This window comes from Alligator mississippiensis, chromosome 3 (genome assembly GCF_030867095.1).
Source record: "Alligator mississippiensis isolate rAllMis1 chromosome 3, rAllMis1, whole genome shotgun sequence".
Taxonomy (NCBI): domain Eukaryota; kingdom Metazoa; phylum Chordata; order Crocodylia; family Alligatoridae; genus Alligator; species Alligator mississippiensis.
In genome coordinates this window covers 252,979,127-253,267,484 of record NC_081826.1, presented here as the reverse complement: position 1 = coordinate 253,267,484, position 288,358 = coordinate 252,979,127, and the positions used below count along the sequence as shown (strand labels likewise).

The following is a 288,358-nucleotide window of genomic DNA, read 5'->3' as shown; positions in this document are numbered from 1 at the left end:
ACAAATGCAAAAAAAGGCAGGAGAGATAATGGGAATGAGGGTATGGAAATGGAAAGAACCACATCCAAGAGCTAATTAACTCAATTAAGGATTGCTGCATAATCTCCAGTTCAGAATTGTGAAAGAACTGGGACAAGTAGCAAAGATTATTCATAAATTCATTTAGTTGGCAATGGTATCATATGACTAGAGAATATCAAATGTAGGATCTCTAGTTGAGAAAAATGGGAAGTGTCCCAGGTAACTACACCAGTCTTAACTTCAGTAGAATGCAAGGCTTCAGAACAAATTTTGAAGGAAAGAATAATTAAAGGCATAGTATTAAATGGAAAATTGATTAAATACAATACAGTATGATATAGCAAAGAAGTCTGCCTTGTTACTGGAGAATCAGAGGGGGAATAAGGGAATGGGGACTGTCTTTAAGGAGAGCTGCTGGAAGGCTGGAACAAATGGGCCTTGGGAATATAAGGTTCACTCCAAGGACAAGGAGGCAGCAGAACTGGAGGAACCAATACTGGGACATTGTTGCTGTAAATAGACCCAGAAGGGCTGTGGTAGGAATAGTCACAGTGGTCTGGGGTGACAAAAGTCACCCTGTCTGGTGCTGCAGGGTGACTGAGCCCTGTGGGACTGAGTGCAGGCTTGGGAAGTGGCAGGAAATCTGAGAGGAGACTGGGGGAGAGGCAGTATCAAAATGACACGGCTGGGTGTTCATCCTGGCCTAATCTAAGTAGTTTTGTGATGGCCTACTCAAGGAACCTGTCGCAGGGCACCTTGGTGCTCTGCTCCTAGAGAGTGGAAACTGCCAGGGAGAGAGCCCTGGCAGGACATAACGAGCACAGCTGCGGGTTGCCCGGGGCAACCAGGAAGTCAGCTGACCGGAGGGGGCAGGGCCTGGCCCTCATAAAGCCCAGGGCTGAGACCAGGCTGGCAGTTCTCTGTGGGAGCTCCTGGAGTAGGGATGCGAGAAGCAGTGAGAACTGCAGGTACTGCTTGAGCCAGATAACAGAAGGCAGCTCTAAGATGTCGGAGCAATGTGGTTGTAGCCAGGCAGTTTATAGTTATGTTGTAGCCTAGGGCCTTGTGGTTTTGTTGTTGTTTATTACACCGGTGGCTAGGGTGAGGCTATTAGGAGTTGGAGGAGGCCTCATAGGGACCCCCAGTGGGGTGGGGGCCCCAGCGCCAGTGAGGGCGCAGCATACTCGTAGGGACCCACAGGGGTGTGGGGCCCTAGTGCCAGTGAGGGCGCAGTATTCTCAGGGGGAACCCCAGTGCCAGTGAGGGCACAGTATTATTAGGAAGCTCAGTGTGGGCACAGCAAGCCCCAGAGAGGGGGCAGTATTATTAGGAAGCCCAGCGTGGGCACAGCGAGCTCCAGAGAAAGGGAACTACTGAGCAGCCCAGCACAGGTGCGGTGAGCCTCTGAAGAAGGGCTTAGCACTTCAGTAAACCCCGGAGAAGGGTGAAGTGCTGCGGTGAACCCCGGCGAGAGGGGGTAGTGGTGCGGTGAGCCCTGGGAGAAGGATGTAGCAGCACGGTGGGCCCGAGAGTCAGGGGGCGTAGCCGAGAAGTCCCCAGAGTGGGCACGGAAGGCTCCAGGAAGGGAGCAATGTTGAGAGGCCTAAGCATGGGTGCAGAGAGCCCCCAGACAGGAGGCAGTATTTTAGAAGCCTGAGTGTGGGCGCAGAGAGAGAGCCCCAGAAAGGGGGCGTTATCAAGGAGCACCAGCGTGGGTGTAGCAGGCCCCAGGCGGGGGCACTATTGTGAAGGCCCCAGATGGGGGGGGCGACATTACAGGGAGGCCCCGAGTGGGCTCAGAGAGCCCAAGAGGGGGCAGCACAACACAGGAGGCCCCAGAGAGTGGGCGAGAGTACACAGGAGGCCCCAGAGAGTGGGCGAGTGCATAGAGGAGGCCCGAGAGACGGACAGTGTATGTATAGAAAGACAGACCAACGTCTATCCCATCTGCGAGGCTTGGGGCGTGGTATCAGGGGAGGCTTGAGCCACATATACCCCATAAGGCTAGGGTGACTGGGAAGCACCCATCATACAGGGAGACTCCCGGTGGGTCTGGGAAAACACGGAGACAGAGGTCCCAGCTAACCGTGCCCAAGGAGACATGAGGCAGCCTCCCAACTTTACCTAAACATCAAAGACGTGGCGGGCGAGAATCTGAGGGTGACCTTGGGCCGACTTGGCACGGAGAGGGGGCCTTAAGAAGATCATGGCCCTCCTGTAGGACCCCGCTGTGACAGAACCAAACTGAGGGAAATCACTGCTGGATTGATGACTGGGGCCAGAAAGTCTGCTGGACTGTTGATCAGGGCTACAGACCCCATGGAACCATAGGGAATAGGACAAAGGTGTCCCAGAGATGTGCATGCAGAGAGAGAGAGGGGCTGGGGCAAGCTGCCCAGCTGGGGCAGTGGGGCATGGGACTCAGGGAAGGGGGTCTCCCACCACTGCGCGCTGCTGGTCCAGGAACTGCTCTTCCGGTGGCTCCTCCGACGGTTCTCGCTACCGGTCCAGGAGGGCATGGGAGTGGGTATTGTCACAACCCAATTAGTGGTGCCCATGCCACAAGCAAGAGATACCTTTTAAAGCAGTTTTGTTTTGCACTAGGTTAACTAAGGGTTAACTAACAAGATGATAGTAACAGGGGTTTTTTTGCTGCGCATGTCAAAAAGAAATTTATTGCTGCACCACTAACAGAGATAAAACTTTTGCCTTCTTTGCTTTACATAAATCATTATAATTGGTCAAAGAAAACAGGGAGTAGCCCTGTGAGAGAACACCCTAGCGAAACCGGTAGATAATTGGTGATTCTAATTAAATTTATGACGTGGCGAAAAGCAATTGGCTAGTATACAAACAAAACCCGTCTTCACTTCCGTGAAGTCGGAGACCTCCGCGCACACACCTTGGAGACCTCTGAACGTATGCATCAGAGTAACGGACAAATTGATCACTTGTCAGTTTCCCCCATCTTGACCCAATCTCAGACGTAAATCAACGACCTGCCGGCCCGACCTTTTCTGCCCGACCACCGAACTCTTATGCAGACCGACCTACGAACCCTAAGCTGTAACTAACCAAGTATCTCTGACCTCCTTTATTCACCACCTTGACGGTGTGAGTAAATAATCTTGCTTTGCAACCAATAAGCATCTGCCTAATTAATTCCACTCCATGCGCCACAAGTACCCGCCTGACGGCTTCTAAGGTCCTGACCCCTTTGCTGCAGTGCACGGCAGCGACAGGTATGTGCCCCTGGATCTGTGCAGGATGAGCTGGGCTGGGCTGCGCTCCAGGAGGTTAACCCCAGGCTGCACTCCATGGGGTGGGTGGAGCCAGGGCTGTGCTCTGGGCAGCAAGCCCCCACTGCTGGGCTGTGCTCTGCGGGGCGCTCAGAGCTAGGCCTGCACTCTGGGAGGCTAGCCTCAGTCACCCACCACCGGGCTGGACTCCATGGGGCGGGTGGAGCCAGGGCTGTGCTCTGGGCGGCTAGCCCCAGCTGCAGCCCAGAGCACAGCCCTGGCTCCACCCACCCTGCAGAGAGCAGTGGAGCAGGGGCTATGGGAGGGCTGCAGCCACCCTAAAATTCCCCATAGCTCCTGCCACTGGCTCCGTCCTGATCTGGGTGCACGTGCCTGCCCCCATGCCCTGCTGCTGCTTGCCCAGCCAGGATGGGTCAGAGCAAAGCCACAGCTTGTCCAGGAGGCATGGGGAAGCTGGAGTGACATTCACCACTGCGCGCTGCTTGCCTGAGGCAGCACAGCGGCACCATCCCGCACCTCCGCACCCTGGCTGGGTAAGCAGAAGGAGGGCATAGCCCCCCTCCCAGTGCCTTGCACCACCCATCCAGAGCGCAGCCTGGCCCAGCCCACCCCACACAGATCCAGGGGCACATGCCCACTCCCATGCTCTCCTGGACCAGTGGTTCATGGTGGTGTGCAGCAGCAGGAGCCCTCCTCCCTGAGTCCTGCGCCTGCGCCCCCCCCCCCCCAGCTGGGCAGCTTGTCCCAGCCTCAATCCCTCCCTCACTGTGTGGGCGTTGATCTGCCCCTCACCATCACAACAGACTTATCAGATGGAGGCAGCTGTGTCCAGCATGGTGAGGACTGCTGCATGTTTAGTCTATGGCCGAATCTCTGAATCAGCGCTGAATCTTCGGCCAAATTGAATTGGGACAGTGACTTAAATCACCGAATCGAATCACTGTCCCTCTGAATCAGCCAAATCTGAATCAAATACTTGCTGCTTCGCATAGGCCTAGTAATTAGTCTAAACTTAGTTAAAAGGCAGATAGGGTGGCACCTTATAGACTAACTCATTCAGCCCGCTTTTTCAGATGATAATGTCTGATAAAGTAAGCTATAGCCTACAAAAGCTCATGCCTTTCTGAATTAGTTTATAAGGTACCACTTCTCCCTTTGATAGAATAAGTGATTTTTTTAAGACAAAAAAAAATGCAGTGGATCTAATCAATCTGAGCTACAGTGGGTGCATCTATACATGTGCATTTACTGCTCAGTAACTGAAATTGCTGCACAGTATGGGCATGTGTCTACACGTGCATGCCCATACTGCTCAGTAAATATGGCAATATATGACAACCTGAGCATAAATTTGATACTTGCATCATGCAGGTATCAAATTTATGTCCAATTAGTTACTGCACTATAACGCACGTGTAGATGTGTTACTGCACAGTAACCTTGGGGTCCTCCTTGCTGTGTCTGCCCAGCTACTAGGGGGCCAGCCTGAGCCCAGCCCCAGGGCTCCTAGCTGGCTGCCTCTCCTGGCATCAATTTACGACTAAAGTTAGTCCCAAGCGCTGGCATCTGGCTCTAATTTCACTTTCAGACTAAAGTTAGTCCTAAACACTAGCAGCCATGTGGCCAGAGACTGGAGCTTCCCCCAGTGGCCACAGAGGCACATGGCAGGATGCTCTGACCCTGGGACTAAATTTAATCCCAGGTTGCCTGCACATGTAGACACCAGCCTATTTCCACTTACTGCACAGTAACTTACTGAGCAGTAACTTTAAGCCAGCATAAAAGCATGTGTAGACACTCCCAGTAAGTACTCTTTCAATATAGTGCAATATAGGAAACTAGCCATTATTGTCCAGAACACCATGTACAGTTCTATTCACTTGTGCTCAAGAAAGAGAAGTTCGGGTTAAAAGAGGTGTAGAGAAGAACTCTTTAGGCCTGTGCAAAGCAGTGAGTATTTGCTTTGGATGTGGCCGATTCAGAGGGACAGTGATTCAATTTGGTGACTTGAATCACTATCCCGATTCAGCGATTTGGCACCGATTCAGAGATTCGGCTATAGATTGTAATGGGGAATCACTAAAATACCTATAGCTGTCGGTTTTTTGCAGATTTGGATGAAAACAGCAGGACTGGTAGCTCCTTCCAAGGGCATGAAGCCTGCCAAGTTTCAAGGAGATAGATGCAGGGGTTTCTGTGAAAGTGCACCTCAAACTGTTAAAAGCAAAACTCGTATCACTTGTGTGTGTGGGGAAAGATCACAGTCACCGGCCAGCTACAGGTGCCAATATCAGAGCAGTCTTTCCCCCCTCTCAGCCTTTTCCATACATGGAAGATTACCCCCTCCCCCTCCCTCTTCTCAGTTTCTGTTTGGTGCAAGCCTTCCAAATCTCTCTGAATCAATTCAGAGGCTTCCGATTCGATTCAGACCTTTTAATGGGTCTCCTGATTCAATTCAGATTCAGAGATTTGGCTGCCAAATTGGGCCAAATCTCCTCTGAATCCAATAGGCTACCTAAGCTTTGCACAGCCCTAGAACTCTGGGGAGAATGGGATACTTTATCATACGAGAGGAAACTAAAGTAGATCGTCTTACTTAGCCTAGTAAAAAAATATTTAAAAGGCTGAGAGGGGATATGATTCATCTCTGTCAGTACATCAAGGGTATAAGCATGGCACAGGAAGAAGAATGATTTAAAATAATAGACAAGGTTGGCATGGAAGTACTTTTGTATTAACTAGTCACAAATAGATTTAGGCTTCAAATTAGGAGTTGTGAGATTCCAGAACACCTTACCAGTAAGAGTAGTAGGAGCAAAAAAGGTAGCCAGTGTTAAGATGGAGCTGGATAAATTCATGAAGGGACTTGGTTGCTTGTAATAATGGGGAACTGGAAGTTTCCTTCCAGTCCCATACTCCTGAAAAATTTCTTCAGTCATGGTAATGTGAGGTAAGTACTGCATTGTCTGATGCTTACTTCCTGCTTCTGTCAATATTGGACTACTTAGTGTTGTTCAAAGCCAGATGTTAACTTTAACAGAATTATGAATAGTTTAATGAAGTAAGAATCATTCCTTTATGCAGAAACATGTTGGTCCTAAAAATAATTCAGCAATTGCTCCATTCAACAGAGAAATAATTCATTTATCCACTTGAAAATGGCTTTATGATTGTAGCTTCCTTCCTGGACTCATTTGTTGGTAAACTTACTTTTGAATTACAGTAAATAAAATGGTACCCAGCCAAATACAACATTTATAAATTATTATAACTAGTTCCAAGTTTGCCCCAGAGATTTTTAGGTGATTTAATAATAAACTCCTCAAATAAGTTTAGTGCTCAAAAATGGTAATAGTTCAGGTTTTTCTGCGCCCCTACCTACTTCCCTCCCCGCCCAAGCAATACCAGCATAGATAGTGGCAAGGCAAGCTTTGTCTACAGTACCCTGTGCCCCTGCCCTATTTTGATGTGGGGGTCTCTTTCTCTCTCTCCCTGGTCTTGTTTTCACTGCATGCAAACCTCAGTATATATTCATGTATCTCCATACAGTTAACAGTGATGCAATACGTCAGCCACTATGGTTTGACTCATAGGGTAGACCATGTGGCAACTTAAAATGAGCCTTACCTCCATGAGGCTAATGCATTAAAAATATGAGCCATTACCTCAGGTTACCATGGTCTTTCAATACTTTCTCATAACCTCCATGTGCACCTACTTCTCCCTGTCTCCTTATCATCAGTGGCGGTCCCTCACAGTTGAGGATGATCACTCCCATGAGAGAAGCCTGCACATGACTTTTTTAATGTGAGGAAACTGTTGTGCATCAACAACTGCACAGATCTTGGCGGAGGAAAAACCTGTGCCCAGTGGCAAGGAGATCCAAGAAAATTGCACTGCAGTCTTCATCCACCTTGGCCTCTGTTGAGAAGTATGTCTCCTGCATCTGCCTGCTCCACCATTGAGATCTTTGTGTTGTGTTGGACTGCTCTTCATCTGATATCTCACCTTTGACCTTGCTGCCATGGAAGACCCTACCAGGAGTACAAGACTTCTAATCGTGTTGCTCTTATGATCATCGGTGCATGCAAGCCTCTCCACCCCATCAATGTGGCAGTCCATGAAGAGGTCATCCCTGCCTATTTGCTCCTGGATCTATGTTCACATTCTTCTGCTTGTTCTCTTTGGCCCCATCCATCAACCAAACCCACAGTTTAACTGTACAAAGAACACCCAAATGGACAGAGCTTCACCTCAGCTGCAGGTCAAGCAAGAGATCAAGTGGACTGGAAAGCAGTACAAGAAGAAATTTGAAGGGGAATCATTGGAAGGCCAGTTACTCCACTGGAGGAGAGGCATTTGGAGAATGCCTTGCTTGTGGCCTGGTGGTTGCAGCCTTTTGCTGGGAAGCAGGAAATGCAAATTCAATTTATCTCTGGAAAAATGGGGCCTGGAACCTGGGTCTTCCTGGTCCTTGTGCAAGTGCAAATACCCTAAATATTTGCTATTGAGCTAAAAGTTGAGGGTCCTTCTTCTCTCCCTTGCCAAACTTCTTGTGGTTTTCTCTGACTAAAATTTCAGGACTTGTCTTACCGGCATAGAACATTATTGCACATGCTCAACAAACTGGCAAGGGCAATGCTGAATCCTAAACTGTGCCTAAGTGCCAAAAATGTCAGACAAAAATGGCAATTACGCCTCTACCTATGTGTCACTTATGAACATGAAAGGTAACTAGGTCCTGGCTCTTGGGAGTACAGAACTCCAATGAAAATGGTTTTACATCAAAACATTGCCAGAAAAAAAATCATAGTGAAGCTAAACACATCACAAGACAAAATCATTAAGGTAGAAATATCAGCTACAGCTTTCGACCTGCTCTGCAATAAGAGCCTGAGCCAAAGCTGGTTTAAAAAAAAAAAAAAAAAAAAAAAAAAAAAATCAGTGTAGCATCAAGCTCTAATACTGCACTTAGGGCTGCAGAGGCAGACAGCACTGCTTACCACAAAAGTGCTAACAGAGAATGAAGCAGTGTCTTTCACCTTTCAGTTTTAAATGTTTCACCCTTTAAGATACATGATGTCTTTTTTTATCATCAGTGTTTTTCCACAGCACGTTTGTCATACCTGCCTAAGGCTCTTATCCAGTGAAGATGCTAGCTACTGAATCAAACCCTAAAACTGTAGAGAGGTGGTTATTAGTCTTAGTATGAGATCTGGCAGAAGGCAGTGCAGGGTGGCACCTTAGAGACTAACTGATTCAGAGAAAAAATGAGCTTTACTGGGCGACAGCCTGCTTCATCAGATGCTGCTAAGTGTTGATATATAGAGTTTCCATATATTGGTCTTTACTAAACAAGATATTCAGGCCACTCAAATTCAATGGGTTGTTTGTTTGTTTTTCCTGAGAAGAAGGTAAGTATTGGTCCACTCTGTCAAGCCTGACACTTACTATTGCTACCTGCAATACATTTTTCACACTTGCATGTGTAAGTATGAGAGCACAGACACAATCATGCAAGAGGTGTTACAGAAACATAGAGATGTGTCTGCACTAGAAAACACAGTTTGAGCCTTCTAGACCTAGCTTCAATGTCATGTTTGCCAGATTTAGGCTTGTAAAGATCTAGGATTTTGTAATTGTTCAAAATATTAGGACCTGGGATTTTGCCTTAGTTCATTATGCAGCTAGCCCTGAAGTCTGAAGCTGATTTTAGATCTGGATCACCCATTACCAGAACAAGGGTGCTAGTTTAGGTCAGCATTTTGCTGGTTTCCTTTTTTCTCTTTATGTCCAGCCATATTTTAAAACCATTATTTAAAGCCTGAAAGCCTATCGCTTACTCCTATGTGTACACACACACATGCACACTTACTTTCCTGATCTTTTAATGAGTTAACATGACGTTATTAAAAAAAGTCTGAATATGGGCTACATTTTATAGCTCCAGTTTCTGAAGCAAGTTTAAGGGAGGAAGAAGTTTTGCACCTGTATTAGTTTTTAATTAAATATGAGACCCTCCCCCGCTTAAGCAGCAGAATTTTACTAAATGATCAGTGATAAGATTTTCTGCATACTAAATGATTTAGGCATATCATGTTTTTGGGGATATATTTTACTTCTTACACTCAATTATAACCTCAAAGTTCTTCTAAAATCTCTGTGCAGCAAAATAATTTTGCAACCGAAATGCAGTCACCTGAAGCAGAAATGTAGGTTATGGGTGTATATATTTTTAATTGATTTAATGATGAGGAGGACACCTCAGGTGTTATGCTGCTGTTGTGATACAAGTTAGCTAAACTGCTGTAACTATAACCATGAACAAAAGAGGGTTAAATTGCAATGACTTTCCTACACTTGGACCACTCCAGAAATATGCAGGTATAACAACATATATCATAACAGCATATATCACTGCCATTTAATCTTGATATAATTTTTATACATGTCTATACCTATAGTAATGGTCCAACATCAGCCAACTGCTGTTAAAAAAGGGATGGAAGACAATCAAATCTGATTTATCAAACTAAGGTAACAAGTGGAACTGGACATAGTGGATTTCTCATTATCATGATGCTAAATAGTTGAGTAGGGTTTAACCACTTATTGTTAAACAGGTGCAGAAATGAAAATGTACATATTTTCTCATGTGCAAAATGCAACTTTTTTTCCCAAAAACCAGTTGCTGAAAATTGGAGTGTGCTTTATAAACAAGGAAGTACCATAATAGCAATCTCTGCCACTTAAGCTTCTGCTGGATAAAATTAAAGTCTACAGAGGATCTTTGGGGAGAAGAACAATGAGCAGGCTTAATTCCCTAGCTGCTGCTACTCAGTTACTTACTGAAAAGAAACATCTTTTGTTTCTGCATTCTGCCTTTCAAAAACAAGGTGCATTATCTTATTGCAGGGTGTGTTGTATGTGAGAAAATACAGGTAATGGCCACCAATAAGGAGCGAGTATTCATTCATAGTTACCATATATGCTAGGGACAGAGATTACACATAAACCAGTTTAAGTGATCAGAAACTGGTTTAAACCTGCAACAGAACAGAAGTTCAGTGTGCATAAACCAGTTTGAAAATGGCTGAAACCAGTTTGAGATAAAGCTGGTTGAATGTAGTATCAGATTTAACTGATTTGGATCAAAACAGTTTATGCAATGTCTGTCCCAGACCCTGTGACAGGCCAGTAGGGGGTGCTCCTGCATTAAGCCACCCACCTCACTGCACCTGACCACCTTCCAGGCTCTGAGTGCCTCCCTGGGGGCACCTCACGTCTGACCGACCCCCTTCCTGGAGCACACCTGCTAGCCTGGGAGGTTCCACTGCCACCACCCAGGGCTGGGCTTGATTCTGGCTCTGTGCACCATGGAAAACACAGGCCTAGTAGCCCTTGAGGGTACTTGACTCACTTCAAGCACTTGAGGGTGCTTCTCTCAGTCGGAAGCACAAGTAGTGGTCTCCCTTTGTCAGCCAAACCAAGGGGACCCCAAGGCATAATCTAGGCCCACACTCAATAAGTCTCCCACACTGGGTACAAAGGAGAACTTTATTGGTTACAAGGGGTAGGTTTGGAATAGGATATAGAGTTGAGTAGTATCAGAGAAATCCCATAGAGCAAACTCCCATGGCTGGGTAGCCTTTGAACATGCATCTGAGTTACTGCAAGCTATATATCTAGTTAGATCTCAGGTAGCTTACTCACAAGTATCATCCAGAGGTAGGTGGAGATTCCCTCTGGAGGCAGGCAGTTTCTTGATCATGAGTTTTGAGAGAGAGAGCAAGTTTCAGATGGTCCAGCTCCTCTCTCTCTGAGTCTTCCTCATGGCTGCTGCCCCCTCTTCCTGGACAGTCCTTAACTTATATAGCCCTTGTGACCTCATTTACCTGGTCCAATGGAGGGCAGCACCTGTTGGCTGTCAGCCAACCAATTTGAAATGCATCACTAGTTGCTGGGCAGACTGGCAGTTCCTAGCTCCCCAGGGAGCAAGCCCCTTACCCAGGTATATGATACCAGTCACGTAGGCAGAGGGAGCAGGTTTCCACCCTCCCTCAGGAATGTATCCAGCTTAGGTTACCTAAAGAGATAGGGTAAGGCATGTATCCTCTGCTGAGCCCATCCTAACCAAATTGTCACAGAGCGGAGTTTTTGGGGAGAACCGCAGAGGTGGCCTTGTGCCACAGACCCCTTCCGGGTTTAAATTAAATCAAAGTCCCCCAGTATCCCACATGCTTTGCTAGGTAGAGCTCTTCTCTCTGTTCCAGCCCAGCAGGGCTAGTCTCTCCCCTCTGCTCCCTGATCGCAGCTCCAGAAGAGAATGAAGACACAGCAGGGTCTGCCTGGCTTCCTCCTGCTTCCCTCCACCCCCCAGCACCACTCCCTGTTCAAGCAGGAATCCCCCTCTCCCATCTGCTTTATACAGACACCTCTCAGCATTAGCTAGCAGAATACATGCTGGCTATAGTTGGTGCAGTGGCATATGGAACAAAGGCAGACAGGACTATGTTGGTTTAGGGCTTTTTGGAGTTAATCAACAGGTAGCTGGTAATGTCCATCCATTCCTTCCTTGGGAAAGCTGTTTAAGAAGAGCTTGAACTAATGGACAGAGACTGTTGTTTTTCTAATGAGCTAATAAACACTGAATTAGGAGTGATAAACATTGTGTTAGCAACTCCCTGCTGGGCTGCTTATCCTTCCAGGACCTGGACATGCCCCCTCTCAGCTCAGCACTATGGAAAGGAAGGGAGGGCTGCTTTAGCACCCCCCAGCTCCTAGCCTGAGCCACTACAGGCATATGCCTGCATTTTTTCAGTCCAGAGGTGATGTCTGTGCAGTTACAAAACAGTTTAGCTTAGCCAAGTTAAACTAAGCTGCAAAGATTGAATCAATTCAGGCTCAGGCCACAGTTGGGGAGGGGGAGGGGCAGCTCCAGGCCTGAACCTGAACCACCAGGGAGGACTGGGTCAGACAAGGAGTGCGGGAGTCCAGGGTCAGATGCTGGGCTCTGTCCTTACCACCCTGCCTGGTGAGGCATGGGAGGAGTGGGTCCAGCCCCAGCCCCAAAGCAGTGGGGGGAGCAAGCCTAGCCCTGGGCCTCTGTCCCCACCCAGCCCTTCCCCCCCCCCCCGACAGGCAGCAGTAGTGTCAAAGTGGACAAAGGGAGGGCAGGGCCAGCAGCACTGGCCCCACCCCGCATCCCAGCAAGTGATGGCAATGGGGGGGGGGCACTGGCTCCATCCCCCCTGTTCCCTGAAGGCTGCAAAAACAGAGCAGATGGGGGAGGGGAGGCAAGGCCAGTGACACCAGCCATGCCCCCGTGGCCCAGCAGGCAGCGGCAACAGAGCAAATGGGGAGGAACAGGACCTGCAGATGGAGGAGGGTGTGACCCAGCCCCATGGTAGTGGATGGGGAAAAGGAGGAGCGGGCCCAGCCCTGAAGGTAGGGGGGGAAACGGGACTAGACAAAGGCCTCTGTCCCCAGCTGCCCCTCCCCACACCCATCATTCTTGATGGGCAATTGGCTAGTGATATATAAAACATCAAGTGTAACTGTTTATAAGGGGATCTTGGAAAAAACAGAAAGCTACCTTTTAAACCATGCCAATGGAAGCAGCACTTGAGTAGAACCTATTCTATTTTGTTTAAAGTAACATACATGCAGCTGGTTAGATGCAAAGAAAGATGGAATTCTTATTTAAAGGATGAGGAGAAGCGAGAAGCTACAAATACTGAATCTAAAGTGGAATACAAAAATAACTGACAAACATTAGATACACAAAGAAACTATGACTGGACTCTCTCTATTGTGATAAATTCCCATTGATTTCAGTAGCATTAAGGTTAGACTGTAAACACACCACTTCAGAGTGATTTTAGATTTCTAAATGAAGGAGGTTTTGGAGTCCTCCTCCTCTTACTGATTTAATTTATATTAATGCAATAGCATTTGATTGCTTTGGCTAAGCATTGAATGACTCTATGCAGAATGTGCCAGCACTATCTTTTTATTTGATGCACTTCTGTAATGGGACAATAATGATCTTTTCATTATTTCCCTGATTGCACCTGTTTCTATAAAGAGGTAAGTGCAAAGGGTTTTTACACCTGCTTTTTCTCTGTAATGGAGGTCTGAATGATAATGGGGGGAACACTGTTGGCTAGCTATTAAATTCAAGGTCACTTACAATTTTCACAGCCTAGTGTTAACAGGCTCAAAGCAATTTTTTAGCACTTAGTGCTAAACTGTATCCACACCTACCCTTTCCATTTGACAGATTCTAAGCTTCACCGTTGTTGCTGGTAAAAAGGTCCGATGTATTTCTAGGCACTGACTTCAGTACTAAGGATGTGACATGCTTCTGCATGAAGTCATTCACTTTCCCGGTTTTTAGCATTCTGTGTAACTTTGGTTTTAGTCATCATAAGCTTTCATTTTTATTGCCTCTTAGTACTGATAATACCTTAAGCTCCACACACAGTCATTCCAAAGAACTAGTGATCACCTCAGCTATCTCCCACAGCAATGATGCAAGTAATGCCCATTTTTAAATAGAATCATTATTTTGACTTTATTTGGAGAAACTAAACCTGTAATATGCCCAAGATGAAGTAATAGGGGCAGAAGTGGGTTTAAAATTCCAGTCTTCTAGGTCATGTCTACACGTGACGCTAAGTTGCTATGGTAATATAGCATCGGCAGGCAGAAACCGTGATGATGATGCTATGTTGCTGTAGCAACGAGCTACCTCGCTATAGCATGTCACTATGGTGACATAGCTGCTAAAAATAACCGTGTGCCACTGGGATGATGCAGTAATGGCTGTTACTGCGCTGTCATTTAGTACTTCCAGAAGCAGGTGCAGAGAAGGGGGAACCCACTCACTTGCTACTGCTTCTGTCCTGGTCTGAGCTTGGCTCCCACAGAGCTTGGCTGAAGTGGTTCTGGAGCTCCCCTCATCCCTAGGACAGTGGTGGGGGGTGGGGAAGGGGGGGAAGGAGGAGCAGCTGCTGGGAGAAGGCTGAAAGCAGGGAGTGTAGCTACCCCTGCAGCAGCAGTCACTGTCCTTGCACCCTGCTTTGTAAAATCCTGGATCCACTTCTGAACCCCAGCATTCAAAAATCCTAAGTCAGGTTCCAAACCATCATTTACATCTCTTCCAAACATTATCTAATTAATCATTTGTCTTCTGCTTCCTGAGCCTATGAGATTTAGGTTTTCAAACTTTTTTTGCAGTCATAACAGGAAGAAAGACTTAAAAAACATGAAAGCTGAGTTTTACACATGACTGTACATTGTACATGGCATTGGTCAATCAGATCGTGTCATTGTCTTCTAGGCATGGGAGATGTCATCTGGCTGGAGAAGGCAGAGTAGAGACAGTAAGCATCTGAGCCAGAACTCTCATGAGGCATCATAACTACTCAGGCAGATGGGCAGATTAATGTCAAACTCTACTTTGCCTCAATTTGGCAAAGAAAAGCCAGTTATTGAATTCAAGAATATCTAAGTGGTTTTGGTTGCAAATGCCAAAACAAAATGCTTAGATATTTCAAAATTAAAAAATATTTCTCAAGTCCCACAAAATTTATACACCACAAAATTTTCAATTTTTAAAACTTAATTCAAGTTGAAAAATTGAAATATCTGAATTTCTTGCAGGGCACAAATTCAATTTATGTTTTCTATCAAGTCTGTTATGAGACTAATGACAGCTGGAATGACAAGGTTAATCCTTGCCAGGGAAAGAGAGAATGAAAGGTAAGGACTAGCTTGCTGCCAGCCAAAGCTGCCCTGGCAGTAATTTAATGGACAACAGCCGATGTTTGAATGCCTTTTAAGAAGAGATCTTATCAACCATTTGCTATCTTCAGTTCAAAGTACTATATAATCATCTCAGTTTTCTTTCTGGATTGATAAGACAGAAGTATAAACCACCAAGCTAAACTCTCAGCCAGTCTTCATGTTTTATCCTGGATTTATCTCTAGCTATCATCAGTTGGTGTCTTTCAGCATGTCCCCCTTACGGAAATAGCCTCCAAGAAAGGTCAAACATTCACTTTCATGGTCCTTTGTGCTAAAATGCTTTTTCCTAGTGAGATCAGATAAACTGATTCCCTTTCATTTCAGGTCATTCCTAACAGATTCCTATTAAATCGATTTTAAAGTATTTTTTCTGGCATGGTTATATATGTATAGATTTAGACTGTACACGCTGTTCATATTAATTGCATAAGAAACAAATCCTATCATTTACTTCTCTTGTAGAGGATGGGGGGTGGAGTGGGGTGGCACGCAGGCAGGAATTGATTTTATCTTAAAACAGCATTTATAGAACATAGACATTTTTCTTTCAGATGCCTCAACACAACTTCGAGCCAGATCTAATAAAGCACTTAGGTGCCTAAAACAGGACTTGGGCAGTACATTGGATAAACAATCATTGGATTAACTGTGTAAAACACATTGTGAGCAGGGACAGGCATGCATGTTTCTCCCTGTCAACTGAGTTCCTTAGCCAGTAGGCTCCAGAGTCATGCTCTCTCCTGCTGTCTCTCTCATTGACTCAGTGCAGTGGGAGCCGACCTGGCTGTCAGGTGCACCACACATTAACTCCACACCCTCCCAGAGTGCCACTCCAATCTCACTCCTGTACCCAGTCTGCTGCTGGGCTTTCTTTTTTCTGCCTTGTGCTCCCTGCCTGATCTGCTGCTCTGCCTTATGAGTCCTGCACTGTCTGCTGCCGTGCTGCCTGTTCCCACTCTTCTCTGCTATATCCTACGTTCAGAGGCTGACTGCCACATGTGGCATGAGTGCCACATGTTGGCCATCCCTGACTCAAATCTTGAATTTTATTCCAGTGTGACAGGAGGTACGGAGAGTGCCCTATCCAGAATAGGCTATAGCCTAATGATTAAAGTACAGTGCTGGGGTGCAACAGCTCTGGGTTTGAAACCTATCAGGCTAAGGAGGAAATTTAAATTAGGTCTTCCTTTTCCGAGGCAAGTGTCTTAACCATTTGATTACTATACGAGACATGGGTGGGAGCACAACCACCCCTGTGGTTTCCATCATCATTGTCCTTCTAAAGAACAACTATGGGCACGCACCTTCAGGAGAGGATTTCACAGCTGTGGATCCCAGGTGGACAGAGGTGCACTGTTTTTCTGGAGCACTGAGCAAGGTATGTAAACCCTATAGAAAGGCAGAATTTCAGCCACACCCCTGTGCTCAACACTTCCTATTGGCTAGCTCTAGGCAACATTTTGCTCAAGGTGCTGGCTGTTTACAGTCACCTTTCTGAGGAACCTGGGTTCATGTAGGGAGCCTTGGCAACTAGCACAGTGGTCTGGCTTCCACTCTGGTGGTCAGACACCTAAAGGTCAGACTATTCTGTATTACATCTAGCATCTGGAAAGAAATAATTGACTAAAGAGCATTTACTGAAATTTAGAGGAGCAAGAGGGGGTAAAAAGGGGGCAGAGGCTGTGTTTACAGTCCCAAGCCCAATCCTGGATTTATTCTGAGTCAGTCCTATCTCCAATTTATGTTAGAGCAGGCTCAAATAGGAGCCTCACATCTCTTCATCTGCTGTATAGTAGTCTAAGATCACCAGCCAAGTAGAAACAGATCCAAGGACTTCTTCCTTGGCATCCATCCAATAGTAGACACTCTGTGGTATCAAAAGACTGCTTACACTCTCTTCCTCTCATTCACTTCTCCTTGGGGAGCTCCATTTAAATGTTGTGTAAAGCTCTGGCTATGTCCACTGTGTCATAGTGAATTTCACCAAGGAAGTTCAGGGGAGAAGCAAAGCGAATGTTCAGATCCTGGAGTTGGCACAAAGAAGACGGAAGACTCTCTTATGGAAAAGATGGAAGTGTTGACTTGTAAACCATCAGAGATTGCCAGCATACAAATCTAATGCACTGAAGTGACATTACCTCAGTCATGAGGTAAATATTTCCAGTTTCTTCACATATGTATTTTCATCTACGCATACGTACAAATCTAACGCACTGACCAGCTGTTAAGCTCCAGGTCCATTAACAGCTTCAGTCAGAAACACTCCAAAGAACAACGTACAGGTAAGTCTGAGCTCTTATTTAACCATGTGTAAAATCTTTCCGTGCTTAATAATGTGACAAAACACAAGACAAACCTTCAAATACCTTTTGCAAAGTGTGTGGCTGAATGAAATGTAATTAAACCAGCTTGCAGCAATACCCAGCATGAAGGCTACCAGACACTTTCCATTGGAAGATCGTGCTTTCAGTTTACAACTTTGCCAATTTTAACCACTTGGGCTGAAATTTACTGTGCCAGGCACTTGCCTCAGGCTGAATCCTCCCTTCCCTTCCCTTCCTTTTCCCTCCTTTCCTTGCCCTTCACTTCATAATTCAGTCTTTCCCAGGAGGAGACGAGAGAAAATGGGATTTTTGCCTATCTTAAAAAAAAAATCTTCATGACTTCTTTGAACAGCTCCAGTATTCCCTTGATTTCGGGCAAAATCTTGAAATTTGGCAGTAGGGCCTTGGCATCAGGGATTTTTGGTTTGGTTTGGTTTGGTTTGGTTTGGTTTGGTTTGGTGTGCATCATTCAGAAAGTTTGCTCAAATTTGGCTGGATTATACATTTTTGGAAAAACCACAGTTTTAAACACCTCTTAATTTTTAGCAGCTAAAAATCTCTGATAATCTTTGCCATGTACGGTCCTTGTAGGTGGCCTCTTCAGAGGTGACCTCTTCAGAGCTCCTAGTATTGACCAGACAGCACATGTCCCATCCCCTCAGAGCAACTAGACCTGCTCCTACACAGGGATATAGGGGTGAAGTTGTATGTTCCAGACACCAGGACCTGTAAGTGGAAAGCCAGTCTGTGCTGTGTCTCAGCCCCACCCAGGCAGCATGGAGGATGAAATAGTCTAATTAAAATACAGAGAGGACGGGAGGAAGGAAATTAGTAGAATGAGGCCAAGGACTGGAGGAGGAGGGGAAAAATTGGTACTGGACTGGGATAGGAGTTTGGGGAGGAAATGGGAGGCAACGGGTTGAGGGACAGTGCTGAAACTGAACAAAGAACTGAGGGGAAAGAGGGAGGCTGGGACTGTCTGGACAAAGAGCCAGTCAGGGTTGGGTTGGGTGGGTGATTGGAAATGGGAGCTGGGACCAGGAGAGTAGAGAGGTCAGATTGGGAGCCACAGTGGGACAACTAGGACTATCTGGCAAGGAAATTGGAATAGGTGAGGGAAGTATTTGAGACTTAGATAGCAACCCCAGAACAGGGCAACTTTCTCTGTGCATTAATTGTGGCAGGAGTCCTGAGTGGGGGAAAAATCACCTATGATCATCTCATTAAAGACAGTACCAGAATGCATATGTAGAAAGGGCCTGTTTTAATAATTTAGGCAACATTAATTTCCTAACTTAAAATTGCTTGCCTTTGCAACCTTCATAACATTTTTTAACATAGTTTTCTATGTGCAATAGTTTATATATACATTGGAAAATAGATATCTGTGTATTCCTCATGCCCTTTGCCTTTCTTTGTCATTATGGGCCTTATATCCTTCTGGAAGGAATTATATAGCAATTGTTCTTCACGTGTAGCTAGCTTGGTCAAGTTTCCAATAAAATATCCTGATTTTAGGTGTTTGTCCCTCAGAAAGAAATAATAAGTGCCAGACTGTACTATGGAATCACCAAGCTACTCACGAAGAAGCACTGAGTGAGAACTATAGAGCTGTAATCTGAGAGCTGAAAAACTCTCTAGAATTGAGAATATCCACCCCAACTGCATGTGTGAAATACTTAGAAAAAAACAATGAACTGTTAGAAATTACATTTAGGCTGAAAATATATCAACAGAGCCAGTTAGTTTCCAAACGCAAAGGGTCTAGTTCTTATTTGATGAGAATTCGTAAGTCACATTAATAGTAATGTGAATTACAGGTGTGCATGGAAGGGGGAAAAATCCAGACCCTCAAGTCTGAAATGACTAATTTTTCCCTATATGATTATGGAAATGACTTTGAAAAGGGCCATTTCTCATCTGGGAAAGATCCTGTAGATTTTTCAGTCAGAGTGAAAATCTGCAAATGAGCACATGACTTAAGTGGAGCAGGCCTTGTACCCAACTGCAAACAGATGCAGCTGAGGATTACAGTTCCTAGCTCCATCTGGCATGACACTACATCACAGCTGTTCTTCAGGGGTAACAGCATGACCAGTAAGTGTGGACCACTAGCATGGCCCAGACTCTTGGCCCAAGTTTTTGTGCCTTCTCCATACTCCTACAAAAAACCTATGACATGAATTCATTCTGGGGTGCTCAGAACATTGCAGAATCCTCTTCAAGGCCTGCATTCCCCTATGGTAGAACACCCCCCTATGGCCAAAGGGGAAGGAGGACAAGGTTTCAGGCTAAAGTGCTTCAAATGCTCTCAGCTCTGTAGTAATCAAGCAGTCTCTCTTTCAAAAATATTATTACTTTCAAGAAAACAAAGGGTTAAGCTATTCATAGTCCATGTACAACAACTCGAGACTTGCATGCAGCTGCATAGTAGTTCAGTGGCAGAGCTGAGTACAGAGCTCATTTCTTTCCTATGAATGGCAATAAGACACTTGCTGAACTCTGGAAATGGAAATGACCAAAAGTGCTAGCTGTTGAATAAATACAGTACCTTTCAGTAATGACGTGGAGACACTTGTTCCTGTAAACACTGCTAGCTCAGATTTCCAGCACAATATCCGGAGTTTAATGTGCTGATGTCTCAAAATATAGGTTATAAGCAACTGAGTATAATGGTATCAAGTAGATGCTATTTTTAAGGTTGCTTTTAATATGTCTCTTTTATTGTCCATTCCTTTTTATTTCTTCTTCTGTGCCTGAATAGGTATTTCATGTGCCTCCTCCTTTGTTTCAGTCATTTTTTTAATGATTGTGTTATTGTGACTTTTTTTCATTTTTGAACTTCCTGCTGTGTTGTAGCTTAATACATTATTTTTTAAATGCCTACTTAAATTGTTTCCTCTATCTCTCTCTGGAGATTAGATTTTCAGTAAGTATGTTGCATGGGTCTTACAACAATCATTTTAGTTTCTGCTCAGGGAGTGAATGAGTTTGCAAACGAAAGAGCATATCCAAGGAGATGAGTAAATGTAGGGATCAGTCTTGTTGCCTGCTGGATCAACAATGTAATTTCTCAGCAACTCTTGCTTGAATTCTTCAAGGCCAACAAGTTTCATTTAAAGCTCATTTTTTCCATCTCCTCCTTTATGGCCTGGTAGTACTAGACTGTTACTCAGGTATTGGCTTACACGTAAGACTGTTGCTGTCATGCTTCTCTATAATTAATGGTCTTAGCAGTGAAAATTGCTATCTGAAAGTCCCCTATAACTTTCCTAATGAGACCTAAGCTTTTGAAAGGTGAGACAAATCAATCTTGGAATATTGAACCTTCAGTAATGCAATTCAATATGAAACTCTTACACTATTGGCAACTCTTTGAGTTTTGTACAAACCCTTTTAATTGTTTAACACGGTTGACTGATCATTAGAGAGAAACAAAGATCCCTTTCAGGAAAGTTGAAAGCCCAGAATGAGGATTGTCAGAGACACCTACATTCATTGCAAAGGTCCATGTCCTACTTAGACCCTTCAGAGTCATCTTTTTTTATTATCTCCATATTGGTAACAGGAGCTAAATGTTACCAATATAATACGTCTTTTGGATTTTTATCTCAGAAGCCTTGAACATAGAATAGGTCATTCTTGGGAGCCACTTGCCTGTCTGATTTAGAAGAACTGAACCTTATTTTTAAAAATACTATAAATAGTTATTGCTGCAATACAAAATCTGCTAGAGAGAGACCTCTGTCCTAGCTGAATTGGTAATGCCTGATGTACAAAGATATGGAGTATTTCATTTGAGACCTTCACACTGCATAGCACATGCAGGTTCTAATAAAATATGAAACATCTAATTACAGTGAGTGATCACTGGACCCCTAGTGCTCTGATAATTTGATGAGGGCAATTTTGAAAAATGATGAGAACTGAAATGCGTGTATGAAATACACTGGGGAGCTTGAGACATAAAAGAAGGAACTACCATACTTTTAAAAGGAGTACATTAAATATCATCTAGAATGAGAGCATTTCCTTTACAAAAAATAAGGTGTTTCTATACCAAGGTAAAATGAAAAACATAAAAAAATGTTTTGTTATACCAATGGGTTCTTTTAAGTTTGCCTGTCTCTCCTAACGATGTAGTTAGTAAATACAATAGGATGTGATCTTTGTGATTGATCAGAATTATTATTCACTTGAATGTCTTGTACTAGGCAGCCTAATTTTCCCTCATTCATTCTGCTCTGGGCAGAAATGTTGTCCTTGCCAGTTAAACATTTGATTAATTTATTGCGTTCCTGCCTGGTAGCTGTCACACAAGGCTTGATTTTAAGTTACCCCCTGGGCCATTTATGCTATTCTATCAGTATAGAAATGGGATAGAAGCAGAGTCTTGAAAAAATACTCCATGAGCAGGGGGCCTCTGGCTTGTATAAAGCTGGTCTGAGAGCTGTAGTCTGGCCCTGGCTCCGTCATCAGTACAGCAAGGCAGAGTGGATAAAGGAAATGAGGGAGGACAGCAAGTCAGAAGTAAAGATAGAGCATGGTCAAAGTGTACAGGGTTTTGGCCATTCTCTACTTTCCAAGGCCCACCTAAGATTTGGCAGTCCTCAGAGAGCAAGGAGCACAAATGACTTAAAAAATACCTTTTCAGTACTATCCCTATGCCTATCTACAGCACAAGCTTAGGCTCTGCCTGTCTGAGGCATAGGCTAGGAATTCCTGCATTCTCCCAAGTTTTGGTAATCTTTCCAAAGCATCAGATAAATCAATGGCATGCTGTACACTTGGATATCACTAAACTCTGTTCAGACTGACATCCTTGTTTCCAAAGCTACAAAGGAATTTAAAGGGAATTTCACTGAAGAAGAGAACACAACAAAATGAGTGCTGCGAATAAAGTATCTGAGATGTATGTATGAAACAAAGGATTTTCTTTAGTTGTTTGGGGAAAGATCTGACTCCCTGCTGGTAGGTCCACAATCATGAAGTCAAACTCTGTCTGTAAAAGCTTCATACTATCTCCCAACACCCACCTGCATGTCAACTTTATTAGACAGCAATAGACAGAAGACAGATATCAACTTTATTAATAGCAATAGACAGAAGACAGGATGTGTAGAGTTGTCCTTAGGATCAGAAGGTACAAAAAAGGGTGACTTGCTCCTTTCTGCCTTCGACTTGGGCCAGCACTGATCCTGTACCTCTAAGGATGTGGCTGAGTGAGTCAAGCCACACAGGAAGATTACATTAAATGCTAATGCCATTTGGGCTGGCTCCTTGTTACATGGAAGAAGCATTAACGTTCATGTTTTGACTGGGATAGGCTTTTAACTCTCTCTGTGGTACAAAATATTATAAGCTGATGACAGCTGCTGTACAGTAACACAGTCTCATTTTTCAAAAGTGCTCCCCTAAATTGCATGCTTATTTTGCAGAACTGGATTTGTGATAGTTAGTAAAATAAGAGCATAAGTTATTAAAGAGCTTGTGGGTGCCCATTTGCTTATGGAGAAGTGGGATTTGTGTGGGTGACTTAAACTGTTTTTTGCACATGAGATGCACAATCATTTGGTTACAGATCAGATTTGCAAAAACAGTGACATAGTTGTGGTTGTAATGGCAGCTGGATGAATGTTCCCTGTTGGCCATTACTCAGATTGCTGCCTAGGCATCCAGCCACTGAGTGTTCATCTACACAGCAGGGGCAGTAACAAGAGGAGGATCAGGGAAAGTGTGGGTCCCTTACGGAATGAGGGAGGCAACCTAGTGAATGAGGATGCAGAAAAGGCTGAAGTACTCAATGCCCTTTTCACCTCAGTCTCCATAGGCAAGGTCAGCTCCTAGACCACTGTGCCTGGCAGCACAGTTTGGGGAGGAAGTGAGTGGTCAAGAGAGGTGAAAGAACAGGTTAGGGACTATTTAGGGACCACACCCCTTCCCACCCCCCTCCTGCAAACCCCACATCCCCCATCACACATCCATTGTGCCTAGCTACCAGACAGAATGAGACCTGCTGGCAGAATCTGTGGCTGCACGGGCAGCTGTCCCCACATCCTAGTTAGTGAAGGGGTCACAGAGAGCTCTAACTGTTCTATGATAAGAAAACCAAAACCAACATCAAAACATAAAATAAGTTCTAAATATCTATATTATGATGATAGAGACACTGGTAGGCTTTCAAATTCATAGAGTCATAGATTGCAAGGCTGGAAGGGACCTTGGAAGATCATCGGGTCCAGCCCCCTGCACCAAACAGGAAAGACAACTGGGGTCAGGTGACCCAGCAAGGTGACTGTCCAGTCTCCTCTTGAAGATTTCCAAGGTTGTACCATCTCTGGAGAAAGCTCATTCCATAGTCTGGACACCCTAGTTGTGAAATACTTTTTCCTAATGTTGAGCCTGAAATGGTCTTCCAGGAGTTTGTGACCATTACTCCTAGTTTTCCCCAAGTGTGCCCTGGTGAAAGAGTTGTTCACTGAGCCCTTGATGTACACCTCTGATGTAGCAGTAAGCTGCTACCAAGTCCCCTCTCAGCCTTCTTTTTTTCAGGCTGAAGAGTCCCAGATCCCTCAGCCTTTCCTTGTGTGGCTTGCCACACAAGTCTCTGAACATACACATGGCCCTTCTCTGGTCTCTCTCAAGCTTTACCACGTCCTTCTTAAAGTGTGGTGTTCAGAACTGGATGCAGTACTCCAGCTGTGGTCTCATCAATGCCAAGTAGAGTGGGAGAATCATTTCTTTGGTTTTGCTGGAGATGAATCAATTGCTGCATGCCAGGGCATTGTTAGCCCTGCTGGCTACAGTGTCACACTGCTGGCTCATGTTCATACTGTGGTCTATTATTACCCCCAGGTCCCTTTTATTCGTAGTGCTGGTCATGTTGGTGTTGCCAAGCCTATAGGTGTGCAGGGAATTGTTCATCTCCAGGTGGAGCACTTTACATTTCTCAACGTTGAACTTTATATCTGGTTCTGGTCCGCCCAACTTGCTAGTCTGTCTAGGTCTACCTCCAGTCAGTCTCACCTCCATCCTTGGCAAAGTCTTTGAAAAAATTATCAAGGCTCACATTTGTGAGAGCCCAGCAGGACAAATTATGCTGAGGGGAAACCAGCATGGGTTCGTGGCAGGCAGATCGTGCCTGACCAACCTAGTCTCTTTTTATGACCAGGTTATGAAATGCCTGGACACAGGAGGAGGGGTGGATGTCGTATACTTAGACTTCAGGAAGGCCTTCGATACGGTATCCCACCCCATACTGGTGAACAAGTTAAGAGGCTGTGACTTGGATGACTACACAGTCCGGTGGGTGGCGAATTGGCTGGAGGGTCGCACCCAGAGAGTTGTGGTAGATGGGTCGGTTTTGACCTGGAAGGGTATGGGCAGTGGGGTCCCGCAGGTCTCGGTCCTTGGACCAATACTCTTTAATGTCTTCATCAGTGACTTGGACGAGGGAGAGAAATGTACTCTGTCCAAGTTTGCAGATGACACAAAGCTATGGGGAGAAGTGGACACGCCGGAGGGCAGGGAACAGCTGCAAGCAGACCTGGACAGGTTGGACAAGTGGGCAGAAACCAACAGAATGCAGTTCAACAAGGAGAAATGCAAAGTGCTGCACCTAGGGAGGAAAAATGTCCAGCACACCTACAGCCTAGGAAATGACCTGCTGGGTGGCACAGAGGTGGAAAGGGATCTTGGAGTCCTAGTGGACTCCAAGATGAACATGAGTCGGCAGTGTGACGAAGCCATCAAAAAAGCCAATGGCACTTTATCGTGCATCAGCAGATGCATGACAAATAGGTCCAAGGAGGTGATACTTCCCCTCTATCGGGCGCTGGTCAGACCGCAGTTGGAGTACTGCGTGCAATTCTGGGCGCCACACTTCAAGAAGGATGCGGATAACCTGGAGAGGGTCCAGAGAAGGGCCACTCGTATGGTTAAGGGCCTGCAGACCAAGCCCTACGAGGAGAGACTAGAGAAACTGGACCTTTTCAGCCTCCGCAAGAGAAGGTTGAGAGGCGACCTTGTGGCTGCCTTTAAGTTCATCACGGGGGCACAGAAGGGAATTGGTGAGTATTTATTCACCAAGGCGCCCCCGGGGGTTACAAGAAACAATGGCCACAAGCTAGCAGAGAGCAGATTTAGATTGGACATTAGGAAGAACTTCTTCACAGTTCGAGTGGCCAAGGTCTGGAACGGGCTCCCAAGGGAGGTGGTGCTCTCCCCTACCCTGGGGGTCTTCAAGAGGAGGTTAGATGAGTATCTAGCTGGGGTCATCTAGACCCAGCACTCTTTCCTGCTTATGCAGGGGGTCGGACTCGATGATCTATTGAGGTCCCTTCCAACCCTAACATCTATGAATCTATGAACCTGTATCTGCAGTCTATCCTCAAGCATGACTGTGCCTCCCCATATCTTGGTGTCGTCCGCGAACTTAGCCAGTGAGCTCTTCACCCCACATCCAAATCACTGATAAAGATGCTGAATAGCACTCAACCAAGCACCGACCCCTGCAGGACACCACTGGCCTCTTCCCGCCAAGTCGACACAGATTCTTTCATTAGAACTCTCTGGGTCCTATCCTGCAGCCAGTTTCCTACCTACCTGACTGCCTTGCAGTTAAGCCCACAGTCTTCCAATTTTCTTGTGAGAATATTGTGGGAGACCAGATCGAAAGCTTTATGGAAGTCGAGGTATATAATTTTAACCTCTTCTCTCTTATCCTGGTGGCAAGTCACCTGATCATAAAAGTAGATGAGGTTGTTAAGACAAGACCTGCCTGCAACAAAGCCATGCTGACTGGTGTTCAGAATCCTACATTTTGCAAGCCTATTGCACATAGACTTGTCAGAGCTGATTTGGATCAGTGCCTCGACACAGTGGAACTTTCCAGCACGAGGCACGGTAAGGCAGAGGAATTCTCGGCATGGTGAAGAGTTCTGGTGTGGATAGAGTTCCCGCCGAGGATATGCAGATTTGCATAACACGATTGGGCGATGTTAAATTATTCCCACGTGGCAGCTGGCAATTGGCTCGCTAGCCTTATAAAAGGTTAGGGGCGTTTCCACCCTAGTTGGAGAACTCCGCGATTCCCCCTGGAGTGGAACTCCAGCAGCTTGATCACCTGCCAACGACTCCCCGTCACCGAAGCCTTACGACGTATCCTCCGTGTTGCGTGCCCGAGTTAGACCCGAGCTACCCGGTCTACAAGAGCTCCTCGATTAGCGATTAGAGATTAGAATTGTTGCAACTACGATAGAAGTGTGAAGTCACTTCTTGCCTGCGCTGTATACGACTCTACAGTGTAAGTAAAGCTATCTCTGTTTTTTCCAACAGATACGTGTCCCATCTGTGCCTAATTCCACTCGGGTGATAGAGAGTGCCCATCTGCCCACCACGGGATCGCAGCCGCAACCCCAGCTAGCGTTCCCGAGGATTCCCGATCCTCGGTCCCCTCTTGGCCCCCACAAGACTCCTTAATGAATTTTTCCAGGATTTTGCCTGAGATAGAAGTTAGGCTAATTGGCCTATAGTTACCCAGGTCCTCCCTCCTCCCGTTCTTGAAGATGGGTGCAAGATTGGCCCTCTTCCAGTCCTCAGGGACCTCCCTGGAGCACCACAAATTTTGGAAGAGCTTCACTAGGGGTTCCATGATTACTTCAGCCTCCAAGGAGGTATAGTGCTCCTTCACATAGAGAGCTACACCTCCACCTTTTTTCCCTACTTGGTCCCTTCTATGCAGGGCATAGCCCTTTATGGCTATGCTCCAATCATGTGAGGAGTCCCACCAGGTCTCTGTAATCCCTACTAGATCATAATGGCCACTGGAGAGCAAGAGGGCTAGTTCCTCCTGCTTGTTCCCCATGTTAATTAATAATATTGTTTTAACATTGTACATATATCAGTAAAGCATTGCCCAACTGATCTCCCCCTTCCCCATATATATAGCAGTCTTTTGTTTTAGTTGTGGAAGAACATGGATTTGGGGGTATTTTAAAGAGTGAATTTGGGATTTTTTTTTTAATCAGAGATTTTGCAGTTTTTAAACAGGGAACACCAGGATTCCTAATAGTGAGGCAAATTGCAGGACCCAGGCAAAGGAACCTGCTCAGAGTTGGCACCTGGGACCTACATGGAGGTGGCTGGCCTCCTGGCCACTTGGGGCCAGGAAGACATGCTTTGACAGTTCAAAGCAGGCCACCACACTGAGAATATCTTCTGGGCAATAGCTGCCCAGATGGCAGGGCAGTGGCACATGTGGCAGTACTGCTGCACAAAGGCCAACTGTGCAGCCACAGCCCACTGGCAGCTGGCCCAGAGGTGCAGATGCCTTTGCTGCAGCCATACAGTCACCATCCAGGTTTGGCAGGTATGCAGCCTTGGTACCACATGCTGTCCCAGGTGGCAGCAGCCCCCACTGCCAGATTGCTGCAGTGTACAGGTCTGGAAATTCGACCCTAATTCCCACAGTAGCACCTATAATGATGTATAGTTCTTCATCCCTTAGCTCCCACATCGTTACTGCCTTACTTACTAACTTGGAATATAGCCTGAAAAACAACTCAGTTGATGCCAGCTGAACATTTTGGATTCTTATCTCATTTCAGACTACTGGCGAAATCTTATCTCAGTTGAAGGCAGTGGCAACCCTTCTGTTGACTTAATGGGGCCAAGATTTCTCCCTAGAAGCAGAGTAAACTGCAGTCCATTTTTAATAGCAATGAAATGCAAACACTGAAAACAATTCATGCCAAGATGGGAAACGCTAATACATTTAATCATAATGCACAGCTGGAAAAGGCCAAATTAAAGAGGTGTGAGACAGATGCATGCATTGTTATTGGGTGGGTGATACAGGAAAATTCTAATGCCGTACTGATATATTCCAGCTGCTTTAAGTCATAATGCTTCAAAGTAATTAGCATTGTGCATAGTTTGTGGGGAGGAAGTTTCTTACTTTCTAAAAATATTAATCTTTTGAGTCAAGAAATATATTTAGATTCTCTACCAAGACTCACAACATCTTCCTACCCATGGGATATCAAGTAAGCTTTGGACCAGCAAAATTAGAGAAGCAAAAAAGAAATTTTAATGCCTTTATCCTCCAATAGCTGGACACAAAAGTTGATTACTGGGGCTGCATGAAATTTCGCTGCCAGTTTTGTTTTGATGCTGTTTTGACCCGTTTCGAGGTCGAAACGGCAAAATCAAAACAGAACAGATATAGTTGAAACGGGTCTTGAAATAAAATGAGGCAAGTCAAAACATTTTGCAGTTTCGACGCTGTTTTGATGTTTCACCCATAGGCTATAATGGGGAAAGTTGAAGCAGCCAATAACTGTCATTTCTGGCTTGATTTGGATGGAACATGCAGGAATGGTAGCCCCTTCAGAGAACTTGAAGTCTGCCAAGCTTTAAGGAGATAGGTGCAGGGGGTTTGGGGAAACTGTACCCCAAAGGTTTGAAAGCAAAACTTGTGTCATGTGTATGTGTTAAGCCACAGTGGGGTCAAAACTGCAGGCATGCTAGCCCCTGCTGAGGCCACGAAGCCTGCCAAGTTTCAAGGAAATAGGTGCAGGGGTTTGGAGAAAACTGTGCCTCAAGCTGCGGACAAGCAGAACATGTGATATGGGTGACACTGTGTGTGTTAAGGCACAGCAGGGTGAAAGCTGCAGACCTGCTAGCCCCTGCTGTGGCCACGAAGCCTGTCAGCTTTCAAGAAGATAGGTGCAGGGGCTTCTGGGTTCTGGGGCCCTGCACCTCTAGCTGCTGACACATCCTGGGTGCTTGTGCAACTGTGTCTGTCTTGGGCACGGGGGGGGTGCAGTTTCCCCAACCCCCCTGCACCTATCTCCTTAAGACTTGGCAGGCTTCATGCCCTCAGAAGGGGCTATCAGCCCTGCAAGTTTCATCCAAATCAAGCTGGAAATGACAAAGTTATAGGCTGTTTTGTCCTTCCCCATTATATCCTATGGGTGAAACGTCGAAACAGTTTTGCCGTTTTGACCCTGTTTCGACAGAATGGAACAGAACAGCTGTTTCAAATCAAAACAAAATTCAAAACAAAACGCTGTTCTGTCAAAATGTCGAAATGCTGGCCAAAACTAATGTTGCCGTTTCACACAGCCCTATTGATTACAATTCTTAGAGCTCCAAGAACAACATACAAAATAGACTTGATAAGAGAAATAAGCAGAAGACCCCAGAACAGGACTAGTAGCTGGAAGAGGCCCTTCAATAGCATAGGTTAACCTATGGCATTGGTTCCACAAGTGGCCCGGGCAGCCTCTGTGTGTAGCACATGACTGTCTGAGAAGAGGATGAAAACAAGGCCTCTGATCAGGGAGCACAGGGCAGGGAACACAAAGCAGACAGAGCAGCAGATTGTGCAGGGGGAGGGAATCACAGTAGCACTTGGTGAGGGCCCAGAGCTACTTTGTGGCACTCCAAACAAACAGGCTGGCCCCCACTGGGTTAGAATAAAGCTGAACAGGGATCAGACCCAGCCCATTCTGCTGAACAGCCCATGGGAATGCAAGGTATGAGCCAACTATCCCATGAAAACAGGAGGCATAGAATGGTGACCAGCTTATCCCTGATAAAAGTAAGTGTGGGGAGCCCAGGACTAAGGAGGAAGCCTGGGAACTCTAAGAAGAAGCAGACCATTGGAGAATTCTATCTCCAGGCTTGGGAGAGACACTATCGAAAAATATGCTTCATCTTTGGGGCAAGTCAAAATGAAAGGTCCTATAGGTTATTCCAGTTTGGAGAAGACATTTTGTTGATAAGAGTCAGGTTTCCTCAATATAATTTTGTTTGTTTTAATGTCCAAACTCCTTTCTTGTACACAAGGAACTAGACAACAATCAAGCCACAAGACTATTTGCCTGTACATAGCACCAAACCTTTCAATCAGCTCAGAAGGCATTCTCTAGTCAGGCTTTTTTCAGAACCACACACTGGCATTGGTTCTAGTTTTTCCAAGTGTGTGTGTCAACACTGTCATTACAGGTGTGGCTGCTGTTTGTGTAGACACACCTGACCTATGTTTAAACTAGATAGCCTAGGTGCTCTTAGCAATGTAGCCATAGCAACACATAGTTCTGTACAGGCTAATTGTCCAAGTACTTCCCTAGATAGGTATTGCAGCCCCTCCTGAGCATTATTCTATTATGTAGATGCAGTTGACCATTTTAAAGCTAAATCTTCCCGCCTATTCAACACCCTGACTGTCCTTTTCCCCTTTTCTTCCCCTTTTCTTTTGCCAAGTCAGATTCTGGTGACCCAGGCCACTTTGCTGAAGGCGGGGAGAGGATCAGATTGGTTTGCTTTGTCTCCCAGTTTTTCCCAGCCTCATGAAACCAGAGCTCTAATCAAGCCAGTATTGGTCAGTGGTAGTATTCTCTGAGCTTATCCTATTTTTGAAATTTATTATTTGTGTTTCTTACCTGATTCCTATCTGAATACCCATTCCAGTAGTTAACACTTAAAATAAAATTGGAACACTGTCTTGCTTAACAGTATCATGAACTAGTATAAAAGGGACTTCCCCTCTCCCTAGACATTTCTCTCTCAAAAGTATCCAAACAACCTAAACATGAAAGCTATAACAGTTTAAAAATATGGGTCCAAACAGTAGCTCAGATGAGTCCAGCTACACAAAGAATCCTTAGACTAATTCTGTGTTTCCTAATCCTGGATCATTTAACTATTGATATAAAGTAGAACAGTCTCTGGCCCTAAGCAGCAATCCCAGCAGCTAGAGATTGGTGTATTTGACCAACAGGCACATCTCTCTTTTCCTAATTACCTATCCTTATACTTTTGGTTGGATGGGGTAGCCAAGGAAACAGTACCACATCTTTATTCCAAGATCCAGGGAGATTTTTAACTGGACACATTAAGAGGGTTCAAGACTCTTGTTTTACAATGATCCTGCAAAACAACATTCATATACGAGAGGATCTGTTCACAAGCATTTAAAAATGAAGCACAGTATTAAGTTCACAAGGCAAAGACAAACAGGTGCAAAACTGCAGGTGGAAACACTGCAGATGAGAACATCAGCAGGGCTATAACTGCCTGTTTGTAGCATATCCTGGCTCATTTAAAAATTTTTTTTTTTTACATTCAGAAACAGCCACACAGCAGAGGGGCCACAGTATTACCTACCACTGAGCCCTGGTTTTCCAGATAATAGCCAAGGTACCCAACAGCCTCTTGTTCAAGCAATTAATCATGTTCTTTAAACACTGTCAAAAGAGGCTTGTTTCTAATTAAACCACCTGAAAGCAGATCTACTGACAGTCCCAAGAGAAAAATAAAGAAGAAAGGTATTTGTTTCCAGCCACAGTTCAAAGGCAACCAAGCTAAGAATTGCTGAAATAGAAACAATTATTATTCATTTATTTTTTTTTCCAATGAGCAGACCAAGATTAATTCCCATAGTGTTGTTCTGCTGAGACTGATCTCCAAAATGTCTGTCTGGGACACACGAGAGTATTCCTATGTAAGTGTAGTTCACTGTTTCATGTCTTCTAAATAGAATATAGTTTGAAACTGGAAAATACATGAGAGGCAAAATCCAACTTTCAGCAGTCATGGTATAAGTCTGGATGAATTCATGGAGGTCATTGGGGCTGAAAGTGTAACTAAGATCACATTCCAGTACTAAAGCTCAGTGGAATAAATTTAGATGAACAAACACACAAACGGGAATTGTCCATTAAGAATGACTGGGGTGGGAGGAAGGGGGGGATGTGGACAGGAATGGAGCACCGCATCCCAGGAGTGGGGTGGGGGGAGCTTGCCCTGCCACCCCCTCCATCCAACTCCACCACTACTGGTCTTGCTCTTCCCCTTCCCCCTGGCCCTGCTCCTTGCCACTGGCTTCATCCCCCTGGCTCCATCCCTGCCATTATGGTGGCACTCTGCACTCTGCACTCTGGTTATTTCACTAACCAATCAGAGTGCTCTAAGTGTGTTACAGACAGATAGTCAGACTAAGCCCTTTATTATAGAAGAATATCTTGTTCAACTGAATTTGAACTTTCAGATGTTCTGTTCTCTGGTGCAAATCTTGACCACAAAAGAATGCTGCGCTTTACTAGAAGGGACATAACAGTTAAGAGATGTAAATTCTTCTCACTACAATTGCCTGAGGTACAACAGTCCTGATATTGGCTGCAAGCCTATTTTTCTGTTCGTTTCCTTCTAGCATCTGGTAAACAACTTTGCAGTCTAGAGTAGCCTACTAAAAAGCTAGGTTGTGCTCAGGGGTGCTGGAGAAGCAAAGGAAAGGCCACCTTGAAACCAAAGTCCCAAGAAGGATTTATGATGTTCAATTTCTACTGGGGGGAGGGAGGGGGATGGTCCTCCCATTTACCTTTGTTTCAGGAAATGCAGCCACAAGCTTGCAGTGGCTCAGGGCAAAAGCTGGGAGGTGGGGGGCACTAGAGGATGGCTCTCTGGCACAGAGCCAGCATGGTTGTCTTTTTACTTCCTCTTCTTGCTGCCCCCAAGGTCTCTGGGATTTTCAATCCAAAATTACAGCAGCAGAACTCTTCAGGGTTGCTCCTCACTTTCTCTTCCTGCTTCCAGGTGCCTCTGGGATTTGTAGTCCACAGTTGAAGCCAGCAGTAAATTAAAGTGGGGAAAAGGGGTGTTTAACCCCACTCCCTAGCCCCAGACCCCAGCTAGGGTTTGCCTGAGTGGGCAGTCCCCCCCCTGCAGACTGGGCTGCATCCCCAGCTGGGCTTGCTCCCCCTCCACCCCTCACTGTTCCAACTAGGGAGCAGAGGGGCAGAGCCAGCCCTACTCTCTGGAGCAAACAGCACAGCCCAGCTCAGGCCTGCCAAATGCTGGGATACTGGGGGACTGTGATTTATCTTGAACCAGGAAGGGGTCTGGGACAGAAGATTCACAAACCCAAATCAGTTAAGTCAGATACTACATTCAACCAGGTTTATCTTAAACCAGTTTCAGCCATTTTGAAAGTGATTTATGTGCACTGAGCTTCTGTTCTGTTACAGGTTTAAACCAGTTTCTGATCACTTAAACCAGTTTATGTGAAACTTCTGTCCCTAGCCCAAGGGTCTTGTTTTGTATAGGTTGTAGCATTCTAGCCTTCCAATGGTTTGGTGTTTGGGATGGACTGAAGGAGAGCTCTGAGTTCACTAACTGGTTCTGCCAAAAGACTTGCCATTGCATGATTTTGATGAACCACTCTCACGTTGTCTCCATTCCTTATCTATAAAATAGGAAACAAAACTGCATTTCTGCCAAGATTGCACTTCGCACCATGTGGCTCTGAGCTGCAGTGGGACATGTAGACACTGTTTACACATATAAAAATATAAAGCAGAACTACTTTCCCTTTTCTGGAATCACCTTTCAGGCAGGTAGCACTGGTGGTGAGATTGGAAAGGAACCTGTACCTGCATACTGTCATTGGTCTTTGCTCAGGTATATAACAGGGGAGAGAATGCCTTCGACATTCCTGTCCCTTATTGATGTCAGCTCCTCCATGGGTTCATAAGTGACCAGCTGATATGTGGATTATTAGTTAGATTTTAAAAGTGAAATACACTGAATGTCTTTACTCCAGCTGAAGGTGGAAAGGGAAGGCAGAAGACCTGTGTTTGAAAGTTCCTTTAGCCTTCTTCTGCAATTCAAAGCTTGGCATTTACTTTTGCATTCCAAATTTTCTTCCTTGCTATCAACAGAACAAGTCCCAAACTCTAATACTAGAAATGTCAAAAGTGAAGGTGACATTTAAAAAGGCAAATGTCTTCCCTGGAAGTGACAGATGCAAAAGAAGCCTCTTCAGCCTTTGCTCTTTCCTTTAACAAAGCTAAAACAAACAACTGTCATGATTAATGGGAAAAGGAAGAAGAAAATATCAAATTAGGCACAATCTGTAGGCTTGCAACCCTAACTTCCTGATCTTCCTACATGGAGAATGTCATCATTGAATTGATTGTTATTAGCAATTAGTTCAGCCCTTTCCTAGCAGCTTGTCAGAAAACTCAGTGGCTTGTATATGGTCTTACAGTAATACTCACTGGATCATCTTGGTTTTTTAAGTGATCATCATCTGTAGCTGGAAATAGCTACAATGCAATAATCCTTGTTGTCTTGGTCTCAATCTGTATTAAAAACTTCCTAACATCTGTGTGCCTATGTATCTATTTGTAAGGCACCACCACTGTAAATTTGAAGCATCTCTCAGTGGAAGCCATATTAGCAAAGCCCACTGATTATTGTTTCCATGTCTTTCTATGATTTAAGACAGCATAACCCTTTCAATTCTCTAGTGCCACTATTTCGAACTACCCCAACTCAGTAATGACCAAAGAGTGGAAACTCTAAACTGTTCGTTTCTGGTAGCTCATCTTGAATGCTTCTGAAGCACCTTCTGGACTTTCAGCATAATAATAATAAGAAAGTAATGTTCCCTTCTGAAGTCTGTTTAATTCAATCAACCCAAAGTTATCTTATCTAAACCCCTGTTCAAGGCAGAATCACCTCTAAACCATCTCAAATTTTTGTAAAATTTGCACTTAAAACTTCCACTGGGAAAACTTCCACAAGCTCCCTAGGAAATCTGTTTCAGTGTTTGAGTACCCTTGTAATTAGAAAGTTGTTCCTAATAGCCAACCTAAATCCCACCTGTTGCAATTTAAGATCATTACTTTGTGTTCTGTCCCCAGATGACAAAGAACAATGGATTGCCACCTTCATCATGATGAACGTTTTTGTATTGAAGAGTTATAAAAGTGTCTTCTCACTTTTCTCCAGAATAAATAATCCCAAATGTTCGTTCTCTGATATTTTCTAGACGTTTAATCATTTTTGTAGTTCTATGGACTTTTTCCAGTTTGCTCATAAAAACCCAACATTTGGAAGAGAAAACTTAGCAGAGTCAGCAGTACTTCTGATGACCTATATGACCAGTTCTTGCTGAAATCTTAACACAATAAGGGAAAAATCCCTACTTCAGGAAGTATCTGGGTTTAAAATATCTACTGTTAAATGCTCAACCACTTAGTCACACCCTTCTTTGATACTTCCTGGAAGACAAAAATGTAACGTCACATATGTAACCCTGGGTGTGACACTACATGCACCCTCACCTGAATAATGGGATCCTGGGGTACCAGGTAGCCAGTAGCCCTGCCCAGCCCCCCTGGGAAGCTGCTGCAGTGCCCCCAAGCAGAGAGCCTCCCCTTACAATCAAGCACCCTTGCAGACAGTTCTCAAACTATTTACAAGATTTAATTATTTACATCATAACAAATAATCATTAAATAAGCACATGGATATACTGTCTAATAAACCCTCAAGAACTTATTTACACAGTCTCTCACTTGCACACGGTGTACTGGGGATCCCATGTGCACTGCCCCTGGCAGGGTCTCTCAGGGAGTGGGACTGTCTATGTCCCTGCCCATGGTTTGTGGACGCTCCCTGGCACTGGTGTCCGTGTCCGTCTCCGTGCTCCTGGGGTCTCTGAGTGGCAAGCAGCAGCTCCTCTGCAGTTCCTGCAAGACAGCCTTCCCCTGCCTTTGCCCCCTTCCCTGGTTCTGCTGTGAGCAGTGTCTGGGCTGCAGGCTATAGCAACCCTCCTGCTGCCCCACACAGCCTCACAGCCTCTGAAAATGCAGCCCCTCCCTGGGCTTGGCCTGCCCCTGGGGCCACTCACCCACCAGGGAAACTAGGGCAGACTCCGGCAGTCCCAGCCTGGCTCTGCTGTGCTCACCCAGCCACACCGCTGCAGTCAGGTCTCTTCAGACTTGGGTTCTCCACACCAGCAGTCCCTGCCTGCGCCTGCCACCGCAGCTTCTCCACTCTGCTCCTGCAGGCCTCTCCCAGGGGCTCTCCGAGGGACCACTGCACTGAGACTCTCAATCCAGTCTCCAGCCTGTCCCTCAGCCCCCTCTCTCTCTTGTTCCCCCCCACAGGAAAAACTGCTCCCCCTTTTATCCAAGCCTCTCAGCCAATCCCAGCTCAGGGCCCTTCCCGGGCTTTTGCTAAGGGCTCTCTTTCAAACTGTGCTGGGGTTACATCACCCCTCCCACTTCCAACAGGGCTGCTCCCAAACAGCTTCACTTGCCCTTAGAGCCTACAGTGTCCCCTCTGGGACAAACTCTGTCTCTGCCAGGCAGCCCTTCCCATTCTGTTCAGGTGGGTCCATTTTTTAAAGGCTGCTACACATAGTTAATGAGCTTAATGAATGAGAGGAGGAGTGGCCAAACTGTACCATGTGCTTCAAGTGGTGCACACAGCTGCTGTGTGTGGCTTGCAAGCCCTGGGAACTCAGTCAAGGAAGGCACTGGAGTGGAGGCAAGGGGGCTCAAGCTTCCAGTTGTGTGGACTGGGATGGAGGCAGGAGGACACTGTGAGAGGAGGTTTCAGGTGTCACTGTCAAGAGTCAGGTTATTCTGTCTCTGGTCTTGCACCAACCTCTAGATTCTGGGTTTTGGATCTTTGCTTAAACTACAGCAGTTGCAGGGCCAGGGAAGGGTTAACCTGATTCTTAGTGATGACACCTGACATCTCTTCTGGTGGTATCTTGCTCTCCCTCTGTTCTGCACAGCTGGAGGCTCAACCCATAACCTGCTCCCCACCTCCGTTCTCTCCGCCTCAGGACAAACTCAGATACACCCTTGTGGGGTTGGGGATCAGAGTGGCACTTGGGAAGGAATGAGGCTTAATTTGTGGCACACCAACAAAAAGGTTGCCTACCTCTGGGCCAGTTACTGGTGAGCAGTCCAGAACCTAGTAGACTAGCACTTCAAATGGTATTGAGGCCAAGGACTGAATGGATTGAGTGTCCTTCTCCTGTCTCTCTCTCACACTCTCAACCTCTCTTTCTCTCTTGCTTCCTTAGAGCTGGTCCCTCCAGGCACTTTGGCAAGAGCTTGTGCACTGTTGTTGCCTGTGCTGCATCTGTTTTGCAGATAAAAAGGCCACCTGTCAGTCAGGCTGGCACTTGTCTACCCCTTTAAATGCATAATGGGCTTTGGACCAGGGCTTTCAAAATCAAGGGACGTCTTGATTTCAATGCACTTAAATAAAAGCTAAAAACTAACTATTCATCAGTGCAAGTAAAAATCCTGGCATTCATGTATGCAGCATTTAGAAATAATTAGTAGGATTTGAATGATAAAAAACTCGATACAAATTGGTATGATACATTCTTATGCAAAAACAGCTATTAGAAGTCAATCCTGAAAACTTTTGATCTAAACATTATAGTACAGTCATCATAAACAGCCAAAATGGACATAGTTTTGGCTATTTATCATGTTTCATATCCTGAGTGGCCTTGAGGAATATCTTAATACAACATTTGAAGTTAAGACTTGTGCTTTCCAGACCTGAAGGAATTCTTGGAGCAAAACATATTAGTACCTATCCATTTAATTCTGTTCCCTGCATCAGCTCAGCTAAATTAAAAGTGAAATGCACAAACAGCAGCACAATTTCTTCCCTGTATTGTTCTTGAGGTAATGTAGCTACATGTCAGCTTTTACACAGTGCAGATTTTATGAGCATAATTGAGATATAAGAATACTGACTTTTAATGATGACTGCTGTAACTATATTAGATACAAGTAGAAAACATTCTGTATAAAAGAAGAAACTGTATTGAGGTAAGTAGTACTCTGTTCTAGTACTAAAAAACAAATCGTTGCACTTGATGACTAAACGCATATCTTCAGAATTTGGACTTAGTCTCACGGTTAGGAATTTGATGAAGCCTAGAGACCAAGAAGATGATGGGAAGAAAATGCTTACATGGTTTGGTGGATGGAACAGAGTAAGTGCACTAACTGTGTGAGAGTGTTTTATACAGATATAAATGTATGGAGGGAAAGGCTCTTTATCATGGTAAAGAACAAAACTGGAAACTTCCTAGTTACACTTTTGTTGGTTTTAAAGCTTGAAGACATCTCCAAGGAGTGAAAGAAAGCAGTTATAAGACCATTTTATAAAAGGGAGACAAAATGGAATATAAGAACTCTCTCTCCCTTCATAATAGTACCTATTTGATCCTATGGGTGTGTCTACACATTGCCCTATGGTGACATTGTTACTGCACTGTGCTTTATTACTGCCTTTCGGAAGTACTAAAGCATGTGCAGTTAACGCCCGTACTGTGCCATACACGCAGCACACAGTTATTTTTAGCAGCTACTTCACCATATTGGTGTGCTATAACGGGGGAGTGCACTACTATAGCAAAGTCACTGCTGGTTACATGTAGACACCCGTGGACACTGTCACTGTAGCGCATCACTACAGCGACATAGCATCACGTGTAGATGCACCCTATGTGTAATAAAATTTATAGTCTTAATCCATATACAGGAGGTACTAGGGAAGTGTCAACATGGACTCCAAAAAAAGAAGTCCATTGTGGATCAAATATTGTCAATTCATTTACTCAAGAAACCATGGGAACCTGAAAAGAAAATGCGCATAGTTTTTTTTATAGAGTAAGAAAGCATATGGTACTAAATCACGAGATTTCATAAATTTTCATAGACATTTGGGCTGGAAGGGACCCCGGAGGATCATTGAGTCCAGCCCCCTGCCCCATGGGCACGAAGTCAGCAGGGGTCATAGGATCCCAGCAAGATAAGCATCCAAATGTGTCTTGAAGGCATTCAAAGTAGGTGCTTGAACAGGCTCTGGTGGCAGTGTATTCCAAACCTTGGGGGCTCAGGCAGTAAAGAAGTTCTTCCTTATGTCCAGCCTGAATTGGTCGCAGCAGAGTTTGTGACCATTCAATCTTCTCATCCCTTGGGGTGATCTTCTCACCCCTTGGGGAACAGATGTTCCCCCAATCCTGGTGAGCACCCCTGATAAACTTATAGGTGGCCACCAGATCACTCCTGAGCTTGCGCTTTTCTAGGCTGAAGGGTCCCATGGCTCTCAGCCTCTCATTATAAGGTCTGTTTTCCTGACCTCTGATCATGCATGTGGCTCTTCTCTGGACTCTCTCAAGCTTCTCCACATCCTTTTTGAATTGTGGAGCCCAAAACTGGAGGCAGTAAACTCCAGCTGCGGCCTCACCAAGGCCAAGTACAATGGGAGAATGACATCCTGGGATTTGCTTGAGAAGCATCTATGAATGCAAGCCAGTATTTTGCTCGCTTTACTAGCCACAGCATCACAGTGAAAGCTCATGTTCATCTTGTGGTCAATCATGACCCCCAAATCCCTTTCATCTGTAGCGCTAACCAGCGTAGCACTGCCAAGCCTATAAGCACGCTGCAGGGTTTTCCTCCCAAGGTGGAGAACCTTGCATTTTTCAGTGTTGACCACCAGGTTCTCATCCACCCATTTCCTGAGCCTGTTAAGATCTGCCTGGATTGCCTTCCTGTCCTCAGGTGTGGACGCTTTACCCCAGAGTTTGGTGTCGTCAGCAAACTTGGCCAGTCCGCTTCTGAGATAGCTGCAATAAAGGAATCCAAATTCTTTCATAAGATTACTATGATAAGTATGATACAACTGTGGGTTTACATTTAAAAAAAAAGATTTCACTTTCTGCTTGTATTCTCTCTCTCATTTAACATCTATATGGGACTAAAGCAAAGAGCCGCATTGTGCCAAAAGGTCTTTAATGTGGCTATAACAAAGTAGTACAAGCATTGCAAAATTGGCCTAAAACAACTATTTGGATTATGCCATTGATTTGGTTATCATAGAAGAGATAGAAAATAAGGTACAAAGGGTGGCTCGAGACCCAAAGGTGGTGGCAAGCAAAATAGGACTGACAATCATTGTATAAATCAAACCAAATACATTGTTGCAAACCAGCCAGAGGATAAGCCACAGACTTATTGAGCATTTAGTAACCACAGATAATCAAAAAGCTAAGCAGTTGAAATACCTAGGAACATTAATTTCTAATAATGTGATGAGGGAGGAAATTAAGGCACCGGTAGATAGCTCATTTACCTTGCCATAGTTTGACTTAACCCAGTACCTGAACTAACTCATGTCAGGCTAGCTTGGTATCTCAACATTATGCTACAGGATCTATGTTCTCTGAGCCTCCAATAAATACGATCATTATATTTCTTCATATGTATGTGAATTCTGGATACTTACGAAGAAGAAAAGGTCACTAGATACTTTTGAGAAGTATTTAGATGAGATTTGGACATAGTAAGGGAAAAAGATGTGGGGAGAAGATGTAATAAAAATTGCTGGAGGTCTCTGAAGAATCGAGTGGGCAGGATGTGTGGTAGAAATTATGAAAGACAGACCCATTAAGCATCTGTTGAAAAGCCATTCCTTTGGTATTCCAAGGATGGCAGGGGTAAGGACTCTTCATATGAAATACCAGCAATGGAAAAGATATATGGCCTATGATAGGAAGAGATTAGAGTAAACTGTAAAAGTGACAAAGTGGGCAAAGTGTAAGAGTTCTTTAGGGTCTATGGAATCTGGAATAAGTACCTATTGTATAGAAACTACTATTAGATATTTGAAGAAATGGTTCCATATGCTAATATGAACATTTGGACTATGAGCTTGCTCCTGCTGAAAACTATGGCACAGCTCACATTGACTTAATGATGCAGGACTGAGACCAAGTTGAGAATAGAAACTACTTACTGTGCTTGAGTAAAACTAAAATTGAAATACCTATCATAAATTTTGGAACATTCAAGGCAAACGTCCATTTTCACTTATGATTCCCTTGATTCTTCCTAGTGATACTGTAGCAGGGCCAACAACTCTAGTCCATTCTCTAGGCTTTTTAATCGGAAATATATTAGCCCTCCACAAAAACACAACCATTTTGGTCTTTTTTTTAAAAACCTCTTCGCTTTTTTTCTTCACATTGTAGAGCAGATTGTACTTTTTGCTCCAAAAAAAGAGTTTCTCTAAATCAAAGAGGAAGCAAGCTTCTCATTAGCAACAAGAAAAATAGAAATAAATCTAGACTCATTCAAAAGGCAGAACTTAATCTCCTCTAATTATTTCCATAACCCTAAGGAAGCTGCATTTCCCATGAGTGTATCTGAGATAATCCTCAGATATTAAGAAATCAGTGGAAAAAGCAGCCAATTTAGTAAGCAAATTGGAAAGAGAAAAGGATGTGTGTACATGTGTACATGTTCTCTATATGGGAGTATATACATACATGCATAAAACTCACTTTCTCTAATTGAACTGTTAGCTAAAAAGATCAATGTGAGCTTATTAAGGTAACTATTTTTATGCTTGTAAGCTGACTGGTTCTGCTGAATCTCCAGCTACTGGAAAAGTGGGGACACAAGTGTCGGGGGTGTATTTTCCATTTACCATTCACTTATGTGTTTCATACAATACATCATGACCAAAACTGGGTTTGGAAGGCCTCTGTTCCTACCATTATTGTAGGTGAGATGGCTGTGTGGGAAAATCTTCTTCATTTATCAATAATTCATTTTCTTGAAGAGCTGTCAAACAACCATGCCAAGCTTTTTTGTCTTTCTGTCTGTCTCTTTCTCCCTCTCTCTTTCACAACATGCACATGCTCTCTCTCTTTAATTATAAGCAGAATGCACAAATGACACTACATACTTCACAGCATCTGCTCAGGCCTTAATTAATCCTACCTTCACTGGGTCACCATGGCAACAGTGCTTAACAGATTGCTGACTTAGAATGTTCAACAGATAATTTTACACTACATATTTTATTCAAATTATAGTCATAGCAATATTTCTGTATTAACTTGACATTGCTCTCAATAGGAACAGAATGAATCCTTCCTACAGGTGACCTCATGTTCTGTATTTCCTTACAGTAAAGTGTAATGCCTTTCATTATAATCCCCAAAGAAGCAGATGCATGCTGTTTCCAAGATGAAGGAAAGATCCCATTACTACTTTGTGGTTTTTAAGAAATTTCTGGGTTGCAGGAAATCAACGGCCACAGTTTTCAAGGCCATTCCTGTAACCAATATGTAAAGGAGAATAATGCTTCAAAACAACAACAAAGGATAATTTCCTAAATCCTCCAATTACTGTGGTCTCTGACCAACTGTATGGTACTGCAAGAAATACCCTATAATCCTTTTCTGGGGTCCATAGGACAGCAAACATTAACAATAATGATCAATCTGTACATTTTGGGTGTCTGTTTGAAAGAGACCTGTACCCTTATGGATTTTGTCTTTCTGTCATGCTCTTTCCTGCCAGCTATGTTGAAAGCAGCACAAGAAAATAAAATGTGTTCATTTTTATGTAACTTGTGAGTGGATCATGTAAGATTAGGCCCCTATATCCTTGCTGCTTACACTCCCTACTAAGCCTGGCTCAGATCTGTTGCTCTCAGTGTCTGCTGGGCACAGGCCTCAAGCAGCCAATTATAGATCATAAGCGCACAGGCAGTTTTATGCCAATCACAGCAGAGTGTAGAGCAAGCTGCAAACTGCTCTAAACTATGCCAGCTGGTAACCGCTCCAAAGGCGTCACCTGCCAATTGGGATTAGAAGTGCAGAATGTTCCAGCCATATTCTTTGTCTGCCCTTCTGTGCCTACACCAGAAGCTGCTGGTGAAGGGGGTGACTTAAGTGCCAGTCATATTAACTCTATGCCCCCAGAACCTCACCAGCAGAGAATCTCCACTAGGAGAGATGAAGGAGGTTTCCCAAAATAGCACAAAATCAGAATCTGGCTCCCTGACTTAAATCTCTCTATCCTGATGTAAATCAGGTTAATTCCACTGAAGACAATGGAGTTATAAACCTGATGCAAGAGAGATGGGACTCCACTCTAAATATTGCCTTCTGGTACGGTTATAAATGACAGAAGCACTGGCCATACAGTCAAATCAAGGATATTATATATTTGGGGGCAGTAAAGTGAAAAGTGCATTGCACTGCAAAGCTAACATTTGCAGTTTAATATGCATTAAAAATATGATTGTCTGTTTAATGTAAACCGGTTTTCATTCAATATTTGACAAGGGCACATCAACTTAAAAAGAAAGATTTTTGTTACTATAGTCCAACAAAACTGCTGTTCCAAAGGTATTTACAAATTAAACGTTAATCTCAGCCCAAGGAAATCTAATTACTGCTTCCTTTTGAAGTAAGAGGAACAATATTTACTGGATGGATCTTTAAAAGGTAGAGCTGACTTTGAAGCTTAAACAATGCACATGTTGTTAGTTAGTATATATATCCAGGCTCAACCCCTTTTTCCTGGGGAAAAAACATGAGCAAATTTTCAGCTTTCACAGAGACTTTATGTAGCAGAAGAATTTCATTAATCACCACCTCCCTCCCCATCCCCCCACTGTGTATCTTCATACTTTTTAGAACACCAAGTAAATTGACAACATGGTAAGAGTTTAGGGTAGTGGTGTTCAACCTCCGGCCTGGGGGAGCAACGGTAGCATTAATTGCTCCCAAAGCTGCAGCAATTAACCCTGTCATCACCCCCCCTGCCAAATGGCCAGGCTCATGGGGATCCCCAAGAGCTGGATGATGCAGCCCTATACATCAGAGCATACCAGGACTCCAGATCAGGCCACAACTGGATCCAGTACCCAGGGCTGGGCTGGCACAGGGGCCAGAAGTTTGAGCACCACTGATTTAGATCAATTTAGCTTACTCAATATAGTGAGAAGTGTATGTGTATTGTCCATAGCAGTGGAGGCCAACCTTTTTGGCAGGAATGCCACAAATTAGTCCCACACCTTCTCTGAGAGTCACTCTGATTCCCTACTCCTGCTTGAGCTGCTGTTCTACTTTTTGCTCCTATCCCAGTCTGCTGCTCTGCTTTCTGTTCCCTGCTCTATTTGTCAATACACTACCTGTCCCCTCCCCAGTCCACTGCATTTCAGCTGCTCAAAAGCTGCCTATACCCTTTATGGCACATGTGCCACAGGTTGACCACCTCTGGTCTATACATGTACTCTCATGTATGCTGAAATAAATGGATGTTTGTATTGGCCAAACCACTTAAAACTGCAGTACGTTGACATATCCCCTCACACAGCCTCCAATAGACCATTCTCTCCTCTCTGTTTCTTAGCAGAATTAGGCTGTTCCTGAAAGTCCCAGACCTTTTTTGCAGTTGAATGGAAATCAAGGTCATTCTAATGCATATGCAGTGACAAATTCACCAGCCTGCTATCTAGCCTGGAAGTGTCCTTGTCTGTAGGGAAGAAAAGCTTATAGCGTGGAGACAGCTGACGGAAAGCAATGGATACTTAGACACTGTTTAACAGATTCCTCCAGGAAGGGCCAAACGTAAGTATTTCACCCACATATCTCTCCATTTGAGACAAAGAAAAAGAGAGGTCTACCATAGATACAGGTGACCCCTCTCATTAGCTGAGTTGATTTTCTTTAGACCCCTCTGCGCAATTTGATTAGAACACACCTACAAAGTCTGCATTTTAATTATATGCTAAACCCAAATGTTAAAAATTCTTACCTGTTACATAATATCTATTAGGTTATATAAGCTGCGTTCTCACTAGTGCAGCAAGTTCCCCATTTATCTTTGATTGTGTATTTATGTGTCTTTTAGCTTGTAACTTTGAAAACATTTTATTTGAAAAGAGGTTGGCTGTAGTGGTTAACATTTGGATTCAGGTCTAAATTTCCCAAATTTTCAGAGCCAGGTTCAGTCCTCTCTCTAAAATTGCTCTAGAATTGTTGGCAGAAATTAGAGAAATAATGGATATGAAACATCTAAACAATGTCTAGGGAAGTGTTTCAGCTGGTCTGACAGCCACTGGGAAATTAACTGCTGCACACTAATTAAGTTTACATTTAACTGACATTAGAGATGGTGGGAATGTGTTTTAGGTCATTTTAGCAACTCTGATGCTGTGAGAGCTCCAGATTTCCCAGAAGTACAAAACATTCTAGAAGTCTGCGTTTTTAAATTGCTCGTTGCTGAAAAGCATTTCCAAAAATGTACTGGAAGCATCATCCAGTCTAAAGGGTCACAAGGGCCCTTCAATCAGAGGTCCAAGCATAGTACTGATTAGTGCTTTTGACTTATTGATCCTTCACATATGAAACTCACCTCAAAGATTCTTTAGTACCTACTATTACATTCTATGTATGTTCTTATACCGTCCTTAACATTATCAGTGTTACCTGAATGCCCAACATCTGTCACATGCTTCAGCAGAAACCTACCTGGGCAGAGGCATAACCAGACATTTGAGTGCCCTGGGGGACAGCATGAGGGTGGTGAGTGGGAGCAGGAGCACAGCTCCTTTGCCATATCTGGAGCATCCCTGTGTCCCCCTCTCCCCCTCCCAAACACTGTAGGAGCCAAGCTAGAGAAGTTCCAGGCTGTAGGAGGTAGGTGTTGGGACACAGTAGGTAGGACCAGCTCCATGCCACAGGGCCCTAGAAATTTAACTAGAGCAGCCCTGCACTGGGGACTCAAAGAGACTCCTGCCATGTCCCTACACCTGGTTCCTATGGCTGGGTATCACGGGGCTGCTCCTGTTGTGTCCTGACACATCGCTCCTACAGCTCGGCAGCACAGGGCTGCTCCAGCTTGGCTGTGATGGCCAGGGGAGCTCTGGAGTTGCTTCAAATGTGGCAAAGACTCTTGGGGAGGGGGATACAAAATAATTACAGTACCCCTTTTAAGTCAGCACCAGGGCTGCCCTTCTTGCTCCCCCAACCAGTTATGCTACTGTACCTGGGCACTTCTGTGCCCTGGACAGCAGCAGCAGTGCATGGGGCAACATCAGTGGCTATGCTACTGATGGCAGTGGCAGTTGTCTATGTCTGTTCACCCGGTAACGCCATACAGAAATAGAATAGGACTGGAAAGAGAATTCAAATGTTAGGTCCCATAGGCCTCACTGAATATCAAAAGGTGCTCAAATTTCACACTACTTGTGGGGGAGCTTCCCTCCAAAAATGGCTTCAGCCTAGACCAGGTTACACAACATCAGTAACTCACAAGCAACAATGTCAAATGCTGCAGGAATATGAGAATGGATTTGTATTCTCCATCCACTGACAGATGATTATGTTTCAGTCTTGCTACATCCCAGCTCTCCTCCTGAATCCAAATTAGGCTGGAGCTAACATAGATGTCTCAAATGAGCCTGTAGGTGGACTTTGATAGCGCATCTAAGAGCTCACCAAGAAACAGAAGATTTAAGATGCTACATGGGAATTTAAGATGCTGCATGCACCTGTAAGGGGTTTCTTCATGGTTGGTTGAACTGTTCTGTTTGAAGGAGGAAGGTAAACTTTCTTCCTTGAATGAGGCATTGGCTATTTTTATCAAAAGCAACAACAATTGCCCATGTATCTTTCCCTAGTCAGGAAGGCCATAAGTCATATTCACAGCTTGGGTAACATCTCCTTTAGGGTTTGCAGGATTATGTGGTGAGTGAAAATGCTTCATTCAGAGAATGCATGTGGATGTTTGTTGATTGGTAAAGGGGAAGTGGTTCCAAACTGTTCAAAAAATCCATAAGATTACGCATGACCTGTTTGGTCAAGTAGACTGATAGTTTTTTGTAGTGCTTGTGTCTTAGTTATGTTACTGGTTATGTGGCACCCTGGGTTAATGATACGGTTTACTACTCTGGAGAGCTGCTTAGTAGGGGTGTGCGAAGCGGGCCCTATTCGATTCGGAATCGGGCTGAATCAGGGACAGCGATTCGATTAATTGATTCAGATCACTGTCCCCGATTCAGTTTGACTGAATCTGAGATTCGATGCTGATTCGGACACAGACCCAGCTTTAAAAGTTTTTTCTACGTACCTCAAGGTACCAGACATGACTTGTGATTGTTGCGATGCTGGGGCAGATGGAGCATCCCACAGGAGTGCAAGGGGGCCCTCCATGTGCTCGGCAGTGAACCCAAAAGTGGACTGGAACTACTTCCGGTCCATTTCTGGGTCTGCTGGGGAGCGTGTTGGGGGTGCCCTGCGCTCCCCCAATGCACTCAGTGATCAGCCACAGGGGAACCCTGGGTGCCCCCCCAGACCCAGGAGGCACCAGTCGCCAAGCCAGAAGGGGGTGGGGGGGCAGCACGCTCCCTGGAGGACCCTGAAGTGGACCGCAAGTGCTTCTTGTCCACTTCCAGGTCTGCTGGTGAGTGCACCGGGAAGCCTTCTGCGCTTCTGCAGGATACTCCATGCACCCCAGCATCATAGCATTCATGAGCCCCTGCTACCTAGAGGTATCTAGAAAAAACATTTAAAGCCGTCTCTGTGTCTGAATCTCCAAATCTTTCCAAATCTCTCCAGATCAATTCGGAGGGTTCCGATTTGATTTGGAGAGATTAAAGGGTCTCCTGATTCGATTCAGATATTTGGCCACCGAATCGGGTCAAATCTCCGTCAAATCAAATCAGGGACCAAAGTTCTGCACAGCCTTACTGTTTAGGGCAGGATTTGGCTGCTTCAGTGTAGGTTAATAGGAAGGTTCTTTTTTGGCCTTTAAAAAAAAAAAAAAAGCCTCAATATAGCATTGGAGAAATTTCTTTTTCGACCTGTTTCAGCTTCCATTTTTTTTTCATCTTCACTCAAGCTTTTAACTCACTTTTTCATCTGGTACCAGAATCAGGAGATCCATGCAGGTAGTGTGCAGAAAGAAGCCATTTATGGGGCAGGGTATCAAATGGCTGAGATTAGCATGCAGGAATGATGATGATTCAGGTGCCAAAAGTGACAAGGGGGTTGGAAGACAAGTGGTAAGAGGAAAGGTTGAGAGAACTAGCTTTTGCTTGGAGCAACAGAGATTAACGGAGAGAGACATGATGATCAGTTGTCAAGTACCTGAAAGGCTGCCATAAAGAAGAAAGAACTGTTCTCTCTTGCCACAAAGGGAAAGCCAGGAAAGCAATGGCTTTAAATTGCAGCCAGAATGATTTAGATTCATTATCAAGAAAATCTTCCTTACTGTTAGAACAGCAAGGCAATGAAATGAACTGTTCACTGGAGGCTTTTAAGAGGAGGCTGGGATGTTCAGGGATGATTTAGGAATAGCATCCGTGCAGGGGGCTGGACCAGATGATCCCCAACCCTATGAGTCTGTGACTGTTTATGCATTTTATATTAGATAATCATTGATGTAAATGCAAATCAAAAAAACCCCTTCCCCCCCAGCAACAGGGACTAGGGACTTCAACTCACCGAATTCTTGCTTCACACCCCCTCTTTCTTACTCTCCTTCTCTTGCACTTATGGCTTGCAAATGGGCCGGCTTCAACTGGGAGAGTTAGAAGCTACCACACAGCCTAGCCCTGTAAGTCCCAACCGGGGTGCTGCGAGATCCTTCCAAGGGTGATAATGCCTAGCCCTTGTGCCAGGAGGTAAGCTATCACTCCTCCTTCTGCCAGGCACCTTAGCATCCTACAGTCATGCAGCACCTGCAGGTGCTCCCTGCACCCCTTGCAGTTCCCATGCTCCCAGCAGCATACTTTTGCTGTGCACACAGAATGCAAGGCCGCAGGGCTATACTTCTCAGCCCAGATCACCCCCCTGCTTCTCCCATGCTCCTGAGGCTGGCAGGAGGGGCTGCAGGTACATGTGATTACAGCTCCCCATATGCAAATTGTCAGGGGAGCAACCCTGGCAGTGGGGTCCACACTTGCCCCCTCAGGTACACACCAGGGACTGTGAGGTAGTAGAGTATGGAAAAAGCAGGACATGGTGGAGTGAGGTCCTGATCTTACTGTTCTTACTTGGCACCAGCTAGATTCCACTAAATTACAGAAAGTTATGGAGGGGTGCCTTGAGGCTAAAAAGTTGACAATCACTGGCCTAGCCATTAGGAGGAGCAGGAGTTCAGACATGTGTTTAACCTAGCTCTGGGAGAGAGGGGGAGAGGGAGAGAGAGAGAGAGAGAGAGAGAGAGTGTATGTAGGAGAGATGCTCTAAAGTGCCTAGAGCATCTTGTGTATCAGCATCCCCATACTTAAAAATGGCATCAGGGGCACTATCTAAAGCTAGTCAAACAAGCTTTAGTTAAAGCGCCCCCATCACCATTTTTGAGCACAGGGACACTGATACATGAGATCCTGGAGTCTGCTGGAGCACAGTAATTACCATGCTCCAGCAGACTCTATTAATCAAGTCTGGTCCGACACACTATAATTACAGCATGTCGGGGCAGCCTTGTTGCTCCTGTATAGGCGCCACAGCTCAATGGCTAAGTTCCTTTTTATATCGGGACCTAGATCCCAAATGGCCTTATAAACTAGGTGGAGTGAAATGTATGCCCCATGAGAGGCCCAGGCTAGTATGCATGTTCAGAGAGCACACTGACATTATCACACTCACTACCTTGGTGGTGTGGTGGTTTTCACCTTCTATGCAGAAACCTAGGGGTTGGAGCACTCATCCAGAAAGTGGATGGACTGCAGGGAGCTCTTCACTCTGAGTGGATTCAAACTGATATCTTCCCCAGGGAGTGCCCCAACTATGTGTTTTTAGGCCAGGAAGACAAAGACCCTCTTTGTAGTTGGGCTACTGTGCATAATGGCATGAAAGCATCATGGGGCAAGGGACAGGATAAACAATAGCTTGATTTATAGCCCAGAGAGGACAGTACTCCTCTGGGAGGGGAGAAGGGAGGCCTGGATTCTGGTTCTTGCTGTTATCCATGTCATCCAGTGACCAAGACAAAATGCATAAACAAATTCAAGACTGGAATTTTATTCAAGGCCTGATTCACCCAGGGAAGTCCCTTGACTTCTTCATGTCTGAATGAATCCATGTGGAAAGCTGCCCCTGTAATGTCATTCTACCATGAGGAGGAACACCTTTCCTTTCCATTCAACATTAAATCAAAACAAGTCCTAAGAGATGCACCTTCACAATACTACACACTGTTTGTCTTTCTCTGAATTAACAGCTATATAAAAGTGAGTGTGCTGGAAAGTGTTACAGCACATTGCTATAGAATTTACACCAACTTGATGAAATGCAGTGTAAAGTCTTGGTCAATGTTGCCTATACAGGGCTGGCACAAATTAATATAGCCCAAGGGGCAGCAGCAGCAAGTAAAATGATTGGTTGTTTTTAACATGGCAAATCTCTTAACATACTTTTAAAAATCACCTCAGTAAATAATCTGTGCTTTTGTGCTGAGAAACCAAAACTTTATTTAATTTAGTCACATTCTTGGAAAATGACTTGGCCTAATCACTTCAAAAATACAATCTCTGTGCATGGACAAAGCTTGTGATGTGTCTCTGGAGAATGTTAACAGGCAGCTAAAGGTGTTTTTTACATTATGCTGTAAATGACAAAAAGGAAACCATTTACTACATGCTGAACCAATCCTCTGAGTTCCTGAGGGCCCGGAGTCTATCAGTGCTTAGCACCTTGTATGACTGAGCCCATCATGATCAGCTGGCCTGTGGCTCACATTTACAGATTCACCAAACAGCTTAGGTCTGAGTTGGTTAGAAACTAGCACAGCCATTTGGTATGACATCTTTGCTTTGAATCAGGTAATTGCATCAAGCTGAAAGCCCTGGGCACTGTCCAGGTGCTAAACTGAAGAAATCCTCTTTGTTAAATAATTGAGGAACACTTTTAATTTTTGCATGTTCCCAGAGAAAAGGCATAGCCACCAGAGAGGTTGCCTCCCAATGACGCAAGTCTTTCTTTAATTTTCAATACTGACATGTATGACTTTTCTCAATGATGAGCTTTCAAATATAAGATACTCAGGAAATCATGGCAGAAAAATGAAGCAGAATGTATCTGATGAGTTGAAAATAATTATGACAAACCCCACCAGCTGCTAAATACTGTAAGAATGGGCAATGTGCTTTATACTATCAGACAGCTGTAGGAGACGAGAGAAGGAAAGTGGAAAAGCAGTAGTTCTTTGAAATACATTTCTTCTCAGCTGCATATAAAAATTGTCAAAAGAGGAAGCATCATTAATGTATGCCTGACAATGCATGAAAACCTGTCTCCTAAGGCAATCATTGTAAAAGGATCAATGGGGTTTCAATAAAGAGATTTCATTGCTGCTACCCTGACTTAGCTGATTCTCTCTGGATTTTAAAGGCTCATGTTTAAATTCAGCTAAACAGAAGAAATGTCTAAATAATGGATACAGTCCAGGGTGCATAATAGATCTCAAGTTAAAGACCACCTGCCTGCAGTGTGCGGGCCTATATTTTAAATATTTTCTTCAATTAAAATACTTAATCCAGAGACCACCTGTTTCCTGTCCTTACCTTTCTCAGAAACATAAGTTTTACTGTAAACACAGGTGAGCAAAATAAAACACTGCCTGATGTTAAGGGACTTGAAGAATGTCAACAGCGGAAGCAGAGCCCAGCCATTTCTGGAACTTTCCAGCCTCATTAAATTTGGAGAGAGTAGCAGTATCTCTTTGTTCCCTGTCCATATGTATCATCATACTGGATTAGCACAGTGGCCCAGCTAGCCCAGTATGTTGTCCCTGACAGTAAGTATTACCAGGCTACAGTGAAGGTATCAGAAAGAAATGCACATCATGGAACACTATGGAGTAAATGACTCATAGGGAAAAATCATTTCTAATTCCCACCAGTCTGCAGTTGGTTTATGCACCTTTAAACATGCTTGGAATGAGGCGTATGCTGGGCCCTGGCCCTGGTATTCAGAAACTCATTAAAAAAATGCTTATGTGATTGACCAGTGACATAGTGAGAGACTTTTTTGTTCCCAGGCCAGAAGTCCAGCAGCAATATTTTATTAAATTACTATTTTTTATTGTTACATTTGAAAACAAAAAAAAAAAAAGTGTTGTTTGTGGGCTTTTTGAAGTATGAAGATTCCTCCCCTCAAACTCACACCCTTTGGCAGGAATGAATCAATCTTGCAAGCTTGAGGTCTGAACACGAAAACATATCAATAGACTTAATTCCCAGCTTGTGTCAAACCAGCAATTAATGCTAGCTGAGGGTTAGAAATTATGCCAGGTCGGCTCACAAAGGCTAACAGAACTCCCCAGTTAGCATTTCATTAGTATGTTTGGAGCTGAGTGGTTGCTGTGTGCAACAGGAGAGAAGGGCATGTACTAAAGGGCAGATGCAAGTCCAGAGAGCACCAATTTTGTTTAGGTTTCCTTTTGTCTGCAGGCAGAGTATCTGAATGTCATGAAAATGAAACTTTTCAGAGTGGTATGGGATATTTATTTAAATTCAACAAAAGTATACAAAATTTTCTGGAAAACAGAAGGCAAAAATAGCTCCTGGTTTATTACTCTCTAAGACATCAACACTCATTATCCTAAAGCAAAAGGCTTCTTCTTCTATGGTAAAGCAGCAGGATTCAGTTAGACTAAAAATATACTACCCCTTCTCTTTTACATTTTACAATAAGAAAATTTCATTTGGTGAATTTTAAGGCTGATACAGGTAAGGGCACTTGCTATAACCAGGTCTAGTTAGAATATAGCACAAATAGACCTGAGGCACCGCTGCAGAAAGGCTGGTAAAAGTGAAGGTTATTCACATAAAAAAATGACAAAGCACTAACCAAAAATGACCAAAGACATCCTCCTCCGCGATGCATGTATGTCAGAATTCGGGTCTGCAGAGCTGCAAGGCAAGCAACCCATTCACCCTCCTAGTCCTGAAAGTAAGGTTACAAGTCATACAGATAGTAGCCACCACTGTTTAACCTTCTCTTACAATACCTCTGTCTTTAAAATTCACTGATTTATACTATGAGATCTCTAGCAGCAGGTACATATTTCTAAGCATTTGTACTTGCATTTTAAACTGAAGACTCAAGAGAAAAGTGACTCCAGTCTCTACAATTCCCATCTGCAATCTTATTGGAGCATCTTTATATGTCCAAACCTTTTGAAGTTGCCCTTCATGTTGATTCTTGTGAAGCATTTGGAACCATGTGTCATAAATTAAAGATTAAATGCTTTAAAAAATAACTTAATTGTTATATTTACCTTGAGAAAATCTTGCACTGAATATTAAATACCATCCCTTAAAGCCATTTGCTCATACAAGGAGTGACTACAAACATTTAGAAAAGCAAAACACAATATTATGCAAAGTGCTATGGGTATTAGAGGAGCAATCAGAGGTAAACAATATTTTCTTCAACTCTGTCTCCATTTTCTGCATCCTGTACCCTGTCAGGCCGTGGGCTCAGCAGGAATGCATCTGCAAGCTGCTGTGGTTGGACGGTTCCGCGATTCGCACTGTATGGTGTTGGGTATTGGCTCTCTGCTGCATTTAAATCTGTAACATAAAGGAGAGCACCTGTTACAATAACCATATGACACAGATACACACAAGGATGAAAAAGAATCTTACTTTGTTACTGTCAACTTGCTAAAGAGGCACTGGGGCACAACCTAAACCCTGTTAGGGTAAGAATGCTTCCTACAGTGAAGCAAAAAATACGGGCCTAATTCCAAGCAACTGAAGCCAGAAGAAGTCTTTGCACTGATTTTTTTCCCTATAGCTTGGACTGGTGCCATTATTTTCATCACGGTACTAAAAACATACATAACTATATCCATAAACGAAATTTATACCTATGTTGCACTTACCCTGCATCCACTAATGGAATGGTATAAATACTGTAAGAGGAGGACTGCAGGGCAGTACGCAGGGTACAACATTTATTTTCACTTGTTAGTGAGACCAACTCATTCATCAAAGTGCTAAGCTGTCCAACAGCACATAGGATATATTTTCAGTCAGACTGAGGGGTTTTTTTGTTTTTATGAGTGCATTTTTTGTGCTGCAAAAGACCTGTGGGATTAAATCTTGGCCATCTAACTATCCTTATTTCTCTGCCACAAACTTCTCATATGATCTGCAGCATGTCATGTAATCTACTCCTGCCTCCATTCCCTGTGAATATAATAGGAAAAGTACTTTCCTATCTCACAAGGTTACATCACTTATAGGGGCTTATAGGCAGGCAGATTTGTAATTCAATTACACATACAAAGAGTGAGGCTGAATGTATAACAAGGTGGCTAAGGGAGACCCTTTTAAAAAAAATGTACAGCTTTCCAAGCCTTTTGGCATGATTTTTTACTTCCTCAAATTCCAAAATAGTGATTTATTTTCTACTCAGCTTTCCATTTTCATTCCAAGTTTCTTGAGATCATATATATTCCATATTACATTTCTTGGACTTTTCTATATCTTTAGTTAAACAAACACCAGGTTGATACAGGAGTTGAAGTGAACAATAAGTTGATGCAGTTAACAACAGTGGATAAAGAAATTTAGCATAGCTGAAAATACTTGCTCCACACACCCCGATTTTAATGGAAAAAAGTTTGCTTTCAATAAATCAAAACCTTCAGATAACATGCTGAGGAAAGGGTAGAACCTGCCAGTACTATATACATGGCAGCATCACTGGCACCAGGGGCAATCCAGTAGGCAGCAGGTTTTTCCAACCCTGCTGTCATGGACACAGTTTACAGCAATCTCGCTCTTTTAGGCAAAGGCTGGAAGAAAAAGTGCTCCTTGACGTTCTTCAGTTCTTTGGCATCTTTTTTCTCATAGCCTGCTGGCCACAGAGAGTAGGTGTTGAGTGGCTGACAGTTGCAGGTAATTTTGTAGTGATCATGCAGGAACATATTGCCCGTGCCCTGCCCTCTATTTTCTTGCTTGACATGTATGTACAGCTGATGATAATAAACAGTCTTTGGAACCTGGCTCTCTGATCTGTTTTACATGTTAACCTTACCATAGGTATTTAAAGTGGGTCTATGACCAGTGCAATATGTTATATGGTAAAAGTTGCTTAGTTACAGTAAGGTATAAACAAGTACTAAATGACTGCGCAGTAAAGTCACTGATGCTGTGCAGTAGCTCGTTACTACTGCACAGTAGCACTGTGAAAAGCTTCCTGCCACACAACACTACCATGCAGTAGTAACTAGCTACTGTGCAATCAAAGTCTTGTGTAGATGTGGCCACAGAGAGTTAACTTTAGATTGACACTAGTTTAACTCAGCAAAATTTGATTCTCTGCTTTAACGCATCTATTTTGCTAATGTTTGCATTTTTCATTTATTTCTTTTTTGGCAGCAGCAGTAGCAAAAGAATTACTATTGGCAGATCGTGATTCAATAAACGACAAATATCTTGCAGAAATATGGAAAAATTGACTTACTGATGAATGTATTTGGTTTGAAAAAATAATATAGCAAGGAAAAGACAAATATTTTTCCTCAGCTGAAACTAACCTACAAAACAGATTAAATCAGGTTGGGCTGTTTATAATGTACATCACATTTTAAAGAGGTCCCTTCATCTTGAGCCAACCTAACATTAAAGTCAAGTAAGTTCGCTGAAGGATGGGTGGACAGCCATCGGAGCAAGTTCACTAAGCATCAACCGCAAAACCAGCAGGTTAGGATGCTCAAGGGAACCCACTCCTACCCCAGCTTCTCCATGAGTACAGGGAAGCCTAGGGCCTCCAACGGCAAACTTATGTGCCTGTACACTAATGCTAGGAGTTTGGGGAATAAACAGGAAAAGCTGGTCCTTCTGCTAAACAGAAATGACTACAATCTCATAGGGATCACTGAGACCTGGTGGGCCTCCTCTTATGTCTGCACTACTGGTATAAATGGCTATACCCTGTACAGGAGAGATTGTGCAGAAAAGAGGGGCAGGGGAGTAGCTCTTTATGGGAAGGAGAGCAACACGTCCCTGCAAGCTGAGATTGGCATCCAAGGAGAATGACTGGAGACCCTTTGGGTTAGAATACGAGGGGAATATAGCGTGGTAGAAGTCTACGACAAACCTCCAAACCAGGAACAAGTGCCTGACCAAGAATTTGCCAGGGAACTGGCCAAGGCTCCATGCTCTCAGTGCACGGTCATCATGGGAGACTTCAGCTACCTGGACATCTCATGTGATGAGCACTTGGCCAAATCTCATTGGTCACAAAGCTTCCTTATATGTGTGGGTGACCTGGTACTGGCCAAAGGGGATGATCTAAGCAGTGACCTAAGAACCAAAGGGAAGCTGGGTGACACTGACCACGAGTTGATTACTTTCACTATCCATCGCAAAGCTGGCAAGTCAGCCAGCAATGCAGTAGTCCTTGACTTTAGGAAAGCTGACTTTCATAAGCTCAGGCGGCTTGGTCTTGAGGCCCTGAGAAGCCATGATTTCACAGGAAGGGAAGTTCATGAGGAGTGGTTGCTCCTTAAGGAATCGATCCTAGAAGCACAAGAGGAATCCATCCCCACCCATAGGAAAGGTGGTAAAAGAGTTCAACAACCCTCTTGGCTCAACAGGGAACTCATTGACCTCTTACGTCTAAGGAGAGAGGTGTATAATAAATGAAGGACAGGAAACACCACTCAGGAGGAGTATGCTGTACTGGTCCACACCTGCAGGAAGTGAACTAGAAAAGCCAAGGCTGCAACTGAACTCTATCTGGCTACATTAATCAAGGACAATAAAAAGTCCTTCTTCAGATATGTGAGGAGTTGAAAGAAAAACAAGGACCACGTTGGACCCCTGCTAAACCAGCTGGGACAGCTGACTACTGGCACCCAGGAAAGAGCCAATCTGCTTAATGATTACTTTGCATTGGTTTTTCACCAGCCCAAAGGGACCACCACTCTGCTGAACATAATGCAGTGTGACTGGGGTGAAGATGAATATATGCCCACCATTGGCATGGATCTTGTGAGGGAGCATCTTGAGAGGCTGGACTCCCATAAATCAGCTGGTTGCACCTGAGTGTTAATGGAACTGGCAGACACCATAGTGCAGCCACTGGCAAGGATATTTGAGAACTCATGGTGCTTGGGCAAAGTACCCGAAGATTGGAAGAGGGCCAGTGTGGTGCCCATCTTCCAGAAAGGGAGGAAAGACGACCCGGGAAACTACAGGCCAATCAGTTTGTCCTCAATCCCCAGGAAGATTTTATAAAAAAATTATCAAAGAAACCATTCTTGACAGGCTAACAGAAGGCAACATTCTGAGGGATAGCCAGCGTGGGTTTGTTATGAGTAGATCTTGCTTGACCAATCTCATTTCCTTCTATGACCAGGTGACATATCACCTGGACAAAAGGGAAGAGGTTGATGTCATATATTTGGACTTTAAAAAAGCCTTTGACTTGATGTCCCATGATCTCCCCATGGGCAACTGCGGCCTCAACTACTCCACAGTCCGATGACTGGGGAACTGGCTCTGAGGCCGGACCCAGAGAGTGGTAGTAGATAGAACCAAATCAACATGGCATTTGGTGACTAGTCGTGTCCCCCAAGGCTCTGTTCTTGAACCTGTACTTTTTAATGTCTTCATTAACGATCTGGACACTGGCTGGCCAAGTTCACTGATGACACCAAACTTTGGGGAAGAGTGTCCACACTTGAGGATAGGCTGCTGATCCAGGTCAACCTCAATAGGCTTGCAAGGTGGCCGGATGAAAACCTGATGGCATTCAATATGGAGAAATGCAAGATGCTCCACCTCGGGGATAAAAACCCGCATCCCACTTACAGGTTTGGCAGTGCTACACTTGCTAGCACCATGACCGAAAGAGACATGGGGGGTCATGATTGACCACAAGATGAACATGAGCCACGAATGCAATACCACAGATGGCAAAGCAAACAAAACTCTGGCTTGCATCTATCAATGCATCTCGAGCAAGACCCAGGATGTCATCCTCCCACTGTACTGGACCTTGGTGAGACCACAGCTGGAGTACTGCATCCAGTTCTGGGCTCCACAACTTAGGAAGGATGTGGAGAAGCTTGAAAGAGTCCAGAGGAGAGCCACACGCATGATCAGAGGGCATAAGAACAGGTCTTAGGAAGAGAGGCTGCAAGCTATGGGACTCTTCAACCTAGAGAGGCGCAGGCTCAGGAGTGACTTGGTGGCAGCCTGTAAGTACATAAGAGGTGTGCATCAGGATCTGGGGGAACACCTGTTCACCAGGGCACCCCAGGGGATGACAAGGTTCAACAGTCACAAACTCCTGCAAGACCATTTTAGGCTGGACATAAGGAAAAACTTCTTTACTGTCCAAGCCCCCAATGCCTGGAACAAACTCCCTCCAGAGGTGGTGCAAGCACCTACACTGGACGCTTTCAAGAAACATTTGAATACTTATCTTGCTGGGCTCCTTTGAGCCTAGCTGACTTCCTACCCCTTGGGCAGGGGACTGGACAGTATGATCTTACGAGGTCCCTTCCAGCCCTAATGTTTATGAAATCTATGAAAATGTATTAGATTGCCCATCCATAATAATAAGGGAGATTATGAGATTGAAATTGGCCAAGTTTCTAGACATTCTGAAAGAAAACCAGAATGATAATTCCTCTTTTAATTCTGATTCTGAGACTAGAGTTAAGACATCAGCAGGCATTCACATATACCACAGCTGTTCCATTAACTCCCCATGTTAATTATTTTATGTAATGTCTTAAAACAATAGATTTTACCAGCTCCCAAATTCTGTGCTGAGATGCACACTCCTGGTCTCTTATCCAAATCAAAGAAAACCACATGTAGAACTCCAATGGCTGTAATTTCACAAACCACCGTTTAATATACTTGGACTTTTAACCATCACCGGGGGGGGGGGGGTGATTAATCTCTGCTGTGTTTTAGTTTACCAGTGAAAACCCTCCAAAGTTCATATCTTCAGTGTAACTGCCTGTTATGCAAAAAACCTTTAATCCATGTCAGCTTTCTAAACCAATTGTTTCCATAGCACTGAGATGTTCTAAATGTGTCACACTGAATGACAGACAAACCTTTTTCTACCATTCTAGATTATATCCTTTTTCTGTGTTTTTTAAATAGGATAACAGAACCCAGGGGGTGAATGCCACTGCTACCTCACCCCTCACCCCCTTGCCTTCCACAAAATTCAGGGTTTTGGATTGCCTCTGGTGACTGAAGTCAACAGTCGGCAGGGAAAAGGGAGGTGAGTAATGGTGGCATTCACCCCCTGGGTTCTGGAGCACAGTGTAGTGGCTCCAGCTGTGCTGACGAGCCACTGCACTACCCCCAGAGGCAGGTTGTCTGGCCTGAGAGAAACTTCGTAGTCTGAATCCAGGCCACAGGGCCAAATGAGCTGGGCATCTCTGGTCTAGAAGACTGAGCACAGGATTTCAGAGTCAGGACGTCCCAACATGCCACCCTGACTGTGCCCATGACTTGCTGTTGCTTTGGGCCATTCATTCCTTTCTCCAACTCAGTCTCTTCCATCTATAAAGCAGAGACTGAAATACTTACCTACCTTCCTCCCCTCCTCCTGGCAGGTTGTCAGGATTAGCTGGTTAATTTTGGCATAGCACTTTTAATATTTATTGCATGATACAAGTGTTAATTATTATTTTGCTTTTATTTTCCATGTCCATTTCTGCTGTTTAGCTATTTTTATAAAGTGCATACCCACTAAAGTCTAATTATCCATGTGAAGAAAGAAAAGGTAGAGAAAAGCCTTAGATTCAGTTTTTTCACAGTGTTTAAAAAAATGCCAGTAGTTAAAACAGTTAAATCTTCATATCACTTTTCTGCAACTGTTAAGAATTTGTGGAACCAGAGCTCAGCATGAGCAGTTACAACCGACTGACATTTCCAACTCAGTTACTTTTGAAAAACATTAATTGCAGATATTTTTTGCACAGTTTTTGGGATGCTGCTCAACTTTGGGCTCTTACAAAAATCAGCTTTTTCTAAGTGAATTGAAATAGGAGAGTATAAAGTAAGGGACATCTCAGTGTTTTTTGGAGTGACAAGTGATTTTGCTGGTCTAGAACTGCTTTCTCTAATCTGACAGATGAGCAAAGTGCTGTTTTTGGCTGCCACTTGGACAGGAAGGAACGTAGGCCCTGCCTAATAAAAGCACAATACGTCCCAGGGATGACACATTCATTTCGTAGGTGGAGAGGGTGCCTGCTGTCTTATTGCTTCAGTGCCATCCTGGAAGCAGCAAAGCCTTGAGACCAATCCAGAGAGCAGCTGGTATCACAGTAGGCAGTGTGATACCATGATGACAGCAGCTGCTCAGGGAGGAATGAAAGAACTGCCCAGAATTGCTAATCAGTATCTCAGGTGTAGGAAGGGCTGAACAAATGGACTGTGCTGTGTAAGTTTACAGTTATGCCATCATGGCCTCTTGTTATGCATGATAGTAACAGCTGAAAAGAACCATGCTTTATGAGGACTTCAGCACAGCACTGCAGATCCTACAGAGCAGGAAAATTGTTTGAATTAATGCTACAGGGTCAGGGTAATGTTAAGAGGCTTGCTTCAGATAAATATTTACTGCAAATGTATCCACAATCTAAACTGGCCTTCTGAAGAAAGGCTAGAAAAATTTAACCCAGCACCTAGTAGCACACTTGAAAGAAACCAGTATACTCATAAAATAGCTTGTTACAGTGGATTCTACCCAATATAAAGAGCTTGATATTATTCTCTAATACTCAGCAATTGATCATTGAAAAAAGCTTTTGGTAACGATGCATAAGAATTATCTTATGAGTCCCCTTTGTCTGTTACTATTTTATTCCACTTGTCTAATCTGGGCAAAAAAATCAGCTTCATAATCCTCCCTCATTTTAGTTTTTAAATTGACTTTCACCTTTTTCTTTCTTCTTTTTTTTGGGTACAGATTGGCTTGTGCTGTTCAACAAGACTGAAGAGGCTGTGCTTAGCTCCTCAGTTTGTTTAGCTCAACAGCGCACCCAAAAGCCCAAGGTCCACAAGTTCATGTGGCTAAAAGTAAAGAATGTTCAGCTGCACCTGATATCAACTGGAGCACTCAAAAAAATCTGAAAACCTTAATAACTCTCTGATACTGCCACCCTTATTCATTCCAACATTGGGACTATTTTTATAGTAAGAAACTAAACAACATGAGTTAAGAGAAAAGAACCTGGCCCCTTGACCTCCTCTATTCCATTTGAATTTTAAGCAACACAATTTTTGCTTCAAATTTCCACAGATGCATCCAACATTTGAAGATATTTCATGAACACCACACCATGGCCAGTAAAGTTAAGTCCCAACACAGAGCTATTTTACACACCACCCTACTGTGACAAGCTGAGCAAGTCTGGCTCCCACTGATGTCTGTGGGTGCTGAGGGCACTCAGCATCTGTCAAATGTCCTGTTGCATCAGGCCAGGCAGGCCCCTTTCTACTTCAAACATTTCTCATTCAAATTACTAGTGTCACTGCACATAACTAACTACCTTGTTACTCTAGGAGCTGCTACCAAACCAAATGTTACTTTTGAAGCAATGCTAACCCTGCAAAAGCAAATGCATTCTTCCAGAGAAGGAAGTCTTGGTCCCAACTTCAGCAGCATAAAGCAACTGGCAAGTTGCCCTAAAAGGGTAGTTGAGGCCTCTCTTGACAAATATGAGCCAAAGATAACTTAGGGTATTTTGCTGCATCCACCAGTTCAAACTTCTTGGATATACAATTTTCATCTAGCAGTATTGCTAACTCTTACACATAAGGCCAAATCCTCACCTGTACCAAGTTTCCTATGCGCAGAACTGAAGAAAGGAAAGCCAAAAAATCTGCTTCGTCAGAAGCCAACTGGTCAGATTCTAATCTAATTCAACTACTCTTCTCTACCTCCATATTAGGATGTGTTGGAGGGATAACTGCTACGAATTATCTAACCTGGAGTATCCCTTCAACTACTCATGCTTCATTGGGGATCATTTTAGTAGCCTTCCTTTCTTCCTAGCCTTCCCTGTTGAAGAGCTGGCCTTTGTTTAAATAAGACTATGAGATTATTCAACCATGATTTTTAATTTTGCAACTCAAAAAGTCAGAAGCTGTTTCAGTAACTGCTGTCCTCTAAGACCAAAAAGCGTTACATAAAGCCAGAAGGATCTGCAGCATTAAAAGTAAATCAAATAAGCTGTCTGTACGAATCACTGAATCAAACCAACTCTCTATGTATTAGCATAAAGAGCAACTAGCCTGCCTAGTGCATTTGTAAGAATGGAGTTCCTGTCTAAACAAAGTATACCAATAGAAGGCAAAGTCTAAACCTGGTATAAGCAGGTTCAGCTTCAATAAACGTTTCTGGAACAAACGCTGAGGAGCCGTAAATGGTGATTTAATAAAGACAGGACTTAGCTGTGAGAGAAATAGGCATAAATGAAAGGATGCAGTGTATGTACAAACATGAGAGGCTGGAATGCAAACATAGCTAGGAAAACAGCTAACAGCAAGCTGTAAGATAAACTGGCTTCCCACTTCCTGGCCTCTACATATCAATTAAATGCCATAGTTTTACTCTGTTCACCCCCTCTTCCAGTAGGTCAGGAACCAGACCCAAACCCCTGATCTTGGAGCTCAGGGACCAAGCACCAGCTCAACCCTCCACCAGGCCACAGTTCACAAAGGAAGCTTTCTACCTTCTCTTCCCTCTTGCAAGTAGAGGGACCTCACTGGGGAAAGACCTTCTACTACTGGCCCCTGATTGGCCTGGGTTCCCTGCCCCTGACTGGAGTCTCCCACCTATGTAAGACTTCCTGTTTCCTAGGGAAGCTGTCTGGACAATGAGGCTCTTTCTGTCTTTGGAGCCTCTGGTGTTTCTCTGCCTTTGTGCCTTGATACTAGAACTGACCACCTGTTGCTGACCCTGCTTGAACTTTGACCTCTGCATCATGTTTTGAATTGTTGGAACTTGGATCTTGCAGGTATCAGGCACAGCTTGCTCCTTGACTATGTCCTGTCTAGTGTTTAGGCTCTGGGTTAGACACTGACCCTCTGGCTTTGACCCCAGTTACCTCTTTGACCTCAGTTAACAGCTTCAGCAAACTAGCCAGGCTACCTACACCTTGGTATGTGAGAAGATAGGTATCAAAAATTCAGATACCATAGTGATAATTACAGGAAAGACAAAGATGGGTAGGGATTACCAGAGGCATAAAAGCAGCTAGGTACCCAGGGCAGCTGTGATACATGGAGGCAGTGGAACCTCTGGCTGTCTGTGCTGCTGGTGTGGATGTGTGGCTGCAGTGGTAATGTTATTCTTCTGCCACAAGCCCTCCAAGTTGGCACCCAAGGCTAATGCCCCAATAACTCTGCGTTAGTTATGCTACTGAGAATTACTCTCTAATTTCTTAGCAATATAATACCCTGTGGCTAAGGACAGGTATTAAAAAAGCCTGAGCCTGAATTGATTCAATCGTTGCAGGTTAGTCTAACCTGACTAGGCTGAACAGGCTTGTAACCGATAAGACATCTCCTTTAGACTGAAGAAATGTAGGCACATGCCTGCAGTGGCTCAGGCTAGAAGCCAGGGGGCGCTAAAGCAGCCCTCCCTTTCCATGTACAGTGCTGAGCTATGACGGGTGTGTGGCCAGGCCCTGGCAGGACTCTCTGATTAGGGAGGGGTGTCCCCCCACACCAGCTCCAGCCCAGCCCAGCAGGGATTTGATAACACAGTGTTTATCATCCCTAACTCAATGTTTATCAGCCCATCAAGAAAACAAAAACCTCTCTCATTAGTTCAAACTCTTCTTAAACAACTTTTTCCAAGGAAGAAATGGAGGGACATTACCAGCTACCTGTTGATTAGCTCCAAAAAGCCCTAGTTGGACACTGTCCTGTCTGCCTTACATAGACACCTGTCAGCATTAGCTAGCATACCATGTGCTAACTACAGTCCATGCTCTGGGAGAGGAGATGGGGGAATCCCTGCTTGAGCAGGGAGTTAGGGGGAGGGGACACAGCTGTACCTGCTGTCTCTGCCAGAACTCTAGCTAGGGAGCAGAGGGGAGGGGCCAGGCCAGCTCTCTGGAGCAGAGCACCCCGCCCAGGGCTGCAAAGTATCTATGATGCTGGGGGACTCTAGTTTAAGTTAAACCAGGAAGGGGTCTAGGACAGACATTGCATAAACCAGTTTGAGTTAAATCAGTTAAGTCTGATACTACATTCAACAAGGTTTATCTCAAATCGGTTTCAGTCATTTTGCAACTGGTTTATGTATACTGAACGTCTGTTCTGTTATAGGTTTAAACCAGTTTCTGATCCCTTCAACTGGCTTATGTGTAATGTCTGTCCCTAGCCTATGTGAAACAGAAAGCCTTTCAAGTGCCTCCATCACCTGGACCTTGCTTTACTCTTTGTTCTTCACCTTTTCAGGAAGCCCAAGATTCACATCAGGACTGCTGGTCCATGGAGCAGGTAGAGAATTTTTACCAATCCCCAAACCAGCCAATCCCATGTTTCCACCTGATTTGGACAGAACCAGTTGACACACTGAATGGGTTACTATGAACTTTACAATCACTTGGCTTGAGTCAGGATTTGGCCATGTTGGCAAAATAAAATTTCATGAAATTACGATTTATTTCAGCTGCTTCTAGCATCAAATATTAAAATAAAAACATGAAACCTCACTCTTACTCCTTTCAAACTAATAAACTGTTTTTCTCATGTACAAAAAAGTGTAAGTCTTTTCTACCCTTTGCATCTGGATGGGCAAATAACATATCAAGTTCAGTCCAAAGCCATTTGAAATGGCAGAAACAACATATTTAGTCTCCAAACTAAAACTCATATATAAAGCAAAGTATTAGCAAGTGCCTATAGTGTTGAGCATAAAAGAACGGAGACTGAGACTCATATGCACTTATAATTCCATTATGTTCCTTTGAAAATTACAGTCTGCATTGGTTTTGCTCCTCTCCTTGTTGGCTGCTGTCCATTTATCAAAGCATCTGAGTGCCTCCAACATTAAATCAGCAGCAGCAACAAAGTCCCAAATGGATTTCAGTGGAGTCTCTGGCTCTTCTCCCTTTTCAGGATGAAGACTGTGGGAAGCATGCATGTATTTATTTATTTATTTATGTGCTAAAGTTATTCTCAGTAGTAAATGGCTTGCCATATTAAGGCACAATTGTGGATGCGAGGGCAGTATGAAATGTGTTGCTTCATGGGGATGCCAGAAAACAATGCTTTGTGAGGAGTGCAGGGGGAACAGTTCCTAGGCCAATCTTTGACAGACCATGGAATAGGGCTATTTCTGCTGTACAGAGAGGTGGGTTGGGGCTATGACTCCCCTTCAGATTTAACTGGATACTAATGCAGCTGCTAAAGGCAGAATCTTGTGATATGGGATGCAAGCATGGAGGCTGGCTGGGCCCACCTTGCTTGGAAGCAGGAAGAATCTTTGCTCTTATCTCCCTCTCTTCCCCTTGCCCATTCATAAAGGTCTTGACACAACTGGGCCAGAGTGTCTGTCATTACTTCAAGTGCCAATCAATTATAGGCTTAGACTTTACATTGAAAACTGAAAATATTACAATTTTTGCTTACCCATCCAGGAAAAATATTGACCCTCATGCTACTGATGACAGATTTAGTTAAGCAGCTTTGGATCAAATTCTTTAATAGTACAAATAAGAGCAAATTCACTCATTTAATTGGAGTAGCATTTACAGGAGTCTTCACAGTGCTGTCGATTCTTGAGATTCTTGTGTTTTTCTTGAAATCACAAGTTTTTGAACACATCTGATTAAGAAGTAATCTCAGTTTTCATTAGAAACATGTTTGTGGACCTCCTGACAGCCAAGAAAATGTTGAAAATTAGAATCTTAAATGCCCCAAAAACAGGAAGCAAAAAGAACCCAAATAACTAATTTAAAAGTCTCAGGATTCTTGGAGGCCTGATTCATGATACTGTAAAATCCTTAATGCTGGAAGTATTGAAATGTGGCTCTTCATTTTTATCAACAGTCACCTGAATTATCAAGTCTGGGAGGGAAATAAAAACAGCCTAAGAGGCTGCGCCTAGCTTTTAGAGAGGCTGTTGTTCCACTCAACTTTGCTTTGAAATTATTTAAAACATTGTAATGTGACTCCCAAACCAGGCAAAGGAATTAGGGCTGTGCGAAATTTTGCCATCCGTTTCGTTTCAACACTGTTTTGACCAATTCTGAGGTCAAAACAGCAAAATTGAAAGAAACAAGAGCCCTTGAAATAGCCTCAAAACAAAATGAGGCTGGTCGAAACGTTTCGAAAGTCAAAACGTTTCAACCATAGACTGGGGATAGGAAGTCAGTCCAGTTGGGCTGACTTTCCATTCCCATCACAAGATCCGGTAGGGGGCGGCAAGTCAGCCCAGCTGGGCTGCTTCTCCAACCCCTGTGCTAGATCTAACCGGGGGGGGGGGGGGGGGGGGTGTCAGGAAAGCAGCTTAGCTGGGTGATCTAGTTCTGGGGATGGGAAGTCAGCCCAGCTGGTCTGACTCCCCATCCCCAGCGAAACTCAAAACAGTCTTTCTGTTTCAATGGAACAGAACAGCTGTTTCGACCTGAAATGAAATTCAAGACGATACACTGTTCCGTCGAACCATCGAAGCTCAAGGCAGAACAGAACAGTGCCATTTCGCACAGCCCTAAAAGGAATGTTCTTTGACACTCCAAAAAGCCTTGCATCTTCTTATATCACTGTTTGCAGTGGCTGCATTGAAGAGGCCTACAAGACAATAGTGTTACATTAAAGAAATCCAGCTCAGTCAGTTTTTACTTTAACAGGGGAAAACAAACACTTGCTTATAAAATATTCTGACCTCATTTATCTGTTTAATTTGGGCATCTAAAAAAGATACCCATTCAAGGTCACTAACTCCTTAAACACACTACTAATAATCCAATGGAATCCCAGCAGAATTAAATATGAAATTAGCCAACCAAACACCAATAAAACTCTTTGGTGAGCAATGAAGATTACCAATTATTTATTTATATTTTTGTAAACTTCAAACTCAGAGACTACTGCCTGCCAGTGAATCCTGAACCTTTGGCTCGCATACACAAGTCTCGACCACTTTAGCTAAGAGGACTACTTAAGGCTAAAATTATTTAATTTTGTTTTTTTTAGCTTGTAGATGAATGTGTCAATAATTGTGCTGATGTTAAAGCACACAGCTTTGAAAACCTTTCACCCCTATACTGTTTTCACTGTGTACCAAAATAAGAGATTTTAAAACAAGCCTTACTTGAAAAATATACCCTGTCTGTGCAGTGGGTATAGGGGCTCACCTCACTGGAGTCTACTGCCTACCAGCTATCTGCTATTGCTTAATACTATTTTTTTTTTATGTATGAATTCCCTACTAGGCAGTCTCTGTGTTATGATCTGAACCTTTAGATGGCTAATCGCAGAAATACACATGGTTCAACAGGTATTCCACCAACCATGAACATGTTTTATTGACCTGCTTCTTTTATGGCTCATTAAACACAGCTGCACTTAAATGATCAAGAGAAAATCATCATAAAAACGAGAACACACTTTATAGAGGAGGCTAACAAAGAACACGATGGCTTGTATATACAAGGGTTTTCTTCACTCATCACAATAGCCATGCTGTGCCAGCACACCATACACACAGCTGCTTTAGAAAGCAAAAAGTGTTTTATCTAACTAATAAAAAGAAAGAGACAGGTAAGCACCTGAGATGGAATCTTGCCAGGGTACTTAAGTTAGGACAAATTGCAATTTCCATATCAAACCAACCCTTTGAACAGTGTTTCCCAAACTACAGAAAGCTGAAGAAACCTACTGTACCCTCTCAGCCAAACTGCTGTTTGTGAAAGACCTACACAGCTCAGGGCGCCCACCCCCAGCTACTTTTTGGCACTGCATGGACAATATGGTGCATAGATCTTCCTCTCTCTTTTTTTTTTCTTTACACAGGGCACATCTACACATGCACTTTAATGTGCAGTAGCCTATGTGCATTAAAGCGTCACATAAAAAATGGTGCTAATAAGCTAATGCACAGTAGAATCAGTTTACTGTGCACTTAAAAGTAATTTGCTTGCACTGCACGTTAGGGCAGCCTAATGTGCCTTTATGTAGTACCTCATATTAGAGGTACTAAACTTAATGCGCAGTAGCAAAAGTGCATTAATGAATGTGTAGATGTGCCCACACACTGTCAAATAGTGAACTATTCAACAATGCTAGCATTTAAAGTATCATCACTAGCATCTAAATTAGCTTCTGTAAAAATGGAGGGGACTGTTTATACCTCAGAATTTTACTGGTGGTTTCAGACTAAGAATTCAGTTAGACATTGCAGCACACTTAAACTGTCATGCTTTGAAGGTTTTTTCCTGCAATTGTAAAAACTAGGGAGTTACTTTCCAAAGCTTAAGCTGAAACCGTGGAGAACAACTAGGTAATGCCCCTACCTTCCAGCTAGTATTCACACACCTTTCAATGCCCATACTTTGAAAACAACACTTTAGAATAGTAGTTTTCAAATTATGGGTGCTTTTTACACTGTTACATGCCCTTATAATTCTGGGTTATGGATAATAAAAAAATAACACTAAGTCACTACAACCACACTATACTCTCTATAACAAACTACAAGCTACTGCAGAAGAACATAAAATCATAGGTGCTATACTGGGTCAGACTAATAGTCCATCTACTTCAGTATCCTGTCACCAACAGTGACAGGGGTAGATTCTAATAGGAGGGACTGACTAGGATCTCTCTGGAGTCATCTATTCCCTACTTAGTATCCCCCTGGCATCCACCATTATACGTTTAGAGATGTCCATATGAAACATCTCCAACCATTCAATACCCATTAATAGATCTATCATCAATTCATTTATCCAGCCCCTTCTTGAAAGGCTACATTATCAGACTCTTCCACCCCCTCTGGCAATGATTTCCATACGTTAACTACATACTACATTAAACAAGTACTTTCTCTTGCTAGTTTTAAATCTGTCGCTACTAATTTCAGCACATTTCCCTTACTTCTAGTACTCTGGGACTTGCAGTTTCCTGTCATTGGTCCACACCTTTCATGACTTTATAGACCTCTGCTATATCCCCCCTCAGCCTTACCCTTTCCTAACTGAAAAATCTTAGCCTTTTTAGTCTCTCCTGGTATGGCAACTCTGTCAGTACCCTGATCATTTTGGTTCCCTTTCTCTGTACCTTTTCTAATTTTACTACATCCTTGTTGAGATGTGGGGAAAAGAACTGCAAACGTATTCAAGATGTTGATTTGTAAAATGGCAGAGGTGTTATTTTTCTTCCATTTCTATAGCCCCTTTTTCTTTTGCTCTCCCGTTTCCTCCTAATGTGTACCCAGTAGGAAATAGATACGTTCCCAGAAGTACAAATACCCCCAGTTTGAGAAGCACAGTCCTGGAACAATAAATGGTCACCTTCATTACCAGTGCAGAAGAAAGTGGCATTTACACTATCAACAGTTCTCCAAGTACCAGGGTTTTATTGGGGGTTTCCCAATAACTACTCAAGTTTACCACTTTCAGCTCATAAAATCCGAGAAGACCAAAACCCAAGGTGATGTGAATGAAGAAGACTAAACACAATATGAAGAATATTTTCAGTAGCTAAAATAATTTGTAGTGCTTGTTTTAAATCCATTATGTGCTTATCTAACCCTTTCACTGGCGAAACTGTTTATCATAGGAAAAGCAGGGAAAGCATTACGTGTGAGCATCTGATAAAAGTCTCTAAATCTGATGCTCATAGTGATGGTTGCACTCCATTGAGATCAACAAACAGGGAACTGCTCCCTTTTTCCTGCCTGGATATGAGTGATCCAGACTGTCACATTAATGTGGCCATTTTTTACTTCTCTTGGTTTATGAGTTAGAGTTGGCAAAAAGCATGAATTGATGTTTTTGCTTTTGCTAGCTACTGAAAATAGCACAAAATGAGTATCTGCACATAACACAATTCCTGTTTTTCAGACATAGATACATTTGGTGTAAGTTGAAATACTTTGACATGGTCTTTCTTTATATTGTTTACTAAATGTTTGGAATAAATAACTATTAATAAAGCAGTTTGCATAAGACCAAAAGGAATGCATTTCATCAAAGCTGAAGAAAAACAGAATCATTAACAAGTAAATATGTGGTTTTGTCCATTCAGCAAAGTGCTTCTACGAGTACACGTGACAACCAGAAGAACTCTTTCCCCGTCCTTTACACACTTTTTCACTCTCTGTACCACTGACCTTATTCTTGGGATTGAGAACGTCCATCACTTCCCACACCTTCCTTTTTAAATTTCTCTATTCCCATAACCCACAACAGTGCCCCTATGTGCTACTGCCCTGATCCTGCTTTTGCTGCAGCTATCAACCTTGTCTTCTGGCTTCCTTACTTTGGCAAAATGGGAACACAAAGAAGCCTCTTGAGTCTAGTCTTCTGTTTCTGCATTTATCCAAGGATTCCCTAAAAATCCATTTCAAACCTCATAAACTACAAGGCACAAAAACAGATACACTGGGAACACCTTATAACATGGATGAAAGCAAATGGAAACAGTGCAATGACTGATAATTGGTTACTATGGTGGAGCACTATGCTCCACACTACAAAGGAAGGCAACCTTCCCTTTCCTTCTTCCCCTCACCAACTCAACTCCGGCCTTGCCAATCTGATCCAGGGGAAAAATTATGATCTCAAGCAGAAGTGCAAGACTCAAGAACCTCTGAGTTTTCCAAGTATCAGCAGAAGCACTGGTGTACCCCACAGTCAAACCCACTCACAGCCTTAGTTGTAGTCAATGGGCCAATGTTTCAGAGGAAGAGAAAGGGAGTGGGGAAAACAGAAGCTACTGACATTCATGAGGTGGGGGAAAATTCTTCCGGCCCTGTAGGTGACCAGCAAAAGCCCCGATGCACTGGAACTCTACTGCAACTCTTCTTGAATGCTAGCTCTCTTGATCTCATTTGATGATACTGCCGCCTTCTTTCCCATCGTAGAAAGTGCTACCACATTGCCCATATCCTCAAACTACTGTGATGCTTCTGCATTCATTCCCAAGTTCCATTCAAAATTGCTTTCCTTGTTTTTAAGGAAATGGAGTAGCTTTAACTCTTAGCTTTAGATCTTTTACTCTCTAGCCCCCTCAGTAGCGTCTGTGCTTCTCTAGCCTATTCTTTAGTAGAAGATGCTTCTGTTCTGCAATTCCTGACAACTGGAATAACCTTCCTACAACTCTCTCCCTTAAATTAAAAAAAGAAACGCAGAAATACCATCTTTTCCACAATGCCAAGATAGTAATTTTTTCTTGCTGTCCACTACACATTATTTAATTCACCAACGTACACACTTTTACAGTAAAACTTCATTTATTCTCATTAGCTTTTTAAGTTGGGGGTGGTGATGAACAAACTTCCAGAGAGGACTAGATAGATTCAACATGGCTATTTTTTAGGATACCAATCTACTGAATAAAGCTAAACAGAACAACATACACACACCATTCAATAACCCCCTCCCTTCAATACAGGTTAGAAGGGCCTCTGTTTTCTATAACATGATAATAAAGAAAGTCAGATATTCCATGAAAACCCCTGGGAATTTCATTACTTCCCATATACTTTATATTTGAAAGGTACTCAGATATTACAGCAAAGGACAGAAGTAAGAGATGGACAGATAATCTGTCCCAATTTCTCAGTAAATATTTCACAGAAGATGCTGTGAGGTTTCATGTTGCACAGTCTTCATTACTTTTATATAACATGCTACTGGGCATTTCCTGGTTTACTGTAAAGTATTATCACCCACAATTAAAACTGGATTACACTTTTCAAACTAAGTGAACAAACTACACAGTGGGATTCAGTAGCCTGGACTTTCACTAGGTAGGCTTGCTTGTTCCTCCTTTTCAAAATGTAGTAAATTGCAAAGTGTTTCTCTTGGCCAAAGGGAGTCATTATTTATTCACATTTCTGCCTTGCATCTATTTTGGTTTCTAAGCACACTATAGCATTTATATAAAATTATTTCAACAGAATACGAAAATGAGGCAGCTAACTAGGCCAGTAACCACAGATCCCATTATATAAGAAAAATACAATATAATATCTTCCAAGGTTTCAAAACTAGTGAAATTCTATTGTATTGGAACTTTGTTTCCCAAGAGATTACTTCTTTTCCTAGGATATAGTAGAAGCACTGAGCTTGAGAGAACTCCCAAACTGAAACCCCTTCATGATAAACAGAAAGGAGCTGCTTGGCAGGGTGCTCTTTTGAGAGGGGGTTCTGTTGTTTCCCAGCCCCTGTCTGGTTCATCAAAGCCAATCTCTTGGCAGAACCACATGCTCTATCTAGATAATGATCCTTATTTTTTAAAACCCAAATGGTCATATCCTTTCAACTTTGCACTTACTAGTCCCACTGCTTTTGAAGCCCATTTCATTGAGATTCATGGAACCACATGTGTTAGTAAAATGAGAAAAGTTTGGCCATTATCTTCTTTCTCCTTAAGAAATATGCCACTAAGTATGATGTGCACAATCATATGAAATGTCAGTGGTAAATTGGATGAAGGAAATAGCCAATCTTAATGTTGCTCTTCCAGAAAAGTACAATGCTTTAAAAAAAAAAATCTCTCTAATGAAACCTTTACACAACAAGACATCGCTAACTGAAAACGGTACAATTACATAGGAAATTATATATTTACGTTAGCCACTATTATAAGAACAACACATCATTAACTCCTTTAATTATAAGACTATGCAATACCACTTCATGCACTGTGGTTACATGCAGTAACTAGATAAATATAACTAATAAGAAAATTATTTACAGAAGTACAGTCCCTAAAATGTCAGGGCCCAAAAGCAAGTACTGGCTGAAATGTGCTAATTGAAGATGACATATAATGACATATTTTTCACTTTGGTATCACACTGCCATGTGATTTAATCCCTTTTGCCATCTGCTTTAAACAAATGGCAATGTTATTCCCAAGAGGAAAACATACTTCCCCCATGATTCACTTCCACCAAGTATCCCGCAAGCATTGCTTTCTTGCAGCTGAATACAAAACTTTGTGCTCTGCGGTATGAGGCAGAACTGAAACTTACTGTCAGCATTTAGAGTTAAGAAAGGTTTTATTCAGCCTGAAGGTATCTGCCTGCCATTCGTAGCTGTGCAATGTTAACTGGCAGTAAGGAAACAAGATGTTTTTTCAAATTTCTGTATTTCTTCAGTTGTTTGAATTGCAACCATGTTTTGACCAGTGTGCATCTCAAACGTACATGTAGGCTAGGCCTGTCTAACTTCTGATTGGCCAGGGACTGCACCCTGCATGCATCACACAAGCTGAGGTCACACACCTCACAGGTTGCAACAATGCAAGCCACAGGCCCCTTTCCCAACTGTACCATGTGCATTGGTAGGTGCCCCCCACCCAGTTCACCAGCCACAGGTTTCCCTGCTGCACCATGCCAAGGGCTTCCTCAGCACCCCAGGCTGCATCACACTGTGCCATGCTGCCCCTTGCATAGGTGCAGAAAGTAGAAGCCAGACAGGAAGCCCAGATCCTTTAGTTGCTGCTGCAGCCAGAGCAATAATGGAAGTGGCAGGAGGGTAGGAGGCTGGGAGTTGCAGATTAAACCCTCATAGGCTACATGCAGCGCACAGGCTGCCAACTAGACAGCCCTCATGTGGGAAGTCATCCATACTGAGGATACTGGGAATACATGAAAAACAGGGACAAACTACTTATCTTGGAGTTAAGGAAATGTTGTCAACTTGGCATCTAATTACTTATAAAAAGAGTTTAAAGTAGTTTGAAATGCCTTGTCTATTCATGAAAATCTCCTTGTCAAATTGGAGTTTTGCAATCTGTCCCCTCTCTGTACAAGGTTTTTCTCTCCAGTTTTTAATACCTGGATTAAAGACTCAATGAATGGAACTCCCTGACTGGACAGGACAAATAGTAAAAAGTGGTGATATACAAACAATTGTCAAATGAAACCAACCAAAAATATTTTCCATGCCAGCCAAGACCTTGTTTTCTAGTTTACTGTAGTTACTCCCTTCAAAAACAGAAGTTCTGTTTGCTGTAAACCATACTTAAGTGTAATTAATGTTTTAGTGTGGATACTGATGACTGCACCAGGTGGTTTCCTAATCGGATAATTCAAATGGAATTGTCTCTTTGTTAATGGATTATGTAGTAGAGAGTCGGATAGATACAAGAGGAGTATATACACAATGTGGTGTAAAAACAAACTGTCCCTAGATAACTGTCAGGGAATCAGACTGAAATATTTTTAACAGTCTTCCTCTCAGCTGATGAAAGCAACCCTGTCTGACAAAGCACTTTAGCACATGTATCTGAGTTATGTCCTCTACAGTGCTTTCCCAAACCTGGCCTTGAGTTGTAGACCGAAACACTGACTGAAATGGTTTTCTGACTTGGAAATTTTAGAAATCTTCTATAAATATATTTCCAGAATGCATTTAATACTATGCTATACACAGAATATTTCATCTGATATTTATCCTATGTTTAGTTTTACACAGTCTAATTCCTACAACTTTAATGGAATATGTGAGACCTAACTAGTGCATAAGTTTTGTACTGGAAATTTGCATAGGAGTGAATTTTACTGAGAAGGTGATTTGCTTCATTATGCTATTGCACACAACAATAATCCTGAAAACAACTCTGTTGTCATAAAGACAAGGTTTCCCATCACCTTGTCTGATACCCAAGTAGGTCTACCCTGGTAAAGTGATGAAGATGCCACAGAGATCAGTGTATTTTGTATATACTAGATAATAGAGATAGTATAAACATTCAGTACATCCATTTAAAATTGTCACTGATTACTAAAGAATTGAAATGAAGAGATCAAGATTTCATCCTTCCCAAAAACATGGGTCAGATGTCAGAACAAATAATACTAGACACAAAAAAAAAAAAAAAAAAGTGTAAAAAAACCCCCAAAAACGTGGTTCTATGGATATTTTGTCTTCCACTGGTTTTATATGTCAACTATTTTAGGCCCAGCCCCAAGAAATAATTGCTATATGTTTCAGTATACCATGAAGATCCTTTTAGCTTAAACTGCAAAATTTTGCAGGGGAGAGGGAAAAAAATCTGACCTCTGTCCAGTGCCCATGAGGCATCATTCCTTTAGACTTACTTCAGCAGAATTCCTAGTGACTATCACTTCTGAGCAAAATGCAGTACAGACCCATGAAGTGAAGTGCTGTTCATTTCTAAGCTTCAAAGAATTCAAATTGAATTGATTAATCAAAGTTAAAGAATAACTATGTGATGAAAAATCAGTAGGTGCCATTCCAGACAGATATTCATCCTGCCACATAAACTAAATGCTGGAATGCAACTGATTTCATTTATTTATCCTACCCTGCCACAAACCCGATTTTTCCTCTTTCAAATTAGCCAAAGTAGTAGTCATCTTCCATGCAGATAATTTAACAACTGTTAGCCTAAAGTATTAATAGATTTTTCTTTTAATCATTTTCTTTCTTCTCCTGACGCACCTATTCTAATGAGTGTACAGTGCCAGTTTCAGCTTTGTGGGAATGTGCCCAAGGTCTTTGGTAAAGCTCTTTCCCATCTACACAAAACAATGATTTGTAATGATGTCATTAGCTATGGGAAGAGACATTATCTTACTTTGAAAATAATTATTATTATGCAGTGAAGGAACATAGCTATTTCATTTGGGTGTATTTACAAAGTTAAATTGTATAGTGGGTAGTACACAGCAGAATATAGTATGAATAGGTATTTTGGTAATGTTTATAGGCATTAAATAGCTTGTTTCTAATAGATTATTTTATATCTTATTTTTCAAGGTGTTTTTAAATCCAATATCACTTATTACAGCAGCTCTAATGATTCAGTGAAAGCAATTACCTAAATACAGTAAACTGTTAAAATATGTTTGGATGGATATGCACCACAGTTGCCAAATGTGTCTTGTACATTGCCATTATCCATAAACTACAAGTAAAACTTGTTCAACCAATAACTTCTTCATCTATGTCCCTTTACCACTTGGGAATATTTTTTCCACATAAAATTATGATAATTCAAAAATGGTTTTCAGTAGAGCTAGTGAAAAATTTTCATGATTTTTGTGTTTTCACAATGATGGCTGAAAAAAAAATGTTTTGCATGACTCCAGTTTTCAACAATTTGCCCTTTCTTCATTCCTGACTGGATGATGGTCAGTATTCCTGAGCAGAACTGACTTTAGCCTGAAGACGTATCAGGAAACACGTGCACAAGGTCACAGTTCTCTCTCTCTTTGCCAGTCTAGCGAAACAAATCTGAGGCGGAAATCAGCCTCCCGAGGTGAAATGTCAATACCACTCAGCGTGGTTTATACTGCTTCAGAATGGGTGATTTACTTCATTTCCATGTGCTGAGTCATTTGCTTGTGCTTTAGGCTGCCATCTGTTTTTCAGGAGAGAAGTTTAAAGTTCTCATTCCGTTCTCTGTGTACAGTAATGCATGATGTATGGCAATGCTAGGCCTGAACCATTCAGACACATGCAGTGTATGACTGAACTATTAAATACCTTTCATCTTCTCCAATACAAATATGTTAATGGAATGTGATATCTATTTTGAGAGTTCACAACACCGTCCTGCTCTAGCAACATGTTATAGGGGTTCACAACAACATCTGCACTAGCAGTATGGTACAGGGGTTCACAACACTTTTCTGCCAAAAGTACTCAAGTCACTTAGGAAATTTCTACCCTGCAGCCACTGCTGTAACTGCACTGAGTGTAGACATAACTGAGCTAGACAGAAACTACCTACCTTGGTTACAGATAGCAGCATACCCACGGTAACACAGGAATGAGTACAGGCTAATTGCTTGTGTATTTTACCTAACTTCTAGGGCAGGTATTCTAACTTACGCCGAGACTGAAAACAGATGTTGTCTTTGAAGCACAACGAACTGTGCCATGACAACTGATCCACTTCACTGATGCCTACAGAGATTGCTGGGGCTGTTGTCCTGCTGGGTCACACCTCTGCTACTCCTGGGGCTTCAGGGGTCCAATCCTGTGTCAAAGCAGCCCTGGGCATCATGCCCTGACTAGTGGTATGTATCTGCAAGCAAAGGAAACCCTCCACTTGCAGATGTGTCTCGCCTGTGTTGGAGAGTGGTGGTCTACCCCTTCAAGGGATTTCCACAGTGTGCCTGCATTCAAGGAGTGGGAACTTCCATAGCAGTTCCCTTCTTTGCATTTGGATATGTGCCTCCCATATTAGGGCATGGCATGGGGCAAGGCAGCCTCACATGCATGCTGAGGGAATCCCTTGGAGCAGCTTTTTGCTGGCCTGGCACACCTCAACCTTGCAGGAGAGTCCCATGGGTTGTATATCACGGTGCTGCTCTCCAACTCCAGCATGTCTGCAAGCAGAGAACCTCACTTGTAGATGCATGCCTCATGTCCAGATGAGGCACCCCTGGGGCTGTCATCTTGCAGGATCCAGCTCCTGAAGCTCCTGCTTAGGGCAGCTGCAGAATATGGGCAGCCATGGACTTCCTGAATTCTCCTGCCATAAATCAACAGACATTGGGCACAGAAAAGGAGCACAAATTATGGCTAGGGTCATCCCAGTCACAAAATGTAGGCACTTGTGGTTTGACAAAAGGCTAAGACATCTGTTTGCTCAAGTTTTGTGCTGCTGTAAAACATGTCATGGTGGCACAATTGTGATGTCTGTTTGCAGCCTGAGTCTCGCACTACCCCAGCTACACTGCTAGCAGTTTCTGAGTTAGTTTAAAGCAGGCTTGTCCAACATGTGGCCTGCCAAGGCATTTTCTGTGGCCCGCAGTGCTGCGACAGGAAACCCCTTGTCCCTCCCCCAGCCCCTCAGCAGCTTCCTAATGGCTGCTGAAGGGCTGGGGAAGAGACAAGGTTCCCATACACACCGCGTCAGCACGGTGCAGCCTGGTCAGGGGTGGCGCTGGCTGCGGCTGCTGAGTGGCTCTGCCCACACGCCCGCCCTGAGGAGTCGGTGCCCACCCGGGCAGCCACAGCCAGTGCTGCGGGCTAGGGGCAGGCGCAGGACAGAGCCTTCACCTGAGAACTTTGTCTCCAGGTGGCGGAGGAGAGGCTCCCCTCGCAGGCCCGGGACATGCTGGTTACAGGCGGGGAGGATGTGCATCCGGGAGCGCCCGTGCTCTTGCCCCCGCCTCCCCGCCCCGACACGAGCCTGTGCCCGTGCCCGTGCCCTGCGCTGCCAGAGCGGCCCCGCACGGGAAGCCAAGCAGTGGCCACTGGCACTGCTGGCCCGGGCCTGCCTCCTTGCCAGCCCCGCTGCCCTGTCCTGCCCCACAGCAAGGCGGCGCCTGCTCCCCTGGCCAGTCTCCCCCCGGGCGCTGCGGCTCTCTGGCCCAGCCGGCCGCCCGAGCGTGAGGCCCCGATTCCCGAGGGGGCTGCTTCTCATGTGCTGCTGAGGATGGGAGGTGGCGCGGGCACATGCGCCACCAGGGCAGCGAGGTGGGCAGCAGCGAAGCAGAGGGCACCCTTCCCGCACATCCCAGGGAGGCTATGGCCAGGAAGACAAGGAGGAGCCCAGACCAGGGCTCCCATGCATGGCAGCAGCTCTCCCCGCCCCACTCCACTGTGTGCCTAGCTGCAGCTGAGCCGCAAGCCTCTCTCGCAGCCTCTCGGATGCACCGAGGAGCCCCTGCTACTTGCCCCTTGCAAGGCAGTGAGTGGCGGAGGCTGCAAAGCGCCACGCAGGTGTCTCCCGCTGAGACACATCCCTCCACCTTTGATTAGTTTCCACTCTGGCTGATATCTTTTCCACATTTGGTCTGTCGACTTGCATTATGCTTCTTTCATTATGCAACAGTGTTTATTTTAGTCAAGTGTTTGGTATTATTTCATTGGTGCTTTTATATTGTTTTTATTTTGGATTTTAAACCACATTTCCAGGCCCATTTCATTGTCACTTCCTACAACTTCATTGGTGTCAAAGGTCATGTGACATCACTTCCTGATGTGTTACCGCTTCCTGTGAGGTCTTTGAATATGGCTCGTCGGCCCACTGGGTGATAAAAAAATTCATGACTGGCCCCACATTCAAAAGGGTTGGACACCCCTGGTTTAAAGCTACCATGGGTGTATCTATTATATGAGTTGCAGTCACAGCAGTTGACTGCAATGGAGACACCCTTTATAAGCCTAAGTGTTTCTCTACTATAGAAACTGAACTAGTTTATCTTAAAATTAGTTCAATTAAATCATGTGTGGATTCTTACATAGATTAAGCTCGCATGCGTGAATTTCCTGACTTAGGCTGATTTAGGATTTATCTAACCTGATATTAAATCACAGAGTTAGTTAAACCAGAACAACTTTGACCAGGAACCAAGTAATATCGGCAGTTTTGAGAATGTAGTCCTCTTTAATAATTAACTTGAATTCTTTGTTTCACTGTAAAGCACTTGTAAAGACTGGACTACCATGGCTCACCTTGACTCAATAGGGTGAGTGACCATTATTGCTACATGGGAAAGATAGGTGTTAGGATTAATGCTGTTTCACCAAAGCTGTGATTCATTCCCTTTCAAAGCATTAAAAAGACAATTACTTAGTGAAGTTTTTGCCTGAGTAACAACTTCAAGGTATGCTCCAAGTTTATTAAAAGGATTCTACCTCTGTTTCATCACCAGGTTCTGAACATAATCCCTATACAGTTGGTTGTAGGAACAGAAATTGTTTTGCTCTGCCAGGCAGCAGGCTCACATTCAATTCTCAGCCTACTCTTGCTCTTCGCAGTAGGACAATGCTGGGCAGGAAGAAAATGTGCTCAGAACTGGACTGCTAAATTGTCTTGTGTCACTTGAAACCATAAAGTTAAAAAAACCCTTAGGCCATTTAATCAATTCATCTCCATGATAGTGCAGGATCTAGTTCTGTTAGTTCTCAATTCTGTTTATTTAGTGGCTTTTTTATCATTCTCAATTCAGTGTTTTAGAAATTGTAATTAATTAGAAGAAACAGCAAAATAAAGCCAAGGCTAACATAGAACCACATTGTATCCTAGCTAGTTGCTTCCCTGAACACTTGGTACTTTGGAGTTTATCATTAACATTTATTTAAACCATTTATGAAGGCTGGGGACAGAAATTACACATAAACCGATATAAGCGATCAGAAACTGGTTCAAATCTGTAAACACAACAGAAGTTAGGTGCACATAAACCATTTTCCATGGCCGAAACTGGTTTAAGATAAACTTGGATGGATGCAGTAACAGATTTACCCGATTTAAGTTAAATCAATTTATTTGACTTCTATCCTAGATCACCTCCAGATTCAAGCTAACTTGCAGTCTCCCAGCATCCCACGATGCTTTGCACCTCCCCTACAAACTCCCCCTCACAGTGTGGGTGGACTAGTTTTGGCCCAAGCTGTCTGTTCCAAGTGAGCAGGAAGGCATGCTCTAGTACCCCCCCAGCTTCTGGCTTGGGCCACTGCAGGCATGTGGCTTCATTTCTGGAATCAGAAGCGAATGTCTGTTCACTTGCTTATCAGTTTAATCTATGCAATTTAGACTAACCTGCGAAGACTGAATCGATTCAGCCTCAGGCTTCTGACCATCTGTACTTAGCCCTACTGTTTAGTCCACAGGGCAGTAACTCAGACTCAAGCTCCTGTAGACTTTACTAGGATTCAGGTTGCGTAATAGTTATATATTAGATAAAAATACCGCTTGCTTGCATTTGCTTGACTAGAGTTGAGAGAAGCAGCAGCAAAGGAAATAGTAACTTCATAGGCTGGAAGAGATAAGGTTGTCAGGGAAAGATAGGTTAAGAAAGAGCAGCTCTGGGTCACCTACAGTGAGTTCAGAAGTTTTATGCCAGTTAGACCTAGTTTTATTGCAGGTGCAGTTTATATTGGCAAAAGGCTGCTTGATAACAAATAAAGTACATCTGCTTGACATATTAGAATTAACCCAGCTTAATATTAATGACTGGATAACATATTAGGTACATCCATATATCTGCTAACCTTATCTGAAAATCTTTATGTAACAAGCTTTTTAAGTCTGGCAAGGTCTGCTGTGGAGTTTTTGCTCTTCAGCTTTGAACTTCAGTTCTCACTTTAAGACCAGCAAACAGGCAGCAGCCAGGTGCCCGATGAGAGCAGACATTTTGGCCCAGGGATATAAAGTGGGCTACAGTTTGCTGCAGGAAGGAAGGAGGAAACATCAGACTGAGAGGCTGCTCTGACCAGTCAGGAGATAAGAGCAGGAGCTACTGGGGGGTGAACTTATCCTGGGTAAAACATAAAACTGTACCCTGCCAGAGAAGGGTGGTCTGGAAATGCCAGGAAATGCCAGGCCAGTTACCTCCCCAGTGAAAGGTAGGTTAGGGCACCTTAATAACCCCAGTACCACATCCCTGGTGGTTTTCCAGCAAGCAGGGGGAGCCCAGGGCTCGGTTAAGGAGCCCTGAGGCAGAGCTCAGGCCAGAGGAGGGACCTGGGGCTGCGCCCAGGTGGCAGAGGATAGCCTGAGGGCATGAAGCAGACCCCATGTGAGAGGGGTGACGAGTAGTGAGACCCTGTGAGAGGGGCAACGAGCAGAGCGGCCCCATGAGTGTGGGCAAGTAAGGAGACCCAATGGGGGCATAGTGGCCCAGCAAGGGGCTAGAAGACAAACAGGCCTACAGCTGTACAATCGCTCAGTCAACATTCAGGTGAGAGTAGCAGGGGGTACCTAACAGACTGCACCAGGGCTGACCAAGGCGAGAAGAGCTAAGCCCGAGCCAACTGAGGCTGGGTGGGATGAGTGCACCCTGAGGGCAGTATGAAAGAGGCTGGGTGACAGCCAGCAGAGTGAGTGGGACCCTGGTGACAGTGGGGTAGCATGCAAGTGGTTCTCCAGAGCTGTAGCAAAGAGCTACAACTGTGTGCCCAGTTTGCTATGGCCATAGCCCGGAGAAGTAATATCAGAGAAACATCTGCGAAGCATGCGACCCATAGAGGGGAGGTCGAAGCGGGTATTAGGCCACTCAGAAGGCTCAGAGGGGCAAGTAATGGGTAGCCTCCCACCTTAGTAACAACTCTCATATTTTTCCATCAAGGCATGGCAAGCGAGTGAAGCAGGCGGTTACCCCAGGAGCGGGACGGCCGGCCAAGACCTGACAAGTAGGCCACCCTGTTACATTGCTGAACTGCATATCTGTACATGAACCAAGACAAGCCCATCACCTGTTAATCCTTTCTATGACCTAAGGATCTAGTAAATTTAAGACTAATCTGTGTTTCAGATATTATTAATTTTGCTATCCTTTTAGGCCAACGAGCATTTTATTATTTTTCACCACTGGTTTGATGTAGGACTCCTGTAGAGGTCAACCTTCTCCTGTACTTCTTTCCAGGGCAAAAATTCATGAGCCAGTATCAATTGTCATAATAGAATTTAAATCACCTACTGTTTTCGCTGCATCCAAATAATGTTGCAATTCTGGCAATAAAATGGCAAGCAAATACTTGAACTATTTTAACAAATGCATGTTACTTCTTCCTTCTCACTCCCTTAACCTCTAGAAGTTCTGCGTGCTTTTTCTGATTTGGTGCCATTCTCAAACCATCTTTAATAAGGTCCTGAAGCAAGGTGTCTATTACTAGCACGTACTTGGAGCATCAATTATCAGTTGGACATAATGATTTAAAAACTGTTCTGACTCAAATCTCAATCACTGAATACTAAGTCTTTATAAAAAGTGGCTATTGTAAACTCCCAATAGAAAAAGAAGATCAAATAGTTCCAAAAAAACCCTAATGTTGAAAAATGATTTTAGATTTACTGTCATTGATTGCATTGATAAAGATGCAAGATGCAGGATATCTTTTCAAAAACTTTGTCTACTTTCCTTCAATCGTTTGACTTTCTTTTCTTCCCTTAATGGAAATAAATTGGCCTATCATTGCCTCTGCAAGATCTATCGTAAAGCTAACTCTCCTCAATAACATCTTAAACTGTGAAGCAGTATCGGCCAGAAGCCCACTGATATACACCCCAACTCGACACCATACAATTATCAATGCATGTTTTTACTACCAAATTGCCTTCATTTTTAGCAATAAACTTATTGAGAGGTGACATATGGCCTGTTAGATATATATGTAAAGTGTTAATTACCATTATTAAATGCATCCTTGTTGATTTTACAGGAGGAGGGTATCTGTTGGTAGGAACTTGTGGATTTCCAAAGTTCATTGGTGACTGCTGATTGACAAGAAATGTCCATCTTGAGGTTAACCTGATTTTCACTAGTCCTTGTTATAGCTGAATTTGAAATATTTATCCCATACACACCATCCTGGTAAACTACAGATGGATTTGAACGGTTGAGACTCTTTAGTGACATCCGTACTAAAGCTTCATTTATGATGAATGTGTTTTCACCACATAAGCTGTCCGATTGATTGTGGACTACTATCTGCATAAGAAAAAAACAGGGAAAGTATTTATCAACTGCTTCATCCTCATCCAATGCTAGATGGCTGCTTCTTATATTGGGGCATCATAACCTGACTGTGAAATTTGTAATGCATACATGCTTTAGAGTACTTTGAACAGGTGTTGTAGAAACACATACAGCAGTATTCGCTTCAGCTCCACTACAAGCACAGGAAAGCAAATTGCTATTTGCCAAATATCAAAGAGCAGAAGGCCAGGTCATAGAAGATGCTGACATCTTGAGACTGACTGAAATGGCTAAAGGCATGCAACCCTTTTGTAGACACTGCTGAACTAGCATTAAACTAGCTAGCTTGGGTACCAATGGTATAGTAGCCATGGCAGCACAGATCTCAGTGCAGGCAAGCTATCCAAGCATTCATTTAAGACCACAACAAGGTTTTTTAGTTTATGCTAAACCCTGAGCTCTACAGTTACTCTATATCCAAAATAGCTAGTTCAATGCTAGCTCAGATATGTCCACCCAAGTAGCAATCACACCTTTAGACCACAGTATAGACAAACTTCAGAGCAAGCAAAAATGGTTTCATAGCTGGTTGCAAATTTATAGGAGCTTTTGTAATGGTATCTTCTTTACAAGCAGTACCTGGTAGTGGCATTCAGCAGACAGGGAGTATTTGTTAGTAGCTAAGAATACCACAGGGACAGCTCTGGTAGCCAAGAAGTGAAGTTAAGCCTTAGCCATTGTGGAGTTTCTAGACCTTAGCTCTAGGAATTGGCAGTTTAAAGTTGATATTGGAGGCTGTGTACATTATGTGTGGGTGTTTCCTCCACCACAACCTATTGGTATTTCCCCTGGCCCATAATTGGATCCTTTTACCATTACACTGATAAGCAAACTTTGTATTATCTCATTAATAAGTTCTGCCAAATGAGACAACATTTCACTGTAAACTATACTAAATCTTTGAGTTGCTTTAGTGTTCAGAGGGGATGAGTATCCAGCAAGAATTCATATCAACAGTTTTCATCATAACTGGAACAAAAGAGAAGATGAATAGCAGAGGCTGTGTCTCATACTCTGAGCACCAACTGGCACACTGCTCCTCATAGCCCTGTGGGGTGGACAAGAGATAGTTCGAGTTCAAATTGAATTTTTCTTGCCAAAACAAAAAATTAAAAAAAAAAATGGTTCTATGTGAAACATTCCATTCAACCCCAAATCAAATATGTCATCCTTGTGTGCTTGTAGAAAAACAAAAGAGGACGAAGTGAAAGAGAAGGAGGATTTGGAATTGGTGCTGCTGCCCTCCTTTTATCCAATATCTCAGGGGTTTGAGCATTTACCCAGGACGCACGAAACCCAGGTTCAACTCTCTTTTCCATCTGATGCACAGCCCATCTCCCACCTCCCAGGTGTGTGCCCTAACCCCAGGTTACCTGGTACCCTGGTGTAGGTGCTCTTAACTCTTGTCAACACAAAACCACTTTATATGAATAGCTAAGCATCCACTGGAGTAAAACAGAGGAACACCAGATCCTGACTGGATTTCCTAACCACCAATGTAGAGAAACATCCATTCCCTTTCACTCTGTCTCAATACATATTTAAAGCATTTTAAACATTAAAGGCCAAATCCTATTTCACTGATTCAACCTCTAATTGACACTTAGGCATCGAAGGGTTTAAGTCGGATTCTACTCCCTGCTGCCCTAGCAATTTATGTGATACACCATTATTTTAACTTTAAGACTTACTCAGAAAAAAGTGGTGAAGAGGAGAAAGAGGGCCCACTCTTCTTATGTGTTAACAGTTCTCGAGTTACTCAAACAAGTTGGAATAGGCTCGCATTTCAGCAACTAATAAGTGGTATAGAATCTGGACCTAAATATTTAAGCAACATTGGGACAGTTCTAAGTTGCACCAACTAATAACGTCCTCCACTCAGGCTAATAAAGGCCCCATTTAGACCATTAAATTGGCATGACTGGCTGAACTCCATGCCTCTTGTCATGGGAGAGTGAAGGGAGGTGGAAGCAGAGCCCATTATGCATGTATGACAGCCAGGAATTCCCCACATCAGGAGAAATCCTCAGCTGCTTCCTCAGGGCAGAACTATAACAAAGGAGCAGGAGCAGGGGCTGTGGCTGAGGAGAGCCCCTTCAACATTTCTAGAGTTTGCACCTCTACTTGTAGAGATACCGTTTTCCTCAGAAAAACAGAGCATGGAGGGTGCCTCTTGTTGCAGGAAAACATTGCATTCTGCTATTTAATGGCAAAGTAGAAGTTGCAGGGCAAAGCTTGGCTCCTTATGATAACCTTTTTCCTGTCCCCTTATGTTTATAACTGAATTCAATTTAATATAATTTCAACAGCTAAAATCAATGTTTATTTTTAAGCATCTCTTCCAATTTGTATCGACTTTTATTATTTAAAATGTTCAGGATTGCCTGAAATTAGGGCTGTGGGGGGCAGACAATTTAGTAATGACAGTATTCTGTTAAAAGCTTTAAAAATCATGTTAAAATATAAAAAGTAAATATCCAAAAATCAATAAAGCATGCCTAATCACACCAGGGCTGCACCAGGCTCAGTGGGAGTTTGGCCCCAGTCACAGGCGCCAGGCTGGGCTCACCAGGAGTTTGGTGCCTGATGCGCAGCTGAGGCTCCCCCCCACTCTGCCTACAGCAGCCACTGTGTGTCTGTGTGCATGTGCGCACACTTGCATGCACGCGTGCGCAGCACCCCTGCCCCAGATTTCCTTACCCCCACTGCAGATTTTTTGTTGTTTATGTCTACTTTCTATAAATTTTGATGATTACCAATGGAGATATGTTTCCATCAATATGTGTTGGGGAACTCACCATTTATCAATCTTTATTGATAAAAATCAAATCCTGCCAAGCCTATTTATAACCATGGGCAAAATGTCCTTTTTGCACTGCTTTGATATTCATTTAAATTTGTTCTGCTTGAATCTAGGTCTCTCAAATACCAGGCTCAAGAAATCTGTCAGCTGAGGTATCAGACCAGCCTCAGAGGCCACTTCCTGAAATGTTATCATCTTCAGTGCAAGTCTCTATAGCACTGTGGTTGGGCTTGTGGGGAAATGTGTACCTGTTGGTTCCCTGAGGATGACACCACTACAGGAAGACCACTCTGGCAGCTATGTTTCCAATGCCACAGTATCTTTTGCTGCATCTTCACCCTGTCTCTTTCCATTTCCACCATTCTTTGGCCCTCTCTAAGCCTTTCCAGGTTCTGCTGGTACTCCTGTAGCTGCAGATCCAGCTCTCCCCGGGTCCTCTGCAGAAGCTCTTCCTGACATAGGCACTCTTCCTCTCTCTCCTGTAGCCAACTCTCTCTCATCTCCTGCTCCCGTTGCCGCTGGTCACACTCCCGATACCAGCGCTGTTGCTCTTGTCGAAACTGGTGCTGAAGCTTGTGTATATTTACTAGTTCCTCCTTTTGTTTTTCCAAATTCCGGTGCTTTTCCTGTTCCAGGAGTAGGTTTACACGAGAGCTGTGACCACGGCTGGTTCTTTCATGCTCCTGCAAAAGTATCTTATGGATCACAATGTGACTGTCCTGGATGGTTAGGGCTGCCTAGTCACAGAAACAAAACCAAATATTAACTTAAAAAATATTAAATTAATTTAGTTAGAGGTTTTTCATACAACTATTACATAAAAATCTTACTATTTTCCTCAAACAGCCATGCTCACAGCCTCTTCAGAGCCCATTCATCACATAAGCATAGGATTATATGGGCATATATATGCTGAGGAACACTTTTAAATGCACTTAATCATTTCACTCCTTCCATGCAATTTCAAGTTACAACTGATAATAACAAACAACAATAATAATAGTAATAGTAGTAGTAGTAGTAGTAATTGCTGTTGTTTATGTTTAACTTTTATATCACAGCTCTTTTCAAGTTGAATAAAAAAGAAAAGTAAAATATCAACATTTTTTCACACAATGAAAAGTTTTGAAATTGTTTGATTCAGAGATGTTGATATTGTCCCATTATTTTATCTGTCTTGAAAACAATGTTGAAATATTGGAATTTTCTGTTGGATGAAAATTCTATTCTCCAACCAATTCTAGGAATTTCATATCTTGGAAAAAAAGGTTTTCTGGACAAGCATTCTTCACAGTTCTTGGAAGAAGAATATCATTTTGTAACATATGTTAATTTATATTCTATACCCACTTTATTATTTGTATTATGCAATGGTAAAAAAATCAGCAAAATTTAACATCTGTGTCTAAAAGTAGGACAGGATAAAGAAATTGAAGGAGTAAAACACTAATGCATCCATTACTTTTCACAATTGTTACAATAATACCTGGATGCTGTACAAGAGACGGGTTAAATTCTGGATTGCTTGTACAATCTGAAAAAGAAAGAGAAGGATTTTCAAGATCACACATACCACAAAGTTTAATCAAACAACACATTCAGATTTGGGTGTTTAAACAAACTCACCTCTGTCTGTGTAGAACGTGGGAAAACCGTGCATTCTGTCTACAATATAAATAACATACATATAGCTATGAACAGCAGTCATACATCATAAAATATCATCTAGGTAATGTTTTTTTTGTAAGACCTCATATACATTTTAATAATATATGCTATTATGAGTCTAACCTATTTTTGTGTTGTGAAAAAAGATCAAAAGAGTAACCATGAAAACCAATAATTCACTAACAGCACAAATTACAAGAACAACCATAAGAATAAAAATACTTCATTCATAGTGTTAATCCCCTGCTGCATAAATTCTACAAAGAAGAGACACTAGCATTCATGCTTTGTTTCCTTGACAATTTTGGAAATATCCAAGTTATCGTATATGCAGTAGAATGGTTTGTGTTCCTCAGAGTCAGTTATTATAACTGGTGTTTCTTCAGAAACCTATTCACTAACATAGCAAGAAGCTACAACAGTTTGCATTAGTAGGCTACACAGGATGCCTCAGACACATTATAAAAGCCTGAAACAAAGGCTGAGTGCCTTCAGTCCTCTGCAAAGTGCAGTAACAGCCACTAACGTACACCCTAGCAAAGCTTGTTGCTATTAGAGTTGGCTCATTAATTTTATGTTTCTTCCTTTCCCAAGATCCTTTTAAAATTCAGGATCAGAGAAGTTACTCACAGCCTTTCAGCATGCAATACTGCCATATTTTCTCTTTCCCTGCCCTTCACTTCTCTCTTGTTCTCTATGACCTTGCTATTTTTCTTCTTCACTCTTCTTATTTTTCCTTGTTCCTTCCCCAACTTTTCCTCTTTAAACATTAATGGCAAAGCTGCTGAGCCCTGCAGTTAGATTCCTCTTTGTAGTCCCACTGTGGCAAGGTCACCATACAAAAGAGGACTGATGACAACAGAGCTTGAGCAGCACTGAAGGAGCACATGTGGCAGAGAAAGAGTGAGAAGTGGGGAAGGGAAAACATGGGGACAACAGGAGGAAGAAAGAGGACAAGAAGAAACATTGTAAAAAAGGAGAAGGCAGGGCTGAAAGCTGTTTACTGTGCTATACTACAGCCATTAAGCCAGAGAAGTTGAACAAAATGGAGGAAAACCCATTATTCTTTTTAGCCCAATTTAATTTAATACATTGGGCATACAGTGGAATAAAGCCATGACAGATCAGAACATGACTTGGGTGCCCATGGCCCTCCTCTGAAAATATGTCTGCACTGCTGTCAGTAGTTATCATTGCAGCACATTAATTACACTCAGAATAGGTTTAATTTAGCAAGTTTGAGTAACAGCAACAGGGAAGACTTCAGTGTAGACAGGCCACTGAATTAAGCATTCAGAATGCTCATACAGTCCATCACCGTGGCTTCTCTGCTATTGCTACCCAAGGTAGTTAGCTCAGTATGTCTATCCATTTTGCAATCACATCACCCAACTCCTTGGTAGACATACCATGAGGGTATAGACACATGGAACAATATTGTTGATATCAAATTATACTGATATAACCTATTACAATGCAATTTATAGCTGCATGCTTCTGTACTAATGCTAAAAATCCACAGCAACTTTGACCCCCAAGTCATTTATTCACTTTACCATCTAGCTAATGTATATCAATACAGGAGCATGCAGATGTAATAGTTACAACACAATAGCTGATGGGTGCTCTCAGAAGCAGCTCCTCCTTCCTTTTTAAAACAGTTTAAACCATAGGTTTGTCCATTGCTTACCTCTCTTCCATTTTCTTTACTTGGTCTGCCACCTTCTGGTAAATCTGATATATTATGAAGCAAAAAATGGTGGACCTAACTATCTGGAGTGAGTCTGAATCTGTCTTCTACTGTGGTACAATTTTTACATCCTACCTGTTTCTTGTTTGTTTTCCCAGTTCATCCCCCATCTCTCTCTTTCTCTGTCTCTCCTTTTTTGGTTTTTATTTCTCCCCAGTAACTATAGCTTTTTGGCCAATTTTGCTTCCCATTTTAATACATCTTCCTATTCACTGCTAACTCTCCTCCTCCTCTTTTCTGCGTTTCTGTAAAATTATCAGTTCTCAGTTTCACTTTTCCAGATTCCTCTCCCCATCTGAACCACTCTTCCCACCTTGTCTCCCTCAATCGTTTCCCTTCTTTTCTCTAAGGGGAAGTCTGTAACAAGTATTCAAAGACAATTTCCACACTAAGTCTGAGTTTATTCTCCATTTTACCTTTATGAAAAAGCTTCTTGCTGCTAATTAAAACTTCTTGTGTCCAGTCTCTGTTTTGCACTGATTTTTCAGTGTGAGGATTTGGCATTAATTGTTTTAGCTCTTTAAAGACTTCCATGATTTAATCTGTTTTGGTTTCCACTCAATATGCAAAAGCAGCCTGGTGTAAGAATACAGGCTTCTTATACTGGCCAGCTCTCAGTAGAATGAAAGTCACCTGAGTGCAAAGGGCCACCACACCATCTATTTGTAACATAAAAGATCTATGCCATGTACATGCTATAAAATGGGATTAGAGGAAGTCGCAGTATCAGTCCCACACAGATTAGCATGTAGGATAAGGGGAGGAATGGGCCAGGTCAATGAGCTGTATTTTCAGGGATCCAGTGGTCTTAACACATTGCATGAGTGGCACAGAGAGGATACAGCTATTTCAGTCCACAGGCTAACTGACTCTTCTAAAAATATATCATGGTTAATTAACCACTGTGACTTGTTTCATTTATTTATTTTAACTTGATAAAATTCACCCAGTCAGTGCTTTGGGCACCAGTACAATTCTTAAGCACCTCATGCTAGTCATTATTTATCTGAATTGCAGGAGCCAAAGGCTCCAATCTGGTTCAGTGTTTATTGTGCCAGGTGTGATACATAAAGATAAATCAGATACAGTACCTTCTCCCCCATCCCAACTTCTGTCTCTTCATTTACAATGTGCTCAAAATTGGGATTAACGTCACTACAGTCCTCATCTCCTTGTATTTCTGTAACTAAAGATAAAAAAAACCAAAACATGTATGTGATAGAAACAAATAGCAGATATTTAAAACGTAAATTGAAACCTTTTTCTGAAAATGCAAATAAATGCACATTATCTTTACAATAACTCACAGTGTGCTAGAATTACAGACTTACCTAGATTGTACCTATAAATATATAAACAAATATATTTATGATGGAAATGCAAATGTGAGAAAAATAGCCCATGCCATTTTCTTCAAAAAATAAGAAATGTCAGCTGTAAAAAAGCAATTTAAGAAATAAATGTTCTTGTACTGCTAAAAAATACATTGACTCTATAGTTCTTATATTATTTAGTTTGAACTGTCAAGGCTTTTAAGAACTCTATGTTATATGATTTATAGCTGCAACTATTAAAAGGTCATACTCTGTGCAGCAACTGAATTTCAAAACATCTAATGAAAATCAATTTAGTTAAACAATAGTTTAAAATGTGATAAAATTTTGAATATTGACTGGATATTCTGTGTGTAGTATGTTTCTCTGTATGTAAATATCTAATATTGAGTGGAAGAAGGTATACATTTGGGAAGATCGGCAGCTGGAGCAAAAGTATCCATTGACTTCAGTAGAATTGTTATAATTTACAGAGGCGGAAGATCTGCTCTGGTGGATTGTGGAAGACTTAAAAATGTCCTGGAAAAAGTTGCATTTTTATTTAGACCATCAGAAGTATCAAATTTTACTTACAACTGGTAGATGATCCAAAGATATCGTTGGTGCCAAGTGTGTGTTTCAGGCTACATTCTCCAGCACTTTCCTCTGGTGACATGTTTGTTTCATTCAGTTGTGAGGATGCTACAGCAACATGGAGGCTTTCCACTGAAAAAGAAAATATGAGGTTTTACAGAATCCATGAATATCTGTACTGAGCACAAATCCATGTCAGGGTTTTCAGACTGGAATGATCCCTTGTGAATTACTATGCAACTAATACCATAAAAGCACCCTGAAAAAGTACACCAGAAGTCAAAATCAATCATGACTAAGAGTGAAATTACACATGACAATTAGACCACATTAAGAGCACTTAAATCTTGAATGATAACACATTAAGACTCATTAATAAGTGCTAAGTGCCCCATAGATGTCTTAAAGTTATGCTACTTGGGGTGAGGATTATTTTTGAGCTGTGCTACTTAGCTCAAATTAAGTCAACTTCTGGGCGTTTACCTGAGATAACCCACCAATATGCAGACTTCAATATCCCAGAAAGCACTGCCTCCAAGGTGGACTAGCCCTGGGCTGACAACTGGGAATAGCCAGACAATAGGTGGATGGGAATGAGGTGAGGAGAAAAAGGAGAACAAGGTGAAGGGGGGCAGGGAAGCTAAGGAGAGAGGGTCATGGGGGAGGAAGCAAAACAGCATTGGAGGGGGGAAAAGTGGGTAGGGGGAATAGGGGAGCAGGTGGGTGGGAAACTACCTGTACAGGTAAGGGGGAGGGGAAGGGATGTTCCTCCAGTGTCTGCTCCTAGCGCCCATACAGATCTTACTGACCCTGCAAGCCCAGATCAAGACCCCACCAGGCCCCACAACTGAAGGAGGGGCAGCAAGTGAGGGGCCCCCAAGATCTGCTGGGAACCTCTCCTCCTACTCCTGTCACTGCTCTCAGGCCGACTGGGGTGGAAGGGTAGTGATCCCGAGTAGAGGGGGCAATTGAGGGTGACGGCAAGATTTGGGGGTAAAGGAAAATCTGGGGGCCAATGGTGGACAGTGGGGTCATTTGGGGAGCAGAGGGGATGATCCAAACAGCACAGGGGGCCTCTTCCCACCTCCTCCCCAGCCTATACTGTGGCTAAAGAGGTGACAAGTGGGGCAGGCATGGAGCAGACTTGCAGCCCCTAGCTATGCCCCTGCTGATCAGCCCTCTTGCAGCAAGTCGGAGCAGTGCACAAAAAGAAAGTATTAACCCTAACTGTGTGACTGATTACTAACCCTTCTTAATCTTAGCACAGACTAACATTCCTTTAGCATGAGCACCTGATAACTCTAAAATATAATTTCATCCTAAGAAAACAGAGATAAATTATTTTAGTCCAATATTATTACCTTATTGGCAATTAATGGGAGCTTTGTACTGAAAAACCCATGTAGTAAGTAGTGCGGTAACATTATATTCAGATCATACCCTTCTGTTAAGCAACGATTTGTTTAAAATACTACAGAATAAGAGTTTCTTCCATCAGTGAACACTCCCAAAACATGGGCAATTTTTTTCCTATAGATTTCAATCTTCATTAGTCAAAAGTAGAATTTTTGATTCCCCTTCCTGCCCCAACCTCTTAAGCTTTTCTAGGGTCCAAATGTTCAGAATCTTGCAGCAGCTGAATTAAGACTACTATAGCTTGTTACTTTATAGATGGGATCCAGATATTCATCTAAGCTTTTTCTCAATACCTAATGTTTAAAAGTTGCTAACAACATTTCAAGGAGCTTTGAACTCAACAGCTAATGGCTAGATAGAGGTTTTCAAATAAAATCTACATTATAGGCCCTGGCCCAATTTACTAAGACTTCACTGGGTGTTAAAATGGTCTCCACAAATCTTCAGGATAATGCTTTTTAAAAACAAATTTCCATAAGCAGACAACACTTCCAGTAACACAGGTCCCCTAACTCCATGGTGAGACTCAAAGAAATATGTAACCTACGCCATCAGCTCCTGTACCAAGATGTTTCTTGGAGGCGTCTAGACTAAGTATTGACCCAACCTGATTTTGCTGAGCTTTTGAGACCTGACTAAATCACAGCAAAAGGCAAACTGGCTGAAGGCCACATATATATTAAAGTGTCATATTTACTTGAAATATCTGACTGTAGAACTGTCTGTGCACATGGCTATAGATTCATTTTTTTCTAGAAAAACTCACCTTCCCTGAGTGCTGTTGCCAGCAATGTGGCAGACTGTGGTGTTTCTCCAGAGTCAGGTTTGATAAGGAGGTGTGGCTCTACATGAACATCCTCAAATCCACACATACCTCCAAGCTCTGCATAGATATGAAGCTTATCTTCCAAGTAGTTACAGATCTGCTGGTCCTGGTTATTCAGAGATTCTATGAACAAAAATTGTACAGGTTATATTAACGGTAACACCTTTCTTTCCAGAGGCCATTTATTCATCACCCATCTGCCACATTAAATACAATTTGCTAATTCAAGCAAAGCACCTGCTTTATACAAAACCTTCTGAAAACTGCCAGGAGGGAGATTCACTACATGGTTTACATTGATAAAAGCTGGCAGAAACCCTGGCATAGAGAGTCCACCAGTGGCAGAAAGTCAGATCAGGGAGGGATTTTGATGATGCAACTTTGCCTATGATCAGAAACAAAGCAGGAGCATACCAGCTGCTGTCAATGAATACAAAACCATACATTTATTAAAGGCTCAAGTTACTTCAGCAAAAGAAAACTGTATCAGCCGAGTGTCAATTTGGAAATTCAGTTTTGAAGGCTTTTTCAGTAGTTATTATTCTTATTTTGATTGCAATGAAGTGAAAAATGCAAAACATCCTCCTGAAAGAATATGTCTACACCACACAATGCAGCACTGCATAGAAAGACAAGACCTAGCTCTAAATGAGCTAAGCTTGGTATTAGAAACAATCCAGTCATGCTAGTGTGGAACTTCATCCAGGTTAATTTACACGTCCATAATGCTTCTGGTGGCCGAACTAGTTATTTAGAGAAGGACTGGATACCTCTACACAGCACAGCATTTAGCACTGTAAATATTAAAAAATAAATACTTCTAACCTTCAATCACATATCAGAGCATTGCTTGCTTGACCACTGCTATAGCCTATCCAGTGACCAATTCAGCCATGCTAAACTCATCCACCATGGTGTCTGCTATTTTTCCCCAACAGTGGGAGAGGTTCCATACCTTGACATTTCTGAATTTTTGCCACTTTGGCCTCAGCTATCCGTCTGTCCTCATCAGGTTCACTACTTTTTCCTTCTTCCTCTGGGCAACTTTAACAAAACAAAAGTGAATAAAGTATATAAATTACACTGGGGGGGGGGGGGTGGAGAGAGAGAGAGAGAGAGAGAGAGAGAGAGAGAAATTCTGCAGCCATAATAAATAAAATGCAACATTGTCAAATTCTGCCATAACACAGGAACAAACCCGTCTACAGCCTCTTTTAATATTATTGGTTAGTTAGAAACTAGGTTGATGATTTCCACTTTACTGAATAGAAGGGCAGGAAAGGAAGACAACTGTGACAGAGGCAGCTGTGAAAATACTTTGCAAAGGAATCGAGCAAATACTCAGTCTAGCTTCAGTTCACCAAGAGTTTCAAAGTGCTCTGTGAGCCCTGCTAAAGACTGAGCTAATACCTACCTCTTACCTGGAGCCTATTCTGTGAGTCAACAGCATAAACCAACCCCTTTCCCTAAAGTGACATATGGCCTTTAGATCCTGTAAAGTTCAGTACTGTGTAGATACCCAAGTGTAGTTCCACACAGTCATGGCTATAACTGCATTGTACCATTGCACTGTACCACATAGATATATATTTAAGCAGCAAGCTAAAGGCTGTCCCCTTCACCAGCCTGCTACTCTGAAGATATTTTGGGGACCAGTTACCTTCCTAACTCCCTAATGACTAAATGGGAGGTAGCAGAGCAGCTGGCCCTCTCAAGGAAACTTGGGGGAAGATTTTCCCAAAGACTCAGTGTGTGTATGGAATAGTGTCAAGAAAGGCAGCCTGAGCTACCTAGCAAATAGGTCTCACTAGACAAGGGCAGGCAAATAGGTTCCTTAGGAAGCCATGAGAAACCGAACAGTTTGGCACAGTTTCCCTCTGAGGTTTGTGGGGGGTGGGGATTGTTATACAAGCCTTAAGCATAAATCAAAACTCAGTTTCACTACTGGCAGAGGCTACCAACTTCACCAAACAGTTGGCAGTGCATGGAATCTATACACAGAGGTTGGAAGCTGAGTGTTCACTTCAGATGGATCTGAGGCTGCTATGGTACTAGTGAGCTCAGCTCCAGAGTGATATTCTATTAGAATCAAAGCAAACAAAACAGTTTAATGAACACACTGCAAACCAGAACTGATCAGCTTAGCACAGCTCTTATGAGATGTCCTACACTGCATGCTTAAAAAAAAAAAAGTGTCCTTGTACCTTTCGACTGCATCTTGAATCTTCCTCATCCAATTATTACGTTCCTCTTTGGAATTTGTATGAATTTCATACATCTCAGGGCCTGCAGATGAAGCACAAATGAGAAACATTCCTCTTTCTTCATTGGCTACTTCTCTTACTATCAGCTTCTGAAGGGATATAACTGAAGGCTTCTGGTCCTATGTAATAAATAAATAAATATATAAATAAAAATCAAAGCATATTTTAGAATAAAATGATCTTATTACAAGAGACAGAAGTTTTAGAAGAACGCAAATTGTTAAGTTATTGAACCAATTCTACTCCTGGCATTTATGGGCACTCTAAGTGGGCTTTACCAATGGTATAGGGCTTATATTTTTTAATGATAAGAGAAACAAAGTTTCTAGGCCATATTCCTTCAGCTATTCCTATAATTATTAACATAGCCACTGAATATTGGAGCAGAAAGTGTTCTGTACCTGCTAAAAAGTACTGTTTAAGACTAAGCCTCAAAATTCACATATATGCTTTTGAAAATTGAATGTAATGTAAAGAGAATTTCCTATCTTTCAGGTATAATGTATGTACTATATTTGCAGTTACAATACATCTTGAGCTTTATTTTGCACAATTAAGCAGGGTGTCCAGACTGTAGAACAAGCTCCCTCCAGAGGTGGTGCAATCACCTACCCTGGAAATCTTCAAGAGGAGATTAGACAGTCACCTTGCTGGGGTCACCTGACTCCTAGTTATCTTTCCTGCTTGGTGCAGGGGGCTGGACGCGATGGTCTTCCAAGGTCCCTTCTGGCCTTACAATCTATGAATCTATGAATTTTTATAAAATTTACTTTTAATGAACAGCCTGCTTCTATTCAAGAGCTTCATAATCAGTGAAATACAACTTTAAAATATTTTCTACCTTTTTCTTTTCTGAGAAACCTCACTCTCCTTAAAACATGAACTTTGAATTTGGAAATCATACTAATATCATAAGCAAATGCATCTTCATTCTATAACAAGATTCCCAGTGCTGGAAAACAAAATCAACTGTGATACAATTGGGTAACCTAGACCTAACTTTTAAGAAAAGTGCAAAAAAAAATTTAATGTATACATTTAAAAAGGTTGTTCCTATACTTACAACAGCTGCAAGGATATATTTTTGATCTTTTTCTTGTAAGAACAGTAGCACATCAGTTAGAAGTAGTGCCAAGATATCTTTAGAAAAGAGAATAGTTTTAATGAAGGATATCGAAGTTTATTCCCATTTTTACTGTAAAAAAAAAGGTAAAACCTGAACAAATAATTCTTAGATACTGAACAGAAACAGAGTAGGGTTTTTTGTTACTTAATACTGTAAACAATGTACTAAAACAAATGGATACCACACAAGAAAATGGTACATGAAGATATTATAAATTTACAAGTCAATAGGACACAATAAGGAAATCAATTGCAGACCCTGGGAACAGAATGAAGGTGGAAAAGTAGGAAATGCAACCAAAAGCAGAGGCCTAGAACATCACACAACCACTTACAACATATCTGAATTTGTCCCCAAACCTAGCTGTACTGTATGTCACCTGTAAATCACAATACTTTCTGGAATTACTTTTCAGCAATTAGCCTTATTTCTTGTGCCTTGGTACCAGTACCTCACAAACTCACTTTCATCAAATAGTATAACAAGTTATTTTATCTTTTAAACCAAACAATTGCTATATACCGTTTGCAAATAAAGAGTTATGGGCTTCTTTGCAAGGATGTGGTACCTTTGAAACGTCCAGTAGCAGTTTTCCAGTACACCATGCCTTCATGCAAAAGGGTTCTTTCTTCCTTTATCAGGTCCTGCTTCCTGAACACATGGCCATTTTTCAGCTTGGTATAAGTTTTATTTTCAATTTTACTGAGAATCTCAATCCATTTTTGCTTTCTTTCATATTCACTGACTTTCAAGTCTACTGCTGCAATCACGTCTTTAATAAGACAAAGAGCTTTGCATAAGTCCTTATGTTCTTCTGTTCCTTCTGCATGAAATAAAGAATAGACAATACCTCAGTCATATACATATTTAAGACAAGAAATTTTTATTTTTCTAGCATGAGATGATTAACAATGTAATGCAATACAGTAAAAGCTGCGTTATTTGGCACCTTACAGGCCAGCATGCTCTTATTAATCGGCATGCTGGCTTGTAAGGTAAGAGCGACACTGGAAGTGCCCACCATGGTACTTCTGGTTTCGCCGAGCCCCCATGGACCTGGGCAAAGCAGCCTGCACTGCTGAGCCCCCATGACCCGGGGCACAGCAGCCTCCACTGGGCCCCCCTCCCCATCCCCCGGCACACTGACGCAGCGGGAGGGGAGGGAACACAGTGGCAGCACACCAGACATGGCAGGAGAGGCAGCAGCCCGAACAGGCCAAGACGCCTGTTCGGGCCTCTCAGGTAATCAGCATATTTGGTTATTCGGCAACCCCCACTCCCCATGGGTGCCGGATAACAAAGCTTACATTTTCTATGTTGTAAGTAAAATTTGACAATTACTTTACTATAAGAGTTCTGCTTTTTGTTGGGTTTGTGATCTGCCCATGAGAAAACTGCAATTATCTCAAATTTATTCATTGATCAAAATTACTTCAAATAGCCTTTCCAAATAACTCATGGTCTGTGCATTTCCAGTATTTTGATTGGATATGGCATATTTTTGTTTCTTAATTGGATGACAATCATTTGGAATACAGTATTCAACATGAAGAGCTGCATTTGCATATCAAAACATTCTCCAGTACTTATTTCTTCTCAATTTTAACAAACGTGACCAGTTTCCTGGATCATTAGGATCAGTTCTATATGGTAAACTTACTCCTCCTAGTCGCAGCACCCTCAAACATGTTGCATTGCTCTGGCCAGGCTACCTCCTAAGCTGGAAGCAATGTACACAAATTCACAAGGTGCTTCTGGCAGCCACTTAGCCCTGCTGAGTGCCTATTAGCCTGCCTGGAGCACATACAGCAGGAGTTGTCAACCCGGGGTATGTGTACCCCCAAGGGTATTTGAGAAGGCCCTAGGGGGTACATGCGGGCAGGCAGGGACGAAGCACTGCCATGCACCATCCTGTGGTGCCGTGCAGGCACTGCCCACCCAACCGGATGTGTGGGGCAGGGGAAGCTCGCACGTGGTGGCTACTGCCATTCTTTTGGCTGCGTGCCACCCCCGCTCTGCATCCGGCCACACGCCACCCCCCTCCCCCACATCCAGCCATGTACCCCACCACCTCTCCCCTGTTCCACGTCCGGCCACCACCGCTGATCCAAAAAGGTTGGAAACCCTTGCCATACAGAGATACTACTTCCAATTTAGGAACAGCAAAGTATGCATGAAGGTGCTATTGCCCTGTTACTGTGGGAGGCTACAGTGCCAGCAGGCTTGGCGAGGGCCCTTTAAAAGCAGGGGTTTTGTGGCCTGGGGAAAAGGCAGCTGCAAAGGCTTCCTGGGTAAAGCCCCAGCTGGCAAGCAGCAAAAGGGGAAAGGAAAGGTCCCTGCAACAGCTAGCAACTGCCCTGGAGAGTGGTTGAATGCTGAGAGGATTGCAGTCAAAGGGCAGGCAGCTGGCAGGGCTGAGACTAATGAGCAACTTCTGTGCTAAAACCAGACAATAGGTCAGTCTGACCGGAAGGGGAGGGGCTCAGGGGAATAAATAGGCTTGCCTTCAAACTAGAGGGGCATTCTAGCCCTGGGTGGGGAGGAGGCAAGACTCTCAGGCAGACCACAGTAGTGCCCAGAAGCAATAAGGGGGGCCCTGGTGGATAAGGACTGAGAAGGACTTTTTGTTTTTTTCTTTTTCCTTTTACCCTGCCACAGGACTGAGAGGGGATAAAGGATTTCAGTTCAGATCGGGTTCAAATAGTCTGCAAGTGCCCAGAGGAGCAGTATTTTAGCTTGAAGCAGTTGCTTGCAGTTTTGTTTCTTTTTTATTGGAGGACCAGAGTTGCCTGTGAAGGGAGGAAGCAGCTGCACTGCAGGTGCCATAAAGTACCCTGTGCAATTAACCCCTTGTTGACCGGGGGGGTTATACACAGAGAGAGGGGGAGATTTAACCCCAGAGCTCCAACCATGGAGCTCAATTCCCAGCTGTGCCACTGCTACTGAGAAGCCAAGGCTGGACTAAGTGGGCCTAGGGCTGAAAGTAGAAATTAGAACCAGTAGGGTTGGATCAAAAGGGGCAGGGCCTGGACAAATATAGAAAGGGTGGAGCCAAGCAACCCTAGGGAAACCCCATTCTAAGGCTCAGGATACCTCCTAAACAACTAGTTGTTCCATCACGGCGTGGAAAACAAGATACAAGGCGGTGGTTTGGAAGAGCTGAAGTGGAGACAGGCTAGCTGGCCACTGGGAGTTATGACCTCTCAGCAGGGCTAGTCCTGCCACGCCAGAGAAGGTAAGACTACTGTATTGTTTCTAGACAGGATAAAATAGTCCAACAAGGTACAGAAGCAAATTAATTTTAAAAACTGAATGGCTACTAAGGGAAAACATTCTGTATGGTTTGACCAGAGCTAAACTATAAGACACTCCCTTGAATTCATTTACACTGCTTTCCAGCTTTGGTACCAAAATAGTTCCATATTTTATAATCAAGATTTTTAAATTTTTTTTAAGCAAAAATTCTTAGACCTTTTATACTCATCAGCCATGATCTGAATTTTTCCCCAATGTCAAACTGGTGAAGACCATAGTGTGTTTTGCCTTACTCTGCAGTGCAGGCCAGCCATGGTCCTTTTCTAAAGATCATCTGAGCAAGTATTCATCCAAAAAACTTCCTGCCATTACAATGGCAGAGCACTGGCAGCACGCTGCTTTTACTCATGGCACATTGTAATGGGGGTGGTGGGGTGTCCCACAGGCTGCTTGTGGCTGCAGTGCATTAGAGGGATTGAAGTGGATGTTCTTATGGATCCTTTGGACAAATGACTGCCTATGAACATAGAGGACATAACTCAAAGGCCCAGGAAGCCCCTTCTAGCCCTACGTTCCTATGACCTCTAAACCTTTTAAAGTTTGTCAATCCTTAACAAGAACACATGTCAGATATGCTGTTTCAGTGACATTCATTCCTGCAGAGGTCAAGTGGTGCCTTTGGGCTGGCTCTTTGCATAATCATATGCATAGCTTTGGTAAGAAGTTGAAGCCATTATACCAAAGATGTACTGAGGTTTCAGTTTGGGTTTCTTTAAGCAAGCAAGAAAGCAACTCTGTAGATATATATAAATCCTGTTACATCCTATTACATACACACACACTTACATATATATATAAAACAAGATTTAGGCTATCACTCACCTCTTGAATACTGCAGTATCCTTTCTACAAGAACTGGATACTTAGTGATGCGTTGAGTGACAAGCAGAATGCATTCTGGGATTCCTCGACGTCGGGCCAATAGATTGCTATTTCTCAGCTTTAAAAATGCATATAAATATTAGTGGTAACATACATTAACAATGGCAATTCACTTATGATCAGTGAATGCAATTTGAGTTAAAATGTGTGGGAATCAACGGAAATGGAACAAAACAAAACATTGAATTAGTTGCTCTGTCCACAGTCAATTACTGATATCTTCCTAAATCTCTCCACAACTGAGTCTGTTCCTAGTTTGTACGAAAGCCAACATTTATATTTGGGAGCCTTGCCTCATTTGATATATAATCTTTTGTTTCATGCACAATTCTTTTCTTTGCACTCAGAGATGGTCTCGTTGGGTGTCTAAAAGACATAAGTGATGAAGAGTCTAATAGCCAGAACATATGTATATTATAGACTGATGTCTCAACCTTTTTCTCAATGAAAGAGAAATGGAATTTACCAACTGACTTGTAAAGAAGGACTCAGTGTTTTGTCTTAACCACTGTAATACGTCTGAACAGTAGCAACCTGATTTTGAATCCAATTTCCCACCCTTGCAGATTATTTAGTGAAAGAATTATTTGAACATAATAGAACAGGGAAGCTCAACATCTTTTCTCTGGTGGACCAGATGAACAGTGCTCCATCTTTCTGTGGGCTAGATCCTGCCCATGGTCCGCACTGGGCCTACTGTGGTGGCCACCATACAGCCATGTGGAGGGGGGCACAGGGCAGCCCAGCCACAACCTGACCCCGGGGGGGGGGGGGGGGGGGGGAAGGGTTGTGGCCCAGCCCCAATCCAGCCCCCTGGGGTAAAGAGAGTGTGGCTTGTCCCCATGGGGAGAGAAGTGTGGCTTGGCCCACAAACCCTGCCCCAAATGGGGTGGGGGATAGCCCAGCCCTGATCCAGATAGGGGAGGGGCTGTGGCCCAGCTGTGCAGTGCTCGAGGTCTAAGGAATTTGGCAGGGGAAGGGTAACTGCATTAATGGCCATTGTTCCCTCTGCCAAATTTCCCATCCCATGAGGAACCACATGGGCCAGATGCAATGGCTCTGTGGGCCACATTTGGCTTACAGGCTGGAGGCTGAGCATCCCTATAATAGAAAACTGGTTCTTAAAAGCAGGTCCTATGAAGCATAAACCAGAATTACTAGTTTATATATATAATTTTTTTTTTTTTTTTTTGGACTACTGAGTTAGCCAAGTAATGATCTTATAAGCACTTACTTTAATAAAATTCTGGAACTTCTTGTTTTGTTGCAACTCCTTGAAAAGATTAACAGCTTCTTTCTGATGACTACAAAATTCTCCATATATTTTCTTCATTTTATTTGCATTTTCCTCTGAAAACTGATAAAAAACAATACTTAAATTGTGCTGAGCAAGATTTCTAATTTTAAAGGGTATGCATAAGGATTCATACATGCTACATATTTATGAATAGTATGCATTTTAAAGTAATTTACTTTTTTATATTGGTAGCTTAACTTTCTGATTTCCATTGAGCAATGGAAACAGGTTACTTGTTTTTAAGAACATTACAACAGAAGTTGAAACAGCATCCCAGGTATTGTTAACCTTGGCAATACCTCAGCACTGTACTAAAAGACCCAGTTCAAGAGATAAGGAGGCAGGATATTGTCTATACCCATCCAGTTCATTCACCCATAAACATTTCTGCATAGGTGTCTAAAAAGCATGTCAAGTAGCACAGCAGATTTAGTGATGGGAGCAGCAATTCATTACACATTGCACCAAGACCATCATTGCTCACAGAAGTTATCAGTTGGTAACAATTTTTTCTTACTTTAATTCTCCCCTGATTCTGAAGCAGTAACTTAAGATGACCATCTTTGTACCCAGTTAATCAGTCCTTTAAGATATCCAGTCATCTCCCTGACCCATACAAGTTTAAAATTCAACAAATCCCTCTTTTATCACTTGTGAATAAATAGACTGATGTTGTATTTTGGCAAATCTCTTTACCTGCTCCACAAGGAGGTCTCCAATTCTGTTGATGATAAAATTTCTTTCATTCTCCTCTTCACATGATTCCTGTCTTCTTTCCTTCATTCTGCAGAAGAATTGCCTGTGAATCTCTAGCAGTTCATCTAAACAGGGGAATATTTTGTCCACTGTGCTGTGGTCTAGTTGTAATTCTTCCTTCATTCCTTTCCTGAATATTTCAGACATAATGAACAGGGTATGGATGTGATGCACTTCTGTTTGCATCAGCTCTGTAGTGTAAAGACAGACAATGCAGTGTAATAATAACTAGACATTTTCCTCACAGTTTACATGCTTTACATACATTTATAGTCAGATATATGGGCATGCATGTTGTCTTCCATGATAAGCCCTAAACCTAACAAACATTAACACACACTAAAATATAACTCTTTAAAATCCCTCTACACCTCTTGCAAATTAGCAAAATGTTCCATAATAGCACTTAGTTCCATAATTTCCTAAGATGACACAGGATAAAATTTACAGCAGAAGCTCTCCTTAATTTCCAGATCATTACATTTTTTTTAGATCTTTCCCCATAATCCCAAGAAGGTTCCAGGATGACATTTCTTGTTGTTTTCAATATTCCTTCTTTTCAAGGCTTTGTACCACAATGACTACAGGATTCCCTCACTTTATGCTGTACGTGCATTCCTGGAAAACAGTGCATAACTCAAATTCACATAAAGGGAACCCGCTTTAAATGTAACAAATAGGAATACATTCCAAAACCTCAACTGTACTGACCCCAGACCCATTTCTACCACTTTTACAAGACCATTTTGGTACTCACCAACAGCAGCCAGTACACACAAGCACAGGGTGTTGGTGAATGTTACCATTATGGGGATGGCAACTACAGAAACGTGCGTCACAGACAATGAGCGAGGACCACAGATCCACACAGGAGACTATTTTGGTGCGCATCACTCCCACTATGCACTGCACAAAGCAGCTGACTGCGGGCTTCCACTACAATGATTGCATAAGAGTGAATTTACCTCACATATAATGAATTTTTGGTATAAAAAGGTTTATCGCATAAGAGCAAATTCGCACATACAGAACCTGCATAAAGAAAGGGAAACCTGTATCTTTCCAGCAGCACTGGACAAGGCACCTTTCTTAGGTACTTGATACCACTTATGAATGGTATAAAATGATGGCATCATCTTGAAAGATGATGCCTCACATCTCCTTAATCTCATTCATTCTGCATTGGAGAATTTTGTCTGTGGGCACCTTTCTACCTTGCCGAAAAGATACACAACCAGGCCCCAAGCCTAAAAAGGCCTTGACAACGCAGGTCTTCAAGCCAATCCAGCAGAACTGGATGCAAGTGCATTTCATTCTAATGATAGTAAGGAGCCTCACAGTCCACCTCCCTGATTCCTACAATGTTCCATGGAAGGCACTTTGTTTTTCAGGTGTTAACCAGGTGGCCATAATCTGAGTTATGTATTTACCACGTTGTTAGACATGAGAATGAATCAGAATCTGTTAATATTTTTAGCACGGAGCAAGATGAAAAAAGTGGAAACTTTTGCATTTTCCTTTGAGGTTGTTTATCTGTCTGTAGGAAACCAGTGACTTCTGTCAAAGTCAGAATTTCCTGTAATGCAACTGATCTCTATCCATATAACCTCCTCAAAGCAAGTATCTGGGCACTAGCACAGTGTGGGATGGAATCACAGCCACCGAGAGCTTTTCAAGGGTCCTTCCCAAGCCCAGAAAATTGGCTTTGTTGCAAAAATTTTCTTCCTTGGTTCAGCTTAGGGATCAGGACATCTTTCTAACACGAGTGCCAGATCCTACACTAGCACAAAGTAGGGGGGAAAAGGATAAGTGTAGGAGGGCTAACTATCATGCTGCAGTAAAAAATGTATTAACAAAATGGTTACCACGCTACTATGATTGCGGTCAAGGAGACTTGCATAGGATTTTATGTGCTCCCCAACCATATCCACCCTACTTTCTCTGCTTCTGTAATATAAGGCAGGGAAAGTCTTTGCATGTCCTACAAGAATACATGCAAAAAAAGCCATTTTAACATGGGAACAGTAACTCTGGCTACAAGAAGATCTTTTACACTATACAGTCTAAACTTCTGTTGGCCTGTAAGTCAACATGACAAACTGATGAAGGCATAGCAATCCAATTCTAAATTCACTTTTTTCTGAATTAATGCACTAAAAATGCTTGAATGCTCATTTGTTCACAGGGGCCACGTGGACATTTGGTTGCCCGGGGACAACAAAGAGCAGGACACCTTGTGCCACTGCTACTTTTCCCCGGGGAACACATGTGCTACATGCCCTCTAGCACATGGCTGATTACCCTGGGTGGGGTTGGGGAGGCTGGGGCCAGCACTGGGAGGGCCCTAGCAGCCTTACCTGGGGCTCTAGGGGGCTCCTGGGGTGCAGCAGCGGCAATCCTGCCACTTGGATCCTGGCTGGCAGTTGGAGTGTGGCTTCAGCCACCCAGGCACCAGTTTTGAGAGGCATGTGTTATCCACATGTACGCCACTCTGCTTTTTTTTTTTTGCGCAGCTTTTTTGAGTCCTGGATATCCAGGGGTCAGAAAACCCCAACTGCACTGCTCCCTTGCAGTGTGGAGAAAAGCTGAATGTGTGATACATAGCAGTGCAGACATGTCTGCAGTGCCACAAAGCTCACAGCTGCATTTGTTTGCACATGGCCAGAGAGTGAACAAGATCAAAATTATGGTCACATTGACTTGAGGAATAAACCTAGAAAGTTCAGAGGGTTAGAAGACTTACTATGTGTCAGCTGTTCTGCAGTAAGAATCCCTCTGTCTTGCTTACCATTGGCAAGGACAAAGTTAATGTAGGGAAACTTAACTCTGTACTTTCCCTGTTACCAGGGTAACAGCAGGCAGTTGATATGGGGTAAACCCCAGTCCCACAAGTGCACTTTTTTTATTTGTCCATTCTGTGAAATTCACTTTCAAATCCAAACAAATCTTTGCAAGCAGCTTTTTCCAACAGTCTTAGCTCTAGAGATCATCTCTATTTGTGGCAAAGTATCCTTTTTAAAATGTTCTTCATTACCCATCTTAACCTTTAAGCATTAGACATTTTATTCTGATCAAATGACATGCACATCTTTCCATAAAGTTTGTGCCAAACTATTTTCTGCCTCATGAGAATCTCTGAAATACTGACCAAAAATTACATCCTGTCTTTTGATAACATTCTTCTCTTGCTTGCTACAAAATGCTGGATCCACAACAAGACTCCAAGATTCGGCCTCAAACTCCTGTGTATCTGTGCTTAGGTCAGTCCACAGCATGGCATCCACATCATCTATGATGAAATATAAGCCGCATAAGAACTGGCAAATCTAATTGCAAGGGAAACTCTTGGTATGCATGAATGTTAATTCATAAATATTTGTATCGTTTAATTGAGATTCATTAAAAATTCTAATCAATACTGAGAATAAATCAAATTCTAAGTACTGAAACCTGAAAAATTGAAACTTGTCAATAATGTCAGCATCACTATCCTTTATATTTAACTGTAAATGGAACAAAAAAGCAGGATACAGTGATTGTTGATACTTTTTCAGATTTGAATCCTTTTTATTTACCTTAGTTTAAAATATCACCTCATAAGCTTAAAGATAAAAGCCAAATTTTGCAAAAGGGCCTTCTGATTCTGGGTGCCCAACTTAGGTTATTTTCATAATTTCACTAAAGGCCTACCATCACTGACACTGATATCCCTACCCATTTTTTCTGAAACAGCTGGTATCTGTTGACTTTCCAGGCTTGAATGCAGTAGGGGTGTGCGAAGCGGGCCTTATTCGATTTGGATTTGATCTGAATTTGGGGACAGTGACTCGATTCGTTGATTTGGATCACTGTCCCCAATTCGATTCAGCCAAAACCAAATTTGAAGATTCAATGCCGATTCGGAGAATCAGGGATTCAGACAAACACAGCTTTAAATGTTTTTTCTACATGTCTCGAGGTTCCAGGCATGGCTCATTAACATCAGCAATGCTGGGGCTCAGTGATTGGCTGCAGGGGGACCCCAGGTGCCCCCCCCAGACCCAGGAGGCACCAGTCGCCGACCCAGGCAGCCACGGAGGAGCCCCCCAGCGGACCCAGAAGTGGACTGGAAGTGCTTCTGGTCCACTTCAGGTCTACTACTGAAGGGTTTTGGGGACCCCCCACCCCCATGCTGCTGTGGGATGCTCCATCTGCCACAGCATCTCAGCATTGACAAGCCGCCTGGTACCTAGAGGTATGCAGACAAAACATTTCATAGATTCACAGATGTTAGGGTCGGAAGGGACCTCAATAGATCATCAAGTCCGACCCCCTGCATAAGCAGGAAAGAGTGCTGGGTCTAGATGACCCCAGCTAGATACTCGTCTAACCTCCTCTTGAAGACCCCCAGGGTAGGGGAGAGCACCACCTCCCTTGGGAGCCCGTTCCAGACCTTGGCCACTCGAACTGTGAAGAAGTTCTTCCTAATGTCCAGTCTAAATCTGCTCTCTGCTAGCTTGTGGCCATTGTTTCTTGTAAAAGAAATTTAAAGCTTTTAAAACAAAAAAGCGGTCGCAAAGCTTCCTCTCGTGCGTGGATGACCTCTACCTGACTCAAGAAGTCTATGGGCCAACGAGAGGCAAAGCGCTGCTTAACCTGGTACTGGCTACTGGGGATGACTTAGTCGGCGACCTAGTGATCGATGGGAAGCTGGGTGACAGCGACCACGAGCTGATCACCTTCACCATCCGCCAAAAAGCTGGCAAGTCAGTCAGCAACACGGAAGTCCTTGACTTTAGGAAAGCCGACTTTGACAAGCTCAGGAGGCTTGTCAGTGAGGCCCTAAAGGACCATGACCACAGAGAAAGGGGAGTTCAAGAAGAGTGGTTGCTCCTCAAGGGAGCGATCCTCAATGCACAAACTAAGTCTATTCCATCTTGGAGGAAAGGCAGCAAGAGGGCACAGAAGCCCCCCTGGCTCTCCAGGGACCTAGCAGACCTCCTGAGACTAAAAAGAAAGGCCTACAAAGGATGGAGGATGGGAGTCTCCTCCAAGGAGGATTATTCTGCACTGGTCCGGTCCTGCGGGGAGCAAACCAGGAAAGCCAAGGCTGCAACTCAACTCCAACTAGCTTTGAGCATCAAGGACAATAAAAAGTCCTTTTTCAGATATGTGGGGAGCCGGAGGAAAAGCAGGGGCAACGTTGGACCCCTGCTGAACCAGATGGGGCAACTGACAACTGACGCCCAGGACAAAGCCAACCTATTAAATAGGTACTTTGCGTCGGTCGTTCATCAGTCCCATGGGACGACCATGCCCGCTATGGGACAGGGAAGTCCTGGTGAGGGTGATCCCCTGCCCTCCATTAACGCTGACTTCGTGAAGAAACATCTTGAGAAGCTGGATACATTCAAGTCAGCCAGCCCTGACAATCTTCACCCCAGGGTACTCAAGGAGCTGGCGAGCGTCATAGCCCAGCCTCTAGCACGGATCTTTGAAAACTCTTGGCGCTCTGGTGTAGTGCCCGAAGACTGGAAGAAGGCCAATGTGGTGCCTATCTTCAAGAAAGGGAGGGAAGTGGATCCGGCTAACTGTAGGCCCATTAGCCTGACTTCTATCCCGGGGAAGATCTTGGAAAAGTTTATTAAAGAGGCCATCCTTAATGGACTGGCCGACGCCAACATCTTAAGGGATAGCCAGCATGGGCTTGTTGCGGGTAGGTCTTGCTTGACCAATCTCATTTCCTTCTACAACCAGGTGACCTATCACCTGGACAAGGGAGAAGAGATTGATGTCATATACCTTGACTTCAAAAAAGCCTTTGACCTGGTTTCCCATGATCACCTCTTAGAGGAACTGGCCAATTGTCACCTTGGGTCCTCCACGATCCACTGGCTGGAAAACTGGCTCCGGGGTCGGACCCAGAGGGTAGTAATTGATGGAAGTCACTCATCATGGTGTCCTGTGACCAGTGGGGTCCCCCCAAGGCTCTGTCCTTGGACCCATACTGTTCAACATCTTCATTAATGATGTGGACACTGGAGCCAGAAGCGGACTGGCCAAGTTCGCTGATGACACCAAACTTTGGGGAAAAGCATCCACACCAGAAGACAGGCGGGTGATCCAGGCTAACCTGGACAGGCTCAGCAAGTGGGCGGACGAGAATCTGATAGTGTTCAATGCCGATAAATGCAAGGTTCTCCACCTTGGGAAGAAAAACCCGCAGCATCCTTATAGGCTCGGCAGTGCTATGTTGGCTAGCACTATGCAAGAAAGAGACTTGGGGGTCATCATTGACCACTAGATGAACATGAGACTGCAGTGTGATGCTGCGGCTAGTAAAGCAACCAAAACGCTGGCTTGCATCCATAGATGCTTCTCAAGCAAATCCCGGGACGTCACTCTCCCCTTGTACTCGGCCTTAGTGAGGCCGCAGCTGGAGTGCTGCATCCAGTTTTGGGCTCCACAATTTAAAAAGGATGTGGAGAAGCTTGAGAAAGTCCAGAGAAGAGCCACGCACATGATCAGAGGTCAGGGAAGCAGACCCTACAATGACAGGCTGAGAGCCCTGGGGCTCTTTAGCCTGGAAAAGCGCAGGCTCAGGGGTGATCTGATGGCCACCTATAAGTTTATCAGGGTGACCACCAGTATCTGGAGGAACATTTGTTCACCAGAGCACCCCAAGGGATGACGACTAGGTCAAATGGTCATAAACTACTACAAGACCGTTTCAGGCTGGACATAAGGAAGAATTTCTTTATTGTCTGAGCCCCCAAGGTCTGGAACAGCCTGCCACCGGAGGTGGTTCAAGCGCCTACACTGAACACCTTCAAGAACAAACTGGATGCTTATCTTGCTGGGATCCTATGAACCCAGCTGACTTCCTGCCCTTTGGGCAGGGGGCTGGACTCGATGATCTTCCAAGGTCCCTTCCAGCCCTGATGTCTATGAAATCTATGAAAGCTGTGTCTATGTCCAAATCACTGAATCTTTCTGAATCTCTCTGAATCGATTCAAGGGGTTCCAATTCGATTCAGAGAGATTAAAGGCTCTCCTGATTCAATTCGGAGATTCGTCCGCCAAATCGGGCCGAATCTCCACCAGATCAAATGAGGGACCAAAGCTTCACACAGCCCTAGAATGCAGGTTCAACAGAGGACTGACGGTCAGTTGGAGGTTAGTTTTTTGTTATTGGGGAAAACAAGTAATGCAAGATTCTGGGGGTTTTTTAATGTGTGCAACTATATATACATCAGTAACACCTATTTCAAAAATGCAGGTAGAAAACATGCAGGGGTTTAGGTTGTAGCCATGTTGATCTAAGGACATAGGCAGACAAGGCTCCTTGGGTAGAAAACATGCTACTTTGGGGGGAATAAGTTACTTTTATAATGCAGTTTTGTGTAGAGACAACAATATTGAGAGCCTAGTAGAATTAAGAAATTTCTGGTCAAATTTTAAGTCAGAGATACCTCAAAGTGTCACTTTTATACCTGCACACAATCAAAGTTAATATATAAATATCTTCTTTTAACTGAAGGAGTAGCATTCTTAAAGCTATTAATAAATTACTCCATTTCACACTTTCCAGTAGACATTATAACATATGGACTTCTCAATATGCTCAATCATTAACCTTCAATTACAAAAGACTCCATTGATGGAAGGGTTCCTATAGCTTGTAACATCTCCTCAGATTGTGACCTGGACCTCCAGGTATCAGCATCTTGCTCTGAAGATGGCAAAGATCTTCTGCAAGGAAAAAAAAGCATTTATTAGCAGCAACATAACCAAAAATAATCTAGTTAACATACTGTGCTGGTCACTGCCCTCTACCTTTCAAAGCTGGTACTTGGAACACTTTTGGATAAAGAATGAGATTGCTGCAAGACTTCTTTCTTTGTGGCACACAGTCCAATGGGCAGTGAAGAAGATGGATGAATTGAGGACAGCACAGGCTGCGGGATGTCTCTGAATGATGGATCTATGAGGTAAAACATTTGCAAAAAATCTTGACAAACAAAATATGATGTTATTGATTGCATGGCTATAATGTGAAATACTGAAAGATGCTGAAAGAACTAGTTCATACCATGCCATTGGGATTACACTCTAGTGGCACAAGTTAAAACAAGAGTCAAAGAGAAGCTAATGGCTCTTAAATCCATGCCTTCCATGTGAAGAAAATCTCAAACCATGCATACACTCTTAAACCATACAACTACACCTCTACTTACAAAGATACTAGTGCATATTGGGAGAGGTATTTTCAAAAGCATATTCAATGTTGGCCTGCTTCCGCTGAATTTAAAGGTAAGACTGCCATTCATTTCAGGGAAAGAAACGAGTCTAAAGATACATGTTTGTGCAAATCCCATTTAATATACATCTCTACACACACACACACACCTATACACAAGCAAGTCCACTTGTTTTCTCATATGCTGTGGTCACTGGGAGAAAAATACATACATATACAAACTGTAAAGAAAGCTTGCCCTACTATTTTCTGTTATTCACGCTAGGCACTAACTTTAAAAATTAGAGATTTACCCTTATTATCTTGCTTACTACAATACTTACTTGTTACAACTGTTTGCGGTCTGTTCTTAACAAGGTATCTCTCTTGGACTTTCTAGTAAAGAAGAATTGTATCTTATTAAACGCAATAACAGTTGTTAATAGTCAGTCATGAACCTACTTTTATATAATCATCTAGAAAAGTTCCCAGGCAAGCTGCATTATGTTCCTAAATTTCTGTTAATGATGAACAAATCTAAATAAAGAGATAATGAATTGAATACTTTTAAGGCATATTATAAGATTAGACTGTTTTTTTTCTTTTACAAATGACCGTGCCATTAGGGAATTATTCACTTAAAATCTGCATAGGATTTGTGATTTTCACAGCTAAAATTTAATAATTTTAAGAAAATGATCATGTATTTGCAGGTACAGTAAAATCTCTGCTATCCAGTATTTAACCAACCAGAATACTCCACTAAATGGAGTTTCTGGCCAGCTGACCAAATGTGTTGGGGGGGGGGGGGGAGGAGCTTGCATGTGGCAGCTACCACTGCCACACACCACCCTGTGCTGCTGCCGCTCCACATGCAGCTGCCATCACATCCCCACCCCCCTTCCCCTCCCCCGGTTCCACTGGCCAGACGTGGGGTTGGGGGAAGCTTGCATGCAGCAGCAGCCACCGCTACCTCCCCCTCACCCCCAACTCCGTTTTATCTGAAAACCCTGCCGGGTTATTTCAGGTAACCAAAGATTTTATGTAACTGACAATTCTGCTACCTCAGGGATGCTGGATAACAAAGATTTTCATTTTACTGCATAATTTTCATATTTCAAGGGACCTAGGATAGGACATTGACTGCAGAATTCAGTCAGAAGCACAATCCACTTCCTTGTGCTGCACAGTACAAGACTCATGCACATAGACAAGCAAGAAGTAGTAGTTTCTTTCTCCTCTTCCTCATTCTGGGTTGGGTATATTGTCTCTTCCTGGTAAATATTCACCAGTCCCAGTAGTTACGCTACTTGTTTGAGCCAACTCTTCTATTATTTCAATTTACATTTTAAATCTACTTTTAGAAACTTACAAAGTGCATATTGCTATAGAGAACACACAAATATGCCTTTAGAAGTGCTGCTTAGGACCTTTTCCTGTGAAAGTTTTGGCACTGTGACAGCAACTCCCACATAGTCATCCTGGCACAAACACTTAATAGTCAGTGAACAGTAACAGTTCAGTAAGAGGCCTTCATCAGTGTAGCCTGTCCCAGGACAAATCACTTTTTTTACTCCATAAGAAGAGAAGCCTTTAGATGTAAATTTCTGCATATATTTCCTTCATTTTAATAGCTGCAGCATACTGGCTTTCCTACTTGAGAAGACTAGACTATGCTGCTCTTCTGCTCCACTTGGTGATTTTGCTTACTTTCTGAACATTGGAATGATATAGTTCAAGGAAAATCTATAGCTCCTCAAGGATTTTCCTTTAAACATGCTTTAAAAATGCAAATGCCATTTACCTTGCAAGAGGCCAAAAATCAAAGAGACTGACGACAGCCATTTCCACTCTTTTTCTAAAAATTTCAGGTACACTGTTTGTGTTTGCCGTCATGGCAGACATTTGACATTTCTTTAACCCTGCCTGTGTATTTTGCATATCACTTGTGTCATTTTTTGCCCTCTCAATTGCATTCTGTGCCATCTTGGAGAAAGAATATCAAAAGAGACATAAGACAAGTTATGTACAGAAACTTACTTTGGCGCATACAGTAGCAGAATCCTTGCAGTTTTTATGCACAACCACATTGCAATCTGAAAGAAAAGACAGATCTCAAAACCCAACAGTGCCCAGGGACCTGGAAACTGCAGAGAACTTTATTCCAAGGCTTCATTATTTTTCTTCTTTCAGACTAAGTTAATGAGTAACCATAAACACTGCCTTAATCTTTCACCCCATGGTTGATGGAAAGCAGCTTTCTCCTAAATTGTTTAGGAATTAGTAAGAATCTAGTTAGCAAAGATACAAGCGATCATTGTCTTTGTTTACTCTCCCTGAGGCCTGTGGATCCTGGTCCAATAAGTAAAGAAGCAAGAATTTTCAAACCCAGGCTCCCTTGAAATGGAACCTTAAGCAAGGATCCTGAAACAGATTATAACAAGTTTTACCTCTACATAAAAGTTCCTACTTACTTGAGCACTGCAATGACTCCTTCCCTAAGACGGCCTTGTCGCATACTGTACAAGGGATGACCCCTGGGAAGTTTCCATTTACAAAATGATGTCTGTTCAGTTTCTCTTTGTCTTTGGCATCCTTATTTTTTGTCTTCATACCCAGTTACGCAGGCAAGAGAAGACAAGTTAGACTAGCTGAGTACACAATATATACAATTATAATATCAAAACACTATTTGAAGAGAAAATTATCTAAAAAGATTTTATCTCCTCTCCAGTAACAATTGGGACCTATTATTTCTAAAAAACATGTCTGACACCAGGAACCATCAAATGATTCTCATCATCACCATCAACTAAGGACAACTAGAAAATATTGTTAAATATGCAGCAAATGAACATGCACATAAGAACTTCCTGGACATAAACTGGGCATCTGCACTTACAGACTGATACCTGTGCTTGTATTTACCTTGTTTGCATATAAAAATGCATGCAAGAGCAATTAAAGATTTTTTTAAATCACTTGACCATAGATGATTAAAGGGACAGTGGTAGGTTAAAAATCATAGTTTTAAAAATAAATTATTTACTTGTTTACAAGTTACAAATACCACCGTATGCCTACACTGTGCAAAACTGAAATGGGTGAGCACTCATGCATACAAGTTTTGTAACAAGATTAATGTATGACACTGCTTGTTGCTCACTAAAATAAATAAAGGCTGCCTAAACTAGCCTTTAGATCAGGGCTGTCCAACTTCTAAGTGGCCAGGAGCTACACACTGCATGGGTAATATCAGTGGGAACCAAGCCACCACAAACCACTGGCTCTCTAGGTGGCACATGGCATGGACACCCCCTTCTTGCTGCACTGCACGCATGGGTGCCCTGCCCCCACCCTCAGTTCCCCAGCAATGGGATTCCCTGGCACTGCAGGCTGCACCACACTGTACTGTGCCACCCCCTGGGGTGCAGCAGGAAGTTGAGTCTGAAGGAGGAGGAAGAAGCCTGGAGCCCCAACTGCTGCTGCAACTGGAACTGTAGAGGGAATGGTAGCCAGGTGGGAACCCTGGGCCCACAAATTAACCTGTTGTAGGACACCTGCAGCCCATGGACCACCAGTGAGACAGCTTTACTTTAGATAATTAAAAGGGAACCACCAAAGAATCCAATTTACTTCCCACAATGTGTTGTGTGTTTATTTAGTACTCTTTTTAGGCCCCAAGTTACCTTGCACTTATTCCTTGTACTCGTCATCCTGTTCATCAGGAAGCTGAAAGTACGACTCACTTTATATTTTTCAGACTCTGATTTTGTAGGCATAATATACTTATCCCATTCTTCCTCCTGCATCCTGAAATACAAAGCAGCAATGCAGCTCATTATAATGGACATATTCTCTTAAAACAGAGGATCATTATTATGATAGGCTGTTTCTCCTAGCATTTGCCATTGCAGGATGCATTCAGGTTAAGAGGTGAAATCATGCCTTTGTCCACAAAAGGGCCATTACTTTCATGTACACTAATGTACACTGGTCTGTAAGTTTGTTATAACCATACCGTTATCAAACCTCTCAGTATTTTTGTGCAAAATATTTGGGCGGTTTTCCCCATTCGTGCAGTACAGCTACAGTCTGACACTGACTCCTTTTTTTGTTACCATGCCTGAACGCAGTCAGCAGTGAGTGAAGTTTGTGATTGTTATGAAGGGTCTTTTATTTCATTTCCAATTTCATAGGGCTTTAATCCGGCAAGAATTTAAGCACTTGTTTAGAGTCCTTATTTATTCAGCAACAACTTAAGTATCTGCTTAATTTTTTTAATTTTAAAATTAGCACACATGTAAAGACCCTGCTGAAGGGCTAGCTGGCCGAGTCAGAGCCAGAGAGAGCTGCAGATTCCCTCCTTTTCTCTCTAGGTGGCATTGTAACATAAGCTTCTCCCAGTCACGCTGAAGGCTGCAATGCCACTGTGTAGCCTGGGCTGCAGGAACAGAAGAAGAACATGCCAAGGCAGTGGGCCTTAAAGGAAGTCGCACAAGATTAGAGAGAAGGTGGGACTTGACTTACTGGAAATTACATCGAATGGGATGTTTCCTGGTACTCAACCGGATGTTTGCAGATTATGGCTTTTTTTTTTTTTTTTTTTTTTACTTAATGAATTCTATTTAAAGAAAATTTAAACTAAAGTTATTGAAAGGGAATGTTAAATTTTCAAAGCAAAACACTCAAAACTCAAGAGAGGTACCAGATAAAATTGCCTGTATAAATTCTGCCTCCGATGCCTATACTTTATAATGTAGTCTTTTTTGACACCTGACACTTTTTTCTGTAATTCTGTAAGGATCATGCTGGAAGCCTTTACTCTTTCACTGTGCTCCTTGTGTATACATGGCTCACATTGTGCCCATCAGTCCGGCCTATAAAAACAACATAAAGCAACAGTAGACTCTATACCAGTGGTTTTCAACCTTTTTTAGGCTGAAGGCAGCCATCACTAGGCTTAAAGTAGAGCTGGGTAAAATACCAGCTCTTAGTTTTCACTCATTTTTGACACCAGAAAATGACAGAGCAATTCATATGTTGCAAAGAACACAGAAAGATCCAATAGCTCAGAATGGTCTTAACAGTATGAATTCTTATATGAAATCTCTGGGTTCATCTTGTGAATCATGTTTTCACACCTAACAGTGCCACTGTGTGGCACCCTGCAGCACCCTTGAAAGAATCTCAAGGCACCCCGAGTGCCCCATCTCAAAGCAACACTCAGGTTGAAAATCACTGCTTTTTAGATACCTGCGTCTAAAGTTGAAGGGTAAAACTAAATTAAGGCTATATATACAACCTGGAGCTAAGTTTTAAGTGCCTGGCTGTGTATCCTCAGTATTTTAAAACTACAGTATTCTATATAGTCTATATTCAACTCTCACAGCACACTGGTACAGGACTATATTAGCTCTGTATTCTGTCCCTCACAGATGTCAATATAATTGTGCAACTGGGATATGATTAATATCATTCTGAATCCTAAAAATTGTGTGGCACGTATGTGGCAGGACACACAATATTGGGGATCTAGGGAAAAAATATTGTTGTATCCCAATCATGAGACACATGGGTAGGGAGCCTGGCATTAGGAATCAAGTCCCCAATGCCAGGGTACCAACCTGGTCAGATGTTCAAAGGTTGCCCCTGGAAAATGCAGTATCAGAGATAGGTGGCTAATGTTGTGTTTCCTGAGGCACCCTTTTAGCCTGCTGATGGGTGGGAAAGCTATCAGCTGATGGACGCTTAGCCTTGGCAGGCTGAGAACCAACCCAGTACAGCCCTGTCCATACAACGTGGAATATTATTGTGTCTAGTTTCTCCTTTGGTTGCGTCATTAATTGAGCATGTGGCAGGGTTACTATATGTAGCGTGATTAACAAGTTAGTCACATAAGTGTAACATCTACCAGGGACCAAATACCTCATGGCTTAACAGGGCCTACTGCTCGGTTTATCTGAATTGCTGCTTTTGAGTTATAATACTCATCGCAAGAATCTGTTCTACTAGTGCTTAACTATTCCCATTAATATGTAAATTCTGGTAGATACATATTACAACATAGAAATGCTTTTGATTAGTATCAGTACCTTTTTTCCCTTGACTGTTCTGGCAAGCTGTATGCTCGTTGCTCTACAAAACACAAAAAGTTAATGAAAACTAAGGTTGTTATATCTGCACATTTCTTTGAAGCTCATGACCTCCACCACGATGTAATCTCAGTTATTATATGCTAGCAATGTCATTTGGAAACTAAGAAAGCAAAAATTATTAAAGGCTGGAAAATAGTACTTGCTTATTAAATGCCTTGTGTTTAACAGAATGTGTCTGGATTGAGGTTAATATCAGAGAATTGCAGTATCTGTAAATGGATGGATCATTTCTAAGTAGTAAGAAAAAGTAATATTTAGTTTGTCATTTTTCTATAAAGCTGAGTGTTTTATTGATTCATCCTTCACCCTTCTTTTTAGAGCCTTACTTGTGAAATGTATCCATGACACTTGCCCATAATATTCAAGATGAGAAATCATTAGGCCTTCTAAAGATTATCTGCAAAGCTACCATGGACCTTCTTCATCATGATACCTAAGCACCTGATTAACTTTGAGCATATGAGTAGCCCCACTCACGTGAACAGAACTACTCATTTACCTGAAGTAAAGTATGTGCTTAAGTACCTTACTGCATCAGTATAGCAAGCAAGATAGCATAATTTATCATAGTTTGCAATTTTTGGCAACGAGACCAAATAACAGTTCATTTAGTTGCCAGACAAAAGCTGTGTAACAGGATTGCTCTTCTGAAGAAATAAAGACCATGTTACCACCAAAGAATGAAGATAGCCTCATGCAAAATAGCAGCATTGGGTTGTCACTGCAGTACTTACTACAGGGATGGAGCAGAGACACTGATTTAGACAGCGAAAGAGCCTGGAGAAAGGATCGACCACTGTTCATGACCACGCCATCTACAGAGCAGGGACACATCTTTTAAAGTTGCAGACCAATTTCATTTTCTTTTAAATAAATCCATAGTCATTCTATTGCTAAATGTGCTTAAAAAAAAAACAACTTTTCTTGAAGTCCAGACACAAGCGGTGTATTTCCTGCTTTTGTATTGGATCTCATGATGTGTGAATGAAATTATGTGTACGAGTTGATATTTTTGGGCTCGATTTGCAAGCTGGCAAACTGCCTATACTGCAGGTAACACTGCAGGAAAGACACCCAACCAACTTTTGCTAGCAGAAGTCTAGCCATGAGAGTACACAGCTTGGCATGAGTTAGTTTACTCTGCTGCTCGTGCTGACCTGTGAGAGGCTGGACCTATACTGCCTCCAGTATCTAAGCTAGTTCATTTATATCTGACGCAGGTGAGTTGATATTACACTAGTTTGCAGTGCAGACAATCCTCTGTTTTGCCTGCATGGTACTGCTATATCAGGGCAGTTCCCATGCCATAAGCGAGGAAAACTGAGATATCAGTTAGTAGATGGTGGGGTGGAAGAGCCTCCAGTACATTCAGTAGATCCCTTGTAAGGAAAACAATGAACACTGACATCTCTGCAGCCACAAGCTGGCAGGAGGGCTGCAAAATGACTGCTTGTGTTCCATAGTTTGAGGAGAAGAACTTAGGTTCTTCCAAACCCCAAATGAACTCCTATTAGTGTGCTCTCGTTTTACAAAAAGGGAAAAGGGAGAAATTCAGGAATTAGTGCCTGATTAGGGGAAAGTACTTAAACATGTGCTTAAAGGTATCTGAATGAAACTTAGGATGTCTCCACTGCATTGGACATACTTTCCTGTGTGCCTTAAACATCTTCAGAAAAGTTTAATAAAAAAATACATATTGATGGGAGTTTGAGTATTATATCAGCTCTCTGAAGTGTTGCTTGTAGCCATGTTGGTGTAAAGACATAGGCAGACAAGGTTCTTTGGGTAAATGTGATATCGTTTCTTAGACCAACTAAATAGTTAGACAATTTGTTCTTTGCAAGCTTTTTGGCAAAACACCCTTCTTCAGGCATAAGGAGAGTCTGCTGGTGTTGTGTATGCTCTTCCGGGTGGAAAAGAAGCCAAAATGCAGGTCTGTGAAAATGCAAACGTGTGACAGTGAGGATCAGAGAAAATGGGAGATGATAGGTGTGACAGGTAGGTGGGGTTGGGTTGGGGGTAATGATGAACTGGTGATAGAATGTAGCTGGTAAAAGGCAGGCAGGTTACCTGGGGTTATCCTGTTAGGCAGGTTATAATGTGCCATCAATCTTATGGCTATATTTAGTCTATAATTTTTTGTATCCAGGAGATTTACGAAGTGAACTTCATAGGCTTCTCTATGAAAGGTGTTTTGTACATTCTCTTTCAGTATTAGAGAGATTGGAGAGAGTGGTTGTCTTGTGAGAAGTGTGCACCCACAGGTAATTGGGTATTCTTGTCTTTGATAGATTTTCAGTGTGCATTCGTGTTGGTATACAGTTGTTTTTTTGGTTTCTCCTACATATTTTCCATCAGGGCACTTAGTGCACTGGATAAGCAATGTTACATTTCTGGAGGTGCAGGTGTAAGATCCAGGAATGGTGAAGGTTCTGTTGTGGGGTGTAGTTATTGTGGGAATGTTGGAGATGTGCTGGCAGGTGTTACATTTCTTGTCTGGTCTGGTCTGGATCCATTCGGTGTGTTTTGGGTCATAAGACACTTGCTTCTGGTGATGAGATTGGCGAGGTTCAGTGCTTGTTTAAAGACGAGGATGGGTGGTTTTAGGAAGATCTCTTTAAGAATTGGGTCTTCTGGTATGGGTTGCAATTGTCTGAGGATTTTCCATATAGGTTCCAGGGAAGTATGGCATGTCATAACTAATGGTGTGCAATCTGTGGGGATTTTATTTTTGTACTGAATCAATTCTTCAAGTGGTATCCAGGTGGCTCTTTCAAAAGTGCAATTTATACCTCTCCGAAGGAGTGTCCTTGTTGGATGAAAGCACTTTTGAGATTTACAAGATGACAATTGCAGGTATTCTCCTCAGTGCAAAGTTTTAATAACCAACACTTCCTCCTGACCATGGGCACAGCTATGGACATCAAAATAGCCCCACAGTATGCCAAACTTATGGCCTACCTGGAAGAAGAATTTCTCAAGAACTGCACCAAGCAGTTTGATTGATTTCCATCACAAATTAAATAATCATCACTCCTCCATCAGACTCTCTCTTGAAGATTCCAGCACCAACATTTCCTTTTTAGATCCTTTATACCACTCCTTCGGAGAGGTATAAATTGCACTTTTGAAAGAGCCACCCAGATACCACTCGAAGAATTGCTTCACTACAAAAATAAAATCCCCACAAATCACAACGGACTGGGACTCCCCCACCATGATTCAAGATGGACTCAAGGGGAATGCCTCCAGACCTAAGGCTGAGAAGGACTGGGTTAGAGTGCTTCTGGAGGGGCTGGACGTGTTCAAATCAGCAGGTCCAGATGCTCTTCACCCCAGGGTGTTGAGGGAGCTAGCAGGGGTTATTGCAGGGACCTTGGCATGGCTTTTCAAGCGCTCGTGATGCTCGGGCCAGGTGCCAGATGATTGAAAGATAGCCAATGTGGTCCCCATCTTTAAAAAAGGGAGGAGGGAGGACCCAGGCAACTACAGGCCTGTCAGTCTTACCTCAATCCTGGGGAAACTCTTCGAGAAGATCATCAAGGAGCACATCTGTGATGGGCCGGCATTGGGGATGATGCTCAAGGGCAACCAGCATGGTTTCATTAGGGGCAGGTCATGCCAGACCAACCTGATTGCCTTTTACGATTAGGTCACAAAAGCATTGGATGCAGGTGTCGACGTGGATGTAGTCTTTCTGGACTTCAGCAAGGCCTTTGACACTGCCAACCACCCCATCCTCATTAAAAAACTTAGGCGACTGTGGCATTGATGCCTACACGATCAAATGGACTGCAAATTGGCTGAACGGTCGTACTCAGAGGGTGGTGGTGGACGAGTCATATTCGACCTGGGGGGAAGTGGGCAGTGGAGTCCCCCAGGACTCAGTCCTTGGGCCCACGCTGTTCAATTTCTTTATCAGCAATTTGGACGATGGGGTGGAAAGCAACCTGTTTAAATTTGCTGATGATACCAACATTTGGGGTGAGGTGGGCACGCTAGTAGGGAGGGAAAGACTGCAGAAAGACCTGGATAGGTTGCAGGGGTAGGCTAACAAAAACAGGATGCGTTTCAATACTGACAAGTGCAGGGTGCTGCACTTGGGCAGTAGTAACCAGCAGCACACTTATAAGATGGGAAACTCCCTTCTTGAGAGCATGGAGGCAGAAAGGGATCTTGGAGTCATTATTGACTCCAAGATGAACATGGGCCGACAATGCGAGGTCATGGTCGGCAGGGCTAACCGGACCCTATCGTGCACCCACAGGTGCATCTCAAGTAGGGCCAAGGAGGTGATCCCCCCCCCTCTACGCGACACTGGTCAGCCCACAGCTGGAGTACTGTGTCCAGTTCTGAGCACCCCACTTCAAGAGGGATGTGGACAACATTGAGAGGGTCCAGAGGAGGGCCACCCGCATGATCCAGGGACAGCAGGGCAGACCCTACAATGAGAGGCTACGGGACCTGATCCTGTTCAGCCTTCACAAGAGAAGGCTGAGGGGGGACCTGGTGACTGTCTATAAACTCAGTAGGGGGGACCAGAAGGGTTTGGGGGAGACCTTGTTTCCACTAGCGCCCCCCCGGGGTAACAAGGAATAATGGCCACAAGTTGTTGGAGAGTAGGTTTAGATTAGACATCCGTAAGAACTACTTCACAGTTAGGGCAGCTAGGATCTGAAACCAACTTCCAAGGGAAGTGGTGCTGGCTCCTACCCTGGGGGTCTTTAAGAAGCGGCTTGATGCCTACCTGACTGGGGTCATTTGAGCCCAGTTTTCCTCCTGCCCAGGCAGGGGGTCGGACTTGAAGATCTACAAGGTCCCTTCTGACCCTACTTCTATGATTCTATGATCAATAGCCAAAATGGTAAAATACAAACCAACTAGGGGTGCACCAATGAAGATTTTCTTGGCCAATGATGATAGCTAATTATTAACCAGCCATATAGGCTGATACCAATCTGATACCTGATTTACAGGAATGAACCTGGGCAGCTTGGAGAGTAGCGCCTTGCAGGTAAGTCTGTAGGTGGGAGAGGGGTGTGGAAGAAGGAAGGGGTATGGGTGGGGAGGAACAGATCAAGACCCTGCCATGGTGGGGGAGGGAGTGGGGCAGGCACTGCCCAACCAGGGGGTTGAACGTGTTCCTAGGGCCAGGAACAGGACAGAGCCACAGGCAGCTCAGCCAAGGGTCATGGGGGGAATAGGAGGGGCAAGGGGAAGGGCAAGGAGTTGTGGCTCTCTGCTATTGCACGCACCAGGGGGAACATGGGGGCATGTGTCCCCGTATGTGCATAGGGCAATGGTGGACTGCCAGGCTCAGAGCCAGGGGCTGTATCAACCTTTTCCTAGTGGGGGTGTTGACGGAGGCTGGACTCTGAGTGGGCAGGGGCAGGGAGGGTGGCAGCACTGGGCTACGGGGGGCCTGAGGAATTTTGGGGTGGCTATAGCCCCTCAAGTCCTGTCCCATTTCCCTCCCCCCCCCCCCCCCCCGGTGTGGCCCCTGCTCAGGGCATTCCACTCTGCTGCCTTTCCCTTAGAAGCCCGCCAATGCAGGGCAGCCAGGAGATGTGTGGCCTGCTCAGGGCTCTCAAGGGAAAGGCAGCAAAGTGGAGTGCCCTGAGCAGAAGTGGCACTCTGGGGGGGCGGTCTTGGGGGGCTATAGCTACCTCAAAATTCCCCAAAGTCCCCTGTATTTACCCCTCCCAGTGCTGATGCTGCTGCCCAACCTGCCCCTGCCTGCTCCAAGAGCAGCCCTGGCCAAGCCCCCCCCACCAAGAACAGGTTGGCAGAGCCCCTGGCAGGCAGCCAACCCTCGACCCACACACAAATTTGGGAGGGGGGGGGGGTATGTGCCCACCAGGCCTTTCCCAGAGATGCACACAGCGGTGGGGAGCCCCCTCCCCACTCCCTCGTGCCTGGCTACAGTCCTGTAAATCAGTTGTCAGATCAATATTGGCCAATATGGCTGGTTAATAATTGGCTATCGGGATCAGCCAAGAAAATCTTTATTGATGCACTCATAGCTCCATCCCAGTCCCAACCCTGGAGTCACATTTACCACCCTGGCTAAGCAACGCCTGCTCCTGCCATCATATACAAGAAACCCCTGGACCCACATACCTATCTGCACAGAATCAGCAATCACCCTAAACACACCAAGAACTCTGTAACATACAGCCAAGCCCTCCAATACCACTGAATTTACACCGAGAAAACCCGCGATCGTCACCTCATAAATCCATGCTGGGCATGCCACGTGTTGAAAAACTGTCATATTGTTGCTTTTTGGTGCATCCCCAGGTTGCATCCAGTATCACTCAGACTTGGTTTGCCCATGGCAGCAACACAGTCCTATTCAGCAGCTACATGGCATTTGTTTTTGGCCTGCAGCATGCACAGAACAGGACCTGGCTGGCAGGATCCACTTTCACAGCAGCTCTCCTTAGCACAGTTCAGTGCAATGTAGACATGCCCCCTATGATATTCAGGAGGTCTGACCAAATGCTGTAATGGTCCTTTCTGGCCTTAATTTCCATGAACAACTGTGCTTAACTTTAAAGCACAACTAAAACCCTTGCTGAATGGGAGCTGTGCCAGGGTGCTTAGGGCACCTACCACTAAGAGAAAAGGCAGCCAGAAAAGTTACCTGCAGATGATGAGAGGGGCTAATGAAAGCCTCACCTGACTAAGAGAGGGCTGGTCTTAGACCGGATAGAAGTCCAAATCCTGAGGGAAGCAGGCTGTAAGATCCTGGAGGCTGCTGAGGGAATATCTGAGCAGGATGGCTACAGTTCTAGAATGCCAACACACAGAGTACAGCCAGCAGCAGTCAGGAGGTTTGGGAAGGACTAAGGGCTGCAGGAGGTCCCTAGGGGCCCACAGCCTAGAGAGGGGCTGAGTGTGGGATCAGCAGGATCCAGGAGCCCTGGGGCAGCCTCCCTTATATAAAGCAAATACATCAAGGCATGGTGAGCGAATGGAGGGGTGACTGAGCCCCGAGTGGGTAAGGGCTAAAGAGACTCTAGGGGGATTCACAGCCACTCCTGGAAAGACACTCTATTACAGAGGCCTTTACACCATCTGGAAGACAGGCCCTTGATTTTTCCTTCTGTTTTTTGTAGATTTCTCACTTAATCTACAAAATGAAAACTTCAGAAAAAGAAAAAGTGACACAACCCCCCAAATAGTTTAATCTACTGTGAGGTGCTGCAGTTTTGAAGCATTGAGACTGCTCTGAGCAGAAACAAAACTTATGTGCAGATTTGAGTGATGTAAACTAAAACTTGAGAAAAATGTTCACCTACATTTAACCAAAATGGCTGTGTTTTGACATCTGCTACTGAGCATCACATAGCATGCTTCATGCCTGTAAAGCTTTAACTTGTGCCTAACTTTAAAGTCAAGGATACCTACCCCTCATGTACTTAAAAGTTAAGCATGTGTGCAAGACTTTCCAGGACTGAGGTGCAAGCAAAATAAAATTGACTCATAAGAGATTAAAGATGTGAATCAGGATAGCACAGGCACATTCGTAAAGGAAGCCTAACATGCTTCTCTGTATAAATGATACAGAATGTCTTGAGGGAAAAAAAAGTCTTCAGAAAGGTTTAATAAAAAACCCCCATATATATGGGAGTTTCTATTTGGGTATTATATCAGCTCTCTGACATTGTAAACTAACTGGTTTAATGTACTAATAGAATGAATTGAAACAGTGCTTCAACTTTATAGTGAAAGAAGGCAACCCTGGTATACTGAAAAGTTAAAGTTTATTTTATTTTCAAGTCACGTGTTCCCTTACAGTTTAAAATATGTATTTTGTCTGATTTGAAATTGTAAGGGTTTTTTTCAGAGAAAACAGAATAAGCAGTTCTTAGTAATGTGGCCCATGACTAAGAGTATATATATAACACACTGCATGGATTCCAAAGGTCCAGTGCAGAAAACCTACACCAAGGAAAGCAAGGATTTTTTGTCAAGCTAGAAAATAATTAGTGAAAACAAGAAAACCAGCTTGAAAATATCACAGGCTGCACCATCAACAGAACATTAATCTTCTGTAACAGTGCTAAATTGGGAGGTTCTTACAAGTTTTCTCATTTCCTGGGCAGATGCATATTAACTTCAATAAAAATCTCTAAGTTATGTCCGAGTAAAAACTGAAGACCAGCAGGTTAGCTCCTGCATACCACAGTAAAACACTTGGATCTGGTATGCAGGGAATATGGATCATTAGAATCCCTTCCAAATCATGTCATGGAGCAAGGTGGCCTTTGCTCCCCAGATTATGGAAAAGTTCCCCAACAGATCACATGTCCCTAAGAATCTCATGAGACCACTTGCACAGAAGACCTTTGCCTACACACAGGCTTTGGCCACTTCATCACATCTTCCACTGGGCTTCTGTGGCTGCTCCAGGGACATCCAGTGTGTGTGATGGGGATACCTGGACAACTACTTGGAATAGAGGAATTTCCAGTCTCCCTGCTATTCCCCCCACCCTCCACCTTCCCACACCCCACGTGGACTGAGGACCAGTAGTACACCTGTTTAGGACTCTGAAGGGGATGACTGAAGGAATAAAAGTCTCACTTTCATATGGGCCAGGTAAGCTCTGCACATAGGAAAGGAGGGGAAAGCATCTGTGCATGGCTACCAGGAGGATAATCCAGCCCTAAATGAAGAACTCAGACTTTGCCCTGTCATAAACAAGCATGGAGTGAGGCATTCCAAGATATGCAAACACAACAAACCTGAAGCTCACCTTCATTTGAATCACAAACTGTGAAGTCCCGTGCAAAGCGGGATTTCCCCAGAAAAACTTTGGGTGAGGAACAGGAGTAGGAACGTGATCGAATTCCTGAAAGTAAAGATTCCTAGAAGAAATGAGAATGAAAGAAATGTGTGATTTTAAGAATTAAACATAACTAAAAACTGATTGCTTGAATGAAAGGAAACATCTGGGATAAATCTTTCCTAGATTCATAAAATGTAGAATTCAAAGAAAATGCAAAGAAAATCACTTCTAGCTTTTAACTCTGGGAAAACCTTGGCTCTTTACAAAGGGCAGGATTCTTTTATAGAATAGGGAAACTTGGCACATGTGCAAATTAGAAAGAAAAATCTAAAAATCCTAAATTATTTCAATCTGGTGGGTAGAGAGGTCTAAACAATGATACTATCACACTGACTCTGTTGGCTAATTCTCTGTAAAGGGAACAGATTACTTCCTGGATACTGTGGCTCTATTCATTTTAGTTCCAGATTCAAAGTCAACTTCAAAGGCTCTAGAAGAAATAAGCATGATGGTCTGAGTGCCATCAGAAGGAAATTCTCATTGCAAAATAAACACCAATTTAGCATTAAACATGCTCTCTTCTCCAAAGAGAACACTATGAGATTGAGTTACTGCTGCATGAAGACTGGGAAACCTTTCACCCCTAGTGAAAACAGTAATTTGAACTCATTGGCTCTGAGCACCCTGACACTGCGAACAACACATTTGTAATGCAATGTATGCTGATCGTGAAATACAAATAGGAATTTCTAATGTGCACTTGTTGTAGAGCAAGTTTCATGTTGCAGAGACATTGTTAAAACAGCAGTAGCTTTCAAAATACTGGCTGTATTGTACGTTGCTTTATAGGATAAACACTACTAGGTCAGTTCATGTGAAAAACATCGTGTGGAAGAAAAACCATTTACATTTCAACTGAGAATATTGCTAAGCTGCTGATAGTGAGAAACTAGATTATAAAATATAGCCGTCTTGCACTTAGGATGCATAATTGATTCTATTTCCCATCATGTAATCTTTTCCCACCCTTATATGAGAGTTCAGATGAAACCCAATTTCATAGGTTTCATAGACATTAGGGGCTGGAAGGAATCTCATGCATTCATTGGGTCCAGACCCCCCACCGTAGGCAGGAAGTCAGCTGGGATCAAGTGACCCCAGCAAGAAATATATCCACCAATGGAAGCTAAGAATTTTTATCTCTTGAATAAAATAAAAATAAATCTGATGTTTATGTGAACAAAAGAGAAAGGAACTCTGCATGTTTTTGAAGTTTCCAGAAATAGCTCCTCAAGGCTCAATGAAAATTAATGTAGCCAGAATATCTATGGAAAATATCAGAAGAGGAGGGGGAACTATACTAGTCATTGTTTAAAAGCAGACCCTCCCTGTTGAGTTTTAAAACAGAGGATTGGTTTACATGCTTTCTTTTAACACTCCATACCTCACTGTAAAGATGTTAACTTTATTCAGGTCCAGAGCTTGTTGCAAATTTTCTGAAAAAGTGAAGTTTTCACTAAAATGGCCAGTTCATTGATCCCAAAATATTGAAATTCAAAACATCTTGGGAGAACCGATCTTTCATCAGGACAGTTCTGATGGAGCCCAAGCATAAGCATAATTGGGAATTGAATATTTCCCTTCAAATTTAAATACATTTTTAATATATATTTTCAATGATTTAGTTGAAAATAAAACTAAAACCAAAATAATATCCAGATACCTTGGGGTGCAGATTCTTAGATGATGAAAGAGATTCCATCCGATTAACATGAAAATCCAGATTAGTACTTGTCTCAGAAGAATCTAATTCATCTCTGCTATTAGCCAAAGTTATTGAAGAGTTGACGGAAGGAGAGTGAATGTGGGCTCTTTCAGAAACCACTTCACCTCTGCTGTCCACTTCAAGGTCATCAAGACTAGAACTAAAGAACACAACAAATAAATAATCGTGTTTGCAGTGATCTGACAATCTTCCTTTCAAACTTAATGCAACAAGCAAAGATAATTCTACAAAATCTTGTACATGGCATCTAGCTTATCCAAAACCTTTTTTTGGCAAATCATGTTCCAGGCCCCCCCTCAGCTTTGTCAACACTTCAATAAAGCTCATAGTTTTTTTTCAGTTACTGCTTGCGTATACCACAAAATGCAATCATATTGTATGATCAAGTCAAGATACAAGCACGCTGCAACTGAATGGACTTCAAAAGTGAGATGTGGCACTTTTCATACAATTCTCCCTAGTATATGGGAATTAATATAGGGTGAAAAGGAAAATAATAATACACACAGTGGCAGAGTGCTACAGGAGATTCTTAGAAGCCATTTTAAAAACATATAGAAGAACATATAGACATATATAAACATATAGAAGAAAAAAGAATGTTGGAAGAAACCCTGATTATTTCAAGCAATTAGAATATATGATTAGTAGGATTTCTTGAATGTTATATTACAGTGTCCTTTCCTGGCAGTAGCAACTCTACAGGGGGTTCTCTGTGATCTGTGTGTCCCTTTGTCTGTGTACGTAGCTCATGGGCTCTTTATTAACGTGATTGGGGTGAATGGTTGACTGCTTGTAATAACATTCCAGTCTTACAGCACAAATCATTTGGATTTTGTCTGGTATTTGTCAATAACTACAGATCCAGCCTAGGAAAATTAGCCTAGCAACCCTTTCACGTAGCATTAAAGTTTCCCCTAACTAAAAGCTTTATTTTCTAACATATTCTAAATCTGGTGTATCATTGAACATTGAAAGACGTTTTCTTTTCTGTATTTCCCACTGACATGTTTGTGACATTGCAGAAATATATTAGTTATTCCCTTCATGATTTAGGGTCCCAGTTTACAAGCGGGGAAAGCGTCACTCTCTAATGGCCCTATCAAGACGGCAGCAAAATTGGCACAAGTGAAAAAGCACTGAGCTAGGTGCTCCCTAATATATGCAACACTGCACAACTAAAGAAAAGCTTACCATATCAGGGCTTCTCTAGGTAAGTTACACTTGAAGTTTCTCTAATAAAGACAAAACCTGTATAAAAATTACTTAAATCTGTTTTTTACTGAGTGTTCATAAAACCTTGAGATTTCATAGATTTCATAGACATTAGGGCTGGAAGGGACCTCGGAACATCATCGAGTCCAGCCCCCTGCCCCAGAGGCAGGAAGTCAGCTGGGGTCATAGGATCCCAGCAAGATAAGCATCCAAATTTCTCTTGAAGGCGTTCAATGTAGGTGCTTGAACAACCACTGGTGGCAGGCTATTCCAGACCTTGGGGGCTCGGACAGTTAAGAAATTCTTCCTTATGTCCAGCCTGAAACGGTCTTGCAGGAGTTTATAACCATTCGACCTTGTCATCTCTTGAGACGCTCTGGTGAACAGAGGTTCCCCCGGATCCTGGTTAGCACCCCTGATAAACTTATAGGTGGCCATCAGACCGCCCCGAGCCTGCACTTTTCCAGGCTAAAGAGTCTCATAGCTCTCAGCCTGTCATCGTAAGGTCTGTTTTCCTGACCTCTGATCATGCATGTGGTTCCCCTCTGCACCCTCTCAAGCTTCTCCACATCCTTTTTGAATTGTGGAGCCCAAAACTGGACGCAGTACTCCAGCTGCAGCCTCACCAAGGCCAAGTACAATGAGAGAATGACATCCCGGGATTTGCTTGAGAAGCATCTATAGATGCAAGCCAGCGTTTTGCTCGCTTTACTAGCCACAGCATCACATTGATATTCATCTTGTGGTCAATCATGACCCCCAAGTCCCTCTCATCCATAGTGCTAGCCAGCATAGCACTGCTGAGCCTATAAGGATGCTGCAGGTTTTTCTTCCCAAGGTGGAGAACCTTGCATTTTTCAGTGTTAAACACCATCAGGTTCTTGTCCGCCCATTTCCTGAGCCTGTCAAGGTCAACCTGGATCACCCTCTTGTCCTCAGGTGTGGATGCTTTACCCTAGAATTTGGTATCATCAGCGAACTTGGCCAGTCCGCTTCTGACTCCAATGCCCACATCATTAATGAATATGTTGATCAATATAGGTCCGAGGACAGATCACTAAAGGGAGGTAGAATTTCACAGAATTTTTTGTTTGTTTGTTCATTTAACTATAGTATTATTTAGTACTTCTGACCTCATACTCTTTACTCCAATAAAACTCCCAATGACTATGCTGGAGAAGATAATTCTGAACTAGACAATGGCAGAGAAGACATGCCTTTGGTGCCACTTGGGGAATGCCACGTAGAGCTCAAAAGGAATAGAGTACATGCAAAGAGAACTCTAAGTTAGGGCTGTGTATATAATTGATTTTTCAGTTAAACTGGAGAACCAAAAACTGGAAGAAAAAGGATGAAAAAAGGTTGAAACAGATTTTCTTTTCTCGCTGAAATTAAAAAAAGAAAGAAAGAAAAAAAATGTGTATCATCTGTCTTTGTAAATTCCACTTTGAGCACTTGTAAGGAAAGGAAAGGAACTGAACTGGAAGGCTAGATCAAAAACAAAATAGACACTAGCAAAGAATTAATCCTGTTTCTGCATAACTTAAAGCAGGATTCTGTAGGAGAATACTCAAGTGGCAGGTTCTGATGAGACAGGTTCTGACTGTTTTAATGCCAGTGCAGAAGCACAAAGTAGGGTGATCACCTGAGAGCTTTGGGTCTCATGGTGCACTGTTGTCCCATGAAAGTCAAAAGCCAAATGCATTCAGGAATGCACAACTCCTTTTACGGCCTGCTCAAAAGCCCAGTGAAGTAAACAGAAAGACTCACATCTACCTCAACAGGATATTATTATTTAAAATGTTGCTTATGTCTCATTCTTATAGTTTATACCAAGAATGTTTCTGTGAAAATTCTCACAGTTTTTAAGCGGCCTGGTTCTGGTTTGCTAGCAGACATCTTTTTACAGCACTAACTGGGGCCAAACAGTATACAATTGCTTAAATATCATTTGCAGTTTGTAGGAAATCAATGACAAAAGGTACATTTTAAATACAGTGTATAAATATAGAACTAAGTATAATTTAAAATTTCGGATGCCAGGAACCAGAGGACAGTTCTTCTGAAGTTGCTTTAAATTTTTCTTTCAATAAAGAAATTAATATACTTTCTTTTGTTCTATTAAAAGGTGAATCTAATAAAAAAGTCCTTATCCTGACAATACCATCAAACCTACTCCATACCTTCTTTTCTTCACATCAGCATAAAGTTGACTTCGTTCTTTATTAAATCCATGGGACTTGAGTGGCATATATGAACCCGTTGTGCACAAGTTAGAAGATGAAATGACAGGCCCTGGGCCTTGGGTCATTTGGTTATCCTCATTTTCTGCATAAATATATTGGTTGCTTTCCTTCAGTGAGGTACATAAAGGATTCTGAGACATACGGGCTGAGTTGGTAGGATCTGTATTTGTTTCACTGGTGAAACTGTCTACAGTAATATAATTAATATCCAAATCTTCAGCCTGGAATGTGAGAGAAAAAAGAGGCTTATTACTGTTAGTGAAAAGTATAGAAGAAAAAATGTATTGCCAAACTAAAGTTCTCTCTGTTTTTGTTTCTCCCCCATCCCCTATTATTTTTGTGCCCCAGAAAAGTGACACAAGTTAATCTGGCTAATACTTTTCAGAACTCACAGTAGCTTTTCCATAATTATAGGAGTGATGAGTTGGAATTTGCGTCCCTGCCGACATTTTGAAGAGCAGGACACTGAATGCACGAGATGCTGAAGGTACTTTAATTAAAGCGGCTCCGAAAGCTGCTCTAATTAAAGTGCATCTCCCCCCCACACCACCACTACTCTCAGAGCATGTGTAAAGGCGCCCAAAGAGATGTGTAGACCAACCTGGCTGAAGTAAAATGCATCTGGAAAAAGTACATATAATCAAGTGGAAAAAAAGGACTGCAATAGTCTCCAAAGGCTGAAGTTCTACCATTCCTGGACTTGCATCCAGTCCAATTTTGCAGGTTTTCAAACCTATTTTTGCTTCTCTTAGTAAAACAGCCAAAGAACTACTGATATTTTAGCCCCCACAGACCTAAAAGTCACCAGTTGCCTAGCCTGGGGTGGGGGTGGGGCAGGAGCCCTTGCACACTTCCTGGCAGACCTTGAAGTGGACTGGAAGTGCTTCTGGTCCACTTCCAGGTCTGCTACCAAGTGCACTGAGGAGCCCCCCGCGCTCCTGTGCAACGCTCCATCTGCCCCAGCATCTCAGCATTCATGAGCCACCTGGTACCTCGAGGTATGTAGAAAAAACATTTAAAGCTGTGTCTATGTCCAAATCATCAAATCTTTCCGAATCTCTCTAAATCAATTTGGATGGTTCCGATTTGATTTGGAGAGATTAAAGGGTCTCCTGATTAGATTAAGAGATCTGTCCACCGAATCAGGTCAAATCCCCACCAAATCAAATCAGCGACCAAAGCTTTGCACATCCCTACTGGACAGGACTCCAGTTTTACATCACATCTGAAAAAAATGCCAAACTTCTGGCATGCTGTCATACTAACAGAACACCACTTTGTGTACATCTGTCTTTCAAGTGCTCCAGATTCTGCACTGGTTTCCAACAGCTTTCTAGGTTGAATTCAAGGTGCTGATTATGACCTATATGGTCCTAAATGGGCTGGGACCTACATACCTAAGGAACCACCTTCTTCTTTATGCCCCGTTACAATCACTAATGTCAGTCAAGAGCATCTTCCTGCAAGTACCCTCACTAAGACTAGTTTCCTTGGCAAAAATACGTGGGAGGTTGTTTCTCAGCAGTCTTTTCACAGCTCTGAAACTCTCTTCCCCACTTGAGACCCACCAGAGGTCAAGCCTGAAGATCTTCCAGAAGCTCTGTAAGGCCTTACTATTTGGGCAGGTGTTTAACATGCAAGGCTAAGCTAGGATATTGTTAAGGGGGTTGTTTTTATATTTTCCTTTTTGATATTCTACTTGTTTGTTATTTTGTTTTCTTCTACACTTTTTGTTTTATAACTTATTTTCTATAAGCACCCCTGAGCCTTACTTGGGAAGGGTGGTATATAAACCCAATAAAACAAATAAATAATTGACTGATGAACTGGTAAGTGAGGGACTTTTTAGCTGGCAAACATCAGGAAAGGGGACTTCCTTCCATGTTAGATAACAGAAAAATTAGGATACCTGGAACTATAGATAATTAAGGCTGTATTAATTCTTATTTCTAATATGTGACTGCTAAATGAAAACCCTAATTATTTACATAGGTCACAGAAGAATTTTTATATACCTTTTTATTTGAAGGGTTTAGTAAGTGAGTTGAGTAGCAAACTAAGTAGCAAAGGGCGCCCAATTGCTGCTGTTCTATGCATGTACCCAGAGCTCACAAAAATAAATAACTGGAAGGCTGTACCAGTGATAATAATAAAACTCAAATAGTGTATTTAAAAGTACAAGCTTAGACTATCTTACTTGATCTACAACCATGCAGTTTGCATACACCTCATCACTTCCACTCAGCATGGCAGAAAGTCTTGCTGCAGCAAAGAAAGGTGGAACTGTGGATCTCTTGAGGACATCGTGTCTAATATGTCGTTGTCCTAGATGGGGGGAAGCATGGGAACATAAGTTGTTTTTTTGAATCATTTCAGTATCTTTTGTCCATTTTGTCATAAATATTACTAAGCTTAGTCATTAAGTACCAAATTTTATAGACCCTATTACAAGTCCAAAACATTAAAGAGTACATTTCTGTATTCTGTGCGCATTGGTATGCAGTAATAGATTAATGTTCAATCTATAGTAAGTAAGGATTAACAGTGGTTAACCTGCCTGTACACATTATCCTGCGGACATCATAAATCTTCCATATTTTCAGATTTCACTTACAAGAAAATATTATATGAAACCCATTACCATAGGAGGTTGCTGAGGCAGATAGTACAGTCAGGTTCAAAGAGAGACTAGACAATTTCAGGGACAATAGATCTATTAAGCAGAACAGTGGATGCATCTACACGAGATGCTAACTGTGCAGTAACTGAATAATACTGCGCAGTAGCACATCATAGCACCAACAGTGTTAATAAGCTACTGAGCAGTATTATTAGGCTACTGTGAATTAGCAGCACTTAAAAGGTGTTTGCCAGTGCTACTGAGCAGTAAACTCTGGTTGCTGCGCATTTATTTAGTACTTTATTATAACAAATACTAAATAAATGTGCAGTAACTACTGCACACTAGTGTCTTGTGTAGACACACCCAGTCACAGATGTATCCTCTGCCATCTCTACATTACGGTGGATGCCAAAGAGGGTAAGGATGACAAGGAGGGCATAGATCTGTCTAGATATACCCTGGTCAATGTTCTCCCTCTAAAGCTTCCACCCCTTTCCATTGTCAGGGATAGTATACTGGGCTAGACAGACAGCTGGTCTGGCCCAGTACAGCTCCTACATTCTTATTATTAGCACCATTTTTGCAGATGAAGGCACTGGGACAGAGACTTTATTATAGCAGTCACTGTCATCCTGTGTTCTGTGGAAAGGATTCCGTCATTTCCCCAGCGAAATTCCTAGTGTGCAGGTCAGCCAGTTAAGCAGTGCATGGCTTCCAGATTTTGGCCCTTTTGCATGATGTCAAGACTGGGATGAGATGTACATGATTACATTCAACAACTGAAATCTTGTGTGATAAGGCATTACATAATTGAATACAGGTTTATTACACTGAAAGAATGTTTCTGATTTTGAAGATGTTCTATCATTCTATTATACAAATTCAAATATGGAAAAAACTTGTAAGAAATAGGGGTATGTGATGTCTAAACTTAGTGTGATTTCATTATTAAAAATGAATAGAGGATTAGTAAAATATAGCAGCTATCACACACACACTTTTGGCTCATATCCACAGATCTGAATGTTGCAGACAATTACATATAGTGGCCTCCATGTTCTGTTATTATAGTACAGCAGCAAAATCCTGTCTAGTTATGAAGTATTTTCAATATGTTCTGGAGACACCTTTCCTTTTTTAGTTGTTTCTGAGCAAAGAGCTCACATACAAATCCACAACTGTGCAAACCTTTCTGATTCATTAGATAATACAAACTATTAGTCAAATCTGTACATTCAGCACCTGATTGCTGAATCAAGTTCACAGATTCACAGAAGTTTAGGGCTGGAAGGAACCTCATGAGATCAACAGGTCCAGCCCTCCTGCTCTGGGCAGGAAAGACTGCTGGGGTCAAATATGTGTCAGTCTATTCAGTTTCAGGCAGGATGGGCAGTCAGGCTAAATAAGCCTGATTTCCCTGTTTTAAAATGTGAAATGAGAAGTTCCCCCTTGCAGTTAGCTGCAATTCAGGCCAATTTTACACTAATAACTAAAAAAAAGCTTGCAGATTTTTAAACTGGTAAAAATTAACAATGATCGTGAAACTGAGGTTTGACCCAGATTTATCAGGCATGAAGAGCTATAAGAAAAATCCCTCTTAGTTCATGTAGACTACAGATTCAGGGATGCAGGCTGTGGGGGGAAAAAAAAATCAAAGGAAACAACAGGACTACATTCAGAAGATACTGTATGAATGTCACAGTGAACAAGGCATGAGAATACACCAAGAAAAGTGATGGCAGTAAGTGGAAATTGCACTTACTAAGGTCTGGGGCTTGCTTTTTAAGTTCTGGACAAGACCCAAAATAAGCAATGCAACACCAGGAACAAGTGTAGATTTCATATAAATTCAAAGATCTGATACCTCACAAACCCATGAGAATTAAGAACAAAAACTTATACCAACCAACATTTGGGAAGTCCAATTTATAAATGATACATTACAAGCTACATGGTTTCTAACACAGGCAAGTTTGTGGGATATCAGATCATTAAAATAAAATCCTTTATATTACCACTTTTTCTCTCTCCTGCTTGAATTTCAGCATGGTTTCAGTGCCTGCCATCTTGAAAATGACTAAACCTTCAATTCTTTAAATCTGTCAAGAGCTTTAACTCCCTGTCTTTAAATTACAGTATATATATTCACAGCAATCCCAGCACTTTGTCCGATCTTGGCAGCTAAAATAATGAGGGAAAGTTATTTGACTAAGTACATTTTCATGGCAAACAAACAGATCCAATGCTGATCCTGAACCAAGGGTCAAAAAGAAAAAAAGAAGAAAAAAAAAAATCAGGCCCTGCACAGCTTCTTGCATACACATTACCTTCCAAGAAATGCTCCTCCTCTAGAACGTAAACATTTAGATTGTGGTTGACAAGAACAGTACTCAGTCACAGAGCTAGACCAGATGGAGTTGACATATGGCTCTGAATATGTGTCCAGGTAGCAGACCTTTTTGAATCAATGCATAAATCAGAGCCAAATCTTACTGAAATAGTTTCTTGACTAGTAACAGTCCTCATTGCTGAGGGCCTGGCAATAAAATAAATCAACTGAGCTATGCATTATACATCCCAAACCAGACAAATCTATTATACTTTGGGGTTTTTATACAACATACAGTAGTACTAAACAATTTTAATACCACTTTAAGGAGAAATAAACTGGCACAGGAATGTCCAAAGAGAACTGTCGCAAATATTAAGGCATGTGATTATCTGTGGTATTTTGACTCCCTAAATCTTTATTAATAGAATTTTAGAAGATGTCAAGTGTCATGTGTTTTTTGGTGGTGTATCATTTTGTTTATTTTAAAACAAAGTCTCTAAATATTCTACTGGGCTCTTAATCAGCACATAAGCCTTAGTAAATTTTGGAATTTCTAGTACAATATCATACTACAAGTCTTCCAAAAACAGAACCTCTCCAGGTTTCATACGTGCATGAAGGCACAACTAGACTGAACCAATTTTGTAACAAGAAGAGTATACCAGGACTTTGCTGAATTCACATGACCATGTTATTAATTATACATTGACTGTATTAGTAACTTATTTCTACTGGAAAGGCCAGAACAGTTTAAAAAGTGATAAAACCATTGGAAATGCAACACACATTATACACAAAATTCCTACAGCTACTCTGCATTCAGCCTGGGGTGCAAGCAGTTGCAATTCATACAATGCTCTTGATCTTGAATCTACAAAAATCAATGGCAAAACTCCCACTGATTCAAAAGAAAACAGATTCTAGTCTAATATGTTACTAATCAGTTGCCACTGTTACTATAGCACAAACCTTTATGTAACTGAAAATTAGAATTATTATTAACAGGTAGGACTGCTCTTCAATAAGATATACCTCTGGAATACCTACCTACTCAAGCAATGCTTTTATTTCACTTGAAGAGGCAGGATTTCAGCAAAGCAGGGGTGGGCATATTATATATAAAGTGTAGCAAGCCTTGTGCCACAGGGCCATGGCATTTGAGGGATGAGTTAACTCTAAGGCAGATGGTGTTTCTGTCTCTGACCACCACTGGGGATTCTATTAAGTAGAACTACTGCTTCCTCCAGTAGGGAAATTTTAAAAGGTGGAAGTTGCTGAAGTAAGTCACACAAATGGTGCTGTTTCCAGGTCCTCCCAGCCATACATTTAAATGTTTTAGACTATTCTGTCCTTCTTACAGCCTCCTTCCTCACAACTAGAGTTGCAATTTTATATGCAGCTGCAACATGGTTCCTTGGTGCATTTTCTGCCACCACAGATTTCTATCTCCTTGAAGTCAACATCCACCAGTGAAAACCCATCAGGCAGCATTTACAACACTGTCAAATTGGTCCCACACAATTTTACCTATCTAAAGGTTGTTTGACCAGGTTCTAACATGTTTGTCCAGAAGAGTTTGACTCTGATTCAAAACCTAGGATTAGTTAAGGCCCTGTTTTTTAACCCAGTTTTCAAACAGAGCTGCCTAGATTCCTCAAACTGACAACATCAAATGCTATTTAAACACGTACCATAACATTACCATGAACAGAAAGTTAATATAAAAGAACATATCTAATTGGCTCTATTAAAAGACACATAGATCAATGCCATTAACATGGCAAATGAGGATTTAAATGACAGTAAAGAACATTACTGTTATTTAGGTCATAAACAAAACAGCATGTTCCTGGATGCAGGGATTGATAATGCCCAAATGTGTAGAAAACAATAAGTATTATCTGGAAACACAAGACATCATCTAACTGCATCTTCTGGCACATCAAACTTTCATCAGATATATGCTTTCAGATGCACATTTTAGCATATAGGGAAGCTCCACAAATGTTGCTCAGCTTGTAAGAACCCAGCTGCACAATAATGATAATTTAAAACATGATCTATGCTGGCAGAAGGAAACCTACAGCCTGGAATGACCTGCTTTGGAAAACAGAGAGTACAGAGCAATGCGGAAAATTTTTTCCACTCAAGTCAAGACTTAGATCAGGAAGCTTTATGAGAGCATACAGAGAAGACAAAAAGTATATCAATGTACGTAGACTGGAAGCCAGGAAAAAATTACTAATTCTCTTCTCTAGATACAATAAATAGCTTTCAGACAGCACACAAGAATTACCTCCAGCAACGTGACTATGGATTAATGTACAACTAGAAGTATGAGAACTATGAAGCAAAGAGAAAGTTAGGCAATTAAACACATTAGTCAAAATTTGCAAACCTAAATGCTTAAACCTGAGCATCTCAATTCATTTTTGGACATCTGGATTTTGAATCACATGTCCAAAACTTTCCAGCTTCCCAATGCAGTCAGATTTTCAAAAGGAGTTGGCTTTGAACTAAATGCCTAAATGAAATGATTTGGTTTTTTTGAAAATCTGGTCCCTACTTAAATCCATACATAATTTTAATCCCATAAATCTAAAAACTAGGTTGACTTCTCTTAATCACCTGCTTAAAGTTAAACATACTTAAAACCCTTGCTAAATTGAGACTGTAGACCTATAGAGAGACATGGAATGATATGCATCTCAATGCCTCTCTCTCAGACCCCTGGATCCCAGGATGGAAGCCCCAACCATGAGTGAGAAGTCTTAGCTTCCTATATAATGCACAGGGAATGTTACACTTGAGAATGGGAATCACAAAAGCAGGATGCTGAGTATGAAGTCACCAAGGTAAACAATAGGAAATGCTGAAGAGAAGGGTTCATGCCTTAATCCCAGCCTCTCTCCAGGACCTGAACACCTAATTCTGAGTTGCAGGGGGCACCTGCCTGCCCTTGGGATTCACAGCACTGAACCCTCTTCTGGAGCAAGGCACCCTAGCCACTTCTTAAAAATAAATAAATAAATAAATAAAAATTTAAAAAAGGAAGAGGAGGAGGAGCTGTCACTCCTATTTCTTTTTTTAAATTTGTTTGGTGGAGAAGGTAGTAGCTCTAAGCCAGGATGCAGGAGACCCAAATTTAATTTTGCTTCTCTGCCAAAGGGGATCTAAACTCTCATCACAGAAGAATGCCCTATTCTAGGATAAGGGTACTCTCACCACTTCCTGCATCAGTTCTTCCACTTTACAGAAAAGACCTGATGGTTTCTAGGGCAGGGAAAGGAAGACTGTTTAGCTTAATGGTTAAGGCACTCATGATGGGGAGGAGGGACACCACCATTCTAGTTCCTTCTTCAAGGGTTTTTTTTTTTTATAAGTGGTCAAGGCAACTGCTCTAATCACTAGGTTCGACAATCATGCTTTCTTCTCTTCCTCAGTGAATCCAAATAGAACTTGAATTATGCCATGCAAAGTAGAAACATTTTAACTGAAGCAGCCCAGCCCCTGGCTTGTTTACTTTTCATTCCATCCAGGAAGAGCACACACCAACTGCTGAAGCTTCCTTAGCCTGACGAAGGGTTTTTGAACCCGAAAGCTTGCTTAATAACTATTCTCCAACCATTTGGGTTGGTCTAATAAAAGATATCAAATTCACCCAAGGAACCTTGTCTGCCTATGTCCTTAGACCAACACGGCTACAGCCTAAACCCCTCCTTCATCTCCAGGTAGTTTCTAGCTTGATAATAAAGACCCTATCCTGAGAAGCAGAAGATGCAAGTTGAATCCTTCAAAGGAGAGAAGAACAACTTAGGTTTCCCACTTCCATGGGAATGCTACAACCACTGAGCTATTTAATGAAAGGGAGAAAGACACCCCCACTGTAACACACTGTCTTTGAATGACAGCCTTGGCTACCATGTTTTGTGTGAAGCTTGAAGTCAGATGTGATCAGAGCATGCCTATTGGATCAGGCCCTCAAGGGGCAAAAGTCAAGGGCAGCTAGTATGCAGATCCTGATAGGAATAAGCCATGAGATAGATGGGGAGGCATGAAACTGAGATGCATCTCAGCAGGAACAGATGCAGAATCTCAAAGGTCCCCAGGAACCTAATATGGAAAACTTAGGATCTGCAAGGTTAGCAAGCACCTGAGAGGAAGCTTTGAAAATCACAGTTTTAAACTTAGGCACTTACCCCATTTACTCAAATCAAAGATAAGGTTTTTTCCCCCATTTAACATGTCTTGGATTCAAGCATGAGGCAGGGGAAAGAGGGGGGCAGGTAGCTGCTGTGGCTGCAGCTTCAGCCCCTACCTGGGGCCAGGGTTAGAACTGGGGTCAAAGCTGCAGCAGCTGCCCACTCTCACCACCCCTGCCCCTCTCTTCAGCTCCCCTCCCCACCACTTCTGCACTACTACTGCCACTTATACCAAGCCAGGCTGGGGTGAGAGAAACCAGACTGGAGTGGGGCCAAAGCCATGCCAGAGTGGAGGGTAAGGGGGAGGCAGAAGCTGTAAAGGGTAGACAGGGAGGCACAGGCAGTAGGAGGGCAGGCAGCAGGAGTCAGGAGTAGGGGGCAGGCACTAGGGGGTATAGACATAGGGGTGGCAAGTAGCAAGGAGGTAGGATAGGTGCTGGGGGAGCAGACAGGGGGCAGGCAACAAGGCGAGCAAGTGACAGGGGGCAAGATGTTGGGAGGGCAAAAGGCAGGCTGCTTGACCTCACCCCTATCATCAGCTCGCCCACCACTGCCTCCCATACAACCTGCTTCCCCCCGCTCCAATCATCTGCCCCTGTGCCTCTGGTTTCCCCACTGCAGCAGGAGGGACAAATTAAAGATAACCCTCCAATAATCAGTTTTGATACATGGAAAATAAAAACAAATGTATAAACTTTTCCATGTACAGGATCAAATTATTGGGGTGTGGTCTTAAGTTCAGAGTCGCCTTGGATTCTGGTAAATAAGGTATTATCCAGTACCACTCTAGATGCTTAAGTCCCTTTGGGATTCTAGCCCCAGTGCCTAACCTTAGGCACCCAAAGTTGAAAACTGTGGCCATTACTCTCAAAATACTTATTTCATGAAAGACCATTCGCTGCATTGGCTAAGCATGGACTAAACAGAAATACAGCTATATAACTTGTTTGGGCCAGTTTCCTACTACTAAAATTAAAAAGCTGTAGAGTAGCAGCACACTGGAAAGTCCTGCTTATAATTCACAACATGTCAGTGTATGACTTTTAGTGCAACAGTGGTGGCAGTTAGCAATCCTATTTAACCAATAGCTACCAGAAACAAATTGCCAAAAATGTTATCTAGTAACAGTAAGATAGCTGTAGTAAAGCTCTCTTTTTTTTCTTTTTTTAACCTTTCATGGGCCTTATATAAAATCACCATGGAACAAATGGAGAGTAGAGGCAAGAGACGCAATGAAGTCTGTAACTCCTAGACAAACATTCACAGAATGGTTAGTGGCTTCTGCTTCATCCTTCTGCGGTCTGCTGAACCCATTATTCAACAAGAGTGGAATTCACACATCATGTAGATGCCAGTATAAGGCATTTTACACCACTTAAACCCCAGGTAGGGATTGCCCTGGGGCACTATAGAGAAAGGAGCTAACTTGGCATGCATGCCACCCTCTCCATATACGGAAAGGGTCTCTTCAATTGGTCCAAATAATCTAGCACAAAACACCATGATGGTGGCTGAGCAGGGATGGAATAAGGAAGGAATCACAAATCCAGTGTCTTCCTGTGGAAAGACTCCATTCACTTCTCCAGCCCAATGAGTAAGGTGACCAGTTTGGGCAGGACAGTCCCAGATTTCATAGACTTGCCCTGTGGGTTGATGAAAATAAAACAGAAGTCCTGGAATCACAGGGGTGCAAGGCATTGTCTGGCAGGGAGGTGGAGACCACCTGGTATACCATGCCACTGCCTCCTCACCAGACTGCACCCCACACCCCTGTCTGCCTACCTCTGCCTGCAGCAATGCTGTTGACTTGGGGGGTGCGGGTGTCCTAGATTTCCTTTAAAAATAATATTTTCACCCTACCAACGAGGAGCATGCAAGTCTTTGCTTGAGGGAGTGGGTTGGGTTTCTGTTCCCCAACCTCCATGAGTAGGAGAAATTATTCAAGCAGAGAACATTTGACCCTACAAGAAGAGTATTCTTGCTATGGCAACTCCCATATACATGATTTAGTCAGCACTTAAAAGCAGAATATACTGGTATACTATTACCATTAATGCGAAAAGCATTCCTATTAAGGTGAGAAGGTACCACTGATATACATAACAGTCCTGATGTGCAACAGAACAATGCACCAAAAAAATATAACAAGTCTCTGTTCCAAAGATTTTACTGTCTAAAGGCAACAAATAGATCGCTGAACAGTAAGAAATATGTAGAAGTATAGGCTTACCTCTTGACCTTTTTTCCAGATAAAATGGGCCATCATAAACTACTGAAAGAAAGTGTCGAGCCCATTTCATCACCGTTATAAAATGAACCTATATACTTTAAGAAAACCTCTTGGGAAGGAAGAAATTCATAGATTACCTAGCTAAACCACAGGAATTTGTTGTAGAAAATTAAGACAACATTTTGCAGGTTTAAATTTTCTTTTTATAAATATTTTTGAGCTCTAAAACTCAAGGTCAGATTCTCAACCTAGTTCTATTGCCTCATTTACTGATTTACAACAGCTAAAGACATACCTTAGTTTTCTGGGTATTTTTATCTTTCAGAAAGAGATTTTTAAAAATGTTAAGAAAGGATAGGGAAATATGACACTTCCATTCCGTCTTCTTTCTCTGCTTCTGTTTGAATGCAGTAAGTTCATTAAGATTTTCAATGATAACACTATGACAAACTTGTCCTTAGTGCTTTCCAGTTATTATTTCTTCCTAGGTAATCATCTTCTCTACAATGCCACCTTGTTACAATGACAGTGAAAGGATTTGAATGCTTACAGTGTTTGTAATGATTACTTCTCCAAAAAGAATGTATCTACTGAAAAATGATTTGTGTAAATTAAAGCAATTAACCTTATCTAATAATTTATGAACAAGAAATTCCCTTCACACTGATACAATTTTAGTATATAACTGTCTGCCTAGAACTTGTCAATGCTATACTCTTAAATTACAAATAACCCCTAATTCCAAACAAACGTAATTTGCAGGACTTTGTGTAGTCTTATGCGTACCGAGAAGCTGTTTACAGAAGTTGCTGCCGTGCTGCTTTGTAAGTTCTTAGCATCAGAACTTCTCCACATAAAAGAACTCTTGTAATCAGAAATTTACTTTGCAGGCAATAAAATAGAAACAAGAACAAAAAATTACCACGTACAACTCGGGTAAAATCCTTGTCTTTTACTAAACTGACTGAGAGTTTATAACTTTAAAAAGACACAAGAAAGATTGAGGCTGAAGGAAAAGGAAGAAAATCTGTCCGTTCCAGGCTTAGGTCCACCTGCATATAAACAACAAGAAAATACTGAAAAGGAGGTAGAACTAGTAAGGAACAGTTGTTTAAAAGAAGACAGATTTTTCTACCTTGTTTGTGTGCCCTTCTTCGAATCCTCATTTTAGGTAAGGAAGGCCAAGAGTAATTAAAAGGTGAATCAGAGTCTGAGTCCATTCTTTTTTGCTAAATAAACAGATCAGACAGCAGATACTCGAAGCTGCACTTTGTTGCTTTCAATAGCAAGTCAAGTCTAAAAGTGATGTAAAATAAGGGAATGGATGAGGCAGGATCAAATTGCCCACTAAACACAGGGGAGGGAAAAGCTGTAAATGTTTGCTCTCTTCAGGCGTCCAGGCATGTAGACAGATTTGGCTGTAAATATTAAAGGGCAGAAACAAGGAAGTTAAAATATGAGAGCTCAGAGTGGGGCTGCCGCATCATGGTCCACAGCTATTTGAAAGGTCATCGTGTGCCAATGAATCATTAACTCACCTTTTCATTTTGTTGTAAATGAAAACAATAGGAGTTAGGAATAAAAAAATCTGTCTAAAAAAGTAAACAAACTACTACAATATTTTTCAAAGCTCTGTTTCTCTGCTGTGAACAGATCTTAATAATAAGATTGCACACAGGGAAACTTAGGCTAAAAGGTCTGAGCTTTAGAAACCAAAGATTTAGAAATCTAGAGATGATGCTAAGAACACTAAACATTCTGCTGGACAACGTATTTCTCCAAAGCAATAGTTCCTCACCAGCATTTACAACCTTGGCAGACCTTTGAATCTTGCAGCTGAAAAAGCACTGATAACCTAACTCAATAGTCTAAATGAGCTAGAAGCTTAGAATGTTATAAAGAAAGATTATACAGTCATTAGAGGAGCTCTCTTTCAAATAATATTTAGTCTGAATAGTATTTTCTCCTTCACACTGTCACCGAGTTAGACAGTGAATCAGAGGGACTTTGTAAAGCTGGCACCTTTACAGCACTGGTCTAACCCCATAGCAATGCACAATAGAGCTAGTGACTAATTTACAACAAATCCTCCATTCTTATACAGTCTCCCTGAACAACTCCTAGGCAATTAGTATTCAGTAAGGAACTCATTATCCCCACCCCCAGCATCTTTACACTACACAAACCACATTTTTTAAACAGGCTCAAATGTGGCTATACAAGAGCTGATACAAAAATAACATGTCCACTGTTTCTTAGCTAAACTCCACTAAACATTTCTTCTAGTTACCCCACAATGTCTGTGTTTTTGTATTTCACATAAAGGAGGAGAGTGAATGTGGATCAGCTTAAATGTCAGTTTTGGAAGATGATGATATTTGAGCTTGTTAACATTCTTCACTTCACTTCAATTATTTTTCAGGCTGGTGAGGTCTACAGTGCTACTACTGTATTATGTTTCAAGTGATTCCCCATTCCATATTTCTGTGGCAGATACCAATAATTTGCTGAAAGAAAATAATTCACTGGAAAAGCAAATACAATTCAAAAAGTGCAATTATACAAACAATTTTCCAATTTTCGTGGATAAAAATACTAATTATTATGCAAACACTAAATAAAGTGCCTGAATTATGAAAAATGTAACTTAATACAGCAATGATCTTTCTTTGTGTTAACTGAATCTCTGCCTACTTTGTTAGGCCAGAGGCTGCAAGTGTTGGATTGTTACCTTAATATTAAACACTTGTGCACACTTTGATTCAATATTTATACCAACAACCACTCCAGACAACAGTTAAGCTAAAAAAGGGTTACTCAGATTTAAATCAATTATTTAGGCATCAGCTTTGGAATAACCTAGACTCTAGGGGTGTGCGAAGCAGGCAGTACTCAATTCAGATTTGGCTCAATTTGAGGGACAGTGATCAATTAGCTGATCTGTGTGCGCGCCGGGTCTGACCCCGGGTCGCTTTCGTCGCTCTGCACGTGGGCTGTGGCCGGCAGCCCGGGCAGGCTGGGTCGGAGAGGGCAGGCGCCGAGCTAGAATTAGGCACAGACACGTAACGGTTGATTTTAAGATTATTTTACTTACACCGAGATGGTCGTGGTGTAGGCTGAGAACTTGCTTGAGTTGCGGTTACAACAGAAAACACGAACACACGAGGAGGTTGCAAGGCTCCACGTAGACAGAACACGAACAATCATGTGGAGCTTGCTAGGCTCCACGCAGACAAACTCCGGATGTCCAGGACAAGCGCGCATTAAACTCGTCGTTATATCCTATAGTAGGCTCTGTTTGAAGACGGGAAGAGGTGGACGGTGGATCAGGCCACCAAACTCCTCTGAGCGACACACAGGGTTTCTATTACCCTGCCGCGCACACCCAGAGTCCACACGAGATGGATGCGGAATCCTCTTCGGCTTGGGCGGAAACTGCTCAAGCGTCTTATACGGCTAGCAGGCCAATCGCTAGCTGCCACGTGTGAATAATTTAGCGCTAGCCAATTGCGGGGCACAAATTTGCATACGACGAGCGGGAAATCTTTGCACCGTGCATTTCTGTGTTGCAAAGGGAAATGCACCCTGCAAAGATCGCTGCAAAGTGGCGGGAACACGCCTTTGCACGCGGGTTCTCTGCGCAGCAGAACTCCTCCGTGCAACGAAGTTGCAAACCCACAGGGATAATTCGAGTGCCGAAGTACACACAAAAAAAATCAGACCTTTGGGTCATGACAATCTGGATCACTGTCCTGATTTGATTCGGCTGAATCTGAAGATTCTATTCTGATTCTAAGAATCAGCGATTTGACCAAAGACACAGCTTTATGTGTTTTTTCTATGTATGTCGAGGTACCCAGTGCAGCTTGTGAACACAGATAGAGGGGTGGATGGAGCGTCCCACAGAAGCGCAAGGGAGGTCCGCCGCCGAGCACGCAGGAGACCCCCCCCACGCCTCCCTGGCTCAGAGATCGGCTGTGGAGGGACCCCAGGTGCGCCCCCCCAGACCCAGGAGGCACCAGTCACCAAGCCGGAGAGCAGCAGGGTTCCCTGTGTGCTCTGTGGCAGACCTGGAAGTGGGCCAGAAGTACTTCTGGTCCACTTCCGAGTCTGCTGCTGAGCGCGTGGGGGGGTCCCGTGGGATGCTCCATCCACCCCACCATTTCAGCATTCAAGAGCCGTGCCTAGTACCTCAAGGTACATTGAAAAAATATATAAAGCTGTGTCTATAGCCAAATCGTCAAATCTCTCCGAATTGATTCAGAGAGATTAATGGTCTCCTGATTAGATTCAGATTCGGAGATTCAGCCGCCGAAACAGGCTGAATCTCCTCTGTATCGAATCAGTGACCAAAGTTTCACACAGCCCTACTAGACTCCCTGAATTTTTTAGTTCTAAATACAATCATACATCTCTCTCTCTCCAATATGGGAATTGCTGTACCTTTCGCACATATCAGCCACCTATAATAGTGGCCTGTCTTGAACTGTGATGACTTCTTCACAGGAAGGGGCAAGAAATCTTATAATAGGCAAGTTTCTTATAAAGGAAGTTTCTTTCTAACCACAGGTGGGTAGTGTGGCAGAAATGCCACCATCAGTGCCCGTCTCCAGAGATCTGTCTCCACCAGCCTGGGAGGCTGGTGTTGAATCCCTCAGGGCGGGGATCTCCCACCTGGTCTGCATGACAAAAGCCTGGTGCCTGGGAGGCGGATGCTCTGGTCACCTGGGCAGGGGGGAAAGGCCCGGCCCTGCGCACGGGCCCAGGTAGCCAGGGATGCTTGGTAGATTGGTTGGCTTGTGGCCAGTATTGGCAGCTTCGATTGGACTGGGCTGCTGAGGTCAGAGAGGTTATTTAAGAGCCCGGGCCAGGAAGAAGGCAGCCATTAGCCATGCGGTCATCCAGGTGAATCTGAACCTGGCTCTCTTCTCATCACCGCATGCTCCAAGAGTGCCCTGCCTCCAGAGGAAACTCCAGCCACCTCTGGACAATGCAAGTGAGTAAGCTACTAGAGATCCGATTAGATATTTAGCTTACAGTAACTCAGATGCGTGTTTAAACGGCTACCTCAGCCACCCTGGTTTGCTCTATGGGATTCCTTTGATATTCCTGTAATATTTCCATGATACTGCTCTACCTTTTACCCTGTTTCCACCCTACCCCCTGTAATCAATAAAGTTCTCCTTGTGACTGGTGTGGGAGACTTATTGAGGGGTAGGTCTAAATTATGCCAAGGAGGCCCCTTAGGTCTGTGGACTAAGGGAGACTTTCCTAAATAGCCCCTGACTTGGGGAAGTGCCCCAAGTGCTTGTATTGGGTCTAGTACCCATTGGACGATCAGGCCTGTGTTCTCCAAGGTGTGCAGAGCCAGAAGTGAGTCCAGAGCCTTGGATGGTGGCAGCGGGAACCCCAGGCTAGCGGGTGTGCTCCAGGGAAGGGGTTGGCCGGACGTGAGGCACCCTAAGGGAGGCACTCGGAGCCTAGAAGGTGGTCGGGCGCAGGGAGGTGGGCAGCTCAACGCAGGAGCGCCCCCTACTGGCCCGCCACAGGTAGCTTATGCCCATAAGCAAGAGAATGTATTCTTTTATACATTAATCCATTCTCACATAATTATAGATGTTCTCATTATATACATTAATCCAATCTCACATAATTATAGATGTTCTCATCAGGGAACTTCTGGAGGGACTAGACGTGTTCCAATCAGCAGATCCTGATGACCTGCACCCCAGACTGCTGAGGGAATTGGCAAAGGTCATTACAAGACCCTTGGCACAGCTTTATGAGCACTTGTGGTGCTCTGGCGAGGTGCCAGAGGACTGGAAAAGGGCCAATGTGGTCCCCATTTTCAAAAAAGGGAGGAAAGAGGACCCAGGAAACTACAGGCGCGTTAGTCTTACTGCGGTCCTGGGGAAGCTCTTTGAGAAAATTATCCAGAAGCACATGTGCAAGGGACCAGCAGGGGAGATTATGCTTATGGGCAATCAACATGGGTTCATTAGACACAGGTCCTGTCAGACCAACCTGGTTGCCTTCTACAACCAGGTGACAAAAGCCTTGGATGCAGGTGTTGCAATGGACGTAGTCTTTCTGGACTTTAGGAAGGTCTTTGACACCATCTCTGACCCCATCCTCATTAAAAAAATTAGGCGACTGTGGTGTTGACGCCTACACAGTCAGATGATTCGCTAATTGGCTGGAGGGCCGCACCCAGAGAGTGGTGGTGGATGGGTCGTTTTTGACCTGGAAGAACGTAGGCAGTGGGGTCCCCCAGGGCTTGGTCCTCGGGCGCACACTGTTCAATATCTTCATCAGCGACTTGGACAAGGGGGTGAAAAGCACCTTGTTCAAATTTGCAGACGACACTAAGATGTGGGGAGAAGAAAGCACGCTAGAAGAGAGGGATAGGCTACAACTAGATCTCAACAGGTTACAGAGTTGGGCAGATGAGAATAGGATGGGTTTCAATACTGACAAGTGCAAGGTGCTGCACCTGGGGAGAAAGAACCAGCAGCATACCTACAGGCTGGGGAACTCCTTTCTTGTCAGCACAGAGGCAGAGAAGGATCTTGGAGTCACTATTGATTCCAAGATGAACATGGGTCACCAATGTGGGGAAGTGGTCAGGAAGTCTAACCGCACCTTGTCATGCATCCATAGATGTATCACGAGCAGGTCCAAGGAGGTAATCCTCCCCCTCTATGCAACATTGGTCAGGCTGCAGTTGGACTACTGCATCCAGTTCTGGGCACACTTCAGAAGGGATGTGAATAGCATCGAGAGGGTCCAGAGGAGGGCCACTTCCATGATCAGGGGGCAACAGGGTAGGCCCTACAAGGAGAGGCTAAGGGAACTGAACCTGTTCAGCCTCCACAAAAGAAGGCTGAGAGGGGATCTGGTGGCCACCTACAAACTTGCCAAGGGGGACCAGCAGGCAATGGGAGAGTCCCTGCTCCCCCAAGCACTACTGGGAGTTACAAAGAATAACGGCCATAAACTAACTGAGAGTAGATTCAGGCTGGACATCAGGAGGCACTACTTCACGGTCAGGGCAGCTAGGAGCTGGAACCAACTTCCAAGGGAGGTGGTGCTTGTTCCTACCCTGAGGGGTCTTCAAAAGGAGGCTAGATAATCACTTAGCTGGGGTCGTTTGACCCCAGCATCCTTTCCTGCCCACGGCAGGGGGTCAGACTCGATGATCTGCTTAGGTCCCTTCCAACCCTACCAACTATGAAACTAAGAATCAAATTCTTGACCTCAGTTGTATTCTGTGGCAGTGAGTCAGATAGATGAATTACAAATTACATCAAAAAGTAAAAACATAAGTCCTTTTGCTGGTTTTAAATGTATTATCTTTCAATTTCACCATTTAACACTTTATTCTTTTTGTGAGAAAGATTAAAGCATAGGAGGGCTTCATTTCCTTTCTCTATGGCATTTCTTTTTCATATGCTCCTGTAGTCCCTCCTTGTTTGTTTCCTCTCTAAATTAGCCACTTCAAATAATTTTAATCTACTTTAATATAATAGCTCAGGCATGTATTTATGTTCCTCAGTATCCTTTTAACTCCTTCTATTCTGTTACATTTTTTTCTGAGAGAAGGGTAACCAGTACACATACAATAGTCAAGGTGAAGCCACACCATTAATGTGTTTTAGTGACATTAAATTACCATTTTATAGACCAACATGTTTAGTTGTCTGACTCTGCACATTAAACAGACATTTTCACTGAGCTGTTCAGTGACACCCAGATCTTTCACCTAAATGATTAGTTATTTTAGAACCCACCATATGTATTAGAAGCTCAAATCAGTCATTTCAATGTGCATCAATTCCTGTATATTTGTAAAAACCAGTTACTATCTACCCTTGAAATGTCCATTCACCTAGTTTTGTTGCATCTCCAAAATTCCTCAAAGCTTTTAGTCATGAGTCATGACTAAGAGAAATAATTGTGGTACCTGCAAATTTTACTTCCTCATTGCTCACTTCCTTCTCAGGATCATTAACGAGTATATTAAATATCAATCTGATTACAAAATATTAACTAAAACACAAGTATTAAAAACTTGTGCTTTGATGAAAACTGACCATTCATCCCTCATTTTTGCCTTCTAACTCATAGCCAATTTTTGATCCATGACAATAATTCGCTCAATGACTCCTAGATTTCCAGAACAGAGACCTGTGAAGAACTTTGTTGATGACTTTCTGAAAATCCAAATAAATCATCAACTGGTCTTCCTCTGACCATTATCTCACTGAGGCATTAACTGAATACTACTTTAATATTTTTTGCATTAGGGTATTGGAGATGAGCCACTCAAAGGCAATCTGCCTCCTCCTGCCACTTATTGCCATAGTACCTTTTTGACCAAAGTTTTCTTTCTCTCTGTTGTACAGTGAGGAGTTTCAGAGCTCCCTAACTGCCACCATTTCTCCAAAACGTGCACTGGTAGTGTTTGGCATGTAGCAAGAAAAGTGATTTGGCATCTTTTGAGATAAAAAGGTGCTTTATAAATGTAAAAGGTTAGTCCTATTCTCCATTAAAATGCTTTTAATTATGTATACCAGGGTATAGATGTGAAGGAGAGATAAAGAACAGAATGTCGCTTGTATGCAATACCTCAGACGAATGCTCTAGATAAATACTAATTTAACATTTTAAATTCTTTCATCCTGTGCTTGCCAAAACACACCAATGTGATATAAATGTTCTCTGGAAATATTACAACCTATTGTCTATTGTCTGACTAGTTTCTAAACTTGAAGTTATAGGGGAAGGAAGTTCAGGAATGTGACCAGTTTGCTCCACTTACAGAGAACATAGTACAGCAGTCTCAGAAGCAACTGTTTTATCTGTAATGAAAATTCTTAAGCTCCACAGAACACCCTAAGGCCGAGTCTCTGTTCTCTGGATAATAGTTACCTTAGGAAGATGTTTAAATGAACTGCATGGCTGAAGCACCAGTTCCTGATTGATGGCATAGAAAAGAAGATAAAATCCCAGTAAGCCAAAAACACCCACCTCCCCAATAGAGCTGCCACTTCAGCTAGGAAGAACACTATCAGCCATACTGAAGAGCAGGGTTGAGAAATGGCAGGAACTTACCAAACCCACAGCTCTCTGCTCCACACTCCCTTTGGTTTGGCCAAAACTTTCCTGAAGAAAGATCAGCCAACATGCCTGTACAAGACATCTCAATCTACACTTTGTTACAACAATGTAAATCATTGTAGGAAATAATTTCAAAACTTTATAGCAACTAAAAGCAAACCATTGCCATACACGAAAATGACCTCAAACCAATGGCTACTTCTAGCTATATATAATGAAGATATTTAATATTTGGTGTGCCTGAAGAATTACAACAATGGAACAATCAGTTTTCCTCTCAGTCTCATTTCACATAATCTACTTTCACCACTTGCTCTTCTCTTTGAAATAGCTGTGTGTTTCTTATGGAAGTTGGCAGACAAGGTTCCTTGGGTGAATTTGATATCTTTTACTAGACCAACCCAAATGGTTGGAGAATAGTTATTAAGCAAGCTTTCAGGTTCAAAAACCCTTCATCAGGCTAAGGAGGCTTCAGCAGTTGGTGTGTGCTCTTCCTGGATGGAGTGAAAAGTAAAGAAGCCAGGGGCTGGGCTGGGGAGTCAGATGTCAGGCAGATTATAATGCGTCAAAAACCCAATGTCTATATTTAGTCCATGATCTCTAGTATCCAGGAGGTTGATGAAATGGAGCTCATAGGCTCGTCTCTAGGAAGTGTTGTGTAAGTTTCCCTTAAGGATCAGGACTGAGAGATTGGAGAGAGAGTGGCCCTCCTGTGAGAAATGTGCCCCCACAGGTAATTGGGTATTTCTGTCTTTGATGGATTTCCGGTGTGCGTTCATTCTGGTGCGCAGTTGTTGTTTGGTCTCTCCTACGTATTTTCCATCAGGGCATTTAGTGCATTGGATGAGGTATATTACATTTCTGGAGGTACAGCTGTAAGATCCAGGGATGCTGATGGCTCTGTGGTGGGGTGTAGTAATTGTGGGGGTGGTGGAGATGTGTTGGCAGGTTTTATGGAAGTTGACATTCACGTTCTCTCTCTCTCTCTCCTTTTTTAATTTTTTTGGAGTTCTATTAGAGAAACATCACAAAACCTGGTGACTTAAAAAACAGTTCTCTCAGTTTCCCTGTGTAGACTTGCATGTCTATCATCTTAGTGAGTACATACATGTTATTCCTTTCTTTTCTGCTTTCTCCTGATCATTGAAACTAAGTATATTTAATATGCTGGGGGGAAAGAGGCCAATAAAATACATACCTGCATTGTTATTCAGTTATCTATGAGATGTATGAATGTCATAGGCAATACAAAGTCAACTAGAGTCATTAACAAATGTTAAGACAAGATCTCTTTTAGGACTCTGCTTGCTTGTGAATACAAGGCCTTAAAATTGGTATATACCCTATTGCTGCCCTCCCTACTACAATATTTGATTCATCTTTCACCTAAATAACACAGAAAAGTTTTGGGTTTTTTTGCATTTGTAAACAATTATAACATGTTATTAATGAATGTGGTATAAAGAACTCTTTTTTGGTTGATTTATTTCCCCATCATGTGCCAAGGTAAGTGTCTAAGGTAACTAATCTGCATAGACATCCATCTATTGTTGCTGCCTACAGAAACACTGAAACCCAACCTGCATAGCAGAGAGTTCAAAAATGTAAGCTCAGTATTCTGGCAGACAACATTACTCAGGCCAGGAATGCACCAAGTATTATCTCATTAACATTCATCGCTAGTGATGCCAGTGTCCCCATGATCGCATGACAGGAAAACAAAATGCACAGAAAAATACAAAAGTAGCACAGTAAGAAATAAGGAATCCACTGTATTGTGGAGTGCATCACACACACACACACACTTTCTCCCTCTCTCTGAGCCTTGCTCAACCATTTTTTAATTGGCCCTGTAAGTGAAAGAATCATTAGTGTTTGACTTAAGAATTTTTTTTTTGCCTCCACATTATTAAACCAGCAGTCAGATTCTTACCCAGGGAAGACTGAATTAAGGCAATTTCTATGCCTAGACATTTTGGGCGCCTGTACACATGACGGGGGTTTAGTCCCCTAAATTGAAACAGTGGGTTTTTAATTGTGACGATTAAAAGCCCACCATTTCAATTTACGGACTTCCATCACTGTTACAAGGGGACTGATCCCTTTTTTTCTTTTTTTTTTGTGAAGCCTGCCCACTTCTCCTGTGGCCAAGGGGAGAGTTGCTGGTAGGCCAAGTAGCACTGACTAGGACTACCCAGGTGGGCTGCTGCTGGGCTGGGGAAGGCCCCAACTTGGACGCTTCATGCCCGCCCATGCTTGCATGCTGTGCATCATCCCTGCTGCCTTCTCCAGCTGCCAGCACACCCAGTCACCCTCCTGCCACTTTTCCACACTGCCCCAGGGGCAAGCAAGCCTATTCCTGGACAGCCCCAGATGGTGGGAAAGTGGCAGGGACAGCGCACAGGGCTGTGCTCCCCAGGCAGGCTCGGGGAAGAGTTGCATGGGCAGGCTCCGCTGGCAAAAAAAAAATGGGGAGGGGCCCAATCCTTCCACACCCCCACGGAGCCTGCCTAAAGCCAGGGGCAAGCTACCAGTGGGTTCTGACCTGCAGGGGACCCCCAGTCCTTCCCTCCACAGCAGTGGTGCCCCCTGGGGCCACCCGGGTAGGCTGCTAGCTGCAAGACCCTGAACAGATCAAAAGTGACTACAGAACTCTGGGTGCAAGGATGAAGGGGACGGCAGCTCAGGTGGTGTTCTCTTTGATCCTTCCAGTCAAGGAACAGGGACTGGGAAGGAGCAGGTGCGCCCTGCAGATCAATGCCTGGCTGCACAAGTGGTGTTGACAGCAGGGCTTTGGCTTCTTTGACCATGAGATGAAGTTCCAAGAAGGACTGATAGAAAGAGACTGGATCCACCTGACAAAGAGAGGAAAGAGCATCTTTGTGTTCTCATTCTTCCTGAGAAATCAGGGCAATCGACTAGTTATCTTAGGTGCCTGTACACAAATGCACGGAGCCTGGGAAACAAGCAGGAAGAATTAGAAGTCCTTGCACAGTCATGGAACAGTGACATGACTGGAATAACAGACATGATGGGATGGTTCGCATGACTGGAGAACTGTCATGGATGGGCGTAAACTGTTCAGGAACGACACGCAAGGGAGAGGAGGAGTTGCACTTTACGTAAAAGAGCTGTAGGATTGCTCAGAGCACCAGTATGAAACTGAAGATAGACCTGTCAAAAGTCTCTGGGTTAGGGTCAGGGGAGAGCAACTAGAATGATGTTATGGTGGGAGTCAGCCATAGACCACCAGACCAGGAGGAAGTGGTAGATGAGGCTTTCTTCCAACAGTTAGCGGAAGTTTCCTGATCACAGGCCCTGGTTCTCATGGGGGGGGGACTTCAAACACCCTGACATCTCCTGGGAGGGCAATACAGCAGTGCACAGGCAATCCAGGAAGTTTTTGGACAGTGTTGGGCACAACTTCGTGGTACAAATGCTGGAACAACAAACTAGGGGTCATGTTCTTCTAGACCTGCTACTCACGAACAGGGAAGAATTAGTGAGGAATGTACTAACTAGTCACTAGTGAATGGGAACCATAAGGTGATTGAGTTCAGGATCATTAGGAAAGGAAGGGTGGAGAGCAGCAGAGTAAGGACCCTGGACTTCAGAAAAAGCAGACTTCAATTCACTCAGGGAACTCACGGGCAGGATCCCTTGGGAAGCCAGTTTGAGGGGGAGAGAAGTCCAGGAGAGCTGGCTCTACTTTAAGGAAGCCTTACTGAGAGTGCAGGAACAAACCATCCTGATGTGCAGGAAGACTAGCAAGTATGGCAGAAGACCAGCTTGACTTAACAGGGAACTCTTTAGTAAACTCAACCACAAAAAGGAAGCTAATAAAAACTGGAAATGTGGACAACCAACTAGGGAGGAGGGAGGAGTATAAGAGTATTGCTCAGGCATGCAGGAATGAAGAGAGGAAAGCCAAAGTGCAATTGGAGTTGCAGCTAGCAAGAGATGTGAAGGGTAACAAGAAGGGTTTCTACAAGTATGTCAGTAACAAGAGGAGGAGGACCAGGGAAAGTGTGGGTCCCTTACTGAATGGGGGAGGCAACCTTGTTACAGAGGATGCAGAAAAGGCTTAAGTGCTCAATGCCTTATTCACCTCAGTCTTCATAGGCAAGGTCAGCTTCCAGACTACTGCACCTAACAGCACAGTTTGGGAAGGAGGTGAGAAGTCAGCAGTGGAAGAACAGGTTAGGGACTATTTAGAAAAGCTAGACATATACAAGTCTATGGGGCCGGATAGGATGCACCCAAGTTGGCTGATATGATTGCAGAGCCACTGATCATCATTGCTGAACATTCATGGTAATCAGAAGAGGTCTTGGATGACTGGAAAAGGAAAAACATAGTGCCCGTATTTAAGAAAGGGAAAAAAGGAGGATCCATTTAACTACAGATCAGTTAGCCTTTCACCTCAGTCCCTGGAAAAAAATCATAGAGCAGATCCTCAAGGAATCCATTTCTAAGCACTTAAATGAAAAGGTGATTAGGAACAGTCAGCATGGATTCACCGAGGGCAACTCATACCTGACTAACCTGATTGCCTTCTACAATTAGACAACAGGCTCTGTGCATGTGGGAAGACCAGTAGATGTGATATACCTTGATTTTAGTAAGTCTTTTGATACAGTTTCCAACAACACTCTCACAGGTAAGCTAAGGGAGTAAGGAATGGATGAATGGACTGTACAGTGGATAGAAAACTGGCTGAAGCATCAGGCTGAGAGGGTAGTAATCAATGGCTTGATGTCTAGGTGGCAGCCGGTATCAAGTGGAGTGCCCTAGGGGTCAGTCCTGGGGCTGGATTTGCTCAATATATTCATCAACGACCTGGAAGATGGTACAGAGTGCACCCTCAGCAAATTTGCAGATGACACCAAGCTGGGAGGAGTAGTAGATACACTGAAGGGTAGGGCTAGGATTCAGAGTAACCTAGACAAGTTGGAGGCTTGGGCCAAAAGAAATCTCAAGGGGTTCAACAAGGACAAGTGCCTAGTCCTGCACTTAGGAGGGAACAATCCCACACACCAATACAGGCTGGGGGCTGACTAGCTAGGCAGCAGCTCTGCAGAAAAGGACCTGGTGGTTACAGTGGACAATAAGCTGAATAGGAACCAAAAGTGTGCCCTTGTTGCCAAGAAGGTTAATGGCATACTGGGCTGCATTGGTAGGAGTGTTGCCAGCATGTCAAAGGAAGTGATTATTCCCCTCTATTCACCACTGGTAAGGCCATATCTGGCATACTGTGTTCCGTTTTGCCCCCCCCCCCCACAGAAAGCATGTGAACAAACTGGAGAGAGTCCAGTGGAAGGCAACAAAAAATGGTGAGGGAGCTGGGGGGGGCATGATTTCTGAGAAGCTAAGGGAACTGGGCTTATTTAATCTAGAGAAGAGAAGACAGAGGGGATTTAATCGCAGCCTTCAACTACCTGAAGTGGTGTTCAAAATAAGATGCAGCTAAACTGTTCTCAGTGGTAACGGATGACAGAACAAAGAACAATGGTCTCACACTGCAGCAAGGGAAGTTTGTTAGCTATTAGGAAGAATGTTCTCATTAGGAGAGTAGTAAAACACTGGAAAAGGTTACCCAGAGAGGTTGTGGATTCTACATCCTTGGAGGTTTTTAAGACCTGTCTAGACAAAGCCCTGGCTGAGATGATCTAGTTGAGGATGGGCTTGCTTTACGCAAGAGGTTGGACTAGATCACCTCCTGTGATCCTTTCCAACCCTAATTTTCTATTATTCTGTGAAATAGGGGCAGTTACCAGATGTTAAGCACAGCTGGAATGAACAAACAGCCCAGAATAGGGGAAGAACAGGTTAGAGCAGGGGTGGGCAATTATTACAGGTGGAGGGCCACTTAACCAGGTTTGGTGAGCTTTCAAGGGCTGCATGGGTAGCCCCACCTCTTACTAGTTGCCCTGTCCCCTGGTTGCCATTTTAGGACCAGAAGCCCCACCCCGACCCCTGACCTTTGCTACCAGAAGTCCCACCCCTTACACACCCCCTTCTCCCCCCACTCCACAAAATACTCCTTTTGTGGGGGAAGGCTGTCATCTTAGAAACAGAAAAAAAAACAATTTTACACTAGAAGTCAAGCATCTACTATAACATACTTCAATTTTATTACAAAAAATATTTTTGTCATGATGTGTTTGCATACCATATATACAGGTGATTGCATACTAACTCAAAAATACATTCTTAGTCTTGTATATTGTATAGGGGGTGTGTGTGTGTGTGTGTGCGTGGAGTGTAGGGGGTGTATGGTGGGGTCTAGGAGGGTATGTTGTGGGGGCTTTGTGAGGGGATGTGTGGGGGCAATAGGGTGTGTTGGGGGGTGTATATGCGGGCAGTTGTAGGGGCAGGGTGTGGGTGTGTGAGGACCACACCCCTCCTACAATCCTCCTATGGTGTACGGCCCTGGCAGGTGGCGGCAGCAGCAGGTGGGCGTGCTTGTGCCCAGCGCAGGCACTGGTGCCTGTCAGTATGCAGCTCTGGCCAGCACTGCATATCACAGCGAGCAGCACAGCCCCCACTGGGCCATCTCTATCTCTGGTACTCCCCGCTGCACACACGTAGCCCCCACACTCACGCAGCACAGGAGGGGAGTTCCACACACTGGAGCCAGCTGCCTTCCCCACCCCCTGCCATGCAAGTTCAGGGAGTGGCAAAGGCAGCCAGCTCCAGCAGGTGGGGCTTCCCTCCCATGCCATGAGTGCAAGGACTGCACATGCACAGCGGGGAACACTAGCAACAGAGATGGCCTGGCAGGGACTGCACACCTCACCATGATGTGCAGCACTGGCCAGAGCCACACAGTGCTGGGCACCAGTGACTGTGCCAGGCACAAGTACCCCGAGCACCCTCGTCTGCTGCTGCCTGCCCAGGCTGCATGCCATAAGGGAGTCCCCACCCCTCCCACCTTCCCACCCAAGCTCTGGGCTGCTGCTGCCCCCCTGGGCACAGTCTCCATACTGCTGCCAGCCCCAGCCCCAGCCCCATGCTCCCACTCAGCTGCAGCTTCACCCCTGCTGCTTCTCTACTTACTGCCCAGCGTGAGTGGGATGCCAAGGAAGCCAGGCAGGTCCCTGGTGGTTGCAACAGTAGCAGCAACAGCTCTGCCAGGAAGCTTCCTGCTGGCTGGGCCCTTCTGCCCTCCAGGGTGGGAAGGAGGCACAATAGAGTATGTTGTGGGGTATACATGGGCACCTTGCTCCTACCCTCATGGGTAGAAGGGCTGGGTGGGGTACAACTCGGTGGGTGCCACGGGCCAGATAAAAGCGCCTAGCAGGCCAGATCTGGCCCACGGCCATATTTTGCCCACCTCTGGGTTAGAGATTACTTGGAGAAATTAAATGCTTTCAAGCTAACAGCCCACTGAAGGAACTGACTGTGATCATTTCAGAGCCACTGACTATCTTCTTGGACAACTCACGAAGGACAGGTGAGGATCTAGATGATTGGAAAAGAGAAAATATAGTGCCCATTTTTAAGAAAGAGAAGAAGGAGAACTTGGGGAATTATAGACCAACCAGTCTGATTTCAATACCTGGAAAGATCATGGAGCAGGTCCTCAAGGAATCTATTGTGAAGCACCTAGACGAGAACATGGTGATCAGGAACAAAGTGATCACCTTGGATTCACCCCAAGGCAAGTCACCCCTCACCAACCTGATTTCCTTCTATGCTATGTGCATGGAGGGAGAGCACTACATACGATATACCTTGAGTGTCAAAAGCCTCTCTAAAATGTCTCTCACAACATTATTATTAACAAACTAAGAAAATGCAGAAGAGACAAAAATACTGTAAGGTGGATGTATAACTGCTGATATAACTGATCATCATGATCAACAAGTAGTCATCAATAGTTCAATGACTAGATTGGAGATGGTATCGAGCGAGGTTCTCAAGTGGTCTGTCCTGGCTCTAGTATTGTTTAACATCTTCATTATCTGTTTGGATGAGGGGATTGAGTGCGCACGTAGTGAATTTGTGGATGACGTCAAGTTGAGTGGAGTTGCAGATGCTCTGGAGGGTAGGGCTAGAATCCAGAATGACTTAGACTAGAAAAATGGTCAGTAATTAATCATAAGAGATTTAACAAGGACAAGCGCAAAGTCCTTCAGTTAGGACAGAATAACTATATACACAAACGTGGACTACGGAAAAACTTGCAGGCTGCAGTGCTGCTGAAAAGGACCTGGACACAGTATTCCAGGTGAGTTATATTATAATAGAACAAAAACTTAGTATGAGCCAACTGTGTTCTTGCTGCAAAAAAGCCTAAAGCATATTGGGTTGTATTAATGTAAGTGTCACTTGCAAATCAAGGGAAGTGATTCTTCCACTCTATTCAGTGCTGATAAAGACCCACCTGGAGTGCTGTGCCGTTTCAGGCCCCACACTTCAAGAAACATGTGGACAGATTGAAAAAAGAGTCCAGCAGAGAGTGATAAAAATTAGTAGAGGTCTGGGAAGCATGACATAGGAGGACAGGCTGAAAGAACCAGATTGTTTAGTCTGAGAAAGGAAGACTAAAGGGAAGATTTGATAACAGTCTTCAAATACTTAAAGGGTGACTATAGAGAGGATGGAGATAGACTAGTCTCTATGGCCAGGACTAGAAGCAATGGCCTCAAGCTTCAACAGAGGAAATTTAGCATAGGGATCAGGAGGAACTTTCTGACTATGAAGGTGATCAAGCACTGGGACATGCTAGAGAAGTTGTGGAATCTCTATCCCGGGATATTGTCAAGAACAGGTTAGATAAACATGTATCTGGGATGGTTAGTCAGGGATGACTCTGCCTTGAGGGGGGCTGGATTACATTACCTTGTGAGGTACCTTCCAGCCCTACTTTCCCATGATTTTATGTATTTGTTAGATTTGGATTTTTCACTATCTTGCCTGCAAAACTGCTCTGATACTACCCTGGAAACAAATGTCCAAATAGTTCTTGTCTTTTCATAAACCTTGAGAAAATTACAGGCCAGAAGAGTCTTCCCATTAGGAGTATATCTAGAGAGCAGTTACAGAAATGACTGTAAGATAGCCTGGATACAAACAGCAGTCTAGCTGTAACAGCATAAAGTTTGGAATAGGCCATAAAAGAAGCAGGCTAAATTAGCCCAAGTAGAGATCTGTGTTTCCAAGGCTACTGATACCCATACTGGCTGCACCGAGAGCAGAGGCAGGCAAAATATGGCCCATGGGCCATATCCAGCCCACCAGGCACTTTCATCCATCCTGCAGCACCCACCAATGAACTGTACCATCATCAAGGGTGGGCACAAAGTGCCCACATATACAGACACCCCCCAACTTACCCTATTGCACCTTGCTCACACCCTCAAGGGTAGAAAGGTCTGGCCTAGCCAGCAGGCAGCTTCCACAAGAGGCTGCTGTTGCTGCTGTTGTAACCACTAGGAACCTGCTCAGCTTCCTTGGTGTTTTGCTTGCTCTGGACAGCAGGTAGAGAAGCGGTAGGGGCAAGGGTAGAGCTGCAGCTGGACAAGAGCATGGGGCTGGGGCTAGCGGCAGCATGGAGCCTGGACCTAGGGGGGCAGCAGCAGCACAGAGCTTGGATGGGCAGGTTGTGGGTGTGAGGGGGTATGGGAACCCCCTACCCACTCCCCCCAAAGGGTGCAACCCTGGCAGGCAGCATCAGGTGAGGGCGCTCGGGGCACTTGTGCAGCTCCAGCTAGCACTACACGTTGCAGTGAGGAGCACAGCCCCCGCTGGGCCATCTCTATTGCCAGCAGTTCTCACTGTGCACGCGCAGCCCCTGCACTTGCACAGCACAGGAGGGAAGCCTCATGAGCTGCAGCCAGCTTCCTTCAGAGCTCCCTGGACTTGTGTGGCAGTAGTCAGAGAAGGCAGCTGGATTGAACGCGTAGGGCTTTCCTCCCGTGCTGCGTGTGTGGGGGCTGTGTGTGTGCGGTGGGGAGCCCTGGTGATAGAGACAGCCCAGCAGGGGCTGCACTTCTTGTTGCGATGTGCAACATTGGCCAGAGTTCCACGCCACCAGGCACCAGCACCAGGCATGAGCTCCCCCACCTGCTGGGGATGCGCAACCCCCCACATATACACACCTCCAACACATCCTATTGCCTCCCACACAGCCACAACCCCTCACAACCCCCCCCCCGCACACCCCCAAACCCCATCATATGCACACACCCCACCACACACACAACCACGCCCCCACACACAATATAGAAGACTAAGAATTGTTGAATTATGCCATCACCTCTATTATAAACTATGCAAACACAAATCATGACAAAAATATTTCTGTACTAAAATTAAAATGTTATAGTAGGTGTTTGACTTCTAGGATATGATTTGTTTTTTTCCTGTTTCTAAGATGGCAACTCCCCCCCACCTCAGGAGCATTTCCCGGGGGGGGGGCGCCCCCCCACGGGCGGGCTAGCACACAAGCGGAGGGACTTCCAGTGGCAAAGGTCAGGGGTTGAAGTTGGACTTCTAGCCCCAACATGGCAAACAGGGAGCGGGGCAAGTCTCAAGGGGCAGGGCTACCAATGCAGACCTCAAAAGCTTACCAAACCTTGTGAAGTGGCCCTTTACCTGAAATAACTGCCCATCCTTGACCTAGATGTAGGCTATAGGCACATATTTACTTTGTAGTCAACAGAATTTATAGTAACAGTGGAGCAGACACATGGCGCACACAGAAATACCACACAGTAAATTAGTGGTGCTCTATTTCTTGGTCCCATGGGCCACATAAATGATGCAAGACTGGTCCACAAGCCAGATCCCACAGAGTGGGTACCTAGGCCTGATGCAATACAGGATCAGTCCATGGATATTATCCAGACTCAAAGTAGTCCCATGCACCAACTCCATGACACAGGGCCATGTTCCAGCCTGTGAAGCTGAGTATGTTAATGAGAATTTTGCCAGCAGGGGAGTAGCAATTAATGCTGCCACTGCCCCCCACTGCCAAATCTCCAGACCTGTGGGGAGACCCACAGGCTGGAAGACATGGCCTTTCAAGGCAGATCTGGCCTGAAGGACTGGAAGTTGAGCACCAGTGTCATTCACATGCAGGATAAAATTACCCCTTGAAAAAGTATGCAGTAATTTCACCATGTGGGGAAGTTACTGTGTAGAATGTATTCTGTATCCATCCTCTTAGTCAAGTCCATCCTACACCAGCAATTTGCTAAATGCCAACTGGGTGCCCCACCACCTAATAATTATATTATGTAGTGGCCCTGACTTAAGTGAGAAATTGCAAGGGAAAAAATGATCTTAAGCCATACATTAAAAAGGAATTTGAGAAGTGTATTAATATTTAGAATTTCACCATTTAAAATTAATTTTCCACACTTCAAGGGATGAAATGTGTTTCAAAAATTAAAAGCTAAGGGTGGAATTCAGTTCCCTTTCTGATTTTCCATGTGTCCAGATGTTGTTATTTAGATGGCAGTTCTGGTCATCTATGTGCCAAAAATATCACTTGTGCCACACATTGGAATTCTATTCCTGAAAGTCTCAGCCTGTTCACACATCATCTACACATGCAGACAGACAACAAAAGGGAGGAAGGTATGAGACAGACTTTTTATCTTTTGTGCCCAGTAGCTGAGTGGCTAGAGAACTTGCATGGAAAGCCAGAGGACATGAATACTAAGCCTACCCCCAAGATGGGGTTTAAACCTAGATCTCACGAACATCAAAACACAGCACTCTAACCACCACCTCTCACAGGTAGTAAGAAGGTCTGTCTTTGGCACGGTACACCGTCTGGAGCTGTACTCCTGGGGAGCCAAGAAAGAAAGGTATGTGACAGGTACATGGGACCAGGAGAAAGACAGCAAGCCAGAGGATGCGGCCAGCAGCCACAAGTGCGGTGAGTACTGCCTGGCAAGAAGGGGCCCATGTTCTATCCTTAGCCTGTGAGGCAGAAGCTTTCCCCTGCTCTGTCCTCATTCCCAGCCTCCCCCTCCCCCAAACTATTACGGCTGTGCAAAGTTTCGGGTGGTGATTCGATTCAGAGGAGATTTGGCCTGATTCAGTGGCCGAATCTTCGAATCCTAATTGAATCAGAGGACCAATTAAAAAGGACCTAATCAATTCAAAGCTCTCCGAATTTTTGGAAAAGATTTGAAGAGCTTTGATGATTCGGGCAGTCCCCAGTGTCTGCAGCAGGGAGCTGTAGCCAGCTCGGAGCTGGTAAGTACTAGGGGTGGGGAAGGGGACCATGGGGGGACCCCTGTCAGCCCTCCCAACCCCCCTTCACTCCCCACCTGCTCCCCTAGCCCCCGCACGGCTGCCCTTGCCTGCCCCAGCTCCAGGCACCTTCAAAAAAAAGCCCCGGTGCTCACTGGATGCTGCCAGACGGGGGCGGGGGGGGAGGGGGATATCCCCACTGCCCCTCACCACCCCACAATGCATAGGGGGCTCTGCCACAAGCCCCCCGACACCTCCGATCCCTCGGCCCCACCACAGGTGCCCCACCCGGGCCAGCTCCAGCTCTTTAAGGAAAAAAAACAAGAAAAGCCCTGGGACTCACTGTTCCTGCAGCGGCCTTGGGCTTTGCGGGGTTCATGCAAAGCCCCCCATGTGGCGCAGAGCAATGCGGGGCAGCAGGGATCGCCCCCTGCCAGGAGGAGTGGTGAGTGCAGGGTTTTCCTCGGGGGGGGGGGGTTCTTAAAGGGTTGGATCTGGCCCAGGCAGGGGCACCCTTGGGGGGTCTGAAGGAGCGAGAGGCTCATGCAGAGCCCCCCACACATCATGGGTCAGCAGGGATTGCCCCTCAGCAGCAGGAGCAGTGGGGGGGAGGTCCCTGGGGGGGGTTCTTAAAGGGCCGGACATGGCCCAGGCGGGGCACCCGTGGGGGGTCTGGGGGAGCGAGAGGCTCATGCAGAGCACCCCACACAGCATGGGGCAGTGGGGGGCAGCAGGAATTCCCCCCCCCCAGCAGCACCCATTAAACTGGGGCTTTTTTTTTTTTTTTAAACAAGTGCCACGAGCTGGGGCAAGCAATGCAACCATTGATGGGCTGGGAGAGCAGGCAGGGGATGGGCCTGGCAGCAGCTGAATCTCCAAATCAGATTCAGCCAAATCGAATCAGGACAGTGATTTGAATCAATGAATCGAATCACTGTCTCCCAAATTGGCCGAATCCAAAGCGAATACTAGCCACTTCGCACAGGCCTACAAACTATATTCGACACAAGGAACATGGCTCTGCTTCAAAAGGGGTAGCAAAACAACCGGCCCTATAGTGCGGTGGTTAGCATGCCCTCCTGGAGAGCCAGAGAAATGCAGGGAGCCCTAGAGCCCAATGCAAGGGGTCCTAGAGCCCAAGTTCTCTAGCACTCGATACGAGTGTCCTAGCTACTTAGCTACTTGGGACAAAGGATGGTTACTTGGCCCTTGTCTGTGCATAAGCCCTGTTAATCATGGGTTTTGGTCAGCTATATTTTCAGGGGTCTAGAGGTCACTGCACATCCAAAAGATGCATACACATATGGCCAGTACACATCCCACTCCACATGCCCAGTCCATGTGTAGTCTGTCTGCAGGGGCAGAAGCTACACATGCAGGAACAGAACTCCCACCTACAGTGTGTATGGCATTTCTGGTGCTTAGATGAGAGGAAATGCTACTTGGATGACCAGAAAGGGAAGAAAATTCCACCGTAATTCTGTATTTTATATATCTTGCTAAAACATTTGTATGAGAGTGAAGTGGGGCCAAGTAGGCAGCAGATAGGCAAAGAGGTGAATTTAAACATCAGAATGAAGGGACTCTTGTTGAAAGATTGTTTCATCATGCAAATTTGTTTTGGATTTTCAGCAGGGGAGGATAACCATTTCTGGGAAGCCAGACAGCAACTTGTTCATTTTTCTTTCTGTCTTCCTTTTTTTTTTTTTTTTAAATGCTACTTGAGTTGTAATGGCTGAAACAAATCTAGAAAGGATAAAATACTGAGAGCCAGAACAAAATAAGTTTATTTTAATGCTTAGTATTTTTTCATAAGGATTTCTCCATGGATGTTTAAATAAGCTCTATGTAGAATTGCATGCTTAGGACAACTTTCTCATTTTAACAGAAGAGAACCTACTTCTCAGGTCTTCTGAAGTCCTTGACTGTTAGGAAATGCCCAATATTTGACTGCTTATAGATAGGGGTCTACCCAACTCGAGGTGGTGACTGGTCCATTTCGCAGGCAGATTATGGGACCGGTCACCATTTTCACAGGCTTATAATGGTGGGGGCCCCATCATGCCTCTTATTGGCCAAGTGACCCTGGTGGGCATGTACCCGGCCACTGTTTGGTGGGAGGCTATCCATAATATGGCCTCACCCCGCACCGCTGATTGGTGAAAATGAGTCAGGCCACGTAACAGGCAGCTCTCTCAGCCAATCAGCAGCAAGGGGCAGGAGTGACAGCCATCTTGCCTGCTCACCTTCCTGCCAGCAGCTGCTTTCATGCCAGGCTTTGGAGATGGGAGGACTACTGGCTCTCACTGGGGAGCCAGCATGTTATTTTTAGCAAGTTTTTTTTGTTCCCCACGATTTTGCAGAGATTGCCTGACTTCATGATTTACGCAAAAGCACAATTTGAGTAGGTTCCTACTTATAGATGACATAGCCATGTTAGCATTGCTTCTTGCCCTGTCCCTCTCCCCTGAAATAAACTGGATCAGTTCTCCAAGATTGAAAAATGCTTGTAGCAGATTTTGTGATAAACCACTCTTCTAAAGGGCAGTCAACAGAGATACAAAAAGCAGCTCTTAAAGATCATGAGTGGTCTGCAAACAAAGGCTGGGTAGTTACCAGAGATATTAAAGTATTTCTGGGGCAATAAAATAATTGATTTCCTTCATTATTATGTTGCTCTGCCATTTTCATGCTATCCACCTTCCATAAAATTAAACTAAAGATAGGCATATCTGAGTCTCTTCCCATTGGAAAGGGACTTTCTTAAGCATCAGCACTGCTTCTGTTGATTTATTAAGGGTACTGACACAGGCCCCATCACCTTAGAACTAGGTACCGCATCTGTGAGGTGGGGAGGTGCTATTACCCTGATTTTAACAGATAAGAAACTGATGCACATTGGGAGGTTAAGTGACTTGCCCATGGTCATACCAGAAAATTATACTGGAGCTGAAACTAAACAAGAGTCTTTGAAGCCCTGAAGTAGTGTCCCGCCCAGTGGACCCTCCTTCCTTTCTTGAAGCAAGAAAAATGAAACAAAACAGTTCAAACATCTGTCACAAAATTCTCACAATCATGTCACCAGCCAATTAAAAAAATAATAATATCAACACTTTATATAAAATTGCTTCTTGTGGTAACCACCTAATGTATATTTAACAACAACTGCTTCAGTTATGAATATTTTGCCCATCTCTAAGGTCACACGAACAGTATCTAAAAAGAGATTTTACCAAAATAAGGAGTAGTAATCATTTACCGGTCCGACAAAAGCCAAAACATTCTCCAAGCACAAAACATCTAAAAAGCAGATCAGTGCTTCTTTTTATTTAAAAAAAAAAACAAAAAAAAACCAGTTTAAGGCTTACCAACCACAGTAAGGAAATCTAATTAAGAAGAACAAAACGTCAATATTGAAACCAGATTTATACAGATTACATTGCAAACTAGTGGTTTATACAGAAGAGAAGATCTTTACATTCTTTTTCCTTAAGCTGACATGTGGTTTAACTGGGATTTCTGAAGAAACCATGAAAAATCAAAGAGCAAAATCCCCTAAAAGTTTTCCGGCTGCCTGGTCACGCACAGAGATTTGACAAAAAACTGGCTTCCGTGTTTTTATCTTTCAAATTGCAAAATGTTGCTTACAGAATTTGTTCACTCTCCCACAGCCAACAAGGCAAACAGGCTAGACTAGGACGATGCAAAACCCACTACCAGATCATTGCACTATAATTCCATGAAAAAATAAACAAATATTTTGAAAACATTTTTTCTTCTATGCATATGGACTTCTGATATTTTGAGGAGGAAAGTAACACTCACATTTTTGTAATTTAAAAAAAATGTAGTGTTTCCATGGAAAATAAAAATATATATTTTTAACTGGGAAAAGCAGTTTCACAGTTTTATAAAATGCCTCGTCTACATCTTCCTTCTCAAGCCAAGATAAGCAAAACAGGAAAGAAAGTGTTTAAAAGCACCAGCCATGTTACTGCAGTTACATGCCAAACAGTAACAGAATTCAGCTGTTATTTCCCAATGTCGGGACCTAGGGCAGCCGGCCAGCAGCTGTCCCTGACTCCCACCCAGGCAGATAAGGGTCTGTCGCCTTAGAAGGCCGTCAGGCGGGTATTTGTGACGCTTGGAGTGGAATTAATTAGGCGGACACTTATCAGTTGCAAAGCAAGATTATTTATTCACGCCGTCAAGGTGGTGAATAGCAGAGGTCAGAGATACTTGGTTAGTTATAGCTTAAGGTTCATAGGTCGGTCTGCATAAGAGTTCGTCGGTCGGGCAGATAAATGGAGAAAAAAGTCGGGCTGGCAGGTCGTTGCTTTACATCTGATTAGGTCAAGACGGGGGAGGACTGACAAGTGATCAATTTGTCAGTTATTCTCACGCATACGTTCAGAGGTTTTTTAGGTGTGTGCGCGGAGGTCTCCCGTTCTTCACAGAAGTGAAGACGGGTTTTCTTTGTGTAATAGCCAATTGCTTTTCGCCACGTCATAAATTTAATTAGAATCGCCAATTATCTAGCGGTCTTTGCTAGGGTGTTATCATAGGGACACTCCCCTGTCATTCCGACCAATTACAATGATTTATGTACAGCACAGAAGGCTAAGTTTTATTTTATGTTGGTGTCGCAGTTATAAATTTTTTTTTGACATGCGCAGCAAAAAAAAGCGGTTATTATCATTATTGTTAACCCTTAGTTAACCTAGTGTAGAAAAAAACTGTTTTGAATGGTTTTACTTGCTTGTGACATGGGCACTACTTAGTTTGATTGTGACACCCAGACACAAACCCAAACTGTGAGGAGTTACAAACTTGAGAAATTTTACAATTTTGTGTAAGGAGACAAGTTTTGATACTAAAATTAAAAAAACACTCTTTACTTTTTCTTCTACTCACTCTCCCCAACTGGCTATTTATTTTTCTCTCTCATTTTTTTTTAGTTACTTTCTCGTTCTTTCACTACAAGAAAAAAAGTCTTATTTTTTTCCCCCGTTTGTTCTATGGAGGGGATAGGAGGGTTAATTAACACCGACCAATAGGTCTGTGCGAAACGGCAGAGTTCTGTTTCGACCAGCATTTCGACAGTACAGTGTTTCATTTCAACTTTTGTTTAGAGTCAAAACGGCTGTTCCGTTTGGTTCTGTCAAAACATTTTGCCATTTCAACCCTGTTTCAACATTTCACCCATAGGATACAATGGGGAAGGTCGAAACAGACTATAACTTTGTCATTTCTACCTAGATTTGGATGAAACTAGCAGGAATGGTAGCCCCTTCTGAGGGCATAAAGTGTGCCAAGTTTCAAGAAGAAAGGTGCAGGGGGTTTAGAGAAACTGCACTCCAAATTCTTGAGAGCCAAACTTGTGTCATATGTATGTGTTGAGCCACAACAGCATCAACACTACAGGAATGGTAACCACTGCTGAGGCCACAAAGCCTGCCACGTTTCAAGGAGATAGGTGCAGGGGGTTTGGAGAAACTGCACCCCAAAATCCTGAAAGCAATCTCATGTCACGCGTATGTGTTCAGCCACAGTGGGGTCAAAACTGCAGGCATGCTAGCTGCTGCTGAGGCCACGAAGCCTGCCAAGTTTCAAGGAGATAAGTGCAGTGGTTTCGGGAAACTGCACCTCAAGCTGCAGACGAGCAAAACTCGTGACATGGGTGACACTGTGTGTTAAGGCGCAGCAGGGTGAAAGCTGCAGGCCTGCTAGCCCCTGCTGAGGCCACAAAGCCTGCCAAATGTCAACAAGATAGGTGCAGGGGTTCTGGGTTTTGGGGGCCTTCACCTCTGGCCACAGGCAGGCAAAACTCGTGTCATGGGTGCTTGTGCAACTGTGTCCGTCTTGGGGCAGAGGGGGGAGGAAACCACTGCAAATCTGGCTGCTAGCCCCTGCTGCGGCCACGAAGCCTGCCAGCTGTCAAGCAGATAGGTACAGGGGGGTTCTGGGGCCCTGCATCCCTAGCTGCTCAGAGGCAAAACTCGTGTCATGGGGGCTTGTGCAGAGAAGGGCCACTCGTATGATCAGAGACTTGCACAGCAAGCCATATGAGGAAAGGCTGAGAGACCTGCGACTCTTCAGCCTGAAAAAGAGAAGGCTGAGAGGGGACTTAATAGCAGCTTACTGCTACATCAGAAGCATACATCTAGGGCCTGGTGAACAACTGTTCACCAGGGAACCCTTGGGGAAAACTAGGAGTAATGGTCACAAACTCCTGGAAGATCATTTCAGGCTCAAAATTAGGAAAAACTACTTCATCACAACTAGGGTGTCCAGACTGACCACTACTCCTAATTTTCCTAAGGGTGCCCTGATGAACAGTTGTTCACCGATCCCTAGATGTAGGCTTCTGATGTAACAGTAATCTGCTACCCAGTCCCTTCTCAGCCTTCTCTTTTTCAGGCTCGAGTCCCAGGTCTCTCAGCCTTTCCTTGTATGGCTTGCTGTGCAAGTCCCTGATCATATGGTTAGCCCTTCTCTGGACTCTCTCAAGCTTTACCACATCCTTGTTAAGGTGCAGAGCCCAGAACTGGACGCAGTACTCCAGCTGCGGTCTCACCAATGCTGAGAAGAGCCGAACAGAGCAGGAGAATCACTTCTTTGCAATGATTTTGCTGGAGATGCATCAATTGATGCATACCAGTGTATTGTTGGCCCTGCTGGCTACAGCATCGCACTGCCAGCTCATGTTCATACTGTGGTCAATTATTATCCCCAGGTCTGTGGTGGCAAGTGATGGGGGATTTTCAGTCCTACTGCCTGATGAGAGGCAACAGTTGCACAAGCACCCATGTCATGAGTTTTGCCCATCAGCAGCTAGGGGTGCAGGGCCCCAGAACCCCCCTGCACCTATCTCCTTGCAAGCTGCAGAATTCGTAGCCGCAGCAGGGCCTAGCAGCCAGGCCTGCAGTAGTTTCCATTCCCCCGGGCCCCAAGACAGACAGTTGCACAAGCACCCATGACACGAGTTTTGCCTGCCTGTGGCCAGAGGTGAAGGCCCCCAAAACCCAGAACCCCTGCACCTATCTTGTTGACATTTGGCAGGCTTTGTGGCCTCAGCAGGGGCTAGCAGGCCTGCAGCTTTCACCCTGCTGCGCCTTAACACACAGTGTCACCCATGTCACGAGTTTTGCTCGTCTGCAGCTTGAGGTGCAGTTTCCCGAAACCACTGCACTTATCTCCTTGAAACTTGGCAGGCTTCGTGGCCTCAGCAGCGGCTAGCATGCCTGCAGTTTTGACCGCACTGTGGCTGAACACATACACGTGACGTGAGTTTTGCTTTCAGGATTTTGGGGTGCAGTTTCTCCGAACCCCCTGCACCTATCTCCTTGAAACGTGGCAGGCTTTGTGGCCTCAGCAGTAGTTACCATTCCTGTAGTTTTGACACTGCTGTGGCTTAACACATATATATGACACAAGTTTGGCTCTCAAGAATTTGGGGTTCAGTTTTTCCAACCTCCGTGCACCTTTCTTCCTGAAACTTGGCACACTTTATGCCCTCAGAAGGGGCTACCATTCCTGGAAGTTTCATCCAAATCAAGCTAGTAATGACAAAGTTATAGGCTTTTTCAATCTTCCCCATTATAGCCTATGGGCAAAACGTCGAAACAGCGTCAAAACAGCGAAACCTTTTGACTTGCCTTGTTTCGAGGCTGTTTCAGCCATATCTGTTTCATTTCAATTCTGCTGTTTCGACCATGAAACAGGTCGAAACAGCATCGAAACAAAACTGGTGGCGAAATTTCGCACAGACCCTACTGACCAAACCTCTATCAACTCCCAAGAGGAAGAGATAAGGAGAATGGTAGGTCTGTACAGCAGTAAGCTTTAGTTTTTATGTATTTCAGCTTGAGTTAACATTCCCTTGTCACCAGTGTTTCACCATCTCTCAAATACTGCAAACAGTTTACCCTACATCGCAATACTTTGCACCAGCCACATGGGGATTCTCAGGGGGCATCACTGGCCACTCCACCATCTTCACTTTGCAGGGAGTTTTTCATCTTTTACTTCTGTAATCCTTACAAGGGACTCTCTTGAACAGGGGTCACCAACCAGTGGATCTCAATCCACCAGTAGATCTCAAAGCCTCCTGGAGTCGATTCTAGGCTGGGATTGGGGGGCGACTGCCCACGTGCATACATGCACGTGCCCCAGCCCAGCAGGTCAGTCTGTGGGGGAGGGACAGGGCAGGGGATAGATCAAGGCCCCTGCAGTGAGGGACAGTGCCACAGAGGCAAGAGCAGGGTAGGTTGAGTGGGGCCCCAGCCAGGTGGGACTTACCTGCTGGGGAGGCACACCCCCAAATCATTTTTTCTCCCTCTGCCTCAATCTGACCCCCTGCTTTCCCTCCCCACAGGCTTACCTACTGGGCTGGGGTGGGGGGAGGTGGCAGTGCACAGTAGATCTTGGGTTGCTTTTAAATGCCAAAGGTGATGATCTATTTAAAAAGGTTGGAGACCACTGTTCTTGAAGAAAGAGAAGCCCACCTCAACCCTACTCAACACATGCAGAATGGGGAAAAAAGTACTGCAGAGCTAGCTAAAGACTCTGAAAAGGTGTCTGAGACAAACCTACAGTAACATTCCCCCTTCAGCCCCAACAAGAAAGAGTAGGGGCATCCTCTGGAGCTATTATAGAGGGCAATACCTCAAAGATACCCTAAAAGCCAAATACCAGGACTTGCTGGGAGAAGAGTTTTGGTAGGGAAGGGCCAAGGAGAGGGCTGAATGAACAGGGGTCTGATCCAGACAGGCAGAAAAGAGCATGGGAATCCTAACTGCCATCATTAACTTTTAACAGAGACTTCAAATGCAAGGGACTATGTGGAAAGGGGGAGCAAAGCTGAGGTGGGAGAATAATATTCATCAGTGGATTGATATTAAGAAACATACGAAGGGCCAGAGGGCTAATATTCTCACTAGTAAAAGGTAGTCTTTGGTTTACTCATCTTTTTTGGTAATAAGACTCCACAGCTTGCTCTCTTCTATTCATTCTTCACTCAGCCCTCCCTTCTCTTGCTTCCCCTGCGGGGCATCCCTTTCCACTCCTCTCATCTTATCCCCCACTGTGCATTTCTCCTTCCTGCACTGCCACATACAACAGTACCAAAAATTTTAAAAAAACCAAAAAACAACCCAGATCAAAGCAGTACAGGACAATAAACCCCTAACATTTAACAGTTATTATTAAGATATGCACAGATTTTTATATTTAAATAGCCTAATAAAGCCATCTTAATTCATTACATAAAAATGTTACAAAATACGGCGTTCCTTCCATGCATTCCCTTTTGGCTCTTTTGCCTCTTATTCAATAGCTTCATTTTTCATCTGGCCTACAGCTTCACACACAAATCCCAGCAGATCTCTTACACAATGCAAACTGGAAGCAGTGCCCTCAGCCTCCTGAAATCAATGGCAAAACTCCCCATGACTGCAATAAAGTGAGGATTTCAATGTGGGTCATTACTAAGATAGGAGACCTGCAAAGGAAGCCCAGGTTGCTACAACAAATGATGTTGGTTTTACCTCTGAATAGTGGATCAATGCTAACCTTTACGCATACAAGGTTAATTCGATTAAGAAAAGCAGTTTCTGAAACAAACAGGATTATAGCTCTATGAACATTCTTGCACAAATGAAAAATAATTATTTCAGTCTCAATTATACTGTAATCTAATTAAAAAATAGATAATAAGTAGCACCTGAGACTTTTCAAGTTCTCATTACAAGCCTACTCCGGGAAGGCCAATATTAAAAAAAATGCCTAAGGTTATTTTTCTTAATCCATGTTTAAATACTCAGATAAATCCACACATTCCACCTAAATAAGCAGCTCCCTGGTATCCAAACATCTATGCTAAAGTAAACATAGTCCCACTTCCAAGCTGTTGTATGAACCAGTGCCAGGCTTCTCTGAAAACTGGCTCCTTTGCGCTGCTTAGGGATGGCAAAGGAGCCAGAATCTGACTTTGGCTGCCCATCTAAGCATCAGAGGGCAGCTCTGACCTGGTTAGAGCCAGAGAAACTGACCCCCCTTCTAGCTGCCACTAGGGTCAATGCAAATGATGAAGAAAGAGGGTATTCTGAGGGGAAGTAGTGTGCATCAGTTGCACAGCAAGGTGCAGCCCTGAGCTCAGCCATCTCTCAAGCTGCAGTCTGGTTCCTCCAGATGAGATAACTGGAGCTGGGATCAGAGCTGGTGTGGCTACCTAATCACACCCTGCTGGCCCTTGTCATCCTATGTAAAAATCCAGTTTGGTCTTTGTTGAAAAAATATAATTTAGTTATGTGGACACTATCGTTTACATACAAGCACTGGACTTTACACAAGGCACAAATTGCTAGTCTCACAAAAGTATCAAAAATGAGAATAATCATGAAAATCATGAGGATAATATTTTTATCAAACCACTCTTTATTCCCTTATTTAATTACTACTCTTGTAGGAGGGGAGCAAGCCACACGTGATAAAATTATTAACCGACAGGCAACTTACACAAGTCTCAGAAATACTGGTGAACACATGAGTGATTGTGATTCAAGATTATTTGAAATACCAGACCAGATTCTTATCTAGTACACCAGTATCTTGTGGACTTATGCCAGTGTACAATTTGATACATTTTCTCTACAGACCCATTCTCTAGTGCGCGCGCGCGCAAGCACACACACACACAGAGTGACTCTTATTTTTGTAGTAAGAGCACACGAGTTTACATACTGGTTGTGTGAATACTGACATTTTGCACTTTCTGTTCCAGTCACAGTATTATACCACATGCAAATTTTAAAAGCCTGGCTATTTCTGTCTAGCAACGCAGCTTCCATAGGCTGAGATAATGACTCTTTGTCCACTTCCTTCTTGTTCTGTTTTGTATTATGCAACGCTTGCGCTTTTGTTATAGGAATTATTCTCAAGTTTGGAAATATTCCTCACTTTTTTAACTTGAGTTTCACTTTGTTATGAGATGTTGGGCTTACCTAGCTCTTGATCTACTCTTTCTATGGAAACTGAATTGGTCCCATCACTGCAATACCTGGAAAATTCTTTGCATGTTTCATTTATTCTTCTCCATACATTCAAGTTAATTCTTCCAGTTCTTCTGAAGATTTTTATTTCTACCTTAGCCGATTGTCAGAAAGTCTTAGTATGATGAATAGACATATGAACCTAAATATAATAGAGGAGTTCAAAACAACTCTCATGTTTAGTATAAATGTGACAGAGTAAGCCTTTCAGTTGTTACCTTGCTATGCTGCTCATTTAAGTCAGCTGCTTTTTCCTTTCTTTTAAAGAAACTCTCTAATATGTGTTTGGACCTGAAAGCATAATGGTATATATATATATATATCAATAACATTCTTAACAGTCAAAATGACTACCAATTTCTTACCTATGCCCAGTAAGTCCTGGTCTTCATTTCCCCTAGAAGGAACCACCAAATCGCTGAAAGGCTAGAAAAAGGAAACTTGAACTAGATTTTTAAGGACAAATGGTTAAGTTTGTGCTTATATGAAAACAGCACTGTGTGCTCTGAATTGAGAGAAAAATAATACAAGAAGCATTTACTCATTTCATTTATTAATTTTCTATAGATACAGTTTGCTCTGGGTATGACTGTAAACTGCATCCAACTGGAGGGCCTGGTAGCAACATGGTGGGGCTACTTGTCCTGGGGGAGCTTCTATAAAGTACTACAATGTTGCAACCTCCACAGTAAGGCAAGTATAGGCTGCCTCAAAATCCTAGCCCCCACTGCCTTGTGGGTACTCCTTGGTTGGAGAAAGGCTAAGGGACATCATTGTGACAGAAATGCGCCTTCGCTGAGGCAGTAGGCAGTCAGCAGCAGTTCTTATCTGTTGCTCTCTGGAGAAGTTACAACCATGGAGACAATGAACGTCTGGATTTGGTCTGGCCTTTGGATTCTGTCTCAGTGGTCTAAAGTGGGGATGGTAGGTCTTGGGCAGCCTCCACTCCTCCGTACTCCTGCCTAAGCATGCTTGTCGAAGGTCTTGATGTGATGGTCACAGGACTCCACACAAGCGGATTCATCAGGCACCTGACTAGACCTCTTACATGTATGCTATGATCCAGAGGATTGACGGTTGCCTACTATAGACACAGTAAAAGAAGGCAAGCCAATCCAGGCTCTATAAACCTTTAAGATGCAGAAAGATAATCACTTTAAAGATTAAACTAGCAGTTTATCCTGTTGCCCCAGGCACAAAGTACAAACATTCAGATATATCCAAACTCAAATCCAGACAATATGGTGCCTCACCTGCAAACCCCAGCATTCAGTGCCATCTTCCCTTTTCAAAACCACATTCTTTGCTGTGCTCTGACAAATCAATGCATACGGACTTTTCTGGACTACAGGTGGAGGATATACATTTAAAATAATAAGGTTCCAGCAAAATGCCTGGACTGATCACATCTGTAGTCATATCATACTAGGAGAGAGACAGGTCTTGGGCTTTTTATATCACACCGAAGGGATTTTTAATGCCATTCAGAAACTGACACACAATCAATACAGATCATGAAGTAGTAAGAAGCCATGAGTTCTCAGCAGTGGACACAGACCATTTCATTCTGCCCTGTCTTAAGTTTCCAGATGGATTTAACAAGTGTTCATGCTGTAGCAAACTAGTCCTAAGGTGATAAGGACATAACTTATAGTAGCAAGATCTGGATCCAAAATAAATGCTCATTCTCCTGGTCAAATGTAAAGAACGAATGAGGAGGCTGCTGCTGTATAATCATCTATAAATGGCTAAACATCCAGCAGCATACCCATGAATTCCTAACTCTCAACAAGCATGCTTCCATCAAGCAAACTATGCATTTTACTATATCTCCCACTTGCTTTTCTCAACCCACAAAACTGCTTCAGTCTTGAATGCATTGAATCCTAGAGCCAGCTAAATCTCATTACCTGAACCCAAATTTTGTGAATTGAGAAAAGTAAAAGGACCAAGGTTTTTGGGGATCAGAAATGGAGACAAATATAAAGTATGACATAAAGAGTCATCAAACACAACAGACTAACCAAAACTTCTCTCAAGCACCGCTGCAAAAACAGAAGCTATTGAATGCAGGATGTCCTGTTTTGCATTACATCTACATAAAAAGTATTACAGTATCATGAGCAAAGTCAGTTATTTTGTATACCAAATCTTTCTCTCTGCCACTCTCTAAAAGGCTTTGTGTACAACCTTGAAAACATTTCTAATCAGTGTATCAAGATTAAACAACAGATCACCATATCCTCCAAGACCTCAACTGCCCTCCAGAACATGACTCCTCAGGAACAGTGAAACGCCGTCTCAAGGATAAAATTGTGCATGCAGGAAGATGGGGTTTTGTTGGGCAGGGGACAAAGCTATATTACACAATCCTGCAAGAACAAAAGGAGAAGTCTTGAACCTAGCTTTCCAGTTCCAACACCACAAAACCAATTCATTAATATAAATAAGAACCTAGCTTTCTAGTTTCAACACCACAAAACCAATTCATTAATATAAATAATAATCTACACACACAACTTTCCCCCAGGGACAGGAATGGAAAGGAAATATCAGTCGGCAGCTACTGATCACCTTATTTATATTTTAACTTTGGAAGGTGCTCAAAATGCCGTAGCAAAGGGTGCGTGCGGTATGTGAACCTGGACAGAATTTAGCCATTCATGCAAGGAAAAAGCTGTACCTTCACATCCTCAGTTGATGATTCATCAGATGTCAAGTTCACAGGATCTAGAAAGGCAAGATACCTTATCAACTTCTAAAGACATTTTTTCTTGATTAAGAGAGGAAAATATAATGAAACAAGCAGGCATTGCAGAATAATGTGCATTTGTAGCCCGCACATTTCCCCAAACCAGCGTACCAGTGGGCAGAACACTAGAAAGTTGTACAACAGGCTTTTATGTTATTGTTATGGACCAACTGTAAATGAGCTCTTGAAATTAAAGGGACAAGCTACAAAAAGTTTATGTTGATTCATAAACTAGATTATGGATATGAAAAACAGTGTTTAAAGCAGCACAAATTCTGAGGATGTGCCTAACACAGGAGAGCTCAATTCCTGTACATTTTCCTAAAGAGGTTTCATGCATTTTTTTAAATTAGCTTTTGCATTTTCAAAAATGGTGGTGAAAAATAACATCTTTTATGTCATTCCCTTTATATGGTTTCTTCTACAAAACCTACTGTGGGAAAGGATACAGAGCACACAAAAACTTGTTCACATTTTGCAAGTTTTATCCAGGCAGACACCAGTACTATCATGAAATGGTGAAGAGTGGTAAGAAAAAGCTGGTTACAGACACGCAAATAAGCCCAACAAAGAGTCACAGGGCTTCCTAAAACTGCTGGCTCCTGCTACATTTTTTAGTAAAAAGAAACTCTCTCAAGCTCTCTTCACATTATTTTTCCTTTTCATGTCAAACTCAGAGTTCAGCTTTATTTTCAGTTTCCCTTGTGAAATCAACTATTACAAATGAATTTAATCATAACTTGCTATGAAATGAGTTAATGTGTAGTATATTATGAGACACCATTCAGGAACCATTAATGCTTCTGGTGCTTTTCTCCTATCTTCATCTCTGTGCAAAGCCCAAAGCAAGGTTTAAAAGATGCTCTGCCAATGTATCTTATGAAGACTCAATTCAAAAGGATTGCCTAGGCACAGGTTCCAGGACCAATCCTGCAATCCTTATTCAAATGAAACTCTCTGGGACAAAATCCTGGCACCATGGATTTCATCATGGATTTCAGTGGCACCAGTTTGACAGTGAATGAGATGTTAATGCTGGCCTGTCTAACTTCTAAGCATCTGGGTGCCACATGCCTCATAGGCCACACCAGTAGGATCCTGTGGGAGCTTTCAGCCCCTACAGCATTACAGCCCATCTCATGCATGCACCTGGGCAGGTGCCCCCTCATCCCATTGCACCATTTGGTTGCCATTATAAAGTAAACCTTCACCGTAATCAAACAGATGAATCCAGATACCACTACCTAATTAAGGTAGACAAAATAATGACTTTTAACACCAACTGTAGAAACTAAAGAACACTGAAGCAGAAAGAGAAACAGCTAAACTACAAAAAAATTATTTCCAGGGAATGCCTCCCCAAAATTTCTCTAGACATTTTCTACTACTGCCATTCTTATAATCCTTGGATAACAGTTTCATGTATAGTAAGTGGATTAACTGACAGAAGCAAATTGCTTGTAGGTACCTAAATAACAAGATCAGCCAAAGTGTTATATACCATGAAATCTCAAAATTAGAACATTATAGGATTTTTTTAAATTTTATAACATAGGATTGCCAAATTAAAATCTATTTCATATTTTGTTTTGCATTGTCAATAGAGGATGAATCATTCCATGCATTTGACTTTAACTAAGATGCTACAGGAGATTTAGTGCTAAGCTAGCAATATCACCTTACATTGACCCACTCCATTGGTTTGATTGCATATCACAACAGGCAGTGAATTACTATAGCAACCTTCACTAGATAATAACTCAGGGGCTTCTGATAGCTGGTCTGTTGATCTTGATTTTATATCCATGCAGGAGGAATAAATATGACTTATTGTAACAACAGATGAAGAGAACGTCTTTATAACATTACTGCAACAAATGTTATACTCTAAGCTCAGCATCCAATTATCCAAAGGCCCAGTCAGAATTCAGGCCTTGTGATTTAACAGTTTGTTTGATTTATGAATACTAGTGAAATGTGATGAAACTCTTGCCTCTGAATTGTTATTTAACTGCGATGAGCATAAGGGACTCAATCCTGCAAGGTGCTAGGCAATTCTTGTAATGACTGGATTAAAGACAATTGGGAACAGATTCACTAAAAGTGGATAGGCTTTTAGCCTCTATTGGAATCAATGAATTAACCTTTGTGCATCTCAAACTTGTGCACAAAGCTGAATTTTGTAGGTTTGAAATCAAAATGAAAGCATATGATCAGAAATTACCATATTTACTTGAATAGAAGATCCCACTTACAAGACAACCCCCCCAATAATTAGATTCAATATATGGAAAATGTATAAACGTGTTATAATATTCCAGATACAGCCTCTCATTATTGGAGGTTTGCCTTGAATTTTTCCCCTCCCACTGCTACACCAGGGAAAATATGTCTGGGGAATCAGGCAGCACTTTGCTCTCTGCTTCTCCCCAACTATTTCCCCTGGCTGTCCCTTCCCCCTCCCTTTACTATCAGACCCTGCTCTCCCTGGCTAGGGACAGAAGTTACATGTAAACCAGTTTAACTGATCAGAAACTGGTTTAAACCCATAACAGAACTGAAGTTCAGTACACATAAACCAGTTTCAAATGGCTGAAACTGGTTTAAGATAAACCTGACTGAATGTAATATCAGACTTACTTGATTTACGTCAACCCAGTTTATGAAACTTCTGTCCCAGACCCCTTCCTGGTTCAAGTTAAATCAGAGTTCCCCAGCATGCTTTCTAGCCCTGGGCTGGGCTGTATTGTCTGCTCCAAAGGGCAGGGCTGGCCCCGCCCTTTTATCCCTAGCTGCAGCAATGAGCACTGGGTCACTGGCCTCCCATAGGCAAACCCTGGCTGAGGTCTAGGGCCAGGAAGGGGGGTTAAATTTCTCTTCCCCTGAGCACAGAGCTACCTTGCCCTGCTAAACTTACTGCTGGCTGTGGCTATGGACTAAAAAACCTAGAGGCACCTGGAAGCAAGAAGAGGAAGTGACAAGCAACCCTGCAGAGTCCTGCTTCTACAATTGTGCACTGCAAATTCCAGAGACCTCCGGGGCAACATAAAAAGAAAGCAAACACACAGCCAATGCTGGCTACATGCCAGAGAGCTGTGCTTTAGTGCCTCCTGGCTTCTGGCTTGAGCCACTGCAGGCATGTGGCTGCATTTCCTGAATCAAAAGCAAATGTCTGTTCATTTGCTTATTGGATCAATCTTTGCAGTTTAAACTAACCTGCAAAGAATGAATCAACTCAGCCTCGGGCTTTTTCACTGTATGTACTTAGCTCCTGAGCATATGGAAGTAAAGAGCAAATTTGAAAACAAAAGCTCTGCAATTAAACCTGGCTATAACAATCTGCATATACTGTAGTACCCATGCACTTAGTTTACCCAGAATTGATGCATGTTACTTTTTTTTTTAAATTGCTGCAAATTTTAGCACAGGTACTCCATAAAACACACTTTTGAGGGGGGGAGGGGGACGGGGGGACTGATAGAGAATTTTTGGGCCAATACTGATAGCCACGTTTTAGCAAACCATATCAGCCAATCAATTCTAATATGCAGATGGGCAGCATGGAGGAGAAACTAAGTTAAAAAAATTCTACCTAAAGTGCAATAGAAGTGGTCTATGCAATACCTAACTATTTAAAGGTAAGATAATGTTCAGCAAGGAGACAACTTCCTCCATTTATTACTAAGAATAATTAGCAGGTGGCTGTGCCTCAAATTCTTTTCTCAGATATATAACCCTACATAAATCAGGCAGGTCTAGATCCTGTGAAAGTTTACAAAGACACTTGTTGATTTCTGTGGAAATGTTTGCAGCATGTGAAGATCAGTATGCACACGTCTTTGCACTATTCAGGCACTATCTTGTGGAATCATAATGATCGTGGTGCAAAATCCTGCAATCCTTACATAGACAAGCATCTCACTGAAATCCAGTTCTTGACGTACAAGGGTCAGAACTAGGTCCTGTTCTTAAAAAGCTTAACTCATTCTTCTTTGATCTACTCCTATCATTATTAAAAAGTCTTATTTGACTTTTGAAACTTGCAAGTTGACCATGGGGGGGGGGGGGGGGGGGGTTGCTTGTTAGTTGTTTTTTTTTTTTAGCTGAATGCTGACCTCTTCTGGAATTTTAGTGAGGTTTCATAAGCTATTTTTAAAATATGCTTTAAAGTCTTTGTTATAAAGCATTTAAAAATTTGTGAGCAATTTCAGGTAAAAATTGGTAAATTATTTTACCTCTTTTTTTAATGGAATACTTTATTCATTTACTTTATGCTTATTGCATTGCTTTCTGGTGTCATACAGAGTAAGTGATCTTCCTGGAAAAAAATACATGGCACAAGCACACATGCCAGTGTACCTTGGATTTTATAAGGCTAGATTCATAGATTGTAAGGCCAGAAGGGACCCTGGAAGATCATCGGGTCCAACCCTCTGCACCAAGCAAGAAAGGTTAGTGGGAGAAAACTGGGATAGTACAAAGGAAGAAAAACTGTACCTTCTGCAGAACCTGTTGTATTGCAGGGCATGTGCGATGCTTCCACTGTCCCAATTTGTTTTGAATTAAGACTCTAAAAAAAAACAAACACAAAAAACCCACATTCCAATGACAACAGTGTGCTTGGATACTCAGATATATTTGTGGAACAGCATACAAGCAAAACAAGAGGTGGGAAAATACATGCATACATGCAGAAAATACAAGTTAAAATATTCCAAAATATTTTTTTTAATGTGTAAAACAGTTTTAACTGAAAAAAATAGGAAACATTTACATGGCACTTACAAGATTCAAAGAATCTATAGCAGCGGTTCTCAACTTTTTTGGACTTGTAGTAATTCATTGGACTCTAGGCATTCCACCATAACTTTAGTTTTTGAAATTGGGTGCCACTCATTTTATTAATTTATGTGCTCACCTCCTTCAAGAAGGGTCAGGCAATCGGGGTGGGGGGGATCAGCCAGGCAAAGACAAGCCTGAGCCTGCGCTTACCTGCTTATCTCCTCACACCACAACATTCTGGTTGAGAATCACTGATCTAAAGCATTACATTTAATAGCTGTAGGGCTTATATCATGCCTTTATTCCCTTTCTTTATTTGAAAAATACTGATATTAAGCTAGAAGGTAGAGAGAGAAGAACATTGGTGGCAAAAAGCTAATTATTGTGATCTTATGCCAAAAGAGAACTCCACATGTCAAGCGGGACCAGGAATCCAGTTTTGAGCCCTTTATTTCAGAGATTACCTTCAAAGAGGAATACGAAAAAAGGAGGGGACACCATAAAGCATCCCAGTGTTTTGGTTTTTTAGTTTATGCACTTTGGGTATTATCAGTTCATAGTTGGTTTCTGCACAGACAGTTTCTATGCATCTGTTGAACAGGGAAGAAATAAAACCAAGAAAGCTGGAATATAAAAGGACAAAAATTGGGAAACTCTTGGGAAGGTAAAGTAACTGAAGTTATTTTTAAATAATTTTTGGAAACCAAGTTGGTTTTGAGAACATCCTTTTGGTGTGTATATCTATGTTTTTCTGTGTCACAGCAAGAGCTGTCCATTGTCAAGTGTGTTATTTTTCCTATTCCTGCAGCTGACAGAAACAGACCAATTCAGCTGAACTTCCCCTTCTGAATGCTACTAGATTTTCCTGCCATAAAAGGCCTCTCCTTACAAAGACTAAACGTTTTCTAAACCCTGTTAAATAAATCTCCTTTTGCAAGATCTGCTCCTCCTTTATTTTCTTCTACATCATATTTAATTCTGGCTACTGGAAATAAAATTTGCTTGCCTGCACTTAAGTTCCTCCACACCTGCATTGGCTGTATTCACCTACAAACTAACGTGATATATCCAGGCATGTCACTTTGAACCCACATATTAAGAAATTTTTACAGGCAGTCAAACTACTCAAGCCACAGAACACTCATAGTTCCCCACTACAGAAGCTCAAACCTCTTCAAAATTTCATAATCTTTTGAGCCCCTAACACTCAGTTTTCCTCTAATTCCTTATCACCACAATCACAAAACTAAAAACTGTCATTACTGTAATGCCTACAATGTAAGATGGCTCTGAGCATGGAATGTTTCAAAACTTAACCCTGGTTTTTGCCTTGTCAGGAAACCTCTCTCCAGTTATTCTGCCCAAACTGTGCGGTACCCACAGATACCCTTTCTTTACCTTAACCGCTACTGTGGCTAGCTTTAGCCATTCTCTGCTCTCTTAGAGGACCACAGTAGCGGTTAAGGTAAAGAAAGGCACAAATCCATTAACAGCCATCAACACACAACGAAAACATACAAAACCAAAAGTCATCCGCCACCACAAAGGCCGTTCTTGTCATGTCTCCTTCCTGGACCATAGTTATACACTTCTATGAAGAGCTGTGCAAAACAGCCATAAAGTCATTTGCTCATATACAGTCAAGCCAGATGTACACTCTTCAGCTTGTGGCAGCAGTTATGAATGCTACAGAAGAACAGCTAATTCTACATTTATTTAAATACAACTTCTTATATTAAAATCTGGAAGACTTCTTCAGCTTCAGAGATGTTATTGTGAAGATGAGCAGTCCCCGTTGTGACAGAGAAAAAAAACCTGTTTGCTTACCCTATAACTTGCTTTTAGCTACCCACAGATAATCCTATTCCCCCATCCTCACAAACAGAGTTCATGACAACTGGCTTTCCTCAGTTCTGTATAAAATTTATGAAGCCACATTAATTATAGTGGCTTGTTTCCGCTGTACACTAATCCTATCATTAGAGGTCTTATATCATTGAAAGCCCTAGCCCGTATAGATTTTCCTGAGGAGGAGATAAGCTATAACCACAAAAGAACAGGTCTCATCCTGGGTTTTTTTTGTTACAGCAGGAAGGAAAGCCTACATGCAATGGCTGAATATAATGATCACTGTAGAATTTTGCAAACTTTAATCTTTGTTGCTTGGATTCACACACGCTTTTAACATAGCTCATTGATTAGCATTTTCTTCTTTATTTTTCCCTTCAGATGTTGAAAGAAAGAGTGAAGTTGATGAAAGCCAGAAACAGTTACAGACGTCAACAATACTGCATCCTTTTTTTTATAATTCTGATTTTGCAATAGAGAAAGATTTTATGAATTGTGTACCAAATAGAACTATGGCCATGGGATGATTCCTTGTACTGGAAAACACAAGAAACTAGGCAATAGCTAAACAGGGAAGTCTGGGTCACAAATCAAGTGGATCTTTACATGCAAGAATGTAGAATTTGCATGTAAAGATCACACAGCTCCTTTAATTAAAAAAAAAATCTGACATAAGTGATTAAAGATACAAAAACAAAGCAAAATAGAAGGGAAAAGGAAAGCTAAAATAGAAATAAAACTTAAGAACCAAGAGGAAAAACAACACATAATATTATATAGCATTTTTAATCCAATCATTTTTATACTCAGAGGCCCCAAATCAGGAAGGCAGGGTAACCATGGGCATAATTTTAAGCCTGAACATTCCCACTCAAGTTCATGACAGTACTCACCTTGCATAGTTAGCCATATACTGTACTTAAGTATCTCACTGAAGTGCTCAAACAATAAAGAACAAATACAACAAAACTGTAAATTCTGGAACAGGAACAGCATTTGCAGACTGGGGGATGGGAGGGGTGGAGGAGGGGAGGAAAATGACACAGTCACCCACAGGCGACTGGGGCTCCTAGATGCTATTTCAGTACAAGCAATAACAACAAAGCAACAACTTAATGAAATACCTCAAACTACAATTCTGGATACAAATGAGAAGGCAATCTGAAAAAGCAAATAATGGAATTTAAAAGGAAGGCACTGGCTATATGGCAAGTGGCTATATCAAAACCAGTTTTTGTGATAAAGAAGTTTTTCAGACAAATATTAATATTTGTCTTAATTAATTGACATTAATATTAATGTCTTAATATTTTATACACTTCAGTAGCACACAAAGATAACTGCTTTACCACAAATAAAAAGCCAACACAATATTCCTTTGTTTACTGAACCAACCCAGTTACTATTCCTAAAAGCTTCACATATTAAGGAAGAGCACTAACATGCATATCAAGTATGAATAGTAAGCAAATGCAAATTATCAAAGAAAATATGCTTCTGTACATCAGGGTAACTTGCTCCTTACCTTATAAAGAAAGGTCCTATCCCAGAAGTACTTTCTGAAGAGCTTAATATCAGACTCCAGTAAATGTTCTGCAGTGTGTTTAAATGTCAATGTCAGAGTTCCTGATGAATGGACAAATCGCAGGAAAGCACATTCACTGATCTCAGCTCTAGAAATGTCAAATGAATGACTGCCCTGGAAACTGAAACAACATGCTATTTCAATCAAAATGTAAGCACTGTGTGCAGGTATAATGAAAAAATAAACATGTAGACCTTCCTGTTCTCCTTGGTGCACAGCACTTCCAAACCCTAACTTATTCACTGTAAAAGTTTATGGTAGAAAATATGAAATATCCATGAAAAACACAGCTGGGCAAACAAACAGCTACCAATTAATCCATTCAGCATACGCAAATTTAGTTCCTTTAAGTCATCAAAATGAAAAAAATGGCTACATTAAGAATAAAAGGCACAAAAATAAAGCAACAGTCAATCACATTAGTATCTAGTTTTTCTTTTTACTGTAAAATAGAAATAGCATTTTTCCTGTTAAAGTTGCCATATATAGTAGTAAGAAGGAACTGGCGGCAAGGAGGTTTATTAGCCAATTGAAGTGAAAAGCAGAAAGTGTCTCAAGGGAATGCTGCATTGTTTGAATCTTACAAACAAGTGAGACATTCATAACAAAATGTACTGTACCAGCATTCAATAATTTTCTCGTGCAAATAAAAGTATGCATAATTCTCACAAAAACTATGTCATACAGTGCCGTGAACAAAAGAGCTACATTCCAAAACAAAGTTTTAACTGAATTCTTGCATATATATTATATTTTCTGTCCCCTTTGTCTTTTCTTTTCAACTGGAGACATTAATGGTAAAATATGATTATCTGGACAAACACAAATACAATACAGCTCCTATAAGATCTACAGAGCTAAAACCAGCTTATTAGGATGGGTAGAAGGTTTCAATCCTGGAAGCTACTGGTCAGAGCTGAAACTTCCTAATAGCTTCAGGAACAGAATCCCTAGATTGTTAATGGGTACCCCCAGTTTATCAAAAGCTAAGACTCAAGACTTATGAAACTGGAGTTTTACTGTATATAAAAGAAAAAAAATCCTTGTCTTTAGTGATTCTTCAGATAATTAAAACAGAAAAAGTTGTAAAAATTGACTTTGCTTTTCACCAGGTATACTGTTCACTGTTTAGAGATTTCTTTGCTTTGTCCAAACATTGACAATGAAAATAAATTAATCGAGTTCCACTTTTCAGTGGTGTCCATGTCACTCTCAAGCCCTTGTGCACAAGCCTATGGCTGCCATGTCAAGTGACTGGTATCACACAAGAATGGATGTTTGAAGTTACCTGAAAAGGTCTTTTCAATTTTTTTTTCATTAAATATTTTTTCATGAAATAACTTCTGGACTTTTTTAATGTAATGAAATATTTATGTGAATATTAAACTATGCAACATCTTTCTCTCCCTCCCCCCCCCCGCAAAACTTGTAATCGTGACTTAGTAAACAATTCCATTTATGCAAAAGGAGGAATAAAATGCAGTTCACATCATTTTTCTGGGTTGGTTCTGTACACTTAAGAATAGTATAAACTTTGTTTTTGTCACTGAACTAAGCAGCTGTAACTGTGAATACAGACTCTGATGAGTAAATAAAGGTGTTGTTCCTATAACACTGTTCAAACTACAACGCTATGCAAAAGACTGCATATACTCTCATACGTACTTTCAAATTTTGTGTTGGCACGCTTAGAAATCCAAAGCAAAAGCACCATTTTTAATTATTATTTTTAAAGTAAAAGACTAAATGCCAAGCCTAAACTATTTACTCTAGAAGAGAAAAATTCAACAGACCCTAAACTATTAAAGAAAACACATCATAAATTTATTTTAATCTCAAAATACTGGATTACATGCCTACAAATTTACCGCTAACAAGAAGCAAATATCTTAAACTTAAACCTAATTTGAGAAAAACAACATTCTGTTCTTTGGCTGTAAAGAATAATAGTTTAATAGAGGTTTGAAGCAATTACACTCACTTTGTGAAGGTTTCAACAAGTCTGGCATGTCCATCCTGTAAAGCCAAATCTAATGGTGTTGCTCCATCTTCACCAGGTAAGGTTAATGCCAGTGTCCCACTAGGCTGTGCTAACAGGAACTGGGAAAGTTTCACCAAGCCCAGTCTCACAGAGAGATGAAGAAGTGTTTCTTTGTGATTAGGCTCTAAAAAAAAGAAAAAGGGGAGAGTGTTATTTGTTAGTAAAGAGTCACAAAGCTTTTTTATGGATTTTGCAAACACAAAAGAAAGTATTGCCTTTAAAATGTAGCAGTTATTTCAGTATTCTCATAGGCTTCTGAAGAAATGTCTAATAATCCCTCTTTCCAGCAGAGTAATAATTTTCAGACTTCCTAAGAGTGATTTAATTGCCACGAGCATTTTGTCTTTTATTGGAAATAGATCAGGAGTGGGCAAAATAAGGCCTGCAGGCCAGATCTCGCCTGGGAGGCCATTCTATCTGGCCCATAGGGCTCCTAAAAAATTTAGAAAATTAATATTCATCTGCCCTTGGTTCCTGTCAAAAATGACAGGAACCAAGGGCAGTAGGACTCAGGGGAAGCCCAGCGGGCTCCCACAACAGCAGGGCCTGCCCGGCCCCCCACAGCCGGAAACCCCAGGCAGGGCTTCTGGCCTGGAACCACATGGCTGCCCCATGCCAGAAGCTCGGGGAAGGGGGAAGGGAAGGGGGGAGGGCAGGGGAGGACCCTGGGTAGGGAAGGAGCCTGGGGAAAAGTGGCCCAGGGAAAAGCTGAGTAAAGCGGCCCCTTGCCTGCCACGTGGCTAGCGCCCTGCGCTGCAGCCACTCGCAGCCTGTGCGGGGCTGTGTGGAGCAGGCACAGGCAGCCCCAGGTGGGCTGCGAGCAGCTACGGGACGGGGCACCAGGCACAGGACAAGCGAGGGGCCACTTCCCCCCCCCGCACTCAGTACCACTTTGTAACCCGGCCCTACTGCCAGCCTGGGCCCTGCACCAGCTCCCGGCTTGCCTGTCGGGGCTGAGTGTGATGACAGCAGCTGTGGCCCCTCCCCCGCTTGCCGCGCTGGGCAGTTTTTGCCACCACCACCTGTGGGCTGCCTAGCAAGCGAGCTCCAGGAGGCCAGCAGCAGCCAACACTGCCCGGCACAGCAAGTAGGGGGGCCACAGCTGCTGGTGGGGCCCAGAGCAGGGTGGCAGGAGAGCGGGGTCCCAGCCAGCAGGGGCTCTATGGAGCTGGGCCAGCTCCCCCATCTCCCTGCTGGTGCAGCCCAGCCCAGCTCCACTGACCCCTGCCAGCCTGTGCCCCGCTTTGGGCCCCACTGGTGCCGGCCCTGGGACACTGGTCCCAAGACAGTGACCAGGGGGCGGGGCACCTGTCAAGGGGGGGGGCTACCTATGCTGCAAAACTGGGTAAGCAGCCCTCTGCCCAAAATAACTGCCTGCCCCTGAAATAGATCCATATCTACAAAGATATTTAGATGTCTCACTCCCTGCATTTTTTTAAAAATTTGAACAAGTGTGTCTAAACATGCTTTTTATTCCCAGGGTTAAAGAAAATGCTTTGAACCAGTGTTTCCAACATCTCCCTTCTCTTTTCATGTACAGCACCCAACACACGTCTCAAATTCTGACTGTGGCTTCTAAACACCACAATACTATAAAGAAAAAGCAGTTTCCCTGAAAAGTGTGTAATGTACCTTGGAAGGCTGCAAAAGATGCCTAATGATGCAGTGAACTATTAATTAACAGACAGGCAGAATGCACCTGTTTTGCTTTTTTTTTTTTTTTTTTTTTTTTTTTTTTTAACACAGTGTCTTCACCTGCCTATTTTAATGCTTTCACCTGCCTGTTTGTTCTCAGCTTTTCAACGTATGAACATCAAGGTCAAAGAGAGGTGAAGCTTAAAAGACAACAGTAAACAAGTCAGACAGTCACGCAAAGCTGACTGCCTTTACCCTTCATAAAAGAAAAACCTTGGATTTGAGGGCAGGGGAAAAAAGCTCAGCTGTAGCTTAACTTTTCCATGCATTAATATTTCATCATGGACATAAATGAAATTTAAAGACTATTATCTGGCTGACATTTCAAATCAGTTACTCTATAGAACAACCACCTTTAGAGTCTGCAGGAAATCTCATTTTTGGCTCTACTGATTTAAAAACTGAACGTAAACACTATCTGATTGAGTAGATCTATTTCTCTGCCCAGTTTCCAAAGCAATTCAGAATGTGTTACTGCAAAATTTCACATTCCACCCAGTAAAGGAAAACTGTGCTCCTTGACGTGTTTGTGTTTGTAAATAATCCATTCACGAACAGCAGCAAGAACGGTAACATTTCATGCTCCCAACAATGTTTACTATATTCAAACAGACTAACAGAAAGATGTCTCTAAAGAGAGATCAGGTAGCTGGTCAAAAGGGCAAATAATCATATTATTCAGAAACTCTGTTGAATCAACAAAAACTACCATTGTAGTAACAAACAACTGCAGTGGCTCAAAGCTGAGTCTGAGCCAAATTCAGCCTTCAGCACAGTGAACAGTCCCTTATTCAAATTGAGTACTCCTACTGAAATCAATGAGACTACTTACTATGTAAAGTATTGTACCACTTGCTGAGAGTAAAAGTGACGGGACCCAGCTTAGAATGAATCTAGAGAGTAAAAAATGTCAAATCCTGAGAATCAAGCCTTCCAGACTTGAAGACTTCATTTGCAAACTCTAAAAATTAGATGAGCACTCAGCCAATTTCTAACAGTTTCTAATTACTGACAAACAGCAGCCATGTTTCTCCTTATAAGCTTTTAGCAGCAAAACAGAGCATGAAGTATGATCATTAATGAATTCATGTCTTTGTCAATGTTCAAAATTCTCTTCCAGGTCTGATATTTCATGAAAGTCCTGCAGCCAGAGCTCTGGGAACAAATCATTAAGCATGAAAATGCCTGTTGGTCCTCTAACTTCACTTTTCTGCAATGAAAAATAGTGTGTTGCTTACATGTATGCTTTCATAGTTCCTATTTTCAAAGTAGTTAGAGATTTGGACTACCTCATTTTGGTTAGGTACATGCTCAACATTTTGTCCCTTTTTGGAAATCTCAAACTAAGAATTAAAAACTGAGGTACCCAAAAAATCATTAGCCACTTATGAAAATTCTGACCCAAAAACCACCTCATGCAAGAGTAGCTAAAGCAAGAACACTTCAAAAAAGGGTAAGAAATTCCATAATGAACGTAAGCATCTGCACGTGTACGGAGAAATCTCTTGTTGACCTGTACTAGCAATAGCTTTTACTCTGAACATGTAATGGTAACCAATTTCATTTGTTCAGTTTTGAGTTTAAAGTATAATCAAAACACTGATAGGCACTTAATTCTAAGAAAACTAGGTCAAATCTTCTGGATTACATCCCAGTATTTATGCTTCACATGGTAGAGTATTTTTTCAATACACAAACTGATTCCAGGCATGCAAGCCATAAATGGGGGCTTTGTGACAAACATTGTATCAGTATGTCAGCTATGATACAGATACCAATTATGTCACCATGCTATAATATTTGAAACCTGTAATTAACAAACAGCTAAATTTGTTGAATTGGAAAAACCCTTTATCTGTAAAACTTACTAAATACATGCCCACTATGCAGCTACATACAATTAAAACATGCACCAAATGACTTTCAAAAATTTGTTCTTTAAAAATATCTCACCTGCAGTTCAATTGCAAAGTGGTAACGTATTCATACCCCACATGAGAAATCTTCATTGTTCTTAAGAAATTGTTTATGCCAGTAAAATGCAGCAGAGCTGCATGTTTAACTTCTACTAACAAACTGTGAGTCACCCAGGTAAATGTGTGGAAGAAAGGTCACTGAAGCTATTCTAGCAGGAGAGAAGCATCTTTGAAAGTAATCAGTGAACTCAGTAAGATAAATGGCAACATCTAATTACATCTGGGAACCCGATGTACATCCCTTGAACATCCCAAGTTCCCACTCACTTCAGCAGGAGATATCTATCCAGAATCATACCTTTAATCATCCAGTATTTTAACACTGCGGCTAGGTATAGATGTTATACTTATCGGGAGTTAAAAGCACAAAAAGTATTTTACAGCTGTAAAAGAACAGAGGTGCACAGCACATAAAGCACTAAAAATGGTGGATCCCCCCCCCCCCCTCTTTAAGTTAACCCTGGATGGATGTGGTATCAGACCAAACCACTTTAGGTTAAAGTACTTTACTGAACATCTGTACCACATCCCATTGTGATCCAAGGTAAGGTGCATTCCCCTAGCATTCCAGGGGCCTCTGGCTGGGCAGCTTGTTAGCCTCAGTTAGTGCTTATCTGCTCCCAGTGAGCACCAGCCTGACTCCACCCCTGGACTTTCACAGACGAGAGACAAAAAAGACTCCGTTTCCTCTCTGTGCAGCTGGCGGGTGGGGGGGAGGGAGCCCCTGTACCTTGTGACCCCCCTCCAATTGCTGGGTTGGGTCTTGAGGCGGGGGAGGGAGGCTAAGCCAGGTCTGCACGGCACAGGGGTTCCCTCCCTCCCCCCTCCCCAGCCAGCAATCTGGGGGGTGGGGCCCACACAGCACAGGGGCTTCCTTCCCCCACCTCCAGTTCCTGGCACAGCAAAAAGCTAGGTCAGGAAGCTCCATGCTTCAGTTCCTGGCTGCAGCTGTCAAGAGGCTGGGGTAGGGGGGAAAGGGAGCTCCCGCCCATCGCACGGACCCAGCCTACCCCACCCCACCCCACCCCTCCCCTCCCCTCCCCTCCCCTCCCCCCCCCCCCCCCCCCCCCCCCGCGCGACCCAACCCAGCAATCTGGCAGGGGCTGCATGGCAGGAGGGCTCTCTTCCCCTGCAGGGGTCCACATAGCACATGGGCTTCCTTCCCCACCAGACACTGCTGACAGCCACCAGCTGGTGGGGGGGGGGGCAGGGAGGGGGCAAGGCTGGGGAAAGGGGCAGCTCTGGAGCCTCCTGAGAGGTGTGCAGGAGAGCCCCAAGCCTTCTGGCCTCAGCCAGTGCAGGCAGGCTTCAAGCCCTCCCCACCAAAACAATGAAAGTCTGCTCAGTTCTCTCTCACTTTAACTTACAGAGCTTTAAATAAAGTACCATAGTTAGAGCACTTTTGCCAGAAGCTTTCTGAACGTCTGTACTTAAACATCTGCATTTCTCTTCTCCTATGCAAGAGTTCAATATACTTACTAGGGCTTTGCGAAATTTCACTGCCTGTTTCATTTCGATGCTGTTTTGACTCGTTTCGAGCTCGAAACAGTGAAATCTAAACGAAACAGAGTGCTTTGAACCAGCTTCGAAATGAAATGAGGGCAGTCGAAACATTTCAAAAGTTTCAAAATGTTTCGAGTTGTGAAGATCAAGCTGGGCTTGCCTGCAGGGAAACAGAAAGTAAAGAGAGGGAGGGGGAATAGGGGAGACGAGGGGGGAAGGACTGCTCTCATATTACCCTGTGTAGCTGTTCAGTGACTGTAATTAGTGTCTTGGTGGCAGGACCCAGCAGCAAGACTTAGCAGAGGCTTCTGACCTGGGACCATGGGGCTGTTCCTGCTTCCCTGAACAGGAGAGTTAAACACAGCCCTCAACAGCTTGCCAAAACTTGGTAAGTGGCCCTTCACCCGAAATCATTGCCTGCCCCTGGGGTAGAGGGAGAAGTGCAAGTTCCCCCTCACCAAAAAACGGAGACGCAGCCTCTTTCCTCCAACTAGCAGGGATGAGGCTTCCACAAGCAGCAAGGAGAAGGGAGCAATGCCAGTGCCACTACCTGTGCCTGAGACTGCATCCCCTCCAAGAGCACCAGCCATAACCGCCCCCCTCATGACAACAAGCAGCAGCACCAGAACGAGTCTCCTCCACCCCCATTTCACTTCCCATGCTGAGTCTTCCAGTGCCAGAGGAAGAGCTGGATCTGGATCTAAGTGCCCTAGCAAGGGAAATTCTGGGGAAGGAGGGGGAAATCAGCTGAGTTTATGCTCCACACCCTCAAGTTTCCCCTAGAGCCAGGTCTCCTTCCCCAGAAGACACTTCAGAGGAGACCGAGGTAGAGGCTGCAGAGGCAAGCATCTCAGCTGAGTCCGCTCCTCTAGTTGCTGTGCTTCTGCCTGCTGAGGAGGGGGAAAATGCAGCATCCACACATGCACCTGCACCCCAGAAGTGAGCAGGTAGCATGGTCTGGGATCATTTTGAGCTCGCAGATGATCCCACATATGTTATCTGCCTACACTGCCAAGCCAAAACCAGCTGGGGCAAGGGAACAAAACAAATGTGCACCACGGGGATGCTGATGCATCTCCGTAGCGACACCCCCTTGCCCTTGCTCCTCCTCAGCCTGGCACCAGCAGGAGTCTGCCCAAAGGGAAGTCCCCCTCTTGATCCAAAGCCCCCATCCTCCCAAAGCAGAGGCAGGGCACTCTGGAACAGTGGGGGAAAGGAGGACAGAAAATTGGGGTGCGTTGCAAGGCCAAGCAAGATCACCCAGAGCATTGGGGAAGACGCTTGCTGTCAGTGGCCAGCCCTTCTCCTTAGTTGAGCAGCCAGGGTTCAGGTGGCTTATGGTGCTCCTGGCCCCATCCTACCAAGTGCCCACATGCAACACCTTCAGCAAGACGGTGGTACCCACCCTATACAAGGCATGCAGGGAGTACTTGAAGGAGGAGCTACACAAGGCAGGAAGGTGGCAGGCTACTTCCACCGGAGCATCAAGGGGAACAAGATGCTGTAGGACAAATAAGCAGAGCTGAATGTCCTGCAGCACAAAATCATGCAGGATGTGGAGCCTCAGTGGAACTCCACATACCTGATGCTCGAGAGGCTGGTGGAGCAACAGAAGGCCATCCATGAGATGGCCTTGCTCGGGGAGATTGGGATCAGCAAGCCCCTGAAGAGAGCTGAGTGGGATGCCATCTCCCAGATCTCGGTGGTCCTCAAGCCCTTACTCAAGGCCACCGAGACCCTCAGCGCTGCCAATGCCCTCCTTAGCCAGGTGATCCCTGTAGTAAGGGAGCTTCAGAACCAAATGGTGAGCTTCCAGGGGATCAACGTTCCTAGCTGGGGCAAGCGATGCGCAGGCACTGGTGAGGTCGCTGAAGGACAGCATCAGGAAATGGCTTGATCCTTTGCAGGCCAGTACAGTCCATGTGCTAGCTGCCATGTGTGACCTGAGAGTGAAGGGCAGCATATGCAGCAGCCAAACCCTGAATCAGTGGATGGAGGTGCTGGTGAAGAGAGTCTGGGAGGCAGAACCGTGGAGGCAGCGGGACATGGAAGAGGGGGATCCACTGTCCCATGCTAGCACGCCATCCACCAGCCAGTCTCCTCCTCCACCACAGGAGCTGCCAATGTGCACCAAGGGCCTGGCTTCTATGGTGGGGTCCAGAGTCACCAGACTCCACCATCAGGCAGGTAGCATTCAGGCCTTCATGGCTGCCAATCTTGCCAAGGATGTGGAGGCGCTGCTGTGCAACCCCTTGGCCTACTGGGCAAGCCGCAGCCAGATGTGGCTAGATCTGGACACAGTTGCCAACAAGCAGCTGTCCTGTCCACTGACCAGTGCTCTGAGAGAGAGGGTGTCCAGCATCACTGGGGATGGTGTGACACCCCACTGCACCTGTTTGGATCCTGGTTTGGTACAGCAGCTGGTATTCTTGAAGGTGAACCTCCCGCTGCTAGGGTTCCCCAAGCTCCAGGTACAGACAGAGTGAATGCCACCCTCCTCACTCCGTCCACACCTATTTCCTTTTTTCATTTTTTAAAATCAGTTAATGGCCCACTCTCGGCTGGAGGGGGCACTCATTGTATCACCAGCCAGCAGGGGAAGAACATGTCCCTGCTGAGCTTCCATGCCAGGACAAACTTGGAGGTACGGGGTGGGGCTATGGGGAAGAAGAAGACCCCAGGTCCTGGGCAGGACTACTAAAACTGCACTCTGCCAGGGTCAGGGAGGTCTGGTGGAACTGCTAGCAGTACGGCAGCCCCAGGAAATGCCAAGACCGAGGATCCCCCTGGTGAAAGGCAGGTAGGAGGTGCCATAACCTCTAGCTATCACACGCATGCACACAGTCCTGGCTGGGGAAAGCCCAGACCCATCATGTCTTTGACAGGCCTGAGGCTTGCTGGCTGCAGCAGAGCTGTAAGGCTCCAGGTGAGCTCAGCTCAGCTTTCTGTACCTAGGAGGTTGATGAAGTGAAGTTCATCGGCCCGGCTGTGAAAGGTGATTTGTAAATTCCCTTTCAGGATCAGGCCTGAGAGACTGGAAACAGAGTGGGTTTTTTGTGAGAAATGTATCCCCACAGGTAGTTGGGTATTCTTGTCTTTGATAGATTCTGGTGTGCAGTTTGTGGGGGTACTGGAGATCATTGGCAGGTTTTGTGTTTTGAACTGTAGGAAGTTGGCTTCAGTTCTGGTGATGAGGTTAGGTTAGCAAGGTTCGGTGCTCGTTTGAATTTACAAACCACTTTTCAGAGCCAGGCCTAGGAACTTCACTTCATCAGCCTCCTAGGTACAGAAACTCATGGACTTAATATAGACAATGGATTTATGACACACTACAACCTGCTGGACATCTGACTCCCCAGATACTTTTACCTGAGCTGCTACATTCCCTTTCCCCCCCGACCCCAGCCTGTCCCTCACCCCCTGATGCCTCCATTTTCATTTTCACTAACTGGCTTTCCTGCCTGCATTGCATGCCAGCCTCTGGCTTCTTTACTATTCCTTTCATCCAGGAAGAGTGAACACACCAACTGTAGGTGCTTCCCCAGCCTGACAAAGGGTTTTTCAACCCTATTCAGTTAGTCTGCTAAAACATACCAGATTAGATTGACCCAAAGGAAAGGACCTTATCTTGCCAGTGCTATGTCCTTAGACCAACACCACTAACACCTGACTGGAAGGACACAGGGCCCTGGGTAGGCGCATCTAAGCCCCAGGGCTGGGGCCGGCAGGGAGACTTCTCTGGCAGCTGCTGGAGAAGAAGCTCCTACAGGAAAGGAAAGAAAGGCTCTGTGACAGTTTGGCTGCCTGAGATGCTGCTGGTGCTACTGTGCTGCTTACTAAATTATTACCTGTTGTCATTTAAAGTGGTGAACCGGCTGAGGCTGTAGGGGAGTAGGCGGCCTCATTGGGACACACTACCATGTTGTGCAGAGGTCCCAGTGCCAGTGAAAGGTCATTACTATTATACTTTATACTGCTTACTAAGACACGGAGTTTTAAATGACAAAGCACCACAAAGTTATCTGGCAGCAGCGTCATGCTACAATAGGAAATATGACAATGTGTTTGCTCCTACAACACTTCAACTTGACCCAAAATTATGGGCAAAATGAGCATTTCCTTATTTGTTCCCTGGTTCCTTCCTGCTTAGTTTCTAGCAAAAAGGATCAGAGTGTCTACAACACTACACTTTCTAAACTCAAAAGAACATCAGGCAGGAACAGAAAGAGAATTCATGTTTTACTCTCAAACACCTGAACATATTACACATTTCAATTTTTTGGGAACATTGGGGATTTCTGCATTTCAGTTACTAACATTAAACATTAACAGTACAAAGTTATATTCTTACAAATGTATGTAATGAGAAGGTGGCAGAAGTAGGCCTTGATTCTACAAAACACTTAAACACATGCTTAATCTTAAGCATCTGTATAGTCCATTAAAGTCATGCAAAGTCATGCACTTAAGCATAGGCAAGAGTGCTTTGCTGAATAAGGCTGGAATTATTCATGCCTTGGTGATTAAGCTAAAGTTTTACTTAGTGTATATGAGGCCTGTTATTATAAAGGTGCCGTCCTGCCCTGCCTTCTGCTTAAGGTTTGACAGTTTTGCAGATCTGTGACAAAAAAGAAGGGTGAGGGGGACTGCAATTTATTCCACTTATGTGCCTGCCATATAAGTCTATAATTCACGTCTCTACATAAAATGCCAGTTCCAATTTGTTGCCTATTACTTATAATGTAGCACTTTTCATCACTATCTCCTTTGTAACTTAGTTGCAATCTAGTTAACTGCATAACTGCTGGCTTTGGCTGCACCAAGGGAAACAGCTATCAGAGGACTGTTAATAGAGATCTTGGAAAGGCCAGGATAGTCAGTTTGGGAACTGCTAATACCATAGCACTGACAGCCTTGTAAACAAAGCTCATTTAGTACATCACACTGAGTGCTGTGGTATTAGCAGCCCCGAAGCCCCCATCCTTTTCCAGGCTCCTAATAGCAGCCGCAAAGCTAAGTCTTAGAAGGCTTGAAAATGAGGGTAACTAGTCAGTTTGAAAGCTGCCAATACCCCAGTACTGACGATACTAAATGAGCACTGTTTGTATTAGGTTCAGATGAGTGTATACTCTAGGTAAGTGAACAGCCTTTTCTAGGTCCAGCGCTCAGTAGCATAAACTGAGGATAGGCAAGCAAAGCACCAGCCCCAGGCACCAATTTAAAGGAGACAGTATAATGGCAATCCCTAGGGAGTGCACCCCACAGCAGCAGCATCTGGAATCTTTGAGTCTTCACAGCAGGTAAGTTTGACAATCCTACCCGCCTACCCTACACCTCTCCCCCCCCCACATTCTCTGTCCACTCTCTGGCATTTCTATCATAGGTGTAAAACTTGCTAGTTATATCTCATAGTTTCATAGTGCTTAGGGTCGGAAGGGACCTAAACAGATCATCAGGTCTGACCCCCTGCCCCGGGCAGGAATGGGTGCCATGGTCATATCACCCCAGCCAAATATCTGTCCAGCCTCCTCTCGAAGACCCCCAAGGTAGGAGAGAGTACCACCTCACTTGGGAGCCCATTCCAGCGCCTGGAAGCCCTAACTATAAAGTAATGTCTCCTGATGTCCAGACTGAAACTCTCTAACAATTTGTGGCTGTTATTCCTAGTAACCCCAGGTGGTGCCTGGGGGAACAGAGCCTCCCCCAATTCTCGCTGGTCCCCCCTGGTGAGTTTGTAAACGGCCACCAGATCCCCTCTCAGCCTTCTCTTTTGGAGGTGGAAAGGTTCAGGCCCTTTAGCCTTTCCTCGTAAGGCCTGCCCCACTGCCCCTTGACCATGTGAGTGGCCCTCCTCTGGACCCTCTCAATGCTAGCCACATCCCTCACAGTGCAGCGCCCAGAACTAGATGCAGTACTCCAACTGTGGCCTGACCAATGATGCATATAGGGGAAGGATCACCTCCCTGGACCTGCTTATGATGCATCTGTAGATGCTCGACAAGGTGCAGTTAGCCTTACTGACCGCTTCCTCACATTGGCAGCTTATGTTCATCCTGCAGTCAACAATGACTCCAAGATCCCTTTCTGCCACCGTGTTGACAAGAAGGGCGTTTCCCAGCCTATAGGTGTGTTGCTGGTTCCTTCTCCCTAGATGCAGTATCCTGCACCTATCTGCATTGAATTCCATCCTATTCTCATCTGCCCACCTCTGTAACCTGTCTAGATCTAGCTGGATTCTGTCCCTCCCCTCCAGTGTGCCCACCTCACCCCACAACTTGGTCCACAGCAGACTTATGCACTTGAAGGGGTGCAGCATATATCCAGTTGAGTTTATAGTTAAGAGTTACAACAATTAAGCGTTCTTTGTATAATAAAAGATATATTGATGAGTTTCCCATTGTTTCATTGCACTTGGTTTGGGCCATCTTCCCTTAAATAGTTACCCTAACACAGGCAATATGCTTGTGGAAAGTTATGATTAGGCATTATTGTACATGGGCTGTGTAGAACAGATAGCCACACTTTAAACTTTAACCACAACTTAAGATCAGTTTAATATCTGGGACTAGCAGTCAGTCTATCCTGTGCTTGCAGGGAGATGCTCAGTGATATAACAGGCATTTTCCATCTCTAAAAACTGTAGCCAAGAGGCCAGTTTCTCAGTAGCAACTGCTGAAACCAATAACAGTAAGGAAGGATCCAGGCTTTTGTTTCTAAAGAAAACATTCGTGTTCATATATGGAAGAATAGGTACCTTCTGTAATTGGAGTAAGCATGTGCAAAGTTATCAGTTGGTATTAACCTGATAAGCATGTGACCATACACTAACAATAATCCAAACACTAAGATTAAAAACATAGAAACAAAAGGCAAACTTTATTCTCTCTCTGACTGATCAGAACTTTCTCCTTGGCCTCATGCTGTGTTTTGAAGCATATGATACCATTGTAAAATAGCCAGATAAAACTTGCATTTAGCAAGATAAGATTAAGACTTCCCGTGTGCAGCACGAAACTTGTATGACTCTAACATAAGCCATTTGCTAAACCTTGAATATTCAAACGCTTGCTTCAGTAGTACTCTTTGAAAGTTCATAGAGCTACAAAAGAGTTTTGCTTCTAGTCAAAACCTTAAAATAAATTCAACCCAAATCATTTTACAAAAAATATTAGCATCTAGCTTTAGAAATAAAACTCACAAAAAAGGTAAATGAATACTCTACAATGTTAAAAAAAGTCCTATAGTGACCTTTTAAAATTAATTTACCATAGACTTCATGAGAGGTTGCATTATTTTCTTATATACAATAGCTAAGAAGTTAACAGAGCACCCACAACGTTTTGCTCTCTCCCCACCCCAACAGCAGATGCCCGTTTTCCCTGGAATAATATTACACTTACCAGTATTTTCAAGGGAGTATCTTCTTTTATTCATTCTGCCTTTCAAAAACAAACTGGATGCCTTATTCAGTAGAAGAGGTGTTAATTGTATGCAAAAAATATGGTATTTTTACCTTGAACACATAGCAATGCAAAACATTTTTGTATTTCAAGCACCATAATGTATATCCCCTTTCATAAATGCATTATGCTCCATCTTAAAAGTAGTTTGATTTTTTTGCCCCACTGACTCCTATTGGGAGGTTGTTCCAGAACCTCACTGTTTTCAAGTTTAGGAACGTTCTTCTAATTTCCAATATAAATGTATTTATGGCCAAATGATACCCATTTGTTTTTGTGCCATTGTCATTTATCTTAACTGCATTCTTTTGACTCATTAGTGTTTACTCTTCTACTGAATTTATAAGCAGGAATCAAAAGCAATCTCAGCTTTTGTTTTGCTAAGCAAAAAAACCTGTCAAGAATCTCTATGCCCCTTTATTACAATGAGATCTCCATTCCTCTCACCATCTTTGTAGTCATTTTGTACCCGTTCCCATTGTGATGAACTAGTACACCTAGTCATTCTCAGTCATTTCCAATAGATGAGCTCCAAGCTTACAACAGAAATTTTTGTTAGTCCCCAAGGGCATGACCTTGTATTTTGTGTTATTTAATTTAATTCTATTTCTATTACTACAGTCCTCAAGGTCACTGAATTCTCTCTCAGTACTCTTCCTTATTGATAATGCCTCCTAACTTTCTGCCCTCAGCAAATATTTTCAGCACACTCTGCCTTCTTGCACCAACACAATTACTATAATGAAAGTATTAAAAAGATCAGTCCCAAGAAGACTGATCCTTGAGGACTTACACTAGGAGCACACTTACAGCCTGATACTTCCCTTTTAGTTCTATCCATTGCCCCTTGTCCCCCATGACCTAACTCCTTACCCATCTTATTATTCCCCAACTAATCCCTATTTTAAAATCATGTTATAATTTGGCCAATCAAACTGTTTGACTGTCTGAATATTAATAAACCTTTACGATTAAACTTGGTATAATGCATCTATAGCTGTAACAAGAACTCTGCTACCACAATTGCACTATAGAAAGAAAACAAATACTTAGATAGTTAATGTTGTGTGTGTGTGTTAGCAAGTGAGCAAAAGAAAGAAAGCTGACTTTTCAAATGTGCCCACTGCTTTTGGGTCCCCCAGTTTTTGAATGACCAACTTGAGACACCCTGGACCTGAAAATGTGAAGCACCCAAAACTCAACATAATTCAAATGTTGTATCTTGAGGGGAAGGGGGTTGAGAATGACTACAGCTATACCTAGTCTATTTATATTCGATTAAAATCTAATCAAGCCTAAATGGACACTGCTCTGTAGTTATTAGCAAAGTTTTCAAACAAATAACCACTGATTTTCATAGTTTCCAACAAGCTACAAAACCTGCCACATCAATTCCATACCGACAGCCAAACTGACTGTTCAGTGGTCAATAGGATTCCTGTATTTTCCAGTTCCAAAAAAAAAGAGGACACCTGTCTAATGGGGGGGGGGGGGGAAGAGGGAGGGAGTATAAGACTGGGGGGGGGGGGGGGGGGGGGAGCTGGCAATAACACAGTGGTTCCCTGTCCCAGTCTATTGTTCCCTGTCTATTCTCCTTCCCAAGCCAGTCCCCCTCCCAGCCCTGCTGTTACCCCTCACTCCTGACCCACAGACCCCAGCCCTGCCAGTGCCCCTCACTCCCAAACTGCAGTACCCTGCTCCCCTGGGCCATGCCCCTCACTCACAGCCTGCTACACCCTGGCACTGCCAGTGCCCTGCCCACCCCCAGTGCCACTCACTCCCAAGCCACAGCCCCCCCCAGCCCTGCCTGTGCCCCTCACTCCCAACCTGCAACCCCTGCTCCCTCCAGCCCTGCCCCTGAAAGTCCCAATGCTGCCAGGCCAGACATGCAGCTCCCTGCTGCCCCTGAAGGGCCCCCCGCCTCCCCATCCCCCACTGCAAGGGGCATGTATCCAGCGCATGCGCATCCTCTGCCCTGCTGCAGTCCTGGACCCCTCCCACCCACCCACACACATATACCCCACCCCCCACAGACTTACCTGTATTCAGCTCCCAGGTTGCTCCCACCCCCTGCCTGGCTACATGCCCACCACATGTGCGCATCTTGCCTGCAATCACTATGCTGCAAGCCCCAAGCAAGCTCCTTGCTAGGGCAAAATGAGAAGTGCCAGGAAAACTTTGAAGCTGAGCCGACCAAAATCCCAGAAATCTGATCGTATTATTAAAAAAACGCCCAGACCGAAATCAGAGGATCTTAAAAGTGAGGCCTTGTCCAGGAAAACCCAAACATATGGCAACCCTAGTGGTCAAGAGCAAATCAGTCTTGCCCAGATTGAGATTTCCTTCAAGTCCACTGATCATCACACCCTCCACAGGTCCTATGCAACAGTCTCCAGAATGAAGGCATTCTCTCCCAAGCCAGGATACTTTAAGTACGATCCCCTCCGACACGCATGAATATGTGTGTGCGTGCATGCGTGTGTACACACACACACACACACACACACACACACACACACACACACACACACTTTGTGGGATCTCATTAAGTCCTTTCAGGATATCCTCAACATTAAATAAATTCTCCAGCATGCTGCTCAAGTCTAACCTAACCTTCATTCAGGAGAACCACAGCCAGTATCCTGGGCCTGCAAAACACTAAACAGATTTCCACTTTTTGGATCAGAAGCCCCACAGCCCTCCCCCTCTGGGGTTTGGGTGATAATTTCCTTAAGCTTTTCACCTTATGCGTGGAATGAGTAAACCTGACTGGTAAGGCAAAGTTTGCATTTAATGGGAAATTTCCTTTATTTTTTTCCTTTTATATTTGATTTAAGTCCAATTTGGACCAACACCAGAAACTTCAGGATTTCCCAGGACTGGAAAATTCTGTGAAAGTTTCATTTCAGTAATGCCAATGAACAAAAACTACAATGTCATTTTCAGCTTTAAATACAACTATTATATTTTACAAAATTGCTACAGACTTTAAAAACAACTCAAAATATTTCACATTTTAAATTTCAGTTTCCCTCTATCACCCCCTTTGTCCTCCTGAATTCAGTAGGAAGAATGACATCCAAGGTTACCTCCACTTCTTCTGTTTCTATTTATATTACTTCTACTTTTTTGTTTTTCCTATTTCTTTTTCCTTTTGCTGCTCTGTAACATATCAAAACTTGAGGGAGCTTTTGACATGTTACAGAATGGTACAAGGAATAATGAGAAAGTGAGCTAATACCTAAGAAAGAAGGAAAGAAAATGAAACATTGTTTATTCTACCGCACTCAGAGACTAAAAGGAGGAGAATCAGAAAAATCTCATTCCCCCTCCAACGTTTTGCAAATGTTTGTGTTTCAAGGACATTTTTCATTAACATGCAACAAATATTCTCAATATTTGAATGAAAGATTTCAGCTTCTACTAGCTATTACATACTATGTCATTTGGTTAATAAAAGCTTAGGTGATGCAATATAGTATTGTGGAAGAGGCAAACTATCAGTCCCTTGTTTTGCACTGTCTCGATTCTACAGACAAAACACTTTGTTCAAGTGACAAAAATCTCAGCCAAACAGTCTGTTTCGATCATTAAATAAATCCTTTTGTTCTTACTTGCACCTGATGCCCTCCCTTAGTCCAAAACAATACAAGAAAAACAAATATTTCTCTCTGACAGAAATGACTAAGTTTTTTCTGGACTATGAATCTCATTCATTTCCTGGAAGGAGACTGAAAATGCCAGACTTGTGGACTTGAAGAGAAGACAGAGACGTCACAAGAAGCGGACAGATTTGAGTTTTTCCTGGCTCCATCATCTCATGAACTACTAATTCACTGGCAGGCCTTCCTATTAGGTAAGTTGTTTACAAATTAGTCTACACTATTACCCAGCATTGCAACACATATGCTAAACTTTACACACTGTGAGTAGTCACTGTGAGGATTATAATGCATAAAACTAGGCATGAGAATAAACATTTCCAGGATCAGGGCCTTAGCGCTATCAGACTAGACAGGTAATCTGCTTGTGCAATACTGACCCACTTTTCTTCCCATGACCAGAAAGTAATGTTTGAGATAGATCACTTACTCCTTATTTCAACTACTGCCCTCATTACAACTAAGCTAGGTTAAAGCATGTTTTCTGCATATAGTATTTCTAATAAATAATAGCCTTTAATCTAGTTTAAGTAGTTCTTGTAGTCTAGAAAAATGCTACCTCACTCTCTTTCTGAATGCAGCTTTCTGACATGCTAGGCCAGAGGTTGGCAAACTACAGGCTTCAGCAGCGGTCGCTTCCCATTGCTGCTACGGAAAGAACTGCCAGCTGCAATCTCTCCATACTACCTCAAGAAAAAGCAGAAGTACCAGCTGGGCCCCAGCACCTGCCTCCCTGCCCACCTCTGACCCAAGCTGGTTCATTCTAGCCCTTAGCCTAAAAAGAAGTTTACCAACCACTTGAGAGAGACAGTGCAATTAATATAAGATTTTTTTTACTGCAGTGTTCTCAAACAGGAAATTTATGCAACCTGGCATGTAAAAAGGGGAATCAGTTCCTTGAAGATCCTACTTCTCACCCATTCTTAAAACTAAGTTATAGGAAATAAGATTCTACACACACACACACACACACACACACACACTATCCCCTTCCACTGAATAAAAGGGATGGAGTGGTGCAAAGTGGTCTGAAAAGCACAGTCCCACGCACAAAGAGATTTCCCCAGTGAATGCATCGCACAAGAGAACTAGGAGGATGCCCCTTTGAGGACTCACTTCCAAAGTCCTGTCCCTGGGGCTGTTGGGGTGACAACTGCAGAGATTCTGGGGAGCCCCATGCACACTGTAGGCAGCTCTACAAGTCCCCAAGCTTCGTTTAATCCTCAAAATCACCCCCACACTACCAATGCAGCTCTATCAGTACAAGGGTGTGCAAGAGCTGTATACCTGTTCCTGCATGAGAAGGAGGAGAACACAGGCACAATAAATCCCTAGAGGATTTCACTTAAGGCCAAGTTCACACTAAAAGCTTTTGCCAGTGGTTTCCTACAATGAGTAGGAGCACTGGTTGTAAATTTTCTGTGGCATTTCCCCAATGGAAGAAGTATGGATGTGGCTGTTCAGGAAACCAGTATATCTTGACAAAATAACTTTTTCTTACCTATTTAAGCCACATCTATACTAGTATCATTTGCTGGTGTGATTTTACCAGCAAAAAACTCTTCAGTTCAGACTAGGCTTCAGTTACGTCTGCTTGCTTGGTCAATCCCAGTTAGTTATAACACAAGGGATTATATTTCCATTATCTGAAAGATACTCCCCTTCTATTTCTAAATCAGCCAAATATTCTCACAAAGTAGTTTAGCTTAACATAATTGTTCTTTATTGAGTACCGCAAATGTATCAGGCACAAAAGGCCAGATTCTATTCTACCCTTTTAAGCTTCCTACTTTAAGCTTGTTTTAGCTACCTACTTGTAATTTTGTTGAGGTCCTTGAAAATCTAAGGCATCCACTTTGCAGCAAATTATCATCTTATTTTTAAGAATGAGTCACAAAAAAGCTAAAAGTTGAAGAGGACCCACCTACTTAAACAAGATGAAATAGAATTGCACTTAGGTGCTTAAGTCCACTTATGCACATAATAGGTGGGACAGAATCTGGCCCAAAGTGCTAACAGGTTCAGAAACAGTTATAGAGATGACTATAAGGATGTCAGGTTGGATCTGACCTGCAATCCACCTAGTCCAGTATCCTGCCTCTCTGAAGGGCCAGAAGCAGAGGAAGAATCTTTAGAGGAAAATGCAAAAATACTCCTCATCCACAACATTCAGGCTAGGGACAGAAGTTACACATAAACTGGTTTAAATGATCAAAAACCAGTTTAAACCTGTAACAACAGAAATTTAGTGCACATAAACAGCTTTCAAAATGGCTGAAACTGGTCTAAGATAAACCTGGTTGGATGTAGCATCAGACTTAACTGATTTAGGTCAAACCCATTTACAGAGCTTCTGTCCCAGACCCCTTCCTGGTTTAAGTTAACACACAGTCCTTCAGCATCCCAGCATGCTTTGCAGCCCTGGGCTGGGCTGGGCTGGGCTGGGCTGGGCTGCCTGTTTTAGTGGAGCAGGGTACTAGCTAGAGTACTTTGGCTGGCTGAGAAGGGAGTGGGGGTGAGAAACTGCTCTGGAGTGCAGCTGGGTCTGACTGGCAAGGGGGCATAGCAGCCCTTGCCAGGCTTCCTCCCCCCACCCCAGCTTGCTGTTCCAGCAGCAGGAGCAGGAGGCATGGCCAGATGCAGTAGCCTGAGGCAGGGTAGGGGGAGGTTTAATCCCCCCTCCCTCCTCTCTCCCACCAGCACAGGACAGGGGAGGGATGACAATGAAGCTGTAAAGGAATGGGACAGGCACTCCAGTCAATGGTGGGAAGTGACCGTGTGCCCAGGCAGCTCAGGGCAGGTGGCTCAGGGTACAGCCAAGACAAGACCACAGAGCCCTGGGGAGTGGCTGGCAGCTGCCAAATGACCTGGGGCCAGGCAGCAGGGGAGTGGGGAGGTTGGGCCACTGGCAGGGGCAGGGGGGCATAGCTACTGGCAGACCTCAGGGGTTACTGGGAGCCGTGGCCCCAGGGCCGGCCAAGCCCACAGCACCAGGGCATAGGTGAGCCCTATTCCCCTGTATGGCCCTGGCTGTGGCATGTACCTCTTGCTGCTTGGCCCTGCAGCCGAGTCCCAAGTAGGGAACCCCACCCAGCCAGGAGCCACAGGACGAGTGCATCAGGCTGTGGCCAGAGAGGCTGAGACCCGACCTGAGGAGAATCCTGCTCCCTGGGAGGGCAGCAACAAACTGCACGAGCCCAGACAGGCTAGGAGCTATGTCCTTTCAGGGCTCTGGGGCCCAGCCACACACAGCCTTGCACAGGACACTGCAGCTAGGGGCAGCCCTGCTTGGAATGGGGGCTGCAACAGCCATCCCTGATGTTCTTTCCATCCCCCCATCTCCTATGATCCCCCAAACCCTGATGCTGGTGCAAGGCCAGTGCTGGGAAAAGACAGCAGGCAGGGACTAGGGCGAGGCCCAGGAGAAAGCGGTGCTGGGCTGGGGGATATTCACCCACTCCACCCTGCCCGAGCCAGGACACAAAATGAGCACCACCTCCAGCTGTGCTGGAATGTGCCTCCCACCTCCATCCCCCAGACCTGCCCCCGGTGCCACTGTGGGACCAGGGCTGGACGGGATGTGGAGAAAGCCAGGCAGACCACTTCCTTGCTGCCAGCCTGGCTGTGGGGCCCAGCAGGGTGGCGCTGGGGGCACGTGGGGCACGTCATTCCAGGAACATGTCCCCATGGGCCACAGCTGCTCTGCACGGGATGGCAGGGACAGCCCAGAAGCTGGGGCCCCTGGGGGCTCTCAGCCATGCGAGGTGGAGCCAGTTCAGACTGCAGGAGTCTATGGCATGGCAGCTGGCCAGACGACAGGCTGCAGGGGCCACCAGGAGGAGGCTGAGGCCCGGCTCCTACGTGGCCAGCACACATCCAAGAACTGGGCAGCAGTTCCAACTCTGGCTTGCAGAGAGTGCTGTCCCAAGGCAGACCTGTCTGTCTAGGGAACAGCGGGTGGAAAGGGCTGGGCTTGCAGCACTCTCCTCCTGTACAGGAGATCCACTGCTCTGTGCCCATAGTGGGGGCCAGACAAGAGCAATGGGCTGACACTGCCAACAGCTCAGCTTTGCAGATGAGCTTCTCCACTGTCTCCCAACAGTAAGGTGCCCTGGGGGCTGCGGAGTCTCTGCCGGCAGTTTGGAACGCGGAGAAAGCAAATGCTTGGCTGGGATGAATGAAACAGGATCTTAGGGCCCTGCCACTGTGTCCATGATGCTGAGACTATGCAGGGAGCTCGCTGTTCCCCAGGACCTAAATGTCTGGCCCTGGGCACAGCCAGAGCCGCTTCCACCCTGCGCTGCCTTCCTGCCAGGACTCCACTGGCCACACCTGTTCCCTCTGCTCTGCAGGGCACCCAGCACCACCAGTATCATAGAGCATCTGTACTAGACCACTTCATTGTCATCCCTCCCCAGTCCCATGCTGGAGGGAAGGAGTGAGGATTAAACCCCCTCTTCCCTTCAGGCTACCATACCTGGCAACACCCCATGCTCCTGCCACTGGAGCAGCAAGCATAGGTGGGGGGTGTGCGGAAGCCTGGCAAGGGCTGCTTCCCCCCCTCTCCCTCCAGGCACACCCCAGCTGGGGACCATGGAGGCCAGGGTACCGGTTTATACTTAGCAGCCTACCCATGCCCCCCCTCCAGGTCAGCTTCCCTCCAGCCTTGCAGCTGCTGAACAGAAGGGAGGGCTCGGTCTAGTACCGCCCCCGCTCCCCGGGGCTTCTGGCCTGAGCCACTGCAGGCATGTGGCTGCATTTCCGGAATCAAAAGTGAATGTGTATTGACTTGCAAATCAGTTCAATCTACACAGGTTAAACTAACCTGCAATAGGTGAATCAAAGGCCCAGGCTTTCTGAATGTCTGTACTTAACCTTAGAGAACAGCTGATGCAAGAGATCTAATAATGTTTCAAAAACCTGTTAGCATTAACTGGTGCAACTCTGGATATTCATACTGATTACATAACTCTCTGAATAGCCCCTTAAATTGTGCAATTTGGAATGGAGGAGTGTAGGAGCTCAGAAATCTTTTCCAGGCTAAGTTATGTATCTACTGTTCCCATTATTTCCCCAAGTCCTTGAGAGAAAACATATGCACATTACCAATTCCCCCTTTATTTTTATTTTTTTTGGGGAGGGGGAGAGGGGAAGGTATCAAATGTTAAGGCAAATTAAGCTCAAAAGAAATAAATGTGACTTGTTTTTGTTGTTGTTCAACTTAAAACAAAACTACAAATGGGCAAAGCCAGGAGTTGAGACTCCTCAAAAAGAACTCCTGGCACCAGCAATTAAAAAGAAGTGTACCAGTAAACAAAGAAAAACAACATCCAAAGTGCCATTGATAAAATAATACTGTTCAGAAAACTGGTTGAGAAATAGGGGTTAGCTCTCATTGGATAAACTGGTGGATAATTGATAATTCTATTCCTAAGAAATAATTATGAAGTATATATGAAATAGGAAATTAATTGCATTTATTATAGAAAATTAAATAAGAGCATATGCTACTTCCTTTTCTATAATCTATAATTACATTTTCCAAGGTGAATAATGTTCATTAAAATACAGAAACAGCATATTTATTGCTTCTACAATTAGTGCCAAATTGTAAAGGACATTATTCACCTTGAAAATTAGTATAGATAACAGAAAAGGAAGAAATAAATATTCTTATTTAATTAGCAGCAGTTAGTCACCCAGACAACCTTAACTCAAGCCTCTAATAATGTTCTGAGAACAAGCAGAAATGGCAACAACCTCAATCTATCCATCACCTAGCAGAGATTTCTTTAAAAGACTGCTCTCCTGCATCTTAGGCTCCCCTTTTCCTAGAAAAAGGGGAGTACGCACCTTTTAAATGAAGTGGGAGAGATCATCAGATACATAGAGTGGCAATGCAAATGTAAGAGAGCACTCTGTTAAGTTGTCATTGGAGAAATTTCCTCCCCCATGCAAAACTACTCCCACAAGATCACCTCATTCTAAGAGGAAAATTTGGCCATGTAGGGTTTTGCATTAATTACTAAACAGTCCTATATTCTACTCAGTAGAACTTTTCCACAATGGGAATAAAAAGTAGTTTTGACAGGAAGTATTTTAAAATATAAGTTCTAGAGCTGGAACACTTTCATTTTTTAATGTTTTTCATGCAAAAAAAAAAATCCTTCCCCATTGTTTTGGGCCAGGTCTAACACACTGTGTGGTTTAATGCACCCTAGTTAGTGATAAGCTTCCTGAAGGATCTCATTTCAGAATTGAAGATTCTTTATAAGGATGGCATTTAAAAAGGAAAACACAGTTTGAATCTACCAAAAGTGCAATAAACACTACAATGACCAACCCCTCTCAATCTCCTTCAGCTGTGATATTAAAGTGTTGCCTGTGGGCCAGAAGACTGAGATTCCTCAATGTTTTGTGTGTGTGGATGGCTGGTAATATGCCTGTCGAACAACCACTTATTCCAACAGTCATGCTTCCTGAAAGGTTTGTGCTTTCCTGTTTCTTTTGTCAAATTTAAATAAAGTGGCTAATAAGTTTTGACCTGTGTAACTGTACTAAATTCCTACATTGTTTGCAACACCCATCAGCCAATCCAGTTTCTCCCTTTATTCACTTCAGTTTAGTTCATCTTACAAATTACAAAGAGAATACAAGCACTGGTTCCAAATACCAAAATACCTATAAATAAATTATTATTCTGACCATTTCCATTTGTCCAAGTGCTCATAAAAATAAATGAGGTCTAAAAAATATCAGATGGTAGAATCATTTTCCCAAGCAATGCCATTCAAAAGTTATTTCTTTTAACAGAAACTCTGGGAATGGATAAGAACAGTAAAGCTTTCAAAACTAAAAGAATCAACAGCTATTCCGCCAGATAAGCATGTGGTCCTAACACATGCCTATAGTAACTGATAAGCAACTGATAAACAGGCAAATCACCCCTATTAATAGTTTTCAAGCTTTGATAGGTGGAAGTTACTGATTAGGTACATAAGAATTTAAAAAGAAACTAAAGGAAGTTGTATTCATGGAAATTAGATGAAAGGGTCGCAGAAAGTAAATGGAAAGAAAAACATACAAGGCAGGGAAAGACTGACAGAAGGAAACTGCGCATATATGAAAGAAGTGGTTATAAAATTAGATGATCAATACTCAACTCTTGTGGGAAAGATATTCCCTCACAAATTAGATTGCATATTTTCAGGCACAGGGACCATCTTTTTCCACTGAAACAGATGATGGTTCCCAAGCCACTCTTCAACTTGTCACCAGAAACTTTTCACATCAAATGTTATCAAAAAAGTTTTTCATTTCATTTCACTGCATGCATGGGGTATGTCTTTCCTGAAGTTACAAATAATGCAGCACACGTGCCATCTATATCTGTCAGTTATGGAACAAGCACTGTAGTTTTTTCTCTTCAACTGGAACACAGAATTACTGGGACATTCAGATTACGAAAATCCAAGCTGTATAACTGTATCAATTCAGCGCCTCTAATATAGACCCATTGCACCAATACAAAATGGGGATTTTACAGGTGCAACAAGTAACTTATCAACAGAAACCCTGGTTTTCACTGTTTAAAAATCGCAAATTCTCCGACTAAAAAAAAAAATTGCAACTTCTCCAATTTAAAAAACCCAAACCCCACAATTAAAATGAAATGCCACTATATATATAGGTGTCAATTGAACACAATGTTTTATTAACACATTTACAAATTTTACAGCAATTCGGAAGCCTACCAGTGCCTCAATCACTATAATAAAGTACATTCTAAATACCTATATATTTTGGTATTTGATTTGGGGGTTTGTTTGTTTGTTTTTTAAATCAGGGAAAAAATCAGAGCTCTCCCTGTACCCTTTGCTCATCAGAACATGGGTCCAGGCCCTCTACTCCCAAGCTCGCCAGCAGCAGTGAGAGGCACAACTCCGCACTGCCACCCCGCTGCTGCCAGGCAGGCAGAGGTTGTTTCGCCAGGGCAGCGCAGGGTTTACAGCAGCAAGGGCCTTCCCCACCCTGCTATGTCCTGCTGTACCGCGTCCTGCCTGCCAAGCCACAGAGGCCCCAAGGGGAGGGCAGCAAGGCATGAAGCCCCAAGCCTGCAATGGGCAGCCTACCCCCATACCTGCCCTGTGCACAGATATGGGGGGCATGTTGCCTCATGCCCCACCATGTGAGCGCGCGCAGCAGCGGGGAGCCAGCCCCCTTCCCCACCCCCTGGATGAGCCACCCACAGCCCCATCCCACTTCCTGCCTAGGCCCTGCAGCCATGCATCCTGGCCCCAGGACCCGAACCCCACACACTGCCCAGGTTGGGCATCAGCCCCAGCCCTGCCCAAATTCCTCCCTCCCTTCCTATGGGGGCCTCAATTCCCCACTTCCCCCCACGAGTCTTACCTGTGGGAGCTGCATTCCAGGCTGCCTAGTGGCCATGTGCATGTGTAAGTGCGCGCATGCACATGGTGCCTCCTGCCTGACTGCCCTTCTCCCACTCCCCTCAGCCCCTTGCAGGCTGGAACTCTGCCAGCCTGCATAGAGCTCTTTGCAAAAGTGGAAAATCTGCATGTTTCTCTGTTAAAATGAAAACAAAACAAAACATGTTTTTCTCATTCAAAAGGGAAAATCCACATTTTTTTCCGTGGGAAACTGAAAACCCGGATCCCTACTCATCAATGCAGTGTACTCATAAGATATTATTTACAGCAGGGTAGCTACATTGGTGCACCTATTCCAATGTAATATAAATAAATAAATAAATAATAAACTAATAGTACTAGTATAAACAGGACCTTGGTTATGTATATAATACTGGCACTGTGAGAAAAGCTACAAGATGATAATAAATCAACAGGAGTAATCATCAGTCATTTTTCTGACCAAATGAACATAATCTCTCCTTAAGGCATTCATATAATTCCACTTAGCATTAAACAAGAAAGCTGTACCTTCCTGGAAAAAAACACCTAACCCAGCTCATCAAATAAATAAATAAAAGTAAATAAATAAATAGTCAAGCACCAGTAACAGCAACCAGGTGCATTGTGTGGCAGATAAGAACCCTTCTCTCAAGGAAGGAACCATCAGTCCTGGAGAGTTTTAGTCGGAAAGAAAAAATTACAACCAATTTTAACTGCCACAATGCAAGTTTAAGGTGAGAAGTGATCTCGCAGGTGCAGTTAATCAACAACTTGTATGCATCCAGAAGTGAATAGGAAGTTGCCACCCACTTTTACATCAGAATCTTACCTGCTCCAAACAGTTTGCCTGAACGGGAGGGGGGGGGGGAGGGGGGGGAGGGGGGAATATTCTTTACATCAGGGCTGTCCAATTGGCCTGTGAAGGTACATTGGGGCCCCCAAGCTCCCTACTCAGCTGCTGCTCTCTCTCCCTCTTCTGGCTTCCACTTCCTGCCCCCACACCAGCAATGCATTATAGTGTAGAAGCCTGCAGCCAGGAACCTATGGCTGAAGCCCACATGCACTGTGCAATAGGGAGGGTGGGGGAGAGGTGCTCATGCAACACTGCAGCCTGTGGCTCACACTGGTGCATCCTGTGCAGTGTACAGCCCTAAGCTGCTTAGAAGTTGGACAGCCCTGCTGTACATGGTGAGACTTCCACCAGATATTCAAGGGACATAGCCATTTGCTAATGGCCAATAGCTAGTCAAAGGCTGTATCATCTGTTATGTGGAAAACCTTAAAAAGGAAAACACCTACACAAGATAACTGGCAATGCAACATGGGGTACAGAGTGATCCAGTAATTCAAACAAACTTCTTGCCCCATACTGCACAGAGTTGGTGCACGTGTTCCTGCTTTTCTACTGTGTTTAAGGTCTGACAGGCTAAAATACTGTGGAAAACAAAAGAAAAAGATGCAACAACAAAAGTAAACCAAAGTCATTTAAAACTTTGTGGAGGAGAGGATGATACATAATACTGAAAGGAAAAGGATAATTTTGAAGCAAAACTAAAGCACAATAAAAAACAAAATAAAAATAAATATTCCCATGATATTTTAATAAAAGGGGATATTACCACAGGAGTGTCTAGAACTGGCCTAAAAGGTCATAGTATTCCCTTCAACTAAATAAAACAAAAGAGTTATAATAGAAACAACCAAAGCTGCAGCAAGATAGTGTAAGCAGGTGCCTGAAGACTCATCAACACAGCTCAGCCTGATCAGCAGGAATCCTGGCTCTCTCCATTAAAAAAAAAAAAAAAATCCCTAAATTTCAGTTTAGAAAAAGTAACCCAAAATCCACATTTTTCCATGATTAAAATGAAACATCATGACTATATATAGTCATGATGTTTCATTTTAATCATGGAAAAATGTGGATTTTGGGTTACTTTTTTAAAACGGAAAATTGGGGGTGTTTTTAAAATCAGAGAAAACCAGGATCCCTGCTGATCAGTAACAACAGATATTATATACTCATGCTTCACTGAGGACCCCACCTCCCCTGCAAAGAGGTAAGTCCTGTAAGAAATAAATTAGTCTCTTTAGTAGAGTGTCACTTAATTCACAAAAGTTAGAGGGCTGCCTCAAGTCTAACAAGAGGTGCCTTGAGCCTGCAAAGGTTGAGAACCACTGATGTAGAGACATATTAGAATTAGAAAAAATCTGAAAAAGTTTCCATCCCAGAAGTAAAATAAAACAGAAGTGGAACTTGGGTTTGGGTCCCCAAATTTTGGAATGAATCTGTTCCAACTTTATTTCATGTGGCTCACCTGCCATCACATTTTAAACGATGTCAAGTATGCAAAGCAAAACTCAACCAAAAATGCCAGAATTTTGGGTTTGTAACAAAACCTGAAACTAGGCAAATATCACCTAATGCAAAAGTTTTAGTAACATCCCTCAAAGTAAAGGATCATGCATATGTTTCATCCTATGCCTTCTAGACAAGCAGTCAACCACTAAAATCCACCAGCCATGCTTTTCAGGTACATTATGTAGCATGCTGCATTCTTAATGAGCCTGTCTGTATAGTATGTCCAAGAAATATATTTAAAACATGCTTTTTCAAGGAGTTAGTAGTCTTAAAGCATTAATGTTGCCAATACCAAGGTAAACTATATGCATAGTAACTAGTTAGAATTCCTGTATTGCAACATTCTCAGGACTGTTTTGTAAAAATGTTTATTTTTATTGTCTCCTTTTGTTTGTATTATTTTTTTAAAAAGAGATCTCATCTATTTGGAATCAAGGTAGAAATACTTCATTATTATAAATCTCCGTTTTGGTTAAGAGCCAAATATTTAATCAGTTTTAGACAAGTTCTACTCATAAATAAGAGCTACATTTCCGGTGAGATGCAACATACAGAAAATTTTTTTAGTGAATGAATTGCAAATATTAATGCTTTGTGTTACTACAAACATGGATTAAAACTTTGATTTTCCTGTTCTAAAACACTTGTTCAATCATAACAGTAAAATGAATCATAGGGATTTTGAATCTTAAGAAATGCACTATACTCTACTTTAAACAGTTCAAAGCTTTTCAATGAAAACGAACTTACCATCTTTTGAACAGTTTCCAACGATGTTCCAATTATTTGGTAACTCTTCATGTGCTATAGCCAATGTCATATCATGATCCAGTGACTGAAAATCTTCCACTGTTAGTCCAAAAGTATTAAGTAGTGTCTGGTGACTAACAGAAGTGATACAGTCAACATGGCTAACCAGAAAACGTGACAACTTGCAAGGCAGATTCTCTCTGTAAGTAACAGAACAGCTGCCCAAGATCACAGGCGAATATCCTTCTGTGTACATGAACACAGAGACCAAAACTGCTTCTTGGTATCCATGGCCTGAAACATAATGTAGATTAATCACTAACATATAACTGTGTTCATTAAACATGGATTTTTTTCCTAAGAAATACTGTGAAAATGTATCTGAAACCACATAACTTTATTCTCCTCTACTTAAATTAAAGGGAGTTTGTCTGTCAAGTACTTTTGATAAGCAATTTCACATGTTTATACTGTATTGTTATCAAATGTTCTATACTGTTAACATCTGTCCTCCCAATTATATTAACTTACTTGGTTTGAAACCAGGCTTCCCCATTGTGGAAGTTTTAACAGAGGTTTGAAAAACTTTTTTTTTTTTTTTTTAATAAAATAACTGTGTCAAGATTACACGCTCCAAGTCAAAATTGCGAGGACGCTGGGGCTTTTCATCATTTGCAGCAATCTAAATGCAGAAGAGGAGTAAAAGAATATGTAACATTATCTGAATCTAAAAATTTCCCTGGAAGTTTTTTTTGTGTCCACCTCTGCAGGCAATTCAGCAGTCATTAGCAGGACTGAGGGGGGGAAAGGCAAATACTCATGTCCGAGCCTGGAGAGCCGACCCCAGAGCGCACATCTCAATGGTCAGCCACAGCTAATACTTGTATCCTTGCAACACCCTGGACATCTGCTAGGTTGCAGCGTGCAAATGCATGAAGAGAATGAGGGCATTGAATAGACATGGCAACAGGTGCTGAGCCAGAGGAATGCAGCCTTCCTTGGTCTAGAGCTGGTACAGACTGCAGGCAGCCCAGTGGCATTTACTGCTATCCCTCCTTTGCCCCACCCCAAAGTAGGATCAGCTTTTTAACTGAGCTATCACCAGGACTCCGAGTTTCCATTCACCAAGGAAAAAATGCAGATTTTCTCCTTTTAAGAAGAAAAGCACAGACTTTCTCCTTGAAAGGAGAAAAACCATGGGAAATGGCAGGTTTCCCCTTGCAGGCTGACAGAGTTCCTGAGGGTGATCAAGCAGGTGGCACCATGTGCATGTGTGGTGGGGAGGGATTGAGGCCCCCATAGGGAGGAAGGGAGAGGAAGCTGGGCAGAGCTGAGGGTACTGCCCAGCTGCGGCGGTGCATGGGGCCTAGGGTCAGGGCGGGAATGCATGACCGCACAGCCCAGGCAGGGAGTGGGATGGAGCCATGGGTGGCTTGACCAGGAGGCAGGGGCTGGTTCCCTGCCACTGATCACAATTCCGGAGGGGGCATGAGGAGCATAGCGGGGGGGTAGCTGGTTCCCTGCCACTGAGCACAATTCCCATGGGGGCATGGGGGGCATGTGCCCCCCAGATTTGTGCATGGGAAGGGGTGGCTGTGGCCTCCCTGCCATGCTGCCCTCCTCCCGGAGGCCTCCACAGCCCAGTGGACAGGACCCGGGGCGGCAGGGTAGAGCAGGGCAGGGCAGGGCAGGGAGGCTTGGTGCCAACACCAAAAGCCCCAGTCCGCCATCACAGGCCACCCCCTGCCCACCCAGCAGGAGCTGGGGGTGGTAGGGGCACAACTCCACACCACTGGCCGTGCTGCTGCCAGGTGGGCAGGGGCACCTTGGCATGGTGGTGTGGGGCTCCTGCCAGCAACAGCACTAAGCCCCTCTACCCTGGTCTGCCCTGCTGCACTGGGTCTGGCCCATGGGGGAGGGGGAGCCAGGCTCCACGTTCCATTCTGGCTGCAGCAGCTGCCACCTCCCATGGGCAACAGCCAGGGCTCAGGTGCTACAGGTCCTGGTCCCATAGCCTTGGCAGCTTGGGGGGGGGTGGGGGGGTAGGGTGCTGCAGGTAGCAAGTAAGGGGCAGCAGCCAGGCTGCTCAGTGACACAAGGAAGCAGGGGGCGGGGAGGCCTGCATCCTGGTGAGCAAAGGGGCAGGGGGACCTCTGATTTTGTAAGGTAAAAAAACCCAAATTCAACTGCCAAAATATATAGGTATTTAGAATTTTTTTTAATTATAATGATTAAAGCACTGGTAGGCTTCCAAATTGCTTTAAAATTGTAAATATATTAATAAAACATTGTGTTCAACTGATACCCATCTTTTATATATATTATAATTGGTATACATATTAGGGCTGTTAAACTATTAAAAAATTTGATCGCAATTAGTTGTGCAATTAAAAAACCTAGTCACAACTAATCGCGATTTTAATTGCACAGCTAAAAACTCAAAATTATGGGCAGAAAATCTCAAAATTTTATGCAAAAATATGCAGGTACCTTGTATGGTTGGGGTGTGGGGTGTGTGGGGGAGGAATCTGTGAAGGCGGAGGGGCTATCGGGGTGTGTGTGGGGTTTGAAGCGGGGGGGGGGGGGGGGGTCCCCGCATGCCCTGGCAGGATGCAGGGTACTGTGTATCAGAAGTGAGGGGCAGCAGCAGGGCTGTGGGACTGTGGTTTGGGAGTAAGGAGCAGGGCAAAGGCATATCATATTACCTCCGCACAAGTGTCTTCTTGTTTGAAACTGGAAATATGGTAAACCCTATAGGAATGCAGCCACTGACGAATAGAGCAGCACCTGGAAGGTAAGTCTGTAGAGGAGAAGGGTCAGAGTGGGAGGTGGCCAATCGAGACCCCCTCGGTGAAGAAGTGAGTGGGGCAGGGGCTGGGGTGCATGTGGCAAGTTGTGGGGGAGGAGTCATGGGCAGCTCCCCACCACTGAGCATACCCTCAGGGGAAGCATGGGGGGCATGTGGCCCTCAGATTTCTGCATGGGGTGGAGGCGGGCTGCCCACTGTGGGCTGGGACGCTGTGCCCAGCTGCCTTTGTCCCAGAAGCCACATGATGCCATGCTGTTCCTCCCACTGCAGCTAGCATAGCTCCTGGGACAAAGACAGAAGGGTGCAGAGCCCCAACCTGCAGTAGGGAGTCCACCAACGCCCTGTGCACAAATCCAGGGGGCACATGCCTCCCACAGAGGTGTGCGCAGCAGAGGAGAGCCATGCCCCATCCCGCACACCCCTGAATGAGCTGCCCACAGCTCCATCCCACAACCCACCCCAGCCCCTGCTCCACTCCCTCCCTCACCACGGGGCCTTGATCTGACCCCCTCTCCTTTACCCTCCACAGACTTACCTGCTGGGCACTGCTGTACATGCAGTTATGCTGTGGGTGTCGGTGTCGCTTCCCCCCACCCTTCATGCTGCAGCAGCCTAGAACCCACGTATGGGCTGCCTTGCAGCTCCTCTGCACTGCCTCTACTGCCCTGCTGGGTAGTCTGAAGGTGGAGATGATGGCGGCAGAGCAGACCCCGGTGCACAATTTAGACCTAAAGCTATGTGCACAATTAACAAGTTAAAAAAAAGTAATGCAAGAACCAATTAATGCATTAATAACACATATTAACAGCAATTAATTGACAGCCCTAATATACATCTATATTATATACACACACACACATATTTATACTTCATAGATTTCATAGACATTAGGACTGGAAGGGACCTCGTAAGATCACTGGGTCCAACCCCCTGCTCAAGGGGCAGGAAGTCAACTAGGCTCAAAGGATCCCAGCAAGATAAACATACAAATGTTTCTTGAAAGTGTCCAGAGTAGGTGCTTACACCACCTCCGGGGAGAGTCTGTTCTAGGCCTTGGGGGCTCAGACAGTGAAGAAGTTTTTCGTTATGTCCAGTCTAAAATGGTCTTGCAGGAGTCTGTAACCACTGAACCTTGTCATCCCCTGGGGTGCTCTGGTGAACAGGTGTTCACCCAGATTCTGATTTTAAACAGAGAAAACTAAGATGCCTTCTTATCACTGAACACTGAAGCAGTTTCTTGGGTAGGAAGCAAAAAAAAAAAAAAAAATGATGGTAGTGCAGAAAGTGGTTCCTGAAAAATTTGGAATAGTAGCACTGGATTATTTATTTAATGTAAGTTTTGTATCCACTGACATTCCCAGAAGTTTTTGAGAAATGTATGTTTCTATTACTGAAACCACACTTTTTTTTTTTTTTTTTTTTTTTTAAGTCAAAGCCAAAAGTTTCTAATTTAAAGCTAGATTGTCAAAGAAGCCCAAAGTAGGTAGCTGCCTAAACCTCCTAAACCAGCATTCTCCAACCTTTTTATGGTGAAGGTCACTTTTTGGAAGTAAATGGCACCCCAAGATCTACCACGCTGGGAACCAATCCCACTTCTGTGCTGTGGCTGCACTGAGCTGTGCCCACCTAACAGCCAGACAAAAGTGGCATCGGGCCTTGGCCCAGCAGAGTCTGGGACTCTCCAAGGTCCAAGAGCACCCGGGGGGGGTGTCCCGCCAGTGTCCATTCCCCTCCCCCACCTGTGCTCTGAGTGAAGCGGGCAGCCCAAAGTAGCAGCTGCCTCATCCCAAGCACCGGGGTGGGAGGGGGAGGAGGGCACAGATCCCTGAGGCCTCTATCGGGCTGCACCCAGCAGCAGGAGCCCCTCACACACACACACCCCTGAACTGCAGAGAGTCACAGACTCGGTCAGGCCGGGGCCCGACACCGCATGCGTCCAGCCGCTGGATGGGCACAGCTCAGCACAGCAGTGGCACAGAAGTGGGATAGGGTTCCAGCCCAGCTGGGTTTTGGAAGATCTGGTTGTCCAGAGGCACGTGGGGGGGCTCCTGCCACTAGGCGCAGCCCAGCAGAGACCCCAGGGGCCTGTGCTCCCCCCACCTGTGCTCGAGACAAGGCAGCTGCTGCTGCTGGAGCAAAGGTAGGGGAGGGGATGGACCCCCGGGTCCTCCACCAGGCTGCGCCCAGCGGTGGGAGCCCCTCCCACATGCCCCTGCACAACCAGATTTTCCCAGACCGAGCTAGGCCAGGGCCACCCCCATGCAAGTCCCCACTTCTTAGGTGAGCTGCGCCCGCACATGGCCGGCTTGCAGTGGGGCTTGAGGTGCAGTGGCAGCTGCCTCTGCCACCTTTGCCCCACAAAGATGGGAAGAAGACCCTGTGCCCCTGGAGGAGCTCCCCAGGCTCCAATCCTACCACCACACAAACCCACTTACTTTTCCCTGTGCCTAGCTAGGCTGCATAGTCAGTCACTCCCTGCAGGAGCCTCAATTTGGTTCCTGCCCCTTCCCTCCCCCACAGACTGACCTGCTGGGGCTGGGGGGGATAGGGGGCAGGTGTGCATACGTGTACATGCCCAGCTCTCCCCCAGCCCAGGATCGACCAAGCGAGGCTCTGGGATAGACCTGTTTCATAGATTCATAGATGTTAGGGTCGGAAGGGACCTCAATAGATCATCAAGTCCGACCCCCTGCATAAGCAGGAAAGAGTGCTGGGTCTAGATGACCCCAGCTAGATACTCGTCTAACCTCCTCTTGAAGACCCCCAGGGTAGGGGAGAGCACCACCTCCCTTGGGAGCCCGTTCCAGACCTCGGCCACTCGAACTGTGAAGAAGTTCTTCCTAATGTCCAATCTGAATCTGCTCTCTGCTAGCTTGTGGCCATTGTTTCTTGTAACCCCCGGGGGCGCCTTGGTGAATAAATCCTCACCAATTCCCTTCTGTGCCCCCGTGATGAACTTAAAGGCAGCCACAAGGTCGCCTCTCAACCTTCTCTTGCGGAGGCTGAAAAGGTCCAGTTTCTCTAGTCTCTCCTCGTAGGGCTTGGTCTGCAGGCCCTTGACCATACGAGTTGCCCTTCTCTGGACCCTCTCCAGGTTATCCGCATCCTTCTTGAAGTGTGGCGTCCAGAATTGCACGCAGTACTCCAACTGCGGTCTGACCAACGCCCGATAGAGGGGAAGTATCACCTCCCTGGACCTATTCGTCATGCATCTGCTGATGCACGATAAAGTGCCATTGGCTTTTCTGATGGCTTCGTCACACTGCCGACTCATGTTCATCTCGGAGTCCACTAGGACTCCAAGATCCCTTTCCACCTCTGTGTCACCCAGCAGGTCATTCCCTAGGCTGTAGGTGTGCTGGACATTCCTCCTCCCTAGGTGCAGCACTTTGCATTTCTCCTTGTTGAACTGCATCCTGTTGTTTTCTGCCCACTTGTGCAACCTATCCAGGTCTGCCTGCAGCTGTTCCCTGCCCTCCGGCATGTCCACTTCTCCCCATAGCTTTGTGTCGTCTGCAAACTTGGACAGAGTACATTTGACTCCCTCGTCCAAGTCGCTGATGAAGACATTAAAGAGTATCGGTCCAAGGACCGAGCCCTGCGGGACCCCACTGCCCACACCCTTCCAGGTCGAGACCGACCCATCTACCACGACTCTTTGAGTGCGACCCTCTAGCCAATTTGCCACCCACCGGACCGTGCAGTCATCCACATCACAGCCTCTTAACTTGTTCACCAGTATGGGGTGGGATACCGTATCGAAGGCCTTCCTGAAGTCCAGGTATACGACATCCACCCCTCCTCCTGTGTCCAGGCGTTTCGTAACCTGGTCATAGAAAGAGACTAGGTTGGTCAGGCACGATCTGCCCGCCACAAACCCATGCTGGTTTCCCCTCAGCATAATTTGCCTTGCCGGGCTCTCACAAATGTGAGCCTTGATAATTTTTTCAAAGACTTTACCAAGGATGGAGGTGAGACTGACCAGCCTATAATTGCCCGGGTCCTCCTTCCTCCCCTTTTTGAAAATGGGGACCACGTTAGCCCTTTTCCAATCTTCTGGGATTTGGCCCGTGTGCCACGAGCGTTCGAATATTCCCACCAGTGGCTCTGCAATGACGTTGGCCAGTGCCTTCAGCACCCTCAGATGGAGCCCATCCGGGCCTGCCGACTTAAAGGCATCCAGTTCTTCCAAGTGACTCTGCACCACCTCAGGATCTACGCATGGAAGTCTGGCGCCTTGCTGCTGCCTCTCTACAACCCCAGTGAGAGACTTGTCGTGTCCCTCGCTTAGGAACACTGAGGCAAAGAACTCGTTGAGGAGTTCAGCCTTGTCCCCCCTGTCTGTCACCAATTGTTTCTGCCCATTTAGCAGCGGTCCTATTCCTCCCTGGGCCTTCCTTTTACTCCCAATATATCTAAAAAACAATTTCTTGTTGTCCTTTACTTGGGTTGCCATCCTCAGCTCCATGGTAGCCTTGGCCCGCCTAACTGCCTCCCTACAAGCAGGATCGATCAGGATCAATGAGTTGGTGACCACTGTCCTAGACACCTACCTCCTTTAGGCTTCTTTGACAATCCCAACCTTCCTTACAAAGATACAACAGTGGATCTGGGATTGGGGACAGCGGCGTAGATACACCCCCCTTTCAGCAGATGACACAGAGCAGCAGCAACAAGGGACTCTTTTTTAGTCCCCCAACAATTTCCTCCCTTCCCCTCCATGTGCAGCAGCACCATCCCTCCCATTACCTCCCCCCCAGTCTCCCCTGGCTACTGATGCTGCTATCCCCAGCTGCCCCAGGGAGAGAGGCATCTGCTGGTGGGGGACAGAGGCAAGAGTGGCTCCAGACCACTCTAGCTGGGCTCCATAGAGACCCACGTTCAGACAGGGACTGCAGGAGCAGTGGGTGGGTTCCCCTTCCCTGCCAAGTCCCTTCCCAGTGTTTCCTGCCAGTCAAGGAGCAGGCACAAGGGAAGGGAACCCACCCCCTGCCACTACTGTCTCTGGCAGAGCCCGGCTCTTTGTGCAGCCTGGCTGGAGCAGTGCAGGAGCAATTCTGGACCCTTTCCTTTCAATCCCACCCCCAAGTCAACTGTGGATAGCAGGAACAGCAGCAGTGGCAGGCAGGGGAAGGGGGAAATGGGAGGGAAAGGGACATGCTGCAGAGGATGGAAAGGAAGGGAGAAGCAAAGATTCTTACCCAATTGAGGGACTTTAAAAAAAAAAAAAATCCCTGGCTGCTGCTCTGGCAGCATGATCTGCCTGCCCTGGTGGAGTGTGGAGAGGTTGAGAGCAGGGCTGTAGCCACCCATGCACTGTCCCTCTCCCTCATCCTCCTTTACAAAATCCTGGACCCACTCATGCAAAGATAGGCATCTATATGTGATCAGACATAATGCTATCTCAGAAATGCAAGCTCTTCTTGGGCATCTCAGTAGAGTGCTAACTACTAAACCTACCAATGATACTAAAAAAAAAAAGCAACGCAAATCCAAAATTCTACATAAAATTGTTACAGCTGTAAACACAAATCAGGTAAGTGTACCCATAAAAGGTTAACCAAAGAACAAGAATAGCAGTAATGTTTAAAATGATCTGTATTGTTACATTTTGCATTTAGTTACTCCCTGAAAGTTGTATTCTAAACTCAGTCTTCATTTTACTCTCTCATTGCCTTCAGAGTGGCTTCAGGTAGCTACTTCACTGTTGCCTTATGTTTTTACCCCTAGCCCACAAAAAAAAAAATTTAGCATGTGATTTCATTCCTCTACAACCGCAGCACCCAGTACCTTGAGATCTTTTCAAGGGTGCCACAGGATGCCATTCAATTTTAGCACTTAAGTGTGCAAGTATGATTACAAGATAGCCCCAGAGATTTCAAATACAAATTCACAGCATCAGAAACATTCTGACCTGTTGTGGTCTTTTTGAGTACTTTGTGACAAAAGAATTGTTCTATTATTTTTCTGTGATCAAAAAAAAGTGTGTGAAAACTAAGAGCTGGCATTTTCCCAGGGGTGTCTCAACTAGTACTAAATTTTCTACAGTTCTAGCATCTTACCATTTAAGGAATTAAAGAAATCACAAAACAGCACAGAATGTCTCTATCAATTGACTCTTTTCAAAATCTGTATCTCTTCTACTAATTCCACAAGAAAACAGAAACAAGTAACAAACAGATCCCACTTCATAGGTACATCCCATTTATATATCTCCCATTTACCCACACAAATGAAAGTCACAAATCTCATAATAAACAAAACAATCCATTTCAGCTCAAGGAACAATGCCTTGCTAAATCAGTAAGCTGGATATTAAGCAAGTTCAAGTTCACTCCATTCATTGTGAAGTACCAGTATCAGATGTTTTCATCCTACCTTCCTTCCACATAGGGCACTTAAACAAGTTACATTGTTGGTGTGATTGGGTCTCTGAAAGCACTCTACAGCGAAATAACACATGTGCACAGTTGCACAGCACTTTTAAAATGGCCAATTGTGCAAAAAATTAACCTTTGATAAATCCGACAGTAGCTGAAGGCGCTATAGAGCAAAGCAGCTTAGGGAACTTGTGTTCCCTCAAGGGTTAATTTTTCTTATCTGTGCATGGCTGTCAGCAGAGGATGGAGGGGGAGGAAGCAGCACAGCTGCCAGCTGGGCCTTGCCTGGCAAGGGGGTCGGGGTGGAATGGAGCCCCCTTGACATGAGACACCCCCTTTCCCCATCACCCCAACTACCCTGGCTGGGGTATTGGGGAGAGCTGGGCTAGACCTGCCACACCCCATCCCCCAGGGGTACTGGGGAGAGCTTGTACCACCCTGCCACACATCCTCCCCCAGCTCCAGCCAGGGAAAGCCCAGCAGACAGCTGTGTGCCGCTCCCTACCCCTCTCTGTACCCTAGCTAGCCTGCTTCTCTCTATACCACACTTTAGGTCTCCAATACAGACACAGTCTCCAAGATGTCAATATTACACTCTACTGGAAGCATGGGAGATAGGATAGGGTAAGCAGTTCGGCAATACAGATATTATCACTGATATTAATTGTGTATGGATTATAATGATGATAAATGTTAAGGGGTGTCTAAGAGCTATTTGATCTTACAGGCATCTCCTAAGTGTTTGAATCTATTGCTCTGATAGGCAGACATCAAGAGCTCCACATATCTTTCATTTTCTTGCTTGTATTTTTCTGATTTTTTCCCAGATCAACAGGACTCTGCACATTCATGCATGCCTATTGCCTAAAACTTCAAAAATAGATAAAGTGGTACCCAAAATGTCTGTGTTACAAACAGACAAAAATGGAAATATTCCACCAACTTGAGTGCAGGGCCTTGCAAGTTAGTCTGACTACTGCCTCCAACCTCAGAATGTCAGGGCATGCCTAGGTAAAAATATCTTGGCTTGCTTTATAGAAATCATTGGGACTTAACCATTTTGCAGACCGGTGCATCTCACTGTTTGCAAACACAAGAAAGTCCAGTCTGTAACCCATCATAGCAATGCACCATCTGACTGTCTTGTGCTACAAAAAGTACAAAACAGTAGAACCAAAAATCCAACAAATCCATCTCTCAATCCCAATATTATTTCCCATAATAAAAACCTAATAAGAAACAGAACCATGGCAAAATATCAGACAAGAATCAAGGGTTGTTTGCTGATGTATTTTATTGTACTGACTCTGGTATATAGTTAGGAGAGAAGTAAAAAAAGCTTTAAGGCACAAAGCACCCTAATTACATGTAGGATCCTCAAAGGCAGTGGTGCATAGAAAAGAGAAAAAAATGCAACAGCAGCAAGACTCACCTGGAATCATGGACTGAAGCACGTTATTACTAAGTCGTTCTGCAAACATTATATGTCTCTGAGTGGATCCATTGTAAACTAAGTAAAATTCAGCATCTTCTGGGAGGTAAATATCTTTATCAAAATTTGCATACACAGTCATCTGTCCCTGAAAAATGAATATAGGTTTGCATACATCTAAAACATTATCTTTAAACAAGCCTATTAAATATATTTTCAGATTAAAAAAAGGTTCACTAGTTATCTTAATGTTGCACCATACAGTAATTCAAACATAAATCTGCTATTAGCCACAAAAAGCAAATATATTTTAAAACTGCAGTCGGTATATCAAAATAGTACAATCAAATATACCAATATTTTAACTAATCCTGGTCATCCCCATCCATAGCCATAAAAGAATCTCAGACTTTGGACCAAGAACAAACAATTGTGTCAAAATAAGCAAACCAACCAACTAGAGTACTTTAATATTCAATAGACCTATCTATTCAAAATGTTAAATGATCCCATCTGTAAAATATAATTTATTTCTTAAAATTTTTAAGACTTTTTTTGATGAACACACGAGCAAAATCCTACTGATTGTGCAAGTTTGATGAAATAGTAGTTCCCAGAGATATCTGTCCTATGTTTTATGATCAATAGAAAGTAGCAAGCCAAGAAAAATCCACTATACAATAGCTTCAAAAAGCACAGGAAAGGGATCTGAAAAGCAGCAAACAATAACAAATGTCTGACATGTCTAAGGGAGGAAATTTAGATGAAGTCGCATTTCCTAAAAGGGAAGAACAACTTGCTCCACTAGAGTTCCTGGTTCCTATGGTTACTCTAAATAAGCCAACAGAATTGTCCCCACATCTGTTTGAATTGATATCTTACAAAAAATAAATTGCATAAAAACTTAACCTACCCCACTTAAAGGCTATCTAATGTGTCCACTCAAAACAGTTACTGTGGTACAGCTTTCCTTGGATCCATGAACAAATGGGATTGTGACCATTTACACCAAAAAAAACAACAAAATATCGCATACAATTTTTGTAGCTGAAAAATGTGTTTTAAATACTTGCGCATCCCTATAAGCATAACTCCCCCCTTCAGGGTTCTTTCTTCTTTGATCTTTGGTCTACTCCAGTGCCTCAGATGGCTGCAGCCATAATCTAATACTCTCATGATCCCCAGGCCTTTGACTACAGGAAACCTCTCTCCTCTTAACTTGTCTGAATCCAGAGCTTAGTTTTTCTTCTCTCTGGAAATGGCTCCTACCAGTTGAAACTATTCAAATGGTTCAAACAAAACCAGGCATATCAGGGTGTTTGTATACATGCACACAGCCTGCCAAGTCCAAGCTTCCCCGAGGCCATCCGGGCTCCCAGTGCCCCATGCACCATTCCCACTGCCTTCTCCAGCCACCAGCACACGCAGCTGCCCACTTGCCACCTCCCCGCACTGCCTTAAGGGCAAGCCAGCCTGTTCCCAGGCAGTCCCAGGTGGTGGGGACAGTGCACAGGGTGCTGGAAGCCATAGTGGGCTCAGGGAAGAGTTAGATCTGGTCAGGTGCTGCCTGGGGCCTGACCTGGGGCAGCACCCTGCCCACTAGCAGCATAAATGGGCAGCCCCAGAAGGCGCTGCCACTGCAGAAAGAAGGACCAGCCTCCCCCCCACAGCTCAGGGGCTGCTCAGCCTGCCAGCAGCTTGCCCCCGAGCAGCAGGACATGTGGGCAGGCTCCACCCAAAAAAAGGACTGGGCCCCTTGCCATTTCTGCCTTCAACAGACACCTGCTGAAGGCAGAAGTGGCGAGTGGCCCAATCCTTTTTTTTTTGGCAGAGCCTGCCCTTGGCCAGGGGGCAAGCTGTCTCCTAAGTTGCCCAGGGCCCCAGTCCTTCCCTCTGGGGCAGTGGTGCCCCCCCCGGGCCACCTGTGAGCTGGGTGCTGCCCCAGCTTGGAGGCAACACCCAGCCAGATCCAACTCTCCCCTGAGCCCGCTCACTGGAATCCCGCCAGGTGCTCCCCGAGCAAGCTTGGGGAACAGTTAGATCAGGTTGCGTGCTGCCTCTGAGCTGGGGCAGCCTGTGGCCCGCTAGCAGCCTGTCCAGCCAACCCTGAGGAGCTCCACTGCTGCAGAGGGAAGGACCAAGGTCCCGTGCAACTCAGGGGCCACTCAGACCACCAGCAGCTCACCCCCCAGCCACAAGCAGACTCTGGCTCCAAAAAAAATCAGACCCCTTACCATAACATGATGAAAAATTGAAAAACCCACCATCTCAGGATATAAAGTAAAACCTTGGGTATTAAACCCCCATCATGTGTACAAGTGCCTATAGATACTAAATAAACCTAAAGGTTTTATTGTTTGAGTTTTTTTTAATCTGAATCAAGTAATCTCACACTATACAAAACCCTGTTCAGACAGGATGGCACTCAAAACTCTCACATCTGGTTAAACATCTGGTTGTTTGTTTAAAATAAAACCACCCATGTTACCATTTTAGCCCCAGCCCCAACATCGTGATTAGTCTTGAAGAAAGGAGCTAGGCTAGTCCATGCTGTAACCTAGAGCATACTTTATACTAGCAGCCTGGAATAAAAGGGCTATTGTATAACTGTATTTCCAACCTGATACATTTACTCTCTTTTATAAATTAAGCTCCTATTGTGGCCACTGACTAATATTGCTCTTTTCTTTATAAAAGAAATTTAGGCTAAAGAAAGGCTGTCACAAGCAACACTTATCATATTGTTTGACACTAAGAACAGAAAGGAGTTCCACAACTACTCACCAAAATAAAAAGGGAAAAAGGAAAAAAGAAAGAGAAGACAGAAGAATGGATAAAGGCCAAGATTGATTTTTCACAACCTGTGCCTTACAGAGCTACAAAGGAAGAAACCACTAACAGTGTAAGGAAAGATTTTATAAGAGGAAGGCATCTTGGCAGCTATATTATATCTAGCAAAACATTCAGATGATTCATTCGGAAAATACAGCATGTTCCAATAAGAGGACTCCATTATATGTTACCAGAGAAATTTCAAAACAACAGAGACTGTGATCCTTGAGAAGGATTTGAAGCTGGAAGCTTTTTGGCGATTGCTGACTGGCAAATGCCCCGAGTTCAGATATTTATATACAAGGGCCAAATTCCTACCATCATCACTAGATCCTCTCGTGTTCTTTCACGGCCAGAGTCTTGCTTCATGTCTTCCTTCTCAGATCACAAAAATCCACTGCATCTTCTCTGTTCGCACTACTAGAACCCATGTCTACCTTGGTAATTTGTTCCTAGATCACAATAAATACCTTTTTCTAGTCCCAGTGCACCTTCTCTTCCCAACTCATTTCTACCCAAAATACTGCTGCTCCAACCATCTTATTGCCCAGTCTAAACACCTTTTAAATCCATGTCACTTACTACAAGGTCTCTGAACCCACCTTCATGCTCTACAAAATCATGTCTTCTCTCTCTTTCTGTTTCTCTCTCATTCCTTGCTGCTCCTTTGGACACATCTACTCTTGCCTTTGCACATTTTATCATGCAACCTGTTCTCTGGCCAAGATAGCTTTCCACTTCTTGGGTGCATCTACACAAGACACTTACTGCAGAGTTGCATAATGGAACAGAAGATTCCATTTACTGCTCCGCAGTAAAGCATCACCAGTCTACACATGCAGAGCTGTTAGGCTATAGTAAACTCATTTACTCTGCCATAGGTTAGTACTGCCAGATAGAAGTATTCTCCTATGGTGGAATTATTTACTCCACCGCAACACAAGTGTAAACAGTGACATGGCTGGCTGGAGCATGAGGGTGTTTCATTGTGGGGACTGCCTACCAGCTAGCCCCGCACAGAAGCACACTTGTGCCCTAGTCAGGCCCTCCACAGCACATTGAGCTGGGTCAGAGCACCCTCAGGTTGGCAAGCTGACCCCCAGGAACCCCCTGCCAGCCAGGGCACTGCAGCCCTGGCTCACTGTGCTGCAGTCCTGGATACACATGTAAACGCTGCATCCAAGATCGATAAACTCCAGTGCACACGGCTCCAGAGTTTGTGTTGCATTAATATTCACATGTACATGCACCCCTTGTCTACCAAATGCCAACCTTCCTACTGATTCCATAGAAGATTGACTACTTCTCCTTTCATCTGAGCTATATTCTTCTGTTAAACTGAAGACTTGGCAGGTTAGAAGTCTTAGACTGAGTTTTATCTATTTTATTTAGATAACTAACAGTTTCTTTATTTAGTACAAGCTATTTGTGTAGACCAGGGGTGGATCTGGGGCAGTGGTACAGTTGCAGCCCCTTTCACTCTGGTTCCACTCCAACTTTAAAACCAACAGTCTGGGAGGGGCAGTGGCATTTCTATTCAAGCAATGCTGCTTCATCAACTGTTAACTGAAGACCTGAACAGATGAAGGTTTAAGCAGCTTAAAAGTCTTAAACTGTTTTTTATGTGAAGTCCACAAGCTCCTGGAAGAGACTGGGGATACTGATCCAAAACTCTGGGCAGCAACAGAGTGGGCCAACTGCTGGAAAGGTCAGACTTATTCCTACAGTGTATTATTCCAACACCGAACAAGTCCCTCACCGGGCATGACCTTGATAGAGAAGCATGGGTCAAGCTGAACAGATTGAGATCTGGATACAGACACTTCAAAACAACACTTTACAAGATGAACATCTTGGACAGCTGCCTGTGTGAATGTGGTGTCCAAAAAACAGCACGGCACCTAATCAAAAGTTGCAATCATTATCAATGCCCAGGCAGGGTAGCTGGAACCTGCATATTGAGCAATAATGCTAGACAGTGTGTCTCATAGATTTGGAAAGTGATACCTGACACCATATGAGACGGAGAGAAAGAAAGAGCACACGCAAGAGTGTGAGAGCGAGCATGCCGAGAGTCAATTGGCTTCATGGCTCATCATGTCCGATTCCTGCTCCATTCTACAGATGTTCTCTCCAGTCCACAGATATTAGTGACCTTCTATCCTTTTTAATGGTCTTGTTATTCGACTATTCAAACTATTCTTTCTTCTGCAAGTTTGATAGCTATTCCTGGTAATGTCTCTCTTCTATTTCACAGCCTTGAAAACTGTTTTTAGCTCTAGCTAAAACCTTAACTCAGGTATGGTAATATTAACTCAGCTGTAGAAATGACTGAGGGTGAAGTATTGGAGGTACTATCAAGACTTCCAGGAAGAAAAGATTTTGTTTTACAAATAAGATGCATACATTTAAGTATAATGCCTAGAGGACTAAATGACACAATAATTTTTGATGGTTTTGACTATTTTTTGCTTAGCTTTTTGTTATTTTAAACTTTGTATATAATCCAGCAAATTAGTGCACATTCCAATGGCTTGTTTTGTTTTGACCTTAAACTGAATACCACAATGCTAGTCCCCTAGCATATTAATTAAACAACTAGTTTCTCTTTAACTGGAGAAAAATGTGTGTTTTGTTATTTGCGACACTGTGTCACAAAATCTATACCCCTCTTTTCAAAATCCTAGATCCGCCCATGTATAAGGCCGATTCTACTTGATGTGAAGTAATAGTTAGATATCTGTTACAAAGTTGGTAGCCTTATAATCAAACCGTGTAAACTAAAAGGAGAAAAAGAAAGTGCAAAAATCCAGAAGGGAGATTTTCACAAAATGTTATGCCAATTAATCATGTTTTCAAAACCTGGCTTTCATTTTTTAACAAAATTATTGTTTATACTACAATGCACCACATAATTACTAAATGTTATGGTATCCGATCTTTTTTTTTTTTTTTTGTATATTGTAATTGAAATTACTAATGATGCTGTAAAGCCAGGGGTTTTCAACCTTTTTGGGTCAGTGTACCCCCAGTTGCCAGACACAGAGCAGTGTACCCCCAGTGGCCAGACACAGAGCGGGAGAGGTGACGCGCGGCCAAACACGGAGCGGGAGGGGTGGCACAGGGTCGAAAGCTAAGCAGCAGCAGCCGCCATGTGCGACCTTCCCTTGCCCCCATGTCTAGCCAGGCAGGCAGTGCCTGCATGGGATAGTGCATGGCAGCATCCTGTTCCCGCCCGCCCACGCGTACCCCCTAGGGCCTTCTCAAGTAGGCCTGGGGGTACACGTACCTCTGGTTGACAACCCCTACTGTAGGCAATAAAACAATATGGCAAAATATTACAGTTAATGGGAGTTTTACCACCAGCTTCATTGGAAATAGGATTTCAGCCCCAATCCATTTGCACTTCTGGCCCAAATTTTCATATTTGCAAGGTTCAGCTTGTCTGCTTTTATGACCAATTGGTGTCTTTTCCAGACATTGCTTAAAGAATCCTCTCTCTCATACATACAAGTATAAACAGCCTGGAACGCTGAAGACTGATTTTACCACTGCTACGAAAGGTGATTCGTTGTACACGCAGTCTTCAACTTATGACTTCAATTTACAACAAATGGCATTTACAACCTTTATAAATTGACACCACGTTTCGAGGTTCCAACGCGGGTTTCAACTTTACAACACCCAATACAGCTGCATCCAGCTGGTAATTCTGGAAGGAGAGGGGGGACGGAAGGGTCATGGGGGGAGCAGATCACTGCCCCCACAGTGAAGAAGGTATTGGGGCTGGGACAAGGGCTGGGGCGGGGGAGCGCAGGACAAAGGTGCAGCTTGTCCAGGGGACATAAGGAAGGGGGTGGGGGTGGCTCCCACCACTGTGCACCACTGGTCCGGGAGCTGCTTGTATGGTAGCTCCTGCTGCTGCTCCCGCCACTTGTCCAGAATGGCATGGGGGGGAGGGGCGGGGGCATGTGCCCTCGGATCTGTGCAGGGCAGGTGGGGCCAGGGCTGCACCATGCTGCACTCTAGGCAGGTGCGACGGTGCTGGGAGCGGGTACTATGCCCTCCTGCCACTCGCCCAGCCAGGGCAGGGTGGACGCAGGATGGAGCTGCTGTGTTGTCTCCGGACGAGTAGTGCATGGTGGCGGGAGCCGCCCCCTCTCCCTGAGTTCCCCAGATGAGCTGCACCTACATCCCATGCCTTCCCCCCCACCCTGCCCCAGCTGGACAAGCAGCAGGGGGTATGGGGGGGAGGGGGCTGTGCCCCCAGATTGGGGTGAGGTGGGGCAGGGTGGGCGGCAGGGCAGGGACTATGGGAGCACTGCAGCCACCCAAAAATTTGCCATAGCCCTCCCCATAGCTCCTGCCACCCACCTGGAGCACAATGAAGTGCAGCCCCAGCATCACCTGCCCCGTGCAGACCCAGGAGCACCCCCCCCCCCACCGGTACCCTCCTGGACAAGCAGCAGCAGCAGTGGCGGGAGCCGTCAGAAAAGCAGCTCCCAGACCAGTGGCGCACAGCAGTGGGAGCTGCACCCCCCCCCACGTCCCTCAGATGAGCTGCGCCTTCATCCTGCGCCCTCCCACCCCAACTGGGCAGCGTTTGCCCCAGCCCCAATCACTCCTTCAATGTAGGGGGGTTGATCTGCCCCCCCCACCACACCCCTTCCCTCCCCCCTCATCTTCCACCACAACAGACTTACCAGCTACACACAGCTGTATCGAGCTTCGTAAAGGAACCAATCGCCCATTTATAACACTGTTCCTATGGGAAAATTGTTCCTAGTTATGATGTTTCAACTTAAGATGTGGTTATCAGGAACCAATTGTGTCATAAGTTTGAGGACTGCCTGTACAGTAACACAAACAAAGAGCAGTTTCTTAGTTCTTCTCTAGTGCTTTTCAAGCAACTCTACTCATCATAGCGAGGCAAACCATTCTGCTGCCTTATTGGAACAAAAAATGGGGGGAAATCCCTGATGACATTTTACAGCCTTCTTCTGGAAGCACACAGCCAGCATCTTGTCTACTACAGCATTAAACAAAAGTTCTCTGTACAGGGAGGTACTGTTCCAACTTGGTCAGAAATGTTGACAACATGTTTTGCCATTTCAAAATACCAAACCCAAAACAGGAATGTAGAGATTTCAATGAAACCACAATGGAAACCCAGCTGGTCTCCTGCCAGCTCACCTGCCTCGTTTTTCAACAGCCAGCCTGGAAACCTGACAGGGAGTCAAGATCCTGAACTCTCTGAAGCCCCATGCTCCCAGGGCTTCTAGGCTCCCAATTGAACAGACTTCTCAAACTTACAGCTTTTCAATAGACTCTCTGAGTTGGCCACGTTCCTTCCATACGGCTGCTGAGATGGATTCATTTTCTTTTCTACATAATAGTTGGAATTTAAAATCTTCTGTTTCATTTTAGAACTTTTTCCTGGAATTTACCATAGAATGGAAAGCTGGCTACATTTCCCTTTCAGTAATCTTAATGCGAGACCTGGACCTCATCTTCCTCTCAACAAAGTTTGTTGAAAAAGTGATACTTCCACAGCAATGTTCTGCCTTTTATCCCACCAGTGTGTACCTCAGCATACTCTGTTGGAACTAAAGTGGATCCCATCCACCCAAGCCAATTTTTTCCATTTCCCACTGAAAAACAGAAAAGCCATGGATTTCCCGATTTTATCAGAGAAAAATGGATTTTCCCTTTTAGTAGAGAAACCCGCAGATTTCCTGCTTTTGCAAAGAGCTCTGCAGGCTGGCAGAGCCCCAGACTGCAAGAGCTGATTGCAAAAAGGGTAGGAAACCTCCAACCCTGCCCAGAGGGTGGGGCCTGAGGCTCTCACTCACCTATGGCTTGGCTCAGGCTCACTCTTTGCTCCTGGGGCCTGAGATAAATAGGGCTTGCAAGGGGCTGGGGGCCACCTCTGACAGGGCTGGGGGGTTGCTAGTCATGGCTGGGGGGGGCTAGAAGCCAGCCCCACCCCTGCCCGAGACTGCAGCAGGCAGGCAGCAGTGGGGAGCCAGCTCCGTGCTCCTCCTGCTGCAGCAGCTGCTGCTGCCTTCTATTGGGGACAGGAAGCTGAGGACCTGGGTCCCTGGCTCCATAGCCCTGGCAGCTGGGGGCCCCCTCCAGCAGGGCTGGGAGGCAGGAGCATGAGCAGGGTGGGGATTTATGGGGGGCCTTTAATTTTCATCACAGATTTTGGGGGTTTTATCAGAGAATTTGCAATTTTTTTTTAATCAGAAAAATCCAGGATCTTTGATAATGAGAACTGAAAGTACCTCTAGCCATAGGTTTCTTGTGTTGATTCTGCACTTAGCTGTCACATAACAGGTAAGCATGCAAGTACTGGACTAAAGAAGCAAGGAAGGGGGTAATTAAAGATAAACCTTACACTCAAGACTTTCTCTCTGTTTTACAGGAGGTATGTACAAGTGCTGCAGGTGCCTTTTGCTTGTGAGAATTAGCAACTATCGGCTTAAGAGAATTCCCAGGAAACCACCATCCCAAAATTCACTGGTATTTCAGTACTGTCACTAGCAACTCATTCCTTGCTTGCAAGAAATGCACTAGTCCAGAACTTGCAAGGCCAATAGGGACCAATTAACAGAAGTCACAGAATCCTGCCAAAGATTCCTGCATCAAGACCATAACTTCAGATTAAGTTAAAGTTTGTAAAAGCATCCACTCCTGATTCAGACTCTGACCTGTCAGAACACACCCCAGCCCTAGGAAAGCTGTTAAATAGCAATGCTGTTAAAAACAGGAAAAAAAGAGAAAAGAAAAGCACTTTGTTTCCAGTCTAAATGGGTCTAGCTTCAGTTTCCACCTCCTCCATCTTCTTATACCTTTGCTAAATTTCGAGATCCTTCACTATCATAAATCCTGTTGTCATGTCAAGTGCTTATACATTCTGATCGAGTCATCACTTCTTTATTAAGCCAAATAGATTGAGCTGCTTTGGTTTCTCATTGTGTTGTAGTTGTTTTCCCAGGTCTTGAATCTTACTTGTAGCTTTTCTGTGAATCCTTTCCAATTTATCAACCATCTTCAATAGTATTCCAATGATAGCCTCTCAACTACATATCTAATGGTCATAATATCTCCCTTCTTCTACTTCATAGATGCATAAGAAGGAGAATATGAATACTATTTCCTCTTTAGTCAACATATCAAACAAGAGCCCAAATCCTACTTGGCAACTAAATGATACTTGCATGTCTAAGAGTACTACAGACATGCAGGGAGGTTAGAGGGAGGTTAGATAGAGTTAAAAATGGCCACCTGATCTAAGGTTAGTAGGTATGCCAGGGGAGCTAACAGGGGGAGCTTAGGAGAATCAGAGGGATAAGCAGGCTCTGTGGAATTAAGGGAAGCAAATGGGGTCCACAGGGTGGGGAAAAGAGGGTTGGCAGGGTCCACGACGGCATAAGGGGGGTAAGTAGAGTATGCAGAAGGGATCTGGAAGATCGGTGGGACAAGCAGAGTCTGCGGAGGGAATTGGGGAAACAGGAAGGGGGACTGGTGTGGTTCACCTGGGGATTGGGGTGACAAGCAGGACTCATGGAGGGCTGGTGGGATTTGGCAGGATGAGAGCTAGCAGGGTCCTTGGGGGCAATTGCAGAGATTGGGGGCTCTCCCCCCCCCCCGGACTAGGGGCTATTTTTTGCCCTTAAGCCCCCCACCCCCAAACGAACAACACCCTGGCAAGCCACCCCACAATCCTGCTAACCCTTCTCCACACCCTGACTTCCTCAGCTCCTGGCAGTGGCAAATGGCAGTAAAACCAACACCAGGAACAGCTTGTGGGATAGCGGGTTTGGTAGGCTCGGAGAGAGGTTGGCCAGTCTGCAGGGAGGCGTTCATCCGTCTGGGGGTAGGGCAAGGGGTTAGAAGGCTAAAAACAGCTTTGTGCTGGGAGTGGGAGGTAAAAAAAAAAAGCAAAGACCTGGGGCTGGGGCCAGCAGCTGTGAACTATATAGAAGTTCAGTTACATTGATCTCACTGGACCTGATCTAAGGGAGACTACCTCCAAGGTACAGTTAACTTAAGATTGGGTCAGGCATTTTTAGACCAATCTCTCCTTCCTGAGCTTCTGCACATTTCACACTTAGATCGACCTAAACAGGGGTGTAAGTGTAAGGTCCACACCTGGGCAAACTAAATTAGATCAGGTAGCCATTTTTAATGCAATCTAGTCTTCCCAAATGTCAGTACATACCTTAAGTGAGAACCTAGTCCATCCAGGCTGAATTGTTAAAAATGCCACTCATGTAAAAAGAAATGAATGGATCTTTCTCCTCATCCTCCACTCCATTTTCCCTGACTTATTGTAAAGCAGTGGTCTCCAAATTCAAAGGTGAAGATCACTTTTTTCAAGTAAAGGGCAATCCAGGATCTACCAAGCCCCCCCTTCCCCCCCACCGAGCAAGTCTGTTGGGGTAGGGGGAGGCAGATCGAGGCCCTTGTGATGAGGGAGAGGGGGAGTGGGACAGGGTGAGTGGGGCCCTGGCCGGGCCGGGCCGGGGGAGGGTCAAAACCTGGACAGCTCATCCAAGATTGACTGTCAAGGGCTCCCCAATCAACTGGTCAATTGGGATTGAACAGTTGACCACTGCTATAAAGACTGGATGAAAGGGAGTCACAAATGTAGGCGCATCAATGTGTTTTCAGAGACTCAAGCACGATAGACTAGGTTTGCAGTCAAACATCTAACAGCCACTTAGGGTACATCTAAGTACACCCTACCCAACCATTCCCTTTTGCACATGTCCAGGGCAGATCCAGAGGAGGCACAGTAGCACAGACGCACGCCCCACCAGTCAATCACAGCATAAGAAAAGCAGTTGAGTTAATTTTTAAGTCCATAAAGCTAATAAGAATTCCCTCCTCCCTGCCCCTCCATGCCCAATGATGCGTCTCCCCCCCACCCCCCTCCTCTGCCCAGTGCTGCTACTATCTAGCTGCTCTTGGGGCATGGATGGAAGGGAGCTCCAGAGTCGCTCCTGCTTGCTCCAGCTCCAGCGCACAGAGTCAGGCTCAGCCAGGGACAACAGTAGCTGCAGGCAGGTTCCTTTTGCCTGGTCCTCTCCCAGTTTTTCCTGCCAGACCTGAAGCCTGGACCACAACACCCTGCCCTCATCAGCTGGGGACAGCAGCAGCAGCAGTACTGGGAGGAGGATGGGGCAAATGAGGACAAAGAGAGATAGCATGCAGCTCAGCACAGCCAACAAGGGAAGAGGGAGAGAAGATTCTTACCTACTTGAGGGACTTAAAAAAACTCCCCTGCTGCTGCTCCTGTGGCAGTCTGCCTGCTATAATGTTAAGAGAGGCTGGGAGCCAGATTGCAGCCACACTTACAGATCAGGTCACTCCCCCCACAGCCCCCTTTCCAAAATCCTAGATCTGCCCATGCACATCACATACAAAAATGTGCTACAGAAGTGACCCTGGGGGTGATCCCCTGAGATGACTATCAGAGGTCTTTGGTGTGCTTGAGACCAACCAGAGGGAGGCACCCCAAGAACAGATTCCCGAAAATTGGCATATTTCTGGGTCTGGTATATGCAAACAAGGCATGGTTTACTTAGCAAAATATATTTGTTTGATATTGTACTGTTTTTGAGAGATCCACCAAGTTGTGGTACATCTTATAAAAGTGAGAAGTGAGCCATTTTAAAGGTCTGTAAAAGCCTCTGGGCTTAGCCTACAAACTGATCAAAGCAAGAAACATTTAAAGTTGGTGATTCAGTCATAAAATATGTTTATCATCATTAAAAAATAGCAAAAGCAATAGCAAAATTCTATTGCACATATAGTACGTGCATTTTAACCAACTAACTTGATTGATGCTTTTAAATACAACCCACAAAATGCATTGTTATCAATTACAGCAGGAATATAAAAAGCATTAATGTTCTGTAATCATGATAAGTAGAGTATAGCACAAGAATGTCACTGATATTTTGTGCTCAAGATATGTATAATCTATTTGTCTACATTCTCCTTTACCTTTGGATGAAGCCAACTCTGTTACTGGAACCATTATTCCTTTGGTGCCGCACCAGATTTTTTAAATTTTCAGAACTCATCTTCTGCCTCTTTGTGTCCTGATAGAAAAGTAGACTGAAAGCAAAGGTCCCAAACTGTAAACACTAGAGAACTCCAGACACTGTAGCTGAAAAGTCTCCTACTGACATATTTCTTCTGTACAAAGGGTAAATGCTAAAGAGGGATAGAATAAAAAGCAGTAGAATAAATCTACCAGTTTGCTTTTTAAGTACCAAATACCAAACTAAAGAAGCCAAACAGATATCTCATCTTTTTAAAAAACTGCCCAAATGGTCTGAATACAAAGTGGCTTTGATACTCTGGACAGCACAGAACTTCCACTGGCTAGTTTCCTGGGCACTTCCATGGTGCTTAGTAAATTAATCACATACCTCCTTTTACAAGTTCATTTGTCTACCGACAATTTAACCTCTCTCTTGTTCCTTCCCCTCTTCCTCTGTCAGGCATGTTTAAACTATTCCCCAATTAACTGGAAAGAATGTAGTACCAGTAGTGTATTTATTTATTTGTATCTATTAAAGTTGCCAGACAACTCATCTCAGGATCCATACACAATATTTAATATACAGTTAGATTTTTTAGTACCAAAAGGAAAAATGCGTCCTCTACTCGCATCCTTCCTCTCTATCAGTCTCTTAAAGAAATGTATAGGGAAAGGATCTATAATCTCAACTTTATGTTTAGAAAATAAGGGCTCTGGAAGACATTGACAGGAGACAAACTCCAGAGTCAAAGGCAATACAATGAGAACACAATGCTATTATCTTCCATATTTATTTATATCCAGATATTTTACACTGAGCACCTCATCTAACCTGAACTGCCATGGGAGGTCCTTTGGTGACCATATGGAACTTTATACAATAGAGTCATCACCCTGAATGGTACAAAGACATCTACGGAGTTATTTAAAGAACTGAAACATTCCTGCAAATAACCTCACAAGTAGTCACATACTGAATACAGCTGAGCATCCAGCAATCCTCAAACTGTTCCCTCTTGAGGGCACATAGCAATAATCTAATACAGAAGTTAAAAATACAAGAGATCACTATGGTCTGGTTCCAGCAGGCAAGTTTACAAACATCTAACCAATGCTGGTAAGAGAAGGCTGTGGTAGCTTTCAATGCTGCCTGAGATTCTACAAGCAATCAAAGCATACTGTCCACTTAGGATCCAGCATGAGACCCTCTTGGACTTCCAGTAGGCAGGATAAAATGTCATTAAGTCACAGAGGCAGTGACCAAACATACCCTCCCAGATCCTTTTACTATCCCACTTGCATCACCTCTGAGATCTAAAGCTTCAGCTACAGACCACATGCTCTCATCCAAAGCAACTGCTTTAAGCAAATGCTTAAATAATATGAATGTCATCTTTGCCCAGTTTAAGTCTATTGGAATTCTGTCACTGTCTTAAAGGGACCAAGATTTTACCTCATACTTAAAAGCACTGCTAAGAAGTAGGCTGAATTCATTATTTAAACTAGATTAAAGATGTAGTAGAAGGATACTAACAGTGTTGCCAGCTAAAAGGCAAGAGCTACATTTTCAAAATGTGTATATGATGGGCCATAAACTGTCAGTTATATCAATAATGTTTATGTAAATCGGGACCGATTCCATTGATTTCTCTCCATTGTAAAGCCAAACCTGCTCCATTTTGTACACTTAAGATAAAGTATATACATAGATTTTCAAGCAAAAATAGACAAACTACTTCAGACCTCATTTGAGATTGCAAGAACATTACCATAGTTTGTCATGCACTTAGAGAAATGAACAGTGTGGGTGGTAGGGCTGTGTGAAATTTCGCCAGCAGTTTTGTTTTGACTCATTTCGAGCTCAAAACAACAAAATCGAAACAAAACAGAGAGCTTCAAAACAGCCTCAAAATGAAACGAGGCAAGTCAAAACATTTCAAAATTTTTTAAACGTTTCGAGTTTCGAAGCTCAAGCTGGGCTTGCCTGCAGGGAAATGGAAACTAGAGTAAGGAGAGGGAGGGGGAAGAGGGGGGAAAAGGAGTGCTCTCATTATTGACTGTGTAGCTGGCCAGTGACTGTCATCCTTTCCTGAAGTCTCTTCCAACCCCAGTGCTCTGGGGAGGGATGGAAAAACTGCATAAGAAGGCAGCATTGTTTGAACTGCCCTGTTTTCTGCCTTGGTGTCAGTTGAGTGAGGGCACACCTTAACACACACACAGTCACCCACCCATGTCATGAGTTTTGCCTGTGAGCAGCTAGAGGTGCAGGGCCCCAGAACCCAGAAACCTCTGTACCTATCTCCTTGAAATTTGGCAGGCTTTGTTTCCTCAGCAGGGGCTAGCAAGCCTGAAGTTTTGATCCTTCTGTGGCTTAACACATACACGTGACATGAGTTTTTTGCTTTCAAGACTTTGAGGTGCACGGGTTTCAAGGAAACTGCACCTCAATCTCCTTGAAACTTGGCAGGCTTCATGCCCTCGGAAGGGGCTACCATCCCTGCAGGTTTCATCCAAATCAGGCTGGAAATGACAAAGTTATAGGCAGTTATCAACCTTCCCCATTATAGCCTATGGGCAAAACATCAAAACAGCAAAAATGTTTTGACAAAACAAAACGGAACAGCAGTTTCAAATCAAAATAAAATTTGAAATGAAATGTTGTTCTGTCAAAATGCAAGTCGAAACGGAACGGTACCATTTCACACAGCCCTAGTAGGTGGGACTAGTGGGCGGGACTAGTGGGCATTTGCAAAGATATGTTGCCACTTCTAAAGAATTAAACCTATGACTAAGCAATTGCTAAATTGATTTGCTACTCAATTTTAGTCTAAAAAGCACACCTTGTATTATTAAAATAGCACCAACACACTGCAGCCAAGGAGGAGATTAGAAGGGTTTATGCTTTTTCATTAATAGAACAGGTTTTGCACACATACAGGTTTATAAGTTTCTCTAAGGAAATAAATACTGTACTGACTTACAGCAGGGCTGGGCAAACTGGTTCTTGCCAGCAAGGGATGAATGCAGGCTCCCAGAAAACAGAGGGGAACAGTAGCATGACCGAGGAAGGACTACTGGGGCCACAGCCCCAGGCACCACCTTTGTGGAAGGGCACAAAAATAGCCACTGCTGCAGATGGCCATGCCCCCACTGCCAGCAGCACAGCAACCAGCACTGCCTTGTGCATCAAAGTTGTCAAGGGCACAGAGCTGCCTGTTATGCCTGTCAAATCACCATCCTATCAGGTTCAGTGGAGGCCTCTAATTTTCAGACTGTAGCTGACACCAGCAACAAGGAAGCAGCAACTCATCTCTCTGAATGCTGAGTAAACTTATCAGTGTTCAGTTCCTTGTACATAATAATCAGAAATGCCAGTGCAAGAATCCAGCAGTGTTTAGAAATGGCTGAGCCTTCTCCCCTGCTGATGCGAGAGGCTTTCTCCCTCCCATCATTAGCAAAAGGACCCTGGAGGATGCACAAGTGAAAATACTATGAGATCTAACTACAGGATCCAGCATGAGATCCCATCACACCTTATTGTCAGTGCAAGGGAATTATGATCCCAGGTTCCCCCTGTAGGGTTGCCAGCTCACCCAGATTCCCCGGGAGTCTTCCAGAATCAGCATCAATCTTCCAGCAACTCTTGAAATCGGTCCAGGAGATGGTGCTGCATCATGCGGGGGGAGGAGGGGGCGGCACCTCCCCCCGGAATACCTTCAGAATCTTTCGGAATAGCTTCACTCAGAGTTGGTAACCCTATCCCCCTGTACCGGCAAGTAGCAAGCTCCTGCAGCTGAGAGTCCTGTCAGCCTTGGGGTACATCCAATGGCTGGGAGCCCCCAGCCTGGCCACATGTTCAATTAATGGTATGATACGAACCAAACACAAATTTACTACACATTTTTGTATCACAACTTTGTGGGTTATTCCTTGTTTTATCACATCATTAATTGCATTAATGTGTGGCTGGGTATCAATTAAGTGTAATTACATCTTAAGTGTAATGTGCCAGGGGCCAGAGAACAAGAGACCGAAAGCAAATACAGGAAATCCTATAGAGTTATGAGAAAGTAATGGCTTCCAATGGATATGCAGAATGCAACTGAGGAGATATCAAAGGAGCTTCAGGAGACCTGAGCGGAATTAAGTTTTTGCTTAATTCTTTGGACTAATTTGGTCAACGTCACCTTCCGTTTTCTTCCCTTCTGTTAAGCTGAGCCACCTAATTTGGATGAAGACTTCCAGTACAAGAGAGAAATCCATTCTGTGGTGCTTGAGAAGGATTAGCAGATTCAGTACACAAGGCATATTTTCTGGAAATTAAACATTTGGCTTCAATCACAGTTGCATACATTGGCCTGCATATGTAGCCAGTGGCCTGGACAAACTCATTCCCTGACAGTTTATGAAATCTAAGGCCTCTTGTACACATGACAGGAGCTTAGGTCTCTCTAAATTGAAACAGTGGGTTTTTAATCAACACTATTAAAAACCCACTGTCTCAATTTAGGGACTTCCGTCACGGTTATGAAACAGTAACAGCCTGCTGGCAGGTCACCTCCCTGGTCGCAGGCAGGCTCAGCCAGAAAAAAAGCGGCAAGGAGCCCACCCCCTCCCAGAGCCTGCCCACCTCTCTCCTGTGGCTGGGGAGCCCTGAACTGAGTGCCTGGTCTTCCCTTCCATGGTGGTGGTGCCTTCCCCAGGCAGCACCCACCCACTAGCAGCCTGCCAGGGTGTCCCCAGCGGGCACCACAGCTCAGAAGCTGCATGGCCCCATGGCAGCTTGCACAGGCAGGCTCTGCCAAAAAAAAAAGGCAGCAGCAAGGGGCCTGATCCTTTTTTTTTTCCTCCTCCCAGACCCTGCCCATTGTGCTGATAAATCTGGTGGTTGCGCCAGAGGAGAAGGCAGACCTCTTTAACAAATTCTTCACCTCCGTTTTCTTGTGCAAGGACCGGGACTCCCCCACTTTGTTTCAAGACAGACTCGAGGGGAACGCCTCAAGACCTACGGTTGAGGAGAACCAGGTTAGAGCGCTTCTGGAGGGGCTGGACATGTTCAAGTCAGCAGGTCCAGATGCTCTCCACCCCAGAGTGTTGAGGGAGTTAGCAGGGGTTATTGCTGGGCCCTTGGCACGGCTTTATGAGTGCTCGTGGTGCTCGGGCCAGGTGCCAGATGATTGGAAGATAGCCAATGTGGTCCCCATCTTTAAAAAAGGGAGGAGGGAGGACCTGGGCAACTATAGGCCCATCAGTCTTACCTCAATCCTGGGGAAACTCTTTGAGAAGATCATCAAGCAGCACATCTGTGATGGGCCGGCATTGGGGGTGATGCTCAAGGGCAACCAGCACGGTTTCAGTAGGGGCAGGTCATGTCAGACCAACCTGATTGCCTTTTATGATCAGGTCACAAAAGCATTGGATGCAGGTGTCGCCGTGGATGTAGTCTTTCTGGACTTCAGCAAGGCCTTTGGCACTGTCGACCACCCCATCCTCATTAAAAAACTAGGCGACTGTGGCATTGATGCCTACACGGTCAGATGGATTGTTAATTGGCTGAAGGGTCGTACTCAGAGGGTGGTGGTGGATGGGTCATATTCAACCTGGGGGGAAGTGGGCAGCGGAGTCCCCCAGGGCTCGGTCCTTGGGCCCACGCTGTTCAATTTCTTTATCAGCAATTTGGACGACGGGGGGAAAAGCAACCTGTTCAAATTTGCTGATGATACCAAAATTTGGGGTAAGGTGGGCACACTAGTAGGGAGGGAAAGACTGCAGCAAGACCTGGATAGACTGCAAGGGTGGTCTAACAAAAACAGGATGCATTTCAATACAGACAAGTGCAGGGTGCTGCACTTGGGCAGTAGTAACCGGCAGCACACTTATAAAATGGGAAACTCCCTTCTTGAGAGCACGGAGGCAGAAAGGGATCTTGGAGTCATCATTGATCCCAAGATGAACACGGGCCAACAATGCGAGGTCACAGTCGGCAGGGCTAACTGGACCCTATCGTGCACCCACAGGTGCATCTCAAGTAGGGCCAAGGAGGTGATCCCCCCCCTCTACGCGGCACTGGTCAGGCCACAGCTGGAGTACTGTGTCCAGTTCTGGGCACCCCACTTCAAAAGCAATGTGGACAACATTGAGAGGGTCCAAAGGAGGGCCACCCACATGATCTGGGGACAGCAGGGCAGACCCTACAATGAGAGGCTACGGGACCTGAACCTGTTCAGCCTTCACAAGAGAAGGCTGAGGGGGGACCTTGTGGCTGTCTAGAAACTCAGTAGGGGAGACCAGAAGGGTTTGGGGGAGACCTTGTTTCCACTAGCGCCCCCAGGGATAACAAGGAATAACGGCCACAAGTTGTTGGAAAGTAGGTTTAGATTAGACATCCGTAAGAACTACTTCACAGTCAGGGTGGCTAGGATCTGGAACCAACTTCCAAGGGAAGTGGTGCTGGCTCCTACCCTGGGGGTCTTTAAGAAGCGGCTCGATGCCTACCTGGCTGGGGTCATTTGAGCCCAGTTTTCCTCCTGCCCAGGCAGGGGGTCAGACTTGAAGATCTACAAGGTCCCTTCCAACCCTACTTCTATGATGTCTCCCACACCCAGTGAACGAGCAGCCCCTGAGTTGTGGAGGGTCCCGGTCCTTCACTCCATGGCAGCGGTGCCCCCTGGGGCTGCCCAGGTGGGCTGCTAGCAGGTGGGTGCTGCCCAGGGTATACCAGCGCTGTGGAGGACCAAGGCCCTTGCAAGCTCAGGGGGCATCACAGCAGCTGGCCCCACCAGCCATATGAGAGGCAGGCATGATCTGCCAGGGTGGGGAGCAGAGCGCCTCTCACCGCTTCCCCTCCCAACCCCTTCTCGGTGGAACCTGCCCACACAAGCTGCTACCAGGCTGCACAGCCCCTGAGCTGCAGGGGTGCCTGGTGCTTCCCTCCGCAGCAGCAGCACCCCCATGGGGCCGCTCGGGCAAGGTGCTGGTAGCTACATGGGTGCTGCCCAAGGTTGCAGGCAGCACCCAGCCCAATCCAATGGTGTACAGGGTGTTGGAAACCTGGGCGTGCTCAAGGAAGCCCAGGCTTGGTGGGCTTCCAGCACCCCGTGCACTGTCCCCGCTACCTTCCCACCATCTGGGACCACCCAGGGACAGGCTGGCTTGCCCCAAGGCAGTGTGGGAAGGCAGCAGGAAGGCAGTTGGGTGTCCTGGAGGCCAGAGTAGGTGGCGAGGACAGTGCATGGAGCGCTGGAAGCACACTAAGCACAAACTTTCCTGAGCACGCCTGGGCTTCCAGAACCCCATCCCTGCTGCCTTGTCCAGATATATCACTGCAATTTGTTACAAAGCAAACAAAAATGCATTAGATGCTTTATTTTGCTACATAACAAAGTCATTTGAATCAAAATAGGCTGCCGCACGTTTGCAGTGTGACAAAATAGAAATATACTACACAGCTGCAAGTGTAAACTTTAAAAAAAAAAAAGTAAAAAAAAAATTAAACCAGTAAAAAAGGGCAAGTAAACCACTTAAAAGGCCAATTTCATCATGTGTACAAGTGCCCTAACCTCTTATTATCTACAAAAGTAATTTCATTCTAAAATTGGTCCTAAAAGTCCCCTGCAACTGTCATTACCAAACTACCCAAGTAACACAATGTCTTTAGATATAATATATAAACAGTGTAAATTTTAAGGTATAATATTCATATCTCTACAGATAAAAAGAGACCATTGTATTTGCAGTGATAAGTTATATATATGTTATAGGAACAGAGTATGAAGCTGGTTCTTTGTTCCAGATCTCGGCAACCAGAGCAAGAGGTGAATCTCCATAATGAGCAGGGATCATGGTTTTCTCTGTTTAAAAGTCACAAAATTCTCTGATTAAGCCCCCAAAACCAGTGTTTTTCAGTGATTAAAATGAAACACCGCTATATATAGGTATCAGTTGAACACAATATTTTATTGATATATTTACACTTTTAAAGCAATTTGGAAGCCTACCAGTGTTTCAAATCAGTGTAATAAAATTAATTCTAAATACCTATAAATTCTGGTATTTGACTTTAGGTTTTTTTTACAATGGTAAAATCAGAGCTCCCTCTGCCCCTTCGCTCACCAGCACATGGTATCAGCTGCAGTTGTCGTCCCCAACTGCTTTATGGTACCAAACAGCCCTGATATACCAGTGCCCTGCCCATGCCATTACCCCACACTCCCCACCCACAGCCCCCCATTCCTCCAGCCCTACTGGTGCCCCTCATTCCCAACAGATAGCCCCCAATCCCCCCAGGTGCCCCTCACTACCCAACCCACAGTCCCCCACCCCTGCTGGTACCCTTCACTCACAACCTACAGCCCCCTGCTGCCGGGCTGCCCAGCTGCCAGGGTTATGGGGTCAGAGACCCAGGTCCACATCCCCCTGCCTCCCCCAATCAGCGCCCAAGCCCTGGCTGCCACCCGTAGGAGGGGGTGGCTGCAGCCAGACTGGAGCATGGAGCCTGGGTCCCCCTCCCCCATGAGTGGCATGGCTGGAGCAGAGCCCATGGGGTGGGGTGGGGGATGCAGGCTACCTGCTGCGGGCTCAGGGCTCCTTGCCCTGCTGCCCTCCCTCTAGGGTCTCTGCAGCCCAGTGGGCGAGACTCAGCATGGGAGGGCAGAGGGGCTCAGTGCTGCCACCAGGAGCCCCACACTGCCACGGTGAGGTGCTCCCTACTCACCAGGCAGCATAAGTGGGGCACAACTCCACACCGCCCAAGCCTGCTGCTGCCAGACAGGAAGAGGTCACCTCGTCATGGTGGCATGGAACTCTCGGCAGCAGCACCGAGCCTTCCCACCACACTCTGCCCTGCAATGCCAGGTCCCACTCACTGGGCCATGGAGGCCCCCAGGAGGAGGGCAGCAGGGCAAGAAGCCCCAAGCCCGCAGTTGCCAGCCTGCATCTACCACCATCACATGCATAAATTTTGGGGGCACATGCCCACCCATTTCCCCCTTGGGACTGCATACAGTGGCAGGGAACCAGTGCCCTGACACCCCCTGAACAAGCCACCCATGGCTCTGTCTCACTCCCCAGCCGGGCCCCACAGCCACTGATTCCTGCCCAGGCCCCATGCACTGCCCCAGCTGGGCAGGACTCCCAGCTTCAACCCAACTCCCACCCCCACTACAGGGGCCTCAATCCCCTCCTGCCCCCCCAACTTACTAGTGAAGAGCTGCGGAACCTAGTCTCCATACTGCCTGGCTACCATATACGTGTGCATGCACACATGCATGTGGTGCCCCCTAACTGACTCACTAGGATGCAGGCTCACTGAGACTCGCTAGGTTGCAGGCTCACTAGGACCGTGCACAGCTGGACCTGGAGCTCATACCATGTACCACGTACCCCCAGGGGTCTCCACCTGCTGCAGGCTGTGAGCACCCTGAGGCCTCGCTGCATGCTACTGCTACTGGTGGCAGGGACTGTACACAATGAGAGGGGCATGTGTGTGTGGGTGGGATGTTTTTAGCGGGTCCCACACACACACCCCACCATATACATGTACCCACACCCCGCCCTGCACTGCCATACATATGCAACCATACCTCCCCATGTACAGCCCACACACTCCCCAGCCACCCTCCCCCTACACACACACACACACCACAAACCCCCAACCAACCTCCCCCCTCGCAACCCCACACAAACCCCATCCACCTCCCACAAACCCCACACACACACATATTCACACCTTCCCCCACATCCCACACACCCAACAATCTCCTACAAACCCTGTACCCAACCACACCCCTCTCACAATATACAAAATTCAGACTTCATTTCAAACTGTTATACAATCACCTCTATGTACACTATGCAAACAAATATAAATCAGGAAAAAATATTTTTTTTTAATCAAATTAATGTATGATGTTTGATTTTTAGAATATAATTTGCGTTTTTTTTCAGTTTCAAGATGACAAACCCCCTTGCCAAAATGAGTACTTCTGGGGGCAAAGGGAGGGACTTCCAGCTGCAAAGTTCAGGGGCTAAGGGGCAAAACTTCTGGTTCTAAGATAGTGACCAGAGGGTGGGGCACCTGTCAAGGGGCGAGGCTACCCTTGTGGCCCTTGCCAAAACTTGTTAAGTGGCCCTCCAGTTGAAATAATTGCCCGTCCCTGGGTAAAACCATGCACACAAACAGAGCAGGTGGCATACTGTAAAGATCAGCCCTCTTGTACTTCTTGATGACTTGTTCATGTGTCTGTACCAAACAAACACACTAACCAGTAAATTCCAATTCAAGTTCCATGCTTGGTTTTTAAGTAGTCTCCTTTAAAGGTAACATTTATTTTAGATATTTAAATGCCAGCCACTAAGGTAGCAACTATGGTACCATACTTTTGCTAAAATAAACTTGGTTTACCTAACGCATTAAGTTTACTTTAATAAATAACCAAGGAATCTATTTTATTACTTTTATTTTAGATCATAAAAGCATGCCTCAGCCTTAGCACAACAGCATCCTGATCTTAGGTAAGTGATCTTAGCACAACAACATCCCCACTCGCCACTACTGCTTGCCACTGCCTGCATCTGCAGGCAGTCCCTGCTTGCTGCCACTGACCCTGCTGCCAGCAGGTGGTCCCCACTCGCTGCCGCTGACACTGACATCTGTAGGCAGTCCCTGCTTGCTACTCGGCATCCTCTCCCCTGGTTTCTGAGAGTGGTCCCCACTTGCCACCAATGCTGCTGCCTACAAATGATGCCCCCCCAGTCTTGGGAGGCACCAGTCATTCATGTCCACAGACATGGGGCTTTGGTGGTGGTAGGGGACTTTGGCAGCAGTTATTTTCCCTTGCCACTACAACAAAAGCATTGGCTGCAGGTGCTTTCCCAAGGAAAAGCAGTGGTAAAGGCTGGGTCCTAGTGCCTGTCCACCTCGGCCCAATCTGGCAGAGGGTCAATCCAGGTCATTCTGGCCCCCAGCCTTAAAAGGTTTCCAACTGTTGTCCTACATCATACAAGTTGCAGAATGTCACCCAGTAATTTCCTCATTTGTATCCGGAGGCCAAGTTTTCTTTTTTTTAATCTATGCCACAGGAGTATATTAGATCTTCCATCTTTTAACATCCTATTTAGGAAAATAAAAATAATGTAAAGCAAATAATTTAAATCTCTTCTTGCCAGTTGGGTTTTGGTTAAAGGAAGGTTAAAATGACAAAACTGTTTACTTGGTCCAGGACAAACAAGCATTAATGTGACCCTTTCTAATGAATAGTAGGAGTTACTGTCATTCTAAATAAAAAAAACTAAACCAGCAAAAAGTGACAAATCAGCTGGAGGAGTAGCAGCAGATAAACTGCAAAGGTTGGCACAAAACAACCATAAGCAATGATTAAAAACAAGGGCAAAAATACAAACATGCTTATATATTAACATAATGTTTTGCATGCTCTCCTTTGCAGTACCAGTCTAGTAAACATCTGTTGACAATTTGTTCAAAATGCATGCGACTACCTGTTTGAATAGAAGGTAACTGAATACCAGGCTAAGCAGGTAACAAGACAACAACTACTTATAAAAAAAAAAAAAAGAAAGTATTAAACTAAACACAGGCCAGCATGCCACACCTGGCTGGTAGGAGACAAAAGCTTAATTGTTTCTTTTTTTGCACAGGCACTGACTTGTAAACAGAGCATGACTAATAATATCTTCAAAGAAACTTGATAGGTTTAGTTCATTTCTGTAGCTTAAAAGAGGAAATGATTAAGTTCCTCAGTACTCATATTCAATTAACACCTAAATACACACCCAAGTACCACAGAGATAATAAACATGGTATAGTATAATAACATCAAAAAGTGTTATAAATTGTGTGAGCATGCTCAGATGAACTTCTTATAATAAAAACTAAAATAGCAGAACATATGTATGTGTGTAACTGCACACAAACCAAAGTCTCAGCTGGGAAGACTTCACCAAAATCAAGAGGCCTACACCAGCTACAGATCTGGCCTTCTGAGTTTACAGTGTAAACATGTACACAGGACACTAGGTGCGCTCTTGCACTTAGTGGCTCAGGAAAATGTTTTGTGTACGCAATATGAGTGCCTCTAGCCACATCACCTGTGCATACCAAGCACTGAACTGAATAAGTACTAGGGGTGCACCAATAAAGATTTTCTTGGCCAATACCGATAACTGATTATTCACCAGGCATATCAGCCAATACCGATCCAATAACTGATTTACAGGAGGACAGCTCAGCAGCATGGACAGCAGCACCATGTGGAGGGGAAGGGGTGTGTTGGACAGAAGGGCCATGGGGGAGGCAGATCAAGGCCCCCACAGTGAGGGAGAGTGGGGCAGAGGCAGGAGCTGAGGTCACTGCCCAGCCAGGATACTGAACGGGAACCTGGGGCCAGGGCAGGGACCAGGATGAAGCCATGGGCAGCTTGTCCAGGGGAGGAGGGGGTCAAGGGGGGGCAACTTGCTGCCTCTGTGCACGCTCCTAGGGAGGCATGGGGAGGTATGTGCCCCCCTCCAGATCTGTGCACAGGACAGAGGCAAACTACCTGCTGCAGGCTCGGGACCAGGGACGACGCCAACTTTTTCCTGGTAGTGGGGCTGGGTTCAAAGCAGGCGGGAGTAGGGTGGGCTCACCTGTGCGAGGTGGATGAGAAGTGGTGCTGGAAGTAATGGTTACAGGGAGGCCAAGGTGAATTTTGAGGTGGCTATGGCCTCCCCAATACCCTTCTAGCACTGCCTCTGCTTGGGGTACCCTGCTTTGCCACCTTCCCCTTGGGAACCCTGCAACGGCCACACATCCCCTGCCCACCCCACGGTAGGGGACTCCCAAGTGAAAGGCAGCAGAGCAGAGAGCCCTGAGTGGAGGCACCGCTAAGGGGGGCTTGGGGGCTATAGCCAACCCAAAATTCACCCTAGCCCCCCTGTAGCCACCCCCCTCAGCACCACTGCCGCCATCCGCCCACCCTGCGCATCTGAGCCAAGCTCCACCCCCCACACCAGGAAGAGGCGGACATGACCCCTGGGGCCCCAATCCCACACCAGGCAACCTGCCTCCACCCCATGCACAAATCTAGGGGGGCACATGCCCCGCCCCATGCCTCCCCTGGGGGTGTGTGCAGTAGCAGGAATGCACCCTCCCCAACTCTCCCGCACCCCCTAGATGAGCTGCCCATGGTTCTATCCCACCCCCAGCTCCGGGGTCCCATTCACCACCCTGGTTGGGCAGTGCCTGCCCCACTCCCTCCTTTACTGTGAGCGCCTCAATCTGCCCCCACCCACCCACCCCTTCCCCCTTCCTTTCCACAAACTTACTTGTTGAGCACTACTCTCCATGCTGTCTGGCTGCTTTCCCGGCCATGCGCATGCTGCAGCTGCGTACAAGCATGCAGCATCTGGAGGCCCCAGCCAGGAGGCACATTATATTTACCAGTGACATTATCAGCTACACAGGCCAAAAAAAGTTGAACATTATCGACTATCATTTCCCTTTTATCAGTGCCAATCCAATATGAGACTGATATATTGGTGCATCTCTAATAAGTACACCATGACAATAAGAAAGACCTATATACAATACACATAGAGAATTTGCACAGAAAACTTGCTAAGCAAAACATAGCAAAAACAGAAAATCTCACCTTTGTGCAAGATGAAGATAACATAGCAGAAGGTTGATGACTGGGAACAGAGGCTGCTTAGAGCTGTTCCCATGGTTCATGTCAAATTAGGAAAAGAATGAAGTGAGGACAATTCTTACTTCTCAAAACGTTAACATACAGGTTGTCTTTATCAGGGTATCACTATAATTTGGTGGATGAAAGCATATTAGATAAAATGATTGCCTGTCTTTGATATGAAATTTCCCCGATTTCATCATTCCTTACTTTTTATTCTTTGAAAAGAATAAATGCTGCGGTAGCTGTTGCCAACTCTCTGCTTTGCTGGCTGCTTCACACTACATCCAAAGAACTTTTTTTCCAATACATTTATTCACAAAGACAAAGCATGCATTTGTGTGCACAAGGTAATAGAGATGCACTCTTCAAGCATAACGCGCAGCAATTCATTAAAAGCAATGAGTTTTATCACACTAGCCAACAATGGGTCCTTAGATATCAGTGGTGTCTAAGGCATTTCACTGGTGGTGCACAGATTGAAAATTATACATAAAAATGTTTTAAAAAAATCTTCAACCTTGATATAAGATTTTGGGGTGAATACGGGGGGAGGCAGTCTATGATATATAGGTGGTCAAACTCAGTAACGTAATGGTCCCTTTCGGCCTTGGTTTCTATTCATTTTGTACATTAAAAGAAGTTTAAATCAGGAGAACAGAATTAAAACCTATCCAGGCAGAAGACAGGAGGAAATCTAAAAGACCATTTATTTACTGTACAATGGAATAAAAGTCTTCTGAAACAAAGGAAATCCAGGAACAAGAGGCAGCTTTGGGCTCATCTTCATTCCAAAGTTAAACTTGAATGCTGTCCCTAATTTAAGACCTTGTTCTTAACTCACCTGCAGTGGTGCACTGAATTTGAGTTCACTCTCCATTAGCTAACATTCAAATATATACAACTCAGCTGTTAATATGACAACTCTTGAGTAAAGCTAGTTTGCATCTCTGTTTAAATTTGCTAGCCCTCCACTTCCTTCCTGCAAGCCTCATCATGTGCCCAGAAAGAAGTTATATTCTTCCACAGTTCACTTGGACAAACTGATAGTCAATCTACTTACTATAATGGAAAAATCCTGACATGCCCTGAAAAGCTTAGTGCATGGGCATGGATGCATAACTTAAATGTTATCTAAATATTCATGCTGCCCTTACTCTAGCTATGCTAAATCAAGATACTGATTATAGCATAAGTTCCATTAACTCTACAACAACAAAAACATATACAATGCATCAAAGAACTGAGGCTAAAACAAAATTTGCTTAAAACAAAAATGAAATTGGGCAAATGAAAACAAAAAACTGGACCACTGAGTGTTATATAGCAGTTGGAAGAAAATGACAATGGCCCAAGAAAACCAAACCCTCCCAGCAGCCCAACCCCCTGGCTCCTATTCTGTCTGGTCTTGACCCCAAGAGTCAAACCCTCTAATCACCAGCACCTCTCTTCAGCATCATTTCCCAACAGGGAACCTGAGGACCAAACTGTTACATACCTTCTGCCCCATTCCCATTGCTCTACCTCTTCATTTACTCTCTACCTTTTAGTTTGTTTCTGCCTGCTGATCCATCTCTCTGTTCCTGCACTCCTTCCACCTGCAGCACAGTTATGCTGGAGAAGATTGTGAACAACAAACAAAACAGAAATTCACAATAAATTATTACTGCAAACAAACTGATGAAATTTTGGGCCCACATATATGTGGATGTCATGTCATATAGCTCTGGTGTGGTTGCATCAGGAACATTATGTTACAGTCCAGAAAGTCCATATGTCAGAAGAATTTCAGACCAATTAAATTTCCAAGATAGCAACAGAGTTAGCGCATAAAAATAAGTTAGGCAGGATTTGACTTTTATTAGTAAATGTTGATAAATGATTTCACCTCACACACAGACTAACAAAAAATATTTCCATCATTAATAATCAAAATTTATAGAAAGAGAATGTAAGAAAAATGATGGCTGATGGAGTACATGACAACAGCAGGAGCAGTCCTTCAGAACCATGCTGACTATAGTTTGGACTGTGACTCCCAGAAACCCCACGGAACTGGGAACAAAGCAAGAGGAAGTAACAAAGCGGCCTACAGAGCTACAAGCAAACAGAACCAGGACTGATGGCGGCTCTGCTGCTCAGCTGGAGACGGTCCTACAGTAGTTATGTTTGTCATGGAGGGCAGTTAAACTGTCATTAATAAATTGTCTGCCCCCTACAACCCTAGTTTCACACAATCCTGAAAATTTAAAAAAAATCAATAAAAATCTAAATAAATAAATAAGTGCTGAAAAATAAACATCGAAATCATCCAGCAAAATTATAAATAAAATAAAAATCAAATTCTGCCACGCCTAATAAAGAAGGACTAAGAACTAACTACTTATACTACACCTTCTAAAAGTGTCATACAAGGTGATGACAAGGAAACATAGCAACAGTTTGTAAATAGAGTAAGATCGCTGTTATCCAGCGTTCTACAAGCTGGAATACTCTATTCACTGGAACTTCCAGCCGGCTGGGGTTTTGGGGGGGGGAAGCTTGCACACAGCCACCGCTTCCACCCACTATTCTCCGCTGTCACCGCTCCGCGTGTGGCTGCCTCAGATAACTGAAGATTTTACATAACCAGCAACTGGCATTCCCCACTTATGCCAGATAACAGGGATTTTACTGTATTTAGAATATTTAATCATCATGGATGGAAAGGAGTTAGTTAGGCTAAGTACAGACATTCAAAAAGCCTGAGGCAAAATTGATTCAATCTAAGCAGCTTACTCTTACGATGCATAGGTGGAACCGATAACCAACTAAACTGATGTTCAGTTTTCAATTGGGAAAGGCAGGGGGAGGGCTGCACTGACCCAAGCCAGTGTGGGGGGGAGGTGCTAGAGCATGTCTCCTAGCCTGTTTGCCATTGCCAACTCAGGCAAAGAAAGGGGGGAGAAGCCCTCCCTGCCTGGTGCCTGTCCATGCAGCCCAGCATAGGGGCACTGGAGAGCCCCTGCCTTGGGGGCTTCCCTCTACCCCAGCCCAGGGAAGCCCCAGGGAACTGAGGGGGAATTCTTCCCCTCCAGACCCCAGAGCTGCTTGCCTTAGTCCCTGTTAATCTCAGAGACTGCCCAGGGAGCAAAGGAAGATTCTTGCACTCCCCTATGCTAGTTTTGCCTCAGATCTGCAGCAGCTGAAGCAGAACCAACTACGGAGGAGCTGGAGAATTTCCTTCTGCTCCCTAAGACTCCCTGTGCTAAGGCAAACACAAGCAGCTCTGGGATTCAGGATGGGAAGAATTCCCCTCAGCTCGCTGGGGCTGCCCTGCACCACATGCAGCATGTGCCAGTCCCAGCCCTATACACTGCATGTAGTTCCTGGGTCAGACCAGCACTGCAGGCTGGATTCAGTGTATGGACCCAGTCTGTAGGCCCAATCCAAACCAATTCCAGCACAAAGAGCTGGGTCCAGCGCAGGTGTCACATGCAATACCTGCCCCAAACCTGCCCCACACACCCCATGTAGCACGTGCCCTGGACTAGCCCTGCATGCACATCCTAGACTGACTCCATGCACTGTATGCAGTGTGTGTGTGACAGATTCAGCCCCATGTGCGGTATGTGCTAGACTGGATCCACATGCCACATGAAGCACATGAGGCTAGCATGCACTACATGCAGGGCTGGTCCAAGAGCCACAGGCAGAACTACAGATCAGGTGGTAGGGCTCCTGCAACTTTGACACCCCTGGCTTTAAGAGAACAAAAATTCAGAAATCAATACTGAACATCCAGAAAACCTTCCTGAAAGTAAGGTGTAACAGGCCATAGAAGAGTTTGTTGAAAACGCTTTCTTGGAGAACAACAAAAAATAACATGCATGTCAAACAAACAGAAACGCAAATACTTTTTAACAGCCTGAACCACTGAACATGTGAGACATGACATAGGCCTAGTTAAAAAAAAAACATTTAACTAATCTATTATGCTGAAACCTCTGCTTTAAAATTTAAGATTCGTGCCAAGTCATCTTACCAGTCAGTTTAGGCTGCCTGACCATTTAAAGGGCTTCTTTTTATATCTAAATTATAGAAAACTCAGAATGCAGGCTAAATGGTCCAGCAAAATGATCAGGGTACTGCAGGACACATCTTGTCACATCCAGTTATTTTCCTTCATACCTTTTAAAATAGATCCCATTGTTTTAAATTCATTTCCTCAGAGGCTCTCATTTTGGCAACAACTGTCCATACAAATGTGGAACAATAACAGTGCACAGTCTTTTATGAGCACACCAAGCCATCTACCCACTAAGGACCTGACCCAGCTCCGACTGCAGTCAATGACAAAACCCTCATTGAGTTCAGCCCAAGCTGGGTCAAACCCTGTCATTATGGCTCTGTATATTAGTAAATATAAACCAGAGACTTCAAACACATTATAAAAGGTCTTTATATTTTAAATATGGTTTGCAGTTTGTGCGTCTTAAATTCAGTATCACAATAAATTTGGGCAAGTTAAAATCTAAATTATGGGCCAGATTGTGCTTAGCCCTAACATGCCTTAAACATTGGAGTAAAGATCCCCCTCATTCTCCTTCAACCTCCCAGGGGCAAAAAACCAAGGAGTGGATAAGAAGGAACTGCGAGTAAGAAGTTATGTCCTAAGGCACTAGCCAGGAGAACAGGTTAGACGTGTGGGGAAGGTGGGGGAGAAAGTGCTGTACTCCATAATATGAAGTTACTCTGCCAAGCTCACAGCATAATACAGAAGATCAGGCAGCAGTGGTGACTCTGGGAGGCACAATAGCTGCTCCAGAATGACAAACCTCAACTTCACTGCCCTGTCCTATATGGACTTCATGCAAAGGCACAAATGAACCTCCTGTAATTTTGTAATTGTGCATTAATTGCATTCTTACAGAATTAAATACTTTACTGATTTGTTTTTAACTTCCCCCTACCCCCTGCATTTCAAGGTCGATCCATATTTGTGTGTGTGTGTGTGTGTGTGTGTGTGTGTGTGTGTGTGTGTGCGCGTGTGCACGTGTGCGCGCGTGTGCGAGAGAGAGAGTGGCCTAAGTGTAATAGAACCTGCCTGCACAATATAAATGTTGGCCTGCACAATGGTGCCAAAAACGTGGAACCACACCACCATGAAATTTTGACTTGTGGGTAGCTGGTCCCCCACCCTCACCTCCATTATCCTTGCTGTAAGAGGAGGCTGACCAGCTTCATGGGCTTGTTGTCCTTACTTTTCATTCACACAATTCCAACTGAAATTTGCTTTCCTCAAATCTGCCACCCACTCCCCATACTTTAATTTGATTGCAAGATGTCTGGGGGAGAAGCCATCTTTCTATCGTATGTTCATACAGTGCCTAGCACAATGAGAAGCCAAACCTAAGTACATACATTTGGAGAGGTTAAATTGGGTTCAAAATGGCCACCTGATTTAAACTTATCTCATCCCAGTGTCCACCTTGCACTTACAAACCCAGTCTCTATAACCAGCAATCAGTCTAAACCTGTAAGTGTACAGAAGTTCCATGCACACAAATTGATCTAAAATTGCAGAACCCAATTTAAGGTTAACCTGGATCTATGTAGCAAACGTATTTGATTTACATCAAATAAGTGCATAGAACTTCTGTGCACTGCACAGCCTCAGGACTGGGAATACCCAGCCACTGGCTCCAGACCCAGGCCTGCTCTTTTCACACACCCCTCCTCAACTGGGCTATTCCCCCAACCCCGCCCCCCAGTTCCTTGCTCCCCCGCACCCTCACCCAACCAGCCCTGTCAGCCCTCATCCCAACAAGCTGCTCTGGGTACACCCACATTTTACCAGTGTTCACCACTGCCAGAGCCAAGCAAAAGTCCTGGTGGGGGAAGGGGCAGAAGGCATGGGGATGTAGGTTCATGGGGGTGGAGAGGGGTAACTTCACCCCACCTGTGGGTCGCACCTGCCTCCCCACCCCTCACAAGTTGCACCTACTCCCTACCCCTCATGGACTGTGCCTCCCCCACATGCCATGGCAGACCACTGATCCCCTCCAGTCTGCTGGACCCCCAACCCTCCCATCCTGACTTACCTGTTGTCAGACAGTCATTTTGATCTGATTTAGCCTCCCCCTAAAGCCCCGAATGTCTGTACTTAGCCTTGGTGCTACCTACTAATAATGATGCTATGATGAATTTAACTAGTTCACAGTGTAACCAACTCAGTTTTTTAATCAGTTTATTCCTCTCTTATAAAGTAGTTTAATTATTCTATACTTATACTGTATATTAGTAGAAGTAGTAGCAGCTATTGCACTTATACTGTCCTGGTACAATTCTTTACTTCCTGAATCACAAAATGATCCACTTTGTAAACTATGAAACACTTGGGTGATTCATATCTGTTGAGTTTCCGCCCCACAGCAGTCTGGGAAGTTAAAACTGCACATGAACAGCCACAGATCTCAAGAACTTTGAAAATAAGTCTAGGAATGTGTTTTTTTCACTCTCAAGTCCTGTTGGTCTATAACATAACCTTTCTATCACTTGCCCATATTTAATCTTTTTATTCTCTGCATTTTACACAGCGTTGACAACTAGCTGTCCTTAAATTAAGCTTGCTCAAATACACTCTACTATAAGCTCCCCATGCACAAATAACTATAACAGATTTAAATTTAGGTCCAAGGGAAGCATGCCAACTCACCCTTCAGGAATCAAAATATCCTGAAGTAAGAAAATAATTAAGATGCTAGTGAACCTGGCTGTAGTCCAGGTGTTTGCCCAAGCACCCCTGCAGGAAAGACCTATACTTTGAAAAAGGTAACAAAGGATCAAAACAACTTTGAAATGCCTGTACAGAAGGAAATCAAAAGATTGTACATCAAGGAATAATTAACTAAAATGTGCTGTAATGCAAAAATGCCTTTAAGAACAGACAAGGTTCCTTGGGTAAATTTGATATCTTTTATTAGACCAACCCAAATGGTTGGAGAATAGTTATTAAGCAAGTTTTCGGGTTCAAAAACCCTTCATCAGGCTAAGGAAGCTTCAGCAGTTGGTGTGTGCTCTTCCTGGATGGAATGAAAAGTAAACAAGCCAGGGGCTGGGCTGGGCTGGGCTGGGCTGGGGAGTTAGTTGCCAGGCAGATTGTAATGTATCAAAAATCCAATGTCTATATTTAGTCCATGATCTCTGGTATCCAGCAGGTTAATGAAATGGAGCTCATAGGCTCGTCTCTGGGAAGTGTTGTGTAAGTTTCCCTTGAGGATCAGGACTGAGAGATTGGAGAGAGAGTGGCCCTCCTGTGAGAAATGTGCCCCCACCGGTAATTGAGTGTTTCTGTCTTTGATGGATTTCTGGTGTGCATTCATTCTGGTGCGCAGTTGTTGTCTGGTCTCTCCTACATATTTTCCATCAGGGCATTTGGTGCATTGGATGAGATATATTACATTTCTGGAGGTGCAGCTGTAAGATCCTGGGATGCTGATGGCTCTGTTGTGGGGTGTAGTAATTGTGGGGGTGGTGAAGATGTGTTGGCAGGTTTTGCATTTCTTGTCCTGGCATGGTCTGAATCCTTTTGGTGTGTTCTGGGCTTGAGGAAGTTTGCTTCTGGTGATGAGGTTGGTGAGGTTCGGTGCTTGTCTGAAGGCTAGGATGGGTGGCTCTGGGAAGATCTAACTTCATCACCAGAAGCAAACTTCCTCAAGCCCAGAACACACCAAAAGGATCCAGACCGAGCCAGGACAAGAAATGCAAAACCTGCCAACACATTTCCACCACCCCCACAATTACTACACCCCACAACAGAGCCATCAGCATCCCTGGATCTTACAGCTGCACCTCCAGAAATGTAATATACCTCATCCAATGCACCAAATGCCCTGATGGAAAATATGTAGGAGAGACCAGACAACAACTGCGCACCAGAATGAATGCACACCAGAAATCCATCAAAGACAGAAACACTCAATTACCGGTGGGGGCACATTTCTCACAGGAGGGCCACTCTCTCTCCAATCTCTCAGTCCTGATCCTCAAGGGAAACTTACACAACACTTCCCAGAGACGAGCCTATAAGCTCCATTTCATCAACCTGCTGGATACCAGAGATCATGGACTAAATATAGACATTGGATTTTTGATACATTACAACCTGCCTGGCAACTGACTCCCCAGCCCAGCCCAGCCCCTGGCTTGTTTACTTTTCATTCCATCCAGGAAGAGCACACACCAACTGCTGAAGCTTCCTTAGCCTGTCGAAGGGTTTTTGAACCCAAAAGCTTGCTTAATAACTATTCTCCAACCATTTGGGTTGGTCTAATAAAAGATATCAAATTCACCCAAGGAACCTTGTCTGCCTATGTCCTTAGACCAACACGGCTACAACCTAAACCCCTGCAACATTTAAGAACAGACTAACACATATATGGACAGATGAGAAAAACATCCAGTAAAGATTTTGTCTATGCTAGTATTTCTAATGTCCCACTCTCATTATTAGAAGCAAAGTTCCAATGCTAGCGATGATATGGCTGATGCTGTTTTTTTGCTCTGAGGACATTTAGATGCCACTCTAATTGAAACTCCACAAGCTGGGCTGCACTAGTTCTTCCACGATTGCTACTACCTAAGCTGAGCTATCTATCATTGCTGGTAGCAGTGGAAAGTTAGGGAACAATTAAGATAGGATGGCAATTTAAAGTATACTAGCTACTCCACACTATCTCCCCATCTGAATGTTTTTAGTACATATCTGGAGCAGGAGAGCTTTCAAAGCTTTCAGTTTCGACAGTTCAGTAAGCTACCTTGCACAAACGCATTCTTAGTGCAGACAAGGCCTTAATGTCAAAACATGAGAGAGGTAGGCTGTTATAGTGTTAGAGCACTAAGCTAGAATTTGTGAAATCTGGATGCAAGTCTCTGCTCCACCATAGGCTTCCCATGTAACCTTCAGAAAGTCATTAACGCTGTTCTTAAATCCTCATTTATAACATAAGAATAACTACTTTCCTATCTCCAACTCCTGTATGGACAATGCATTCAATGTACAAGGAATTCAAACATTACAGAGAATCATCAATATCCAAGACAGAAAGAATGAAATTAGCACAACACTTTGTCACAAAAGCACTGACAAAAAAGGAACATATGTAGTCAGTAAAGATTTAAGAAAATACACATTTCCTGCAGAACATTTTTGCACCAACCCCTCCCCCCCCCAAAAAAACCCAGCCTTTGAATATTTTCTACTGATACGCTTGGGAAGTTCCACAGAAAACTGTATTTCATTTAAATAAAAAAAGGATTTCTCAAAACAGAAATATCAGTTTTGTTTTCCCAGTTGAAAAATTAGGTTTTCCAACACTTTCTTTCCAGTGCTTAAGAAAGCAAGGAAACCAAATACATTTTTTTCTTCCAAAAAACTATTAAATGACATTTTTAATCATAGCAAAGCAAACTATTCATTTAGTTTTTGCACTATCAGTACAATTTTTTTTCCATTTCAAATTATCCTATTAACAAATAAAATATTTTGTCAACATTTTTTTAAAGAAACATTTGCACAAAATTTTGTTCTCAATTAAGCCACATTTCCCATGGGAAGCTTTTTACTTGAACATTTTTGACCAGTCCTTTTACTCAGCTGCTATGTTTGTAAGGTACAGAATCTTTGCCACTATCCTCTGTTACCAGCATAAGCAGCATTTATATAGCAACAGACAAGAGACAACAGAGTTAAATAAGAGAATGTGATTATAAAATGATAAAAACTGGCACGGAGATCAAGAGGCAGGTATAGTTACTAAAACTATTGCTCACTTCACCTTTTTTTTAAAAACAGTATTTCAAGTTGTCACTTTTCATTTAACAGTTCCACAGTTGATATGTAAAACAGTTTTCCCAAAGGTGCAGTGATGCAATGCTAACAGGAGTAAACAGCATTAATGACTTACTACTAGGCAAAGTATCCTTTGTGGAAAACACCCAGAAAGAATCCAGGAAATGCCATTAATTTAAATAATTAGATGTAATGACTAACTGTTCCTTTGGGAGGGGCAGGGCTCTCCACCTACAAAGCCAGCAGGAAGAAATCAACCCAGCTCTTATGGTTTACAGAGCAATTTTGTCCATAATTATCAGGATGTGAACATTAATCATACATCCAGCAAATATTGGGAGCTTGTTTTCCAATTAAAAAAAAAAATCAACATCTGACTTATAATTGTATGAAAAACATTAAGAATATTAACAGGCTCCCACAGTACAAGAAATAATAGGTCTGCCTGGTTAAAAGGTTAAAATACCAGGGTAACTTGGAACCATTACCAACAAACTTCTTGAATTCAGTATAAGAGACAGGGTGAAAGACAAAAATACCAATCTGTCAGGAAAGCACATTTTGAGAGGGTAAGGAATCTACCAGGGTGCCACCAGAGCATTAAAATCAAAGGAAGGAAAAAGTGAAATAGAGCTACAGTTCTCCATTGGTTTGGAGCTTTCTTTCCTAGTATATTTCTAAGATCTGCAGGGCTGAGGACATGCCCCAGTCTCTTCCAGCTGAGTTAATGTCCTAATGTTCCTTTGAGGGAGTGAGTTCAATCCAAACCAACCCAGTGAGAGGAGACACCTTACGGTTACAGCAGAATCTTGCATATATCAAGACACCCACAAGAAGACCCAGCATCTCCATATTTCTCTCCTGAACTTCCTTCTCCACAAAGGGAGTATCTACAGACCCTCAACACAGTACACTTCACAGATGTACCTAAGCTCTCCTTTTCCCTTGTCCTTCCGACAGTTTTATTGCTCCCACATGTTCTCTACTCCATGGCACCATTACTCTTTCTGAAATCCTTCTGGAATATTTACTTTGCCACTGCTTAAAGATTGTTTCATCAATAACATTGCTAAAAAGCAGCTGTTTAATGCTACAGAAAAACCATGGCTGTCCTGTAGTGCTAACACATTTTCAATTAAAGAACAAATTCATTGGTTCCCAGAGTTGAAAGCCTTTACCATTTTGTGTTTCATCAAATGTTCCTCCTCTTCTCTTCACAGAGTTTCTAGAATTACAACACTCTGCTTTTAAACTATTATCATATTTACTTGAATGTAAGATTATCTTGAATATAAAACAACCTCCCCAATAATTAGATTTTATATATGGAAAATGTATAAATTTATTATAATTTTCCAGGCATAGAACCTAAGTATTGGAGGGCTGTCTTGAATCCCCGCCTCTCCCTCCCCCCCCTCCCCGCTACAACAGGGAAAGCAGTGACTGGGGGAGAGGAGAGGAAGTCAGATGATCGCCTTGCCTTCTGCCCCTCCCACAGCCTTCCTGCCCTCTTACCACCTGCCTCTGCCTCTTCCTTCCAGTTCCCCAGCTTCTGCCTCTTCACCTCCCCGCCTTACTGTCAGATGCTGCTCAGGCTGCTCCATCACAGAGCACAACACATGGAAGGTCAGTCTCTGCCTGGCCATTCAGCAGTGTCAGCGCAGCAGGTTGGCCAGGCAGGAGAAGGATTTTCCATGCCCTCCATGCCAGGAGGAGTCCCCAGCCTGAGCCTGAGACTGCTAAGTCCCGGAGGACTGGAAAAGGGCCAATGTGGTCCCCATTTTCAAGAAGGGGAGAAAGGAGGACCTGGGCAACTATAGGCCAGTCAGTTTCACCTCCATCCTTGGCAAAGTCTTTGAAAAAATTATCAAGGCTCACATATGTGAGAGCCCAGCAGGACAAATTATGCTGAGGGGAAACCAGCACGGGTTCGTGGCAGGCAGATCGTGCCTGACCAATCTAGTCTCTTTTTATAATCAGGTTACGAAACGCCTGGACACAGGAGGAGGGGTGGATGTCGTATACTTAGACTTCAGGAAGGCCTTCAATATGGCATCCCACCCCATACTGGTGAACAAGTTAAGAGGCTGTGATGTGGATGACTGCACGGTCCGGTGGGTGGCAAATTGGCTAGAGGGTCGCACCCAAAGAGTCGTGGTGGATGGGTCGGCTTCATCCTGGAAGGGTGTGGGCAGCGGGGTCCCGCAGGGCTTGGTCCTTGGACCGATACTCTTTAATGTCTTCATCAGCGACTTGGACGAGGGAGAGAAATGTACTCTGTCCAAGTTTGCAGATGACACAAAGCTATGGGGAGAAGTGGACACACCGGAGGGCAGGGAACAGCTGCAAGCAGACCTGGACAGGTTAGACAAGTGGGCAGAAAACAACAGAATGCAGTTCAACAAGGAGAAATGCAAAGTGCTGCACCTAGGGAGGAGGAATGTCCAGCACACCTACAGCCTAGGGAATGACCTGCTGGGTGGCACGGAAGTGGAAAGGGATCTTGGAGTCCTAGTGGACTCCAAGATGAACATGAGTCGGCAGTGTGACGAAGCCATCAGAAAAGCCAATGGCACTTTATCGTGCATCAGCAGATGCATGACGAATAGGTCCAAGGAGGGGATACTTCCCCCCTATCGGGTGCTGGTCAGACCGCAGTTGGAGTACTGCGTGCAATTCTGGGCGCCACAATTCAAGAGGGATGCGGATAACCTGGAGAGGGTCCAGAGAAGGGCCACTCGTATGGTTAAGGGCCTGCAGACCAAGCCCTACGAGGAGAGACTAGAGAAACTGGACCTTTTCAGCCTCCGCAAGAGAAGGTTGAGAGGCGACTTTGTGGCTACCTATAAGTTCATCACGGGGGCACAGAAGGGAATCGGGGAGTATTTATTCACCAAGGCGCCTCAGGGGTTACAAGAAACAATGGCCACAAGCTAGCAGAGAGCAGATTTAGATTGGACATTAGGAGGAACTTCTTCACAGTTAGAGTGGCCAAGGTCTGGAACGGGCTCCCAAGGGAGGTGATGCTCTCCCCTACCCTGGGGGTCTTCAAGAGGAGGTTAGATGAGTATCTAGCTGGGGTCATCTAGACCCAGCACTCTTTCCTGCCTATGCAGGGAGTCGGATTCGATGATCTATTGAGGTCCCTTCCAACCCTAACATCTATGAATCTATGAAAGCTGAGCTGATAGTAAGGCGGGGGGAAATGGTCAGAAGCTGCAGAGGGAAAGTGGAGGGGAAGCAGGAGGCCGCTGTGGGTCTGACTTTGGCCCTGATCCAGGCTGCCCACTCTACTTCATATACAAATATAAGACAATGGGCTTTTTCCCCATGCTATTGCAGGGGGTATCATTTTATATCTGAATAAATACAATACATTTATTACATAAAACTGAAACAGCAGCTGCGTAAATACAGTACTTTTCCATATGTGACAAAATGGATTTATGCTATGTTAACAAATGGGTAGATACCATGTTCACTAGACTGCTAAATGAACAATCTCCACAGTGTATTCTTTACAGAAAGGGAAAAAATAAAATAATAAAGGGGGAAAAAAAAAACACAAAAAAGGCATTCCAAATTCATTTTATATCAGTTAAAACTGCATTGATTCAAGCAATATGTCATAATTATCATGAGCCTGGACTGAACAGAAAAAGCTTTATTATATTATGCTATTTTATTTTATCATTTAGTAAACCTAAACTTTCAACAAGCTTACCAAAAGAAAAATTTGTAACAACAATACTTTACTTACTGGAAGCCAGAAATATTTCCTTCAATTAGAAGGAGGACGTGTGTTTGAAGTCTTTAAAATGTTCTCTTCCATTTTAATTTATTTTTCAAATCATGACATTTACAGGTTCTGTAATTGGATTTTTACCCTGTTGCATTACAGGGAATAATGCATTACAATTTACTACTGAATTGTTTTCAACTTTCAGGGATGTAACTGGCAAGTTCTGCATCCTGGGCAGTGGTGGCACACAGTGCAGGAGCAGCAGCCAGAGGTTTACTACTGCATAGGGAAATATCACCTTTTTTATTTTTTGCTGGCCATAGGTGTCAAGCAGCCATTTAAACACCAATTTGTCAGAAATCTAAACACCTGCAAGCAAGACCTGGAGGCAAAGCCCCTGCAGGCAAGGTGCAAGGTGTGTGTGTGCATTTGGTGGGGGGGTGCAGGGAGAGGAGTGAGACACCACCCTAGCTTCATTCCATTGCCCCCTACAACCCATGTCCTTCTCACCCACCCATTGTTATGCTACAGTCAAGTTGCATGTGCTCAACATACAAATATCACAATTTTGCATCCCTGTTCCTCTTGTTTTCAGGGGTGACCACCAGTATCTGGAGGGAATGTTTGTTCACCAGGGCGCCCCAAGGGATGACGAGGTTGAACAGTTCTAAACTACTGCAAGACCATTTCAGGTATAAGGAAGAATTTCTTTACTGTCTGAGCCCCCAAGGTCTGGAATAGCCTGCCATCGGAGGTGGTTCAAGCACCTACATTGAACACCTTCAAGAGAAAATTGGATGCTTCTCTTGCTGGGATCCTATGACCCCAGCTGACTTCCTGCCTTTGGGTGGGGGGCTGGACTCAATGATCTTCCGAGGTCCCTTCCAGCACTAATGTCTGTGAAATCTATTAAATCTACCACTATTAAAAGGGACTGAAATACAAAATAGGGCAACACTTGAATCAATTCAAATAGAGATATATACCCACCCCTTCTTGAGAGCCTTCTTTAGAAATCTCTTTCTATACATTTTTATGCAGGGAATTTTAAACAAATTCAACAAGCCAGAGAACTGGTTAATGAAAATAGACATGAGATCTTCACAGACAAAAACAGACTTTCCCATCTAAATTAAATACTGATCTGATAGTGTTTTCTATGAAAACTATATAAATAAACCAGGAGAACCTATATGTACCCTAAGGGGAGCTTGCTAAGAGAAAACATATGCCCCTGCTTAGGGGTGCACTGATACAGATTTTGGGGGCTGATACCCAATATTTAAGGAGGCATATCAGCCAATACCAATGCTATTTCCAATACAGCTGCCTTCAGCTGGTCAGCTCATTATGGTAGAAGGGGAGGGAAGGGGTGTGGGAGGGGCAGATCAACGCCTCCCCACGGTGAGGGAGGGGTCAGGGGCAATAGCAGGTGCTGTCCAGCTGGGGCAGGGGAGGACCAGAGCTGCGGCTGATGGGGAGCGGAAGGCGGCTCCTGCCACTGCTCGCACCCCAGGAGGGCATGTGGGGGCATATGCCCCCCAGGTCTGTGCAGGGTGAGGTGCGGCCAGGACTAGGACTGTGCAGGGCTCTTCTTGGTAGGGGCTGGGCTCAGAGCAGGTACTGGTGACACTGGGAGGATGCTGCATCCACCCCAAATTTCATCACTTCTCCGCTCTCCGCGCCACCACCACCCAGTGCAGGCCCAGCTTTTCCCGGTGCGTGGGTGGAGGTGCAGCATTGCCTCAAACTCCAACTTCTGGCAGACTTGCAAAGCTCATCAAGATACCAGCCACCTCAAAACTGCTGACACACAACTTAGGAAGTTCTTAAATATTTATCAGCCTAGGCCTTGAGAGGATCTTTGGAGGTCAACCAGCCACTACCACCTTACCCAACTATAATGCAAAATACTCCTATTTGTAGGGCCTGGTTTAAAGCATGATTTCACATTTTTTGTAAAAATCAGAAAATTAAGTCATTTACATGAAAAACGCAATTTGCAATGAAATGCCACAATATGGCCACTTGCTGAGGAGTTCCCAGCGGGTCTCCTGCATACGGTGGAGCCAGGGGCAGAGGCGGGGCCAGCAGTGGGTGAGGCTGAGTGGCAGCAGCCCCCCACATGTTAGCAGGGGCAGGGGCAAGGGCAATGGCAAGTGAGGCTCAATGCTGCCCACAGTCCAGCCCCCCACCCCCCCCACCCCACCACCACCTGCCTCGCAACCCTTTTTCCCTCCCCCCAGCCCCTATGGGACACTCCTGATCCCTACCCCCCAGTCTGACACTGGGGACCAGACTCAGCCAGTCAGATGGCCCTAAACCTACCCCCTCAGTCAATCAGGGGGTGTGGGGGTGGGGCGTGAAATGGCACCCCCACCATGATCAGGCTATGATATTTGTGAGCTGGGTCTGTGATTTAAACCAGGCCCTATCTATTAGGGCCTCCAGTGAGCAAAGAAGTTTGTTTCAGACTAACAAACCTACTGCAGTTTGTATGGGGTTGAGAATCGCTACTGATGTGCTTCCCATGGCTCAAACCTGATAGGGGCTCTTAATGAGTCTGATACATAGGGAAGTGCCTCCAACAACTTCTCATGACTTGGGAAGAAATTTGATAAGCCTCCTAAAGCTGATGAATGGTCTTCCTCTCCTATGAAGTAAAAGGGTATGGCCCTGCTAACCTTCCCCACATCCCACTCCCTACAGCCCTTAAACCTCACACATCTGCACAACTGTGAGCAAAAGCCCCCATTTTGTGAACCCCTTCAGGTCTTCAGGGAGGCTAAAGTCAAAGAGAGCTCTGGAAGACTTGCCATCTTCTCCCTTGCAAACCTCTTGCTAAAATTCTCTCTTTTTTCCATTGACAAGCCGCTCTAAATCATCAGACTATATTTGAGGACTATTTTTGCAAAGGAAGGGCTAAAAATATAATTGTTAATGAACAATTACAACTCTGGCAGTTGTTTGACACCTAGCTTGCTACACAGTAGACGATCTGAAGTAAGCATTAATAATTCAAAAGTTAACTAAATTCAAATTAAAAAGTGTAATAGTATAAACTTTGGTCCAGAACCTCTCATCACAAATTAGAAGCCCAGCAGACAAAGCTTTGTGCACTGTGGATCACATCTTATTCCACCTGCTAGCTGCCTAGCCGTTCTACTATTCCACCCTCCTCAAATCAGTGAAAAAATGTTAACACATCTTTTATAGCACACTATCATCTCAGCCTGATGACTAAGCCAGTGAGCAGGAGAAGGACCCAGTCAGCTTGGCAGTAACTGTTTTTCAGGGGCTTGAGCAGAGTAAACTAGGATCACATTTAAATGCTTCACAGACAGAGTAGACTACAGATGTGTATGCCCTGATTTCTAGGCTCTCACCAGTTAGGTGCTTCTTGAACTTTGTTAAAGTTCCTTTATTTTTAATAGAGCATCATTCAAAAGTTTTTATCCAATCATTTCAAATTTTGTAGAAATATTCTACCTTAGTTCAAAACATAGCCTACCAACTTTGACCAATATGACTTACTGTGCACTGATGAGGAAGAAAGTGGAGAGAATGGCAAATTTGGACTTATAACAGGAACTGCTATAACAAACTACAGAATGGCTGTCGTCCCCTCATAGCCAATTAAATTCTAAGAACTGTAATTAATATATTAAAAAGGTAGACAGAAATGACTATGAAGGAAAAATAGGTTACATTCATTTCAGTAATGCAAGACATACTATTCAAAGAGTATCATACCTACAAACATCAGAATCAGAAAATAGCTCAACGTCTCAATCAACCAGAGAAAAGTTTGTTTCATTCATTCTGCCTTTGAATAAGCTAAAGAAAAAGCTTCTTAGGGCAGAAGCCTAATGTCAGAGAACTTACATAAAGAGGTACTTCAGTGCAGCTCAACTCCATTGTCACAGCACCTAGAGATAAAATAAGCCAGAGTAATTATAACACACTGAATCGCGAGGTGTCGATATCAAGTTTTTACACTGTGCCCATCACCAAGGCATCTGAATGTCTATCACAATAAGGAAATTAAATGAGACCAAATTTATCAAAAATCCAGTTCCTATGAATTTCTTCACCACAAGGAAAAAATGATGGTGTAAAATTAGGGTGTCGTTTTTAGTTAACATGTGTGTTTTTCTTGTAGTGTACATAATAAAAAGAACATGACAGTGAACTTTCAAGTCCAACTACTTAGACATTAATATTGACAATAAATGAAGCAGTAAGACCTGTTGAGTATAAAATCATTAGAAGCAGGAAAAGGAGTGTTATCTGCATCTTTAACATGCACATTAGAAAGTATCTGGGATTTTGTAATTCCTTCACACAAGGCCTCCAAAAGGCACCAAGGTCTTTGTTTCTGGTTGCACAAAGCACTTCAAAATGAGAAGCAGTTGCTTACAAAGTCAATTAAAATATTTTAAATACAGTCATGATAACTAGGTTGACGTCTAATTTTATATTTCAATTTCTTCTTTCACTGCATCCACAAGTACCATTGCCTAAAAATAAAATTCTTAAAAAAAAAAAAATCAGAAAATTCATACCAAAACAACTCCCCATCTTTAGAAAAAAATCAAGGTGGATGAGAAGTACTAGGTACAATTATTCTTCAGCTTACCAGAAGAGACTGGAAAAGAAAGAGAGAGAGTCTATCTTAATAGAAGTCTGTCTCCACTCAGATGTGGTTTGCTATTAGAGTTGAACATTTTCCAGGAATAACATGGTTGTGTTGTATACTTCGAACATTTCCCCTCCTCCAGGATTCATCTGCACAGTTTCCACCAAAAAACCCTCCTTTAGCAGACAGTTTTTGCAGACTATTTTTTGCTTGCACACAAGTAAATCTTGCAAAGGCTGGATATTTTATGCAATTTTTGACACAAGATTTTTTTTGCCTGATCCTTAGTCACAAATGCCAAACCATAGTGAACCTTTATGACAAACTTAGCAGATCCCTTCCTACACTGGAAGCATTCAGCAACCATTCTGAAACCAAAGTCTGACTAGCAGACCAGGTTCCCTGAAAAAGATTAGTCAGCAAACAGTGATCAAATCAGTCAGCATTTAGTCAATAAATGGGCTCAGATACAAGACTCCCTTAGTTTGGCAAAGGGGAGGGAGTGCAGGAAGGAGGGAGGGGGAAGTAAGGGTTTGGTGCTTCATTATGACTGCCAAGCACAGACAAAGTTCTTTAGTTCTGCAGCTGGCCCCGAGTATGACCCTAAAACTAATTACATATGAAGCATGCTCATGTTTGTGCAGAGTTACAGAAAATAACTCAAGAAGCTTTTCCACACAGGATAATCCAATCCAAAAGTGCCACATTACAGAAAAGATGAAGCCCATTAACTCCTATCCTGGACCTGTCATCAAGTCACAATTACTGCCACCAGCAGTGTTTATAAATCAGCCAGCAGGAAACAACATCATTTAATATCCAGGCATTGTGCATGACAGCAAAATGAAAGGCAAGTCTGATCTGCTTTTGCACTGTGACATGCCACCTAACTGCACTACAACTCTGCTCTCTACGCTGTTTGTGAGGGAATCTAACATGTTCTCTTGTCTGCACAAATGGTCACACTGACTAATATTTCAATCCAAATCACCTCTTTTACAGTATGAAATCTGATCTTTGCATAAACTGTTGTAGCACTTCAACAGAGAACAAACACACACATGAAACTAATGTGTGCATGTTTCAAGAGTGCACACTACTGTCCTCCTGCCTCCTATGTGCATGTAAAGTATGGGAAAGGCAGGGTTCACTATATGCCTTTTCACATGCTAGGTCTTTGTGCAGAGAGAAACGTCATTTAGTCCTTCCTTTTGAGGATTACAATTGTGCAACCAACCTGTACAAGTCTTAATTTCTGAAAAAGTTCATGTCCAAAAATAAAAATGACCAGAAACCTGGGCCTCAGACTACCTTCCACTCCCTCAGCCTTCATTTATATTCTATGTTATAGATCAGGAGTTGGCAGCCTTTTTAAGCTGCAGGCTGGAATGAACCAATTTGGGTCAGAGTCACCCAGGAAGACAGGAGCTAGGACCTGGCAACTGCTGCCATCATTTCTCTCTGCGGAAGCAGGGAGAAAGTGCCCACTACCTAAGCCCCATGTCTGCAGGCTAGATTCAGCTCATAGGTTGCTGGCCCCTGTTACAGGTGTTTGGGGATATGGTGGTTCTCTTCATACCTACCTGTAAAGTGTCTAGCATAATACTGATGACAGACAATAAATAATATAAATATGTAGGTCATCTGAATTTCAGTTTACCCTGAGCAATGATAGTTACTTACCTAGCAGAGCTGAGAAGCTTAAATGGCCAATGTTGGTTTGATTAGCATTTGAAAAGAATGAAAAGATGAATGACCACGCTAAGTTATTACAGTTGCAAAGAGATCTTGAATTTCGTGACCTTTCCAACATAAAATTTACAACAATGTACAAACCAATCCACAGTTTTTATTGAATTTCTAACTTGGTATTTTCAGGAATAGACTGAATTAATATAACTCAACATTAGGATTTGAAATTTACTTACAGTAAAGTTAAAAGGTGTCAAATCAAGTGATTCTGCTAATATTTTTATAACCTAATAAATAACCATAACTTGCAAATGGCATGACTTTATCAAAACAGTATATATTGGGGACAAGGCTGGTTCTACTGCTTTAAAATGCACTGCTGGTTTTCTAGGAACAAACCTTCTAATAATCACTATTTTATAACTGCATTTCCTGGAAATAAAAGGGTACTTATTGGATTCTCTTTATGCTTCCCACATAAGATCTTGTTAACATCAGCATATGATAGTAAGTAAACAGTTCTGTTTTTCATTTTTTTGTGCATTTGTTTTTGTGCTGATTTGTTTAGAAGAAGTTTTACACAAATAAGCTAAACCCTTCCCCTAACCCAAGTGCTTAGCGCAATTAAATCAGCTCAATGCTGGAACTGAGAGAGAGAGAGAGTGTGAGTGTGAGTGAGTGTGTGTGTGTGTGTACGCGCGCGTGGAGACAGTGTGGAGGAAGGGCAACGGAGAAGTGGCCTTCCTCACCCAAGCCATGAAGCTGAAGCAAAGATGCTCTGGGACAACTGGTTCAGCCTAAGGAATATCTTAGATTTCCAGGTCACTAATAACACAGTAACATATAATTCACATTCGAGGAGACAAACTGGTGGCTTCACAAAGTAGCAGATTCTCCACTGTCCCCTGCCCCCAACACACACACACAAAAATAGCATTACATATAATTGCACTGAGTGCCACTAAAAACACTGTACCAGCATAGCTTCCTGGCATTATCCGTACAACATCCCTCTACAAAGCAGAACTACATCACTTCCCCTATGCCATAGGGCCATCTGCAAAGAAATGGGTAGCATTTGCATGTAAAACAGCAAACTTTCCAGTTTCAGGCTTTGCCAATCAAACTCTCATTAGCTACAACAGAATCAGAATCGAGCTATAAAGAATTCCTTTTTATATGCAAGTTTGATTCAGCTCAGTAATGAACATCATGAAAGTGCATTATGATGCACCATTATATGACAAAGCCTGGTGTACATGTATTTAGTCCAGTACAGCTGAAGATCTAAGTGTAAGTTGTTTACCAAATTGTTACCAATTTACACCATCCTGCTACTGGAAATAATAGGAAAACTTTGCATTTCATAATTGTTGTAATTGAAAGACACCACAGAATATAATTCAGCAGTGCTCATTCACAACATTTTAAAATAATAAAGTATACCTAACAAAAGTTTTGAAAATGTTTCCCCCACTTAAATAGAATTTGCATTTCCCAAATCTACCCATGATTAAGATCATAAATTTCTGATGTTTATTAATGGATTTGTTAATGTATATCCTGCCCTATCCAAAAGGCCGAGAGGCTCACGCTAAACAGACAAACAAGTTAAAATTATGTTAACAGCTTTTATGCAATCATTTCTGTCCATTGATATTTCCCCTGGTCTCACACAATTTATTTTTCTCTAGTCAACTGAGACATGCATATACTCAAGTTTTCTTTTAACACTGCTGCTTCTAACACTGTAAAACTGCAGAAGGAAATCTGTAGCTGAAAAATATGAATGGAAATCGGTGTTGTTGAGATACTGAGTCAATACTATTTAATGGAAAAGACTTTGATTATCAAACTTTTCCAATTTATGCATACTAGAGAACTTAGAGAAGGCAAAGTACACAGGAAACAATCTAGTAATGATACCTTTATTCTGCTTAACAAAAGTGATTTTCATTCAGCCACACTGCTTTATTAAAAGGTTTTTTATAGAGATTTTCCATCATTATAATTTGTATTGCACTGACTGTTTACAGGGTGGGAAGGCACCTCAAGGGTCATCTAGTCCACTGTCCCACTCCCCTTCTCTCCCCCACCCCTCCATGCACAGATACAGGATTTGCTGTTCCTAAGCCATCTCAGATGCTTCTCCAAGCTCTTCTTGAAGCCTTCAATGAAGGAGATTCCACACTTTCCCTAGGCAGTTATTACCATATGAATGTTTGAAGAATGGAACATGTTTTTCCTAGAATTTACTCTAACTCTGCTTTATCTCATGTCCTGCAGTCTATGGCAAGGAAGAATAATTTATCTACATTTTCTTTATGGCAGTCTTTCAGTTATTTGAAAATGTCCATCATATGTCTCCCCATAATCTCCTCCTCTCCATACTTAGTTCCTTTAGCCTTTCCTCATACACCTTGTATTCCAACCCTTTTATCTTTGTTGTTTGCCTCAGAACCCTTTCCAGTTTCTCTGCATCAGTGGTTTTCAAACGTTTTTGGCTATACCTGTCCTACACCCAAAGTGTCTCTGCATGTTCACTTTTTAGAAAGAGTATGGGTTTTCCTCGATTTATGCAGTATATGCATTCCTGGAAAACTGTGCATAAATTGAATTCGCATAAAGGGAACCCAATTTATAATGTAAGAAATGGGAATACATTCCCACGGTGGTGAGGGAGGAAAGGAGTAAGGATGGGATTAGGGACAGGGCAAGGGGAGGGGTGCAGCGCAGCCCGTTGGCTGCTCCCAGGGCTGCAGCAGGGAGCAAAGTGGAGGGAACTGTAAGTGGGTATGGGGTACAGGGTGCAGCTCTTGCTACACACACCCCAAGAGGGCTGCAGGCCAAGGGGCTGTGCCGGGCTCTTCTCAGGAGGCAGATGCCCTTGGCACTGTGCGCTGGACAAGAGCAAGCTGGGGCCAGCTGCGGCAACAGGCTCTTTTCAGTGCTCAGGGTGGGCAGTGGCGCTGGGAAGGGGGCTGCTACCATCCCAGAATTCACCATATCGGCCCTCAAACTGCCCTTCCAGCACTGCCGCCAAAAGCCAAGTGCTGCCGCAGGCCCCATCCTGCAGCGGCAACCTGCTCTCATTCCACGTGCAGATCCGGAGGCGCACACCCCCCAGGAAGAGCCTGGCGCAGCCCCCCAGCCCACAGAACCTCCCAGGGTGCATGGAGCAGCAAGAGCCATGCCCCCCTGTCCCAAACCCACCTTACAGTTCTCTCCACTTTGCTCCCTGCTGTAGCCCCAGGCCTCCACCTCTCCCCACTCACTCCAGCCCCCTCTGCTGTGACCCCAGGAGCAGCTGATGCCAGCTGCCTACAGCCGCTGGCCTACACCGTGCTCCAAACCCTCTGGTGCTCCACTTGTCCCCACTCACTCCAGCTCCTGCTGTAGCAGACCTGGGAACAGCCAACACTACCTGCCTGCACCACAACACAGTGCAGCCTAGGAGCTGGGGTGAGTGAGGACAAGGAGATTCCCAGAGGGTTCAGGGCACGGTGCAGCCCAGGAGCTGCAGGCAGCTGCTCCCAGCAAGAGCGAGTGGGGCCCTGGCCCCACAGCCCTTTCCCCTTCCCCCACAAACTTACCTGCTGGGGGGGGGGCGGGGTGCCTATGCCGATCGCATAGGACTGAATTTACCTTGCATATAATGAATTTTCCGTATAAAAAGGGTCATCGCATAAATCGAGGGAAACCTGTATTGACACCATCACCAACGCACAGCAACACCACTACTCAACATGGTCAACAAACCAGAAACTCCACCACCATTATTCAAATTGAGGCACATGTCCCTTGGCAAAGTACCATGTATCCCAGTTCAAAAACAGTTCTACATGTTTTTAAAGTGGGGCACTCAAAACTGGACACAGAGTTCCAACTGAGGCCTAACCAGCATGAAGTAGGGTGACACTTTCAAATCTTACATGCAATGTCTGATTAAAAAGCAGATACAGTTTTGGTTTGCAGTAATGACAGCATCGATGCTACCAGGCTCTACTGTTTTAAATTAACTTAAATTCACCAAAAGTCCCAGATATGTTTCTTACCTGTCATGATCTGACAGCTGCTTCCTAAATACAAAAGAGGACACATCTCCTTACCTGAAGAAGTCAAAGGCCTTGATCCTGTGGACTGACCCAAAATTCAGTTTTTGACCCCTTTCCTTCACACAAATCAGTTCTTTGAAAGGGCATATAACTGGAGGTGAAGAGAGGATTTAGGTCCCTGTGATCACGCTGGCAAAATGGTCCAGATCCACACAGTGCTACTGCACTTAGAGCTTCGTATATGCAAGCAACCTGCCTTCTTGGTCCAAATGCATAATACAAAACAGGGGCCCTGGTCATCCAGCTTTTCTAGAGCCTTGCAGCCTATACAGCACAGCATAAAGGATAATATGTGAAATTAATACCTTCTTTGATTTTGAAACTGCATGTAGAATAAAATGTGATCTCTTTAGATAGACAAGGTTACTTGGGTAAATCCGATATCTTTTATTAGACCAACCCAAATGGTTGGAGAATAGTTATTAAGCAAGCTTTCGGGTTCAAAAACCCTTCATCAGGCTAAGGAAGTTTCAGCAGTTGGTGTGTGCTCTTGAGACAGCACTTATACGCACTTTTTCTATAACAATCCTCTGAGCCAGACATATACATCTCCCCATTATCCTCACACTACAATTCAGCCACCAAACTATACACAGCTAGTAATATGGTTTTACCATTACTTGTAGTACAGTAGCATTCATCAAGCCTATTTACAGACTGGGACCTCCTACTGATAAGTATTATACAAACGTAAAGCAATAGGATGACCCCTAAGAGGGGTTTAAAATTACTTGGTCTCGTACTTCCATAGTACCCTTGACAAACTGATGAGACTCCAGTGTGGGGCTCCTAAGCTAAACATTTCCAACAAAATAATGCTCACCGAAATGCATTATTCCTACTAATATAACAATCAAACCAAATTATAATTTTCCCTCCACTCGCATTCAGCATGTACATATGTATACAAAAAGGATCTATTAAGGTTTCTTGATCATCAGCTCTTATTCAGTACAGAATGTTCTTTTATGCACAGTTGCTTAGCCTGGACCAAACTAACAGTTTTGAAATAATTCACTGAAAGGAAAAAATTAGCCAGTTAAAACAAACATGCAATAACTACTTCATTCCAAAATTCATAGATTTGTACCTTCAAAGCCAAGGTTTTCTTGACTTTGTCATACTTCTAATTTTTATGAGGATATAGATCATGAACAGTGCAGACACACACACACACACGCACGCGTGCGCACACGCACACACACAGAGCTAACAGCTCACTGTCACATTCATTTACTTCCTTCTACTATTATTCAAAGTGGGTATGTGCAATTAATGTAGAGCAATAAACTCTGGCACCTGCTGTGCCGGAGTTTACTGCTCCCAGGTGTGCCATTTGAACGTACGCCTGGGAACACAGCATGTGAGCTGGGTTGGAGCAGATCTGGCTACCTCTGGAGGGCAGCATGCCAGTCCAGGGATGCTCCGACCTGTCTCAATGTGCTTCGGAGGGACTGGCTACTCTCTGCTGTGGAGTTTTTTCATTTATTTCAGCCTAATAGCCCTGTACATATAGATGCCAAGATGTTTACTGCAGAGCTAGTCAACTCTTCAATAAACATTTTGAGTAGACGCACCCAGGGAAAGGTAAAATAATCCCTTACCTATAACTGTATAATGAAGCAGTTTGCACAGGTCTTGATCACCTCATTCTAGACTAGTTTGTTTTTGAGAACTGCAGAAACTCAACTAAAAGCTTCCTTCAAAATATCCCTCAATTTAAATGCAAAACAAAAATAAAAAGAGAAGTCTGACTACTTCTGAAAGAACCTTACCCAGTTCACTCCTATCATATTTCTTTAATGAGCTAATGCCATAACTACAGAGAAAATATTTCATAAAGCATTAAAAAAATAAAGACTCTTAATACTTAGTGTATTGCTTTCTTAAACCAAAAATAATTATATAAGGACAGATCCCTAGGCAAAAAAATACTCTTAACATTGACAAAGTTTATTACATGTACCTGTAAATAGAACACAGAAGTTTTAATCAAAAAACAAAACATACCAATACAAACAAGCTGAAAATTAAATAGAAGTATAATGTTAGCTTTAAGAGAAAGAACAAACAAGAATAGAGTTAAGGTCAAAGAAACAAACTAGATTTTGTTCTCTTAGCATCATCAGGCTCCACTTTCACCTTCCTTACTCCTTTAGTGCTAATTCTGGAAGCAGTGTTAATTTTTGAAATTTTTTCCTAACAAATTTTTAGAAATCACCAGTGTACCTATGAATACCTTTGAAACACTAAGCCGCCATTATACAGGAGCAATAATTGTACATCAAACCCCATCTTTCCTACTTTATAGCAGCTCCACAAAATTCACAGTCATAAGCAGAAGGTATAGTCTGCACCTCTAGAATACTGGATAACTGAATCAAAAATTGATCCTGACATATAGTTTAATGCTGAGTGATAATGGTTTCATTGTCACTTTAGACTTTGCCTTTTCTTCATAAGTGTTATAATTGCAGGAATAAAAAAATCTAGAAGGTTTCTATAGCAAGAGCAGTAACTGAGTGTCTAATGACACTACTGTCATTTGCCGTTCATCTTTCTGAAGAATATGAAAGATGCCTTGTAAATGCTGTTGTCTAAATCAGGAGACCCAGAAGTATATCTTGGTTTGTTATGGAGATATAAGGTTGTCTTAGAGTTCCCCATTGTTCTGAGGATAACTGTGGGCAACCTTAACTTTGTTCCAAACTACTTCACGTATATATTTGCATAAATGCAAATATGTAGGTAATCCATAAAATAGAATATATTATTATAATGTATTATTTTTGGATTCCTAGGAAAATTAATTTTCTGAAATGCACACATTTTTTCTTAAGGTTCTCTTTTGGCTGAAGTCATAGATTTTTTATTTATTACTGTAAATTAAAAGATTGTTGCCTAGAATGGACTGGCCGACGCCAACAGCCTGAAGGATGGCCAGCACGGGCTTGTTGCGGGTAGGTCTTGCTTGACCAATCTCATTTCCTTCTACGACCAGGTGACCTATGACCTGGACAAAGGAGAAAAGATTGATGTCATAAACCTTGACTTCAAAAAAGCCTTCGATCTGGTATCTCATTATCAACTCTTAGTGAAACTGGCCAATTGTGGCCTTGGGTCCACCACAATCCGCTGGCTGGGAGATTGGCTCCGTAGTCAGACCCAGAGGGTAGTAACTGATGGAAGTCAATCGTCATGGTGCCCTGTGACCAGTGGGGTCCCCCAAGGCTCTGTCCTTGGACACATTGTTCAACATCTTCATTAATGATGTGGACATTGGAGTCAGAAGTGGACTGGCCAAGTTTGCCGATGACACCAAACTTTGGGGCAAAGCATCCACACCAGAAGACAGAAGGGCGATCCAGGCTAACCTAAACAGGCTCAGCAAATGGGTGGATGAAAACCTGATCATGTTTAACACTGAAAAATGCAAGGTTCTCCACCTTGGGAGAAAAAACCTGCAGCATCCTTATAGGCTCAGCAGTGTTACACTGGCTAGCACTACGGAAGAAAGAGACTTGGGGGTCATCATTGACCACAAGATGAACGTGAGCCTGCGATGTGATGCTGCGGCTAGTAAAGCAACCAAAATGCTGGTTTGCATCCATAGATGCTTCTCAAGCAAATCCCGGGACATCATTCTCCCCTTGTACTCGGCCTTGGTGAGGCTGCAGCTGGAGTACTGTGTCCAGTTTGGGGGCTCTACAATTCAAAAAGGATGTGGAGAAGCTTGAGAGAGTCCAGAAAAGAGCCACGCACATGATCAAAGGTCAGGAACATAGACCTTACGATGACAGGCTGAGAGCTATGAGGCTCTTTACCCTGGAAAAGCACAGGCTCAGGGGTAATCTGATGCCCACCTATAAGTTTATCAGGGGTGACCACCAGTATCTGGGGGAACATTTGTTCACCAAAGTGCCCCAAGGGATGACGAGGTCGAACGGTTACAAACTACTGCAAGACCGATTCAGGCTGGACATAAGAATTTCTTTACTGCCCGAGCCCCCAAGGTCTGAAACAGCCTGCCATCGGAAGTGGTTCAAGCACCTACATTGAACACCTTCAAGAGTAAATTGGATGCTTATCTTGCTGGGATCCTATGACCCCAGCTGACTTCCTGCCTCTTGGGCAGGGGGCTGGACTTGATGATCTTCCAAGATCCCTTCTAGCCCTAATATCTATGAAATCTATGAGAAATTTCTTCTTTTTTTTTTTTTCAAAATCCTTGAGCAATTCCAGTAATTTTTTCGAAGTCCTTGAGCAACCTTCCTCCCCATTTATCACTTCTTCAGAATCAATTTTCCCTTTTCTTTTCACAGGGAGCACCTGAGCTCTGGAAGGGAAAGTTTAAAAGCTCCACAGGAAGAGCCAGAGCTGGCTCCCCTCCTCTTCCAGCATACACATTCAGTTATGAACTGCACCAGATTAATTTGATTGATAACTCTGCCCACTATCTTCCTTAGAATGCAGCAGGACTCTGAGAAGTGACATAACATTGGCATGGTATAGCTTAACTTTTATCAACAATCGTGGACTCCAAGCCAAAATTTGCATAGTTTATTTGTAGAAAGTTTTTTCCACCATCAACTCTCCCAAATTCAACCCAGGCTCCAAATATCAAAGTGTGATGTTGGGGGTTTTTTTGTTTGTTTGTTTTTACTGTTGTTGTTGCTGTTTTATTCACACAGTTGCCAGGAAAAAGCTTCTGCTATCAAAACCTGCTTAAACAATTATGGTAGTAATGTAAGAGGCAGAACACACTCCAGTTGCACTTTCCCATCATTACATTAGCAGGGAAAAGCCATAAGAAGTATAAGGTTTTTTGTTAGGAATGTCATCAGACATGATTTAAAGAAAGCAGATTATTTTGGGAAGGAGGTAGTGGGAAGTATTTTAAGTCTCCTCTTTCTATAATAGATAGGAGTGTATGCACCTTCCTATTCAATTGTTTTCAGTGTCCATTTTAGAGATGCTCAGACTAATTCACATAATCAAGCAGTCAGCAGTGCATAATTTATAGACATGTTTTTAACTATCAAGTATAACTTTGAAAAAGCCTGTGAAAGGGGATCTGAAAAATGTTCAGGGTGTTCATAAGGGCATAGTTTGTGGCCATGTCGGTCTAAGGACATAGGCAGACAACGTTGTTTGGGTAAATCTGATCTTTTATTACACCAACTTAAATTGGGTGTTTATAAGAACCATTCAGAAATTAAAGGAGTGAAAGATCAGCAAGCAGGTGGTATCGAGAAGTGAAATCCCAAGGAAGTTTAGGTATTACCTTAATCACCCCTTGTTTTGCATCTAATCTGGCACCTACTTTAAATATACTATTTTTACTTTAATGTTATATGATGATCAGTTCTTCTGGTGTAGACAGAGGGACAAATGTTCAAATCCAAATCAAAGCTATGTGTACAAACAATAGAAATTTGCAAATAAATTCCTCATTGTACAAAATTGTGCTAATTACACTCAAATGCACATGCAAATTAAAGCCACATACAATTGTCAATATTATGTATTTCAGCTCACAGTACCTTAATAAGACAAAAAACTATTTGATTTTGATCAAAAATAGCAATTTCCCAGCATTTAGGTATTGGTAATCCTCTCACTCACTAAGAACATAGATCAATTTTAAATATATACACTACTACACTCTGGTTTTGATTTTGATTCTATGGGTTACTCTATTACTCCTTTTCTGCCTCAAATGTCTGCATCGCTTAAGCAGGAAAGAAAGAAGCACACAACCTTAACTTACTTTTGTACTAATAAAATAAAGGCAGAAGAACCCCATTTTAGTTGGCAGCTGCAATAACATGTCTTTTCAAGCTGCCTGAAAATAACCAGGTTCTGAAAGCATACAAAAGGTTCTACCTTGGCATTGTGAATATAGTAATATTACTTTTATAGTCAACATAGACACTTGCACTTATTCTAACATAAATAAATCCCAGAGCTACATGTTATATTTGATCCTTTGAGAAGCTCTAATTACTGTCAATGAGAATTGTGCCCTGGCAGGGCTGGAGCATACACTGTGGGTGTTTGTTTTTTGGCTTGCCAATGTACAGATTTGGGGAGACATATTCTTCTTTGTTCAAATATGAAACAGATGCATGGCCCTTCATTAGTCCTGCCTTGCGTGCCACATCAAGTTTCACTATCTCAGTTCAAGGCCAGATCCTCCTTTATATATGACAGCCATTGTGTCCTAATCACACACTCCTTTTTCCTCCTTCCACTGCTGATACTAGTCTTTATGCCCTGTTCTTTATACCCACTCTTAACTTTACCTTCCCCCTGCATAATACTGCCTATGAATGGAACTGATCTCTCTACCCTTTTGCCAAAATTACTCCTCATTCAAATCCCTCTTTAAAACCTGTTTCTGCAATATAGGGCCCTGCTACACGTTCAAATTAAAGCTGCACAGAAACCAGCTGTAGAGTTGTTGCACATTTTCAAGCACTGGTTGCCTCTTTTTTATAGCTGAATAGTCATTTTTATCGTGTGATAACTGCATTGCACTTGTGGCTGGTCTAGTTCATTGCAGGATGAACCAGTTAACTATGATAATTACATTGCACTTGTCTAACTTTGTATGTGTGGAGGGTCTATATTCATTGGGCAACTGACTCATGAAGTGTGCCACATATGTAACATGCAGCACACCCCATACATTAGCATCAGTCACTTTATAACTTACCATATCTGGGGCCCCTGCTACTTGTTACACATATCACACAATTCACTAGTGAATCCCATGACACTTTAAACCAGCCTCATGTGCAAAGGTATTATCAGTGTACACCATTCACTAGTGAGTCGTGCAATAAATTCAAACTACCCACACGTGCAGAGTAATTATCACACAACTGACTGGCGAATCGGGCAACACATTCGCACCAGCCACAAGTGCAAAGCCATTTTTTGCAAAAATCTGGCTGGTCTAATAAAAGACATCCCCTCCACCACCACACACCAAGACGGCGACAACCTGGACCCCCGAGCCACGATCAAGCAATGTAGCAGCGAGGCACACAAGGCATTAAGACAGGCCACCTGCGCCGGGTCGTGATCCCACGCAGCGCTCCAGAGAGCCAACCCGCCTCCAAGTTAGTGCTTGAACACGTGTCACAACTCCGCAGGCCCGGGGGACTGCGCCGGCGGTACCGGCACCGGTCCCGGCGCCCGCGCCCGCCGGGGAGGGAGGGCGGCAGGGGCTCCCCGCCCTGGGGAGACAGGAGGTGAGCCCGCAGGGGGCGGCGCAGCTTTACCTGGCTCCCGGCTGCGGAACGGCCGCCCGGCGCCGGCGTCGGCGTGTGGGGCAGCGGCTGAGGCGCCTGCTGCTGCCGCCGCCGCCGCCGGAGAGAAGCCAGGGGGAGGAGCCCAGCGCTGCACAGCCCGGGCGGGACCTGCCGCCGCCTCCTCCAGCGGCCTCGCCTCAGGCCGCGGCAGGAGCTGGGTGGGGCCGGGGACCCTGGCACAGCCGCGCCCCGCCCCGCCCCGCCGGCTCCTCGCAGCCAGGAGGCCGAAAGCGGCGTGTGCCGCGGAAAGGGCCGGGCGGCTGGGCTCCAGCTGACACCCGCAGCCCCGGAGCCTGCCAGCTGCCACTGGTCAAGCGCCACCTGAGCCAAGCTTGTATCCCACAACAGAAAACTAGATCCTTCCAGCTGCCCCCAAGCTGGCAGATCTGCCCACACAGGGCCGCCCTGCACCGACTCGGCTGCTGCGCCCCGGCCCAGAGCCACCAAACACCGCGGGTGGCGGCCATCTCTCTCCCAGCCTGTGTGGGCATGGCCCGGGGGGGGGCACAGCGGCCCAAAAAGTAAAAAATAAAAATGAATACAGGGCTGCACTAGAGAGGGCTCAGCTGGAGGAGGCTAGAGCACAATGCAGGGAAGCCCTGACCTTGCGTCTCCCTCTCCAAGGCAGCATCCACAGCCCCCAGGACAGCAGAACAGGCACCCTTCTGTCTCAGACGCCTTGTGTAGTACGGGTGAGAGGTCAGCCACCTCCACCTTTAAAAAATGATAATAGGATGCAAAACTCTGAGGAACTTAGGCCAAGGCAGCCAGAAGGGGGTTGGGTACGGCCTGCTGAGCCCCTGATTCCAGCCTGTTTCTTTCTAAGCACTGAGTATTTGGGAGGATGGGTTTGGGCAAAATGTGGCTGGGGCACCAAGCACCACCCAAGGCCTGGCCCTTTTTCCTGCAAAGCTGCCAGGCCAACAAGGGAGGAATGCCAAAATAGCTTGCTGCTGTAACCTGCCCAAGGTCCAGACTCCAAGAGGGCTGCCTTGCCAAGGTTAATTTGAAGGCAACCAAGGCCCCTCAGCCCATATCACATAAGGAGTCGAGAGAAAAGGCTGCCCAGCCTGCTTACCACATATAGACTGGTAGAGATAATGCTGCCCAGCTGTGAAGCTAGATAGCTGCAGGGCTGGTCACTGCAGCTAAAATGCCAGAGGCAGAGACTTCAGCGCTGCTTACAGCCCACTCAGTGTAGAGGAACCTGCTGTCAGGCAGACAAGGCACCCCCCCTGGTGTAAGCATAGCTCAGGTGGGCTCCTGCTCCAACCTGAACTGTGGCAGCATTCGTTTCAGGGCACAAAATTGCAGGGTTCAGCACACCATGCCTAATCCCCATTGTACCAAGCAGCCCAATGAAACCTTTACACAGTTTAATAGCAGAGTTAAGGAAGCCATTTGAAGCAAAAAGGCATCCTTCAAAAAGGGTGTGTCCAAATGAGGAAAACAAGCTCTCAAACTCTGGCAAGTCAAGTGTAAAAGCAATATTAGGCAGGCCAAAAAAATAATTTGAAGAGCATTTAGCAAAAGATGTGTAAGTTAATAATAATTAAAAAAAAAACAAAAAAAAAACTTTTAAAAATATGTCAGAAGCAGGAAGCCAACAAGAAAAATCAGTGGGACCATTAGATGATCAAGGTATAAAAGGTGCCCTCATGGATGCAGAGAAGCTTAGAGAATTCTTTGCATAAGGTTTTACTGCAGAAGTTATCGAGAGAATTTCCATGGCAAATCAATCCTTCCTAGTAGATCGGTCTAAAGAGCTGGCCCACACTGAAGTGATAACAGAGATTTTCGAACAAAATGGATAAACACTAGTAAATCCCCAGGACTGGATGACATTCACCTGAGAGTTGAGGGAGGTCAAAGGTAAAATTGCAGAACTGTTGGCATTAGTATGTAACCTATTACAAATGGCTTCTGTGCCAGCAGACGGATGGGTGTTATGTTGACAACCTATCTATCTCCAGAAAGGGCTCCAAAAGTGATCCTGGGAACTACAGAGCCAGTGGTAATCAGCAGAATCTATAATAAAGAATAAAATTAGTTGTCACATGGATAAATGTGATCTGCTGGGGAACAGTCAGCATAGTTTTTGTAAAGGGAAATCCTGCCTCATTAAGCTCCTGGAGTTCTTTGTATTAACAAGCATGTGGACAAGGGGGATCCAGTTAATGTAATATATTCAGGTTTCAAAAAGCTTTCAACAAGATCCTTCACCAAAAGCTTTACAAAAAACAAAATGAAACCTGTGTTGCCATGGGATTGGAGGGAAGGCTCTTTCATGGATTGACAGCTAGTTGCAAGGTAGGAAACAAAGGGTACAGCTAAATGGTCTCTTCAGGATGGAGAGAGGTCAAAAGTGGGGTCCTGCAGGGATCTAAGACCTGATAAAGAATGCCTTACATTTGAAAGCTTGTCTAACTTCATCCCAACTAAAAAGTTTGTCCAATAAAAGTTAGATATCACCCTAAGATATCCTTGCTGCTTGAATAAGATGTTGGGTATCATTAGGAAGGGAACTGAAAACAAAATGGAGAACATTATCATACCATTATAAAAATCCATAGCATCCCCACACCTTAAATACTATGCACATTCTGCTTTCTCTCTCTCCAAAAAGATGTAATAGAATTAGAAGAGGTATAGAGAAGGGCAACCAAAATGAGTGACAGCATAGAGCAATCACAATACCAGGAGAAACTAAGAAGGCTAGGACTCTTCAGTTTGGAAAGGAGGATGCTGCAGGAGGATATGATATAGGTCAGTAAAATCATGAAGGGTGTGGATAAAGTGAAGATGGAAGTGTCATTCACCAAATCCCAGAATACTGGAACTAGGGACACACCCACTGAAATTAGGAGACAGGTTTCAAACTAAAAGAGAAAGCTTTTTATTTGGTTTTGTTTTACACAATATGTAGTTTACTTGTGGAAGTCACTGGCATGGGAGGTAGTAGAGACAGATAATATAGCCAGGTTCAAAGAGGGACTAGACAAAATTCATGGATGATAGATCTATTAATAGGTGTTGAACAGAATGGTTGGAGAGGTTT

General features: G+C 43.9%; 1 protein-coding gene across 7 annotated transcripts; it reads right to left on the bottom strand.

Moving 5' to 3' along the window:
- Positions 1-52,547: 52,547 nt before the first annotated feature.
- Positions 52,548-285,462, bottom strand: ARHGEF28 (Rho guanine nucleotide exchange factor 28). Of its 7 annotated transcripts, none has more exons than XM_019482597.2 (37): positions 285,271-285,462; positions 271,421-271,464; positions 227,388-227,535; positions 216,767-217,060; positions 188,870-189,053; positions 186,829-187,009; positions 183,171-183,243; positions 178,605-178,651; positions 176,287-176,347; positions 134,348-134,475; positions 132,088-132,371; positions 128,627-128,828; positions 126,871-126,982; positions 118,841-118,921; positions 118,044-118,086; positions 115,638-115,761; positions 114,423-114,555; positions 113,989-114,044; positions 112,293-112,344; positions 111,546-111,693; positions 111,346-111,461; positions 106,879-107,019; positions 103,671-103,921; positions 102,912-103,034; positions 101,618-101,735; positions 98,049-98,303; positions 97,418-97,494; positions 96,295-96,473; positions 95,046-95,134; positions 94,031-94,213; positions 91,849-91,980; positions 91,033-91,127; positions 88,150-88,188; positions 88,010-88,057; positions 86,772-87,260; positions 83,372-83,672; positions 52,548-53,641 (listed from the first exon to the last, which is right to left on the bottom strand). In XM_019482597.2, the coding sequence occupies exons 2-37, from the start codon at positions 271,451-271,453 to the stop codon at positions 53,478-53,480; spliced, it is 5,184 nt and encodes a 1,727-aa protein (XP_019338142.2). In that variant the 5' UTR covers positions 271,454-271,464; positions 285,271-285,462; the 3' UTR covers positions 52,548-53,477. The 7 variants fall into 7 exon arrangements, with proteins under 7 accessions (XP_019338142.2, XP_059581077.1, XP_059581078.1 ...); XM_059725094.1 differs by lacking the exon at positions 285,271-285,462 and adding an exon at positions 277,976-278,083; XM_059725095.1 differs by lacking the exon at positions 118,841-118,921.
- Positions 285,463-288,358: the final 2,896 nt, after the last annotated feature.

Bases quoted from the DNA above. Each gene is read 5' to 3' on its own strand.
- ARHGEF28 (XM_019482597.2), bottom strand. From the start codon at position 271,453: ATGGAGTTGAGCTGCACTGAAGTACCTCTTTAT. The intron at 128,829-132,087 runs GTATGGAGTAGG...TGTGTTCTTTAG, and splicing joins GCTGATGTGAAGAAAAGAAG to TTCTAGTCTTGATGACCTTG. The intron at 97,495-98,048 runs GTACCACATCCT...TCTTTTCTAAAG, and splicing joins TGCTACTGGACGTTTCAAAG to ATATCTTGGCACTACTTCTA.